Genomic DNA, 256,140 nt, shown 5'->3' on the forward strand with positions numbered 1-256,140 from the left:
GTTACCATTCTGTATGTGCCAAAATATTAAGAGGGAGAGGGCTTGCGTGTAGTAGGTAGTCGATGGATGATGTTTGAAATCATTGTAGAGGTTCCAGAGAGGCTGGTGTCTCATTGCTTTTATTGTGGTTTTAATCATAAATGATATACTTTAACGACGGAAAATATTCACGAGGGTGATGTTGGTGGAGTCCCAGCAAGAGATTAGCTCACAGCATTAAGAAAACTGAACCAAGCGTTTAGAAGTGTTTTTTTTTATTATTATTATTATTATTATTATTATTATTATTATTATTATTATTATTATTATTATTTGTGTGCTTTGTGTTAACACGAAACCCACTAAAAGCCATTCAAGACCCATCTCACATTAGCGGTAGCAGTAGTTATATCTGCATTGATACAAATCGTGCCTGCTACAAGCTACAGGTCCAAATATAACACATTTCTAATGAAGCACATAATACAAATCAATATCCCCCTTCTACATATTTTGAATGAAGGAGAAGTCTGTTTATTTACATTGTATACTCCTTTACAGTTTTTAATCTTAAAATAATCATCCCCCTATTGATATTTGACAAAACATACAAGCCAAAAAGTATTAATGTACCATCCGTACAATGTCTTGCTTTGAATTCTGTGGCTAGTGCTACCACCTGCACTAGACGAATCCACGCATGTGTTTGGGTGCAATGTCGACTAATGATTAGCCCCATTCCCCCCCCCTTTGAATTCACTGATACGGAATTGTATAGATATATTTAACAGAAATAAGAGCATATAACATTCATATTAACGATATACAATTCAGACATAATTACATTAAATATCCATATCACTTTGTTAATTATTCACATTCCACACAGTGGAAACTACCAATTCACCAGTAAATATTTAAATCCAAATAAAATACAACAAAATAAAACAAAATGGTGTGATGCTGGATACTATAGTTTACGAAACAAAGTGGCACAGCGTGTTTCAGAGCGGTTGCTGTAAAGCATGATTAGCCTTTTCCACACATTTGTCAATGAGCTGATAATGACACGCTTTACATTATACATTGTGTGAATGGACTTTGTAAAAGCAACTGTGTAGCCTGCAACTTCAGGCTAACAAATGAATAACAAATGAATGGTCCTATAATGCTTGATTCTCAATGAACAAACGTTGTACTCTTTGTGAATGTGATCATATATTGAGTGTCCTGTGGCACAAGAATCTTGGTTTGTTCATTACTCGGGGACTAGTTTTGTCTTCAATCGAAACTGTCGGTTAGTTTGGAATAGTTCTTACTAGATAATGTTAATTCAATCCCCGTATTGTCCCTTTACAATGTATATAAATGCTGTTGATTAAGGACCCCCTATACACAATACAGAGTTGTATGCCCTCAAATAATTTGACAAAGTAGAACTGCTGATCTAGTCGAGCTCTATGGAAATACAACGACATTGTTTGACGCGCTGGATCCTTTTTCTTTTAGTAGGGGGCTGCAGTTCTGGACAGTTGAGAGTGACAGTCATTGTTGTGAATCTTTTGGGCTTACAGAAGGAGCAAGACTGGAAGGAGCCTTCTTCCCTGCGGACGTGCCTGGGAATATAGAATGAATTGCACTGGCCATAGCAGAACCGATTAATAATGGTGCGGCTCGTACATCCCTCCTCGTGGATAGTTTGCTTCAGCGGCTGCGTCTTGCACCAGTCCCGTTTCAGGTATTTGCGCTCCGTGACGTGCAGAGCTTCTTGGCTGGACTCGAGCACCTCCTCAACAGGCATGGCAGTACCCCAGTCCGTTCCCCCTGACCTCGAGTCCGGTTGAGGCTGAGGCGGAGGTCGGTGCTGTTCGGACTCATTGGGTTTGCTTTTATCCGGAGGGGGTATCGCTCCTTGAGAACCTCTGTTCTTCTTTTTTCCCTCACCATGGACCAACAGGAACCCAAACGCCAAGATGAGGACACAGGCAAAATGAACACCACGGATCATCCTGCAGAAAACACATAAAAATAATGAAGGCCTTTACCCCGCTTTACACATAACACCGTGTAACAATTTTTTTTTTTTTTTTTTTTTCCTGGGTAGTAAGTGTTATTTCTTAATTGCTTATGCCTCAAAAGTATAGAAAATGGCTATTATTCCCCACAAACTAAATATAGTATAATTGTAAATCTCGAAAAACTACTCACTTCTAAATCTTTTGTAGTCATCTTTGTATTACTTTAGTATAAATACATGTTAATTTGGATTCATATGTTGTTTTTTTCCTGACTTTATATGAACGAAAAGACGCACATTTGCCCGTTTTCCCATTGGAAATAGTGATATTTCAAAATATCACTGTCCTGGTCACAAAAGCAAAGTTTGTGGGGAATAATAGCCATTTTCTATACTTTTGAGGCATAAGCAATTAGGAAATAACACTTACTACCCAGGAACAAAAATTGTGTTACATAGTGTAATATATGCTATGTTATTGATATTCGCATGGGAAACGAACTATAAAAAGTAAGTATGTGTGTGGCATTTTCTTCTAAAGAGAAAATATTAAAATAATGAAATGTTAAAAACGCCCCTTCTCTCTCTTTTTTACAGCATGGTCAGCTCTGTGAAACAATATGCTGAAGAATGAAACATAAATCTGATGAGTTTGACACGTCTTAGCTTTTATTTCCTTGAGATTGCAGGTAAATATGAAGATTAACATATAAGTATATGCATGCTGCGAATTCGATTCGTAGAATTGATGTTTAATTAATTTATGGTCAAATATGGACTATATTAAATGTTAATGACACTGAAATAACTCATGTATGCTAGTGGTATTAACGAGTTCACCATTAACATAATACTAAATATAATATAAATTGAGATACAATTTATACAAAAATTTAAAAAAAGCCGTTTCATTAACAGTATAGTTATATACTATAGATTCCAGTGTAATTTAGGCTTGTACTTCAAATTACTGTGGTCAAAAATGTTGTCCGTTATGTATGGTTCTAATATTGCCTAGGTTTATTGTGATTTTTGTTCGGCAATGTGTGTTTCTCTTTTAAATAGATCAAATCCATCTTTTTGTCCAGTATAATAAAGACAGATTTGTTTAAAAAAAAAACAATAAACTAATGCGAAAAATGTTTTGTATTATCGTATTTTTACAGAAAATATAGCTTAATGTTGACTTAATAAAACTGTATTTGTAGATTAGTTTATGCTTCTGTATTATTAAGGTACATAACATTTCTAAAAGTTGTTCAATTAGAAATTGTACAAAACAAAACAAAACAAAAAAAGTTAAAATACAACATCATTGCGTGGAAGATATTAGCTACAGTGAAAACAAATAATAAATAAGAATACCCAATATAGTCCTATTGATGTTTAATTTTCTACAGCTAGATCTAAAAAAAGAGTGTATTTCAATAGTTTGTTACCATAATACAAATTACTGTAAAACTGTCTTCATATATAATACACTAAAAAAATAAAAAAACACCGTATTTTTACAGTAAATTGACCTAATATTGACATTTATTTAATTACAGTAAAAGGTGTTCAATATTTACTGTAAAATACTTTAAACAAATGATGTACCTTTAATAAAACGGAAATGTGCACTAGAATTAATCTACAAAGACAGTTTTATTAAGTCGATATTAAGGTAGATTTACCGTAAACCCACGTATTTTTTTCACATTGTGTGTTAAAAATCTGTTGTATAAGGTTTCTTTTTAATTCTTAACTTTTGGTTTACGTTGTACATTATATTTAGTTATGTTAAATCATGCCAAATGTCTGCTGTGCGTCAGTTTCCATTTTAGATGAAGGCGGAGGGAAATGTTTGTCGTTTTTGTACAGAGGTCTTGGGCGCTTTTTGCTTGCTTTCGTAAAGAGCAGGGCAGCCTCGTAAACATCGTGGAGTGTTACAAATACTCCACACGTCACTCCGTTCAATAGGCTGCTGAAATGCTTACTGCCTACAGTAGTTATGTAAATGGTTGAAATGTTCGGGTGTTCTTAAAGAAAAATAAATACTGTATATAGATTTATACAAGTTTCAGCAATACGTTTTCTATATTAAAGGATATCACTTCTCCAATAATTATTCTACAATAACTACCTGTATGCGCAATTATAAACATTCAATGACCCACCTGTCTCTTCTTAGGACTTACAGAGGCTGCGGTGAAAGTTATTTGTGAGCGAACGCTGCGTTGTTGTTCTCTTGTTCAAGTCGAGAGATGGCTGGATGTGGTCATTCACAGCATTGAAACGGCGCAGTGCTACAAGTCTGAAGTTACCAATGATTCCATAGAAGGGGAGTCTGGTTCAGGGTACAAATTGCAGCAGCGCCGGACTGTCTCCTTTTTAAATATCAGCCAGCTGAGATATGCGCCACAGCAACTTTAACATTATTGGCTAGACACGATCCAAAGAACAATCAAGTTATCCGCCCCCTTAACACTTTCTCAAACCCACAGGAGGAAATTGTAGCGATCGCGCACACTGGCTTTACTTTCTCAGTGGCACCTCTTGCCAAGCAAAGCCAGACTGTGCCACGATAGTAAATATACTGGGAAGCCTTGGGGCAAGCATTGCTGGAACACGGGGGATCATTCATAGACTGCATTTGTGTATTCTTTTTCATATGGGTTCGATATGATTAGATAAACTACACTATCGCAGGACTAAATGCTTTGGGGATATATTGTGAGCTGTTAGCAAAAGCATTTTACTAAATACGTGCAAAAACTAGACAGACATCAATTGTTGTTGTATATATTGTTTGACATTGAGCAAAGGAGCCTGCCAGCAAAATAGTACATGCTGAAAAACAAAATGCTGCTTTAGTTTGCGCACGCATTCTTTACTATCATTTAGAATAAATCTTACAAAAACAATCCGAGTGGTGATCCCATAATCTGTGGTTTACTTGCCGGTCTGAAAGCTTGGAATTTATTTGGAATGGATTCAATTCCACGTTTGCATCACTGATGGTAGGTATTACTGTGAAAAAACATTCACTATTGGTCTTTAACAGTATAGAATACTACATCTCGTAACCCTTTCATAATTAAGCAGCTTCATGTGTGTGGTGTGAAGACTGAATGCTACAGTTGCAGGACTAACTCTATTTCACAGGTTCAGTTTTATTGGAACCATTTGTTAGGGCCTATCTTTTTTTTTCAAACGTGTGTATTTACTTTCTAAGTGGTAATGAGTTTTCAAATGTAGTTCGCCTGTGTGTTTGTATTTTGAAGCAGGGTGGCAGACCTCAATTGATTACACCTCACCTAACAGAGGTAAGAAAAACACGTTTTAATTATAGCTCGGCTTTTTTGACCAACTAAGTAAAAGGAGAATAGATTAACACATCTACTCAAGTGTAATTAGAACCAATTTCCCAGATCCATGTATGTAAACACAACAGGATCGTTTACAAATAACCTTATCTTTCAATGCTTCATTCCAACCCCTGCGCCACTGTGGAGGTAAGTGGGTTTCCTCAAATGATCATATTGCAGAGGTCATTCGAATCCAGACAGTAAGTTTTGCTTTGTTGTTTTTAATTGTATACCTTTTAAAACGTAAAAGCAATTAAATATATCTAGGAGAGATTATTTAAAACGAATAGATTTGAATATACATTCAATGTATTATATCAAACAAAAGTCAATAATATGGTAATGTTATCAAACAAAAGTCAACAAAGATGTTTGAAACGTAACAAAAACGACGCATATTGGTTAAACCTATATGGGAAGGAAAATTATGAATTAGATTTGTTTTCTTGTGAAATTCGTGAAAGGAGCATGCTAATGGTGCCTGCTAACACGTATTATTCGTTTATTTGTACCAAGATAAAGATTCGAAAAAGCAAAGACGATAAATAGGTAACTTAAAATGGTGCACGTAAACCTATGAGGTTTTTACTTTAGAATGAATGTTGTTTAGCATAGTCGAATGCAGGGCTTTCAATAATTGTATCATTATAAAAAGCAAATAACAAAAAGTTGTTTTTTATTTTATTTTATTTTATTTTTTTGGTTTTATGTGTGAACCCTATATTGCAACATACGCCACCTTTAATTGATCTAGTCACGAAATTCACAGTAAAGAAAGAGATGCCAAAACCATTTCCAGTTCTGGGAAACCGCACGCGCACATTCGGTGCCAAATCTTTCCCCTCTTTCCCAACTGCTCTGTTTTGCTTAAACTGTTTTCATTTTAAAAAATCTCGTAATATTTAACAAGTTCTTTTGAAATTAATTTGTATATGTTTGGGTTCTGTGTGCGTTTTTAATAACGTTTGCTTTACTACTATTATTATTTGTTTATTTAGCAGACGCCTTTATGCAAGGCAAGTATAGACTAGGGTATGCGAACTATGCATCAGCAGTCACTTAAAAACTACGTCTCACCCAAAAGACTGTGCAAGTCGGGTGAGGGTTAAGTGATTTGTAGGATCACACAGTGAGTCAGTGGCTGAACGGGGATATGAACCTGGGACATCCTGGTTATAAATGATTGTTTTTAACCACTGGACGACACAGCCTCCTATAGGCATATTAAATGGTATATTACATTATGGGGGATAATTCTAAATACATTTATTCAATGAAACGTTAAATGTTTCTTTTTTTAATAACATGAATATTTTTTCTAATTAGAATTTAGGTTTCTAAATTAATTTTAATAACTTGAATAAAATTCAATACGCATACACCTTAAATATCTAAATTGTTAAAAAAAAAAAAAAAAAAAAAAAAAAAAAAAAACACAAAACAGCGCCAGTGGTACAACTTATATTGTACAATATTTCAAACGAACCCCAGTCTGACCGCTATCTGGTACCCTAATTTACAGTTTATTAATAATATTTCAACAGAATTACAAAAACATCCTGTGCTGGTTGAATGAAAGCAAACACTATTAACGAGGCTTTGCATTTAAAATGTATTTTACAGAAAACTGATTGGGCGCCGGGGTTGCTGTCTGGTCTGGGTTTATTTGGGAGTTCTTTGGCATAAGCAGAATGCCTTTCAAAACTGACCATGTCAAAATGTAGCCACCTGTTTCTTTCTTTATAAAGATGTATGCAGTTATTTGTCTATGTACTACACAGTATAAAGAGAAAAGTCTTTCAAAATGGCTTTGTGTTTATTAAAAAAAAAAAAAAAGAGTACTGGCCCAGCCAATTGCGTTCTTCCAATCAGAAACCGGCATTTCACTTGTATCAGAATGCTGATTAGTAATTAGGTAATTAAAATGAATAGACATTAGCTTGTTACACTAATTAAAATAAAATAGATCAAACCCTTATAAAAGTAAACATGTATGTAATTTTGCAGTTTTTATATGCTTTGTCTACGGTTATACTACGCATTTATTGTACTTTACCAAGGTTTGCCAAGGTCGTTCATATGTTTTACCATACCTGTCTGGGCTTAGCCACTTTTTACTATCTACAATAATACAAAAAAAACCAAAAACAAACATAAGCAGGCCTACTTGCTAGTTTAATTCAACTATGATACATTTCTGTTTACTATATTACATAATCTTATGTATAGTTTTAGTAGTTGCAGGAACTCGCTTTTCCTTTTCTCTTTGCTCCCACTTGCTCGCACCAATCTGTATAATTCAATATGAAGCAAAAAGTGTTTCTTACTGTTTGTCCTGAGGACAAATGTGGACACGTTGTTTTTTAAACCGTCAATCATCTATTGACGGTGCTCCTGTCTATAATCTTTGAAAGTCGTCTTGTATTTTTAATGTTCCCATGTGTTCAACATATGGTTAGCACACTGCATTGACTGCCCTCTGTGAAGAGTTGCATTGCTGGCACACAGTGGCACTCAGAGCTGTAGGTAATACAAGGTGCTGAGGAACAATGCGCTTATCTGACATGTGGGCGTCATACACTACGTGTGTAAAACCTCTTCATCTGTGAGAATATAGTACGGTAGAAAATCCAGCATTAGATACATTTTTCATTAAGTATTTCTGGAAGAAATATTGAAAATAGTTAGGTGGGGTAGGGTGGGTGGGGGGATGGCATCCTCATATGAGGCTATCATGGATTTGCGTCTTCCATATGTCCCAATACAAAGATGAGAAGAGAGTTTTGTTATTTGTCACCAGAAGGTCGCCATGCATGAAAGGGTTAATATAGTTACAACAAAGCACACATATTTACCTGGGAAAGTGCACTGAAACAGATTTATTCTTTACTATTTCGGTTAGCCACTACATACAAATATTATTTAGTCTCAACTAAGCAACTACTAAAAATAACTGAACACTGCTGTTTTCTCCATAGTTGTAAGAAACACAAATTAAGCACGCACATCCTCTTTATATTCACAATTCCAAATCACATTTTCTAATGCGATAACCTCAATATGGAAATATAATTAATAAATAATAGCAGGTGCTTGGTTTAGTTCTTATTATTGCTAGTGTCTTCTTCAGAGAAGTGTGGAACGGATTTCTTTGCCACCACATTGTCCAGCCTTTGCCCCATCAAGTATGGATTCACACTCTAAAAAGTTATGGAGAAAATCGTTACATTTAGCAAACTTTACAACCATTTACCTTAATAGGCAAAAAAAAAGTTACACCTTGACACACGTACACCCAGTTCAGAACTACACTGCTTACTACAGTGTCACACTGGAGGTATACTGGATTTGAAATGTTAGCTAGTTCCCTAAAGTCTAAATTGGACAGAGTTCAGACGACAGGCCAAGCAAGATGTGTGTTGACCCCGCTGAGCGCCTCAACACTATGAGAAGGATTCATTTGGATCCTGGTTATACCCATCCAAGTCAGTAAAGTAAATGAATTGCAAGCAGATCTACAAAGACTCGTGTATAATGGCCATTGATTCTTGGCACACCCTGACCCTGGATGAACTTGACAGAATTCTCAGCGCAAGATGAAACCCCCCCACCCCCAAATCTCCAATGCAGGCTTTGGAAGAGAATTCGATAACTCTGAGGACCTTCCAGCACCTTGTAGACTCATGCAGACTGCGTTCAGGCTGGTACTGTATATATTGAAAGATGCTACTACTTGAAAAGGTTCCAAAGTGTTGTCTTCTATATAAATATAATGGTTTGTATCCTTCATAAAGACTGTATGTAATGCAATGGAACTCATAGTAAAGAAACTAAATTACTCTCTTGCGTCTCTTTGATCCACCCTTCATCTTCTCATAAAGAAGCGCCTTGTTCTGCAAAAGATAAAAACAAGAGTTGATAATCAGATTTTTCTAGATCTCATTGTTGAATGTAAGAGCCTGGTTTGGCATGGATCCACAATGAATACATGGAAAACCACAAAGATTCTGCTATTACTGTAGCTATTAAAAATTTAAAAAATGAATTTGTTGCACTTTTGGGGTATTTATTGTCATCAGCAATTATACAAATACGACGTTTTTAGGAAGAAAGCATTTGCTCTCTAAAGTTTTAATGCAGCAAACCTTTTAAAAAGTGCCAAATGAGGTCTTGGCAGAAATTAATGTTATGCTGAGAATAATGAATGTGTTACCACAGTTTGTATAACTGTTTCCACATAGTGCACTATTTCAAACAAGTAGTGGACTTATATGGCGTGCATATGTATACCAGAATTGCAACAAGCAAGAGTAAGAATCGGTAAGCATAGATCACATGTAGTAAAAAGGTACATAACACGTATCACATCAAAGTAGAGAAATCTAACCGTGCTCTTTATATTACTCCCCAAATCATCGCCTTTATTACTAAAACCAACGTTTTCTCAAGGTTATGTACCTTATGCATTTTACATGTCATTTTAATCTAGGTGGTCTGAATAAGGGCCGATGGAAATAAGCCACAGAAAAACTAGAGAGAGGCACACACAAGACCAGGACCACCTAACTGGTCTGCCATGTGGCCTGCGGTGTTGAGAGTCAGGTCACAAGGTCTGACTGCAGAGAGACCACTGGAGTTGAACTGAGCTCCAGCACTGGAAAGTATTTGTACCAGGTTGTGTTTTCTGTGTGAACCTGGAAAACCAAAAATCGCTTGTCCCCAACGCCTTCTCTTTTAATATACAATCAAGAGATATGGTCAGACATCTCATTGCAACATATAGAGAAAGTTACTCTGGCCCAGGCAGGTTTAAATGCTGTACCTTCAATGGCACTTCATTGAAGCACAGAAGAGTTTCTAAGTTCTAAAGCAGTGGGTCAACCACTGAACATCAAAGCACTCACCCACTTGCCCAGTACTGGGTAGTCATGCTCCGGGTCAAACCGGTGCTGGTGGAGCTGGTACTCTCTGCTGAACTCTGCCGTGTCAGGGGAGTTCTCCAGACATCCGTCCACAGCTGTGTTCCCAAGACAAGACACAGCGGTCACAATCACACATATCAGTACAGCGGTAAAGATAAAGTTATTTGTAAAGAGGGTTATTGATTTTGAAACAAAACAAAAATTATTAGTTATATAAATCCTTCAGTAAAGACGAGCACTTCTGTGCCATGACAAAGTAGCCCCCCCATCATGTAGAATAGCATCTTCTAACAAACACCCAAGTGGTTTCATCAGAGGTTCAGCTTCTATTTATTATTATTATTATTATTATATTATTATTATTATTATTAATAATAATCAGAATGCCTGTAAGTACTGTTGTACTCACTGGCGCCCCCACTATATCCTTGTCACCAAGGTATTTAAACTCTCTATTAACAAGATTTTATCCAAAGAATTTAAAATTTAAACCTTTCCAACTGTGGAGTTTTAGAGGTCCCATGTTCATAGTCATTACAGACCTCTACATTTTTATTTCTCTAGGTGCGTATTAATCCAATGACTGTGGGTTCACCAGAGGATATGGCCAGGATCAGATCGCCCAACACAATTAGGCCTTGCCAATTGGAAGCATCCCAAGCACCCTTTCTGGCCCAAACCTGTGACTGCTATTGATGCGACTCAAACACTAATGAGATGCTGTCTCACAATTACTTTCTTGTACATATCTTTACCTGACCAATACAGGGTCATTGTCCCACATAACTGTGGCATGAGAAAAAATTAGTAATTTGCATTGCCAGGCCCACACACTGAGTTATACCAGAAAATGCTTAATCTTTTTTTTAGTACTTTTACAAGAAATGCTTCAAGCCTTCCAAAATGGGTTTTAGCTGTGCAACAGGAAGGTTTTTTAAGTTTCAAATGTTGTTAATTATCTCAAGCATTTTATTTATACCAAGGACAGTAGGATAACAACAGAAGAAATGTTCCAAAAAGTAAATTCCCCAAACTGTGGAATATGAACTAATGTGGCTTTAAACCGCATATATTTTTATTTTACAGTTTTACATTATGCATGTGCTGCACATGCTCTAGTTCAACGCTACAATAATTCCCCACCACTATCATTATTAATTAGTCTTTTTTTTCAGAAACTGGTTTGCTGGTTTGTAATCCTGACAAATAATGATCAAGGCAGATACTGAGTTTATGAGAACAAAAACAAAGCATCACTGGGGGCATAGTGTAAGTGGAATGGGAAATCTGGTTTAACAGTATGTAAACATGAGGTCAAATGTATACAACACATGTAAAAAAAGATCTGCAAAATAAAGTGTAACAGCAGTAATCTTAACTGAATACCGCCAAACATTAAGACAATATCTCAAAGTCTTTACCAATATGACAATATGTTATGTCAATGTGAAGGTCTCCAACACACTTAGCATGCAGGGTTTATACAATCCTGAAAATATGAAGTCGGTATCTTAAAGGGTACATAAGAACCTTTTTATTTTATTGTGTTGCTACAACTGTTTACGTAAAGTGTGTGTTTTTTTTTTTTTTTTTTTTTTTTTTTTTTTTTTTTTACATTTTAAAACTTTTAAATTGCATTCCCTGCCTCAAGGTGGCTTCCCATGTACCTGCATGGACCTCTCAGAACTACATTTCCCATCATCCTCCTGCTCACTGGTAAATCCATCTCATTTACATAGGTGAGCAGGAGGATGATGGGAAATGTAGTTCTGAGAGGTCAATGCAGGTGCATGGGAAGCCATCTTGAGGCAGGGAATGAAATTTTAAAGTTTGAAAAAGTGCTCAAAATGTAAAAAATATATAAACCAATACGCACACCTTACGTAAACAGTTGTAGCAACACATGGGAACATGTAACACAATAAAATAAAAAGGTCCTTATGTACCCTTTAAATGGTGTATGATATACTGTATGAGTGGCAGCTTTGTTAAACTGTCATGAAAGGGTTGGTTTTTTTGTGCAATACCCTCTATCGAACTCAACCTGGGCAATCACAGAATACAGTTGTGCAACAATTATAAAGCCAATATTTTGAAGCATTAATGCTTCATCATTCCAAAAGCAAAAAGTCACACAACATGGAAGTCCTCTTAGGACACATGCTAAAGTACCAAGGAGTTTCCATAAATATGTAGTCAGCATCTCAGACGGTTGATGAGATAGTAGAATTGAAGCTGTCCTTAGGAGAATGTTTAATTACATTTCAGGAAAATATATTGCTTTATGTTCACAAGCAACTTTACAGCACAATGTCAGTAGTGTTTAAACAGTGTTCCATTAAACTGATCTAAATGAACCTGCATACAACAGATGTGCAAACAACAAAATCCTACAGACTACTCTGTATGAAATCGCGAAAAACAAACTGTCACCTTGTTCAATACAAATGGATCGATCCGCTTCAAACCTAGTACTGTTCAAAAAAGGTGTGATTGATTGGCTAGTATTGACAGACCTAACCTTTGGATAGCAAGTTGCACACTGTTCCACATGATGGTGACATTTTGATTTCTAATGGCATTCTGATAAGGACTTTAATGGTGCATAACATTTAAACATAAATGAAAAAAAATATTTAAACAGGGTCTAAAAAACAACCCCCTAAGTTAAACACCCTAAAAACAATTTTCAAAAGAAAGCCATTTTTGACTGTATGCGCAATGAAGATTTGGTGTATGTCAACTTTCTATTATTGTAGTTGCTCCATATGTTTGTAAAGAACAATCTGTTTGATATTACAAAACTATATATAAACAGGCATATATTCTAAAATAAATAATAAATATGTATTTATTTATTTATGAAGCATCCTTTTATAAAGCATCAAAAGGAGATCAAAACGGGAAGCTGATCTACAGCAAAAATTGAACAAAGTAAAAAATATTTAGATTATCTTTAAAAAATATTGACCTTCTCTGCAACACTGGACTACAGTAGCAAGGCGTTTTAAAGCATGACCCTCGTTTCAGTTGATCAGAAATTTAGGACAATATGTAGGAAAAAGGCCACCTTCATTGGGCTAAAAAATAACATGAAGCAAGATATTAGTATTGATGGGATTCTTCTGTTGAAAAACGACCCAGTAAAAATCTTTGACAAAGAGAGGTGTTATTCATGGGATGATCAAGTCAATGACTTTAAAAAAAAATTAAGAAAAATAAAAAATACCTGTTTTTCCAAGAGGGCAGGGATTTGGTGGATTGGGAAAGCCCTGATCCTCACTGAAGTCCTTGGGAATGTTATCACCAGTCAGCTCTGCCACAATGTTGGGAATATTTCCATAGGGACCTAGGTGCTGCAGCCCCTCATGAGCTCCACCTAGTGGATGAAAAGAAGCACATTTCAAAATGTTAGCTGATTAGAGCCAGATGCAGGGGAATAATAATTTGGGTACAGTCTAAAAGGGCTGGGTTAGATTCTGCATGAAATCATGTGGCAATGTGTATTCAAACTGTCTTAAATCATACAAAAACATTGAATACTGTTCTCTAAAGAACTCCATACTGTATAAACAAAAAGCATTTTTTGACAGAGTGTATCAAACCTTTAGGTTTATAATTTATTTCAATAGAGCACACTATATATAGTGCTTAACATATGGCAGCAGCTAGAGAAAACTCCCAAGTTTTAAATTTAAACTCAGTACGGATGTTTGTGGTAAATATTAATTTTCTGGGTTTCAGGAAGTTAAACTGTAAGTAAATCTGCCAAAAATGCATCGAAATGTTTGATGATCAAAGGGCAAGGAAACTGCCAAGACATTAACTATTTTCAAAATAAAGAGCTGAATATGCTTAGGCAGGCCAACAGTACATAAGTAATAAAACAAAATTGTATTATAATTTAATAGATTTAATCGTTAACAAATACATTCTGCTATTCTTTGCACATCTAGAAGCACACAAACAGCACTGCCAGCAACATATTTTTCCCAGTATCCTTAAAATGTTAGCCAAGAATGAAAAGCCTTTTCTCCAATGTGTTAAATGTGTTAAGTTTAACAGAGAAATAGACAATTGCTTTTCTGTTGCCAAATAGAAAAAGCATCTGCTTGTCGGAATAGTTTAAGAAATATATTGAAAACTACAGAGAGATGCTGTTTTTTACAGTAAAGTAACATTAACACAATACACATCTAGTCTGTTGTCACAGAGAAGTCATGAACTAATTCCTCAATGCAGAGTTCTCATTTCAGTGAATCACTTCACCAGGGTTATAATGAGAAATCAGTTGTGAACTTAGTTTGTTAGTTAGTTAAAGGGTGTGAGAGGTTTGTTCGGCCTCCATTAGTCCTAATTGCAAGGTTGTTTTTTGAAAAGTCAAAGAAAGTCTAATAATATACGTATTCCACTATGTATGCATCAAGAAATGTACCTGCACTCCCACATTTGTATTCTATTATTTAATCCAAAGGAAGTCTAACTAGAGCATGCCATTTATATAAGACATATACCAATAATTATTTATGTTAATAAATTATTATTTTAATTTACTCTGGTATATTATGTTTGATGAGCAATACCGTTTGCTTTCCTTTTCTGCCCCCTTGTGGCAAGTAGCTGTAAATGCTTCACTGATTTTGTTAAGATTTCCCCTGGTTTAAAAATGTTGCAGGAACTCTGTTTAATCAAACATTTTCATCAGATTTCTATTGAGGATTGACTGTGTTAGTGCATACACACACCTAGTGGAAGAAATAGCTGTGTGGGTGAGTTCTGAAGTGGTTCTATTAGGAATCAATATACTGTAGCACTGTTGCTTTATTGCAATATGTGTCTCCTCTCAATAACCGCTTATACTGCAAGACCATTCTTTCCTTTCTCTGCTTTATGTGTGCAGTGCCGGGGAAGATACTTTACTTTTAAAGTTAGAAATAGTCACTACTCAGGACTGGTTTGGTCAAGCTGCAGCTCCAAGTATTTTTTCTTTGAAGACCTAGCTATCCAGCCCACGCGTTCCCTCCTCTGAGGCCACTTTCTAGCAAGACGATATGAAAAGTAAGTTCATGTGACATGTAAAGTTTGACCTGCAAGTGCTTTCTGATTTCCACTTTATCCATCAGCAGTAGTCCCTTTTTTAAGTGTAACGAAAAGTAACTCCATATTTTCACAGAATATGTTACCACGTTTCATTACCTGTCTGAAGAAGGAACCGTCAGTTACAAGTTACTGAAAAATATAATCAGATTATTGTAGCGTGTTAATTTCCAACACTGTATGTGTGTGTGTGTGTGCATACGCATATGCACTAACGCAGTCGTTCCTTCTGTTAAGTGTCAGTGTGTGTAATTCTGTATATCACAATGCAGTCGCTCTCCATCACAATGGTTGTGGGTGCAATGTGATGAAGACCTTGCAGAGTAATATTACGGCTTTAACAATTTAATGCAGAACTAGTTGACATACAAGCCAAAAGTTTCTTCCTGAAACTTCTTGAAATGAGCTGTAAAAAGAAGTGTGATGATAATGCTGAAATCAGGACTGCCTGCAGTACCTCTTAAGAAGAAAATACAAATGCAACATGAAATCATCAGTGGCATGTAAAAGTAGATAACCATAAACTAAATCCCCAAGACAGGATTTACCTCCTATCTCAATCATATCACAGCTGCTCTTGACAGTAGTTCTCCGACACATCTATAGACCGCTCCACTATAATATTGGAAATTGGCCATGCTAATGGTGTAAGAAAGGGTTTCAAACACTTAGCTATTACTGTACGGCAGAGGCTTAGTGAGACTTTAGTAGCAGGAACTTTGAAAGGACACCTCGACACAAGTGAGTCATTTCTTCTGAGTCGCCCTGTATCCCAGCCAGCCTTCACTCACAATGTGTGGGCAACGACGCCAGACAGACTGCTTCCCTGCAGCTACTTGCTTACCTGGTGGCTTCTGTCTCTTGTCGTGGCTGTGCACAGTACATCTTTGGTGGTCTCCACAAAGCCAGAGACCAGAGAAGCTCCCAGTCTGCATGCACAAAATCTTGTCAAAGAAACCTATGTTATTCACAGCCGAACTGAGCGTTTAGTTGTCGAATTTCCTCAAGGTCAAAGATATTGGTAATTATGCAGAAAAATTGAATCCAGTTGTCAGCAATGCAAAACATTTGAGGAAACTGTTTTGCCCAGCAGAATGCTACATATCTACAGTAGATACAGTATAACGTGCAACATCATTTCCAGCTATCCCATACCCCCTACATTTTAAAACAATCACGTTGAACAAGGCACCACATTATACGTTGTTGGCGCAGTTTCTGTGCCCTAGTCTGTTTAATGCTGCATCTGGACTTTTCACAATTAAACATTTGTATCCTTTGCAAGAATTACCAGAATTCAGCATTAACAGAACAGATCAGATAACTGGTTAAATTCATTCAGTGCATTTACATCCACACAGTTATTCTGGTGGTTTACAGAAAATGCAGTGCTTCTAACTATCAAAGCAATTTAACAAGTATTAATCCATGCTGCTGCTAACCAAGCTAAAAAGGAAACCCTGTAGCTTCAACACCTGCCATATGTTTGTTTGCATGGTAGGTTTTCAAAAGCACTAAATTGTACCTTGTTAGTCTCTGATACCAAGGAAAAAGATACCCTACCAAGTCAATAATAAACCAGCAAGGCCTTTTGATTAAGGCAATGGACTGGGTAGCTTTCAGATTTCAAGCACTTCTGAAAGTGTTTAATACTGTTTAACTAATTTGTACAAAATCAGTCTTTGGTAAGAAAAAAACTGTTAAAATAATTCTAGTGAATAATTAACTAATATGCATTACCATCACTTTGTAGAGCTCAGACTTTCTAAAATAAAAGGAGGAACACATGTTAAAACATGGACTTGATTTTTAATAGTAGTTTTTTTTCATTTGTAAACAATAAAACATATCTAGCACAGACGTGATTTGCTTCTGGTAGTCTGAGTCCTTGTAGGAAAAACTATTCTGAATGTTTCATTTTTTTAAACAACGACTCTTCCTAAGAGTATTTTTACATCTATATTTCCCCAGGAATTTATTACAATGAAAAACAAATTAAATGTTTACCATTTACCTTCTGTAAAGGAACCCAAACTCCAAGAAGCGAGACGCATTGGCTCACATTTGAGTACCAATCACTGCTTTGACTGACGTGTTTTCAGTGTCTAAAAGCTTCAGATTGTTGAAAATCAGACTCCCCTTTACCACAATGCGTCTATTTTTCATATAGCAAAATCTGAGACGTAGAAAATTATGGCAATCTATTAGGTATGATTGACTGGAATTGTTTTGTCAGCACCATATATTTTAATGTAAAAATCGAAGTGATAAACACTGTAGTATGACATGGGAGGATGGGGCATAATGTAAGGGGAATATAATATCAGATCAAATGGTTTGTAAACAAAGTAAAAGATGTGAAGAAAAAATGATAAGAGAAATGGTCAATTTCTATTGTACATTCATGTAATAAAACTAATGAGAGCTGTGTACCAACTATAAAGACCACGATTAACAAGGCAACAACAAACCTATGTCAATGCAGGGATGGAAATAAGACTGCCATTGCATAGCAGTTTGATCCATTCCTGGTTTTACTATGAGTTTAATAGGCACTTAAGCTTCTTACCTTTACACTGTGTCTAATTAAACTCATAGTAAAATCTGGTGTGGGCGAAACTGCTATGCAATGGCAGTCCTAGTCAATGTAAGTGATCTGTAGCAGCAATGTGGCAGTGAAAGGGTTTGTTTTTATACTGGTAATGGAATTAAAAGAAAATCAAAGAATGTAGCTGTGTACCAAACATTAAGACAATAATTCAAACCGTACTGTGTAACTGTGCGATCATGGAAGCTGTGTTATGTCAAAGGTCACTGTGAAGAGTGAAGATCCAGAGGATTTTCTATTACACTGATGATATGAAATTGCTAGCAGCTTTAGTAGTAGTGATCTGTTTACTTCATTTGATGTGCATTCAGTTAGACAACATCCCCAAGTGAACCAAACCGCAACGTCGAAAATGACACCCAATGTGTTCCAGAACCTTAACATAAAATTAACAAAATAACATTGTGGACTGAGGCACTGGCAACTGTGATAATATATAAATCACCTCATAATGCGTCAAAAGCAGTGGCTTTTCTATCAACGATAATGAAATTAGAAAACAGTATTACATCTCAACTTCAGCCAAAATATACAATGAATAAAATGAACACATCATTAAAACATAGGCTAAATAAACTGTCTACATGTGGACTCAATCAGCTTGCCATCAGCATTAAACACACATGCTTTCTGTTCTGGGTGGGAGCTGCAGCTGCAATAGTGTCTGTGGGAGGGGGATTCTATTCACATCTTTATTATTATTATTATTATTATTAATTTCTTAGCAGACGCCCTTACTCAGGGCAACTTACAGTTGTATAAATCTTGCTGAATTTTCCTCTTTGTCATACAGACATCTTAGTTCGGCCTTGTGGACAATATCTCCTTCGGTCACAGTTTTTATTTAATTTTTAGAAATTTGAAAACAGTTTGTGTGAACTCTATAGAGTTCAAGAAGTTGCCCGGCATAACACTGAACCCATAATTTCATTACAACATAGATACATAGATAGGACATTTAACATGGTAGAATTGTGCAGCGTGACTGAAGGGGATGTTGTTTCGCTATTTTATTTGAATTCAGTTTCCTGAAGTGTACCTTCAATACTCTGCTGTCCCACCAGGATAGTAGCCTGGTGAGCTGGGTACTCCACCCGCGGCCTGGCGATGCCCAGCTGCTCCATGACTCCATGCAGCAGGTGCTGGATGTCAGCATCAGACAGCTGGTCAGGAGTCCTGGGGCTGTGACAGAAGACCAGAGCTCCACCGCACACCATCACAAACACAGCATGCTGTAGGAGGGCAGTCATAGTGGCCTGGCGTAGGAACACAAAACATAATCAGTCACAGTCACAAAGACCACTATGGGTTACCATCTTAAAAATGAGCTGTTCCTAAAAATGGTTTATAAAAATATCTCTTCCATTTGGAAATGTACTGTAGTGCTACAGAAATCTTTAACATTGGTTATATTGCCAGATGAACACTGACCTTTTACCTCATAATGTAACTGCTGCATACAATTGATGTAAAATGAAATAAACAACATTTAAAATTTCATTTTTGGATTGCAGTTTCAGAAGCTCGTTTGTAGGATTTTTTCAATTAACTGAAAATATAATTCATATAAAATCCATATTTAAACAAGATGCGTTGTGTTTACTTCTTTTAACGTCATATCATGTAGTACAGTCTCACTACGCAGCATCATAGAACTGATCCGGGAAGAACATTTTAGTTAAAAAGAAGGAACATTAAAATGGCCCTAAATTGGAATCATTATGGCAACAAAAAAAACCCCACCTTTTTATCGTTACTGTGTGCACATAGATTGAATGGAATGTTTACTCTAGAAACGTTGAATTAAGATGTACTTACCAAAGAACAGGTTACAGAAATCATTGGCACATGAACTGTCCTTTCTGCAGGGATGTTGCCTGTAGTTTAGTGTGAATAATTTCTGCTGTTGCTAAGGCGGCAGCGTTCGGTGACATCAGAAGCAGTTTGATTGGTCCATGCTCAAAGACAACAGCAGCATCGATCTACTGTGCGGATGGGTGTTTCTGGGGCTAGGGGTTTGAATAAAGACGCAGGTTCACTTATTTATTTGATACTGCGATAAAACGCCAATGATCAGCTGCAGTCGAACATAGTTGGCATTTTGTATATTGTATGTCTTCTCTTAAAAAAAAAAAAAAAAAAATTCTGTATGCTAGAAATAATTTAGCTTTGAATTGCCTAATCAAAAACGTTAACTACCGGCGTGTACTGCAACCTTTCAGCTTGTACTATAGAGGTGTGTTTCTTGCCTTATTTACTCCAGATATTAGTTGAAAGAATATTTGGTTCCAAGCATGTATTTATGCAGATATTTCAAAGAGCATTATAGTTGTGATGCAGTGCAAACTCACCCCAATGGCGTATCTATAGTAACACCACGTGCAAATGCTTCTAGATGCAGCATTATATCCATAACTAGTGGTATGTTAAATATTTCCATATGCTGGGGAAAAACACAAGTGAAGAACCAAGACACACAAAAGCAGACCAGGTACAAAATAGCTAAAAGATATTAAGTAACAGCTTATATTGAAATCACAGGTACGGTGTTGTCATGATTTTGACTTTCCTTGTATCTGACTCAGTTATGCAATAGCTTCTTCATATACAGTGCAATTTACTTAATCTTCCCTAGTGTAATTCAGTTGTGTTCATCACTGGTATTTGTTTAGATAGTACTGCAGTAGGCATTAAGCACAGGGAGGACAGATATGGACATGTGATTTGTGAAATCCTCACTGCCACCGGCAGGGTGCATTGTAAAGACAGTTATTGATGTCAGAGAGCCTCTGCTTTGGTTTCATCAAACTTGAGAGCAGAGTTTAAGACCAAATCTGTCTCAGACATCACTTCTGCAACCATTCATATACATCAATAAGAAAATACTGGAATGAAGAAAAAAGTAATAGCATATAATGCCTTAAATTCAGATTCCTCCGTGTACACAAAGCATTACACTGATGCAGAGCAGGTTATTATGCTGTATATTAACGTGCTGGGTGTCTATACAAAAATGAATTCAAAACACACAAACTGCAGCAAGACCATTTCTATTGTGATTAAGAGCAGAGTCGGAGGACTGTGCATAGATCACCTAATTGTTTTTAATGTTATAGTTCAACCAATACCATCAGTAAAATCTCTGTACAGATATAAATATAAACATCGCCAAGACCAATTCTGAAAAGGTCAGTTCATTAGTATTTTGACAATATGGTCAACTGCAGAAGCACTTCTTTCATGTAGAATCTTAATACATCTCAGAGAGTAAGACTTTGAAAACAGAACATATGTAAAATGGAAGAATCCACCATCTTTATTATGTAATGCACTCAAGGAGTCAGCTAGAACAGAGGTCCCAAACTGGGGGCAGGGAATCCTGAAGAAAATACACAAACATGCTTTCCTAAACAATTCCCAAATCAATTTCTTTACATGAAAGAAAAAACTCACCATGGGAATTCTGGCCCCATGAGAATAAACATCGCTTTCCCTTGTCAAGATCAGTATAGTCTGCAATATTTTAATGGCAGCTGAAGACCAAGTACCTTGACTCAGTTGAACCCAGTCAATATATAATACTGAAATTTATCATGCCTGCCTTCCTCAGTGAGCATGGTGGTTAGTCAGATTGTTTAGGTACACTGCAGTGTTACCACAGTTAAATGTATAGCAACTATCAATGTAATGTTTTCCTTTCATCTTTTAATGTAAGGTCTTGCATGTGCAATTACAAACAATTACCACCACTCAAGTTAAATCAGTATTGCATACAGATTTTATTGCAAGTTTTGCATCATTTTAAATTGAGCACCAAACATTTGTTTTTGGTCACTCAGTACAAAAAACATTTCTTACAATCTGTAAAATACCCCCACCCCCCCCCACCACAAAAAAAGCAATTAAAAGCACTTAATACATGACATATATACCTTTGTAATAGCAAAATCAACCAAATTAACTGTGGTTCAGTTTATAACATAACACGTTGCTCTTCAGCCAATTGCAGGTATCTATTTTCATAGTTCAGGAAATCTGATCCTTAACTGTGAATTGCTACTGCTGCCCTACATTGTCCCCATCAATTTACAATACTATACCTGATTAAGATAAACCATTTTATATGGGGCAGTCCACCAATCAGCTAACACGCATCTCCCCACATTAAAATAGTAAAGGTAATTTAAAAAAAAAAAAGTATGGCTCGCTAATAAAACAGAGTTAGCCTCTGTTTACATAACCTACTACCTAATTGCAGCCACGTTACAGCTCAATCAAAAGCTTTCTAGTCCTTCAACACTGAACTATTAAGACTGGAGTCGCACAAAACATCCCAAATCGTGCAAGAGTACAGTATCAACACATGAAAATAATTTAATCTTAAACAATGTAAATAAACGTAGAAGTTGTTCTTGTCGGACAACATTTAACCAAAATAGCAGCTCAAGTGCACACAAGAGCAGGTTTATTTTACAGTAGTTTATTACAGATCTATAGGTTTAGTGGCTGATAACAGCTTGTTTGCTGGCAATGGGTTTTTTGGTGAGCCTCTGTAACGACGCTTTTCCTTTTCTGCCATCTCAAGCAAGACAGATTTGTCTGGTTTCACCTGTGCTTTGCCAGTGAAAACTCTAGTCTCATTTACAATTGGATTATTTGCTTTTGGTGCTACCTGATTGGTCACATCACCAAGAGCAGAATGTTTGGTCTGCTGGTGGAAGCGGGTTGTAACTTTGTAAATTTGGGGTTTTAATGAGGTAACAGAACAATTTGTGGATGTATTCTGGCAAGGCCCTTTACCACCACATTTGTCCTCTGAAACATATGTGCAGTGTGCTGGTTCCTCAAAGTTAGGGAGACTTTTTTTGGCAAATAAGGATAGGCCACTTTCGTGACTCATTGATTTTACCATTGGAGAGCCAATCTTTGATGGACTGTTGTTGCCCTCTACTGGTTTCCGAACTCCTAGTAGCGAATTTATTCTCCTGACAGACTGGCGCACTGGGGTGCGCTTAAATTTAAGAGGGGACTTAACATTGTTTGGTTTTGGGCTATTCAAAGAAAGTACATTAAACCTTTGAATGTGATCAGCTACCCTGAACTTGTATTCAGAGGTGTTAGAGATGAGCATTGGTGAACTCTCAGCAGATCTTCCTGCTGTGGACTCTGCTGATTCTGCTGTTCTTACACTTTCAGTTGGTTGAATGTATTCTAAAGCCTCACATATAGGTGGTTCTATTATTTTTTGCAATTGAACCACGAGTTTTGAAACATGGTGCTGTGACTGGTTAGCTTCTGAGGTAGCGTTCGCTGCAGAGTGACTGTTCAAGTCACAAAGAGCTTCCAAAGGGCAGACGTCCTTTACGGTTTCCATCTCATAAGCAACAGTGTCACTATCATTAGTACCATTCAACTTAAACATCACTTGTTCCACTGGTTTCCGTGGAGATTGTGGCTCTTCTACATGACATCCATTAGCATTTGTCTTTCCAGGAGAAATATTTCTTTGTACAAAAGACAAGTCTTCAATCTGTTGGTGAACCATGTGTTTTTGAGGCGGTGTGCCTAAACATGTCTCCTTCACATCACTTGAATGTCTGGAACTCAACAATGACTCATTTGTATCTTCTTCCTTCACAAAGTTATTTCTTTCTTTCAAGAAATTATCCATTGAGGAACTGCTGTCACCTATTAGTGAACGGAGGTCACTACCGGATTCAGTGAAGGCCCTTTTGATCTTAAGCAAGGTTGCTTCACTCGAGTTATTTTCATCCTCAGCAAAAGATGCATTACTGCGAGGGCTCTCTGTTCTGTAGGCTGGACAGAGGCTCCTAGGAATACCTGCAATGACAGGAGGCTTTCTAGCTACTAAGGCAGGCTCTGAGGAGAAGTTGTTGAGATATCTGCCCATTGGGGTCTCAGAGTTCGAGTCCTGGGACTCTTCATGGCTGGTTCCATTCCAGGAGGTACGATGTGCACTCTTGTCAGACTGGGGGGTGAGCAGATTTTCTTCAGATTTACTGATGTACTTGGAACCTAAAAAAATAATAATAAAAATGTTAATTTAAAAGGATAGACAATTTTATAAACACAAACAAAATGTATGTCATTATACTTGCATGCTCTCACTTTAGTGGTTCACATCTGCATAAACTACAAGAGTTTACATTTTTACAAAAAAATAAACTAAGCTAAATTAATTGTTCTTTGTTGCATAATGTTAAATTTGGCATTCAAAGTTAAGATACAAACTACACTGATAAATGCATTAGCTGAAACGGTTGTCCCCTTTACTTAGATTGTTGTAGTTACTTCTCAAAATGCATATATAAAATTTTGCATACACAACACAATTGGTCCAATTCTTACTACTTTAAGCTTGAAATTATGATCAAGGAAAAATCTGATTAGACACATACCTTTTCTTGTGAATGTGTTCCTTCTTACAACAGGACTAAAGGTAGCTTCTTTTGACGACCCAAAACTGATGTTTATTTCTTGAGTGGCAAGACGCCAGCCAATGTTTTCAGATCCTTTAGCCACCGGAAATGCATTTGACAAGACATTCTGCAGAAATAAAGGCATCTCATTTATGTCTAACTAGCCATCAAACACAAAGGATCTGCAGTTTCCAATTTTCTAAAATTACTGTATAATATATATTAAACAATCTCAAATAAGAGGAGGTAGACTTTTCAGCGTCTGAGTTAACCAATAACTAATTCAAATGAATTAGCAATTTATTGAAGATAAACAATATATATGACGTACTGGCAACTAAAATGTTTATGCAACATTACAGGTACAAACAATTACAGAAAAACATCCATAAAAACCATATTAAAGTGCAAACATTTTTCACCAACATTAAGACTTAATTCCATTAAAACTTTTTTTCTATGTTATAAATTAATTCTCCTATGACTTTTTTTTTTAGCACCATAGTTAATTACATTATCCTTATTTAGACTATACAATTCCTAGAGGCAAGTCATGGAGGCTACAAACCAGACAAAAATTAATACATTTTAAACAGTGGGGAATGGAAACATATAGAAAAAAACATTAACGCATAACAGGTTAATCAGCTAAAGATGACTAACATTGTTTCTTTGGATTAGTTATGGTTTTAGTATAGTTTAAAAAGCACTTTTCTGTATACAAGCACAGGTAAGTCTTGCTTTAAGGACACATCACTTTTGCATGTAGAGTGTAAAATAAAAGTAATCTTTGAGCTGATGAAGGAACAAAAACGGTTTGGCGAGCGTTATTATACATTGCTTGACTTAAGTCCATACAGCAATCAAGCATTTCACATCAAAGCCAGTGAGGGCTGTCAAGTTCAACAGCTAGAATGTCCATTGTAGATATTTTTTTTTTATATAATCCAAAGTCAATAGATTTTGTGCAAATGAGCTGCTTCAAAAGCTTATCCAATGTAGTTGCAGGGCAAAGTCCACATTTTTATAGACTGATGAGGTCCAACATTTCTCGCCAATCCCCCTCTCATAAGATTTTTAGAAAAGTTGATTACACGCTTAAAACAAATGTGGTTAACATTTAATTGTATTTTTACAATAAACAATGTTATAGAAATACTGATGTTTGAAAATAAGTGCCAAGTACTAATAAAGAATTTCAACATTTCATTAAAAGTCACAATTAGTTTAAATCCACATAAGTACAGGTTACATATGTATAACAAGACACTCCTGAAAGCTTCTGATGGGAGCTTGATGTTTAGAAGAATCAGGAGAAGAGTCAAGGCCTGAAACATTAACTTACAGAATCTTTGCTGCTCTTTCCAAGACTCAAGCGGAGACGCATGGACTTGCGCACTACTTCTTTTCTGTTGACTCTTGGAGAAAAGCATCCTGCTTTTCCAGATTCCACTCTGGAGAACAATACAGTAGGGAAAGTGGTTAGCATCAGCTGACGGATCACGCACGAAACAGAATGTGATACACTAACGGTTAAAGCTTTCAGTTGCCAAAACAAAAATAGGAAGAGTTAACACTACAAAACAAAGGTATTTCAACTATTTGCAAGTAAAAAATAAAAAAAGTCTGCTTCTATATTAAGTCAGATAACCATTAATACATTTAATTTAAAATGACAGGTGACTATAACAGCACTGTAGTGTTTCAACCTCTAAGTATTTCTCAGCCTTTTTGTACCAGAAACAAACTGTCTAAAGTTTAATCCCTGGAGAACCGCTTCTCCACTGCACTTTTTTTTTTTTTTTAAATGCATTTTATCCCATTGCAAAGTTAGCAAAAAACCAAAAAAATTCAAGGTTCAAGCGTGCCTTATTGATTTTGTAAATATTTGCTGATTTTTCTTCCTTTCAGAAAATACAATGAAAAGGCATTACTATAAATCACTACACAGTTCCAAGTTATTTTATAAATGCAAGATAAAGTTGTTTGTTTAGGAGGACCACCACAAGACAATGCGTACAATGTGAAAGCAATTACCATGCATTCAATTAATGTTACCTGTTAACTTTTTTGCTCTCAAATCTTTTACTTTTTCTTTTTGCAGAGCTAGCTGCCGGTCTACCACTTCTTGCGGAAGGGGTAAGAGTGCCATGTGAAGACTCTAGAGATATACTGGGACTTATGTCATTTAACTGGCCTGAAATGAAAAGAAAGTGAATCATGTCAACTTTCCAACATCCATCAATAAGAAACAAACTGCAGTAGAATATAGCTTTGGAATGTTCAGTTTAATTAGTTAAGGTAAATACTCTATATGCCACAAATCAACAAGAAACAACTACACAAGTATTTACTACAGATAAATTATACTGCAATACTATGAAAAATATGTATTTGGAGTTCATGTAGAAATAGTGGAGTAACATGTTAAGAGAAACCTGAATGACCAAACCCCTGGGACATGTTTATTAAAATGTTACACGTTATTGACGTTAGTTCCAATACCCAGGACTGGGAGCAGGGCTAGTGCAAGTTTCAAACCCAGACATTTGATACTCCTGGCAAACACAGACATTGCTGTTTTTTTTGCCTGACAAAGTTTATTTTAATAACCAAATGTGTGTCCTGGCACTAAAACTACTCTGATAAACTTGTCAGATGCAACACCTTATACTGCATCTGGCTATTGGAACAAAACAGGATTTATGCTCCTAAGTAAATAGTGCGATTGCTATACAAAAGGTAAAAGCATCTGCAGTAAGTGTTGTCCAGCATATAATTAGAAATTTAAGCAACCTTAGCTAGCCTTTACTTCAGATTTTCTTCTGAACTCCACTGTGTAATACTACCACAGTCCTTAAAATGGTACAGGATGAACACTTACTTGAGGCAGGTGTAGAACCACTACTAAACAGTTTATTTGGAAGAAATTCTAATGCAAGGCTGTGTTTCAAAGATCTTCTTTTCTTGCTTGAAAACCCCAAACTTTGAGCAGAGTCAGTCAGTAGCTTCCGTTTAGAACTTGGAGTTAGAATCACAGGAGTGACTGCAAGAACAATTGATATGTTTGTGAGTAAAGGTAATATGGAACTCCAATCTCACAGGCAACAGACAGACAGACAAAGAGGTACCCCCTCCCCCCTCAGGATGAACATTCTCTGAAGCCATGAACTGGGCTTATTTCACAGCACGTCATAAAAATAATACTTTGTTATACAATTCATAATGCAGAACTGAACAGGGAGAGGTGAACAAGTAAAAAAAATGCAGCTTTTTTGCCATCAATCCTGTTCAACTGTAAGGGTTATCTGTTAGGACACAATGTCAATGCAGCATAGCTTATGTAGATAAAACAAAAGAGCAATCAAAAAGTACTTAATATCAGAGCACAAATAAATACAAAAATATGAGCTACCCCTGGCAGTACATTGTTAGTACACAACTGCTGTTTCTTTGATTAGATATGAGACTTGAAAAGGTCAATTTACAAGTGCTGGTAATCTGGATTCTCTGCTACAAGAAAAAAAATTTTGTATCAATTTTTAAACCTTGGTTAGAAATGTCTTGTTTTTGTTTATTTTTCTTAATCATCCACTTAACCATGGTATTTCCAGATTACACTCTAGTGCTCGAGTAATCCAATCAAGCCATCACTGTATGAAGCAGCCACACAAGGAAAAGCAGTTCATACTAAAAAGCAGCATTTACAGAGCAAGCTGTTAATGAAATATCCCTTTTAAAAGGCAAACAGGTCTGAAGACCTACTCTTGAAGGATTATCAGGCTTTTAAAAACTGAGCACCCAAAATTTTTACAGCCAAAATGTACAGTATAATTTCTAATTCCTGACTCTAGCTGTAAACACACAAGGGTGTATATTTGAAAATGAGTGTACAGTTTAGTTTGCCTCCCACAACTAAAAGTAGCCCAGTTAGGTTTTACCCGATGGGTATGCTTGGTCACTACACAAAATATTTTGACATTTAGAAGGGATATATTACATCTTTATTAGAGGATGCAAATGCCTAGACCTAAACACCTACCTGATCCATCTGGCAGAGGAGTACTTGTGGGTGTTCTATTAGATTTAAACTTATGCAGCGCTCCATTAACCATATCTGGAATGGAAGATATCAAGCCAGTCTCAGGTTTCTGAACTTTTACTTTAAAAATAGGGATTTGACTGTTATAAAAGTGTTTTATTTATGCTTAAGTTTTTTGGCTCCCAGGCTTTGCGCGTACACGTTGAACAAGGTTTACCTGATCTAGTAAATGCAGATTTACAGCCTGGATTGTTTGCAAACAATGGTTTGTCTAACTCAAACGGCTGGTTGCACAGACCCCGATTATCAACTTACCTTGAGTAACATTAGGTAAGATTAGTGCTAATCAGGGTCTGTGAAACCAGCCATTTCAAAATGTACTGCCTCTATGGTCGAGGAACTCAACATCACAACCACAGCATGGCCACCAACACATTTAGCATACAGTGCAGTGCATAACCCCATTTATATGACGTCACTACTTCAAATGATCCGAGATGTTAGGCTTTGGCAGTGCGGCAGCATTGCAATGTTACAGCCACAAAAAGGTACATTTTCTTATTAAGATACACCCATGATTGAACTTGACATATATAATTACAGCTGTGTACCGTGTATGTGCAACATTACACGGGTCAACTGTCTCCAACCCCTATAATTCCAATATTTCGTTAACCGAATATTCTTGATGTAACTTAAAAAAAAGGATGGTGAGTAAGTAGATTCAAGAAAATGCAGAGTCCTTTTCTTCAATCAATTGTTAGGTTTATTGAAATATGCAGGGTGTCTGGTCCCAGGTACAGGACAAACAGATTACTCATCCTTACAATTTTTGCATGACATTAAATACCCTTCTGTATAGATGGTCAACCTTCTCTTTCTCTGACACTTAACCAATTGCAAAGGTACAACACATTATTCTGTTACCATATATTTAATTTAGTGTGTATATGTGTGTGTGTGTGTGTGTAGTCTAGTGTGACGACCTCTGAACTCAGTGCATTCTTCAGACCCCTGGTGCCCAAAAGGTCCATACATCTGGTTTTTGTCATCTTCCTTGTTCCTATTTCTCCGTATTGCTTGAGACCCTTTGAGTCCAGCGGCATTACCTCTTATTATCCCTGAGAACCTTTGGGTCCAAAGGCAGTCCCCGGGAGCCTTTTAGCCCCTTTATGCTTTGCATTCCAAAAGTCTTAGAGCCTGGCACCTTCTGGTCCACAGCATTGTTATCTTGTTAGCTTACAGTCAATGCTGGGCAAGAAGCTTGTAGAAGCAAGGGCTCTATCAATTGTTAGTAGTGCACAATAACTGTTATATCTGCAATATTAGTCTTTTCAGAAAAGAACACCAGTATACCAGCCAGTCCATATGCGTAGCAAACTGCTTATCAATTCTCGATCCATGTTTTCCAACAATTCTGAAATTTAAAATAAAAAGTCTAACCCTAACTAACTTGCAGTTTAACAAAAGGCTCGTAATCCCAAAATACATAACATTACATACAGCTAGATAATGTTACCCTGAGCGCACATTACTGATGACCTTTTCCCACCACGTATCCATTTGCAAGAGATATATCCAAACTGTTCTCACCTCCAACACTGCGCCTTCTCCTTCTTTTGACTCCTGACAATTCACTCTCTCCGTCCTCTGAACTTTCCAGCGACGGAGTGGAACCACCAGCATCAACTCCCAACATTGCAGGAATCTTACTCATGATAAAATCCGGCACACAACCTCAAAAATGGAAAGCACCACCAGTTATTCAATGGCTTAGCAATCCAAGCAAATGACTTGGTATAACTGCACACTTTCCAGCCTTAATACAGAATATTTACATGGCAAGGAAAAGAAAGTCATTTTATAGCGAGAGCAGTATTAGTCATGAATGTCCTCAATTCAGAAACCATGACCTTTTTAAATTACCTAATTATTATTTTAAATGGTCCCTGTTTTCAATGTGTACATATGCAGTGTAATAAGGAACTGCAAGCACCAGGTAAAAATATGGAGAGAACTAATGATAGTGAATGAGACAAGAATTCATCACTTTTAGGCCTTCATCACTTTGGGCGACATTTAAGCAAACTATGGAACAAAAACAAAACCTCCCTAGGGCATAATGTAGGGGAAAAGGCATATCAGATTGCTGGGATGGTAATAAGACTCCAATTGCATAATATTTTAATTCATCCCTGGTTTTACTAGGAATTTAATATGACAACTCAAGCTCATAGAGAAACCTGGAATGGGTGATACCTCTATGCAACATGAGTCTTATTTCCATGCATGGAATGAATGGTTCAGAAACATGAAGCAAAATAGATATGAAGGTATAAATATAAGAATTTTTATTTTAAAAAAAAAAAGTTTTATTGGACACCTGTAACTTAATCATATAATATAGCAGTGTTCCAATTCTACAGACAGACAATCTCAAACTGTGTGGTCTGTGCAATTGATATAGATGCATGGTTATGAAGCCAGTACTCATCCAGAAACTAAAAAAAGTCACAAGACCTCCAATTTTAGGCCAAGGTGAAGGGCAGTCTTTGCTCAGCGAGTTTCTATAACATGAAGACAACATCCCCAATGGTTTGAGAAGCAGTATCGGCAGGTTCAGAAAAACATAGCAGCTCCCCTCGTGATGACGTCTAATTATGACTCTTACCAAAGTGTTGTGCATTTTCAATAAAACTGTGCACTGCAGCTGCCTGCAGCTTCAGACGCTTTTCTGTGTTTGACGTCATCTTTTCATTTCCATCACTCGATTGCAGAAGATTTGGAGCGAATATTACAGCTAGATTAGTGCTGTCCATCTTATTCTCAGCTGACCTAAGAAGTCATACCAAAAATAATAAGCTTTTAAATGACACATGATACATCTTTACTGTATTCAATAGCCTAACTAATTCGGAAATGCTCTCATGCCATTACAATAACCATTTTGTGGCAGGTAGTGCAATCTCTGTTTATGGAAGCTACTGATATTAGAAGTCAAATAAAAAACAATATTGGACCCACTAGATCCTGGACTCAATCTATTCTTGGCTACATTTTGTCTGCGAGATCAGCCATTAGAGAAGTTCGTCTTTTTTCAAAGGGTAAGTGTCAACAGATTAGGTGTAACATTACACAATTGACAGTTTCATAAAAAATGCATCGATCAATGAACTACAAGCATCATTAAACAATTAATTATTTGAAAAAGAATCCAAGAAATTTCATCATCCCTTTAATTGTCACTTGCTGAAGTCTTTAATTCAGGTAAAAAACACAAGATTGTTGTGTATTCATAGCAGATCTTGAATGCTACGACTAACAATAACACCCATCCAATCTGCTGTAGCAGCAAGATATCTTAGTAAAATCCATGAGCACTGACGATCTGTGACTTGTCATTAAACTACGTTAGTGTCAAAAAAAAAAAAAAAAGTTAAAATACAGGAATGTTAAAAACAGAAGTGCACTTACCTTTGGGAAACATTTTTCAAAAAGTTAAAAAAGTAGCGGAGAGTATTTGTAGTTCTCTCGGGGAGCATGCAGGACAGCAAGACAGTAGCGGTGCTCTGCTCCTCCTCGGTTGGCAGTTGCTGTGCTTTCAAGAAAGCTTCATGTAGGTCAGTGGGAATGACTGGTTCTGGTAGCTCCCTGAAAAACTGCTTAAGAAGACCAGCAACATCACATGGGGGTGCTGAGGATATACAGTCCTCACCTTGATCCAGCTTGACCTGCAGAGAAATATGTGATACTTGAATGAAACAATGATAACTACCTCCAAAGTCTACTGCACAAACTAAATAACCACAGGGGGTCACAGGTTTTTGATTTGTTAGAAATATGAATGTGTAAAAAGAAAAAAGTATATCTTCACTCATTGGGTAATTAAAAACAAGAAACATCTGTGAGTGATTTTGGAAGAGTTTCTACGACACTATTAAATACTTTATGCACTGTTCTTCACTGCATATTACCTTCAGTGCTTTAAGTCGAACCACGGATCCAGATTTTCTAAACAGTCCCTCAGTATCGATGTGCTGTGTGAGATTTTCACAGGCATCAACCAGAAAGCTAAAAAACAAAAAAAATGTTTTACAAACAAGATTTGCACTTTAACATTTAAACTGATAGTGTACAATGTGCACATTTCTTAATGATTCATAGTCTTTAGTGAGAACAGTTTATTTTACAGGCAATACAACCAGATAACATTTGGAGAGCTTCCAAACACATTAACAAAAAACTTTATTTGAATATTAAAGTTTAAAAGTCTGTTCCCAAATGAGGTTTAACTTCACAAGCATTCTATTTCAATTAGGTCAAAGGAATGAGAAAATAGCATACCAAGGAACTATCCCATAATCAGCCAGGTTCTGCTGTGGTAAAGCCTCTAAAGAGGTCCCAAATATCTTCCCCTAATGAGGAGGGAATACAACAGATTAATGCTCTTGTTGTGGACAATATGGCAACCCACACACGTGATATAACCTATACTGATCCAACCTGTCTTTGGCACCACAATCCAGTTGTGGAAGAAATATGATTCACTAGAATTGGAATAATTCATTATGGCAATATTATCAATAATGTGTGTCTATCTATATATCTATCTACATATTAGAGACAACATTCTTATATTCGTCTAACGCTAAAAGATCAAGCATGTCAGTGACATTCATCCCTCCAGCTAGGAATACAGAATTAGACATATACCGGTAGGTATTAAAACCATGACCTACTGTACATCCACTCAGTATGCACATTTAATAAGCAAAGTTTGATATACCTCCATGGAATGATGTACCCCTTCCTAACTTGTGCTAAAGAATGTCCTTTCTCAAGTTCCATCATAACTAGGTAAGCCATTTTCTGTTAATGTAAGTAACACACAGAACCACCCCTACATATTATATGATACACTCAACTGGTGCTGAAGGATGTCCTCTGCAGGTTTCACCACAATTCAGCCAGCAGTTCTCTAGATATAATGCACAACTCTAAAGTAGGGCATGGTTCACCATGCCCACCCATACTATAAATCCGGCAGGGATATGCACCTCCAGCAGGAGCCAGCATGTAGTTTCTGTAATGTGTTTATTAATACATTCTAGCAAGTGTTCCACATGATTTAATTGGACAATTAATAACTAAAAGCTGTACTCTGGGAGTAGTGATATCGCGTTTGTATTTGTGAGAGTAATTCTGTTGAATTAAAACATTTTAATAAAATGAATGTAGCGTGTTACAAGTGTATATAAAAAGAATACAAGTTGCAAATATGCACAGCATATCTTTAGTAGAAGTTACTGTAATTGCCAAATTAATACTCTCCATCAGGATTAGTTATTTGAGTAATATTTTAAACTTTACGCAATGTTTCCGTATTCTAACAGACTGAATATTGAACACTCAATACTGTAGTTAGTTAGTTACCCCGAACTGTGCAGGATTCCATCCTGTCGGAAACTTGGCAAAACATCGATGTTCAAGACAAGTATACAAACAGACAGTGTTCAAACAGTAATGCATTAGGCTGTCTGCAATTGACATTTTGCTATGTAACAGTTTCACTGTGTACAAGGTCATACATTTTAAACTAATAATCATAATGCAGTTAGCTAAACGACTGCTGTTGACTCGTGACACACTGCGGGTGAATGTTGAAATACTGTCGTCCCCCGTCCCCGCATTGTGCAAGGAGCACTCACATTAACTGCAACAGCCAGTAAGAAAAATAGATTCGAAACATAACCATACCAGCTGTGTTTAGAAGAAATGATGGAAGTTTTATATTTCAATTTGACATACACGTAACTAATATAATATTTAAATTTTTATTATATATATATATTATATATATATATTATATATCTATCTATATATATATATATATATATATCACCGTAGTGAATTTCTGACTGTGAACATGAATAAAGCATGAATAACTCCAGGAAAGTATGACATTGTCTCAATCATAAAATCGTGTAACAATTTTTTGTTTTTTTGTTCCTATACTAAAGTAATACAAAAATGACTACAAAAGATTTAGAATCGAGTAGTTTTTCGAGAGTTACGATTATACTGTAAATTTACAGTATAATCGTAAATCTCGAAAAACTACTCGCTTCTAAATCTTTTGTAGTCATTTTTGTATTACTTTAGTATAAATACATGTTAATTTGGATTCATATGTTGTTGTTTTTTTCTGACTGTGAACGAAAAGACACACATTTGCCCGTCTTCCCATAGGAAATAGTGATATTTTGAAATATCACTGTCCTGGTTACAAAAGCAAAGTTTGTGGGGAATAATAGCCATTTTCTATACTTTTGAGGCATAAGCAATTATGAAATAACACTTACTACCCAGGAACAAAAATTGTGTTACATAATCAAAACATATAATAAGTTATACAATGTAGACTTAAATTATGGGTTCTATATTTACTTTAAGGTACATAAAAAACACACACACAAAAACACTACTGGCAAAACCCGTCGCCCTTTTCTAGAGTAAAACTTAAAAGACATTTAAATGACATCCAGAAAGAACCAGTCTATAAAAACGCAGAAATAAAACTTGTCAGATTTGGTGCATTTTATAGCAAGTCAATAAAAAAGCTTTTTTTTTTTTTGGTGAAAACATGCACGCAACGCAAGCAACAAGTTACTACACGTCTGTCGCCTTACACACAGTGAAACTGCCACATTTCAAATCCAGTAAACACAACCAGAGTCAACCAGAAGTGGATCAAGTTTAAAAAAAAAAAAAAAAAAAACATTCAACATTTCAACCAATGCAAAACGTGAGCCAATATTAAATGTAAATATGCGTTCTCTAGTTAAGACACTATGTTTAAATAGCCTTGCACTTACCCCGCTGCATCCTGTCAGTTTGCTGCTGCTGCTCTTGTTTTTATTCCAGTTTTTTATTTTTATCCCGAAGCCCCGCAGCTGCTGTACCATTGCCAAACGCATTACATTCCTATCCGACACTTTCTTCATTATTGAAGCTGAACAGTTTACTTAATAGTACAGTACTAGAACACAGTGCGTGTGTGAGCTCTCCTCTGCCAAACAGATCCGATCAGATTCTCACTCGTTTAAAACCGAAAATGTTCGACCCCTTCCTGACTTTTCTGTCTCTCGTTGTCTTTCTGATCACTATCCCCGTCTCACGAGTTTAAAGGAAATATAACACCTCGTACCGGCTACACTGCGGCAGCCCCCAATACACACAGACAACAATCAACAACTTACACAAACCCTCTTCCCTTTCAAAAAACCCTCTTCCCTTTCTTGCTACCTTTACTGGTCCACCGCCCCTACTTTTTTTTTTTATCACATTCGTTTACATTTGCTTCTAATCAATACTTTTTACACTATTCGTTGTACTTTCTTTTATTTTTTGTAATAATGTATTTACAACTATCTTTCCTTTGTATCCGTCTCCATCACCCCATTTCTCAGACCTTTCCTGCTAACGCCTCTCAAACTGCAGCGCTTTCTTCCTTCTAAGCTTCTGATTGGACAACATCAGTTCAAATATCAGGACCCCACCCACGAGGTGGTTAACAGATTGCCTATTTAGAGTTTGCTACAAAAATAAAACAAAGAAAAAATACGCGACTGAACGAAATGTATCGATTAAATTTTTTTTTAAAAAGGTGTGTTTAAATTCTTTAAATATTTAAATATCTACTATGTATTATTAATGTTATATTATCTTTCTTTCCGATCGGGCAATTCCTAATATACTACTATGCAGCCTGCAATAGCGAGCCTTAATGAATTGTGATGTGTGGTGAAGGGGTGTGTTTGTCACCGTTGTCTCTATAAATTATTATTTAAAAAAAAAAGAAATGCGTTGATTACAAATGCAGTTTTAGTTAACAAGTTATAACACATGTTTCTCTTTATATAAAGTGCCTTATTCGGTCGCCAAAATGAAGAAAACAGAATCTGATAATAAAAAAAGAAAGAAAGAAAAGTCAGCAGAAAGTACAATTTCATGCACAAAGGCACTATTCAGTCAAACTGACACAAGCTATTTCGCCAGTAAATGCAATAATATACATATATGGACACAAAATACAACATTAGAAAAGGAGACAAATAAGAAGTAGTCAAAGCTGATGAAAAATTAGAGAGAAACTAGAAATTCACCTCCTGACAGTTTACTCGTATGTTGCTAAGCTTTTCAATGATAACATGTAAGGCCGATAACAAAACAGCAGTAATTACGCTGGCGCCGCAGCCAGATTCAGTCTATCGCAGTGCCTTGGGTGGTGCCGGATTTAAATTATACATATTTTTCTTGTTATTTTTACAAATTTGATTATTCTTTACTGTTTTATTTAACTTTACTGTTTTATTTTATTAAAATAACATGCATTGCATTAATCAATGTTTTATTTATTTATAGGAATTAAGAGGTAAGAACTATTTCTCTCTCTCTCTCTCTCTCTCTCTCTCTCTCTCTCTCTCTCTCTCCCCCTCCCTGTAAAAACATTCTTTAACACTCCTTAATAAACAATCCTGCCCACTGTCCTTACCCGACAGAACAGAAACATTTCATACACATTGGCCATGCTTCCACTTCATGTTCCATTCTCTCATTGCAAACATATTAATGTACTTTTCAGTACATTTATATGGGGATATAAGAAAGCAAGGCTTAAAATCAGTAAATAGAGGAGGTATGAATATTCACAATCCCTACTGGCATTATTTATCTTATCAATGTAGACCTCTTAGAGATTGGTTTGTAAAATCAAGCAATCCCACAACTTGGGTTAAAATTGAAAAAAATATTGCCTCCCCCTATAGTTTAAAAGACTTATTGTTAGCCCTACACCCGCTCTGAAGAATAACTTTATTTTGCATTTGCGCACAACATTTTCAAAAGATCAGCCCTTCTTTTAAAGGACCTTAAAATAATTTATTTCCATTCAGGACTGGAATATCCCAAATATTTTGTATAATAAGAAATCTTTATTTTACCTCACTTGGATTAATGCACAAATCAATAAGGTGGGCAGTTTGTTTGAAGAAAATGTATTTCCTTCTTTGAGATCTCTAAAGCATAGATGCCATATTCCAATTGGCGAAACTAGAATTTACAATCATATCAACAAATCTTTAGCCAACCTAATCCCGCAATTTCACTTTCCTAATCAGACTAAACTGGATATGTTTTTGTTAAATCAATTGAATTCCCATGGTTTTGTATGCAAGTTATACAAATTATTTAAAGAGAATTTGTCATGCTGTAATATTAGTTTAAAGTCAAAATGGGAGGAGTTAGGAACTCCAATAATTGCATCATCTTGGAATAATATCAATAAAAAAATAAAATTGTCTTCACCCAATGTCAAATTAAGATCCATTCACTATAAAGTTATAAATAGAATTAATTATACTCCTGTTAGATTAATAAAATTAGGTTTGAAACAGGATGATAAGTGCTTGAGATGTGATTCTGGTAAAGGACATTGTTTCCTTATGTTGTGGAGTTGTGGTAAGCTGCATGATTACTGGATCACAATATTTAGGCATATTTCTAATAGTTTACGAATACATATCCCCTTCAACCCTTTAGTTACAATCTTAGGAGACATATCTACTCTCCAATTAGTAAACCACAGTCTAAATTACTATGTTACTTCTCATAGCTAAAAAACAATATTAACTTCCTGGAAAGATACTGAGCCCCCAGTTTTAGCACTTTGGAAGAATTCTGTATTTGACATTGAAAAGAGTGAGCTATGCTTTTTTAGATAAGGTCTCAGAATTTACTGAAACATGAAATTGAGTGTCCTCTTATTTTCTGGATCTACATTTTAACATTATATACAGTAAATATACTGTGTGTGTGTGTGTGTGTGTGTGTGTGTGTGTGTGTATATATATATATATATATATATATATATATATATATATATATATATATATATATATATATATACACACACACACATACATATACACACATACACAAAGTTATCAGATCACGTTGGTAAATAAATTTATGCATATCAGTAGTAGTAAATATATTTATATATGACTGTGACACTGTTGTGAAACACATTGTGATATTATTTAATATGTATTGATTGCATGCATGCATATTAACTGAAAATGTATTTTTTTATTAGATTGTATATAAAAAAATCAATAAAAACATATATTTTTTCCCTAAGGGAATTTTTATACTTAGGAAATTATGGTTCCAGGCTCCTGTCAGGAAGTACTAGGAGGCCAGTCCTAATAATAAAAGGCCTTCAGCCGGTAGGAATTATTAGTCAGTCCTGCAGGAATCCTACAGTTACACTGAACATATTTCCTGTAGGACTCTTGCAGGTATTCCTGCAGGAGATTTCTGTAAGGGATTGGACTATATGCCAAAATGGTGCCTTGAAATGTAAATACACATAGATGTAATTGCCCCTCCCACCCCCAAGTAAACCATCTTATATGTACGGCATTCTGATAATTATTGATAATTATTCAATTATTGATATTTGCTTAGTAGGCTTGGATTTAAACTCTTCCTCATACATTTAATCAGAACGCAGAACAACAACAGGTCCAGAGGTCCTCTCAAAGCGTAAGAAATATTAACAGAGCAAATATGACTCAAAACAAGTAATCTGAATATGACATGCAACATAAACTTTTAACCGGGAAGTTGCGTGAAGTTGAATTTATCGACTAGGAGTGAAGGTCAGGGCAAGACTGCAGACTACCCTAAAAACGTACATCCATCCCTGCAGGTAAGTTTTTGATTGGCTTGGCCCCACAAATGGAGATTAGACAAAGGGGCATTCAGAACAGAAAATAGGAGGCACTTTTTTACACAGAGAATTGTGAGGGTCTGGAATCAACTCCCCAGTAATGTTGTTGAAGCTGACACCCTGGGATCCTTCAAGAAGCTGCTTGATGAGATTTTGGGATCAATAAGCTACTAACAACCAAGCGAGCAAGATGGGCCGAATGGCCTCCTCTCGTTTGTAAACTTTCTTATGTTCTTATGTTCTTATATGCACCTAGCCAATACTGGCAGTGCATCTCTGCTGCAGAGTCCACCATTCTGCACATAATTAACGAAGACTTGAATAGAAACATTAATTGTGCCAAGAACATATATTCATGCTTTTACAAAATGCACAATGCTTAGGTTTTACAAAAAAGTATACTCTAATGGAGTTTATTTAGATTTTTTTATATTTATTTTTATATGGCTAATTATTTGAGTCATTGTTTTATTCTCGCGTCCAAACTATTTGGTGCGAATCCTTTATTACTATTGTGTGTTTGTTCTTTTGTTGTTGTTGTTGTTGTTTTTTTTTTTTTGTTTTTTTTTTTGTTAACAAACCAACTGAAATCTAGTGGTTCCCGCTGCTTAGCTCAGTGAGAAGCGTGTCCCTTTTTTTCTTAGGCGGCGTCATATAAATTACTTATCTATTAGCCCGGCCCACCAAAAAAGGCATAACAGGAAATGCTTGACACTGGAGAGAGGACATAAACGGAGCAACTTAGTGCTATGTAAATTGGTCCAAAGTAAACAGTAAGGAAACTATTCACAAACGTCTGAATTTACCACAGCTGAGAATAAATAGACTGAAGGAAACAAATCTCTTTCTAAAGCACATTCACGCACTGAATTGACAGACTGAGCGCCAACTGTCATTCGTCAAGTTAACAGTACAGCACAGACAGGACAGAACATTAACACAGATATTTCTTATAATGGGATCGAGAGCTTCTACGTTGCTGCGAGATGAAGAAATTGAAGAAATTAAAAAGGAAACCGGCTGTAAGTAGAATCATTTTGCAACTGCAGAGCATTTAGAAACGGCCTAGCATTGGACATATTATCCTCGGATTAGCCTAGTGTTACTGGTTGACTGGTTGAGCGTTTGCTTGTGACGATGTTACTGTATGGTTTGCAGTATATATGACAATGTAAAATAATAATAATAATAATAATAATAATAATAATAATAATAATAATAAAACAACTTTATCAAGATTTTATTTTATTATTTGAAATAATTTATAAGAATGTGTAGGCAGATAAAATGACAGTACATATCTTGCCTCTAGTAATGATATGTACCTGTTATTAAAGGAAACTCCCTGTCAAGAATTTTAAAAATGTACTGTACTTTGCTTTTTTTTATTATATATATTATTGATTATGATTGTGCATATTATTATTATTATTATTTTAGGTACGTGTGTGCAAGGATGGTTTTATCACAAATATTTCTGGTCTAAATAGCAGATTATCAATCAAGCAGGAGGTGTTTTCTTTTATAAGGTTATAAAAATCAACATACCTTACAATTCTTGAAAACAACATTAGCTGGTTTCAGAAACAAAAATAAACCAAAACTTGGCCTTGAATCAATAAAGTCATCAAAATGGTTTATTGTACTGTGATGGTCAGTTTGCACATATTTACAGTGTAACCAATGTTACCCAATCAGTTAAGAATGTCACGGTTTTGCACTCCTTGCTTAAACAGTTTTTAAATACTTTCAGCACAGCCAGGCTAAGATATTGATTTTTTGATTATGCTGATAAGTGGATTTTTTTTTTCATAATAAATGTGGTGGGGAAGGCTAGTTGGTGGAGTGGGTAAATGCCTTATCAGGGTATCTTTGACCTTTCATTTGCATAAACACTACATTTGTCAAAATGAATTAGAAACAATCATGGGACATTGACTTAGATTGTGTAATACCAGCCAAATGAGTTCAAAGTCTGGATACTTTCCAATTGTACTGGACCTTAGGTGCTTGTGCTTGGTACCTTTTGTTCCTGAGTTGTTGTTTTACAATAGTTGAGAATGAACACCTGGGGCATACCTTTGCCAGCTGGCATAATTAATTGAGTTATATAGGGTCCTAAAAAGTGGGTAGCTGATATCAGAATATGTTTTTGGTTAAATAAATTATTGGATATATTTACAAAAGGTTGTTTCATTAAAGAAAAACGAAAAAGACATTAGCACAGCCACTGATTTCTGGGGATAATTTGTATGGAAAGGAATGAAGGAAGGATATAGCCTGTTTAAGTATTGAACTTGCTGTTCACAAAGTGAATTTCAATGCAGAAAAAAGTTTTGAAGTAGGACACCTAAGATAAAATGCAGAAACAGTGCTCGTAAGAGAGCTCAGGAGTTTGTTTTCCCCAAGAGAACTGGAAGTGTGCAATGTAGTTTTCAATATAGTAGAGCCATCATAAAATGAAAAAGTAGCATGCATTCAGTGTGATTGTAAAACACACAGCAATGCAAAATACCTAAATAAGCTCAATAGATTCTCAGTGACAAACATTCTGAAGACATACTTTTGCTTTTAGTCAAAATATTTGTCATCTGAATCCATTTAGCAGTTGCTTTTAGCATACTTAGATCAGATATATGAACCTGTTTAAGAGTTTAAGAACATGTGCTTGGCCTGCAATGTAGCCCCAGATTCTGATAAAGCCTTGCTAAAGAATGTCTTTAGAAAGTTTACTGTTTTGTTTTTGTTCACTTTAATTGTATAAAATAAAGCATGTGTCTGGAGATTCTGATTGGAATGAAAACACATATGTTTACTGGGGTTTATAATTTCATCTGTTTTCTGATTTCATACAGTTTCCCACAGTCAGATAACACGACTGTACAGCCGATTTACCAGCCTGGACAAAGGAGAAAATGGGACACTATGGTAAGCCTAAAACTTGTGGTGGAAATCTGAAAATCAATGAACACTACCCAAAATATATTTAAGAGTTTTATTTACCCAAGGCACTTTCTCGAGAAAGGATCAGACATACAGAGCTTAAAGGCTGTCTGCAAGGGTCTGATACTGAGTCTTTGTCAGTACACTATTTTTGTAAGCCTAAAAAGCGGAACTCCGTCTTAACAGTCATAAGGGTTTTTTTTTTGTTGCTTATGGTCAGACTGGGACGTTAGGGACATTCCTGTGGTTAGATAAGTTTCATAGCCTCTTACTATAAATCCAAGGCCACATAAAGTTTAGTATTGCTCCATTTAAACATTTCCAGCACTTTCTAGCACAAACTCCTGCTGGTAGAGTATTTGGAGGTATTGTAACAAAATATTTAAATTCACAGACAGGTGTGTAGGGGTTCTGGTTTTTGGTGTTTCCCCCCCAGCTATTCTACTCTCCATTAAGAATTAGTCAATTGATCCCTGATCAGCAACAGTTACAAGTTACAGCAGTTACAACTCAGAAATGTAATAATGATAAACTTGTGAAGTACTGTTTTGCCTGATTGTGTATTTACTGTGCATACAGACAGTGTTTGCTGCCTCCATGTTTAATGTGTGCTTACCTTTAAGAAAAAAGTATTCATTGGGGCTTGTGTAAGTATTCTAAAAGCATGAAGTTAGTTTAATTACAGTGCTGTGTGGAATTAGACAGACAGTTGGGGAAGGTGTGTTTTAAACGTGTTCGGTGGTATAACAGAAGCATTATATATATTATATATACAGATATATATATATATATATATATATATATATATATATATATATATATATATATTATATATTATTATTATTATTATTATTATTATTATTATTATTATATATTTTTTTTTCATATAAAACAATGGTGCAGGGCCTCGTTTTAACATATTAACTGCTGTAATTACATTTTTGCTTAAATGAAACTCTAATACTGTACTAGCAGTCCGCTATCCATTTTCTAGTGTTCTGAAATTTGTACCATTTTTGTAAGAAAGAATAAAATAAGGTTTACTTAATTTGAAATGTAATGGCCATTTAAAGGATGTGTGTCCACTTTATAAAATGGCAAAAAGTCCCCATGAAATGGTAAACATTCATTACAGATATGAATGGATGGATATATTTTTGCCATTTCTGCAAAGATCCCGCCCAGGCATTGATACAATATTTTGCATTGCTCTCCAACTGGAATCTGCAGTGACTGTTACTCATTAAACAAAAGTTTGATAAAGTTTGTACCAGTTAACCTATGTATTGGTCAACGTTTCAAGGAAACAATTTTCATACCTGCTAAACATTCAATTTCCACCTTTGTCCTCTGACCCAGGTCTTTGTGCAGAGATTAAAATATTTTCAGCTGTTGTCAGCTCCCTTTTAGGAAACTGTAATTAAGTTTCCTGGAATTCATTATTGTTCTTGGAAAAACAGATTAAGTTTCCTCAAACGATCTTCATACTTACACCTTTTAGCCCTAGGATTAGTCTGTTTGTTCTTAGCTGGACTCTTACCAAGGATGCATTGTTTGTTTATTAATACAAGAACCAAAAATGTGGTCTCATTAGTTCGTTATACAGTACCAACTCATCATAAACAACCTTGATTTATACTCTTTTGAGTATTGAGTCAAGGATTTAATTTGCCCTTGAATTGCCTCCTGCCCTTCCCACTTTGCATAGTTGTTGTTATTAAGCTTCTTACTCTACATATACAATAGATATTAAAGTTATGAGTTAATGTGATTTCTTTCTTGTAGCCGTGAAGATTTCCAAAGAATACCAGAACTTGCTATTAACCCTTTGGGAGACAGAATAATCAACGCTTTCTTTCCAGAAGGGTAAGTCACTCATTACAGCAGCAGTAAGCAAACCTGCTGTGTTGTTGAGTACACGTCTTCCCTGCTTGATTGTGAAACTTGGTCCTATATAGAATTATTAGTGTGTTCAGTAACACTTAACATGTATCTTGATCAGTCTTCTTAAAATAAGCCTCAGTTAAATCATGCTTGTACAGTGTTGTGTTATTGTTTATTTATTTTAGTTATTCAAATTGAACTTGGGGTCAAATGTAAATCATGATTAAATGTGCCTGGCCTAGTTTTTTCAACTTGTACAGTACTTATTCTTATATGTGTGGTATTTGAAGGGAGGTGAATAATTCAATTTTAATTTGTAAATCACAATTACTTAACATAGTTTGCACTAGCATGTTTGATGCTTTTGATTTGCTCACAGAGAGGACCAGGTGAACTTCCGTGGGTTCATGCGGACGTTGGCACATTTCCGCCCTATTGATGACCATGAGAAGAACAAAGACCCCAATGTTTCTGAACCACTAAACAGCAGAAACAACAAGCTGCTTTGTAAGTATTTAGAAAAGAAGTATATCCACAGCCTAGAACATCACTGTAGTCCTGAATGTGCTTTATTATTGCAGTGCAATATTGTGAAAAGAAACTTTACACATATACAGTGGCTCTCAAATGTATTCACCCCCCTTGAACTTTTCCACATTTTATTGTTTTACAACATGGAATCAAAATGGATTTAATTAGGAGTTTTTGCCACTGATCAACACAAAGTCTCTAATGTCAGAATGAAAAATAAAATCTACAAATCGTTCTAAATTAATTACAAATATAAAACAGAAAATAATTGATTGCATAAGTATTCACCCCCTTGAGTCAATATTTGGTAGAGGCACCTTTGTCGGCAATTACAGCCATGAGTCTATTTGGATAAGTCTCTACCAGCTTTGCACATCTGGACACTGCAATTTTTGCCCACTCCTTTTTGCAAAATTGCTCAAGCTCCGTCAAGTTGGATGGGGACCTTTGGTGAACAGCAATTGTCAACTCTTTCTACATATTCTCAATTGGATTGAGTTCCGGGCTTTGACTGGGCCACTCCAGGACATTGACCTTTTTGTTTTTGAGCCACTCCACTGTGGCTTTGGCTGTATATTTGGGGTCATTGTCCTGCTGGAAGATGACTCTTCTCCCCCAAGTCCCAGGTCTCTTGCAGACTTCAGCAGATTTTCCTCCAGGATTTCTCTGTACTTTGCTGCATCCATTTTGCCCTCTATCTTCACCAGCTTTCCAGGCCCTGGTGCAGAGAAGCATCCCCACAGCATGATGCTGCCACTACCATGCTTCATGGTAGGGATGGTGTTCTCAGGATGATGTGCGGTGTTAGGCTTGCGCCAAACAAAGCGCTTAGCAGTGAGGCCAAAAAGCTCTATTTTGATCTCATCAGACCATAGAATCTTCTTCCACGGTCTCAGAGTCTCCCACATGCCTTCTGGCAAACTCTAGCCAAGATTTGATGTGAGTTTTTTTCAACAATGGCTTTCTTTTTGCCACTCTTCCATAAAGGCCAGTTTTGTGAAGCACCTGGGCTATTGTTGCCATATGCACAATGTCTCCCAGCTGAGCCATGGAAGGCTGTAACTCCATTAGAGTTGCCATAGGCCTCTTGGTGACCTCCCAGACTAGTGCTCTTCTCGCCCAGATACTTAGTTTTTGAGGACTGCCTGTTCTAGAGAGATTCACAGTTGTGCCATGTTCTCTCCATTTCTTAATAATGGACTTTACTGTGCTCCAGGGGATATTCAATCCCTTGGAAATGTTCTTATATCCTACTCCTGATTGGTGCTTTTGAAGAACCTTATTCCGGATTTGCTTTGAATGTTCCTTCGTCTTCATGGTGTAGTTTGTGTTAGGAAATGTACTAACCAACTATGGGACCTACCAGAGACAGGTGTATTTAACCTGAAATCATGTGAAACACATTAATTGCACACAGGTGGACTCCATTCAACTAATTATGTGACTTCTAAAAACAATTGGTTGCATCAGAGCGTTTTTAAGTGTGTCATAGCAAAGGGGGTGAATACTTATGCAATCAGTTATTTTTTGTTTTATATTTTGTAATTAATTTAGAACAATTTGTAGATTTTATTTTTCACTTTAACATTATGGACTTTTGTTGTGTTGATCAGTGGCAAAAACTCCTAATTAAATCCATTTTGATTCCACGTTGTAACACAATAAAATGTGGAAAAGTCCACGGGGGGGGGGGATACTTTTGAGAGCGACTGTATCACCCATTTCAGAGTTTTGCAAATATTCTGTTCCTTATCAATAAGCTGACAATGATTTTATTTATCGATTCATTCGTTGTTTTGTTTATTTGTAGTTGCTTTCCGTCTTTACGACCTGGACAAGGATGACAAGATATCACGGGATGAGCTCTTGCAGGTGCAGGTTTATTAACATTAAAGTTGTAACGTTGTATTGATGGGATATGTGGCACTCGTTTCACTTTGACAGTTACCAATAATGAACGACAAGATTTAAAAAACCAATAAATAAAAAGTTCAATGTAGTTCTGAGAAAGGCAAACCTGTGGGAGCTTGGGGGGGGGTCCTGTTTGAAGCTGGATTTATTTATTTATGTATGTATTTATTTTTTAAGGTTTTTTCCAAGTGTGATGAAACTCAGTAAAGACCCTATTTTGGGGTTTTGAATTAGTTCTTTACTTGGTTAATTTATTAACCCCTTAAACGCATGGTCTTTTCAGTTGGATGCTTCCCCAGGACCAATGTTTTTTTGGCTGTATTTGATTCTCATCCTATAAGAAATAGCCAGCATTGTGTTATTGGTGTCCTTTTTTGGGGGGGCACATTATAAACAACACTCTGGGGAACATTATAAACTACTTCAGAAACCATAAAAAACATTTTGTTTTTTCTCTTTCAACATGATTTAAAAAAAAAATATATGTATATTATTATTTATTGTGCATAGTGATACATGTATAAAAATATGTTATTCTATGACCTGAGGGACCTTACAATGCTTCCTGAAGGTTTTGTTGAAAAGTATTTTGTGTAAATTACAAAACATTGTTTCACGTGATTCTCATGGTCTTTATAAGCTATAATTGACACTACTTTAATTTTTTTTCTCAAAATAAATTTATAAATTAAAGTAGGTTTTTCATTTCATTATTATTAGTAATAAGAAGAAAAAAATGTACCTGAAATTTAGTTCATGAAACATTATCTGCTTATGTCCACTTGTTTCTTGATATTTCTAAATGTTGTAAAAACACATGACAGAAATCATGTTCTAATATAATTAAGTCAAATACATTGGATTTACAGTGTTTTCCCTTTTTTTTACTAGCTCTGAGCAAGTTACTGTGATGTTTTGTTTCTGCGTGCTGCTGTAAGCTGTCTCTGCCCTTTAAGAATGAAATGCCTATCTTAGTGACGTCACACGAAAAAGAAAAACCAATCAGACAGTAAATTTCAATCCCTCTCCTATCCAGTAATATGCGTTTACAACCTGTACTGCAAAGTAAGATGGCCCAGTAAGTTAAAGAAATGAAGAGCTTTTTTATTGTGTTTACTCGATCAGGGCCCAGAATGACACTTCAGTATGAGCGTGTTTACACCATCATGGTCCTTAAAGGTTCAAAGAACTGTGCATGCATGAAGCAGGATAAGATTCCCATGCATGCTTTGGAAATGAACATGCGTGTTGGTCGTGGTGATCTAATTTTGTATCTACAGCTGTTGCAGGGAACATACATATTCCTAACAGTTGAATACTATGTGTTAGGAACGACTCGTACAGCTATGGCCAAACATGTTGCATCGACCTATAAAGTTAACAAATTTTGCTTCATAAAGTCGATTGAAACCTGCTGAACAATGTTACATTGACATATTTAATTACATGCTGCTCTGTACTCCATGTCGTGAGTAAGAGGGTACGGTTTACCGCAAGAGAACATTTGTGTTAGTCACACCCAGCATTGATGCCCTTGTTTAGGTGTATATGAGTATACTGTATAGAGAGTTAGGTTACGTAGTCATCAAAACCTGAAACCTCATCAATGACATTTACCTTGGTAACATTTGTAATAGCCTTCTGTACATGACACACCCAACAATCTCAACTGCAAGTTTATATCTTAACCATTTGCTTGTCAAGTTCCTTGCAGGTGGCTGATCTTAAAACTATCACAACGATTCAGTATCAAAATGGCTAGGTACCCCGTTTCATACCTTCACAGATGTCTGTGTAAATAAGTGTCTGTTGACTGTCAGTCTTAAGTCTGTCTCCTATTCATTTAACAATGCCATACCTGGCAGTCTCCGTGACAAAAAGCATGTAATAAGCTTAAAATGGAAAAACCAACAAAATCACACAGCTGATGGTATTTTTTTTTCTTAAAGGGCCACTTGCTGTAGGAACTCCAAAGCAAATTTGCACCATACAGGTGATTAGATGAGCAAAATTTCTGGTTATAACCCTTGAGGACCTAGATGCAATGAAAGAGCATGTGTTGATGTTTCCTTCTAAATGTTAGGGTTGAAACAGAGCTGGTGTGTTATTATTTTGATGTAATAATTGCCAGCCGATTAACACCAGAAATTACTTGTTAAAAATCAATATTTAACAGTTCCTTGCATGTAATTATTGTGTTGTTTTTCTATTGCCAGCATCACAATGGAGTAAATAGCAGTGTTGTTGTTTACAGGTCTTGCGCATGATGGTTGGTGTTAACATCTCTGATGACCAGTTGGGCAGCATTGCTGACAGGACCATTCAGGAGGCAGATCAGGATGGCGACAGTTTCATTTCCTTCACCGAGTTCATAAAGGTGAATTTTTATACATCACCCTAGTGATCGAGTACACATTGCGATATCACAGCCTGTGCAACATTACATCAGTCTGTGAAAATGTGTAATTTATATACATATGGGGCTAATTTAATGAGATTTTTAAGCTGGTCATGGAAGAAAACTGTCTGTAATTTCATTAAACCCCTTGCTAGCAGAATGTACATGGTCAAAAATCTAACAGAATATATATATATATATATATATATATATATATATAAAATAGTTTTCAGTGTAAGCCCTAGAAGAAAGCAGTGACTTTAAAAAAAAAAAAAAAGTTTGACTTAACCTCGCTTTGAATCTCTCATAGCCACAGCAAGTTTCTAGTGGCTAACTCTTCCACCTGGAGTAACTGAAATTCAGGCAGTATCTCCAGCCTGCAGTTTGGCAAGTTCAGAAGATGTCTTCAGTATTGTGTAGTAGATAAAGCAGAATTTGTCTGAACAGCTTGTTTTTCGGACAATGACTACATGTATATTATAGGCTTTCAGACCATGATTGGTAAGGGCTTTACTAAATTAGCTCTTCGATCATTTAAATAGGGAGTTTGTGATTTACGCCAATTCCTTAATATACTGTCATTACAATAATGGTCACCCTGGATGCTGCCAAAACAAGAACATAAGCTACTTCAGATAAAACTAAACTGATACAAATCAGAGATCTGTGTTTGTGAGTGACATTCAGTTCCCTCCAGAGTTGAAGAATTAAAATTAAGAACAATCATATTTTACATTTTCAAGCCGTAATGTTTTATAAATATATATATATATATATATATATATATATATATATATATATATATATATATATATATATATTTTTTACAGGTTTTAGAAAAGGTGGATGTAGAGCAGAAAATGAGCATCCGATTCCTTCACTGAAAGAGGATGTCTACATTTAGCTGAGGAGTTGCATCACATCATCTTGTAAATAACAGATGGCTTTGCATCTGGTGTGTGTATTGTACACGGTAAAAGACTCAAGGAAATAATAAATGCAATTTCTTTTTTTTTTTTTTTTAAATGTATGTGGACTTTCAACCTTGTGCTGCTCCATGTGTAACAAAGGAAGTTTGTGTGCCTTGGAATGTAAACAGTGCCAGAGGGGGGAGGGAGGGGGGGACTTCTTGCTAGCCCTAAAAAATATTGCCAAAAAAAATTGAAGGAATTGTATTGGTGCCCTCCTTACCTATCAGCTTGTCGTCTTTGAGGTTTTGACAGTTTTCTTATAGCAGTGCTTTTGATATTGTTTAATTTTCCATAATTTGGAAGTTTAAATCATAAAACTGTCCTGCAGGGTTCAAACTGCTTGAACAGTACATTATATGAAGACTTAAAAAAAAAAAAGAAAAAAAAAAAAAAAAAAAAAAAACAAGAAGCAAATTGTCACCTGAGCTAATGTGCTACTAAGGGTAGGTCTGTGTCATAGCGGCCAGGTTTCCACCCTGGTAATAAAAAGTAACCTCTCTGACCATGTAGCTCACTTCTTTATTTACTTGTTATTAGTTGTTTATCAGCTATATTCTGTATCAAGACTGAAATACATTTCATTGTACATAGCCTGTGAATATTGGTCCACTAACAAGCTTTAGAGTAAAATTAGGTTTTATAGTCTTTTACTGTAGCTATTGGTTACTTTAAAAGGGACTTTAAAGTACACGTTTTGTTAAAATATTGAAACGAATAACTAAAGACTGGGAGCTAATGTATATCTACACTATTCAAACCCAGAATGCAGTTCTGATGAGGGAGTTTGAAGAGCTAGTCAGATTGGGGGCATCAAAAAGCTATACCTGACTGTACCTGTATTGTAAAGCCGTCATCATAAATTCCTAATGTATTGCTTAGGTCAAGAGTAATGAGTATGAAGAGACAGGAAACAACACTGTGTGTCTGCAACAGTGATTTATTAAACTCACAGTCCTTTAAAAAGTATTCTTTTATTTTACCTTATTTACTTTGTAGACTTTCATTCCATGGAATGTTTTGTAGAACTGTTCAGTGTTTCTTGTACATTAGTGTAAAATTTATATTGCTGTGTAATATTTTGGGATGTATGATACAATTAGGGTATTAAGGTAGGTTAATGATAACACCCCTGGAAAAACACTGCAAATGGTTACTCAGTTCATGTTGACTTAACCCCTTTCCTGTTGAAAAAAAAAACCAAACTGTAATGGCTATAAGTCGAGAACCATGTCAGGCAGAACTGTTGTGCTTATGCATGCTGGTAGCTGTCAACTGAGTCTATATAATGATTAAGTGAAATGTGGATTTGGGGGTCACAGGCACGATTATTCACGGAGAATACCCCTGAAAATTGGACATTTTAGACCAGGGCGCACTAATCATAATACTAATTTGATCTGCATAGTGTTGTTTGTCGACTTAAAATAACCAAGTTATATTAAAATGCAGGCATACAAGTACCGTACTCTACTGACACACGCACACACACAGTGTAAGTCTTGCATCAGAAAAAAACTAAAGACATATCACTATAAAAATTATTTTAAAAATGTCTGTTTGGACTTTAACAAGGGGGTGGTGCAACTTTACCAGGTTATTTTAAGGAAGAAACTATTTTAGTAATGACAAAAGACAAAAATCTGCAGAATCGCTTACTCTATAAAATACACTTGAAATGGTGACGATCGCACGAATGTTCAGGTAGAACCACCTCGAAACGCCCACTCTAGGACCCAAACGAAACTTAAAGAATAAAGGCTGTACAAAGCTAGTATAATACCAGGGTGTGGCAAAGTGGTTGATAATGTGCAGTTGAGAACAGACAGACAATTGTAATGCAGGTGACAATATTTGTTTTATTTATTTTTTAAGTCCAGCGCCTGACAGCAAAACAAACAGTAAATAATAATATATGTCCAGTAATGCAGCGGCGTGTATTACTTAATTTATAATGCCACTGTGTGAATTAGTGCTAGTGGTGCAAATACAGTTTTATCTGTGACAAAGGTGCAGTGTTGTCCTTTTCGTGCTGGCCCCAGGCGACAACTCCGGAACTGTGTTAACTGGAAACGTACAAGACAACACGAGCCAATTACAAACAAACATAAACACAACACTCACGGTTTCTGGCAACAGTTGTTTCCCTTCCAGGTCAATACGTTTTTGCAACGGAGTCTCGCCTTTTTCCAGATTAACCAACTTCCAAGGTGATTTGTATTCCTGTCACACACGGCTATTAGAGATTGTTACTGGCTTAATTAATAGGGATATTGTGAACTATAATAACGGTCTTTGATTTAGTGTGATTGTTACTGGCTTTAAATGTAACGTTGAAAGTTAGTTTTAAATACACAGTTAAGCATATTGCATTGATTTTTATTTCAAGCATTGTTGAACAAAGATTGCATTCGAATATACCACAAGAGGGCGCTTACGACCATGAAAACTCGCCATAACTTTAAGCTACAGCTGTCGTTTACATACCCCATAGTGGTAAATAGTGGTATAACAACTGTGTTATAACTCCTTACACAAAATAAACTAACTATAATAATAATACTAATACATTGCAAACTGGCTTATAACTATGTTTTTGTTTGTTTGTTTTTGTTTAAATTCAGTTCTAAAACTGTAAAGCTGTTTATAGCCCCTTCTACCACACTGTTTACATGGAACTGCTGTATATACGAACAGTGTCTACAGTGTCGTTTTACAACGCAGACGAATTTTCTTCAGAAACTTCCATTCTAGTTTACTAACTAAAATGTGTCGGTCGTCATATCCTGATACAGGCCTGTTTTTTGGGATGCAACCGTATAACAGTCCCGCGTTGTGATTGGTCCTTGTCTGTCACATGAATATGACATTGCAACGACTGGTAAAGCTTGCAGACATTTTTTAACATTGTGATGATAGAGAATTTGAATTTTTAAAATTATTTTATTATAGTAAACACCGATAACGATTTTTAAAAGAATACTTAATACTTAAAATGAATAACCCTTTAGTAAAAAGCACCCCGAGGTTTGTTAGCAGGCCTTCTAGAAACATTTTAAAAAGCCGGAGTCGCGGGCAGTCTTTGAAAAGGTGGAACACAGTTTCCACGGCAGGGCAGAAGTGGCACAGCTCCCCCACACCTGGGTCGACTCAGCTCAGCCAGCTTGTACAGCACCCTCCCGGACGACAGCACACCCCCGTCTCCACACAGCCGCTCCACACTCCCCGTTCACCTTCGCTTGGTTCAAAATACGAGGAACTGGAAGGACCGGGAGAATTCTCTAAATATAAAGAGAAAAAGAGTTTGTGAGTGTTTTGTTTGTTTTTCTCGCTGTTAGTAATTGTCTTTTGTTTTGTGAATTCACTAGACGGCTAACACGTCTCTGGAGCCTTGGGCCAGACTACCTGGAACAACACTGCACCACTGTCATTGTTAAATTGTTATCACCCACCACAAGCACTGCAGCACGCACCCGGACTGGTAATTGTGTATTGCACTATTATTGTGGGGCAGAAAACCTGTTTTATTATTTGGTCTGCAAGCCATTTCATTATTGTTTTCTTCTGTGCATTACACATTGGTGTGTACTGCCGGAGGTTAATTGTTTGGTCCCCAGACCAGGATTAATAAAATAAAGCACCCCTTTCCAAACTGGATTATAATTGTCTGCCTGTGATTATTCCTGCACTGCATCACCTGTTCACTATCAGTAGCCACTTTGCCACAGCTATCAATAAAATTAATAAACTGTTCAAGCAAATAGTCTAGTTTTTTTTTTTTTGGGGGGGGGGTGGTTGACTGACCTGGATGTCGGAGAGCATCGAGGTGTCAGAGAGCTCTCCCTCCTCGTCCTCTTCCGCAAACACCTCCGTTCCTCAGCCGAATCCTCCTCTCCGGCTCCCGACTCATCTTCCTCCAGCTGAGAGGACTCCGCTGAGGGCAGGGCTATGACGTCACTGGATGTTAGTCCAGCGCTACCTGCTGGCCTCCTTCTATGCAGGGAAGCTCCGCAGCCACCGCCACTCTCCCCCGGCGGCAGCATTGGGCTGAGACTCCACATCACCACCAACCAGCAAGCAGCGGCTCGGCTCCCCCGGAGTAGCAAGTTGAGACCCCCGCTACCTTTGTGCGCCGCTAGAAGGGACCAGATAGACTCCCCCACGACCACTGCTTCAAGTCTTCTATGTATTTTCTTTTTTTTAATGGCAGCAGTAAAGCTCTCCTCTGAATTGGCAGGGGGTTCCTGTACATTTGCCGCTGTAGGCTGCTCCTCCGCAGCAATCCTCTTTCTTAACTCAGGGTGCAGGCCCGGGTGTTTCCGCTGACTCCTCCACCTGTGCTCCATGAACACCCTCAGTCTGACCAGCCCTCTGACTTTCGGCTCTGCCCTCCGCCGCTGCCACCGATCTGAGCATTGGGCAGGCTTGCTTCATGTGCCCTTCCTCGCCACAATAAAAGTATTTCAGTGTGTCCGAGGTTGCAAAAATAACACACTTTTTCTCCTCTGCAATAAACCTCCAGGCTACATTCAGATCCTGCCCCGGGTTATGCGGCAATACAAACACTCGTCTACGAAAAGACAACACATGATCACCTCGGGGTACTTACAGCCTAACGGAATCACCCTAATACGAGGCATTATTTTACCGTATATTGCCAATTCTCCTCAGTCACTACATTTGGAATAAGAGGGGGAACATTTGATTAAAACCACTTTCCTTAGAGAAGTTGAAAGAGGTAAAGCAGAAATAAAAGCACCACTGACAGAAAATCCTTCCTCCACAATTTTATTTACTAGAGATTTTTTAACTTAAAAACACAACAATGGCCTTATTCATACGTGAAGCAGATTTAATGTTGTTAAAACTAATTGTCTTACCGACAGATAACAGAACATCCTCTCCATGGAAACCTTGTTGTCGGGCACACAACTGGACCCATGCCTCGGTGTCAGGCCTTCTATCCCGCCGGAGTGTGCGCCCACCTCGGACAACACACACTAACTTAGCCTTGCAAACGGCGAGGTCAATAGATAGATAAATAAATAAATAAATAAAGTTGTTTAAAAAAAAAAAAAACTTATTAAGGTCCTTTTAAAATTAAGTGTGTAAAGATAGTAAAACCAAGTAAAAACAGAACTGCACTATTCAAGCAGTGCGCTCTCAGTTCGCAAGCCCCTCCCACAATCCAGAGAGAGAGAAAGAGATAGAATTAATGTTTTCCAGAACCTTTCAATTAAAATATAATGTGGTATTTTGATGTACTAATATGACAAACTATGGGTGACTATTACTTTATATAAATTATCAGGTTATGCACGAATGTAAGAACTGGTTTTCTGTGGTGGTGTACTTTTTCATTCAAATAGCATTCATTCATATCTATAATCGTTTGCGTGATTTATTTTAATTGCAAATATATATCCTGCCCACTACTACAGTTTTGTTAAAGGATACATTAGTTTATCTCTAATGTAATCACAGTGCTACATATAGATTCCCCCTGTTCTCATTTACGTTCCAGATTCTGGACCGCTATGATTTTCAGATAACTTCACAAATTCTGCGAATTCTCCGAATTCAGCCCAGTTTTTGGGATGTACTGCTCTTACAGATGACAGCTCAGTTTACCATAAAATGTACACCAGAACTGGATCGTGAATTCAAGAGTAACTCTCAGTACATGAATCAAAGTTAATGTATTTTTGTACACTCCTGAATTTATTTTAAAGAAGAAACAGAAATCAAATACAAATGTTTTTTAAAAAGGTATTTCTTTACAATGAAGAAACGACACTGCACTGAAACAGATGCATGGGAATGCATGTTATTCCAAAAACGGACATCTCTTTTGGTGATGTAATGTCCATCGACATGTAGTCATGCGTAGGGGTTTATTAGGAATAGAATAGATATATAGAATGGCGGAATTCAACATATTTTATTCACCTATCAAATGCAAAAACAACACAAAAGCCCTCCACCAAAATATACAATAAAGGCCTATATCAGATCATTACTTTATGGTTTTTAAGAGACCAGTGCCCTTCAACAACTGAACATGAATATTATCGTATTGTCAAATAGTCCTTATCTATTCCCGATAAGTTAGGCTATACATAATGGCCATAAAAGGGTTAACTGCAAGTGACAGAATGACACAAGTGACGTGTATCAACCTGTTTGACCTAATGCCTAGATTGAGAATCTGTTGTAGCTGATACTTCTAACAACCCATAAGCAGTCCATGACGTAATTAAGAAATGGACAACAATATTCATTACAGCATTAAAGGCCGGTAGAGCAAACATTATTATAAATAACCGGTCTTGCAGTGTGTGTGTACCCACAGCTGAGTTTGCGATAAAAATGTGCTAAATAACTTCCTGCCCTCTACCACCATCCCAAAGTGGGCACTGCTAAGCAACTGAATCCCTTTTTTCTACACCCCCCACTTGTGTTTGAATTTAAAAGGACGTTATGTAAATCTGGTGTCGAGCAATGAACCTGTCAGAGCGCTGAACTAATCAATTAACACATCGCCTGTGCATCATTCACTGCAGTGAAAAGAAAGGCTCGATCTTGCTATTAATCGGTATGATTGTTTTTTAATGACATCTGAAGGCAAGTAGTTTTGTTAGGAATATACATCAAAAACTACCAAGCCTAATTTTAATGTCAAGCTGTTTAGAACGTCAGGTTTCCACCTGTCGACTATTCGAAGTAGGCTATGCACTGCAACATAGTATCAATCTATACAGTTATTAAGTGGCGTATGTTGATACATTTAACCTGTGGAGTTCTATCAATATCAGGACTGTCTGGGTTGTTAGAAGTATCAACTACAAGAAAGTATCAATCTAGGCATTACACAGGTCATACAGGTTGCAAATAACTTGTGTCATTCTATTACTCTTGCAGTTAACCCTTTTATGGGTAGTGTAAATGTTTCCAAGTCGGAAGGACTATATACAGCTAATGGCTGAGGGGCACAATTTTACATATTACTTGTACTTTGCACAGGAATGTCTGTAAGCTCTCACTAGATGTAATCATTGGTATTTTACAATTTATTAATGTTTTTACATTATATTTGCATAGTTCAACTGTTTAAACTATATTTTTAGCCTAAACTATCAGGAATAGATAAAGAATATTTATCTATTATTTTAGATAAAGAATATTAATACATAATGTGTTGAATACCATGTTCCGTCTCAAAAATGTGTTTTAATAGCAGAACATTCCAAAAACTGGGCTGAATTTGGAACAGCAGAGTGGTCCAGAATTTGGGACGTTATCTAAAAACCAGAGCAGTCCAGAATTTGGAACGTAAATGAGAACAGGGGCAGTATATATGTAAAACTGTGATTACAAAAGAGATAAACTAATGTATCCTGTAACAAAACTGTAATACTGTAATAGCGGGCAGGATATACCGTGGTTTGCAGAAGTGTTCACCCCCCTGCAAAGTTTTCACATTTTGTTCACCTGAGCATATTCCAGGACGCTTTCAAATTAGACTTTACATGTAGAACCTACACAAACTACTCCACATTGATAAAATAAAAAAAATGCATTTAGAATATAAATAAGTAAGATTTATAGAGAAAAACAGATTAATCTCCGTTGCATAAGTATTCAACCCCTTTGTTACTGCAGCCCTAAATCAGCTCAGATGCAAATTATTTGTTTGAAACATCACAAAATCAGTGAAATGGTTTCAGCTTGTGTGTACTCAGAGTGGTTTAACATGTAGATAATTTCCCTCAGATATATAAAGACTTTCAAGCTGCAACTCACAGAGTGATCCAACAAAGCAACCATGAAGACCAAGGAGCTTTCAAAACAAGTCAGGGATAAAGTGGTAGAGAGGCACAGAGCACAAGTACATGGGTGAAGTCCATCATTAAGAAGTGGAAGATGCATCATACCACCCAGACACTACCCAGATCAGGTCGCCCTCTCAAACTGAGCAGCCAGGCAAGCAGGAAACTGGTTTGGGATGTCACTCTGAAGCCAACAATGACCTTGAGAGATTTGCAAAGTTCTGTGTCTGAGATGGGAGTCAGTGTTCACACATCAACAATAAGCCAGTCCCTACACAAAGCTGGCCTGTAAGGATGGGTGGCAAGAAAGAAGCCATTACTCAAAAGGCCTTGTCTTAAAGCACGTATGGAGTTTGCAAAAAAGCATGTAGATGATACTGCAAACATGTGGAAAAAGGGTTTGATCAACAAGACAAAACTTGAATTTTTCGTTCTAAATTCCAACCATTACATCTGGTGTAAGCCCAACACTGCACATCACCCAGTCAGCACCATCCCAGCTGTCAAGCATGGTGGTGGCAGCATCATGTTATGGGGATGCTTATCTTCAGTAGGGACAGGGAAGCTTGTCAGGATAGAGGGGAGAATGGATGGTGCAAAGTACAGGCGAATCTTTGAGAAAAACCTGTTTGAGTCAGCCAAGACTGACATTTCAACAGGACCGCGACCTGAAGCACAAAGCCAAAGCCAAACTGGAGTGGTTGAACAAGAAGAGAATTCATGTTCTTGAGTGCCCCAGTCAAAGTCCGGACTTGAAGAAGAATATAATTGAAAATGTATGGTGAGACTTGAAGATTGCAGTCCATCAACGATCCCCAACAAACTTATCAGAACTGGAGCAATTTCCTGTGAAGAATGGGCAAAAATTTCACCATGCCACTGTGCAAAGCAGACCTATCCAAAAAGACTCATAGCAGTAATTGCTGCAAAAGGTGCTTCTATCAAGTACTGACTTAAGGGGCTGAATACTTATGCAACCAGTAAATTTCATTTTGTACATTTTCTTTACATGTTTTGCTGAATTTAACCTCCTCATATAACATTGCTCAGTTTAACCACTACAGCTTTGAATAAAAAATAAAAAAGTTTGTTTGAAAAACAGCATAGGTTATTTGTAATTCAACAAAATGTAACATTATTGGTAGGGGGTGAATACTTCTGCAAACCACTGTATATTTGTAATAAAAATAAATCACGCAAACAATTACAGATATATACTATTTGAAAGAAAAAAGTACATCACCAGAGAAAGCCCATTCTTACATTAGTACATAACATGATAATTTATATAAAGTAACAGTCACCCATAGTTTGTTATATTAGTACATCAGAATATTATATTAAATTTGAATGGTTCTGGAAAGCATCTCTCTCTCTCTCTTTCTCTGTAAAAACATTCTATAACACTCCATAACAAACAATCCTGCCCACTGTCCTTATGGGACAGAAAAGAAACATTTCATTTCAAGTTAAAAATGCCTCCACGTTGTCTCACTCGCTGCGTAGTTATATTCCAATAAAAACGCGAGACTGGTATGCAGGTCCATGCCAAAAACCGGGCTGTGTCATACCTCGAATGAATCGTCACTGAAGGGGTGGGTTTAAGCAGCTTTTACATCTGTCCACTCTTTGTTTATCACTGTTCCGTGAGGCGGTCGTTCTTGACTGACTGCCAAGCAGCACAATGCCTGCGCAGTAACTGCAGCGCTGTGGGTTTGTTCGCCAGGCCACGGCAGAAGCGGTAAAATGGCGACTAGAGTGGGGTAGCTGTCAGCAGTCTCGATGCCGACGAGGAAGAATAGGGCGATAAAGAAATGCAATATCGGTAACGCCTCTGGGCAGCTTTAGCAAAGGTGAGGGTCTACGATGTTCCAGCTTTTTTATGAACTGGTTGCACTATTTAGGCTAGCGAGTAGCACAATTGTTATGCAGGGTCATGTGACAAGGTTGAGTAACTACCTCACATAGTAAATACACTTGGGTTTAGTTAATGTAGCTGAGAGGCAAACACTATTGTATTTGTATTATTTCCTATTTTCAGTAAGTAGTACTTATAGCGGTTTGTTATAGGAAAATAACACCAAGTAACTCACACGAACAGATTTGACGCTACAGTAACTGCCGGTCAGTATAATACAGTCAGAGAGATCGCGTACGTTGTAAATAATACACATGTGACATGTCAGTGATTCTAATAAAATGTGACCTTGCATTTTCTTATTTGGGTCAGTAGTACGCGTATTGAAGCGTGTGAGAAGCTGTGCCCGTTTTGGCATTTCAGATCTAATGTTTTGTGGGTGCTGACCTGCATTTCAATTTGTATTTTTATTATTTATTTATTTATTTAAATTATTGCAGATGCTGCAACATTCCTTTCTCTGCTCACAGCCCAAAGCCCCCCCCCCCCCCCCCCCCCCCCCTCCGCCACCGCTGCAGGACTTGCAGAAGCTGTGTGAGTGTGTCGGTACTAGGCTGTCAATGTCAGGCAGGAGGTTAATTTGCATTTCTTTTTATCGCTTTCTTTTTAACGTGTTAAAATAGTAATTAGCTTCAAACTGTATTTCATTATTGAACTCTTCTTTCTTTACTTTGTCATTGTTGTTTGATCGTATTTAAAATCATTCTTTGTGGTTCTTATGTGAATTACTCAAATCCTTTTTTGTTTGTTTGTTTTTTTTTTTTTTTGATAAGTTATGTGTTAATGCTTTGACCAGTTCAGGAGCTGCTATACAGCCCTATAGTGCTCAGCAGCATTTTGCTAGCAGAAGAAAGGGAAACTTTGGCCAAAGTGGCAGATCACTAGGTTTTGCTGGCTATTAATTCTATAAAGACACTTTGATCTAGTCTATCAAGGCAGGAAAGTAGAACTCCCGAAGACAGGAACTGTTTCCTTTATTGTATGAAGATGGAATTTGATACTTTCTCTCTGATTTTAAAGATTGTGTTTAGAAATTACTTAGAATGCTTCACATTTAGTCCACATTAACAAATAGATATACATATTTACTTTATTCTTTGATCTCTCTGTGCTGCTAAGTTTGAACCACACATGTTTTTATTGTTTGTACTGTGCAATTATCCTTGTAGTGTTTTTGAGTGAAAATATCACAGTAGGTAATATTACTTTGTCATTTGTGTTTTAATTCAGGTCTCGATGCCTCAGCAGTATCTGCCAATGAAAGTGTGGTCCTGCTGAAGCTCTTAACAAGACGCCTCTCCAGCGATGAGCCAACATCACCCACCACCTAGTCCACAATTCCCAGTCTTTTGCTTTTCTTTACCAGTTAAGAAAAAAAAAAAAATATATATATATATATATATATATATATATATATATATATATATATATATATATATATATATTATTTATTTGTAACATTACAGAACATATAAATGAAGTGCACCCTGCTAGTTATTTTGTGTGTCCTAAACATAAAGGTTCACTAAAAGCAGAGAAAAAAAAACTTCCCAGGTTCTATGCATGTTTCAAGCGCAGTTTATTAATTTTTCTATGTCAACTCAAACCAACGAGTGTCCATATAGTCATCTTTTCCATCACCTGTCCATTATCCCTTACCACCAGCGATGTTACTGCAGTAACTTGAGCACATTTGAGTAAAACAACCAACCTTAAACTTCAGATAGAACCACGATCCAAAACTCTATTGAAGTAGAACCACGATCCAAAACTCTATTGAAGTTGCATCTCAGATTAGGGTCAGATTCACAGTAATTGTTCATTCTTTTAAGAAATGCCACAACGTGGAAGGAACACCTGGGAAAGTGAGACCAAACCAGTAATACTATTGACAGCCAAAACACTGAGTGTGTTTCTGAAACAAACATCCAGTGAAACATTTGGATTTGTTAGACAGCAGCTTCCGAATTCTGTTTTTGTGTGGCATGTATTTCATTCGTGGACCACAGCTGCCGTGGGTAATCTTTTTCTCTGTGACTCAGTGGGTTTAATGAGCAGAACTGCCTTTACTACAAAACCCCAGATATTCAGTAATGCCATCTGGAAATCAGAATCCACACAAGCAAAATGTGAGATCAGAACTAAGAGTTCTGATGTCTAGTTTCTGCTGCTGTAATATCTAGAAAAGTGTTAAAATTGGGGACTATCTGGCCTTCACTGGAGATTCCGGAGGGAGTGTCGCATTGGCTCTGGTGCTCCCATGGGTTAGAGAGGCAAAACCCTCAGGGTCTGTTTTTCCTCATCGCACCACAGCTGACCCTACTGGCCAGGTGCCTGTGAACTGAAAAGGACACCTGCATGGCTGGCCTTTGTCCTCCAGAGGCTGGTAGCTCACCCACTGAACCTTCAGTTCTCCTTAGGTGTGTGGGGAATTACTGTGGTGAGAGAGCGTAATTGGACAGTCTAAATTGGTAAGAAAATTGAGGGCACTCTCAAAATACTTAAATAAATGAATAAAGTGGTCACTACACCCAAACATTTGCATTTAAGGTAGTTCATGCGTCATTTAGCAGAACTATTTTGACCGACATTTACTTGTAATAGTTTTAATGATTGAGCAGTACAGTGATCTTTCAGGGTGGTACAAGAGCAGGGTGCTGAATCGCTTAGATTGATTTTAAAGTTAAAACTGCAAGATGTTAAAGCTTTGCATGGCTAAACCCTGTAACTTTCTCCATGAGTTTCTTGTTCAGGTCTAACAATTGTGAGGGCTGCTTCCAAATGCTGTGAGTATAGTCGCTAGTCGCTACTTCTGTTGAGACAGAGGGAGGGGTCATCCACGAATGGTCTTACCTGCCCCTGTTCAACTGGACCAGAATTAGACCCATTTCTATGAAAAACTGCAGTCAAACCTGCTTATTGTATGCCCCTAAAGCTGTAGTTGATTTTATGTATTTAATGTCTGCTGTATACTTGATATTCAGCAATATTGTTTGGGAATCAAATCTAAACATCCAAAATACAAACCGTCACTGCTGTGCATATTCCCATAATGCACTAGCAGATGCTGCTCTACAAAAAGAGATTGCAGAACGTTACCTGCCATTGTCTTGCATGACGAATGGCTTTTCAGTATGAAACCTCCTGCAATAGTTACATGCATAAATCAATCTGATTTACAATACACGCTGGGAATGTACCTTATTTTCTGAAGACCATGCCCAAATAAAATGGCAGGATCTTTTGTTGCCTCTTCATACTAAGCAAAGCTAAATCTATGATGTATAGAAAGTTTTTTAATTTTGTTTTACACAAACTGCAGGTAGGTTGATAAATTTATGTTATGTAAGAGAATGTTTATGAAAAAAAAATGTGTAGCACATACATTTGACTTATCCTCGAGGCAATAAAGGATGTGTATAAATTATCAATACTGTCGCAATAATCAATTGTCCCAACCCTACAGAGCGAGCAATCATCTTTTATTTTATGTTATTTTCTGGTAATAAACTCCTACTCCCCAGCTAATGGAAGCAGCCATTATACCGTTGTACTGCATTTATTTCCCCTTTCCTTACCCTAAAATTTCACCTGAATTTATGGGTATGTGCAATATGTTTTGTATATAATTGTGAAACAAGTGACAAGTTGTTTTGAGAACAACAAAATCACCACGTCTTCCATTTTAAGATGTATAGTTCCATGTGCATTAGCTTAATAGCAGGCTGTAGTGCCATATTAGTGGCCATGCATGAGGTTAGCGTTGCTTGCATGTGAATAACTTTAAACAAGAAATTGAAACTTGATTGAGCTACTAACGTACAACGCAGCATCCCTTTTTAAGCAAAGCTGAGATGCTACTTTCTGTTGGACTGTTCTAAAAACATACATTTTGAAAGTAGAAATTGTATTTCAACCTTGATAATTAGGGATGCAACATTTGATTTATATGCAATGAGCGCTGGATTTAGTGTTACCTGTAATAAATACTAACACAATAGTTTTAGTATTGCATAGTAGATTACTGCTTAGCTAAACTAATTTTAATGCAAAATACCTCAAGTTTTGGAATGTCGATAGCACAAATCAAGCCATACTATTAATAGAATTTTAGGAGCAATAATGTTATGCATGAACTAGTATCGGAATGGAAATATAAATGATTTAGGAATTAAGTAGAATGAATAAACATTAAACTGTTGTAAAAATGTTTTTAGTGAGAAAGGGCTTTGTTTGTTTTTAAAGATTTTTAATTTTTTTTTAAGATTACTGACAGGTGGCATTTCCTGTTGCCTGTTGTAGGCTATAATTACAGCAGCAAAAAGAAACCAAATTCTTGTTTTCTTCAAATTAGTGCAGTAAAATCTATATTTTCATTAAAAGATTGTCAGGATTAAAATTCGTTCGCACGTGTTTGATAAATCATATTCTTAATGCATTTAAAGGTAAAATGCTTAAATGTGTCAGCTGGCTTTATTGTTCTTAACAAAAGGTAGCCAAAATGCTGGCTTTAGTCTACCTACAGAAAATGCCTCTGGTTATGTAATCACTTTTCATTTTGAAAGAGCAGTTTATGGTATCTGTATAGATATTGTATACTACCTGTAAGCAAAATGGTCTTTTTGATTGTCCCGCTTGTGTGGTACACAGCTGTAGGCTTTTAATTTACTAGGGCAAGCGTACTGGGCTTTGTATTAGTCATTTTGTTTTCTAATGGCCTTTCTCTGAGAGGAAAATATAGGCAGATATTTGAAAGTGATTTAGGAAATGAGAAAGAGTGAAATAGTCCTCTTATATTATGCATGTTACAATAGTGTTATATTAGGTTATTACTAAAGTAAAATATGCAAAGGCAAATCCTCATATAGTAGTACTGGGGCGAACATGTTTTTTTTTTATGTGTGAATATCAGAATTCAAAGGAGTATTCCCTTCATTTTGAATTGGCTGGGGGAAAAAAAAAAAATCTCTTGGGACTAATACCACCGTCAAAATACCAGAGACTTTCTTCTGTGCAGTGGAATGTGTGTTGTTAAGACATCATTATGCATTGTTTTTTTTTTTATGTATTTTTTCATATTCATTTATGAATTCTGTTATAGGAATGAATACAAACTTGGTCACTGTTGTCTGCAAATTTAAATTGTTGTAAGGTTTGAAAAAAGTGACACAAAACTGTATATGTATACAGTTGCTAAAGGTATGTTGACAAGACACAAAGCAGCCTGACCACATTTATTGAGTAATTTGTTCCATCACTACTAGACAGATCTACTGTGTTCTAAAAGCAGTTGTTGTATTGTTTTATAAACATGCAGAACAAGGTGTGACAAACTGTATGTGTATCATTTTAGTGACAAGTTGGGTTCAATTCTGAGCAGTGTATTAAGAAGAAGCATTGCTTAAAGATATGTGAAGGTTACATTTCCAAGTAATTCTGTTTTGTTTTTCTGCAGCAGAATTGTCACTTTTATGGGTCATAGGAAAAGTGCTTTTTTGCGTTTACAAATATGTTCTGTACTGGTTGTCGAGATTAGCCAGACTGGATTTTATTTATATTACTGCAACTTTATGAAGAATTTTGTACTTTGTTTAAGATGGTGGGTAAAATTAAAAAATGGGGTTTTTAATGGGGTTAAACTAACATGGCCATTCATTCTTTGAGACATGCCTACGTGTTAAGCTAATTTGAACACTTTCTGGCTATTGCTGCATGAGAGCTAATAGCTTATAAATACATGCTCTAGTACTTTTATTTTTGGTTCTAGTTGTATGTTCAACAGCTTAATGCCAAACGAAATGCAGCATGATTTTACCAACCAGTGTTCCTTGACTTTAACGGCAACAACAAAGCGTTCTGAAAACAGTTGCCATAGCTAGTGACACTTGAATAATTCAAGGCAACAGAATTGCAGTTTAATGTTTGTGTTTTCATTCTGTATCACTCACTTTGTACGACATATAGATCAATACAAATCGTTTTTTTATGTCAACAGAATGATGTGTATGTGATTTTACATCACCATTTTAAGTAAGTACAGAGTACAGTAAGAAATGTATTCTTTCAAGTAAACACAGTATACTTCAGAATTCATGTTTTTGTGTATTTCTATAAGAGCATAACCAATTAAGCTTTTTGTTCCTTTTGCTTGTTTTATGTATTTTAATTAATTGTATTGCTTTAAACTATGCACTTCAGAAAAAGGAAAACTACGGATTTATAAAACTGTAACCTCTGTATCAAAAAGTTCTACAGCAATAAAAGCAGCGTGGTGCCAGTTGTGCACTAGACTCTGGTTGGGTCTCACTTCACTTTGTTTAGGACACTGCAAGTCTAATTTGAATATACACAAACCAGATCACTTTTCTGATGAATAAGCATGCCAGTTACTGCACCCTTTGCTTTGATAAACAATTCCAGTAAAGCCTGTCTAATCCAGCCCCTCCATAAACCGGCATTCCATATAATCTTTGGGTCCTGACCAAATCCATATTGATATGAATAGTGTGATACACTCTACAATCCAGAACCGGTCTAGTCTGAAATCCGGCATTATTTTTAAAATCATTAAAATCAATGTAACTCTGGCTGTGCAGAATGGTACATCTACAGTACAATCATTGTTTACATAGTGGAAGTACAAATGAAATAATACAATCCTTCAATTGCTGGGTACATCTGGACAGTACTTCTACTTCATGTACTGAAATAGTTTGTCATTGATACCTATATATTTGGGTACAGTATTATGTTACAGTACCTCTAATCCAACCAATTTATAATCTGGCACACTTTCCAGTCCCAAACGATGCCGGATTAGACAGGTTTTTCTGTAATACTTTTAACTCACAAAGTATAAAATATGAATTTGATGCAAGTTGTACAATTAATATATATATATATATATATATATATATATATAATATATATATATATTATATATATATAACCAATTTTTGTTTAGATAAAACTTTGAAAGATCTAGAGATCTAAAAAAATTGGTTACCAAGAGAACCATAGATGTGGGATTTATGGAGTATTTCAAATTTATTTTATTTTGACACTCACGTGAATTGAAAACAATTTGCTAAAAACAACTTTACCAGAAAATGTCTTTTTATTTATTTTTTTGGTCTGTGCAGAAAACTAAACTACTGGAATTACCAAGTACTTAAAAGCAGGTCTTATCGTGTATTACTAATTCACAAATTGTATTTATTCTAATAAAGAATACTCTGCAGGATCCTTGAAATAAGATCAGTTTATAGAAGTTAAGTAAATAAAACACTAAATAATAAAGTGAATCACAATATATATTTAAACCCCTAAATTGCAACTGTAAAAATCAGTTGTGGAATTAAAATTTGTATGTAACAATTCTTACTTGACTGGCTCTACTATAACCATAACATACAAGACTTCTGTAATATGCGCTTAATCACATTCACATGCTCAGATTGATTCAAATACATTTTCTGAATTAAAAAGCTCAAACAAAAACATTATTTAGAATTACATTTTATTAAAACAACAGCAGCAACAACAACAAAAAAAAAAACACAACATTGGGCTATGGAACTAGATAGCACTTATATAAGTGCAAAGCAGATGGATAAACAGCAGTAGCTGAAAATAAATAAACCAAGTTATCTCTTCACTTTTGAGCAAAACTGATTTACATGAAGGTTATGATTTAGAATGATACTGCTCACACTGAAATGGGTACTTTTCAAGAGGTGGGATGCTTTTTGACAATTATAATTCACAGTAGATGTTTTAAACTTTGAAATCTATTTTCATTTAAAATTATTTTTCAGCGTGTGCCAGTGGGACATAGGACTGTATGGTTGGTCTCGTTTTTATGTACAGTTTGACAGTAATGTGTTTTGCAGAAACCTATTATTTTGAATTACATTGTACTAAAACACAACAGCTACAAAAAGAACCTGTGTCTATGGAACTGAAATGCAGATGGATAAACAGCGGTAACCGTGAGGAAGCATGACTGGCTCCGGAGAGGTTATTTCCGGGTTATCTCCACAGTACGGTTGGCATCTTGTGTAAGACCATGGCTTAATCTTTGCTCAACTAACTCCAGTCTGTTGTTCAAATCCACAAGCTCCTGCTTTAACTGGGGGGAAAAAATAAACAGATCAAATTACGTTATCTCTTCACTTTTGTGACTTCGTCTTTCCTTTTTATGTGTATTTTGACAGCAACTTTTTTTTTTGATGAAACAGAATTTGTGCTTTCTTAGTGTGACATTAATACTGCTGAAGAAAAACATGTGCAAATGCACATTTGTTTAATTTGATTGTTTTCTTTATTGTTAATTATCACCTGGTTCATATTGTGAATTAGAGCCAGGTGCAGGGTTTCATAGGGAGACAGTCAGACTCTTCAGGGCTGCTGAGTAGAAGGAGGCAGAAGGTGTGCTCTGTTTCTGAGCAGCCATTGCAAAAGTAAGTGATGTGTTAAAACTTGTGTTAGTCAGTGACCTGCAAGTGAATGCTTATAAAGAACTAGGTTTTTGGTTGTTTGTTTTGTTTTATTATTAAAAATAGTGCTTACAGTGGCTTGCGAAAGTATTGACCCCCCCCCCCCCCCCCCCCCCCCCCCCCTTGGCATTTTTCCTATTTTGTTACCTTACAACCTGGAATTAAAATTGATTTTTATTTGGATTTCATGTAATGGACATACACAAAATAGTCCAGATTGGTGAAGTGAAATGAAAAAAATAACTTGTTTAAAAAAATTCTGAAAAATAAATAACGGAAAAGTGGTGCGTGCATATGTATTCACCCCCTTTGCTATTAAGCCTCTAAATAAGATCTGGTGCAACCAATTACCTTCAGAAGTCACATAATTAGTTAAATAAAGTCCACCTGTGTGCAATCTAAGTGTCACATGATCTCAGTATATATACACCTGTTCTGAAAGGCCCCAGAGTCTGCAACACCACTAAGCAAGGGGCACCACCAAGCAAGCGGTGCCATGAAGACCAAGGAGCTCTCCAAACAGGTCAGGGACAAAGTTGTGGAGAAATACAGATCAGGGTTGGGTTATAAAAAAATATCTGAAACTTTGAACGGAGCACCATTAAAGCCATTATTAAAAAATGGAAAGAATATGGCACCACAACAAACCTGGCAAGAGAGGGCCGCCCACCAAAACTCACAGACCAGGCAAGGAGGGCATTAATCAGAGAGGCAAAGAGACCAAAGATAACCCTGAAGGAGCTGCAAAGCTCCACAGCGGAGATTGGAGTATCTGTCCATAGGACCACTTTAAGCCGTACACTCCACAGAGCTGGGCTTTATGGAAGAGTGGCCAGAAAAAAGCCATTGCTTAAAGAAAAAAATAAGCAAACACGTTTGGTGTTCGCCAAAAGGCATGTGGGAGACTCCCCAAACATATGGAAGAAGGTACTCTGGTCAGATGAGACTAAAATTGAGCTTTTTGGCCATCAAGGAAAACGCTATGTCTGGCGCAAACCCAACACCTCTCATCACCCCGAGAACACCATCCCCACAGTGAAGCATGGTGGTGGCAGCATCATGCTGTGGGGATGTTTTTCATCGGCAGGGACTGGGAAACTGGTCAGAATTGAAGGAATGATGGATGGCGCTAAATACAGGGAAATTCTTGAGGGAAACCTGTTTCAGTCTCCCAGAGATTTGAGACTGGGATGGAGGTTCACCTTCCAGCAGGACAATGACCCTAAGCATACTGCTAAAGCAACACTCGAGTGGTTTAAGGGGAAACATTTAAATGTCTTGGAATGGCCTAGTCAAAGCCCAGACCTCAATCCAATTGAGAATCTGTGGTATGACTTAAAGATTGCTGTACACCAGCAGAACCCATCCAACTTGAAGGAGCTGGAGCAGTTTTGCCTTGAAGAATGGGCAAAAATCCCAGTGGTTAGATGTGCCAAGCTTATAGATACATACCCCAAGAGACTTGCAGCTGTAATTGCTGCAAAAGGTGGCTCTACAAAGTATTGACTTTGGGGGGGTGAATACTTATGCACGCTCAAGTTTTCTGTTTTTTTTTTTTTGTCTTATTTCTTGTTTGTTTCACAATAAAAAATATTTTGCATCTTCAAAGGGGTAGGTATGTTGTGTAAATCAAATGATACAAACTCCCAAAAAATCCATTTTAATTCCAGGTTGTAAGGCAACAAAATAGGAAAAATGCCAAGGGGGGTCAATGCTTTCGCAAGCCACTGTAAGCATGAAAATTCAAGTTCCTGTGTCCTGGGTCTAATTTTAAAGGAGCACATGAACCGCAGCAAGTGAGCCTGCACAAATATATATATATATATATATATATATATATGATATATATATATATAGTATCTATATATATATATATATATATATACACACACACACACAGTGCCTATAGAAAGTCTACAGCCCCTTGAACTTTTTCACATTTTGTTGTGTCAGTACCTCAGAGTTTCATGCATTTAAATGAGGATTTTTTCAACCTATCTACACACCATACTCCACACTGTTAAGGGGAAAAGTTTTCATTGAGAAAAATTATATATTAAAAATACAAAACTGAAAGATTATAATTGGATAAGTCTCCACCCCCCTGAGTTTATACTTGGTGGAAACACCTTTGGCAGCAATTACAGCCATGAGTCTGTTGGGATAGGTCTCTACCAACTTTGCAAACCTAGATTTGGCAATATTTGATCATTCTTTAAACTGTTCAAGCACTGTCAAGTTCCTTGGGGACTGTTGATGGACAACAATCTTCAAGTCATTCTACACATTTTTGATTGGATTTAGATCAGGCCTCTGACTAGGCCACTCAAGGACATTTACCTTTTTGTTCCTTAGCCAATCCAGTGTAGCTTTGGCAGTGTGCTTTGGGTCGTTCCCATGCGGAAAGGTGAACTTCTGTCCCAGTTTCAGCTTTCTTGCAGAGGGCAGCAGGTTTTCCTCAAGGACTTCTCTGTTCTTTGCTCCATTCATTTACCCTTCTGTCCTGACAAGTCCCCCAGTCCCTGCTGAAGAGAAACATCCCCATAACATGATGCTGCCACCACCATGCTTCACAATAGGGATGGTGTTCCTTGGGTGATGCGATGTGTTAGGCTTGCGGCAAACATAACGCTTTGCATTTAGGCCACAAAGTTCCATTTTAGTTTTGTCAGACCACAAAAAGTTTTGCCATATGGCTACAGAATCTCCCGAGTGTTTTTTTTTTTTTTTTTTGCATACTTCAAAACGGGATTCAAGGTGGGCTTTCTTGAGTAATGGCTTCTTTCTTGCCACCCTACCATACAGGCAAGATTCATGGAGTGCTTGGGATATTGTTGTCACATACACACTTTGACCAGTCTTGGCCAGAAAAGCCTGTAGCTCTTGCAAAGTTGCCATTGACCTCTTGTTAGCCTCTCTGATCAGTCTCCTTCTTGTTCGGTCATCCAGTTTGGAGGGACGGCCTGATCTAGGCAGGGTCTTGGTGGTGCCACACACCTTCCACTTCTTAATAATCGTCTTGACCGTGCTCCAAGGGATATTCAAGGCCTTTGATTTTTTTTTATACCCATCCCCTGATCTGATCTGTGCCTTTCAATAACTTTGTCCAGGAGTGCTTTTGAAATCGCCTTGGTGCTCATGGTTGAGTCTTTCCTTTGAAATGCACTACCCAGCCAAGGGAACCTACAGGAACTGCTCAATTTATCCTGAAATCATGTGAATCACTACAATTTAACACAGTTGGAGACCGTTAACTTGGTGTGTGATTTTGAAGGCGATTGGTTACACCTGAGCTAATTTAGAATTGCTATTACAAGGGGGGGTGGACACTTATCCAACCAAGCTATTTCAGTTTTTATTTTTAATTAATTTTCTACAAATTTCTATAATTTTTTTTCACTTGGAAATTGTGGGGTAGGATGTGTAAATAAATGGGAAAAAAAAGCACTTTAATTCCAGGCTATAAGGCAAAAGATGAAAATTTTGAAAGGGGGTGTAGACTTTCTATAGGCACTGATATATATATACACACACAGTGCAACACACACAGTGGCTTTCAAAAGTATTCAAACCCCTAACCAATTCTCTCATATTACTGAATTACAAATGGTGCATTGAAATTTCGTTCTGTTCGATATTTTATTTTAAAACACTTAAACTCAAAATCAATTATTGTTAGATGACACTGGTTTTATGTTGGGAAATATTTTTTAAGAAAAATAAAAAACTGAAATATCTTGCTTGCATAAGTATTCAACCCCCATACATTAATATTTGGTAGAGCCACCTTTCGCTGCAATAACAGCTTTAAGTCTTTTGGAGTAAGTATGTACCAGCTTTGCACACAGTGTCGGAGTGACTTTGGCCCATTCTACTTGGCAGATTTGCTCCAGGTTGTTCAGGTTGGTTGGACGACGCTTGTGGTCCGCAATTTTCAAATAGTGCCTGTAGCAGGGGAGATCTGTGCTGACTCTGCTGGCGTGTTCACAGTACTGCAGGAAGAGGGCGGCAGTCGTCCAACAACAGCCTGTGAGTCATGGCAGTGACACAGGGAGGTGGGAAAGTGGGTGGACTTTCCCCCTCTCTGAATGGCTGGGAGGCGAGTCTTGGGAGATTGCTAACCCTACAGAAAAATGCTGTTGTTTCCTCAGGTCTGCCCTTTTAAACGCGCCGAGAGTGCGGAAGCGCTGGTCCACGACCGAGAACCAGTCGGAGAGAATGGAACGCAGATTCTCTTGCAGTATTTTCCTGTATTTTGCTCCATCCATTCTTCCTTCAATTGTAACAAGATGCCCAGTCCCTGCTGAAGAGAAGCATCCCCACAGCATGATGCTGCCACCACCATACTTCACTGTACGGATGGTGTGTCTTGAGGCATGGGCAGTGTTAGGTTTGCGCCACACATAGCGCTTTGAGTTTTGGCCAAAGAGCTCTATTTTGGTCTCATCTCACCACAAAACCTTTTCCTACATCGCAGCTGGGTCACTCTCATGCTTTCTGGCAAACTCCAGACATGCTTTCAGATGGTACTTTTTGAGTAACGGCTTCTTTCTTGCCACCCTCCCATACAGGCCAGTGTTATGTAGAGCTCTTGATATGGTTGACTGGTGCACCATTACTCCACTCCCAGGCACTGAACTCTGTAGCTCCTTCAAAGTGATTGTTGGCCTCTCTGTGGCTTCTCTCACAAGTCTCCTTCTTGTTTGAGCGCTGAGTTTTGAGGGACGGCCTTTTCTTGGCAGTGCCTGGGTGGTGTGATGCAGCTTCCACTTCCTGATTATTGATCTAACTGTGCTCACTGGGATATCCAAACACTTGAATATTATTTTGTACCCTTTCCCTAATCTCTGCATTTGTATTACTTTATCTCTAGCTTCTGTAGAATGCTCTTTGGTCTTCATTTTTCTTCAGATTCACAGCCTTACCAATGATCCTTCAACAGTGGGGTTTTTATCCAGAAAATGTGACAGCAACTTTAATGGTTCACAGGTGGAGGCCAATGGTAAGGGAAGTGTGTCCTCGTTAGGGCAATTTCTTCCATCGATGCAAACTGGGAGCTTCCACAGCACAGGGGTTGAATACTTATCCATGTTTTCAAGGATTTGCTTGTATTTAGCGCCATCCGTTTTGCCCTCTAACCTGACAAGCTTCCCAGTCCCTGCTGATGAAAAGCATCCTCATAGCATGAAGTTGCCACCACCATGCTTCACAGTACGGATGGTGTTACCCGAGTGATGTGCTGTGTTGGGTTTGCACTAGACACAACGCTGTGCATTTAGGCCAAATAGTTCCATTTTTGTTTCATCGGACCACAGAATCTTTTGCCACATCTTTTCAGAGTCTCCCACTTGCCTTTTTGCAAATTCCAAGCAGGATTTTACATGGGCTTCCTTCTTGCCACTCTTCCATTAAGGCCAGATTTGTGGAGTACCTCAGCTATTGTTGACACATGGACAGTTTCTCCCACCTCAGCCATGGAATACTGTAGGTCTTTTAGAGTTGTCATTGGCCTCTTGGTGGCTTCTCTGACCAATGCCGTTCTTACCCGGCTGCTAAGTTTGGGAGGATGGCCTGCTCTAAGCAGATTCTGGGTGCTGCCGTATACCTTCCACTTCTTAATGGTCGACTTAACTGTGCTCCAAAGGATATTCAATGCCTTTGAAATCTTTTTATGCCCCTCCCCTGATCTGTGCCTTTTCACAACTTTATCCTGGAGTGTTGTGAAAGCTCCTTGGTCTTCACAGTAGTATCTTTGCTTTGAATGCACTACCCAACTGAGGGACATTACAGAGACAGGTGTATTTAATCTTAAATCATGTGAACCACTTGTATTGCACACAGATGGACTCAATTTAACTTACCGTGGAAATTCTGAACAATTGGTTGCACCTGAGCTTATTTAGGAGTGTCATAGCAAAGGGGGTGAATACTTATCTAATGAAGACTTTTCAGGTTTTTATTTTGAATTGATTTGTTTTTTCAACCCCCCATTTTTTCACACATTGAAAGTGTTGAGTACATTGTGTAAATCAAAGTATAAAGAAAAAATCACACACACACACACACACACACACACAGTGTGATGAATAATAAATACCTCTTTAATAGCCATCTGTGAAGTTTTGAGTTCAAAGCTCATCTCAGTAGCTGGAACCATATTTCTTGACTGCAAAATATAACTATAAAAAAATAAGTACTATTATGACATATAAACATAACATACAATAAAAAACAGTGGAAGAGGTCAGCAAAACTAGTCAGGCTTAGGGGTTAATTTCACATAAAATTCCAATGAATATCCTTACTGAGGTGCCCCCTCTACTTGGTAGGAAAACAAAACGAGTGTCACTATACCCCCACCAACCCATGTACTGAGTGCGTTGCCATTTACTAGTTTTCTCATCTACTCTACAGGTTTAGGCTTTATCTAAAAACACCATTTTCAAATTCACGTTCAGTAGTCATTTTGTGAAAGACAAATAAAAAAATGCTGCTGTTGCAAAGCAAAACAACTCACCTTACAGATAACATAAGAACTGATCGACAATAAGAGCTCTCATATAAACACTAATACTGTATCATTACAAATAATAAAATCGAACTCTTTGGTCAGTGAAAGTTTAAACTTAAAGCTTTGAAAATACTTGCGTAAACAGCTGTGCAATCATTATGGGCATTCTTAATGCAATTTCTGTGTTTTTTAATAATGTAAGCCATTGTTAAGGAGTTTTTGTTCTAATTGCCACAGATCTAGGTAACATAGACTAGATCAGCCAAAGTCTCTGTAGTTGTAAAAGCCAGTACCTGTTATATCATAATGTTTGCAAACATTATCAAAAGATCAGAGACATTAAAAGGAAGAAAAAAATGTAGAAATTGCAATTTGACGCAACATATTCTAATAAAAGCAAGCCCACTTGAAATCTGGTGAAATTAGAAGCAAAAGAACAAAAGGTTAACATGAAACAAATGAGCCTTGCTTTTAATGCAGTATACTCACCAGCTGATGTTCTCCTTGTGCAGGAGAAAGAGGTTCCTGAGAGAGGTGAAAGCTCTGGCAGTGGAGTGCAGCACCATGCCGACAACGGACTGGCAGCATTCACACCGCAGGGGTTTATAGACACTGCAAACAAGAAGCACAACCCTTTATTTATTTATCATTTACCACGCATGAGCCAGACAGCATACAAGAAGTAGGTATTGTGGTGCTATGTACAATAGTGAGCACATTTATTAGAATACCTCAAGATTTATCATTTATATCCTTTATACACCTACCTGCATGAAAACCTGAGTGGGAATTTCAATTTTCAGTCAGTAATCAGGGATATGGAAACAACATAAACGTTTGTGTGCAAACATTAGACCAGTTTATATTTTAATTAGGCATATTAAACCATTTCTAAAAAGTCTCATGCATTTTCCAATGTTGTGTTCCTTTTCTCTTACTATTTTAAATTAATTGTATCTGTGGCCTATTACAGCCATCAATAAAGTTAGACAATAACTAATTTGTCTGTTTTCACAATGTTCCAAGATTTGATTTAATTTCAGATGCACAATAAATAAAAACTACAGAAGCAATTGGGTGTTCTAATAAATGTGCATACTACTGTATTTGTGACCTATTTTGAGAAAACTCATAAACCAGGGGTAATGATTACACTTGACCTGCACCCAGTTCTGATTTTTAGAACTGCCTTGTTGAAAAATGTTGCTATAAATCAACAGCACACTGTGCAACTTGTAATACATCTCACCTGCATCAGTATGTCTTCAATTCATTATTTAATTCATGCAGGAAACTGCGACTATGAATAGGTCTAGTACGGGCTTAAGTGAGAGAGAAAGAACTTCATGCAAAATACTTACCATCCAGAGACTTTTCCTTGCAATCCAAACTGCAGCTCATCTTCTACCACCACATCATTAGTAACTTCTAAAAACATTATAATGTTACTGGACAAGGAGTTTAAAAAAAAAAAAAAAGTAAACATGAAATTGCAAGCTGAAATGGTTTATGCAATATTAGCTTTTGCAGGGACAGCAGATTGGAAAATGTATACAAACTTCCCTCACAAGGATGCCTATGTATGTTGTATGCCTGTCACAAAAACATAGAACTGAAAATCCTAAATGGGGGAATATTGAACCTGAGCATGCCTGCTATGACAAGGACGTTTGGGGGTAGACTGGATGCTGTCAGTGTGGGTAGTCGGTATTAAAAAGTGTAACAAAATACTTGCTACATAATAATAAGAGTAGAGTACAAATCACCAAGGCAGGAGTCACCTTAATGCACTGGGGAAAATTCATTAAAACAAGGACCTAACAGCTTTGGACTGTCTTGCTGGGTAAATCCCAGGGCTACTAAAGATAGCTTGTAGGACACCGAACCTATTTAGCCTCGACAAATAATGACCAGGGTAGACTTAAGGACATGGTTAGTCAATTCTGGAGACAGGTCAACGCAAAGCAGATTTAGGAGGGATGAACAAAAGTAACCAGACTACAGCAAGTAAGCAAGCGCAGCCACAATTTTGTATTAAACGAGATTGCAAATAAAAACAATACGAGCAATTGTGTACATAAAATTGCACAGTAAAAACCAAAATATATATCTATATATATATATAAATTATATATATTATATATATATATATTATATATATATATATATGAGAGAAAAAGACAGAGAAAGGAACAGCCACTTACTGAGGCAGATAATCACGTTCAGTCGTTTGTCGTCGCCGCACGTATTAACAGAATCCCCCAGCACTGTATTGCAGTGGCTGCAGAGAAAAACAGAATGGGATGCTGTCTGGAGATCGTTCGGTACTTCGTAAGTGTTCTGTGAAATTCCAATGAGCAGGTTGTCGTCACCCTGTCGAAAATGCTGCTTTTTGACTTTGTTGTAGCACTGACTGCTCACAGTTTTATCATAGAAAAGCTCATCTGACACATCATAAGTGACATTTGGTAAAACCATCCCCGGCACTTCGTGGTCTTGCATAAAATATTTCCCAGCATTCTGGCTAATTGCGTGTTCACCGACTACAGTTTCTTCGCAAGTACCTCCAAATACAGGAGTAACGTAGGTATTTTTTCGAGAGGTCTTTTTTTCTGTGTTTATAATGATATTGGACAATCTGGTATTTATATTGCGTTGTGCAGAACTCTTACTAACAGCCATATCTTGCAGTTCTCGGGCACATTTTAAACCAAACCAGTCCAGCCGCTCTCAACATTAAACCTTAAGTTTTTTCCGTCATTAAACTCCTTAAACCAATCAGAGACAAAGAAGACAGCGTTTGCTTCCTGTTTTCAATCTGACGCAACCAACAATTGTAAGTGTGGGTTGGGTACAAGCAAGACAATTTTAACCAATAGCGTGCTTGGCTTGCCTTTTTTTGAATTTTTTTTTTTTTTTGTAACGGCTCGGCGCGTAGATTCAGATGGTGAAGTGTTCACAGAATAACTACAAGGAGCGGGGTTTTGTTGTTTGCCAAATTCCATTACAAACATAAAAATATTAGTAAAATGGACATGGATTTGGAGTCCCTGAAATACGCGGAATTGCAGCGACTTGCAAAGGATGTTGGTCTTAAAGCCAATATGAAGGTACAGTAAATATTTAGTGTTGCGAGTATGAATAATAAACCAATCGTATTCTGTTGACATGCAGACAGTTCATAGTTGTCCAATAGTGCAATTCAGTATGGGTTAACCTAATAAATAATTACATGGAATTTCAGATACGCTGAATTAGATTAGAAGAGGGGGATAAGAGCCGATGTTTACAATACATCATTTCTAATTTCCAGCAAAAGCAATACAATCATATTGTTTATATTCTAATTTATCTTGACCGTCAGTTCAACCAGCGGCTGTCATCATCAGCAGCACTTATTAAGTTACACAATGTAACTATTTACAATTGAAAAATATCTGTATTCATTTAATTACATCTTCTAAATAGTTCCTTACTTGTTTATAATATATTGCTATGAATTAATTGTGGGTTATGTGTCTTGTATTGTTTCTGAAACTATTTATTTATCAGGTTTTATTAATACTTTTTTCAAGCAAGCAAAATTGCCCATCTGCCTGGCAAGCAGGACTTTATTTGTCAAAGAAAAATCTGTCATCATGTGGCATCACATGGAAGCTAATGAACTGATTTTGTTTTGTACTGTGAATGTTGTGAGCTTTTTTTAAAAAACAAACAAACAATTAAGTAGTGTCTCCTATGCATCAATATAAATTACCAATGCTATTTTGTTAAAACATTTTATATATATTTTGTATGTGGATTGGTCTTAATAGATTTGTTGCGGTAATCAATCAATATTTATTTTATATCGCACCTTTCATAGTGGACCACGCATAATACATTAAATACAGTGAAATACAGGTCATAGTACATTAAATACAAACAGGAAAAAACAATGCAAATACATTAGATACAGATACTACATTAAATAAAAGACTAGGACTTGAATTCTAAACATTGGGGATGTGTGTCATAAGAATCATACGAATAAGATGGAGTGAAAAACCTGAAATAGCAATTCAGACAACAGCTAGTAACAGATATCAGACTAAAGAGCATTGAAAGCAAGAGAATAATTGCGTCTTGAGATTTTATTTGAAGTGAGCGACTGGGAGCCACACACACTAAATGGAAGAGAGTTCCAGAGAGTCTGGGCCATGAAGCTAAGAGCGCACTCGGAGTGTGGTGCACCTTTGTTGGGTATAACAAGCAAGCCTGAGTCAGAGGACCTCAGCTTACATGCAGGGACATAGCGGGTCAGGAGGTTGGAGAGATACTCTGGACCTGTGTGATGAAGGGCCTTGAGGGCAAGCAGGATCATTTTGGACCATTTTGAACCAGCTGCAATCTGTTTATGGCGTGAGTCGAGAGGAGATGAATGCTTGACAAAGTATCTGCAGCTGGGAGGGAAAGGTAGGGATGCGCCTTTGAGGTGTTTCAGAGGTAGTAGAAGGAGGATTTGACTACAGAAGAGATTTGGGCATCAAAGGAGAGGTTACTATTCAGAAGTACACCAAGGTTTCGTACAGTGGGGAAGGCAGCAGCAGACGGTTTCCAAGTTTCAAGGCAACAATATTGAGATTCTTGTGTTGAGTTTTCGATCCTACTAAAATTCAGACTAAGTTGCAAAAAAGCATTCCTTTATTTAGACGAGTGATTTTTGTTGCATTTTCTTTATGTTGTAAGGCAAATAACCCAGTTGGTCATTTGTAAAAAATATGAACCTTGCAAATCAACAATTTTCCGTAACGGGGCCTTGTGGGCTGTCAAAACGTTGTGCTTGATCAGTGTTATTAATTTTGGTAGACAGTATAGTTTCTGGCAATTGCATAAAGTGGGTTTAAATGTCAGGCAAGTTTCTGTGATCACTTTATGCGACTTGACCTTGTGGCAGGACTTTGTCCCAGCCATAGTGTTAGTTTGTCCACAACTGCTGATTTATTATTATAATTAGTAGTAGTATTAATCAGCAGACACTTTTATCCAAATATCTATTGTGTATTATGTCCACTAGTAAATAGAGGTGGCGTCACTTGACAAATGCAGTACATCAAATGCAGCATAATCAGGCCTCTACTGCTGAAGTATCAAACTTGCAACAACACTTTTAGCCCATTAGTTTTTGTTGTTGGGTCTTTGGTAGTTACTTTAACTGGAAAAACACTTAAGAACCTACAGTGATGTGCTGTATTGACATGACTTTTTTTCTCTCTCTCCATAGGCTGAAAAGCTTCTGAAAGCTCTGAAGCAGCATTTTCATAAGCCCCAGCAGGATGAGGTTTCAAGAGAACATGTGAGAACAGGATTAGAGAGATGTCACATTACTCTAATCCTCTGGTTATGTTTAACAAGTTATGGTAGACCACAACTGTTTGTCACCTACAAGGCTAGTCCATAAAAAGCCAATACAGTAGTGATGGCCTCTCTTAATGTCAGTATTCCCCTGATTATGAAGAAATGTAGATTTGATGTTTAATAATTGTTGTCGGTATAAACGTCAAGACTAGGCTACTTACTACTGAAATGTTTAGTTTTTTTAATTTATTTTGTCCTTAGTTATAATTATACAATACACCTACTCTGTAGTGCAGCGTGTTTTTTTCTCCTTTGTCTGTTATACTAATGTGACATTTTCATAGTTGGATTAAGTTCTTACCTGGTGATGTTTTTTGTCTCCACTAACCCACAGGAAGAACATATCAATATGGATACCACTTCTTCCACTGATTGTGGTGGTTTATACCTCAGTCAGAAGCAGCAGACTACTGAAACTACAGTATTTGCAACTAAATGCAGTAGACATGGGAGACAGGCTGCCAAAACCAAGGAAAGCAATCCTGAAAACAATAGTGAAGAGAGAACTGTGCTGCAAAAACAAGCTGAAAATGAATTAAAGGTAACTGGCAGGTTTTTGTAAGGTCTTTTGTTTGGTTGCTTTTTCTCTGGAACATTGTCGTCCTTGTACGGTTTTGGGATGGGTGTGGAAATATGAGTAATCGGTTAGGTGATTACTAGTCCTGACAAATTTACCAAATATTTTAATATAGATTTTTAGGGTTTATTGTAGCACAACTGATCAGGGTTTTTATACCATATGAATCCTCTTCAACAAAGCAATGTGATGTAAGTTATGGTACAGCTGGGCTTTGTTAATATGTACAGTAATAAAATATTAAACAAATGAATTGTTGGCCTGAATTAAGTGAAGCCTCAAGAAATTGTAACTATGTAGGACTGTACCATAATGAATTGTGTTACCGGTATAGTAACTTCTTAAGCGTGTGCTCCATTTGTGTGTAAATACTAATGGAAAGCAGGTTGGACTGTATTTGCCGGGGGTAACTCAGTATATCAGATGATGCCACTGATTGGCTTTTACAGTTGGATGGTTCCCCTCACGTTGATCAAGGGAGGTTGAAAGTTAGGGGGCTTCTCCCCTATTAATTAGTTTTTTTTTTTTAAAGGTGTGGGATAAGAATTTGGACAAAATATATATAAAAAAAAAATATAATATCATAAAAATTAATAAATTAATATAATAATATAACGGGGGGGTGGTGGTGCTAGCGGGGAGTGGGGGGGTTGTTGGTTGGTTTGATCGTGGGTGCTGAGAAGGGGGGGTGAGTTTAATTACATATAACCTTAGTCATAATTTTATTTTCCCAAACCTTTAGGCTAATGTTGGAGAAAAGGAGCAGACTGTGGGACAAAACCCAAACAAGAGGAAACGCTGCCTGATAGAGACAGTTTCTAGTGACACTGAAGCAGAGTTGGTAGAAAACTCACCCATCAAAGTTACAGCTGAAAATGAGAGAGAAAAATGTGCAGTTTCAGAGACTGGTGCTGAGCAGGTGATCGAAAAAGGTAATGAGCGATTTTTATCTTTTTAAATACATTTCAGAGAAGGTCAATCAGTAGATAATATCAGGAGAACAAACAGAGGACATTTTTTCCCCTTGTGCAAACGTTGACAAACATCAACTGTAACTGCTATTACACACCATCAATGAGCCTTTCATATTGGAATATCATCTTTAATATATATACACTGTATATGTTTATTTTTGTATGTTTACTATAGAAAATTGTCAGACAATACATCCAGCTGGGAAGATTCCTCGACTTGCAGGGCTTCTAAATAGAAAAACTATAATGAAGCCAACAACTCCAAGTAAGAATCCAAATGTATCTGCTCTCCCTGAGTGCCTGGGTTATGTCACAGCAGTAATTTGTGTGTTCTTACATTTTTTAACTTGAAAAAGAAAACAGAAATGTAAGCGTAGAGCACTGTAGACCATGGTGATGAAACATATCTGAATCTGGGGGTATATAAAAGAATCTGTCTCTGTCTGTATTCATACATACATTTTTATATGTGCGTACATACAGTGGATAGGTCATGAAATCTACTTTTTCATGTTGTTGAGGGCTCCGCTTTTGAATTTATCGCCATGGCAAGGGATTAATGTCACTGACATGCTTGTTAAATAATAATAAATACAAATGCTAAACTTATGATAGTTTCCAAAGATTGAGTTATACTGTGGAAAATAAGTGTGATAATTGTGCTGAGTGCATTTTTCCTCACCTTCAGACTTCAAGAAGCTGCATGAAGCACATTTCAGTAAGCTGGAGTCCATTGATTCTTACATTCAGAGGAAGAACAAGCAAATAGAAGCCTTCAAACATTCTGTGAAAGAAGTCAAGGTAAGTGCTATTTTTCTTTTTTCTTCTCTGTCTGCAAAATATCCCTGTCAATCCAGATGCATGTTTGGATTTGCTTGGTTGTCAATCAACCATCACTTGAGCATTTGCTCTAGTTAAATAAAAAAAAAAACAAGTACAAAATCTGGACAGCAACCAAACAAATGCATTTAAAAGAGAACGTCATATGTTTGTTTACTTGTTTCTAAGTTTTCGAGGTGTACCTGCATTTGCATTGAATGTTGTTTAAACGTGGTTTTATTTATTTTAAATGAGTAATAGATTTTTAAATGTATTTTTATTTTAGATCACGTCTGAGAAGGCAAATATCCTGAAATCATCTGAGAGAAGAACTCCAGGCCAGAACTCCAAGGTAAATTGGATAACATAATGTGTTTGTTAGTCACAGGGTGAACTGAAAATGTTATGAAAGGTATTTGCATTTTCAAAATGATTTTCCTTTTTTAGAAGTCCCTTTCAAACCGAAGCAGCTCCTTGTTTAGCCCGAAGACTCAGGAAAAGAAACGTACTGCAACTCCTTATAATCTGCACAGATCACCACGTACTTCTACCAATAAGCCCAATATGGGTGTGATATCTACTTTCAAACCAACTATACTCTCAGCCAGGAAAATTAACGTCAGGTAAATAAATCGGAAGTTAAAACCATTCTTTATATAATGTGTACTTTATTGGTCCAGTGATGAGATTTCCGTTTGGTTGTCAGAATGGTTATTTACTATGGCTGGGTTTAAGAGCTTTACGGTTTGTTCACTAGCTTTCAGTGTTTCGTGAGTGTCCAAGTATATTATACCGACAAACATTTAAAAGAGGCAATGTTTTAGAGAGAGAAATTGGGTAAACTTGCCTATTGCTCTGCAGCATTCCATTTAAATGCTTTACTTTAGTTTATTACAACAAAATGTTTAGCTGTTCATTTAAGTTTTAATTTTGCACAGAATTTAAAAGTATTCTTTGAGTGTGGTTTCTTTTAAGATTTGCTGAGGCAACAAAAGATAATGATCACAAGCGCTCTCTTGTGAGGACCCCATCCCGGATGTCCCAATATACTGAGATTACTAAAACTCCAACAGGACAGTCGAAAAGGGTGAAGCCAAGCATTGACAAGCCAAGTAGCAAATTGCCAGGTGATTAAGTCAGCACTCTATAATGACTGAAAAGTGTACATTTTTCTATTGAGTCATTTGCAGAACAATTTACCCATTATTTTAACTTTTTTTTTTTTTTTTTTTGGCTACACCATTCAAGTTTGAAGGAGCAACAGCTGGTACACCAAGGACGAACAAAAAGAATACTGTGTTTGACTTGAAGGCCAGTCTTGCGCGACCACTTGCCTATCAGCCTCACAAAGGTATATTGGGAGAACTGGGGTGGAATGAGCCATGGTAAACTGTAAATCAGTTTCTCTGTAACATGTTGTTAATTCTAGTAAACTTTTACATCAGTACTATAGATTGTATGTTGAATTGTGTTTTTTAAATGTTGACATAACTGTTGCCTTTATTTTTCTCTGATAAAGGCAAACTTAAGCCTGTGGAAGCTACGAAAGAAAACAAAGCGGTACTGAACAAACCTCTGAATTCAAGTGTGTGTTCACACCAGAAAAATTACAAACAGCACCCCATCCAAACAAGGTGAGTAGTTAAGTAAAGGACAGTGTGGATTGATTTGTTTGCTTTTTTTAGGGATGTGATTTTGGTAGATTTTATGAATGTTTCAATACTATGTAGGTAACGGCATTTAAACCATATCTACACACACACACTCTTTATATTACATTATTATGTATACTGACAGCAGCCCTGGTTAGTGTTCCCCAAGCAAAGAACCCCTAAATAAGCAAATAATGTTTTAACATTTGCAAAGACTTATCTACAAAGTTTAAAAAAAACAAAAAAAAAAAAAAAAAAAAAACACACACATGCACACACCAAAGTATATACTGAAATTAGGGCACTGGTAGATTCACCTGTGCACATTTTTAATAAAGGTAACTATTTTATAGTGGCTGTCCGCCATGAAAATAATAAAAAATCCATAGACTCATTAAAAAAAAAAAAAAAAAAATTGGAGGCAATTGCCAAACCCCTTCCCATTTATAATATCCCGTTACTGTGGCACAACAGCAGCTGGATACGTGACGCACTGCTTTATATGATGATAAATGAACACAAAAATAAAATATGCATTTGGTGAAATTTGTCAAGTGACTAGTTATGTCTTGCATATTATTCAACGTTTAACCACTTCTTTTAGAGTTTATAAGTTGTAAATGTTTAAAATGCCCATCCCAACTTTGTTTGTGTGAGGGGCATTGGATTGGATAGTGCCTTATCAATGGTCTTTTGCATGCAAGGTAAGGTTTAACTGTTTTAATTTAATATAACTCTTGTGAGGTTAGCCTCACTGCTTCAGCAGAGCAGGCTTGAGTTTTTTTTTAGTTTTTTTTTTCTTTTAAACTTGAGTTTTGGTCTTATTTGTTTGTGTTTGAGTAAAAGCAGCAAGGTCTATGTTTTAAGTAAATAATTACATGTGGTTAGCTCTAGCCATATAAAATTTGACACCGTGCCAAATGAATAAAATAATAAGTTGCAATCTTTTGATTAGCCACACAATACAGTTAAATGTCACTTGTGACTTCAATTTGACTGGTTTCTGTATCAAGCGCAGTCGGTTAAAATCTGAACAGATGGGAATGGTATTAAGCCTAGTTTCATGATATATTATACTAATTAGCTGTCACACACTTTTTGGTCCGCTACAAAAAAATCTAACAACATAAAACTAAAGAGGAAATGGTGGCTTACCATAATTGTCTTTCATTTCCTTACATTGGGTTAAAAAACTTTTGGAATGTATTTATTACAGAAGCAGTGTTCGCATTAGATATGTCACACATTTTTACATATGTATAGAGAATCACTTATATAATTTTTTACCCCCAGGGGAGAGAGACGAGAAAAGCATTTTAAGGACAGAAAGCAGAAGAAAGATAAAATTCTTCGTGCCCGAAGAGGCCTGGCCATGAACTAAAATAACTCTAAAAACTAATGGACAATTCTGGATAACATTTCATCTGCTTTTTAGCTGACTTACCAGTTGGTTCCACACCAAACTTGCTGGTGTAATTGTTAGTCTTTTACTTAATTTTGAGACTTGTAAATAGTACTGCTTTTGAGTCTTGTCTTGCATTTTGTACTTTAAATGTAATTTGTTTTAAAGTCAAGACTTTATTAAAAAAAAAAAAAAAAGTTTTGTACAAAAAAAAAAACAACTTTTTATCTATGACTGTATTTGTGTGTTTAGACAAGGTTGTCTTTCATCTAATTCCTACCTGTTGTGGATTTAATTGAAATGGTATAAAACTAGACATGTGCGTGAGTATTGTAGGTAAAGTGAACTGTGTATCCTACGTAAATGTAATGAAATTTGATACATTTTTGGGTATAGCTGCACTTGTAAGACGACATTAAAATAAGTTGCATATATTTGCAGTGGTTGGTTATCTCTAAAGGAAACCATGATATTTAGTAAGCAAATGAGGTGGGAAAATGGGTAACAAATGCCCCAGTGCTACTAACCCAGCTTTATACTCCATTAATTTGAATTGTGATTGTATACAGACCTACAAAGGAAAGTGTAAAATCCCTTTTCCCAAAAATGTAACATTATCTGGAAACATTGCAACATATAAAAATGGATGGATTAAAAAGTTTAATGATCAAACATTATATTTGGACTTCAAAAGGTTTTTGACAAAGTGCCGCATGGAAAACTAATTGTGAAGTTGGAAACAAGTACATGTAAGTGGAAATAGAACTGATTAAATCACAGGGTACTCAAAAGAAGAGAAACTCCTGGTTGGGTCCATATACTGTGGGGTGCTATGCTTGAACCACCATCTACATTGTTGATGATGATGATGATTTTTTTTGGGACGGGGGGGTGGGGTGGAGAATGAGCAAGCTTGTCAAGTTTGCAGGTGGTGTTTTCGGCCTACCAGGAAATCTAAAAGGATTTAGAGTGCATCTAGAACACGGCAGACGTGGCAAATGAAATTGAATGTCAACAACTAGTGTTACGTGCTGGTTATAAATATGTAAGATACAAATACCAAATGAGGTATTGACTAGAACAGACTCGCCAAGAGAAAGCCCTTGGTTGTTGTGAAACTTAATGTCAGCAATCAAAAGAAAACCGAATGCTTGCGTTTAGTCAGAGGTGTAGAGTATAAATCAAAGGTGGTTATGATGAGGTTATATAATGCAATATACAATCTGATCTGGTATCAATCAACGGTGCAATCAAGTTACAGCCTCCACTCTCCATCTTCTCTTTTGTCATTCTGAAATTTAAAATGTAATTGTGCTAAACGATTTCATTATCCAGGCATCTAGAATGATATGGGAGAAAAGTTCTTGCATTGCCATCGATTCTGAAGACCCTTAACAATCTGTATCATATCAACAACAGTATTTTATTTGTTCATTGTTTCTTATTTTGCAACACCAATGTGAAGAATTATTTCAAAATGGACTCAATGAAGTCGGATTCAGAGGTGTGCTTATGAAGCTTAAAAAAGAATATATATATAGTAGTTTAATGTTTTTTTTAATGTTGATGTACTACAGTTTACACAGGTTTTATGAAATTCAGCCAATGTAATCAAATATTCACAGTATATATATAGAGAGAGAGAGAGAAAGAGAGTTTTCTTGTAAATGTATAAACACTTCTAACTAAACATCAATGTATTCGATTCTGCCCCTCTGGAAGTGCTCCTTGTAGAGACCTGTTCTGAAAACCAATACACTTGCAGCTGGTCTGTTCATATCGAGTATATTTCAATACTTTTACATTCATATCTTCCCAAAGCTCAGCCAGTATGAAAAGTAGACTTCCAGATTCTTCTTGTGCTTCTCATAAGCAAATTCCACTGTGTGTGCCTGATTGTTGCACACAGCAATGAAGTCAATCTCCAGCTGAAATGGCCCATTAGCTTTGTCACCCAGGGTAAAGCCAATAGTGTTGATCTGGAAAGAGAGTTCAAAACCCACTCCATAAAAAACATGTAGTTTATATTTTAATTTCTGTGCGATGTTCACAATCAAAAGAAAGCAGGATCTATGGCTCTAGTTACTATTTCCATTTAAAATCGAACTCCTGTTACCGTCGCTGTACTATGACATTTTATACACCTATGCAACTTGGTCCATCCTCCTCATTCGTGACATAAAACTGATCAACAGAAGGTGTATTTTAGTAATTTAAAAGAGGTAAAAACCAGCCTTTCAAGTTACAAAAACTTAACTTGCACATACCACAGCAAGTTAGTGCAGAGAGATGGAGAGACACATCGCAATACGAGGCTACACATTTTCAAATATGACATGTCCAGTTTGGTCCAAAAACATCTGGTAGCTTCACTGTTGGTTGTAGCCAGTTAGCATTGCATTTGGATTTTATGCAGGGTCAAAAATTTATCATTAAAAACCTTTTTATGGTGTCACAGGAGTTCAGCAGTAAGTGAAGTAAAACAAATCTCAGAATAATTAAACATTCTGCTTCTGTGCATAAATGAGTTGACAACATTGGGTAGTTTGCTTCACTTCTGATGAGGCTTGTTTAGCTTCTATACAGAGCTTCAGATAAGCAGGTAATATTTTTTTTTTTCTGACCTTTTTATGGTCTTGTGTCTGCTAAATAAACTTTTAGCTGGTGGTAAATACAATATTATGTATTACTTTTAGCTACTAGTAAATACAGTATTTATTTATTATACAGCCAGGATTCTAGAAACATTTTAAATTATAGTACAAAGGTAATTTTAACAAAAAAAAAAAAAAAAAAACCAAAACATATACTGCATTTCAGTGCCCCCAAAAAAGTTTTGTGTTCCAAAACATGTTTCTTTCAAACTTTTCTGGTTACTTTTATTAAGAAAAACAATGCATACACACAAAGAGTCCTCAAAACATACAGGTTAAAAATCTTCAATAAACCGGTTTTATGTATAATACCAAAATGCAATCCTAGGTCATAGAAGGCCAGCAGCATATGATAGAGGTTTAGAGAAGATGGAATGGCTCAGACTGCTTTGAAATAGGAGCCTTAAATTATACCTGGGCATATTTGTTATTATCATTTATATGTCTTTGTGCTGTCTCCTCCAGGAGTCTTGTGGGTGAGTTCTACTGTCTATACTACTCTAGTCCATTACCCAAAAACATATATGGTTTACCTTGTCTAACCAGAGAGGATGCTGGCTGTCTTGTATTCTCCCACGGCTAGAAAGAAAGAACTTTGAAAATTTAATACAAAATTGAATATAAAAAATATTAAAAGAAATGAACAGAAACTAAATTAAATTAAAGTGGTTGGGTCAAACATTTGTCAATACACATGCCAGTGGGGTCAACACTGCAGTGTAGGCAGATCATGTTCCCTCCTGCAACAATGCTGGTGCTCTGATTGAAGTGAGTGGTGTATTGTGGGAACAGAAAACCAGCATTGTTGTAGGAGGGAGGGTGATCTTGATGCACTGTGATGTTTAGAAGATAAATTATTTTTCTCCTGGTGAATTCTGTACAGTAAATGTTGGGAATATGTTCCCCAGTTGATTTATGGCCCATCATGTGTAATTGAAAAATGTCAACATGGGACACAGCAAAGGTAACGGAATGTATTTCTTGTAAACGCTGCAGTCAAGTCAAATGCCATATTTGGTTATATTTCAATACTTAAATAGTGGTGATGTTTAGATTACTTCATTAGATCCCAATAACTCAAAGTATTAATCTATATACTCAATTTAAGTCACATGGCTATGAATATGGAGGCAATATGAGCCATATTTAACTGTAAATCCAGCTGTGGATATATTAAATATCTGGTATCCCATACCTTTACATCTTGCCAGTAGGGTCCACCCCGAGTAAAGAGGAAATAGTTGAATATGTCGTCCTTCTGATGAGAGAAATATGTTTCAGCTGGAATGCTGATCATCCAGGGTGGCCCGTCTCCTGAAATTTTTTAAGTGTTCCGTCATGTTATTCAGTACGAATGGAAAATGGAGCACTCTAAATATTCACCCCACTGCAACGAGCAGTGCAAGGAGTCTGTTGCTAGACTGTTGATTTACGAGTCATCTCCAAGTTACCGTATAGTTACATGTACTCGTCTTCAATTTGAAACTTCCCAACGTCAGGCTTAAATACAAAAAAATAGGTACTATCCAATGTTCTCATTTTAAATCTATGGCTATGGTTTTATTTTTCGCTGTTTGAAATAAAAACGCGAATATATGACGCCAGGCAGCAATAAAATATATTGTTTTCAATTGTTTTTTTAACGCATTCAGTACAGCAACTTTGGCTTGTTATGACTTCAGCCTGGAGGAAGAAAACCCGTGACGTCATCTAAAGTAATTTAACGACGCTGGCGCGAAGTGTACGTAGCTGAGTAAGCAGGCTCGGGGTATACCACAGCGCCTTTGTGTGGAGTGTAAGGGCAGCTGTAAAAAGGCTTGGATCTATCTGAATTCATTCAGGCAGCCTGTACGCTCTACAACGAATCATGGCGAAGAAACGGAAAGGACGAGTTGTTATTGATTCTGACTCTGAAGACAGCGCAAGCGACGACAATCTTGACCAGGTAAAGGAATTTAGTGGTTTACAATAATTATTTTTTGAAGCATTTATTTTAGCCTGCAAAGCAAACCGCGCTACAACAGGCCGTCCCAAAAAGCCTCGGGTTTGGCTTGTGCTTTTTGGTCGGGAGAGGGTGCATTTACAAGCAAGGTGTATGTGGTATAAAGCGACCAAAAGGCTGCACTGCACGCCTTTCCTCCGGTTTATTCTACAGTATTAAAAAGGTGAACTATATAAATATTTATGTTTTTGGAGTAAAAGCAACAGTATTTAGGTGTGCATGTTACATAAACAATACAATAAAATCAATCTACCCCTGAGTAGCCCTATCTTGTGTGATGGCATTCTATTTACAGATTGTAGAGTGGCGCGTTTTAATATTATCATATTCACTTGATATATGATTTTATAACTTTGTTTTTGCAATGAATAACATGTTTCTAGTTCCTTTACCGTACATAATGATAGCGATAGTATCCAAAATTGAGTGGCATGTAATACTGCCCCACTTTCCCACGAGTTACAGGCACACATTCAGTAGCTGCAACAACATTCGTTGTAACATATAAATAAAATTACTTTTTAGTTTTGTTTAACCGGGAACACTAATGAGGGTAAGCGGATACTTAAAGAAATATATGTCGATGTGTCTGTGCAGTTTCTATTACCTGAAGTGACACATCAATATTCAGATGGTGATTAAAAGTTGAAGTTATAGTACACCCGAATATTGAATAATGGGTTTACCTGTGGTGAACCTGCCGTATTTGTTTTGTGAGGGTCTTTTTTTTTTTTTTTTGACAGAAGAATGTTTATCTCCACAAATACGTGTATTTATGTAATTTGAAATAGTTATGTTGGTACCCGTGATGAAGTTTGATACATTTTCTATAGTAGTGCAAGCAGTACTAAACCTGCATTTCGCCAAAAAAAAAGTTTTAAAACTAGAAATAGCTCAGGAATACTTTCACAAATTGCCCTTGTATAGTGACTTCAAATATTAAATCTGCATTATGCAATTTGTTTTCAGTATGGTAGTAACTGATACTGTGTAAAGCTGTGGCCATGCCTTTTTAAAGTTAAAATCCTTTAAGTGACGTGTGTATATATATTTTTTTTACATTAAAAGTTTTCTAAACAGCGGTGTCAAAGGGAAAATGCGAGCTGCTTTATTTGTTAACAGCACTGAGTCTTGTTTGTTTTGGATTGATTTATGTAATGCAAATACTGTATTCAAACTGGATTTTTAAAAACTTCAAAATGCATATCATTTAGTCCTGGTGGTAGTCTACTCTTGTTAATCTTTGCTGGATGCAAGGTCCTATATTGTACTTCAGGGATGAGAATTGAATGCAATATTCAGAGTGCAGTCTCCTCGGTGCATTGTGCTCATCATTGGCTCCCATGGTTTTCCACTGTACACTACAGCATACTTAATTGCATGGTTGCTTTCTTATTGAATGATTAGAACTTCAATGTTTTTACCATTTTGGTATCTAACAATATGTATGTAGTGTGTTTAGCCTAGTTTGCTGTTGGTCTGTGACCTAATTTTAACTAGGTCCTCTCTATTTAATAATTAAGTGTCTTTGTAGAAGAGTGTATGGATTTGAAAATCTTCTGCCTTTTCAGCAACAAGTTCATACAATCAGTGTTATGGAAGCTATTTGGGCAAAATCCAACAGCACCCATCACTTTGACATGTTACCTGATGGGTGCCGTGTTTGGGGCAAACCTGTGACTTTTTGCAAGGATGTCAGTGCTACAAGGATAGCCTCATATCTGAAATTATCCAAGGTAGTAATGGCATATTTACAGTTACATAAATATGTATGCTAAATTAGTTGGTGACCATGGCATTAACCCATGACCTGCTGCCATATTGAAATCATGTGACATTGTGTCTGCTTTATAAAGACAGTACACCAAATTGTCATTAATGATTGGTACGCATTTGTATTCTTATGATTTTCTTAACTAATTTCCATTGTCTGTTCTAAAAAAAGATTAGGGGTGCAAGTTGATAATGATTAGTTTGGCTTTATCAGCTAATAATAATAATAATTTTTATGTAGCACTTTTCATAGTGGACCTCCATCACAAAGCGCTTTACAAGATACAAGACTAGGGTGTTGTGAACTATGCATCAGCTGTAGAGTCACTTACAACAACGTCTCACCTGAAAGACGGCGCACCAGGAGGTTAAGCGACTTGCTTAGGGTCAAACAGTGAATCGGTGACTGAGCTAGGGCTTGAACTGGGGACCTCCTGGTTATAAGCCTGTTTTTTTAACCACTGGACTACACAGCCTCCTATAAGCTATTTCAGTTGTTTTTGATGTCAAGTTGTTGTTTGGTGAAACCGAAATTAGTTTAAAACCTAGAAAGCAAACTACATTTGTGCAGCCAAGGGAATCGGACGTACCGTTATTACACAGGTTGTTTTGATAAACAAGCTCAGTACAATGTTATTGCATCAGTTATACAAATGTATTATACACAATATAGAAATAATAAAATAATGTATCCCCAGACATTCAACTTTATTTACTATTTTCCTGGCCCCCCCTATTATTGCTGTGGTCAGTTGTAAGTGGTAAATCATGTCTGAATACAGCTGCAACTCATCATGTTTTGAAATGGCAATTTAATCAGCATGTTGGCTCAAAGTGACAATGTGTGGCAGTATTTTTAAAATAGTTTCTGGTGAGGGAACACCTCTAATTTTAAAGTGTCACCTAGATTTAGATATAAAGCTAGAAATCAGGACCTAAACTAATTTAAATACATGTGCTGTAAATCAAGCTACCTTAATACAAATAAACTGACTTGCTCACAGATGCATCCAAGCTCTCAATGAAAAGTTCACATGTTTGTCTGCAGTATCCCTTTCCATTACAGGTGGTTTACTGTAGAAAATAACCATCTCATGCATCATTGCTTAACCCTTCGACGGTGGCACTGCTAGAAATCGTTCATATATGAATGATGCTGTAATGGTGACGTTGGATGCCCATTTTAAGCCATTTTAAACAACCAGTTGTTGCTTGCCAAATGACTGACATCTCCAAAGGCTCCAACAACCAATCCGGGATGATTTTACATACTTTCAAAATGAAAGTAAAGTTAGGTAGACAAAGCTAGACAACTTTTTTTTTCCCCCTATTAGGAGATTCAGCAATCACAAGTACAAGCTTGCAAGAAATCATTCTAAATAGTCCAAAATGTTTTATAAACCCCAAAATTAAATTAACAAAATATTAACTGTAGTGAAATATTGATAGGATAAATGTCATGGGTGACTCTCCGATCACTACAGCCCCAGGCCAATAGAGATACATTTTTATTATGAGGTGCAGCATTTCAGTATCTTAGGTTTCAGTTTTGATTACTGTATATACCATGATTTTAAAGCTCAGCATTACCGGAGAGCATACTAAATTGCTTTACATAACCAAGAATGCTTACTGACCCTAAAAGAATTATTTTCACTGTTTTAAATGAAAATGTTAATGAGTTGACAGATCTATCTTATGGTGTACTTCTTCACATTACTCGCCTGTCAAACAATTTGGTGTGAAACAGACGTGGAATTTATTAAATTCTTTCTGATCCCAGTTCCTGAGGGTTGTGGCTACCACTGAACTTTTTACAGCAGGTGCAGGGCATTTTTAAATTACACTTATGGAGACATTTCTAAACAATAATTGGAGTACATTTTATAACTTTTGTTACATTCAAACTAGGTAATTGTAGGGTATATTCATCAGAGTGAAAACGTTTTTTTCTCAATAATGTTCAAACTCTCAGCTGTGTAGAAAGGTATAATACGCTATAGTGTCGGTGGATATTTGTCCTGATACACAAGCCGAAAGTCACGCAATGTCAGTCAGACCTCAAACGGGTAGATTTGTTCACTGGAGCGGATGGGTGAAAGCTCTGTACGTTGAACTCATTCAGTGCGTGGAAGGGTTTATTTTACTTCTGAGATCTCTTACAGTAATATGGTACAAAAACTGTACTTTGTTCAAAACTTTACTAATTCAAAATTAAATTATATTTGAAGAAAAGTTTAAATTTTGAAAGTGTAATCTAACATTAAAAAAAACAAAAAAACAAAAAAAAACATGTTCAACAGAGCACTATTCCACTTAGATTATGCAGCCAGGGATGCTTTGTTCTTTTTCACAATAACACCCATTTCTGTTTAACACATGCATCTGTTGATTTAATGAATAGGGGTGTGCTGAAATGTTAAATGCAAAACATGCTATAGTCTGCCATTTTAATATTTATTAGTATACATGTGTTCCGCGGTATATCGATACATATGGTGTATCATGATACCAAAATCCTGTGATACCTAACATCGGGGTAAAATAATATCAAAGTATTGGGATTTTTCAATAGGTTTTTTTTTTTTTTAATTTTTTTTTTTTAGTTTTTAACATAGAACTGTGCTTTTAAAAACTATATAAACTGTATTCTGATTAGCGGAAGTGACCAACTACCCTGCGCGTTCTGGGAAAATTTAAATTACTGAAGCAGGCCTGACAAGTGCCGACAAAGCTTGGTGTGGAACTGTTTAGAATTTCAGGCAGATGACAATGGCAATCTGGTTGAAGGCGGACAGCCAAAATGTCAAATGTTTTATAGAAGTGAAAAACAAGGGAGGAAACGCCACCAATTTGTTGAAGCATCTTCCAAATCGCCACCCGATGTCTTTGCTGAAGTTTACCTTTTTCTTTTGTTATAGTTTCTTCAGTTATTTTTGTTCAAGTCAATCCCCAGTGCATATTACGTGTATAAAAAAAGACACAGCAAAGACAACAAATAAAACAGGAATGCGGTAGAAGCTGCTCGAGGTGAAATTCATTGATGCTTGTTTGTTTTGTCATTAAAGTGCATTTGCTGTAAGCTCCAACAATATACCTTGCAGACATGTGACATTAAAACTATTGCATGTGAAATGTTAGCGATGTTTTTATGTTTGGATTTTGTGGTAGTCAGTATTTTATGTTTGTGTAATGTGATAGCTGTGAAACTCCTGTGTTTTGAATTTAAATATGCATTAGCGGTGGAAAGATCAGGATGAATACAGGCTTCATTGCTAGCATATCAGTTTCCCTACAGATTTAATGTGACACTTTCACCTGCGGAGGAAAGCACTGGACCTTTAGAAGCTTCCGAGTCACACTGCAAAAGTCCTTCAATGCAGACGGCTGCAGGTTTAGCATGAAATCAATAAAAAAGCACTTGCAGTTTACTACAGTTGCCAGAGTGGTAGTCTTTTGTCTAATTTACTTTCTTTTGTGAGATTTTTATCAACCAAATGAGCATGATGGGCCGAATGGCCTCCTCTCACTAGTAAAATGTCTCGCTATGTTCTTATTTAAGGTGCACTGGGATGTTATTTTGACTGAGACCTTTGGCTTGAATACGCTTAAACAGAATTCTGTTCTAGTAGCATGGAAGGGGAAGGCATCTACATTAGTGGCCCGTTTTGTTTTAGAAATGTAGCATTAAATATAATGCTTAACTTTTTTTTAAAATTTTTCAGTATTGAATTGCATATGTTGGCTGCGTTTTTAGTACTAGCAGAATCAGTCCTATGCCAGAAATACTTTAAATATAGAAAAAGTATGGAAAAAAAGCCAAACTGATTTCCAGGGCTGGAAAATGCTTGAAAAACCATGTCTCCATTATGAAAGTCTCAAAAGTTTGGAATTTTACTAGTATCACAGGAGAATGAATATAATTCTCGATTATTATTTTTTATTAATAATAATTGATCTCAAAAGCGGGGCAGCAGCTCTAGCAGCAACTGTCTAGTCAGTTTACTATTAGCAATTTTACTGCTTGAGACCAAATACCGCAAGGATTGCCCCATGTAACACCCCTGACAACGCTCCTGGAAACTCTAGCAATCCTATCCAGTAAGCGCAGTGGTGTATGTCACATGACTTTCTGCTCCAGTGAAACGAATGGTAAAATGGACACTACGACAGACAAAAATATATACATTTAATTTGTTGGATATGATTTTTTTAAACAAAACTTTCATTACAAGCTACTGTACTCTGCTCACCAAGATCACATTTTGTTATCTTGTTACCTTTGTTAAATCATTAACGTTATTTCCCAACCCATAAAAGAAAAACAACCTTTTTGTAGCCCTTATTGTGTGTGTATAAACGTAGCATGTTAACATCGCTTTTTTTTGTCAGCCAAGTGTAGATATACTGTTTACATCCTCGCTATATGGCCTTCATTATACGATTTAAATACTGATTTAAAATAAATAAAATATTATTATTTTTATTTTTTTTTTAAAAGTAAGGAACCAAGATTTAAATTAACATTTGCAATTGAAACAAAACTGAAACTTTGTTAATGCACTTTATTTTTTGGGGGGTGGGTTGTACTGTGTTCTTCAGTGAGTAGGATATAGCCAGAATACCGGATGCAGCATGCCGCAAATAGGTACTGTACTCTTTATTCACAATCTTATTGCTATTAGTATTATTGTTATTAGTGATAGTAGTGACAAATTCTGTAATAAAGAAAATCAAATAATAAAAACAGTAATAAATTAATTTAGCTAATGCCTTTATCCAAGGTGACTTCATTAACTTACTCCAGCAGCTTATATTGTTTGTTTTGGATTGTCCTTTTACTGTAGTGAGCGAAAGGCTTTGGACCCAGACAGGGTTGTTATAGCGAGGGTGTACTCTATTTAGTATTTATCTTGTATGCGTAACATAAGACAATTGCACATTTTAATATATAATGCATGCTCATTTGTTTTCATTTTTGTTATTTTTCGCCTCCCATTGTGTTCAGCATTTAACAGAGGGTATAACTAAGTTTGGATCAGAATCCAATATCATCTCTTACAAAAAAGTAGTATACTGCAAGTAAACTTGTGCCAAAGTTGTCTGGTTTTAGTATACTATTGGTACCATTATACTATCCAATTTTGGCACAAGTATACTTGCAGTATACAACTTTTTATATTCTATTTGTAAATAATACAACGTAGTTCTCAGATATTGGGCATTTCTTAGATTGTCTTACTTCTCTTTTGCCTACCTGCATTGTCTCGTGCTAGGTGTGCACCTCCAGATTCTGACACAAACTTTTAGAAAGCCAGATGCTGTGGATCAAAAAGCTATACTGCTCTGTGACTGCCCATCTATGTGGATAACTATCAAAATAATAGCAGAAACTAACTAAAACACTGGGAAAAATAAATGGAAGTCTGGCAAAAGTATGGTATTTTGAAATATGGAAGTATGGAGTATTACACATTCTTACCAGTTTTATTTGAATTTTATAGTTAGTGGCAATGACCTTTTGAAGACAGTGGAACTGGATCTATTAAAACAGCAATAATTTCACTGTTCTGTAGTATTATTAACTGTGTATTAGTCTCTTATGCACTTTGGACTTGCAAAAAAAGGAATTTGGCAGCCATTTAACATGTAATAAACATAAGATCCAAAGTATTGAATGTCATGATACTGTGCATGTTATTGATGCTCCCTAAATGAGGTATCGCAGAACTCTAGTATACAGTACCTATAGGAAGTCTACACCTCCTTTCAAAATTTTCACCTTTTGTTTCCTGATACCCTGGAATTAAAAAGATTTTATATATATATATATATATATATATATATATATATATATATATATATATATATATATATATATATATATATATATATATTATTAAAATGCAATCTACACATCCTACCCCACAACTTATATACTAATAATAGCAATCCTAAATTAGCTCAGGTGTAACCAATCGCCATCAAAATCACACACACAGTTAAGTGGCCTCCACCTGTGTTAAATTGTATAGATACACATGATTTCAGGATACATTCAGCACTTCCTGTAGGTTCCCTCTGCTGGGTAGTGCATTTCAATGCAAAGACTCAACCATGAGCACCAAGGCGCTTTCAAAAGAACTCCCAGACAAAGTTGTTGAAAGGCACAGAAGAGGGGATTGGTATAAAAAAACATCAAAGGCCTTGAATATCCCTTGAAGCACGGTCAAGGCTATTAAGTGGAATGCGAATGGCACCACCAAGACCCTGGCTAGATCAGGCCGTCCCTCCAAACTGGATGACCGAGCAAGAAGGAGATTGATCAGAGAGGCTACCAAGTGGCCAATGGCAACTTTGCAAGAGCTACAGGCTTTTATGGCCAAGACTGGTCAAAGTGTGTATGTGACAACAATATCCCAAGTACTCCACAAATCTGGCTCGTATGGTAGAGTGGCAAGAAGGAAGCCATTACTTAAGAAAGCCCACTTTGAATCCCGTTTTGAAGTATGCAAAAAAACACAGGAGATTCTGTAGCCATGTGGCAAAAAGTTTTTTGTAGTCTGATGAAACGAAAATTGAACTTTTTGACCTATATGCAAAGCGTTAGGTTTGGTGCAAACCCAACACAGCGCATCACCCAAAGAACATCATGGTGGTGGCAACATCAAGTTATGGTCAACATCAAGGTAAATGTCCTTGAGTGGCCCAGTCAGAGCCCTGACCCAAATCCAATCAAATTTGTGGCATGACTTTGAAGATTGCTGTCCATCAACACTCCCAAGGAACATGACAGAGCTTGAACAGTTTTGTAAAGAAGAATGGTCAAATATTGCCAAATCTAGGTGTGCAAAGTTGGTACAGACCTATCCCAACAGACTCACAGCTTTAATTGCTGCCAAAGGTGTTTCCACCGAGTATTAACTCAGGGGAGTGGAGACTTATCCAATTACGATCTTTCAGTTTTTTATTTATTATAATTTTTTTTTTTTTCTCAATATATTTTCCCTTAACAGTGTGGAGTATGGTGTGTAGATAAGTGGGGGAAAAAAATCATTGTTTAAATTCATGAAACTCTGAGGCACTGACACAATAAAATGTGAAAAGATCAAGGGGGTTGTCACAAAGACTGTTGTAGTGGGTGACGTCAGACCAGAACCGGGAAATAATCAGAGGTGGGGTTTGGTGAAGCTGAGCGATTGTTCTCGCTCAGCATTTAATAATGAAACAGACAGAAAATAAAAGGTTGAAAGACAAACAAGACACAGGACACGGCACTCATAGCCAAAAGAAAAAGACAAACAAAATGGACTACACAGACAAACACAGTGAGTTGTTATTATATCTATTACTGTTATCTTTGTCTCCAATCCCGTTGTCCACTCGCCAAACACCCAACCCTGAGTGAGTGAAAACATACTGCTTTTATGCAGCTGTACCGAGACTCTATTACTAATAAGTCATTCAATTAGAGTCTCTGTACAACTGCACATGAATTAATAAAGTGCACTTCCCCGTGCTCGCATATTACATTTTACCTGCACGTGAAGTGCTGTGCAATCCTCATGCCTAAATACAAATATACATTTTAAACAACTAGTGTTCAACAGACCCATTTATATCCTGTATACCAATGACTGTACTCCAACATTAACACACAACACGCAACATATAATGCTGAAATACACACAGGGGCGGGTAACATTGCCACAGGGGTGTAGACTTTCTATAAGCACTATACTCTCCCTGACTTTTCTGTCACTATGTGTAAATGTTTTAGTCAAGCCCACCGTTAGTGAACCAGAGACCTAAAGCTGCGGGAACCCAAAGCCATTGTGGCTTGGAACTTTAAGGAGACTAGGTTTCAGGCCATTGCATGGCACACCAGGTGAGACGGGGTTTGTTACAGCAAAGTTGCCTAAAACTAGGTCTTTTGGAACCAGGTTTGAAGCCACTGTTCCTGAAAAAGTGGCTTTGTGTTATTGTTCACAAATACAAAACAACACAATGTAACATATAAAATGAAATGCAAATATAAAAAGAAATCACACACAAAATAATTATAAAACATAGTAACATGTTTAAATTGTGAAGTTTATACAGAAAATACTTTTAAATAAATACTTGCAATCGTAGTTGTCAAGGCTTAGCTGTTACCGTGGACACAGTCTGAAGGGAAACAGAAGCTCTGACTAGCACTTGTGCAGATGTATAGTTTGGAGCTAGTCGTTTGGGAATTAAAATTGTGATGGAAGAGAAGAGACGTTTATTTCTAAAATGCCTAAACCACGCAAAGAATTTGAGCATGAGGGGATGTATGCAGCTGACGGTGACAAAATGATGATGCGCAGATTTTGCAACTGTTGGTTTGAATGCGAGTCAGAAGATATCGGTAAGTATCGTTAGCTGTTCATTGCTTTTGGAGACAGTATGGCTTGTTTACTTGTGTTAGTATGCTAATTCTTTGCTATTTTCAGGTGGTTCAAACTTTGCGCTGGAGCAAATGCTGTTTTGGTTTTGAATGGATTTGAATGAATGAGTGCTTTTCTTAGTGTTTAAATACTGAGAAACCCCAAGCTTGTTGCATATTGTTTCAGTGCAATGGGATTGAAATACAAATCCTATTGTTTTTTTTAATGGGTAGATTATATGTGGAATTGACAGCACCACAATGGTAGGGCAGTGTAAATATATATGTTCTATTTTTATAGAGGGATGGGCAGTATTCACTGTAAATAGGCAGTTGATTAAAAAGTTACCATCACTGCTGCTAATGAGAAATTATGGTAGCTAAATTATTTTTCTGTGCAAGGTCTGTTTGTTCATGCTAAAAAAAAAAAAAAAAAAAAAAGTTTAAAAATCAGATAATGTTTAATAAATGTGTGTAGTTAAAACATGTTTACTGTACTAATGATATACCTCAGTTATTTTATTAATGTGTAGGGCCTATCTGTAATTAAACAACATTTGTGAAAAATTATAAAAAAGAATGAGAAATTATTTTTATTTTTTTATAATTTCACTGGTCTGTAATCATCAGTTAGTTTCATGATGGAAGGCAAATTTGATCTGTGTGCCAGCATTCAAATTGTGTGGCGTTACAGGACTTGACCCCAACTTCTTGCTAAAGGTCATGTGATGTCTTAACTATGAGGTAAGAATTAAGTACTCTGTGACCACAAGAAGTGTCATCCGACCTGACAGTATATTAGTTTAGGATCATCTTCATAATTATCGTCATCCCCATTGAAGATGGCAGCGTCTGATCTGTGAGCCAATGCAGGTATAATAATGTCTACTGCTGGCTATGTATAACCTACACTGGAAACTTTTAAAACGATCAAAACTATCTTAAGCATCTGTGCAGGCTAAAACATTACCAGTCCCTGGTCCATTTCATTAATACTTTGAAGCCATGGTACATGGTTCTATCTGGTCCCTATTATTCAAACTGCATTACTGAATTATACTGAATTATAATATTTGCCTATGTATTATTATTTTTTTAAATAACAGATTTAGGACTTTTACAACATTTTTAAAAATACTATTTCAATTAGGTGCCGCCCTCGTATTGACGTCGCAGTCATATCAGCTTTATAATAGAGGCCGCCCTCGAATAAACACCGCTATCAATAAAGAAAGATTAAGTGTTTTTTTTTCTCTGCCTACTAAAAAAAAAAAAAGAACACACCAATAAACAAATAAACACGCAGCACTGACTATGTACATGTAACGCACCCGAAGAGACGGGATACTCAATCTAGGATGTAAACTACAAACTAATGCACACACATAGTAAGCACATTTTATTTTATGGTAGTACAGTTCTGAAAGAAAATGCAAGATAAAATACATACAGAACAGCAGTCCTTCTGAAGTTCTTGCAGGTGGTTTTGTTGTGTTTTTTAGTTCAATTGTAATTCCCATACAAATAAAAACAATGTGCTTACTATCTATGATAATTTTTTTTTTGGTTTCTCTTGCAGAGAAATTACAAACAAGCAAGTTACAGTGAGATTTTAATGACATCAATATGATATTCTGTAACATGTAAAAAACATGTAGTCCACTATAAGACATCAAAAAATGACATTTTGAGTCGCTGATATTCTGAGGTCATTTTTTAATGTAGAAAAACATGTACGTCACACTCTTGGACTTAACTGCCACACCAGCATTGTCCCGTACCTTAACAACAAATACACACTCCTGATTCGCTGGTACATTACTCCCCTGACCTTCCAACTCCCACCTAATAGGCTTTCTTTAACTGTGACCGGTAAATGTACTGTAGTCAAAGTGGGTTAGCCACACATGCAACTACAGACAGGTAGGCTACTGTATTACAAATAATAAGCAACCGCGATACTTCTAAAATGTCATAAATCATGTAATTGCATATTGCAGCATTTGAAAATTGTGGTATTATTAAAGGCCGCCCTCATATAATCGATGCCCTCGTTTGAGCTGCAGTCATTTTGATCAATTTAAACTAAACACTGCGGCGCCAAATTGAAGTAATATGGTATTTACTGGCATTTATATATTGTTTTAAATATTTTAAAAGGTGAATCAGAAAACACAATCAAAGCACTATCAAATGGGACAATAATGTAATTGTTTCACACATAATTTACTGTATGATACGTATCCTATAGTGATCCTCTCATCACGGTGCATTTTGTGTTTATTGGTTCTCTTTCCCGACTCTGGTGTTGCAGCATTTCAATCTAGACTAATATTATTGATAGGTTAATTGTAGGGCTGTGTTCTAAGGTTCGTTAGCTAGCCAGGAATTCAAAGTTAGTTAAACAGTTGAAAGCTTGTCAGGTGACATTCATGCACTTTTTTTTCCCCCTTCTCTCTTCTGCGTTAACAGAGACTGTTTGACAGTGTGTGAATTCTATAAATCGCACATTAAATGTTGCATGCAAAAATTGGGTCTTCTGATATGTATAGTATACATTACTTAAACAAAAGTTGTATTAAAATCCACTACCAAATTGTTATACAATACTATATGGTGCATCTGCAGGATATAGTATCTAAAGCACTGGGGGGAGGGTACCTATAGCGGTTATAGTGCTTCAGTAGAAATATGTACTGAATATCTAGTGTACAAGATGGTGTAAGAGAAGTGCTATGGTAGAATACGTTTTGAAACATACAAAATGTATGCTAACACTAATAATTTTAATTGCAAAACTGAGCACCGTCCGTCCCTCCCCTCTCCAGCTCGGGTAGTCCAGTGGAAAACTTTAATTTTCTTCATTCGCCATCTCAACAGCAAAGTGTTGTATAGTGTAAACTGTATTGAAAAAAATGTCTCGAAACCCCTCTGCTGTTTGGGATTTTTTTGTTAAATGCCCAGACGACCAAAAAAAAAAATATGGAATGCAAACTCTGCAAGAGACTGATGTGTCATGGAGGCACAACTGATCTCCAGGGTCACTTGACAAGTGTAACTTCATATTATTAATATTTTTAGTAGTAGTAAAATGTGACTGATGGCCTGCTTGGAACAGTGACTGGTAAATAAAGATTTGTTTTGCCTAAGTCCGGTGCAGTTGGAGCCACTGCAATGCAAGCTTACTGCATAAACGTTTATTTTTATTAATTATCAAACATAAGAACATAAGAAAGTTTACAAACGAGAGGAGGCCATTCGGCCCATCTTGCTCGTTTGGTTGTTAGTAGCTTATTGATCCCAAAATCTCATCAAGCAGCTTCTTGAAGGATCCCAGGGTGTCAGCTTCAACAACATTACTGGGGAGTTGATTCCAGACCCTCACAATTCTCTGTGTAAAAAAGTGTCTCCTATTTTCTGTTCTGAATGCCCCTTTTTCTAAACTCCATTTGTGACCCCTGGTCCTTGTTTCTTTTTTCAGGCTGAAAAAGTCCCTTGGGTCGACACTGTCAATACCTTTTAGAATTTTGAATGCTTGAATTAGGTCGCCACGTAGTCTTCTTTGTTCAAGACTGAACAGATTCAATTCTTTTAGCCTGTCTGCATATGACATGCCTTTTAAGCCTGGAATAATTCTGGTCGCTCTTCTTTGCACTCTTTCTAGAGCAGCAATATCTTTTTTTATAGCGAGGTGACCAAAACTGAACACAATATTCAAGATGAGGTCTTACTAGTGCATTGTACAGTTTTAACATTACTTCCCTTGATTTAAATTCAACACTTTTCACAATGTATCCGAGTATCTTGTTAGCCTTTTTTATAGCTTCCCCACATTGCCTAGATGAAGACATTTCTGAGTCAACAAAAACTCCTAGGTCTTTTTCATAGATTCCTTCTCCAATTTCAATATCTCCCATATGATATTTATAATGTACATTTTTATTTCCTGCGTGCAGTACCTTACACTTTTCTCTATTAAATGTCATTTGCCATGTGTCTGCCCAGTTCTGAATCTTGTCTAGATCATTTTGAATGACCTTTGCTGCTGCAACAGTGTTTGCCACTCCTCCTACTTTTGTGTCGTCTGCAAATTTAACAAGTTTGCTTACTATACCAGAATCTAAATCATTAATGTAGATTAGGAATAGCAGAGGACCTAATACTGATCCCTGTGGTACACCGCTGGTTACCACACTCCATTCTGAGGTTTTTCCTCTAATCAGTACTTTCTGTTTTCTACATGTTAACCACTCCCTAATCCATGTACATGTGTTTCCTTGAATCCCAACTGCGTTCAGTTTGAGAATTAATCTTTTGTGCGGGACTTTGTCAAAAGCTTTCTGGAAATCTAAATAAACCATGTCATATGCTTTGCGATTATCCATTATGGATGTTGCAACCTCAAAAAAATCAAGCAAGTTAGTTAGGCACGATCTCCCTTTCCTAAAACCATGTTGACTGTCTCCCAGTACCCTGTTACCATATAGGTAATTTTCCATTTTGGATCTTATTATAGTTTCCATAAGTTTGCATATAATAGAAGTCAGGCTTACTGGTCTGTAGTTACCTGGTTCAGTTTTGTTTCCCTTTTTGTGGATCGGTATTACGTTTGCAATTTATATATATAATCTATTTTTAAACTACATGTGAATGTTTTATTCCATTTATACAGATTACTTGTAAATTAGGATTTTCAATCAAATATAAACAAGTAGCTATGGTGACGTCACCGGTAAATTATGCAAATTAGAACCATCAAAGGTTCAAAGCTTCCTTCGGTAATGTGTTCCGAACCTTCAAAATATACCCTTCGTTGCAGCCCTAGTTAGTTGTGAAGATTGATAAGTGGTTCATGCAGTAGCTCCGACAGATAATGTGGATTTATTTCAATACCTCTAAACAGCTTTAAACTGAATTACCCATGTGAATTTCTCATGGGCCTATTCTATATGGTAACAAACTAAAATCTCCATGGAATAACAGATACTGTAGTAGACACAGTGTGAGTATGTATAGGATAGCTGATTCCAGACTATCTAAGCGATGTCAGCAAAAATGCCCTGACGAAAGCCATAACGGAACAATAAAAACAGTACCCTGCATATTCATGATACTGCATTCAGGATTTTACAAATGAGGGTGCAAATGCGAAGTCTGGATTAGGGCTGCTACGATAAAATCAATTTCAGTCTTTCCCGTTCTTCATTATATACATTGAGATAAATGCTGGATAATCAATTTTAAATGATTACATTTTTATTTACAGTTTAGTTTATCAACGAAACTGCATCGAATGCCCTGCCTTGCTATTTACATACGGTATATCTGCCAAAGACAATCAGTGGGCGTGTTCATCTTTTCCTGCTGAAGTGTTAACTAGCATCTAATGGGCTGGTCCCATCCTGACTACCACCAAATCCATTTTGAAAATGCTGCAGAAGTAAGTACGTTCACTCTGTGTATTCAATGTAAACTTAAAGCACGCCGCCTTGGATCCAGAGCAGGTCAACAAGCTTGTATTCCTGGCAAACAACATGTAAATAAATTGTGCACATTCAATAACTGACTGTATGTAGTGTGCACTTCCTTTGTTTCAAAATGAACTGTTAAACCTGGGAATAACTGTTTTATTACATTTATTTTTTTTACAATATATTTTTCAGACCAGGCTGCATGCTCCATCAGGGTTTCCTGATTGATGACCAATCAATGCTGCCCACAGCTGATAAAACATTTTTATGCCGGTACTCCTGTACAGTCCAGTGCGCAAAGCTGTATCACAGTCAGTTACCCCTTGCACTCCATTGTTGTGCACAAGCTTTTACTGAACAGCAATGATATTAAAGTAATAAAATCAGTCGGGGGGCAGGAGGGAGCGAACATTTCTGTGGGCGGTACAATATCGATATTTTTTGCAAACGATTATATTTTGTGTGCTGGTGGCAAAGTGCCCGTCCCTGTGTGTATTTTGTGTTATATGTTGTGTGTTAATGTTGGTGTAACAGGTCTATGTAACATGAGTGTTTAAAATGCGTATTTGTGTTTTAGACACGAGGATTGCACAGCACTTCACATGCAAGTAAAAAGTAATATCTGAGCACGTGGAATTGCACTTTATTAATTCACATGCAATTGTACCGCGACTCCAATTGAATGATTGATTAGCAATCGATTCTCTGTACAGCTGTATAAAAGCTGCATGTTTTCACTCACGGTGTGTTCGGTGAGTGGAGAACCTGATTGGAGACAGAGGTAATAATAATAATTGTAATAATAGTAATAGTTAAAATATCTACTCACCGTGTTTTGCTTAGTGTTAGTCTGTTTTGTTTGTCTGTTTATTTTGGCTACCAGTGCCATGTCCTCTGTTTTTGTTTGTCTTACAACAGTTTTGTTTTCTGACTGTCTGTTCATTTCTTAAATGCTGAGCGAGACCATTCGCTCAGCTCCAAACCAAACTCCACCTCTCTGTCGTTTATTTCCTAGTTCCTGTTTCTGGTCTGATGTCCCCCACTCCGACCGTCTTTGTGACAGTGCCCAATGAATTGATTGCTATTTTGAAGGCTTAACTGACAGACCAGCCCTAGTTTGGATGTAACTTGTTTTCTAGATTTTTTTAAAGTATAGAGCACCAATCCGGTTCACAGTGCATGTCACCACAAGTGTTAAACGGGTGGATCTTTTGGAATCCTGATGCTTTGAAATCATGTATGCTAAATGAGACCTAAAGGTTTGCACAAGCTCTGTTTTGTTCCATGCCCTGTTCTGCACTTTTTCTCTTTTTTGCAAGTGTTAACACACGTGTGATTACTGTTGTGAACTGTGGTAATCTCTTGCCTCTTTCTTTCTCTCTTAGGAGCTGCTGTCGTTGGCAAAGAGGAAGCGGGCTGATTCGGAGGAACAGGAGGAGCCAGTCAGCAAACCATCAGCATCAACAGACTCGGAGACCTCAGACAGTGATGATGAGGTAACGAAGCTTGGGATGTATAGTATGAACTATTATTATATATATATATATATATATATATATATATATATATATATATATATATATATATATATATATATATATATATATATATATTATATATTATATATATATATATTAATATATAATTTTTTTTTTTTTTTTTAAATCTTAAGTGCAGTAATTGGTTGAGATCTTGCACAACTTTTACTTTATCACTCAGTTTTCCCAAATTGCAAGATTCAATATTCTTGCGCTTGGTTCCAGTAGAGCATTTCCATGATAAAGTAAATCTTGAGTTTTTTATTCAGCTGTAATGCCAGTGAAATGTGTGTAATTTGTCTTGTCCTGTTGTCAAAAATGCTTGCTTAAACCACACACTGTGACATGGTCTTTACAGTTGGTACACAGCTGTATTCAAGTGGTCTTGATATATTCCATTGCAGGTGGTGTCCAGCAAAATCATTTCGCTTTGTTTTAACCAACAATGACCATATCATGGCATGCGTTGATAATAATGCCGTATACAGTTCCATTACAAGTGTTGCATAAGATAAAATGTAACATTTTGCTGACACTTTTTTTGTAAGCTTGCTCACCATACGCTACTTCACTTTTAAAACCATTAAACACATTTCTCAGTGTTTGATTAGTTAAACATTAGTTACCATTCCTCTTGACGTTATTCCCTGGAGAAGTGTGTTTTTATTCACAAACAACCCATTCTAATTATAAAAGGAATTGACTCCTCCTCCTTTGCTTCTAGTGGACTGTGGGAGGCACAAAGGCCAAGAAGAAAGTTAAGCCAGGGAAAGGAGGGGAAAAGAAAGGAGCAACAAAGAAACGAGTTCACAAAACCGCATCATCTGGCAGTTCAGATGGAGACAGTTCAGCTGAGAGTTCTGCTCCAGAGGAAGGTATGAGTGACCAAGGGAGAGAGTCCAGGGAGCCTCAGCCTAGAAAGCTTTACATGCTTTAGATTTTAAGATTTGTACTAGGCTAGTTACGTTTTGTGTTCCTTTTATATTGTTATTGGTGTATATTGCCAGTTTAAGATCAGCTTGGTTTTACGTCTTGGCATTGACTAACCCCCCTGTCTTGTGTTTACAGGTGAAGTTTCAGACTCTGACAGTAACAGTTCGTCCTCCAGTTCGGAATCTGAGTCCTCCTCAGAGGATGAGGAGTTTCACGACGGTTACGGAGAGGACCTGATGGGAGATGCAGAGGACCGGGAACGTTTGGAACAGATGACTGAGAAAGAAAGGGAGCAGGAGCTGTTCAACAGAATTGAGAAGAGAGAGGTGCTCAAGAGGAGGTGAGGCCGCTGTAAATTACACTCCAGGGTTTCTTTTTCTTGTCTGATAACCACAATTATTTGTGAAACTGTTCTGTGGGGCTCACAGTCAACTCATCCTAAAACCAGCTCGGCCCAAGCACTGGCTGACTCAAGTCATCTCGGTCGTAGCTACCGAGCTGCAGAGTGGGTATTAACTATGTTGCTGGTCATTCTGTCTTTGCCGTGAAAGAACTGCTCAAAGAACGAGTTCACGTTGTTGTTGTTATTATAATATCCAGCAGTTTTACACAACATGTACAGTTTGTTCACTTTCAATTTGCTTGCTGTCTTTGTAAAGGTTAGTGAAATAATGGTTCGGATTGTAATTACTGTTCACGAATAGTTTGACCAGACTTGCCTGCGTAATCCGAGATGACTGGTGTCTATTTGACTGGAATCTGACAGTGCTAGGGCTGACCTGGTTTTGGGGCTAGTTGGCTTGTATCCTTCTGCAGTACCTACCAGGCATGAAGGGTTTTGAATCTAGCATACACAATTTGATTATTCACTTTTAAAGCTGCTAATATTTATATCTTGCTTATGAAACACCAAATAGTACAGATCTTCATTCGGATTAGGGTTACACAACCATTTCTTGCTAATGTGCCTTATACATTTTAATCATATCGGTAAATAAACATGTTTTTTATTAAGTATACATTATGTAATACCATAGAAAACATTGTTAGCTTCAAGAATTATGATGAATCGCACACCCAGCGCTCAGTTTTAGACCAAGTGATTGGGGAGAATGTGTTCAAGGTAGTCTTTCTGAAGTCTCTGCATTTTTCAACCGTGAAGGGTTTTAATTACTTCATCATACTAGGTTTGAAATCAAGAAGAAACTGAAAACGGCAAAGAAAAAAGAGAAGAAAGAAAAGAAGAAAAAACAGGACGAGGAGCAGCAGGAGAAGAAGAAGCTGTCTCAGATTCAAGACACTCAAGTGGTAAGTAACTTTTGGAGCTTTACAATGGTTATTGTTAAGGCAACAGTCCCCTGTCTTTGGTTCCATCACCCGACCTCGCATGCTGTCTTGTTTCAGCTGAGGACTTCAAGACCAAATCCAGAAACAGGATAACTGTTTTAAACAGCTGCTGTGTGGTTTTATTTTTTCTTCTGTGACCTTTTCTGCATTTTGGCACCCCTTGACTGGGGCATTGCCTTTAAGCCAGCTTGGTCGTGAGTGATTCATGCACTGGCGGAATCTTGAGACCTTTTTGTACTTTCCGAAGCAGAAGACTCGGCAGCTTCCTTGGGGGCTTGGCATTGCCAATTCCCCCTATGGCTGAATGAATGACTTTATTAAATTAGACACATTTGAGGTTTTGTAATTGTCATAACATTACCAGATTCCAAGGATATTGAAGGATATTAGCAATACAGTCGTCCACTTTATTTTCATTTACCAGATGTTGCCAACAGCCCTGATTAGCCCCTCCCAAACAAAGGAATTAAATAATTCCTTGTCAGGAATCTGGTGTGTATTTGATAATCTAGTCTCTTGTATCCAAAATATTATTATTGCTTGTTTAACTTATTCAATGGGATACACAATCTAGCTCGGTTTTGTATTAGTCATATGTGCTGTTGTACATCAAATGTATAAGTTAATTTTTGTAGAAAGTGCTTTTAGTTGATGCTTTACTGAATAAACTGATGGAGATCGGGAGGTGTTTTATCAAAGAAAATAAGAGATGCACCATAACGTGAATAATTTTTTGCTTGTTTTCAATTGTGCGTTTTTTAATAAGAAAGGTGTTTGCTGTTTTCAGGTGATGTCACACAATAAAGAGCGGAGATCTAAGCGGGATGAGAAACTGGATAAGAAATCACAAGCCATGGAAGAGCTAAAGGCTGAAAGAGAGAAAAAGAAAAACAGAACAGGTACTTGTTGGTTAGAGCTTCATACAGTTTCTTTGTTGTCCATTCGTAAGCATTTGGTAAGGGGCGCTTAATAGAGGATAACTCAAACCTATGTTTGTATTTTTTCTGTCTTTTGAGGGAGCAAGTTATATTTGTCATACACTGCTTCATGTATGTAAGTGTAATGTTCCACTTCTGTTGTGGGAAATTAACTGTACCCTTCACTTTTACCTGTGACCTGTATTCTGTGATTTTATTTTTGTCATATTTTACAGTAATACATTACACACAGAGCATTGAATCATTTTCCTATTGCATAGTATTCTGTTGGGTCATTCCATGTGAAATCAGATCCAAGTTGAAATGTCGTCTAATCAGTAACAGACAACAGACTTGGTGTATGTTTGTTTGATTAAAAGCTGGCTGATAGCATCTGACCTTTTAATTCCTCAGATATTAGGTCACGTAACATTGGCAGAAACTGAAACCATGAACAACTAGTCATTTTAATATCTTAGTTGTAAGCTAACCTGAGTTCCAATCACTTTTGAATGATAGATATAGCAAATATTGCTCAATTTTATCACCCCCAGCTCAAATACTTGGCATCCATTAGGCAGGGGGGTGCCTAAAGAAGAGGGAATTGGAGAAAGTAATTCAATAAAATGTTAAATGGCTACTTGCATTACGACCACATATCTCTGAAATGATGGCTCCTTTGTTTGCTCCATAGACCCGCTCAACGCACCCAGTTACATCCGAATCCGAGTAACAAATAGATCACCGTATTGTTGGTTTTTATTGATATCTCGCTCTTCTTTTGTAGTTGAACTTTTGTCGAAGAAGCAGCCCCTTAAAACAAGTGAGGTTTACTCTGATGATGAAGAGGAAGAGGATGACGATAAGTCCAGTGTGAAGAGCGATCGATCCTCAAGGTCGTCCTCATCCGATGAGGAAGAAGAGTACGTAACTGTGGAAACATGTACACAAATCCTCATAGTAACTGACAAATGGGTTAAGCCTGGAAAGTATAGATCTACAAAGTCTAGTCTTCCACCTTCCTCAGCAAGTAGATAGGCAAGGTTTATACTCGACATCAAAACAAAGCCAATTAGAAAAAATAAGAACCTGCAGAAAATCTATTATGTTTGTAGGGGAGAGAGTAAGCTTGGATTTTAGAACAAAAAATGTTTAACAATATTGTGTAAAATTACTTCAACAACTGTGTTTCTGTTTTCTTATAGGAAAGAAGAGACCCCACCTAAATCTCAACCAGTTTCCCTCCCAGATGAGCTGAACAGAATCAGGCTATCCCGCCATAAACTGGAGCGTTGGTGTCACATGCCATTCTTTGCAAAGACAGTAACAGGCTGCTTCGTAAGGATAGGCATTGGAAACAGTAGCAGCAAACCAGTATACAGGGTAGGAAATTCTTATCTTTTTATCATTTAAGATCTGACGCATTCTTTTGAGAACAAATTGTATCTCCTTACCTTTGTCATTTGTGAACTCAAGACCCCTGGTATTTTAGGTTTTTGGTCAGGAAAATATGATTTTTTTGGGCCATTTAACAAGGACATTTGTAGACCATTTTATAGATATTTTTCAGCTCTTTAAACAGTTGCTGATTTCAAATTAGCTGGAACGTTTTATAAATAACTTGAACTCCAACTTTTTAGGAGCTGTAAACAATTTAAAAGGTCTAATTATTAGTTCAATTAAGGGTCTAGTTAAGTAAGTGAGAGTTTAAATGAAAACCAGTTGACACAGGAGGAACCCAGGACCAGGGAAGGGTGCCCTGCCTTAGGTGTTAAAATACATTGTTAGAGTAAGTTTGAATTATGTTTTAGAATGTGTTCTAAATCAAATCGCCACACCTTCTAGTTTGATTAAACAAGAAATTAAACCAAAACCAACAAAGTAGACCTGGACTACCATTTCAGTGTGTTTAGCTGTGCTGTGTTTCAAACTATTCATGGCGAACAAGATATTTGATAAACTTACATCTGGTAGGGGTTCACTATAATAGAATACATTTTAGTAGTAATAAAACAGGTTATGCAGGTTTTGGCAACATGCAGATGTCAGAATAACTAGGTTTGGTAATTTACAGGTAGGCTAATGCCACCTGGTGGCAGCAATAATGAAGTGCTGCTGATCCAAAATTTTTCAGAAAATTCACAATTGCTGCCATGTGACACTGTCAAGACAGGCAGTGCTGTAATCTGCAGCGCAGGGGTAGAAACATGCGGCCCCTACTGTAGGTCTATCGCCACTTAGTTTCCAACTGTGTGCTCAGCTCCTGGTTTCTGTATGGCAATGGTTATTGGTTAGGGTTAGCTATGTCAAGTCTTAAGATGAAAGAGTTTCGTTTTATTAGACAACAGATTTAAATTGTACTCTGTTTGCTCTACACTCTTCATGTGGTTGAGGTGAATGTATACTTGGTGTGTCTTCAAGTATACAGGAAGTATTTTCTGATTTCAGTAGATAGCCCTCGACCACATGTGGGGACTGGTGTCAGAGGCAAAACTAAAAAGGATAATGTCACCCCTCAGAAAAGCAGGCTGAACCATTTTTAGAAATTCTTAAATACAATTTTTTATTTAGACCTCTCAATCTTGCCCAGGCTTCTGTGTGTCTGCTCCTATGTCTTGCATTGTTTTACTGCTTGTAAGTTTGTGATGAAATTTGCTAAGAAGCACCTTTTAGTTCAATGTGTATAAAGGATGTCTGTCAGATGGTTTTTACATATACCTAGAGAACCTCATTTAGTTTGATAACTTGAAAAGCATAATTTTTAGCAAAGGTTTGGTGTCTTGGTCATTTTTTCATGTTAATTTTGTATCTACAGTGGATGAAAACATGCTTGCTTTTCACAAAAAAAAACAGCATATAGGCAGAATTTGGTATGACCGGATGAATGGGAGATTTGTACTGCAGGAGATGCTGAACAAGATAAATAGATAATCTGGGTTTCTGCTTCTTGGTAGAGGCTATACTACAAGGTCTTTAATAGGAACCTGGTATATTTTGGTTTTACAACACAGTTTTATCTTTACAGGTTGCTGAAATTGTTGATGTTGTAGAAACAGCAAAAGTTTACCAGCTAGGAACCACCAGGACAAATAAAGGTCTACAGTTACGGTAAGACCCATCCTTTAAGTTTTTTGTAAAAAAAAAAAAAAAAAAAAAAAAAAAAACTTCCTTTTTGTCTCGTCTCCTTAACTTTATAGTAGAGGTGACCATACATATATAGGTCTGTGCGTACATCTAGAGCACCCATAATCCACTTTAAACTTACTGAAGACATTCATTAAGACAAGGTACTGAGAGTTTCACAATCTGGAGGTAAATGGAGGCAAACATACGTTTCACATGTACTTCCAGAGGGACGTGGTGGTCTATTTATTTTTTTATTTTGCTGATGTCTGTAATTTGGTATTTAAAGCTGTGGCAGGGGGAATTGTATACAGTACAGGGTGCCATTTGGGGACCTGCCTACATATCATACAGTACTGGAATAGTTTGAGTACTAGTATTTCACTTAAATAATAGTTTGTAAAGAGTGGTTTTAAAGTCACTAAACCAATAGAATAAAGAAATGCAAAGAAAAATGAATTAAATAACAAACGTGTTTCTCAAGGTTTCTGGTCAGGAGAAAAGAATGACACTGGCGCACTAACTTTTTGTTCCCTCTCTTTTTATCTAGGGACTCTCCTGGTCCTCTGGATTTCATTCTTCTTGGCTCCTGAGTGAAAAGGAAAAACAATGTTTTCAGGTAGAAATGATCTTGTATTCAATTTCTCTGTTTATCTCCTGTTTTACAGGCATGGCAATGATACACGAGTGTTCCGGCTGGAGTTTGTCTCAAACCAGGAATTTACAGAGAATGAGTTCATGAAATGGAAAGAGGCGGTGAGTGACCTTGGTGAAACTTGTACATTTCTTTGTCAAACGTTTACTGTGGCGTCTTGGAAGAAATCGGAAACGTTATTTTCTTGTACATATTTTTCACTGTCTCAAAGTATTCAGCATATTCTAAGATTTTAAATATATATTTTTTTAATAAACTTTCTATAAAACAAACTGTTTTAGTAATCTGCATGTGAGAGGCAATTGTATTTTCCATCATATAATTAAAGTAAACGACCAAAACGACTTCAGGTACAATTTCAGCAAAAATTACTAATTTATTTTTATTTATTTATTTATTTATTTATTTAATAACTGAGAAAACAAGAGCTAATACACTGTGGTTCTGAGTGGGAATACCCTGGCACTTGGTCTTTCAAAAAACAGTTTAAAGAGTAAATGTAACCTGTTGCAGTATATTGAATCTTATTGCATTGAATACTTATGGACTGCGACGAAGTTGTCAGGATGTTAATTCTCTGAAATTCATGCTGTACTCTTTGTTCTGGCTGCATTGTCAGTTAAACAAAATAATAGAAGAATGGATAAATGCTTGTATTTACCATTTATTTTTCTTTTGTTTCTATAAGAGCATCAGGGATGGAAATAAGACTTCTCTTGCATAGCAGTTCTATCCATTTCAGGTTTTAATACAAGCTTGGTTAGCCACTGTGTCTTTTAACTAGGCATCGATCAAACTGCTATGCATTCGGGGAGTCTTATTTCCATCCCTGAACATGTATTATCTCTGTTAGAATCTGACAAAGAATTCAAAGAGGTTATACAAAATTGTTTATGAATTGTGGATGTTAAATGTAAGCATTTAACAGGGTTTTTTTTGTATTTTTTTTATAGCTTGTATTGTTTTTGTTACTTAATTTTTTTGGGTGGCTGACATTTTTCAGCAGTAATGGCATGTAATTTATCTAAAAAAAAGTGTGTGTGTGTGCGTGTGTGTGTATATGTGTGTTGTAGAAATATTGATGCTGGTGTAGACAATCTGTCAAATCTGAAAGGTACATATAAAATCTTGTTTTTCAGATGATAATTGCAGGAATGCAGGTCCCCAATTTGGATGAAATCACCAAAAAGGAACATGCCATTAAGGAAGCAGTCAACCACAAATTCAATGATAAGGACATTGAAGATGTAAGAGAGTTTAGAGGGGGCTTGGGTTGGACTAGTGGCCCAGTTGCATACTTGACTGCAATTATTGTTCTAAGAGGCATGTAAAGACATTTTTACTTCGCAGTGCGTTACATCTCGGATGTGTACCCAGATGTTTCTAGTTCTGTTTACTTGTTTTGTATTGTATGATACCAGATAAATGAAGTATCTCATCCTTATTTGCCACAGTAGTTCTTAAGGAAGACTGTTCCTAGTTGTGTACTGGCTTTTGTGTATTGATTAGAAATTCAAGCTATTCTGAACTTGTCTGACGTACTTGATGATGCACCAGTGACCTTGACCTTTTGAACTAAGATAGCTTGGAGACTTGCACACATGACTTTAAATATAAAGAAACTTGCATGCATTGGTTTTTCATTTTCTTCTTTGTAGATTGTAAAAGAGAAAGATAGGTTTCGTAAGGGACCTGCAAATTATGCCATGAAGAAAACCCAGCTTCTAAAGGAGAAGGTAAGATCAAAAGGAATGTTGTGGTAAAGGGGTTTGTTAAAACAATGTGCTGTCATTTAAAAAAAGAAATAGGAAAAATATTGGCAGGGATTTCTGAACCCTCCAGTTTGTGTGTTGCAGACAATCCATTGAACTCTGTCGTGACATGGTTGCCGTACTGAAATAGTTTCTGCTGTATTTGTTTTACACAGTTATTGCCTTCATGTTTGGTACGCAGCAACATTCCTCTAATCTTCTAATACTAGTGTTGTACCCTTTCTTTGTGGCATTGTTTTAACCTCTGGACATAATCGGCGATACAGACCATGCTCTTTGACTTGGTGTCTTTATAGATGCTACACGGCTGTAATCGGCAATTATGTCATTGAAGTATGTAGTGTGTTTTTTTTTATCCTATAAACACTGGTTTTATTTTTGGGTTTAGCATTTTATAATCATCTAAAATCCCCAAATGTTGGCTATATTAAGACCAAAAAAATAAATAAAAACAAAAATACACACAGTTTATTTCCCCATTACACATCTTTAAAAGCTGACATTTTGAAGTCCATGTATTTGATGTAAGTATATAGAGAAGCCAGAATATATTTTAATTCAACCACAAAATAGTATGGACCACATTTATGTACTTTTTATTTTGACGCTATATCAAGTCTCTCTCTTGCCCTCATCCATCCTGAAATATTGAATGTGTTAAATTACCTACAAAATGTGATGCACACTAGTTTTCTAAAATACAGGGTGATTTTAGAAAGTGAGTTTACCACATCAATGATTTGGTGCATATAAACTTTCTAATCGCCCTGTATGTAAAAACAGTAACAGTATTGATTTTACATAAACTGAATAAATATATAATCATCAGTAAATATATAATTTAGTCATCTCTTGCTTTACCAGTAGCATAACCACTTTCTCTGATAAATCTAGATCATGCACACTTGCACTTAAGAATGGGGAAATGTGAGTATACACCATGGATAAATATGGGCCTTAGCCATTTCAATGATCTTTCTTCAATGGGATTGCTGAAACCCAGAACAGGGTACACGTTTACTGTGAGTTACTCTGTCTTCATTTAAACTCAATTCATTGAGTTTGTGTTTGTCTGTAGGCCATGGCAGAAGAGTCTGCAGATGCTGAAAAAGTGAAGCGGATTCAGAATGAGCTGGAAGAGCTGGAGGAGAGAGCAGAGGCCCTGGACAGGCAGAGAACCAAAAATATATCTGCCATCAGGTCAGAGGAGCTTATTCTTACTGTATCTCAAAGGATCAAAAGTACTTTTCAAGAATTCAAACATTAAGTAGCAATGTAATGAATTATGAATTCGTCATTTAGCAGACACTTTTATCCAAAGCGACTTGGAGACTAGGGGGTGAACTGTGCATCAACAACTGCTTCTGCAGAGTCTCTTACAATAGGACCTCGGTTTTATGGCTCATCCGAAGGACGAGTAATGTTTAATTGTTGCTGTGGGAATCGGAAGGCAAGTGGAAAAAGTGCTAATTACAGAATTGTTCCTTATCCGCAGACATCTTTGTGGTGTTTGCTTTCATTGGTATTTCACTATGTTTTTATTTTAAGAAGTATCACCAAGGATACATTGATAGCAGCTAGTCACTTGGCCAAATGTCTGGCTTGGCAGTTTGGCAAATTTTTCACCAATCAGTGTAAATCAAGTACTTAATTGCACGTGGTTTCATGATGTATGAGTTTTGAATAGCAAAAGGTTTCACGCTGTGTGCAATAGTTCCAGAAGACTATTTTGAAGGCGCGCAAACAGTCTATAGGGTGTGACCACATTTGGTGTATTGGGTCCTAACTGACCCAGAGACCTTTAGTTTACTTCATCGCTAGGGCCCTGTGAAATTCAAGGGAGAATTAAAACAGGACTAACCTGCAATTCAGTTGTAAACCTCCAGATGTCAGTGCATCTAAACTAATCTAAAGAATAATTAAGGAATCAACACATTACATTCTTATGTTTGTTCTCCTGAAATATTGAAAAAAACATCCTTTTAAAATCCTGTTATACGTATTCACAGGGATGTAAGGCTTAAATCAGTAGCAGTCTACAGCATTCTGTTTATTAATCTGCTAATGTGTAGCAAATGGACGAGCAATTCAAATGGTTAATGTGATGGAATGGTTGCTCGTTGTGTGGCTTACTGTGGAGGCTATGTTGACATTGTGTGGTTAAAGGACTAAGTTACAGGCTAAAAAATAAGCTGTGAAACGTAGGTCCCAAGGAACATTTAATGATTTCTGACTTTGTAGTATAAAAAAATGTGTTTATGTAAATTACCCCAGTATAATGTGTGTGTGGTGTGTTTTTTGTGGGTGCTTATACTTCTGTCAATGCTAACGATAGGGCAGGTTTTATGTGCATTTAAACAGTTTTGTGATGTTTGCAGATTGCTTTTGCTGGTTGAGATAGAACTGAGAATCCACAGGTGCAATGTTTCAATTCCCTAATTTAGTAATGTTTGTGGTACCTAGTCAGGGAACATGTGTACCAGAATATTAATTCTGATAGATCAATCTAAACGCTGTAATGCATTTAAAATCCAAAATACTGTTTTGTTTTCCAGTTACATTAACCAAAGGAATAGAAGCTGGAACATTGTTGAGTCTGAGAAGGCACTTGTGGTAATTAATCATTTTAGTATCATGAAAAACTAAAGGGTTTGCAGTGTGTTTTGAGGTGGGTTGGGTCCCTCCTTATGCCACATCTTTTTTTAGATTTTTTGTTGGGATGTCAGAATGCATTGAGAGTGTTGGAAGCAATTACAAACCCGTATTGCTTTTGTTTTGCAGTTCAGCTGGCAATTTCAAAAAAAAAAAAGTCCAGGCGTGAGCCCAGGCTGCGTCTTATAGTTTGCAGCAATGACAATACACTAAAAGCTGTATCATAATTGTTTGTTATATTTGGTTAAAATATTACAAAAGCCATTAATTGCCCAATAGAATATTTTGAATTTTGTAAATGGCAGCTGACACGGACATTTTCCCCATGCACACAGCAGAGAGAAAAAAACATTTATTACTTGCACCTTTTTTTCTGAATCAGTTTTTTACTTTTGCAGCTTGAGGGACAAAATGCAAAGAACCAACAGATGGATCCCTTCACAAGACGTCAGTGCAAACCAACCATGGTGTCCAATGTACGCATTTACCTTTTTATATTTGATTTTTTTTCTTTCCTGCATTTAATAAACATAATCAAAATTCTAAAGTAAAACTAAGTTGAAAGAAACCAAGTCATATAAGGCAAGCAATTTTGGTTGGTGCTTTCGGTATACGCTGAAGGCGGCATCGCTCCAATTTAACAAGATTAAAATATGAAAAGTAAGGATTCAAGAGTGGTTCACCGGGTTAAGTTGCTGGAGTCCTGACGGAGTGTCGCATTGGCTTTGGTGCTGCCGTTTGGGACTGTTTCTCCTCATCAGGAGAGCAGACACTACTCGCCAGGCTCCTAGCGAGCTCAGGCAGACGCCTGCAGGCTGGCCTTTGTCCATCTGCTCTTGAGTTCCTGGGTGTAAAAGAGGAAACTGACTTGGTCATGGGATCGGATGCCCACCGAACCTTCAGTTCTCCTGAGTTGTGTGTGGAATTGTTGCGGTGATAATTGGACATCCTCTTAAAAAAAAAAAAAAAAAAAGTAATTGAGGATTCTAAATTGGGGAGAAAATCAGGAGGTAAAAAAAGCAAAAAAATTCCTAAAATGCAGAATGTTGTTTTCTTGCAAAAGATAATCAAAAATACTGAATCCCTAACTTTACAGAAATATATAACTTCTAAACCATTGTGTGTGTGTATGTACTTGTTTGCTTTTGTCCTGATGACCTAAAGTGAAGTGTTTTTTTATTTGTTTTAAGTAGCATTTAGTAGATTTTAGAATTGTGCCTCAATTGATGGCACCTGTACATTAAACAGAAGCCTCTGTATAATAACAGCGTTTCTGTATTTGCAGGCCAGAGATCCTTCTGTTCATGCTGCTATTCTTGCTCATCTGAACCAGAAATATGGCTCTGATTCCACACCAGACAGCACTCAAGAAACCAGTAAAATGGTAGGTAGCTTCCAACCATAGTTAATGTGTTTTGAAATGCCAGCGAAACAATAAACACATCCAAGTTAAAATTACTGAATTCAGTGCTAGGGTTTGATTTGCGTTACGATGACCGAGATTGTAAACTTTGTAAGAATGAAAGTTCAGAGTGTTGTGGTTTCAAGAGGCCAAGGTTCTCGATTTTGAATAAACACAGCAACATATGAGTTGGGCGCTGGCGGAATTAACGAAGACATGTTCCAGAAGTTTTTGCACATCCTAATTTATTTTTTAAATAGAAAATTGTTTGGAAAAAGCCTCACTTGCTCCCTCACTCCTTCACTACTTGCTGTTCCCTTTTGTAATGGGTTCGACAGTGCGTGCATTTCAAATAAACCTTTTACCTGGTTAGTTTGAGAGGTAATGAACCCCGTCTACACTGTCATTGAAATCGCTCAACTCCAAGGAGCAAATGAGACCCAACAGGTATACTGACCACTTGCACTAACAGACGGAAAAGGACGGGGCAAAGTGTATCGCCAAAATGTGTTTTATTTTATTTATTTGGCTTCAAGTCTTAATTCTATTAAATGAGACACCGTTCAAGTTTATAGATTAAACCTGTCCACAGATCATGAAATAAAGGATGTGATTTCCTAGATTTATGTTGTCATTGTTACTTTGCATTTTGTATATGGTATGAGTGTAGAATCATTTTTGTAATTTTTTGTGCAGGCCCTTGGGAAGGTGGTAGGGAAACTCTTTAATTTTGTTTTAAATAATGAAATTAATAATTTTTAAAGCTGTTAAATGTATCTTAGGACATGATTTTTTTTTTTTTTTTAAAAATCATTTGCCATTTGCTTTGCAATATTTGTTATGTGTTGCTTGATACTCCTTCAGGGTCTCGGTTGTAAGGATAAAGATGTTGCCAAAACCAGTAGTGACCTATCTGAGGATCTTTTCAAAGTTCATGATTTTGACGTCAAGATTGACCTTCAGGTTCCAAACACAGGTGAGAAGAGATCCGGTTTAAAACTTGCATTTTTTGTTGTTGTTTCTATATCTTTAATTACATTTTCAATTCATGACCAGCATGTGTCTGCCCTGGAAATCTAGGATGTAAACCTTCTCAGTGGGGCTGAAACATTGTAAACAAATTGTAAATGTAATGTTCATGCACACCAGCCACAAGTTTTTTTCAGCTTGCTTCTGTTCTCACCCACTGCATTATTTCTATCATCCAAAGATGTTTTAATGTGGTATCTTAATTCTGTTTTCTTGAAGTGAATTAGCAGAGTGTAGTACAGAGCTTATTGCAGGCTGTTTCAAGGTGCAATCTTAGTCCTGTTGTGCTGCCTTTGTTACTTTCTTGCATTTTGTGGTTCCAGATCTAGAATATTCATTTAACGCCGCACAGTGATTTATTCGGAATTAACTCTTCACAGAAATCAGGTGAGGGTTATTTGTGTTGATTGGGCTAATTTTAACAACCGAAGAAACAGCTGCTTGGATTTGTGTAGTGCAAGAAAAGCAGCAGTCCTGACAAATCTGAGCAGTTGTTTCTTCACTTTGTTTCACTTGGAATGGTAACTGAGCCCAATCAACACCGCTGACCCCTGCCTGTAGAGAGCTGGAACTGAATAATTGGCTTTGTCTTGTGCAGCACTAACGATACACCTGGGTTAAATGAAGTAGACATAATTGTGGTGGATGTCCTTGTATTTTATGTTTAGCCTTCATTGCTGCACATATTAGGTGGTGCTTTTGGTGAATGCACTTTGACTTGGCATTTTTACGATATGGATAAGAGTATAGCATGATTTAAATAAAGGTAAAAATATATGGGGGGTGATGCATTGTAATTGAACACATTGTGTAAAAAAAAAAAAAAAAAAGGCTTAAATGTTTCCTCAATGGAAAGCCTTATTCAAAGGCCTACAAATATTTTGTGCATACTCCTTGTTTTAAATTGGATGTTCTTAGGGGTACTGATTTTGTATAAAGTCCTGTTTTATAGTATTTTTCCCTCCACAGAAGCTAAATCCTTGTCTGTGAGTTCCAACATACCACAAGTAAAGCATGGTGCACCAAGGAGGTCACTCAATTTGGAGGATTACAAGAAGAGGAGGGGGCTGATCTGAGCCTGAACAGTCTGCAGTTTACCTTGCATGTGTTGGTCATTGGGCTGGGACCTCAGTCATACATTGTGGACTACATCATGGACTTTCTGTCCACCTGGGAGAGAACAGACTCTTGTTGATGTAAAGGATACACCTGTGCTTTTTTATTTTTTTTTTAATATAGAAAAAATGTCTATTTGCATACTTTGTGCAGAGTTGCACTTTTTTTTTTTTTTTTTTTTTGGTCCTTGCATTGTTTCTGTATTGCATAGCACAGTACATCAAAATTGACCAACGAAACACCTCCAACTTCACAGAAGTAATGTTTTAAGGTTTAACCAAGAACCTGTTTTAAATGGAAGTCAAGTGGTCTAACTTAGAATGTGATAGGTATGTTTTTATGTGTCATTTCTTTGTTGGATTCTTGCCTACAGCACCTTCTTGCTGTAAAAAAAAAAAAAAAAAAACCTGCATTATGGATACTAGATGTCAATTGTAGCACCCAACAGAACTGCTTGAACATCCTGATTTGTAGTTGAGACCTGTGTCTTACGGAGGTCACAAGGGTATCCTGTAGTAGAGTGGTACTTGCATGTGACTGGTCCAGTCCTTTTCAATCCAGGACCTTGTTCTAACCAGGTCTTTTAAACACTTCATTGAAGTCCAAAGTCTCAGTGCAGCTTCAGCTCTGTATTTTAAGGTCATGGTTGGAACAAAATCCTGGACTAGGTTGCCAGAGCCAGAAGTGAATACCACTGCTCCAGTCATTTCTACATTCGGAAACAAGAATAACATTTTTAGAAGTAGTGCTGTACAGTGATGGTCCACTTTTTTATATAAAAGAAATAAAAATTGAATGTTCAAGAGTTGTATATTTACATGCGAATTAAGATATACCTCCGTACACTAGATCATTTACTTGTAGATGTGGCATACCTTGTAAATATGCAATTCTGATGGGTGCTACTCCAAAAATAAAAAAATAAAAAAAAACTTTCATGCATTTGTTTGTTTGCTTTATCACAACTTTATAAAGGTGTTTTTTTAAAAAAAAAAAAGTTTATATGTAGCTTTTGCATCAAAACTAGGTCCATTTAACAAATCCCCAAAAGCATATTTATATAAAGGTTGATTGTTTAAAGTAACGGCCACTAGCATGGCAAAACGACATATGTATTGATCATATGAATGTAATTGCAACATGGAATGTGAAATCCTTAGGGATATGACCATACATGTTGCCACCCGCCCATCACATGGTCGTGTTCTTTTAAAAGGAGCCGTCATTTCCATCTTCTGCAGTGGTTAGGTATACCCTGCAACAGTTTAGGTCACAAATGGAACACTTCTATCAAGTTTAAAAGAATGCTGCACCTGCATTGCAGGAATATTAAGAGGATCCCAGCCTTTTGAGTACAATTCTAATATATAGTAGGATCCAGACAGTGTTGTTTTGATGTGTTTAATGTACAACTTTGATTATTTGTTATACATAATCATGCATTAATGTGCCATTGCGATGTTAAAAAAATCAGTGTTTTGTCTGAGAAACTTTAATCATAAGAGGCCCAATTAATTAACCAGAAATCCATACAACCGCAGTTTTGTGGCTGTGGTAAAACTTTAGTAAAAATAATTATAAAACTGCACCTACCATCTACCCTATTTCTTCAGTGGCTTGCATTTTAACACCTTTCTGCTACTACTGCTGGCCTTAATGCTGCTTGTAATAGTGATTTTAATACAGTAACCAATTCTGTGTAGTTTGAGTGATTTTCTTTGTGAGGAAGAATTTGAGAAGTGAAATTTTCACTTTCAGCAGAAGAGATATTTTCCTCTGTTTTATGAACATTGGAAACTCCCAAGATTTGAAAATAATCCCGCCCTGTTACCCAAGACTACAGATGTACAGTACAGAATGCTGTTATCACCCACTGCCCCATTTATTAACCCATGTGTGCTGACACATTCTCTTTGGTTTTAGCCCCACTTAAGGTTTCATCACAGTGGTAAACTACTTGTTATCCAATTAAGTATTTTTCAGGTTTCCACACTGGCATCCCCCCAGCCTGTGTGGATAATTGAAATCTTACTGTATCTGCAATTCTGCTGCAGCATTTCTTGCATTGTTATTGGCAACACAGGGCCAGCATGGTGGCTAGCATTCGAACAGATAAAGAAATGCAGAATGATCGGTGTTTGGGCTTTTGATGCCCAATTTACTCAGGAACTTTTTAAATATCATGATATCCCTGAATAGATAATGGTCTCCTACTCGAAAATAAATACATTTATATATATATATATATATATATATATATATATATATATATATATATATATATATATATATATATATATATATATGTGTGTGATATAAAGTATATATCTTGCGAAATTATGTTCAGGTTAAAAAAAGAGTAATTCAATAGTTAAATCAATTTTAAAATACTTAAGGTAATTTTACCGTTAGTAGGACAATATGTTACGGCATCCGCACAACCAAAGGTAGAAAAGAGTTTGAGTTATGACAAAGACATTGATTAACTGTAAAATGGTTTATCTCAGGGATGTCCTTTGTGGAAGCCTTCAGCGTAATTTCAAAGTTGTGGTGGGGGCAACCTCTGTGTAATAGCTCACACTATAATTCAGCTATTAAAGTTGTTTGGGGCATTATCTGTGTTTTGCTCCTAGATATGTGTTTTCATTTTTCCAGGTTCTTGCCTTTTAGTTATTAATGAATGAAGGGTGAATGGTAGGAATTCGACAATGCAGTGTTTGGATTCATTTTAATACTTTGAACAATACAATATGTGATGTAGAAGGGAATGGTCAAGCCTTGTGAGCTTGGCAACACCTGCCTGCTGAGCAAGCTCCTTTTTTGTCCATGTTTCTTAATTTTTCATATCAGTTACAACTGTATTTCACAACACGTAACTACAAATAAATGTCATGGACAGTTGTTGAAGTCAGGCACTTAACAATTCCTGGGCAGAGCACAGTTTGACATCTCAAAGCTAACATGCAAAGGCCACACTTGGATTGGTTTAGCTCTCCTACCGGCTCACTCAAGCACAGGTTAATTAATCGCAACATTTTGCAGACCCCTGCCCGATGCAAGATGTACAGGGCGCATACCTCCAACCAATGGATATTTATATTGTACTCGCAATGTGCATACGATAGTGTCACGCAGAACTCTTTGTAGCCTAGGCAGCGGACTCTGCTGTCCATCTAAACGCTGTTGTGTTGCTTAGCATATAGAGTTCATATTTAAGGTTTTATTACTTGTTCTTACCAAAGTGATGTCTGTATTTATTTATTTATTTACATTATATGGGGCTTGTCATGCATATTCATAAACCTGTTCCTGCTGAACTTGGAGAGAGGAGTTGGGGAAACCAATTAAATGTTTCTGATCTAACAGGTTGGATTTTAGCAGCTGATGTTATGAATTCAGAAAAGATTTTGATGGGAAGACCCAATGCATAACCGATGTGAAACTAAAATAACTGGCCAAAACAGATTTATCATCAGTGATATGTTAATAAGAGTAAAACAAAACACAATTCTATTGAAAAATATATTGCAGGAATATATTCAAAAAAGGAGAAAGCTAGGTAAAGTAATTCTTTGTGTTCTAAAGCTTGTTCCATAACACTTTAAACTACTGTACTTCTTTTAAAAGCACTTTTATGATTAAACAACAATTGCATGTGTGCTCTACTTAGGCTACTCACTCACATTACTCGAAATCTTTATATATGTAGCCCAAAAATTGCTGTTAAAAAAAAAGAGAGCTTTCAGTCACTGGTATTTATTAGTAAAGATGGAATCAATTGAGTAAAATTTACACTAAATTGTAAGGAACATTAATGCAAAGTAAAGCAGACACATAGTCTACCTTAAAAAGCATTTTATTACAACAGTACATGTATATACAGTAACAGGATGGGTTGGTGGAAATGGAGCAGTGGTTTAGAAGCACTTCCTGTGGACGATGGAGGGGCCTGCCTCATCATATTCCTGCTTGCTGATCCACATCTGCTGGAAGGTGGACAGAGAGGCCAGGATGGAGCCACCGATCCAGACAGAGTACTTACGCTCAGGGGGAGCAATGATCTGCACAAGAAAAAGAGTGTTTTAAGGAGGATTAACCCAAATCACTGGTTGACGTTATTTGACTCCTGTATTTCTCCTCAATTTAGAATGCCGCGAATTCACAGAGGTAATCTTTACAACAGCTCAGGAGAACTGAAGCTTAGTGGCTGTCCTCGGATTCTCATAAACAATCTAATTCCCTTGTTAAAACCTGGAGCTATACAGTGGATGCTGGTGAACGCCCCTTGGAGGACAAAAGCCATTGCTGCAGTTAGGGTTCATCATGGCAAGTACGGTCTGCTGTAGCATATTGAAGAAAACGGTCTCTGAACTCAACTGGACTATTTGTGTTTTTTTAATAAGTTTATAAAAAAAAGAGATCATCTACAACCAAGTTCTTTACATTTTCAATTAAGATTCAATTAAAGTTACCTATGTAAAATTCATATTATGTTACTTCACGATCTATGCCCATGTTTCAAACGTCTAGCTATGTAAATATACTTTTTAGGTTCGTCACAGTCTATCGCACATGCTAGTTAACAATTGTTGTTTAAGTACAACAATAGTCCTGGAATTCCCTAAAAACGCTTCTCATTTAAGTTAGATTTTAGTTTTAATGTGAAATCCTATTTCTCTGCACATTGCTACTGGTTCAGTTATATCTCACCTTAATCTTCATGGTGCTGGGAGCCAGGGCAGTGATCTCCTTCTGCATGCGGTCAGCAATACCAGGGTACATGGTGGTACCACCAGACAGCACATTGTTGGCGTACAGGTCCTTACGGATATCAATGTCGCACTTCATGATTGAATTGTAGGCAGTCTCATGAATACCAGCAGATTCCATACCTGTTCAGAGGGTGAGATATTGCTGTTTAATAATGCATAATGCACCTATCGTTGTCCATGTATTATATGTATTACACTAAGAATCAATGTCTCAATACATTAGTAAGGACTGGCCCTGGGTAACTGTAGTCTTGGACTACTTTATCTAAAATAACATTAATCTAAGATCAGTGATAACCGTTGTCTGTGAAACCAGCCATTAGAGTCAGCATGTGTTTTATTGGTAATAGGGGAGGAACAGTAGGTTACTGGTAGTGATTGCAGTGATAATTACCAATGAAGGAAGGCTGGAAGAGGGTCTCAGGGCAGCGGAAGCGCTCGTTGCCGATGGTGATGACCTGGCCATCAGGAAGTTCATAGCTCTTCTCCAGAGAGGAGGAGGAGGCCGCAGTTGCCATCTCATTCTCAAAGTCCAGAGCCACATAGCACAGCTTCTCCTTGATGTCACGCACAATCTCACGCTCAGCTAGGGAAGGGGTAATATAAGACAGCTGTAAGATGTGCAGGAATTATACTCTTTTTCGTAAGGGAAGTGGGTGTAAAATCTAACTCTCACCAGTGGCTATGTTCATTTCATTGCTATAATTATTATTTAACTCAAAAATGCCTTTGTTTACTGCAGATGTTTTCCTCAAAGTGTATGCTGTTTAAAGGGACATGGCCTGTGGACAGTGCTGAAGCTTAATAAATACAAACTACTGTGCAAATTTAGAGGGTAAAACGTTTTCCATATAAGGTTTTGCATATCTACTTATTTATCTATCCATTTATTTGTATCTGCCTGCTTTTGGCACATCTTTGACACGGTAGACAGAGAATGGGGACTAGAGTTCTTTGTACTTGGCTTTAAAACTCTTCCTCTCTCTGTGTTAGATCCTTACCAGTGGTGACAAATGAGTATCCTCTCTCAGTCAGGATTTTCATCAGGTAGTCAGTCAGGTCTCTGCCGGCAAGATCCAGACGCATGATGGCGTGGGGCAGGGCATAACCTTCATAGATGGGGACGTTGTGGGTCACACCATCTCCAGAGTCCAGCACGATACCTGCAGGCACACAAAAAGACATCAGAAAAGCCAGAACAACTCAGACCTCAGACTGATATGATTAAACCTGTTCTAATGAGTTTCTTATCAACTTATGGATACAATAATGCTTTTACTTTAGCAAATACTGTTTTCTCTTAATCCTATTGAAGTACAAATGCAATCTCTATGGGATACTTACCAGTGGTACGGCCAGAGGCGTACAGGGACAGCACAGCCTGGATGGCAACATACATGGCGGGGACATTGAAGGTCTCAAACATGATCTAGAAGAGACAACAAACCGTTATGAAAATACAACTCTCACATTTCAGTGTCTGAGATTTCCATATTTATTGTACCACATTAATGAATCAATACTTATCCAAAATGTGAGTACTGTCATTTTTTTATACCGTATAATCACTCATAATGAACTGAGGGTAGGTCATGCTTTATTTTAATGGTCAAAAGTGATTTTGACAAACTGAATATCTGCATCTTGGCACAGCCAACCTGCACTCGCCTGACCGCATGAGTCACCTTCCACACCACCATGTGGCAGTCAAAAGATGAAGTAACCCAACCAGAATGCTTTGAATCAACACCAGGCTCTAAATGCTGTTACTGATGAAGTGCTTACCTGGGTCATCTTCTCTCTGTTGGCCTTGGGGTTGAGGGGGGCCTCTGTGAGCAGGGTGGGGTGCTCCTCTGGGGCCACACGGAGCTCATTGTAGAAGGTATGGTGCCAGATCTGTTAGGTTTCAAATACAGGGGAACCTTTTTTTTAATACAGTATGGGAATGCTGTTCACAGGTTATGTTGTCTAAAATTGACAAGCTTATAAGTCGGTTGATGATATCTACTCTCACACATGATTCATTCTACAGAGCTTGGACTGACTTTTTCTCTGGACTATGTTTCTTATCAAAGCACTTATCTGACCCATACCTAGGAGTAGGATCTGAAGAAATCATATACATTACCATAAGTTAAATTCAATATATATATATATATATATATATATAATATATATATAATATATATATATATATATATATCATCTATATATATTCTTCTCTTCTTCTGCAAAGGGAACCTTCGAGTGAAAAAGTAAGAGGTACAGTAGGGTCCCCACTGTGCTCCGGCCACGAGTTGGTACATGCACCGGAGTCTTCCAGCGTGAGGAGGATACCCCTCTTGCTCTGGGCTTCATCTCCTACATAGCTGTCCTTCTGACCCATACCCACCATCACTCCCTGGTAGAGAGAACAAGGAAGAGAAGTGAAGGGAGGAAGAGGAACAGCATGGAATAGGGGTGCTGCATGGGAATGTCTTTGAGAAGTCTTTGAAAAGGCTTCCACAAAAAAGGGCTAAATACAGCATATGTATGTATCTTATAATCATGTGATTAAAAATATTACAAGTGTCTTTTTTTCATGTACATATATATTTTTCACAATTAAAATATTTTGAATGCTATTTATTATGTAGGGAGCTCTGTTGCTGTGAAGTTGTTTTAAATTAGGAAACATACCGTGTACCATTTGCATACCCAATGTAAACAAAGTACTACTTCTGTAGTGAGAAGGTGTTCTATCCTCAAATTGCAGAGACTGTACAGATCCAAGTGTTCATTTATGTTCTAATCATTTGAAACTGTGTAACATAAAGGTATCTGTAAGTGTTGAAGTCACTGCTGAACTGAGCAGTAACATACTGGTTACAATATAAAGTGGCCAGTGTGCCATACCAATATTCAATTTAACAAACAGCCAATCAGAGTGCATTGTCTGACTGATCTTTACCTGGTGACGGGGTCGGCCCACAATGGAGGGGAAGACAGCACGTGGAGCATCATCTCCGGCGAACCCTGCCTTGACCAGTCCAGAGCCGTTGTCACACACAAGAGCTGTGGTCTCGTCTTCGTCACACATGGTTAGTTTGTAATGGGCTGGTCTGAGGGAAGCAGAGCAAAGACAAAACTAATCCTTAGTGTCTAAATAGCACTGGCACATACGTAGAAGATATTATGGGGAATACAAAATCTCCATTTAAGACTGGGCCAAAGCCATTTTCTTTGTCCATGCCACCCCAAAACAAGTGGAGTACATCTTTCCTATCCAAGTTACATTTGATATATTTAAAGCCCAGTAAGAAATCAGTTGTTTGAATTTCCATCAGATTATCTGTTTGACTAGATATTATATTCAGTATTTACTGGGATACAAAACACATGCAGTACCCATACTGAACAGTAATTGCCAAGTAGAATATAAACAAAACAAAACAAATCACTTAGTATTGTTTCATAAAAGAGCGATGATTTATCTGAAAGCAGCTATGAAATATATTGCTGTGTTTTCCCAATCTATCTGCTAGCCATGGGCATTTACAATTAATACAATCTTCCTATTCCCAAGGTAGGCTTGATAATAACAAATGGACTGGAACATTACAATTGAATAGGTGTCATTATAAATATATCTTACTATCTATATCCACTCATCTATAACAATTCAACCTGGGTATTCATTTTCTTTTAGCTTTTCTAACATTTTTAACACCCAATAAATAAATAAATAATCATCAAACTTCAGGAACTAACTACTGTAACTAACTACTGTGCCTGGATTTTTTTAACAATGTTCAATTTAAAAATCAACTTCAAGCATTAGTAACTACTACACCCCCCTTTTAATATATTTAAACTTAAGTACTATGTTCTCTAAGTTATATCCCAGGGCAAAAAGTAACAGAAAGGCTTTAGCCAGTCCATGCAGGCAATAGTATTCCAAAGACACTCACCAAGCTGTATCACAAGACAGATGCTTCCACAGGGACACAGCTGAGAGGGAGCAGCTCTTTAAATAACCCCTGAGAATAGAAGCTTGGAGGCGGGCCCTGGTGTTAAGGAAAGCCCTAAAAAGAGTGTCTAAAAAGAGTGCACAAATGGGTGTTTGCTGAGCTGTGCCAGGTGGCCTTTGAAACCGGGGTGGTACTACTGCCGCAGAACTATGCGGATGTACTTTTATTGTATAAATGAGATGCTACTACTAATAATAAACATTTACCTCAAATAAGAAGGCTCTAGGGTTATATGTGATTCGTCATATGTTGATGTCACCTTTCTGAGTTATCTGTATGTAGACAATCTATGCAATTGCCCATACATAGTAAGGAATGTAGGAGTGGCCTTTTTTTTACCTAAAAAAAGACACACTTAACAGTTGCTGGAATATCAGTGAGGAACTTGTAGGTGTTCTATAACAGAAAGGTTATTTTGGTAGACCTAACCCTTTGACAAGTAAATGCATAGCAAAGTGCAATGCAACACAGTGAGAGCGTGGTAATGCATAAGTAAGCACTGTAAAGCCAGAGAGGTATTCTAAAGCATATTTAAAAAAACAAACAAAAAAAACATGGTCAGTTTGATAAATGTATAGAAAAAGCATGGGTAAACTGCAAAAGGAATGTGTACATTACTGTGAGAAAAAGAGATACTAGCATACAAGGAAATTGTTCAGGCTAAAGTGTAAAGGGGCATTTATGCATGTTTTTTCTCACAGATGGATCCATTCAAAACAATATAATCTCCTTTGTTAATCAAAACTTAGAATTAGAGAAAAACAATGACTCCTTGAAGGGAAATGGTATACTACATGGGTGTATTTAATCAGAGGAAGTCATCCCAATCTCACACTAGGGAATTGCTGTAACTGTGATATCTATAACCATCTGAATTGGTTAAGGAAACCTTGAGTGACCACAGCTTTAGGCACATATAATACTGTTTATGTCACGTGGGTAGTACATTGGTATGTGTGACAGCCTAAACATGAGAGACAGCTGAAGGTATGTCAGCCAGGCTTCCACCTCAGTGGCTGCTGGGTCAGTCTGTGGCAGAGGAGCACTCTGATTGGCTCAGAGGTCTCCTTTTAGGGTTATGTAGATAAGCAGGTTAGTGATGGGGGTTGGTGCAGGCTGTTGAATATGCTTCTGTAGGTCCATATAAGTCACCCCAGGTATGAATGAACACAGCATTTATATTTTGGTATAGAGTGTCATCCCATGCAAAGCATTTAAGATCCAACTTCTTTTTCAACATCACTGTGGTGATTGCCTGGAAAAAGCCTCCAGTTTATTAGGTACAATATTGGCATGGACCAATGTATACATTATCATTAGTTAACCTTATCTCTTTTAGGAAAAGACGAAATACATTATTACTACATATATTTTCACAGCAGTGACACTTATAGTCAGGGGGAATATCCTTTCTTTTGGGTTAATGTTCTTAATAGTTTTGAGTGATATGTGACTACACTGAGCTCTTTCAAATCTACACATTTGTAGGCATAATCAACAAATTTGTACAACCTGCAGACTACACAAAGCTGAGGGAGTGGTTGAAGGGTTCATAATGTGATAATTTGTGTGCCGCTATGGACAAAAGTTTTGCATCACCTAGAATTTTAGGATTGAGACATCTTTTTTACATTTTTTTTATATGAACATAATTTACAGCTAAGGTCAAAAGTTTTGCATCACCCTATAGAATTAACACATTTTGCTTCATAAAGTTGAATGAAACCTGCTGAACAATGTTACGTTGACATATTGAATGACATACTGCTCTGTAGCTTTCCATACACTTAATGAAAAACAGACAAAAATAAAAAAATGTGATATTTCGAAATCTAACATGAAATACTGTACTACTGTAATGGCTTCTGGAATATTAGCACTTTGTATTTTCTTTGATTAGATGATGATAAACAAATGTTTATATAGGTTTTTTTTATTATTTAATTATGTCTCAATCCTAAAATTCTAGGTGATACAAAACTTTTGGCCACAGTTGTGAATCTTTTATTTAACATCATGTAATCAAAGAAACTACAAAATGATATCGCAAAAAGTCTACTGGAAGCCATAATAGTAGTACAGTATTTCATGTTAGATTTTGAAATGTCACATTTTTCAATGTCATATTTGAAAAATACTTTAAGATATTATGCAATTATTGGTTATCATTTTCGCAGCGAAGTCAAGAAATATGAACAGCTAACTACAGTCAGAAGCAGAAAAGAATAAATCTGAGAGCTGTAAGAAAGCATTTCAAAAGAGCCCAGGCTTGGAGCTGAAAGAAGCTGTTGGCTCTTTGCCATCATGTACAGTATATTAAGGGGATAGGGTAAAACAGCTTAACAGATAGAAAGGCTGTGCTTCTCCCATTGCATTAATCAAGTTGAGCCAGACTTGCTGGAAACTATTTAAGGAGATGTACACAGTGACCGAGTACAGACTCCCAGCCTACAACTCCCTTTGTTTAACATTGTGGCAGTACAATCATACTGTCATGCAATGACATGTATGGTTACAATTCCGTTCCTGCTAAATCCATCTGCAGAATGTACCCAGGTGCTGACTGATTGATTGATTGATTGTCAATCAGCCCTGGTCACATGGTATGTAAGAGCCAGATACTTTCTTCTGGGCTCATTTCGTTTAGGGAAAACGATGTAACCCCGGTTCCCTGAAAGAGAAAATTACCTCCAACAATACTTTTGGTATATGCCTGCTTGTCAGGTATTTGCTGAGCAAATATCAAAGCTGCCAATAGGCCCCTCCGTAGAGTGACGTCCTCGGTCCCACCTCCTTAGGTAATAAATAATCACTGCACAGAGACTTCAGTCTCTTTTGCATTGAATCCGCAAATGAGAGTGATGCGACCTCGCAAGGTTGGCGTTCATCTTCTCTTACAGAGGGCTTGACCTCGGTCCGTTCACCATGACAGATGAAGAGATGGTCAGACTGACACAGCGCTCTCGTTCTATTCACATAATATTTCAATGCCCGAACCAGGAAGACGGAATTTAATCTCCTATCCGTCTCCTCCGCAAAGGGAGGGAGATGGAAAGCCTCTAGTTGCACTGACTGATTCACGTGAAATGCTGTAATCACCTTGGGGAGGAAGGTGATTATAGCTTTTGTTTCCATGTTTCCATTATCCCAAATACACACACAGGAACTGTGGGCAGACAGTGTCTGTAGCTCACTTACCAGCTTAGGGGAGGTGATAGCTTATAGAAAGTCTGTTTTCATAAAGAGGTACTTCAGCTCTATGGCATGTATGGGCTCAAACGGGGCATTAGTGAGAGCCTCCAGTACCATGTATAGACTCCATTTGGAACATGGCATGGAGATATGGCTGCTAGGTACACTTTCAACATAGAGGGGGATTTACCTGCCTCTGGTAGGTCTTGCAGAAACCGTAAAATAATTGCTATTGAGCAATAAACAAGATCATGGCACTTGTATGGGTACAACACTCTTGTGGAAGAAGCCCTAGCATTCTGCAGTGTACCGACTACTGCGTCTGAGAGCTGTAAGGTGGACGGACGGTCCCATTCAGGGGCCAGACTCACAGCTGGAGTCTGCTTGGTTTTGGGTGCCATGGGTGCGTTTCATGAGGAGATCCATGCACAGCGGGATCTCCCAGGGCTGGCCTCGCAGCAGCTGGCAGAGGTTTGAAAACCAGATTCTCCTGGGCCATCTGGGGGCCACCAGGAGAACTGTCACCTCGTCTCGCTTGACCTTCTCGAGGAAGGCAGGGAGCAGCGGTTGGGGTGTAGCCGAAAGGCATTGAGCCATGCATGTGAAGTAACCCCAGTTAGATGGCTGGTAATGCTGCGGCCATCAGACCCAGTAATTTTTGGCACTACACCAATTGTATAGCGGACCCTTGCTGAAACAGGTCCAGGCAGTTGCAAATGGCAGCTACTCTGTCGTCCGACAGGTAGGCTTGCATCATGAGGGAGTCCAGCCGGAGACCCAAGTAGACCTCACTCTGCACTGGCATTAATTGGCTTTTCACATTGTTGAGGGTGAGACCCAGCCTCGATAGATGCTCCATCACAATCGATGTGTGGGCCACTGCTCCTTCCTGGGACTGGGAACAAATTAACCAGTGATCCAGGTAGTTCCCAGGTGGTCCCTGATCCCTTGCAGCCGCGTCCAAGTACTTTGAAAATGTGCAGTATGGCTAAGGAGAGGCCAAATGGCAGCATGGAAAACTCAAAGACACTTCCCTGAAAGGCAAAGTGGAGATATTTCCTGTGCGCTGGATGGATAGGAACGTGAAAATACGCATCCTTCAGTTCTGCTGTTGTAAACCAGTCACCCAGCTGGACAGACTGAAGGATGTGGCGGTGTGTGACCATCTGGAACCTCCTCTCCCTCAAGAACCCGTTGAGGTGTCTCAGGTCTAGGATGGGGCGAAGACTGCTGTCCTTTTTTGTCACCAAGAAGTATCTCGAGTAGAACCCCTCTCTTTGAGAGGTGTGGAGACATATGGCTTGTTTTTGAAGTAGTGTTTGTACCTCTTGTTTGAGGGCTAAGACCTGGAGAGGGTAGTTCATGGATGTGACCGTGATCCCTCAAAAGGGAGGAGGTCCCAAGTGGAATTGCAGTGCGTAGCCGGTGTGTACGGTGGTGAGCACCCAGGAGTGAGTTGCAGTTTCACCAGTATTGCAGTTGGTGTTGTACAAATGGGTGGGTCTGAGGCCACAAGCCTTCAGAGCCCCTGCTGGGGCTGTTGAGGCTGGGACGGAGGCTGCCTGGGGCGATTTCATTGGAACTGTCTCCCTGGGCACTGGGGCCCTACGTCTGGCGTTTCCCTGTCCTTGCTGACAGCTCCTTGCTGCGGAGGCCTGGAGGCGGTGCCTCAGGTCATCCCGTGGCACCGTAGGGATTGAAATTGTCCGGATTACCGTAGTAACTGATGGACACTATCGCCGCCCTTTTCCCCATGCCGGGACGGAAACTGTCTTCCGAGGGACCTGGAGGAAGCTGGTGGCTCGTTGCAAAAGCGCCCAAACAGAGCTCGAGGGTGCTGGAACCTCAGGCTCTGAGGCAAGCTTAGAGCTGTGGACCGTTACTTGGATCAGGTCTGGGTCTTGAGCCACATAGGAAGGACTTCATCCCAGGAAGCCACTATGGAAAGCGCGAACCTGTTCCTCCTCATCACCATGTCCTGCTATGAAACATCTGGAACAACCACCGGCGAAGCCAAGGTCTGCTCTGGGGTAAGTGCTGGTGGTGGAGGTGGGGCAGGCGTAGCGGGAGCCTGCTGCCTGCTTATGTGCTCAAGTATTTGGGCCATCTGGCCCTTTAACTAGGTAATGCCCCTTGCCTGATCCGCAATCCTTGCTCTTTTCCAACCCTTCGAGTGAGATCTAGTGCAGTTGGGGGAGAGTTATGGGCTGTGCGCGCAAGGTATACTGTGCGCTGGACTCGAGGGCTGCTAGAGGGTGTCGAAGCACCGAGGTACCGAGGCTATGGGGAGTCGGGGCACCGATGCGCAGAGCTTACAAGCCTCGAAAGCGTTGAAGCTCTGAGGCCTTTAGTCCTCAATGCACCGGGGTATCGAAGCACCGAGGTACCAAGGCTGTGGAGCGCAGCAGCACTGAGGCCTCCGCCCCAGCCTCATTAGCAAATTATGACAATACGTAATTACTATGAAAAATGCTATTTTCTGAGAACTGTCCCATTCAGTGGCACATGCGCAGAAACATCGCTCTAAAGAAGTGTATTCATTAAATCATTTAACAGTCCTGTAACTTTAGAAATACATAACATTACAACATAAAATATTATCAGGACACAGCAAAATAGTACAGTAAACAAACTACCGGTTGCTACTTGGACAAAGTAGCTAAAAAAAAGGTAATGTTCATCCGTATACATGTTATAAAAAGATTTCACAAACAATACACCATCACAAATATATTCATAAAATACATCTGCTGATATAGCTTTTAAATTTCCTGTTACCCGCTTCCGAAAGCTGTCAATAGATATTATCATCAGACATGTGCGATCAGCAGAACAGGACAATGCTCAGAATAAAATTACGTATTGTCATAATTTGCTAATGTAATGTTGCTGGTTTCTTCAAAAGGTATTAATAAAATGACAAATGAATGAATTAATTACTAAATTAATTAACAGATACGTTTATGAATTACTGTATGAATCGACGAATTGCTGGACAAACGGACCAATTTATGAATTGACAAACGAATTGACAAATTAATGGCTGGACAGTTTTGGCACAAATGGCGCTCCACAGCACTGTGATAGCACTGCTTGGGTGCACTCTTTTAATATACAGTATTTTATGCGTAGTTCCCCTGCTTGGCCGCTAGATACTATATCCCACTTCTAGCGCCATCTGTGTAGCGTAGAGTAACCTATACTAGGCTGGCGAGTCGCAGTAGACAAGCGGTAGACTGCAATTCAGCGCCGCTGCACACTTCTATTAACAAATTAAACGAAATATTTAAACAAATACAAAAAACGAAATACATCAATGCACCCAAGCAGAGCTGTCTGCTTAACATACATATGTGTACATTTTGCTTTACATACAATGCTTTTCTATACACTGTGCTATACACAATGTAGGGGTGTGTAGATTGTCCTGCAAATACATACGGTTAAACACCACGCATTGTGTAGATCGGTGGATTCCCATTACCTTATGACATGACACATAATATTAGTTTAAATCCTGTCTATGTTAACAATAAATATAGAAATACAATGAAATAATGTAAATGATTTATATAAAGGGGGGAATCATTTGCTCCACAGCGCACAGTAAAATATTTCTTCGCATCGTCTCCCGGTTTATATTTTCTACATATATTACGGGCTAGTTGGTTCACATGGTCAGTTTAACTCGATCAGCTAAACTAACTAACTGGATCTACCGATTACTACGATGCAACTGGGCCTCATTTTGTTCAGTTCCTGTTTTTTTTTTTAAATCCCGAAGTTAGTCTGCTTAAAACGGACTAAGCCACCGCTACATTTCCATGTGCCCTGTCTCGATTCTCACTGCCCTGCTACTCGCTGACGACTGTATAGTTTTACAAGGGCGTGCTTACGTCTACAAGACGGAATGACGCGTTCTGGTGCGCCAGCACTGTAATGTAGTGATGGCGATGTATGTAGCAATATAAGTTTTAAAAGTTATATATTTTTTTGGATTTAACAACCAACGCACCATTATTTTTGTATAGATGGAATACTTCATTGTATTAAACCTGTTCAGCATTTATTACTACGACTACGTCAAAAAGTGACAGATAATTTAGCAGTGGGGCCGGACTGTTTCTGTTTTTTACAGAATGAGTTTTTGTGAAAAGCGTCCTGCAGAAGAGAATAATGAATATATGGATAGTCAGGAAAACGAACTGGAAGCCCTTGCTTCCATCTACGGAGAAGATTTTCAGGATCTCCGGAAAAATCAACCTTGGAAGGTAAAAAATGTTGCATATAGTTAAAAATAACGTCATGCATGCTTTCCCTAGTCTTTCCCTAGTCCTACTCCTCTGAAAACAATTTAAAACGAATTATCTTAGTTGTGGATACAACCAAGCATAGACTTAATGGCGATTTTTGTAGAAGTAGGGATCAGATATTTTCAGAGTACAAGTGGGGCTTATTGTGACAATTCCACAACTAGTAAAGACACCGCCCTTGTGTGAACTAGTATACGTGTCTACAGGCAACATAGTTATTGTGTCAACACGTACATGTGCTTATATTTACCCCCCTTAAAAACGTGTTACTGAAAATGTGCATTAGTAACTCATTGAATCTTTGTCTTAAAAAAAATATATGTAGTCCAGAATGAAATGTTCGTTTGATTGCATTATGCATCATGCAAATAGCTTATCAGGACCACAGCATGTATCATGATTCATATCTGCATATTGCGATACAGGTGTCTATAGTGTGACACAGCCACTGTGTCAACCAGTACGAGTGTTTACAGTATATTGTGACATAACAACTTTGTCAGCTAGTACTATGGCAAGCCAAATGAGGGATATCTCAAAATATTTGAAGATATCTCTAAATCATTTCCAGACTGTTTGTTATTTCGTCAGCCGTAATGTATTTGGTCTCGCTCAACCTGGGTCAGCATGTTGACCCAAATCCTGAGGTGGGTTGCTGGAACCCAAGCCAACCTGGGTACGACCCAGGTATGTGGTTTCATATTACAAGGGATTGTGACCCGGGTATCCAGAACTCGGGTCCGGACATGGGTAGGTGTGCCAGTGTGAGAGGGGCTTAAATCATTTTCAGATATCTCAAAATGATTTCCAGATATCTTTAAATTGAGCTTTAAATGAGAGATCTATATTGCATTTTCAGATATCTTTAAACCATTTTAAGATATCTCAAAGTGTTTTTGAGATACATTTAAATCCTTTTCTGATATCTCTAAATCATTTAGAGATATCTCAAAATTATTTTAAGATATCGCGAAATAACTTTCTGTTCATTTCGAAATATCTCTAAATGCGCAGGAAGTTATTTTGAGAGATCTCTAAATGAACAGGAAGTTATTTTGAGATATCTCTAAATGAGTGAGATATCTCTGAATGAACAGGAAGTTATTTGGAGATCATATATCTCTAAATGACAGTTTGGCATACCATGCTAGCAAAACATTAATTAAAGATATCTGTAAATCAATTTGAGATATCTTTATTTCATTTTTAGATATCTGAACATGAAATTTAGATATCTTCAAAAGGGTTCATTTACAGATATCTCTAAATATTTCAAGATATCTCTAAATGATAATTTGGTTTGCCATACTAGCTGACACAGAGGCTGTGATGATGGTTAAATCACTAACACCACTTTTTCCAGTCTGCACCACATATACCATTACAGTATATCTACTGACTAAAATATATGAGACTGGAAAACCGTCCAGTCAGACCATAATGTCTGATAATGGTTCTTAAATAGAAAATATTTTCAAGATTGAAGATTTTCATATTCAGCCTCTTACATATGACCTTCCACCTTATATTAAGGATATTAATCAGGTTTTGTTGATGTTCTGGGATTTTGGACCACAACAGACAATATTGTGTACCAAGAACGTTAAAACTAATATTTGCAGCTATGATGTGGTAGATGTGTGTTACTGTTTATTTTTTTGCATTGATGTATTATTCTTATTATTATTATTATTATTATTATTATTTTTGTTTATATGTTAGGTTAAACGTCCACCAGAGGTTTTCTTATCCCTGCGTCCTCAGGGTTTGACAAGTCGTCAGGAGACTTATGTCACCATTGATCTGTGGGTGCAATGCCCACCTACATACCCTGATGTGTAAGTACTTCCTAATTAACTTTTAACCCACTGCAAATTGTTCTGAAATCCTCCTGATCTCCACAGGTTGTTTTTAGTGATTTTTCAAACTCCAAACGAAATGCCGTCAATGTTAGTGATAGGACACACAGTGAACTGGTGTGCAGGATAGTGTATTGTACATTGCACAATTTGGCAGTAATATACCTGCACTTTATACTCTTGGATCTTTAGTTTTTTGTTTACTTGTTAATCCACTATGTGTGTTCTTATGAGATAATAAAGATTCAGAGTTTTCTTTATGCTGGGACTAACAGAACAAACAGAATGAACCAAAACGAATGTCATGCTGATAAAATGAATTCTTGACAGTATATAAACATCAAAAGGAGTGCACTTTTTTTTTGTTAAGGTTGGAAGAATAATCATTTATTGTGCAATTCTCATGTTTCTGGATGATGGCAAACAAAATACTGTAACATATAACGTGTTATTAAACAATTAGGAGAATTGTATAGGACAAGATTGTGTCTCTGCTACATAAATGTGATTTTTCTTTTGTGCAAAAAAATAATGACTTTTTTTTATAGTTCTGTGTGAACTTTAGGAATACAATTTATGACAATGATCTAGGGTTACAGGTGTAACTAGAGACAAGTAACAGTTTGTTAAGATAGTGTGAGAGTTCAGCCAAGATCAACAATTAATGTTTCAGGCCCCCAGAAGTTGAGCTGAAGAATGCCAAAGGGCTGTCCACTGAGAACTTGCAGAACCTCCAATCAGAGCTGAAGAAGTTGGCAGCAGACCTCTGTGGAGAGGTAAGCCCTGGTTTTTAACTTGGCTCCATTTATACAGTGCCTATAGGAAGTATTCACCCCCCTTGGATGTTTTCACAGTTTGTTGTGTTACAACCTGAAATCTTGATGCATTTAAATGGGATTTTATTTCTTTGATTTACACAGCCTGCTCAATACTTTGAAGAGGCAAGATAATTTTCATTGTGAAACAACAGTTAATGAAAAAAAAAAAAAAAAAAAAAAAAAACGGAAATGTCTTGGTTAGATAAGTATTCACCCCCCTGAGTCAATACTTGGTAGAACCACCTTTGGCAGCAATTACAGCTGTGAGTCTTTTGGGATTAGGCTCTACCAGGTTTGCACATCTGAATCATGCAATATTCACCCATTCTTCTTGGCAAAATTGTTCAAGCTCTGTCAAGTTGGACGGGGATCGTTGGTGCACAGCAGTCTTCAAGTCTTGCCATGATTCTCAATCGGATTCAAGTCACTTTCTTGTTTATAAGCCACTCCAGTGTCGCTTTGGCTGTGTGCTTGGGGTCATTGTCCTGCAGAAAGGTGAATCTGTCCCAGTCGTAGGTCTTTTGCAGACTGAAGCAGGTTTTCCTCAAGGATTTGCTTGTCTAGCTCCATCCATTTTGCCCTCTACCCCGACAAGCTTCCCAGTCCCTTATGAAAAGCATTCCCATAGCATGATGTTAACACTGCCATGCTTCACAGTAAGGATGGTGTTACCTGTTACCTGGATGATGACCTGAGCTTATTTAGGAGTGTCATAGCAAAGGGGGTGAATACTTTTCTAATGAAGACTTTTCAGGTTTTTATTTTTAATTGATTTGATTTGTTGAATTGTTTTTTCACCACCCCCCCCCCCCCCCCCCCCCATTTTTTTCACACATTGAAAGTGTTGAGTAGTGCATCAAGATTTCAGGTTGTAATATAACAAACTGTAAAAACGTCCAAGGTGGGGTGAATACTTCCTATCGGCACTGTAGAGACTACACATTTTGATTGGCTGATCCCTTTAGTGTAACCTGCCTGCTTTTGTACATGGGAAATGGAAAGTCAGATATTCTTTATTGATCTAGTTTTGTTCTTCCACTGCAGATCAATTTGGAACATCTCTCAACTAACTTTGAGTGAGGCTTCAGTAAAGAGCAACCAGGCTAACCCTAGGGCTTAAGAAATGAGATGAAGATATGCTGAGGGAACTGAAGCTATTTAGTCTAAGAAGCATTAGGGGAAGTTGATTGCAGTTTTTTAAATCTTAAAAGGAGTTGACAAAGTTAACCATCTCCAATACTCTAAACACAGCATAGAGAAGACCAGAGGAAAATTAAGTCAAGACATACTTGTGGTAGGAGACACTTTTTTTTTTTTTTACCCAGACAGCAGTGAAGACATGGAATGGGTTACCAAGCAATATTTTTGAAGTTTAATCATTGGTGTCCTTTAAGACCCAGCTCCATTATTGGAATCGGATCAGGTACAAGAAACCAGCCTCCCATTGCTTGTAAATGTTCTTATGTACAGCTGCAGTTCACTGTATCCTAATTGTGATCGCTTTATTTTTTTTTAATGCTGTGATTTCAAGTACAGTGTTCTGTTTTTAATATTGTTTCTTTAAGACGGTTAAACCCTTACCGTTACTCTTGTGGTGCAGGTAATGATATTCCAGCTTGCTGAGCATGTGCAATGTTTTCTGAGTGAACACAACATTCCACCTCCCAAGTCGTTTCATGAAGAGATGCTAAAGAACCAGCGGCGTCAGCAGGAGAAGCTAGCACAAGAACAACAGCAGAGAATTGACCAGCAAAGGAAGCGTGAAGAACAAATGGTAAGAGTCAGTGAAGAGCATCGTCAAGATTTTCAAATCCTGCTGCTCGTTGTTGTATGAAAGTTAGAACATTGTACTTTGGTATGGAATGCTTATTTCTTATATCCCTTTAACATAACTAAGCACATTAATTTACTTTTGTAGAATGGTCTCTATATTACAAAGGGCTAACTGATTGTAATACATATTTTCTATTGCCCACTTGGTAGATTCCAAAAGAAAATTTCCCTTTTAGGTGTTAGGATTGCATTTCTGTGATTCCTGACTTAGGATGGAGAACAAGAAATGGACTGTGTAGAGGTGATTGTATGTAGGTACCGAACTATTAATTGGACACATGCCTTTAAATTAGTTTTGTGACCCACTTATTGTGTGCTGTTGTATAAATACACAATACAAATGCATTTTTATAGAGCACACTTCAAGCCATGGCATCCCAGAGCGCTGTACAAAGTTAAAAACAAAACAAGAGCGTTTATATGTACACTCCAGCTACAAACATTTATATAAAAGCATATTAAAAAAAGTATGTTTATATACTTAAAAGAATGAAATGTTTCAACCTGCCTAATGTCACCCGGAATAGAGTTCCACAAACGAGTGCAACAGCAAAAAGCTCTGGCTCCAGAGGATTTAAGAGGATTTTTTGGCACAACTGTAAATGTATCCAAAAAAAGTCTTCCTTCCAGCGTAATAATGTGCCTTTTCATTACAGCAAAATGAAATTCGGGCTGAAATACAGAGACGAGAAGAAGAGAAGAAAGAAGAAAAGAAAAGGAAAGAAATGGCTAAACAGGTGCTGCAGAGACCTTTTACTTTAAAACATTGTGATTATATATCAGTGTGTGTGTGTGTGTATATGGATGTATATGTATATAATATATATATATATATATATATATATATATATATATATATATATATATATATATATATATATATATATATATATATATATATATATATCAACACTACTGGGATGAAAGTGTTTTCACACCCGTATGAAGCATTACAGTAATGTAAATTGATTGTATGACCTACTTGGTTGTACACATCAAATTTATGAAGCGATGATTTATTGTCATGTGATACAGGTAACATATGGTCAGTCTGTCTGTATGTCACATGAAAATATATCTATGGACGTGCTTGTCCAATTATGATAGGACTTTAACAGGACAATCAGGGTATCAGAATATGGAAGCCAATGGAGGCTGTCTCTGTTTGTCTTTCTGTCCAGTGAAGCAGCTATTCATTAGTAGACAAATGTATTCATCTGTCTGCATGTCACACTTATTTTTCTACATACGATGGATATAGGTCATGGTAATGATTGTTTTCCATGTTATGAATAGCTCTGATTATTTTGTATAATACTTTAATATAATGTATATTGTATGCGATTTTGTATTGTATAATGTACAGGAACGTTTGGAAAGTGCTGCTATGACCAGTCCAGAAAGTCCCAAGCTGGTGTGTGCCAGTGGAGGAACAGCGGACCAACCTGAAGCCAGACGAGGGGGGAACAATCGAAGACGAGCCAACTCCAGTGGACGTTCCAGGCATGTGTTTGTACTGCTTTTTGAGCTGCATTTGTACACTGGCTTAGTAAGTCATAATTACAGAGTTGCAAGCTCTTCTACCTCTCTTCCCATTTACTCACTTACCTCTTCAACCTCTCATAAGTCTTTCTACTTAACCTGGAAGCACAACTGTTGAATTTGAAACTATGTAAAACTAGTGTACAAAAATGTATGTAATGTTTGTTTTTTAGCAATGCTTCTGAGTTTATCCTGTTTGAACAAAGAAGGTGCCAAAGTAGCTAGCTGTGTATGTATCGGAGAAAGAGCTTTCTATGCATAGATCATGCTTTAAACTGTTTCAGTGGAGATGTTTGGAAGGGTAGCTTTGCATTCAACACAAGCAGTAGGCAAGAATAGCAAAGCAGGGTGCAGACTTGAGTGCTAGGTGGTCTGCCTGCCTCAAGAGCCATTTCCTTTTCTAAAGACTTTAATTATTTACATGTCGCTGGAAAAAATCCTTTATGCAAGGGAGAATTTCAAGGCAGTATAAATATTGTGTGTCTCTTTTTCCATTTCTAGAAGGGACAGACAGCATTCCTGTTGTAGTAATGAGGAAAGCACCAGACCTCTTGAAGTTTTGAAATTTAATGCTGGATCAAGGAGTGACATCACTGTGTTCAGAGGAAAGTGCATTGGTAAGATATGGATTCAGAAATATGTATAATTTTTTTTTTTTTTCTTAAGAATGTTTGTTTGTTACACCCATTCATTTGAATACAAAACAGGTGTGGCGTGATCTCGGGCGATGATAATATGCAAATGCCAATGATCCACTCTCCATACCTGTCCATGTGGTTGGTATGTGCTCAGCAAGACACCAGTACAGGCCTACCATGGAATATGCAAACTGGAAATGAGTGTGTAGCTCAGAGTTTGTATTCAGCTCTTACATGGTTTAAGTAATGTAACAATAATAAACTTGCAATTCAGGGTAACACGGTATGTTTTTAATGTTCAAACTGAAATCAAAAACACATCAAGTAAGGAATCAGTCAATCAATCAATCTTTATTTTATATAGCACCTTTCATAGTGGACCACCTCACAAAGTGCTTTACAAGGTGCAATAACAACAAGAAAATCCATAATACTTCAAATACAGAGAAATGCATAGTGCATAATATAATTATATAAAAAAAAAAAAAAAAAAAAGTAATACATTGGAAAGTACATAATACATGATAGTAGCATAATGCAAGAAATAGTACATTAAATACAGTGGAAAGTGCATAATACATGATAGCAACATAATACGTGAAATAGTAGCAGAAACACAGCAGCTAATAGCAGATATCAGGCTTAAAGAGCATGGAAAGCAAGACAGAACAGATTGGTCTTGAGAGTTGATTTAAAGCGAGCAACGGTGGAAGAATCGTGCACCAAAGCTGGGAGAGAGTTCCAAAGAGTGGGAGTCATGAAGCTAAATGAGCGTTGTCCAAGTGTGGTGCACTTTTGCTTGGGGATAACAAGCAGGCCAGAGTCAGAGGATCTCAGCTTGCAGGCAGGGACATAGCGGGTCAGCAGATTAAGGAGGTACTCGGGACCTGTGTGTTGAAGGGCATTGTACGTGAGCATGAGAGTTTTGAAAATAATCTTGAACATCGGCATTCTGGACTAGCTGCAGTTGGTTTATGGTGCGTGTTGGGAGACCACCATATAGAGAGTTGCAGTAGTCGTGTCGAGATAAGACATATATGACAAGGTATTTCCACATCTGGGAGGGAAAGGTAGGTACGGACTTTGGAGATTTTTCGAAGATGGTAGAAGGAAGATTTGATCGTGGAGGAGATGTGAACATCAAAGAAGAGGTTGCTGTCAAGAAGTACACTAAGGCTTCGTACTGTGGGGGAAGGCATCAGACAGACAGAGTCCGAGGTTCAGGGCAACTATATTTAGATTCTTAAGTTGAGTTTTAGATCCTACCAGAAGGAGTTCAGATTTGTTAGTGTTCAGTTGAAGAAAATTGGCAGACATCCAGGCCTCGATATCTTGAATGCAAGCTGAGAACCGGACTATGGCAGAGGGGCTACCAGGGACCAGTTTTAAGTAGAGCCGGGTGTGGTCAGCATAGGAGGGAAACATGAGGCTGTGTTGGCAAGAACAGATCCTTCGGGAACACCACAAGTGACTGGTTTTGCAACACCACTGCTTCCATCATAGAAGACAAGACTGCATGCGTCTGGATAGGTAAGAGGACATCCAGGAGAGATAGGTTCCGGAGATTCCAGCATACTTCTGAAGACGGTCAAGAAGAATGGCATGATCTATGGTGTCAAAAGCGGCTGTTGGGTCAAGGAGGACAAGCACAGAGGGAGCACCAGCATCAGTATTGAGCAGGAGATCATTCACAATCTGGAGCAGAGCAGTTTCAGTACTGTGATGCTGCCGGAAACCAGACTGTAGAGATTCAAGCAGATTGTTGTCCGTGAGATGTTTCATCAGCTGACTGGCTACAGCCCTTTCGAGAGTTTTTGAGAGAAAAGGGAGATTGGAGATGGGATGGAAATTAGAAGTCAGCTGGGTCAAGGGAGGGTTTTTTGAGTACCGGTTTGATTCTGGCAAGCTTAAGGGCAGCAGGAACCAAGCCAGAGACCATTGACAGGTTGAGAGTGTGCATAATGGAGGGAGCAAGATCAGAAACACACAGATGGACAAGGTTAGTCAGCCAGGGGTCCAGGGGGCATGTGGCAGTAGTTGATTTCAACAGTAAGCTGGAAACATCAGCAATGGAGAGAGGGGAGGAGGAGGAGGGGCAACTGGAGGAGCGTCAAGTGGTCAAGTAGTAAACTGGGTTTGTGGTGGGCGAGCGTAAAATAGATGTCGATTTTGTTCTGAAAGAAAGAGGAGAAATCATGACTGGTAAGAGAGGAGGATGGATCTGGGAGCTGGATCTGTCGATGGCTGGATGTAGGATTTGGTCAATGGTCTTAAAGAGAACATTGGATTTACAGTGTCCCATAGTTGTGATTTCAGAGAAGTATTTTATCCTGGCCATGGTAAGCACACGCATGGTACACGCATGAGCTATACCACAACATGGTATAGCTCATGAGATGGTCGGTCCAGATCTCTGTGAACCGTTAGTCCAGATGACATCCACTTGCGCTTGAGCTTGTGGCAGGGAGATTCAAGCAGTCGAAGTTCGAGGGTGTACCATGGGCAGTTTCAATCTTTGTTGACGGTTCTGGTTGTAAGCGGGGTAACAGTGTTAATGATATGAGTAAGGGTGGTGTCATCAACTGAGGATGGGAGAGTACCAGTTAGAGGGGATGCAGAGACACATTCTGAGAGTTTCAGAGGTTTCAACAGATCCTTGGAACGGAAGGAGATAACCGAATCATTAGCGGAGGAAAGAGCAGGGAGATTAATATCAGCAGTGATTAAGAAATGGTCAGAGACACATCTGAGATGGAGAGATTGGAGACATCAAGGCCCCTGATGATGATAAGGGTGTGTCCTTGGGTGTGAGTGCGGATGTTGACAGATTGAGGTAGTCCAAGACAGTCCAGAAGCGTGTTGAAGTCGGTCACTAGGTGGAAGGAAGGCAAGTAAAAATGAATGTTGAAGTCACCTAGGAGTAGGATTTTGTCAGTTAGAGTGCAGATGAGGCAGAGGAATTCTGAAAACTGCATTAAAAGCAGAGTTGCTCTTAAGTGGACGGTAGATAACGGAACGGGTGAGAGACATGGGAGAGGGGAGCTTGATGGCGAGATGCTCAAATGAAGAAAAGGCAGGCAAAGAAAGAACTGAGGAAGCGAGCACAGAATTAGCAATAACAGCAGTGCCCCAGCCTTGGCCAATGAGACAAGGTTTGTTAAAGAGGGAATCACCCTTTGGGGTGGCTAGATGCAGAGAGTGCATGTCGTTTACAGAGTGCCAGGTTTCGGCTAGACCGAGAAGATCAAGATTGTTATTGGTTATAAGTTCGCTGAGAAGCAGAGATTTGTTAGTTGGAGAGCGACAATTGATATAGGAGATTTTCAAGTTTGTAGCAGGCAGCGTAGGGGGAGAAGGAGTTAGTAAGGGTATGTTGAGCAGGTACTTACCAGTGTTCATTCTGGGAGTGGAGAACGAGTGAGCCCGCCTTGTCCATGGGATCCAGACGTTAGGTGTCAAGGTAGGAATGAGGCCTCTCGTAGCCAGTGGGAGGGTTTTGGAAAAGGTCCTTGCCCCACCTGTCCTCGCTTAGACTGCCACAGCTCAGACTGCCCTTGGACTTGTGGCCCTTAGACCTTAAACTTACGCTGGTGCTTAGAACGGCTGCCGTTCTAAGACTGATTGCCAATTTATACTATCCTGTCGGCCTGGAGCCCTATACTTAACACACATTTCTAATCAGCCTCCAAATTCAGCACAGCCCAGCAAACAAAGGATATCTAAATTACTGTTTTTAAGTGCAGCCTGATTTACCTTAACAGTCAACAATTTAAACTATTAAGTGAACACAAGTTCACTTACCTATTTCAATGTTGTTTTTCGCCAGTGGCTGAAAACACACACGTCTCTGCAGTTACTCACAAACTGAATACATGCAGTTAGATACCAAATTTCTGTGACGTCAAAGAAAACAAGCACGCCCTCTGTTAACAAAATAGCCATGCTAAACGCCCTATACTTTACACACGTTGCCCACAAACCTCGCCCACAATGGGGGTAAACTTTTTTGGTTAAACTACAAGACCTATAGTATTCCCTTTTAAGCTCCCTTGATTTAGCTGGCTGCTTTTTATTGACAATGATACTAAACGTTTTAACATCGATCCTCTCAGAGTGCCAAGGATGTATGTATTTTTAGCCAGCAGATTGGTGGAGAGTATTTTTATTTATTTTTTACTTTAAGACAAGTGACTATGTATGCAGTGATTTTTCTTAGTAACGCTGTTATGTTGAAACTTTTTCATTTTCTCTGCAAGATTCAGTTGTGACTGGCATAAAATAATGTATATTAATGCTTTGACTCATTTTAGGAGCAATTAGCTAGTGTCATGGGAATCAGTGATAGCTTATTTTTTCAGTTGTAGGTCTCCCTCTTGTGTTCAAAAGAGGTATTAAAGTAACTCTCTTTACTATTTGAAATAACTCAAAAGTAAAGCTGCTAAACTTCAAGCCAATTTTGTTAGTTTCGTGGGTTACATTAGAGAACAATAATTAAACCATTAAAATTCCCTCTAAAACGGTAAATAACTATAAAAAATTATAATAAAGAACCTGATTTAAAACAGGTAGATTCCAGTTTAACTGACAAAAGGGACTTCTTGTCTTAGCTCTGCATGTTTACCTGATTTACGTACTTGATTTGCATGTGCCTTCATCTGTTTGGGATGATGCATTCTAAAAAAAAAAAAAAAAAAAAAAAAAAAAAAAAAAAAAAAATGTACCATTTAACTATTGTGGAACTTTGTTTGTATCTTGTAGTGCCAACAAATCGGGCTGTTCCTCAAAGAGATTCAGTAGTGAGTGACATTAATTTGAAATGCCTTCCCAGTGATCACATCTATTCTCTGACCACTAATTAAGCAAGAAATAAGGCCAGTATAGCGCATAGACCCTAACCATCATTATCCTTCGCAAATTCCGCTGTTAATCACCAGTGTGATCTGGAGATCTGCCACACATTCCAAACCTGCAGTTCGCTCACCAGCCCTTAGAGCAGCGTTCACAGTGAGCTGTATCTTCAGATGGGCTGGTAGGGTGCTTTTAGAAGGCATGATCCTGGGCTCATTTCTCAACAATGAGCACACAGCAGCTCTAGCATTTCCACCACTGCCATAGTAAGACATACAAGAGCAATTCAGAGTCAAAGTGACAGCCTGAACAATGTTTCTCTATGGGATATATGTAAACTGCTTAGCCAACATGTACACAGTCATGTATAATAAGTAACTTATTCACAGGGGAGAGTGAGCAGCTGGGACGCAGTGTTTACTATGCCTTCGAGGCAACCTCAGGAGACTTTGTGATTGTATACGAATGGATTCTGCAATGGAGTAAGAAGATAGGAAAGTTTTTCACAAGCCAAGAAAGAGACAAAATTGAAAAGTGTAAGAAGCAGGTAAGTTTTGTCCGTTTGTAACGGTCAGCTGAGTCACCATTAGGGTTCTTAATAACCGGTCCTGAGAAGCACTGCAGTCTCTATAGGCAACCTAACATTATGAAGTGGGATCACCAAGGATACCAACACAGGCCTAGCATTGATTTTAAATACTGGACAGGAGTGTGTAGTTGAGAACTTGTATACACATCTCTGAATGACTCTGCTGTTACTGCAGTCACAGAGCAAGGGTATCTGAAAATGTGTTTCAAACTTGATATTTTAAATGCTATGGTAGTTATATTAATGCTTTGGGATTAAAATGGTTTTGGTTGCTAGTTTGCAACAGTTTACGTAATCTATGACTAATTAAGAAACTGTAAGCAGTGGGAGTGAATGTAGAGGAATAAATAGCCCACACTGCACCAATTACCCACATTTGAGGAAATGTTGCATGGATATCCTGCCATTTGTTTTTTAACATACTATGTGAGTGTAGCTCGCAACAACATGCGTTTACAGTGCTTACACCTGACTGACTGAGCATTGAAGGCAATATTTTTGTTACTGCTTATCCAAATAAACATGATTTTGAAGAGCAAGAGCCAGGGCAGGCCATATTGGGAAAAATGAATGCATTTCTGTTTAATGCATTGCAATTGTTATGATGATGGTAATATGTGTATTTTTTTATACTCAACAGATTCAAGGAGCAGAGAGTGAACTAAGTTCATTATTAAAACTGGATCACCCAAACCTTGTACATTATACTGCCTTGACCCACAGAGAACATGAGGACTCCATTGTGATAAACCTCTTGGTAGAACACATCAATGGATCCAGTCTCTCCTCCAGTCTCAGCAAAAGCACTCCACTTCCAATTGACCAAATCCGTAACTATGCATCGCAGCTTCTCACTGCTCTCGACTTCCTCCACAGCAACTCCGTGGTTCACAAAGTGTTATCTGCTGCCAGTGTTTTAGTGGACAGTGAGGGCAATGTGAAGCTGACAGACTACAGTATTTCCAAACGCCTGGCTGAGATTTGTAAGGAGGACATTTTTGAGCAAACAAGGGTGCGCTTTTGTGAAGATGCTCTGCCAAGAAAGACTGGGAAGAAAGGTGATGTGTGGAATCTGGGGCTCTTGTTGCTTGCACTTAGCCAAGGCAAAGAAGTGAAGCAGTATCCACTAACTGTTCCCTCTAGCTTGCCAAGTGACTTTCAGGATTTCCTGCACAAGTGAGTACTTTTTTTTTCTTGTCTATACACTACTTTAAACCTTATGGATTAGTTCAGTGTGTGCAATAAGAAGTACCATTGCAGAGTGCAACTTCATATTTTCTGTGCTATGGAAACACCTCGGGTCAAAATCTGATGGCACCCTTCACTTTGACATATGAACGAACGACATGTGATCTTTAGTAATAGGAAGCTGTATATCTGTGTTCACACCCAATTGTGTTTTATATATTTATATTAACACATGGATAAAGGCTTGTCACAAAGACTGCTGCAGTGGGTGACGTCAGACCAGAAACAGGAGAGTTTGGTGGAGCTGAGCGAATTGTTTCGCTCAGCATTTAATAAATGAACAGACAGCCAGAAAATAAACGGTTGTAACAAACACAAAAACACAGGACTCGGCACATTCGCCAAAACAAAAGAGACAAACAAAACGGACTAACACCACACAACACCACAACACGGTGAGCATATATTTTAACTTTACATTATTATTTTATTATTTATTACCTCGGTCTCCAATCCCGTTCTCCACTCACTGAACACCCAACCCCGAATGGGTGGAAACATGCAGCTTTTATGCTATACCGAGACTCGATTGCTAATCAGTCATTCAATTGGAGTCGCGGTACAACTGCACGTGAATTAATAAAGTGCAATTCCCTGTGCTCACATATTATTACGTTTTACTTGCACGCAAAGTGCTGTGGAATCCTCGTGCCTAAATACAAATATACATTTTAACACTCATGTTACACAGACCCGTTTATATCGCGTGTACCAATGACTATACACCAACATTAACACACAACACAAAATACACACAGTGGGGGGCACTTTGACACAAAGCTGTATTTGCATCCTGAGCCATTCGAAAAAAAAGTGATAATACCATAGTAATGATGTCAAAAAGTGATAATTCCGCTAGGTGAAAATGTACTTGAATTTTGAACCATTCGACTCCTTGAGACCATCGCTTTCAATTCAAACACAAAATGTCTCGTTTTCAATCACTCGACAAGACCCACAGTACAGAAATGTTCATCAGTGATCAACAAAATGAGAATCTGTTAAAAAAAAAAAAAAAAAATGTAAAGCGGGTACATTTGTATCTCAGAAACTAAATGGATAACGACATAATGAAATTATTTTCCCGTAACTCGCTGAAGCCCATCTATTATTTTATATATATCATTTAAAAAAAAAAATAAAAAAATACTTTAAGCTAAAATTGGGATGGGTTTCAATCAGGCAGTTATTTGTCAGGTTACGGGCCATGCAAGAAAAAAGTTTGAATAAAATAAAACGCTTTTGGGGTTACCCCCGCCATAAAAAAAAAAAAATGGAGAGCTCAAGCAATTACATTCTTTGTGATGGTTGTTGTAGGAACATCAACATCCCTTTTTTATATAGTGGTACTACATTTGCAATACACGAGTCAGCTGGGACATGTCTTGATTGATTTGTGAAATGTCTTTCCCAGTGGATCGGCGATGACCTCCTCTGTTTCTTTAAGCACTCCTGGGTCTATGCTGTCTGGACCAGGGGATCTGTTAGCTTTGAGAGCACGCAAGCACTCTTAGTACTTTTGATTTATACCAAGCGCGCCCAGGATTGTTTGTGGACTTGCATGTCGGGAGGGCATGCTGTCGACGGCATCCTTGCTATTGAAAGCTTGCACATAGTCATTTAAACCGGTATGTTTTATTGCAGGTGTGTTTGCGTAGATGACACAGAGCGGTGGAACACTCAACAGCTACTGGAACATGCATTTGTAAATCCTCCGCTAGTGAAAACACCATCACAGCTCAAAGAAGACAGCCCAGAAGGCAAGTCTTATTAAATTTCCATTTTCTACTTTGACATGCTGCTACAACAAGAATAATTGGTCACTGTATAATAGCCTTATAGGTTATGGGAGAAGTTTTTCGCAGAAAGGTTAGAATCAAACTTGAAATGCAGAACATGTCCTGGGAACAACTGGTGCACAATTACATTAGGAAAAAAGAAATGCCGAAGAAACCTGACTCGACAGTACTAGGAGTTTCCACTATCTGGGCTTATTAAGCAAATGTATTAAAACAATAATCATTCAATTTTCTTTTGTGGTTTTGTTTTCATTTTACAGAGACGGGAATAGACTTTATTTCAACAGTTACACCCAGCAATTATATCCTGAATGCAACTTTTGGTCCAGAAATACATAAGCAGTTTTCGCGGTATTACACTGAGTTTGAGGAACTGAAGCTTCTTGGGAAAGGGGCATTTGGAGCAGTTATTAAGGTATATATATAAAAAAAATTACGATTGTTTATATGATATATATCTATATTATATATACTATATATATATTATAATATATATAATATATGATATAGATATATATATATATTTTTTTTTTTTTTTTTTCCCAGCACAAAGCAAATGTTGTTTTTTTTTTGTTTTTTTTTTTAATAATCTTTTCAGTCACCATGATGTGTGTCTAATCATGTTACGTTTTTTCTCTATATAATAGCTATACTGCCATCTGAAGCAGTGGTTTCTTAACAGCACAAAGTTTATAAATCATAAATTAAATTCTTTGTGATTTTAGTTTTATTGTGTGATATAAGCTATTGTGTTAGTGTTAAAGCATGGTAACATTATAAGTCATACTGCTGCAAAATAATATGGGACTATGCTACATGAAGCACTATTTCAACTAAAACTGTACCAGTGTATGCATGCATGTATTTCTTGTCAAACTGAATGCAGTCTTGCAAATCTTCACACAAAACTCAGGGGACCCTTTTTTGGTACACCAGGAAGTTACATCATAGGTATAGTTTTTAAAACATAAACAAAGTTTGCAGTAAGAAAACTGGGGTGGTTAGAGGCTGGGGAGTTATATAATTATTTTACTGTTCAAGAGCTGACTAAACAATACGCCTGAGAAGTTGAAACGTGCACAAAACAAGGGCGAGCAAAATTTTAGTGAACTTTCATACCCATCAACATTTTATTTAAGAAATGATGTAACCGGGAAGCTACAGATCCATCAGAACTCCATAACAGCAAAAAAGGGTATTCAAGGATAAGAATTATTAACAACATTGTTAAAACACAAGAAGCAGAGAGTTTTGTAACTTCCAGTTGGGGCGACATACTCAGTGATGTGCCACAGGGTTTGGTGTTGGGACCGCCAACGACCTTGACCCAGGGATAGTCCATAAAAGTTGCAGACAAAGCAGGTGGAAGTGACTGACATGTTTCAGGTGCAAGTGACTGACATATCTCAGTTAATCCACAGGGATTAAGATGGGCAGAAAACTGTCATTCAAACCTTAATTGGCATTTATTTTGCGTTATACCCCTAGGGATGAACTTGTTTTCTGTATTTACTCTCCAGGTCCAGAATAAACTGGATGGCTGTTCCTATGCTGTGAAACGCATTCAGGTGAATCCAGCAAGCAAGCAGTTCCGCAGAATAAAGGGAGAAGTCACTTTACTTTCTCGACTTAATCATGAAAACATTGTGCGTTACTACAACGCATGGATTGAAAAACAACAGATGCCCTCTAGTGGCGTCCTAAGCAGTGAAAGCTCAGAACAAAAGACTTCCAGTGCCAGTCCTCCCCAGGATAAGGTAAACGAACTGGGGTTGATGGACAATGTGGAAGACAATGCCCCTCCGCCTGCTTTGGCGAGCTCTGTGGAGTGGAGCACGACTGTTGAGAAATCCTCGAGTGCCAAACATGGTGGAGAAGATCAGGAGTCCAGTGATGAAGAAGATGTCTTCTGCGCCTCTTTCCGGTAAGTTCTCCTTTGCAAAATTGTTATGGATGGAAATCACGTCAGTCAGTCACAAGAATTGTCTCTGTTAATGAGTCTGGACAAAATTAATTAGGTACTAACATGGATGCATATGTTACAGCGCCTATAACAGTGACTCCGACAGTGACATCATATTTACAAATGGGGATGGCAGCAGAGACAGTCATTCACAGGTAGGTTCTGGAACACAAATCTATTCATGAGGTCATTTTGCTTAGCTGTCTGTGTAATACGTTGCTGGTGCTGCAGTGGGTCCAGTGAGCATTTCCCCAGTACCCCGGCAGGCTTGCGTCATCAGTACCATGTTGTTATTATTATTATTTATATAAACATGGATCAACTATACTGTCTGAAAAATCCCCTGAAGAACCATCAGATGATGTGTGTTTCCTTTTTTTATTTTTTTAAAAAGGAAAAAAATCCCATCAACAATATTTACATTTAAACACAATTAAGTGGAGGAAAGGTTTTTTTTAATGTAGGTACCACTCTGCTTGGTTTTTCTCAATGATCGGTATCTCGCAATCGTACAGTTCAACGCCTTGTGCACCTTTGCAGGCAATCTCGGGTAGGGAACAAATGATTGGATTGGCTTAGATACTGTCATCCATTAGCCTTAACAGGGTCAGTCAAGACAGGCTTCTAGCCACAAAATTCCAGTGCTTGTGCAGGACCTTCGAGATACAGATAGACTCTGGACAGTGCTACCAGCAAAGAGCCCTTCATCCACTCTGACAATTATCACAAAATAGAGGGGAAACGTAGTACTCAAATGTTTTAATCTTACAGCTTAGTACACATTTTAAAACCAATAACTTGTGTTAGTTTTCTCATTGTGTCATAGTAACAATCAGATCTTTTTTCCCCACTTATCCAGGAGGAAGATAGTAAGAGGAATGCTGCTAGCCCTTTGTCTGCTCCAGAGAGCAGCGAGGAGGAGAGACCAGTCCTGTTGACGGTCCACTATCTGTACATTCAGGTCAGGCACATTTCTTTACTTCATCTCTAAAGTGTGTGAATGTTATCTGTGTTTTGTGAGATTCTAAAGCTGTGGCCAAAAGTTTTGCATCACTTAGAATTTCAGGATTAAAACACAATTAAAAAACTATATGAAAATTTTTTTTTAACATTATGTAATCAAAGAAACTACAAAATGATATTGCAAGTGTCTACCGGAAGCCATAATAGTAGTACAGTATTTCATGTTAGATTTCGAAATGTCAATTTTTTGTTAGGTACTAACGGGAAACTACAAAGCAATTGTGCAATTCAACATGTATTCAAACAATATGGTATATATATATATATATATATATATATATATATATATATATATCACATTTATTTGACACATTTTTACACTACTTTAAACCTTATGGATTAGTTCAGTGTGTTTAACAAGAAGTACTATTGCAGAGTGCAATTTCATATTTTCAGTGCTTAAGCATTATCACTGGAAACAGTAATGAGACCACAAGTTATAAGCAGAAGTTAAGCAATGATATGTTACCGATTTCTGGTAGAAACATCGGAAACCTGGCTGTTTATGGAGGATCTTGAATTATTCTCAAATGGCCGCTCTTTTCTGAAGTATCCTTGGGTGCTAAGCTAAACCTTGTTTTGCTTTAACTTATCTCTTAAGTTCAACAGTGGTTCATTCTCTATTGCACAAGGTCAAGTAATGTCATGTCTCCACAACCCTCTAAATTCCTTATTTTGAGGAGTAAAACGTCCTCTCTTGAGAGCATTGTTTGCACATCTACACCCTGTACCTGCCAGCTTTCTAAATGTGCTTTGCTTAAAAAATCACAACTCTCCATATTCCCTTAAGTCCATTCAAAACTGTGTCCTCAACCACCTCATTCAAAACATAAATGTGATGCGTCTATTTTTAAGCTGATTGACTAAATAAAGGTTTGTTATGTATAGCCACTTGGAGTTTTGTAATTTCACCAATAATGCTACATTTTACTTTTCAGAAATTTAACCTTATGAGTAATGTGTAAATACATATATTTTTTTACTGGTAGTATCCTGGTTTTGTAAAGCTTCACTGAATAACGGTCTAGTGCAGGACTTCTCAAACTTGGTCCTGGGGAATCCCTGTGGCTGCTGGTTTTCATTCCAACCGAGCTCTCAATTAGTTAACTAGACCCTTAATTGAACTGATAATTTGCTTAATTAGATCTTTTTACTTGCTTTCAGCTCTTGAACAGTTTGCATATTTCAAGTTAGCTATAACATTTTATAAGTAACTTGAACTGCAACTGTTTAAGAGCTGAAAAAAAGTAAAAAGGTCTAATTAAGCAAATTATCAGTTCAATAAAGGGTCTAGTTAAGTAATTGAGATCGTGGTACAGGTGCATTAAGAAGAACATTACTGATTTATTCCTGGCCATCATTCTGTTTCTTTTGCAGTGTTTTGCACTACAGCTTTGGCATGACTGTTTTTGGAACCCAATATAATAGAAATAAACAAATTAGTAAAATCAAAATACATGGTGGGATGTCTGCAGTGAACAACTTGGCAAGTCACAACATTTTATTTTTCTATAGAAAGTGTTTGTTTTCTCTTTTAAGATGGAATACTGTGAAAGAAGCACTTTAAGAGATACAATCGACCAAGGGTTATATCAGGACAATAGCCGTCTTTGGAGACTTTTTAGAGAAATCCTTGATGGGCTGGCATACATCCATGAACAGGTCGGTGTCCACTAAGTTCAAGTGAGCAAACTGATAATGCTGTTTACCTCCCCATCCTAAAAAAAGATTATAGCTTCAGTTCAAGATGCTTGTCAAAGTGACGCACTGCATTCTTTGTTTCTGGGATCAGGAGTATATGTGCAGGTGTACAGAGCCATTTCAGTTCTTTTTTTGGATGTTCGCATTCTGTAGTGCGGCAACTGTCAACTTCAGCAACTTGGATGCGCTCTACATACATGTAATACTGTAGCCCTGGGATCCTTGCTTTTACATGGGAATCAGTATTGATTTGCGCCAGGATAAAAACACAATGAGAAAGTGGCAGTTTGCTTATTGTGTTCTACCTTAAACTATAATGTGAAATCATTATTATGAGGAGTGTATATCTTTATAAGAGAAAGCGCCTGTTTTATAACGCTCATGCTGTAAAACACATCTTCATTTTACTGGTGGGATACCATAGTCGAGTGCAGGTATGCGGTATGCAAAGTTTAAAAAAATATCCTGGTTTTTGTTTTTTGTTTTTTTAAATAGGGAATGATTCACAGAGACCTGAAGCCTGTTAATATCTTTCTTGATTCGAATGACCATGTGAAAATAGGAGACTTCGGATTGGCTACAGATCATCCAGCTAATGTGGCGAGTCACTTTTCTGTTCATTTTATTTTATGTTATTTTAATGAGTAAGCAGTAAGAACATGCAGTATATGCCTTCTTTACCCATTTCAGATAAGTGATAATTAATCACGCTGAGCTTCATAATGCTATATATGTTTATATTTAAAATTGTTGATTTGGAAAATACACCAAACTTTAAAAAGTAAAGTTTTAGATGGATATCTGTGTAGTTTCACCAGTGAAGGCACTGCTGGAGGTGGATGCACAGCAGTGACTGAGTCCCAGTGCTACCCTCTTCCATACCCCATTCAGATTGCCTAACTGCTCTTTGGCAGCCACAGTTTCTGGCCACTCTGCTTCTATTTTAGATTAGACTTGCTGTACTACTAACACATTCTAAAGTATAAAGAACTGTATCTCTAGCCCTTTGTAGGTTATCTCAGTGGTACAGTATGTACTCATGCTCATATTTGTCTGTGTCAATGACCATTCAAGGCAGATGGTGTTTTTTACATTTCAGAGTGTTACTTTTTTTGTATTTCCTTCCACAGGCTGCAGACAAGTGTGAAGTAGAAGACAATGTCCATGTTTTCAAACAAGATGCAGCAGGTGATATAAGTGATAGAACTCAAAGGGATTGGCTGGTGGCTGGGGAGTATAACCCCGCCCCTGTCATAAAAAGGTTTTGGGGTTCTTAATAATTTCGTAAGAACTGAGCAACAGCGAGGTAGATAGTGTGATGAATCTGCTGTGGGCTTTATTCCAATCTGCAGGGCTTTATTTTAATTGTACAGGGCTGATATGAAGTCCCTGGCTTATTTAGCTGGATTTTGAAAACAGAAATTCACAGCAGCACATAATAATCATAACACTGAACTTTATAGAAACAACTTCAGAAACACTATCACCGTTGAAACATTTACTTTTACCAAGAGAACAAGTAACTGATCCTAAGATGAATAAATACATATATGCTGGTTTTAGCATATGGAAGCTGATTCTCAAAAATAACTATAAATACATATTTTAATAATGGTAATTAAAACATGACTATTTCATCCCTATAGACAATATGACTGGAATGGTTGGCACTGCCTTATATGTGAGCCCAGAAGTTGAAGGCAATACCAGAGCTACATACAACCAGGTAAAAAATTAAACCAAATAGACTGTCTTTGTTTCCCAAAGCAAAGCTTAATATAGGGTTGTAAGGTAGTAACACCAAACACCGTGTTTCGTAATTATTATGAAAATCTTGGTACAGTACGTTATTATACAGTTTTTTTGGTGTATTTTCAATATTTAATGTCGCTTATCACAACTCTATGCTTGTAAAACATTGGAGAGTTATGCCTGTGGTCAGAGAGAAACTTTTTCCCAGTTTCCTTCATTTTATTTTGCTTGCAGATAATAAGGTTGAGGAAACCATGGCGGCCCTGTAAAGGGTGGTTTGTCAATTAATAAGAACACCTTTTATTGAGATTTAGTATTTGTTACAAATAAGTAAACATTGAGGTGAAATGTGGCATTGAACTTGACCTCTGACCCAATATGCCCGTCATGTGACACTTCCATTTCTAGATGATTATCAGCTATGGTAAGTCCCACCCTTTTTCATTCGTCCGCCATTTTCATCATGCAGTGAGCCCAAGGGTAACGCAACAGCGGAGAGAGACACATGAGGCGTGCATTCTGTTTATATTAAAAGGTGATTTGCACTGTATTTTACTGTAGTCAGTTGTACAGCACAAATATACAAAACCTCTTCCCTTTTTGTCTTTCAATTTAGAAAGTCGACCTGTTTAGCCTGGGAATCATCTTCTTTGAGATGTCTTACCGTCCAATGACTACTGCCTCAGAAAGGATCTCTGTTCTCAGTCAGCTGCGCCTGGTAAGGAGAGCATGTATCCCTGTCATTGAAACTAGAAGAGCAGGCAGGTCAGCTTTATTCTGCCTGTCAATTCATTATAGACACCCTTCCTGTTGTAGGAATTATTGCACTAAAAAAAAAGATTGATTCTCCAGCACAGGTGATTAACATAGCTTGAGGAGTGTGGCCCATTAATTACATCTCTGTGAGACTGGGAGAATGATAACAGTTACATACAGTACATAAAAATAAACACACCTACTGGGTGTACTGGAACTAAACTTCGTTTCTCTGTTGCTCTTAACTGACTTGCATGGCTGTGTTTTACCATAATTTTTTTTTTCCTGGTGTTCAGAAATTTTGACCTTTCGACTCCATCTTATTTATGGTGTTGTATAGAAGCAGGTGGAGTCAAGTTAAAATAACTTCAGTCTTAAAATGGCTTTAGTAGCTGTGCATTCTTAAAAAATAAATCTTTGCACGCTACCAGTGTGCAATATATGAACACAAAAACAAAGTATTTCTGTTTGCAAATGAAGTCTATTAAGTTCAACCCGTGAATTGATTTAATTTGGTTTATTTTTATTATAAAAGAAGAATGCTTTGCTTTTATCTCACACAGTTTAACATTTAAATTTGTAAATGCAGTTGTGATTGATCTTTTGCTTTTCTATAACCAAAAAAAAAAAGCCTTTCATTATTTCTAATGCATTGCTCTTTATTTCCACAGCCAACTATAGAGTTTCCTGAAGATTTTGATTATGACAAAACTGAGAGACAGGTATTTTGTTTAGGATTCGGTATCATACATTTGTGTATTCTTCTGATTGAAAGTAATTGAATGCATTCATTTTTTTTCAGTTGTTTACGAGCATAGGTGGCTGTTTGGCCTGTCAGTGCTCATCAGGTCTATAACAGTGGGTCACATGTTGGAATGTTTGCTGCAGTTGTTCAAACTGTACAGAATACTGCTTTGTAATTAGAGATGGATGGGGGGAAAAAAGGCATGGATAGAACCAATTCCGCAAGAGACGGACAGCAATAGTGTCATGAAGAACAGCAGATGAAATACAGTAGCTAAGAGAAAGCACTGGATTCAGAACTCAAACTACAGATCAAGCAGCTACATTTTGCTGATTTTTGTTTTGGCATGACAATAAAATAAAGAAATTCAACCACAGTCGGAGAGTTTGATGAAGAACAATGCAGACAATCAACAAAAACTGTAAACTGAGTAACAGCGCATTTTCGAACAATCATTTTGGCAATATAAAATATAACATGGTTGTGATGTTGCACAGACGGTCAAGTATCACGCGTAAGAGAACGGCTTTAGCTCTTTTGACACTCAAATCGTGTCTAATGTGCTTTTGCATGGCAGTCTTTCCTGTATTGCACTTCATTTGTTTTTCTCATCCCAGAGACGAGTCATTACTTGGCTTTTGGAACACGATCCAGCTCTGAGGCCGACAGCCGCGGAGCTGTTGAAAAGCGAGCACCTGCCTCCTTCCCAAATGGAGGAATCTGAGCTGCATGAGGTGCTGCACCACACGCTGGCTAACCTGAATGGAAAAGCCTATCGCAACATGCTCAATCTGCTCTTCTCACAAAGTATCTCACCAGTGATGGACTACACGTATGACATTGACCTCTGCAAGGTTCCTCTTCTTTTTATTTTCATGATTTGAATGTTTAAAGTTCCAGGACCTCTGAAAACTGGATAGGCATGCAAGTCAAGTCCAGGAACAAACTGCTTTACCCGTCTTGTACTTCCATTAGCTGTGAAAGCCCCACAGAAACGCATGTTAAAGCGGGAACACTCCATCACAGTGACTGTATATTTATTTAGTTTCTAATGTGATTCAGATCACTTGGCCAGCTATTCAGAATTCATTCAATTGGAGCACCGTAGGAAGAACTTCTAGTCCATTGGAGTTAATATTATGCTTTTTCTGACCATTATTGTAAAGTGTAATTGTTGTGGCAAACATGTATTTAAAAATAGATGTATATATTGTACCATACTAGGACCAGAACACAGCTGGAAATGAAGTGGAGATGCTTAGGACAGAGGAAATGAGAGGTTTCATCACAAAGACAGTGTTGAGGGTATATAATGGGCTAACTGGGCAAAGTATTATGCTGAGGGTCGAGTGAGTGGGCAACAGTTAATAAATAAGGGTATTATCTACCTTTTTATGCTTAAATGTATATGTTCCATCCACTGTCTGTACAATATGTGGTTGTAGTCTCATTGATGGTGAAAGTATTACATATTGATGTTTTGTTGTTGTTGTTTTTTTTTTTTTTTTTTTTTTTAATTAGGGAAGTTGTTCATCACATGGTGCCAAACTACAGCAATATGTATATGAAACAGTAAGCAGGGTCTTTAAAATGCATGGTAAGTACTGAAGGGATTTCATTGAGCAGGAGAACTACTTTTATATGTGTGAAACTTGGTTAGGACATTCTAAGATAAAATAACAGAGAGGATCAGAAACTGAAGATAATAGAGATTCCTGTCTGTCTGTATGTACAAACATATGCCATACTTGCAGTACATGTATATTCACAATTGCTTATCCAGTTGTAAAACAAACAAACAAAAAAAACTTGGTTATGACATACTTTGTCACAACTTCAAGTAATTGTAGCTAACAAAATAGTTCCACAAAATAATTTAGCAAACCTTTATTACGCCTTTACATTGTCCTGATTTCACTCTGTCCATAACCAGCCAGCTGTTTCCCTTTTTGGCTGACAAGAAGTAAAGTGGTAACAGACTTGCTCGAAAGGCAAGGCAAGCAAACTGAGTATTTGTTTTATCCTAGTGTAGTACCAGTACATTAATAGAAGTGCACAATGGATCAGATGTATGGAATTCTTTTGTTAGCTACAAGTGTATATACAGTAAACATGTGGAAACTTGGTTTGAACATTCTTTAGTACAGGTACTTGCAGTTGTTGTATTCAGATTTCAGTGTCTGAAGAAAAGTGTAATGGCTCATTTATTTTAGTAACACAAAGGTAGTTTGTTGAATACGAGGGACAGCTATAGCCAACAGTTTTGCATCACCTAGAATTTTAGGATTTAGACATAATTAAAATAAATAAATATCTAAACATAATTGATATCTTTTTATGTAATCAAATAAACTACAGAATGATATCGCAAAAGTCTACTGGAAGCCATAATAGTTGTACAGTATTTCATGTTAGATGTTTTTCAGTTAAATATATGGAAAACTACAAAGCGGTATGTAATTCAATATGTTAACGCAACATTATTCAGCAGGTTTCATTCGACTTCTTTATGAAGCAATATGTGTTAATTCTATAGGGTGATGCAAAACTATTGGTCATAGCTGTACCTTTTTTAATAACAGAAATGTATTATGGTGTAACGTTCCAAACTCTGTTCTAAAAGAATGTGTTACTGTTTTCCATAGTAGAAAGGATTTTCATTTCTGTTTGATAGCTTCTTGTAAACCTACCTAACATGGACATGTTGCCAAGTTTTCATTGTTTCCAGGGTTTAGATAGTGAGGGAGTGCTCTGAAGCTCACAATGAGCATAGACTGAAAACTGTAAGGTACACACCTTAAGGAACACAAGTGACTGGGCGTGACAATTTGGATGAGCAGATCCGACCTTTCAGTACATTTTAAACCCAGTTTCTTGCACCTCATTGCAAAAATAAGAAAGTTAGCATAATTTTCATTTGTGGGACACATGTCCCTTGTACCTTAAAGGGTTAAACCTGGAATTATATTCAAAGGGACTTTCGCGTTATCTTTCAGGAGCAGTAAAATTGCAAACCCCTCTTTTTATGCCAAAGAATAAGAAATTGTATGAGGGCATTGAGATTGCATGTTTCATGGACCACAGCGGGATGCTTGTGATGGTACCATATGATCTCAGGGTAAGTCATTTTATATTGAAATAGCAACGTTTCATTGCACTTGATTCCATTTTGTGAGACTAATGTAGCTCAGAGCTGTTCCATCCCCACATTTGTGCTAATCATTACCTTTATTTTTCAGATTATGTTTGCAAGATTTGTTGCCAAAAACAACATTACAAACTTGAAAAGGTAAGGAAGGACACTATAGCTGATGCATACATTATAGTTGTGCAAATGGTAACCAACTTGTTCAAAAATGATTTGTTCTCCAATGTAAGATACTACATTCTGGCTGTTGTAATCGACACCAACAGTATTGTTTTGAGCCAATTGTCTGTCGCATTTAGTGTTCTTAGGTTCTCTTTTTTAAATCTAACACTTTTTTTTTTTTTTTCTGAGGTACTGCAGTTAATGTTGTTTTCTTTCTCTAGATACAGTATTGAGAGAGTGTTTCGTCCCCGGAAGCTAGATCGCTCTCATCCCAGAGAGCTGTTGGAATGTGCTTTCGATATCGTCACGTCAACAACAAACAGCCTTTTACCAGAGGCGGAGACAATATACACAATATCTGAAATCATTTATGAATTTCCAGTACTTCAGGTGTTTACCTCTTTTCAGAATCTACCAATTTTTTTTGTGTTAAATGATGTCACCTGCAAGTCTTATATATCTTTTTTTTTAATTTAGTCATCGCTAATTTTTTAATTTTAAAGTTAGTAGTGTACAAAATTTAATTGTATTTAGTTCATGTAAGACATACAACCATACAGTTGTTAATAATTATTTGTTTTGTGTCCTGAGATCAGATAAAGATGTAATACTGGCTGTTACTTTTATAGGAAAGAAACTACAGCATTTACCTAAACCACACCTGCCTTCTTAAAGCGATATTGCTACACTGTGGAATACCTGAGGATAAACTAAGTCAGTCTTCCACTATTCTGTATGAAGCAATGGTAAGGTGTTTTTTTTTTTTTTTTTGTACAAAGAGCTGTATTTATTTTTACCATTATTTATGTATAATTATTTTTTAATCACATATTACATTTGAAAATGAATCCGATTTTGATCAACTATTGGGAAGTCTATAGCAGGAACTTTGTGTACTTCCTGCAGGAAAGTCATTTTTATTGACCTGTGTACCATGTCTCAGGTAGCTTCAATTGTCTCACTCGGATGAATTGATTTGTGCTTCTTGTATCTTTGGCAGTTGCTCATTTGTCTCATTTGGCTAATCATTTAAGACAAGGATTTTGCTATCTTGTAAGAACAGTTTAAAGATAAATTTGAATATATATATTTCTTTGAAGAAAGACATTTTTCATGTTTAAGAATTTGTTGTGTGTAACAGTTCTTTTTTCTGGATTTAAGATTTTTCTTAAGAACATTTCAAGAATACGGCCCCTTTTTTTTTTATAGCAACATTTAATATATAAATACCTACTAAAGGTTTCTATTCTGCGGTTTTAGCTTAGAAGCTCAATTAGAACAAATGTTTTACCAATAAAGAGGTGACTTTGTGAGTGAAATGGGTCATTTGCAATTTGGTTTTATCCATGGACCACATGAAAAAAAAGTCTTGATCATTATTTTGCATTCTGAAATGCACCTCTTTCTGTTGCAGAGTGAAAAGCTGACAAGACGAGAGCTTGAAGCCAAATTTTGCAATCTTTCACTGTCAACAAAAAGTGTGAGTATTTCTGTAACCTATATTTTCTAGGACCACTGAAGACTTTTACAACATGCACACACTGTTCACAGTTGATGCCTCTGCATTAAGGGGGTATTTGTCCTGTACCTGTGGATTACCCCCAATTTACTACCCACGAATGTGATCTATCAGTCCTTTCCCTGCTGTCGTGCCGCTTGTTATCATGAATGGGCTCAAACAGAATCAATTTTTAAAAAAATTTTAATGAGAAAAATGGACATTTTGTAATTAAATACACACCACACTAAGGGGACTAGATTTGTTTGACGTGCCGTGTACCTGTTAGTGCAGAAACAGTAATACATTCTGTATAAGAACATGAGATAATAAATGGAGGAAAAATATATATTCTTCATCCTGCATATTGCATCCTACCAGGTTTTTTGTCGCAAGTGGTTATGTTGCGGAAAGGTGTTATATGTATATGTATGTAAGAGAATCTGGTTAAAGGAAAGTTAATTGCTGCAGATCAGGTGGACGGCGAATGAAAGATGGGAGGGAATCGCATTACCTAAAAATCAGTGTCAGCTGCTGAAAAGGCTGATGCCTTTGCTAGATATGCACTAAGCCGCTGTAAGGACAGCCTTTTTTGCAATACTGTATTGCAACCAACAGTGAAGTGGAAAGGAAGCCTGGAGGACAGATTTCATTTGCTGATTTCATTTTGTGGTTTTGCTAATACATAATTATTGGGTAAGCTGAGTGGGTAATTAACCATCCCTTTTAGAACCAAGGACCCAAGGCTTTGTAAAAGTCAGATTCTTTATTTCGAATTTACTGGTTTACATTCTTTTTTTTTTTTCATGGGTTTCAGCTGCAAACACTCTATAAGTATGTAGATCTGAAAGGGGATCTGCCGGAACTGAGCCCATTAATAAACACCCTGACCAAGCAGAAAACAGCCGTCGCTCAGCTGGCAAAACAGGGCTTGAAGGACCTGGAGGAGGTCACTGGGCTCTTAAAGAAACTAGGTGTGAAACTGCAGGTTAGTTGCAACACAATACAGTACAGTGCATCTGAAATCAGCTTTACAAGATTGGTTTCTTTTTTTAGTTTTATGAATGTTTTCAGAAAAGGGAGTCATTTGGAATTGGGGAAACTTTTTCTGTATGTATCTCTTTGTTTTCTGCTAATACATCCCAGAGATTAAATGAATGGGTTATGAAGATGGGAAATAAATCTATTTAGCCTAGAACAAAAAAAAAAGATGAGTGGAAACTTGTTGAAAAAGTTAACCTTAGCCAGTAATTTAAGCACAGAGACCACAGTTGGAAATTAAATGTAGACTTCTTTAAGACCGAGGGTACGGTGCTAAGGGTATGGAAAGAGTTTCCAGGCCTCTTTGTTGATGCAGAATCGATGGGATCTAATCTTTGGGAATAATTGGCTAAAACAGATGAGCATTGATGGGGGATGGACGGCCTCCTTTCGTTCGTAAATGTTCTTATGTTCCCTAACATCAAACATATGACAAATAAATACATTGAGACTTATGAAGATAGTGAAATTACTGAAGGTTACAATTTCTAAATGTATTTCTTCTATACTGCAGGTGGTCATCAATCTCGGTCTGTTCTATAAAGTACAGCACCACAGCGGGATCATTTTTCAGTTTGTAGCGTTTGTCAAGCGAAGGCACCGGACAGTACCAGATATTGTGGCAGCTGGTGGAAGATATGATCACCTGGTAAACATCTATTGGCTTGTACACTCATATTTAGAATTGAGAATTCAAGATGCAGTACTGAGCTCTGTTTGTGTTCTTGCTTTTTTAGATCCCACAGTTCAGAGGACCCGAGTTATCAGGACCAATCCCTTCTGCTGTAGGAGCCAGTTTAGCTCTGGAAAAAATCTGTGCTGCTCTTGCTAGCATGGAAGAACCAGTAAGAGGACATTCATTTACTATCGCAAAAGTCTACAGGAAGCCATAATAGTAGTATAGCATTTCATGTTAGATTTCGAAATGTCTTATCTTTTCAGTTTTTTGTTAAGTATATAGAAAAACTACAAAGCAGTAACGTAACATTATTCAGCAGGTTTCATTTGACTTTATGAAGCAGAGTGAATTAATTCAATAGGGTAATGCAAAACTTTTGGTCATCTCTGTATTTTGTTACTGTGTGAGCAACCATATCAGTAGCCTCGGTTCTTTTTGTTTTAGCTCAGGATGCAATAAAACAAAAACAAGTAAATTGTGTATTTTGATGGAATCTAGACCTACTGGACTCCAGTTTTATTTGTATCTAGAGAACAACTTATACAGTTGTGATGAGCCAAATTATAAAGTATGATAATCTGGCAATATATGGTGGGTCCTGCCCATCCAAGGGTTGCTTTGTCACACTTCCAGTCTTATATTTGGTGGATGTAGGTCACAGTGCTCTACTTCATGATGCAAACCCAGCTCTGTTGTTGTATTCATAGCTGTGGCAGGGGGTGTATGAAACAGATGTAGTTATGTATCGCTTATTAAAGTGTTACAGAACACCGTGCAAAATTCACAAGAAACTCATTGCGCTGCCCTTGCTATGTCCCTTGTGTTCTATACCAAAGCTTTTATATATATATATATATATATATATATATATATATATATATATATATATATATATATATATATATATATATATATATATATATATATATATATTCATTATAACGAACCCCCCTGGGACCTGCAGAAATGTTTGTTATATCAGGTTGTTCACTGTAATAGGGTTTGACAATTTGCTGTATCAGAGTAATAAAGAAACGCCCAAATCAAGTTGAACACCTTTATACAGTAGTTCTTTCAAGACAACTTCACATTGATCAACATTTAAACTGTATATTTCTATAGTCTCATATCTTGTAAAGCGCTTTGTGATGGTGGTCCACTATGAAAGGCGCTATATAAAAATAAATTTATTATTATTATTATTATTATTATTATTATTATTATTATTATTATTATTTAAAAGAAAATAGTAAAGAAATGAAAAAAATAAAAAGAACACTTACATGCTGAATACAATAATTACGTGCCCTTTCTCTTGAAAAACAATGCAGATTGCTTCATATTTTTCGTGTTTTTATCAATGCACGCTATTTCAATCTTATCTCTTCACGCCTGTTGCCATAGGTCCAGTTTGTATGAAGATGGCAATGGTTGCATACATCACACATGTTTTGACTTCAGTAGGTTATCTATGAATTAGCCTTATCTTCAAATTAGCCTACCAAGGTCTTTTATTTCAATGAGAGAATAACACATTCACACTGGAGAAAATTTAGTGTCAGTCCTGAGAGTTTTGTCAGGGTAGATTTTGTAAAAATGATCGTTCTAATAGGGCTAAGTAACACTGAAAAAAAAAAAAGTTCTTGCTGTTTGGATCGTGTGTGTGTATATATAATATATATATATATATATATATATAAAAAATAAAAATATTTTATTTATTATTTTTTGTTTTATTTTTAGTCATTGTGGGTCATAAAATCAACTAGGTAGGCATTTCTGAACATTTCTGAACATTCGTTCGGTAGAAAGGGTTTGCAGTGTATCCAGATCTCGCTCCCTCCTGCAACGATTTTCTGTCCCCACAATTTGCCAGTCATTTCAATCCAAGCACCAGCATTGTTGCAGGAGGGAGCATGAACTGGATACACTGCAATGTTTAGAGAGAGAAATCTCTCTGTCTCTCCTGGCGAACGTTATGAAAAAATGTGTTCTCTCATTTATTTACCTATGATGTGTGACTAAAAATATATTAAAACTGTCTGGAATATGTTGAACAAAGAAAGTGCTGCAATGTGGACAACAACAAATCAAGCAAGGACTGTCTTGGCAGCTCAGCTGTGCAACATTGTGAAGGTGTGGGAGATGTGGTCTGCACAGCAGTAATATTTGGTGCTAGGAATTGTACATTTTAAACAGTCTTCCTGGAGGAAATGGGCACCTGTCTTTGAGGAAGCAGTTGGCATGGCAACTTTGTGGGTTACATATAGTGGAAGAAAACCCAGGCTGACACACCATGCCTTAGGCAACAGTAAACCGTACTTGTACAATACATGATTTTCTTTAGTGTTCTTTATTGGGTGTCATGTAACCAAGATAATACAATAATCATGGTATTCTTTAAGTTTTCAAGTATTTATTTTGCTTCAGTAAATACATCTCCACATTTTCCCCATATATTGAATAGGAATTTCAGATTTCACAAAATCCTTTTTACCCAGCTAAAATGTTAATTGAATCTGACCTTTTTATTTTCTCTTATAAACTAGCCTTCAATAAGCTGCTGCGACGTGCTGGTGGTTTCTGTTGGCCAGGCGTCGATGGATAGAGCTATTAAAATCCTTCAGAAACTCTGGACAGCTGGGGTGTCGGCTGATGTCTTGTATGATGTGTCGCAGGTAAGTAATTGCTATAGGGTCTTCCTTTGTATAGTGATGCTAGAGTGTGACATTGTTTCTGAGCAAGAATGCAGCTGAAGCCAAAGCAGTCATCGTTTGCTTTTACTGTCTTGCATTACAAGGATTTGGCAACAGTAATTTGTCTGCTTGAGGTTACTGTATGTGTAGTTAAAACAAGCTTTATTTGCTCAAATCTAAAAAGGACTTGATTATCCTAAAAGGAGTAGACAAAGTTAACCCTGACCTAATACTTTGGTCAAGCGCAGCACAGAAACCAGGACCAGAGGACAAAGCTGGAAACTAAATGGAGATAGACTTAGAACCGAGGACAGGATAGGCTTCAAAACGCGGAGAGTGGTGACGGTGTGGAATGGGTTACCTAGTCCTGTTGTTGATGTGGAATCATTAGGATCGTTGATGAGCTACATTAATCTGATGCATCACCAGTCTTGCTTTAATGGAAGGGGCATTTTAACGAGTGCTGTAGGCTATATACCCTTCAGGAATGTGTTGGGTGCCCTTGTCCTTGACCTCCTAGTCTTCAACACTAGTTTTTCTTGTTTTTGCTTTACATGTGTGCTTATTGGATTTGAGACACAGTTTGTAATCTTCCAGCTGACCATTTTGTGGACATGCTCCTTTTTAGGTTACAATCAAGTAAACTGTGTTGATTTTAATTCCCTCTTTTCACGTTTTTAGCACTTCTGTAGACACTGCGGTTTAGCTTCATTTCTTTTTGTACTTTGAATAATATGGATCAAGTGAAACCTGACTTGTTTTACAGCTGTCGGCAGCAGCTTCATAAAGAATAGAAGTCATTTTCTTTGCTAATAATATAGCATAACAATTTGTACAGTAAACCATATGTGTAAATTATCTAAAATGTATAGTACTGTATGTCGTAACACATTAAACTATTATTTCTCTACCTCTAGTCACAAGAAACTGTGCAGGAACATTGCAAACATGTTGGAATCGTCTGTGTAGCGTTCGTTTCTGAAAAAGAGGGAAACTACATCAAGGTAATGTGTGATTCTTATTGTGTGGATGAGCCCAGAGTGATACTGCATCATGGTAATGTGTGATTCTTATTGTGTGGATGAACCCAGAGTGATACTGCATCATGGTAATGTGTGATTCTTATTGTGTGGATGAACCCAGAGTGATACTGCATCATGGTAATGTGTGATTCTTATTGTGTGGATGAACCCAGAGTGATACTGCATCAAGGGTAATGTGTGATTCTTATTGTGTGGATGAACCCAGAGTGATACTGCATCAAGGTAATTTGTGATTATGATTGTGTGGATTAACCCTGAGTGATACTGCATCAATATAATGTGTGATTCTTATTGTGTGGATGAACCCAGAGTGATACTGCATCAAGGTAATGTGTGATTCTTATTGTGTGGATGAACCCAGAGTGATACTGCATCAAGGTAATGTGTGATTCTGATTGTGTGGATTAACCCAAGGTAATTTGTGATTATGATTGAGTGATAACTGATACATCAAGGTAATTTGTGATTATGATTGTGTGGATGAACTCAGAGTGAAACTACATCGAGGTAATTTGTGATTATGATTGTGTGGATTAACCCTGAGTGAAACTACATCAAGGTAATTTGTGATTATGATTGTGTGGATTAACCCTGAGTGATACTGCATCAATATAATGTGTGATTCTTATTGTGTGGATGAACCCAGAGTGATACTGCATCAAGGTAATGTGTGATTCTTATTGTGTGGATCAACCCAGAGTGATTCGCTCAACACAACAATCAGTTTAATACTAATGCTTTATTAAACATCAAAATCAGCATGCAATATGAAAATGACATTAATGCACATAACTAGTAATTTCGGAGACAACCAACTGCTAATCACACCAGTGAGCCAGTTAACAGTACTATTAATCATTTATTTCAAATATATACTAATTGATAACATTATGGCTCGCCCAAGTCCTTACACAAGCAATAGAAATTGGTATCATAGGACCCAATTCATACAGCTTGAACTCTTGGGTTATTTAAAGTCTATTTTAATGAGCAAGATGCAGCTGAAAACTCTTGAAACTATTCCAGACTGATAGAAGATCACTAAAGCATTGTTAGTAGTTGTGAGTTTTTCCAGCATCTTGATCATTTCTGAATATACCAAAACAGGACTCAAATTAATTTGTCAACATTTTGGAAGGGAGTGACTCATGTCCAAATAGATGATCATTTTTATAAATTCCCTATAATCTGTGTCTTTGACATATACTGAATCAAGTTACAGTCACACTCCTTTCTTTTTTATTTAAGGTCAAATCATTTGAAAAGGACCGGCAATCAGAAAAGCGGATTTTAGAGACAGAGTTAGTCGACCATCTCATTCAAAAATTCAGGACCAAATTTTCTGATGACAGGTTTACCAGGTAAGATAGTGGAAATTGTATGTGTGAAATTTCAAAGAGACAGCACACGGAAATGGGAATCTGCTTCGGAGACCGAATTGATTTTTTAGTGAGCTACATGATGTAAATATTGCAGAAGTGTAAGGGGACGTGTGCTTTTGCTGAATGGAAGGCCACATGCATTATTTTACTGACCAAGCCCTGCAGTCGTTCCCTTTTCCATTAAAAATTAGACGTATGTTTGGATTCCTGTCAACTAGTAATAAATTCAAAGTAAATGTTCAAGATCTTCAAACTTGTAAGTACTCCAAGACTCTGTATAAATAATAATGCGGTTAAATGCGGTTGTAATAGTGTGATGGTATAACAGATACAGGATGATGAGTTTTTTCCTCTAAATATGCCTTTTTCTTTTGTGTTTTTAGAGATGTATCTGAAGGTGCCCTCCAGAACCCAAAAACATCATTTCTGCTTACTTCAGGTGCAGCTAAGCTTAAAACATCAATTCCTCGACCAATTCCTTCATACCCCGTTCCTCTAAAATGATGTACTTTTAATACAGCTACTCTACCTCTTGGCTAGCTAACCTAACATTCTGCTTCCCTTTTTATCTCCACATTGGCAAGATACCATTAATGTCGAGTTCACTGTATCTTTTTTCTATTTTCAGTTCTTGACTTGTACTGTATCTTAAATGTTTATGCACATTCAGTTATTTGCTAAACATTTACATTTTATTCAGTTCAGAATATCAAGACAAATGCTCCAATGTTTAGCAGAAAGTGATTTGTGAATACAATAGACAGCAGAAATGGCAACCGTATATTGATACAGTATTTGGATTCTTGCCTGCTAGGCCTGTGATCGCCTAATTGATACTTTAGGGAGACCCCCACATATTTAAGCCTAGGGACTGCTGAAGAGAAAGAGGTGGATGGATGTTGATGCTAGCACACATTTACAAAGCAGGGATGCAAGTCATTTATATACTTGAGGAGCAATAAAGATCCAAGCACAGGCCCTTGTGGTACTTCTTGTGGTACCCACTGATTGGTACACCTCCACAAACGTCAAGATTGACCTTGGTCTTATAAATCCAAGCTGGATATCTGCTATTCTATTGTTGCTGTACAAGCGGCCTTCAAGCCTGCCCTTACTTTCGCTTCCCTCAGTTGTCCTGTTCTGGATGTTAAACAAATGGTTCTGTAGTTACCTGTGTCTTGCTTCATTTTAAAATACTGGCACAAAATTTCCAGTCCCCTGGAACATCACCTGTTACATATCTCTTTCCATAACAGTGTTTCTCCATTTGTATTGTTAGTTTGGAAATGGTGATTGCTTCCTCCAAACAGATAGAACAGCTTTTCCTTTTGTTCTAGGATCATCTGAGCCATATGGGAGCAGCATAGTGCTGAATGTGAATGTTATCTCACCTGAAAAATTATCTGCCAGCACAAGAAGACGATATGAAACGCAGGTATGCTACTTTTATATTTCATTTATGTCATTGCTTTCTTTTTAAGGCATTTTTAAGGCATTTTCTACGGAGGACATGGATGTCAACCTTGACTTGCATAAAGAAGGAAAAACACTGAGTGAAGCAGCTTGCATCACTTGATTTTCAAGATGGGGTACCCAAAGCATAATCAACAAGTACAGAGAAACATCATCTGTTATTGACAAACTCAGGACAGGAAGACCCAAAAAGCTGCCTAACAAGGATGAGCAATACTTAAAGAGAATATACTTAAGGAATAGAAAGAAGACGAGCGTTGAGTTGACAAAGAGAACTGAAAGAAAGGCACAGGTGTCGTTGTCCATCCATCAGCAGTCCAAAGCACCTTTGACCATTGTTCTATAGTCCAGTTTCTGTGTTCTTGCGCATATTTTAGCCTTTTAGTCTTGTTCCCCTTTCTAACAGAGGTATTCTTACTGCAAACATCCTTTAAGTCCTGATTTGAAGAGTGACCTTTATGCTGTAGATTTCATGGACAACGACACCTGTGCCTTTCTTCCAGTTCTGTTGTCAATTCAATGCTTGTCTTCTTTCTATACCTTAAGGATATTCTCTTCAAGTATTGCTCATCCTTGTTAGACAGCTTTTTTGGTCTTCCTGTCCTGAGTTTGTCAATTACAGATGAAGTTTGTCTGTACTTGTTGATTATGCCGAATACCACACCTTGAAAATCGAGTGGTGCGAGCTATTTCACTCGATGTTTTTCCTTCTTTGTGCAAGTCAAGGTTGTTATAATAGTAGAAAACACTAGTGGAGGCTTTGAGTAGAAGTGCAACATGCTTAAGACTTTTGCACAGCAGTGCATATCATTGTTTTTTTTTCCATTTTTTTAAACATACTCAAAATTACCTATTTCTCTCAAGTTTGGGAAGATTCCAACTTCCACGATGTAAATGCGATGCCCCCTGGAATTGCTATGTATTGTAGGAAGGAGAATTCTCATCCACACTGTCTGAGTGGAAGGCTCCTGTGCCTCTATAATGATACCCCATCTCAATGTGTAGCATGGCTGAAGGTGCTACAATCTCACCTGCACAATTTTTTTTTGTTGTTTTGTAACATTGTAACTGTATTATTTTTGTAATTTTTTAAAGATACAATCAAGACTGCAGAATTTGGCCAGTAATTTTCAAAACAAGAATAATGACATGGAAGTGTTAGCAGTAAGTATTTATTTATTTATTTTTGAAACAAAATATCAGGTTTTACATATTTGTTCATTTTTAAAATGTTCAAATTTGCCCCCCCCCCCCCCTGTCTTGCTATGTATCGTTAGTTTGTTGTTGTAAGTACTTTGGATGCTTCAGCATTCTTTCTTTTCTTGATAAATCCACATGTGGTATTTATTAGCAATATGGGCTAGTTACAAAGAGAGAACATTGCCAACGAGTCTCGGAGTCATGATCAAGTTACAAAGAAAACATAATTGTCCTTATTGTCTGTATATCCATGTATGGAAAAACATAATATAGTATCTATATGCATCATGTTTGATGCATTTGTGCATTTAACCCTTACTGTTAATTAAAAGAGCTACTAAGTAAAATCTGTAATTCCAAAGCAGGTTGCATGTTATAAACCTGTAGCACAGTACGTTTGTGTGCTGGATCGTAAGTGTGAGCTTGTTGAAGATGTGCTGTATTTTACTGGTTATGTTTACAGATGTTACATTTCAGAATTGTGTTTGCTGGATAATGATTGCTAATGTATTAGCAAGTGCTGCATGGACAGCTGTAGGCTGTGCTTTTTTTATTCAGATTCAGCCTTACATCTTAACCAGTAAGGGCTCTGAATAAATATCCTTGTATTTCTTCTCACTTCTCTCTTAAAGACGCATTACTGGAACTTTCCTCAGCTTGCATGGTATTGACTGTTGTACTTGACAACCAAATGTTGAAATGCATTCTGAATAATTATTAAAAACTTGACTTGCACCTTTGATTTGGTCTGGTGTGATCATTCAGCAGTGTCAACGGAATCCAGTTTATGTTTTTCTAAATCTCCTACCAACAATTCAACAATTACATACGTTAATCCATTTGAGGTGACAGCTTTTTTAGTGTTCTGCGAAATGTAAAAGTGTCCTTCTCTTTGGCTGTAATACTGTGTTGCTACAGTGCCGTACTACCACTGTGTGAAACTACACTATGTAACACAATTTTTGTTCTTGGGTAGTGTTATTTTCTAATTGCTTATGCCTCAAAAGTATAGAAAATGGCTATTATTCCCCACAAACTTTGCTTTTGTGACCAGGACAGTGATATTTCAAAATATCACTGTTTCCAATGGGAAAGCGGGCAAATTTGTGTCTTTTCGTTCACATAAAGTCAGAAAAAACAACATATGAATCCAAATTAACATGTATTTATACTAAAGTAATACAAAAATGACTACAAAAGATTTAGAAGTGAGTAGTTTTTCGAAATTTACGATTATACTGTAAATACAGTATAATCGTAAATCTCGAAAAACTATTCACAGTGCAATCATAGCTCAGGAACTCTGTTATAATAGGACTGCAGCCTTTGTGTGCTTTAAAATGAGCTGAATATAAAATGAGTGAGTTGAATATAAAATGAGTTGTCTGTTTGTTTTTACAGATTGACTTGCCCAAGGAAATGTTAATACACTTCTTGACACTTGAGGTGAGCAATGCCAATGTTTGGCAAATGTATGTACATTTTCTTTATACCTACTGTACAGTATTAAGTCAAGCCAGTGTATATTGTGTAAACCACGTGTGGCTCAGTATGAGGGTGTTTAACTCAGAACAGATAAAACACATACCACATTGTACTATATGTAACCCATAACCAAACTGATATTACTGTGATGAATTTGACACAAGATATGGTGAAATTAATGTAAAACACAGTGATATATTTTAAAGAGCCTGTCGCAACATTAGTACTAAAGAGCTGAGTGAATAAGTTTAACCTTGATTAATTTTTGTTTGTTTTAGTATGATGGGGATGAACAAATGTTTTATGCAAGTGTGAAACAGTTGCTCTCTCGACTGCCAAAGCAACGATATTTAAAATACATCTGTGAAGAAATTCACCAGTTCAAAATAGTTAAGAGGTAAGAATGTATTATCTATCTGTCTATCTTTTTTAATTTGGTCCATGAGTTAAGCTACTTTTTGTTTTGCATAGCTCCACTAAAATCACTTTCATTATGGCTCTTCTCAATCGGTGTTGGCTGTCTCCAGTAGTAACAACATACAGTAGGAGATAATCAGCATTGATCAGCACTGAACGTGGCAAAGAGCTGCATAAAAGAAAAATCCTTAAAATGAAATCTGTGGAGAATACAAGGTAACCATATAAATGACTCAATGCAGCTTCTGATTTCCCAGTTCAGCTGTATTCCCTGTTAAATATTAGCACCACATTTGCAATTTGCCAGTGAGAGGTGACCTCTCCTGGCTCTGGTGATTTTGGTTGAAAGTATGATTTATTTAGGAGTGTTCTCTATGAACATGAGCTGGTAGTGTGAATACCCAACAGCACTGACATGTGTGTTTCTTTGTTTTTAGGGTGGCAGTGCTGGTTTTATACAGCTATAAAGATGATTACTACAAGATTCTCTTTTAACCTTTAACAAAACAGATTTCCAAGAACAACTAAATCCTCAAGTGTTTTTTTTTTCTGCCTTCTGTATTTTCTTCATGTTATATGTATGTTTAAAATGTTAAATGCACACTTGCATACTGTACATTGCAAAGATGATGTGTGAAAACATTTGATGATTCATGGTTATAAAATAACTATCCTTTTATTAAAAATATTGCTTACATGACTGCAAGGAGGCTGTGTGGACATAAACTTCTCTTGCTGCACCAGGCTAATAATGAGATGTATTTTTTAGTCATTTTTATAAAAAAAAAAAGAATACAAACAAAATGTGGTCTGTATTCTTAGTATGATTTTATTTTTTTAGGTTGTTGGCCCAACAGCACTACATGGTAATGTCTCTGGTGTTTGTGGATGTCCATAGGCTACAGCAAGCTTTTAGATTTGAATTCTTTACAGTTTGTAGGCTGAAGTAAAGTCATTGTAGCTAACAAAAACATGATACCTGGCCCTGCACTGGGTGGAAGTGAAACTGTCCGCACCTCTTGAGCACCCTTTTTTCCTGTTCGTAACCAACCAGCTACTTCCCCCAATGACCTGTCTGTCAGGTTTTGACCTCGAAGCACTGCAAGGGGGAATTGACCTGGGAAGTAAAGCAGTAACAGACTTCCTGGAAGGCAAGGCAGGCACCCTTTCTTTAACTTGTACCAGATGTCCTGATTTATAATGGAGAGGTTTTTCTAAAACATGTGTTTATTCAAAACTGCACATTTGAAACCTATGTAGTGAATAAACATAAATGTAAGATTTCTGAAATGATTTTGTTAGCTGTAACCTGTACTTGACTTTTGCTCCCTGATAAAGGCTGGTGTATTGCAGGCAAGTTACTTCTTGTTTCCTGGATGATAAGACTGGAGAGAGACCTTTATTTTGGTACTGGCATATTAGAGGGCATCAAGGACATTGTTAAAAAAACCTTTTGTGCTTGCCCATCCGCAGGAAATCTAGCAGTACATCTCAGAAACAGCACAGATTCTGCTGGTTTTCTAGTGCAGGTAGGCAATGTCTGTACCTGCAGTCCAAGACTGTTCCAACAGTGTCCTTCATTTTTCAATCAGACCCCTGATCAGATGCTGAGACATGTTAGTTTTTCATCCAAAATATGTGCAGTGTGGGGCTTGTGAAAGAGTTTATCATTGAATTATATCTAATTGCTCCCCATGCACCGGAACAAGATCAAAACAAGACTCAAATAAGAGCCCAATCAGTTTTCAAACTAGGATTATTTAACCCTTTCACTCCTTGATTATTTTTACATATTTATACACCACCTCAGGCTGGAACCTAGGATTTCTGAGAGGTTCCATCAGGATTTCCTACAGCATATGTTAACATACAGCACCAAGACAAGGTGGGACCTGAAAGAGCTCAGTAATACAGGCAGTACAGTAAACTTTGCTAAATGTATTTGCTTTATTACTGTACACATTTGAGAATGAAACAATTCACAGAATATACACATTCTTCAAGGCAACAACAATTCCGATCACAAATGTATTTATTTTTCAAGGAAAAATGTTTTACAATCAAGCATTTGCTGTTGGGAAAATAAATAAGCAACTTTACGTATTCTGAACAGTAAAGTATGCAAAGAAAAAAAAAAAGGTTAACACAGCTAACACATGTACAGCAGGTTTGGCTCCCTCGAGCTTTACGCTCATTACCTGCTGAGCACTCGAATTAGCTTTTTAAAACTAGTTCTAGTAATAATAAATAAAGTTATGTGAAAAAATAAATAGGGAACTCTTTCTTTCATCTACTTTGATCTGCTTATTTTTACACTTAGGAGTTACAAGCATTTGCAAAAGCATTTAACATGTAGCTTTCCCCCATGCCTTAGAAAACATTTAAAAAAGTTAAGATTAGTAATATGCTTAAATATCATTATCACATCAAGTTAAGGCTACGTTATTAGTATACAAGCACACTGTCCAAAAAAGATAAAATAAAAATTTCTTTATATGTAAACCAAATAATAATAATAATAATAAATAATTAGTTTGTTTGAACTTTACAATCTGCAATAATTTTGTAATGCATTTTACATGTAGTAAAACAGGATAATCAGAACAGTAGTGCTTTTATATAAAACCAAATATGTAAATACTGCACCTTTGCTCCAGCTGTCAATAATATGGCACCCATCTTTCACAGTTCTCCTTATAATTTAAGAAACTCGGCATTGCTTTGTACTGCTATATTTTTATATATTATTATTTATTTATTTACTTTTTTTTTAACAAACAAATCATTTAAATGATGTAACAGTTTTGTGAAACATGCATCTGGTAGAAGCAGCTTGTTGCAATGAACCACAAAAATATACAATTCTCATTTTTAAAATCAGCGGTGTGTCTGATTTACAGAACCTGTATCCACAGAAGAAATCAACCTGTTAGTGTTAGGCTTTTAAGAATAGGGATCATGTGCTGGTGTGTCTACAAGTTACTTGCCTAACATGCCCTAAAAGTATAAGCGATCTAGACTTTAAAAAGTGCTTAAAAACAGCCATTTCTAATCTTTTTTGTTATACTGATGACCCTTTTGAAAAACATTTTTTTTTTAAATACATACATTTCATAATTCACTCATTTGGTTGACTAATTAGGCCATGTTGATAGTAAATAGTGAAAGTCCTATATTTTCCTGCATAAGGACCCTCCATTAATACCACTGTTTACAATGCCTCATTTATTTTTTGATGTGCCAGTCAGATAGCGACATGAAGAGAGAGCCCTGTGATTGATTGAGAGACTCAACCCTCTATAGAACTACTGTGCCAAAATTCCACAGTTGTTGCAATACACATGGGGTGTAATCAAAGCTACCCAACTCCCAGCCTATACCAGTAGAATTAATGTACATACAATTTAACCTGATAAAGTATATTTTTAGAACTGTAACGCTATTAAGTGTGTTTGTTTTTGTTTTTTTGTAGTTTACTTCATACAAAATTAGTGACCTGGTAATGCAGAATTTGTTAAATAAAATGTGCTTCTCTTTTGCGATCTTTCTAAACACATTAGTAAGGAGACAAGCATATACACGGTCTGCTGTATTCTGCTGGTAAGTTATTTAGATTCGGTAGTTGAATGCTCTTGAAAGTGTTCAAAACTCATTGCAGTAGCTATAATGTTTAAATGCTCCAAATATGGTTAGAGTGAATGCATGACACATGAGAAAAAGATAAGTAATACTTTAGCATTCATAACTATTAAACATCCAATAGTGCTGAATTTGGAAATACTAAAATAAACTCTAATTCAATGATAAGCATTGCAAACAATGGCGTATGTTTATTTTTGGAAGCATTGTACTATTATAAAGTTAGCACTCTGATATACGACACTCATACATGTCAGTCGTGTTTTACTGTCCTTGTATTAAGAAACAAATCAATTCCCATTTATATATAAAAAAAAAACTAATTAATGCACTTATCTGTAACACGATTCCGACTCGCCAGTCACTGGTTTTCTGATACAAAGGCCATCTCTTCAGTGTTACTATTTATTTAACTATTCGTCACAGTCTGCATTTTTTCCTCGCATATGCAAATCAGTCTTTATTGTGCAGTTACACAGAGCTTCCTCCAGTTTAACCTGATGAAAATGCAGCAAAAATAAAGCGAACGAGACCAGCTATTGTAATGCAAGACAGTTAATCATTAAGCAGTTTGATACTGTGATGCATTTTTTTAAATTTATTTTTTAAAATCGGTAAACTTTCGTTGCTTTTGTGCATTTTCTGTTGAACTATAACATTAGGGCCTTATCAAGCACTATTATCAAGTCTTATCAAGTCACTTTTGAATACTGACTTTGGATACTCTTAATTCTGGAAACCTGTTTTTTTTTTTTTTTAAACTTTTGCTAAATTGCATTGCCTTTTATGCTTTACGCAGTTCCGTGCATGGGTAAGATTTTGATTTCATTTTGCTGTTGGGTGGTTAACGGTCGTTTACTAACTCACAATACAAACCGGATTTAAAAGTATGTCCATGTGTCGTCTGTTTTGGCAAGTGATATTTTCAGAATCATGTCGAATAAAAATACTTGTGTTGAAAATCTAGTACTGTACCAACAAAACCAACTACAGTACCAAATACAGTACATTTAAATTAAAGCCTAATTATTTTACAAACAGTCTTTTCAGCTATGAATTTTTGACATATCTTTTTTGTGTTCCTTAAACAGACAAGAGCTGGAATGGGCCAAAATGAAATAATCAGTTATGAGTCACACTCTTTTAACCATCACTGAAGTCAAAATGTTATAGGGTTGGATATGTGAGTGCCAACTGTATACTGGATTTGGCTGTGTGGGAATGGTTGATGAATATCACATTTTCAATTCATACTGTTGCATACAAGGTTTGCCTTAGTTTGGGTTATTTAAAGCTTTAGTAAATTTAAATATAGAAGAGCACAAGATAAAATTGCAAATCGTTTTGCATTGCAATATCCGTTTAATGGGCTGTAAAATGAAACGCACATCCCGGGCCCCAGTGTGTGTTTCTATCCCAGCAGCCAGCTTGGCTGCTGCTTCTGGTTTTCAGCTTGATCACTGTGTCTTTCATTGCTGATTGAACCTGCTTCTGTGGTTACATTTACTCTGCATTCATTCTTGACATTTCGAAATGTATTCTCCTTTGAAGGCTCCATATAAACAACAGAGTTTTTGTTCACATGTTTTTTCAAAATTACGGTCTAAAAAAAAAAAAGGCAGAATTATACAAAGTCATTTGAATGTAACAAAAATTGATCTAATGATGCAATGAATAAAATATTATGATGTATTTATACATTATATACCATATTTTATATTTTGTAATATACATTGAGAGTAAGTACATAGCTACTGTTTATTATTATTTTTATTATTAGCACATGAAAAAAGGGATCATTTATTATAATAAACCGGTCCTATAGAATCCAGTGTCAAACACATTACTCCTGTTTCTGGGTTTCTCTTTCCAATTGGATGAAAATGTAGTATTCATAAGCTTTCGATTGGGGAAAAATCACAGCAGTGGCATCATCGACATTGACGGATGTGTTGAACATGAAAACACTGCAGTGTACAAGTGTATAGGCTTGCTAAGCACTGCTTAAATACAATTGTCTATATATTGGATCTCTGGCCTATTTCCTTTTGCATTTAAGGTAGCTGTGGCAAGGCTTGCTTCTTTAGTAACTATATGACAGTTTGCTATGAAAAGTTAGAACTCTGTTCTGCAGGTACAGTAGAACAGACTGCCCTCTGTCTCAGCTTGATTAATGTATTTATGATCTGTGTATCTCTATGCATTGTTTCTAGTGTCTTGTCTTCCTTGGTAATGTTACCTTTACGTGATATTTGTTGGCATTGGGCGATTTCCTTTGGTATGCTGATTGCTCTCCAATGCATTTGTCCTTGTGGTGTAAGGCACTGTAAACATGTCATTCACATGGTGTTGTATGTTTTAAAGTGCTGTATGTTCCAAAGGTGTTAATATATTTCTTACCTTTTTGGGTGCACTGTAGCAGGGCATTTGTACCCATTTCTTCTTCTTGTTTATTAAAAGAGCAGCTATGAGGAATATGACAGTAGTCAGCAATATACCGGCTAGAATCCAGGCTGCAGATTGGTATATCAATGCAACCTCCGTCTGGCTTGGGTAATCTTCATTTTGGATTTTTCCTTCTGAAATTAAGTATACAAGAAGACACTATTTAATTTCAAATGAATCCCCATCAGATTCCTGAGATGCAGTTACACAGCATTAAACACTTCCTGTTATGTTCTATAATACTTTCATTCTATGCATTTCAAAAAAACACTTAATAGAGTGAACATTGACATTCTGTTATCAATGTGTATTACGTGGTAGATGGGAAGAGAAAGAATGCATTATTGTAATCCAGCAATTTAAGTATTAACACCACAGAACACACATGATTTGCTTTTGTTAAAATCTCTTGAGACCTCTAAATACATTTTAATTGGCTACTCTTATTATTGAACCTTTTTATTTATTTATGTTTTAAATACAAGCTTTTATCAGAAACTTTTTTGCAATTGAAATCTTAGCAAACAGGTTTGTCACTGCGGGCGTGGAAAAACTTGTCAAATTGAAGGGCCTTGGATTATGCAGCTAAAATAGCTTTTATCTTCTAAACTCTTGACTAACACTTTACCTGTAATTGAACTAACATGTGGCACTCCAGGTGTGGACAACCATTGTTCACTGTCCTCTGGATAGGTTTTCACAGAGGGAGCAAGAGATGACCGCACCGTTACGCCATCTTTATGGAAGGGAAAAAGGAATCCGTTAAAATAAAAAGCAACTTGGTATTTTTATGAAATATCTTAACATGTGTATTCTCTGTGCTGGTTAGATTCACTTTGTATGATTTTCAGTTTCAATCATAGCATTCTGGTGACTTTTAACCTTAGCGTTCAAAATATCACTGTGGCCTCAATATAGCTCTCGGAATCACGTTTAACCTCCGATTACATCTGGCACACCAGAGTGTAACCATTAACCGGCCCCCTGCAACACTTCCTGAATCCACAAACACTCGGTGTAGCAGATGTACCTGTCAGACATGATTCTAGAGCTCATCTGAGGTCACAGGGTACTTTCAACTTCCATGATTTAAAAAATAACCAGGATGTGATGACAAGCACAAAATCATAAAACTTAAAATGAAAACATCCAGAACAACAGACTGCGCTTGATACTGAAGCATGACAAAATACACATTAGATACCAAGTTGTAATAAAAGTGCTGACAGCAAGGTACTGACTGTGGAGCAAACAAAGTATTATATATCAATAAAATAAATAAAACAAAAGCTTTCTAGTAGTACTTTAGCTGCTTTAATGTAATGTGCTTTTGCAGGAATAAAACAATAAAAAATCTGAATGAAATGTCTCCATAATTTCTGACAGCACTAGAAGTATTATAGGTAATCTCTATCTGCAAAGGGGAGAATACGAGCACGCACACACTCACTCACTGTCTGGTCAGTCTGTTCTAGCTCTGTATGACATTTAGATACAATTTCTTCATACGGATCAGACTTAACCCTTAACTTTGTTTGAGCTGCACATTTCACAGGCAAACTAATTATCCCCTGTCCATTTAATTTGTGCAGAGGATATACAAGGACATTTTTAAACTATGTTTTTAGTTTTTATTGTGGATTGGACCGCTTTAGCTTTTAAGGTCCTTTTATAGCCTTTAGAAGTCATCTACTGTAGAAGAATGACTGCTCTACTTGGAATCTGACTTGCTCAGATGACCTGTTTATATATTCTTAGGAAGTCGTATTAAAATCAGACACTGTTGGACACTGGAGGTCAGCTTTGTATTAAACATCTTACTTACCTAAACAATATGGACAACACTGCCCTTTCCGCAAGACAGGAACTCTGCAAAACGCAGGAGGGCAGCTTTGGGAGAAGCACTGGATGGTTCCATTATTGCATGTGCAGCTTGTGCAGGGATTAGCTTTCCAAGATTCTCCAGCCAAAACAATCTCTCCTTCGCTGGATATACAGTCCTCAGGCTGACTGCTGTTTACAGGTAAAAGTGGTTTAAGATGGTCATCTGTGGAGATAAAGTTGGGCTGAGGACTATGATTTGTCAGCCTATTAAATCACCTTACAGATCCTCCCATTCAGTTTGTTTGACTACATCTAATGGCAATCGTTGATAAATACAGCTGATTTATATTGATTGACTAAAAATACATGAATATTGGGACTCTCTTCTTTTTGTATGGTTTATGTCATGCTTCATTTTGCCCATAGTGCATCATAGAACCACTGCATACAGCAAACCCATTGTTTCTTTAAAGTGTGCTTTCTGATCTTCTTTTTAATGCTAAAACATACAGTAAAGCATATCACATGCTATGCGAATATTCTACAGATATCAAATACATTATATATCGCAGCTGGCACATTGCAAATATAATACCCATATTTAAAAAGAGAGATAAGGCGGAACCAGGAAACTACAGAGCCATCAGTATCACCTTCATAACATATAAAATCACGGAGTCAAGTGTCTGAGAGAAACTAGAGCAGTATCTATACAGCAACGGCATCACAGGAGACGGTAAACACAGATTCAGAACAGGGCACTCCTGCCTGATAAATCAGGCTTCAATGAAGAAGCACTGCAACTATGGACACAAAACAACCTATGACATCATCTACTTGGACTTCTAAAAAGCCTTTGACAAAGTGCCATATGAAAGGCTATTCCTCAAGCTGCAATCCGTGGATATACAAGATAGTGCATGCACGTCGGTACCAAACTGGTTAAAACAGAGGCTCCAGAGAGTACTTGTAAGGGGAAAACTAATTGGAGCTCTGGAGCTCTGTCCTTGGACCACTCATGTTATTTATCTAGATCAATGACTTAGATGGGCGGATAATTAGCAAACTAGTCAAATTTGGAGACACTTTTACAGCCACCCAGGAAATCCATACAGGTTTAGACCACATTTAGAACTGGGCAGAAACATGGTAAATGAAATTCAATTTCAAGAAATGTAAAGTGTAACAAGCTGGTCACAAAAGTTCTGAGATCAATTACCTAGCAGGGACCGGGTGAGCTTAGATGGGCTAAATGGCCTTGTTTCGTTCATAAACTTTCTTATGTACAGAGCTTGTAATGAAGTGTTGCTGCTTGAAGCAGGTCTAGGAGTCACAGCCGACACATACCAGTTTGATGCCATGTCTCAAAGGAGAAAGATTTCTGACTGTCATACAGTATGTACATGCATAAAATTTCAATTATAATGTAAATACCACATGCTTGAAAGCTTGTTCTGCACAATAACTGCCATGGACCTGAAGTCAAAAAATGTAATGAACCTCTATAGAAAATGTAGCATTGTATACCTGGGCAAGTGTTGCAGCATGTATTCATGTTTTTGACAGGCGTTTGGCAGAGAACGGGAGGGCAGACCTCTGTGTCACACAGAACACGGCCCTTCCTGCAGGTACAGTGGGTGCACTCATCAAGTTGCCAAGTCTCTCCTTCCACATAGAATTCTCCTCCTGGGGCTAAGCACACAGCCAGATCAACTGCATCAGGCTGCTGTCCACTGCCAGATTCATCTGGAAAACAAACACTATTATCCAGCAGCGGCAGCCACTAAGCAGTTAAAGTTTTTCTATACAAACTTTATCTGACATCTCTTCCCTGCATTAGTTGAATGCTGTCTTTTCCCTGCCAGATTTTCCAACCATCCTGTTCTGTAGTGAGAGGATCACAACGAAGCTATGTCTGGTACCCAGGATTATTCAGTACCAACCTTATATTAAACTAATAATAACATGGGGCATTACACTTTCGGCTGATCACTGAACCCTGTAACCCCCTGCTTACTTAAAATCACAATTAGTAAAGAGAAAGATTTGGATACAAGTCATTGTAATTTTCTATATGTCAAAATGCATTAAAAGGTTGCTCAACCATATATTTTAACCTTTGACCTTTTGGTTGACCATATTTATAATTGTTACATTTTAACAACTGCACAAACTGGCACAAAAATAAATATATGAATAAGATATGACTACACTAATCTTGGCTTGGGTATACTGGGCACCTAGTTAGAGTACAACCTCAGATGGAAAAGTATTAGGCTGTTATTCTTTGCCTACTGAGTGAAAAATTCTGAAAATACTTGGTAACATAATGAATATATTTACTTTCAAACTAGCATACTGCCTTCCTTTGGAGCCTAATGAGATTAAAATGTTATGATGGTCAGGACTGAACAAGACTCGGCTCCCCTCACAGGGTGCTTCGTTAAAGCTGCACTTGCCTTCGCAGCTCGGGCAGCACTGGCCCATCTGGACCACAGGATATAAACAACTTGGAACAGGGCAAGTAATCAACACACACATCTCCCGGGCAGCCTGACAGTAACAATCCCGACAGCCGTCATGCCAGCTCTCGCCCGCCTCATAATGATCACCAGTAGCTGTGAGACAGTAGTCGGCTTTGGGTGCAGGAAGTGAAGTGCTTGGAACATGTTTGGTCTCTGTAGAAAAATATGGTATTAACTAGAAGTATTTCATTGTGTTACAGTGTACTGTATTGTCTTTCACAATGTTTTCATGCTACCTTTGAATGTAAGCATTGATCTATCTTTTCTTTCACCCAAAGAGACCTTTGAGCCTTGAAAACTTGTGATTAATTATTGTTTAGTCAGTCCAATAAAAGATCTCTTTCTCTTTGTCTATCTAAACTAAATTATAAAATACAAAGCAATATTGAAGACTTTTTTGTGTTGTTTAGTCTCTTAAATTGTATAAACGCAGTCTGTAATATTTAAGATTGGAATCATTACTTGATTTAAGCTTAAGTATTATTATTATAAAGCAATCTTGACAATCCGATTAAGGTGGTGTGTTCTACAGTGTAGTGTTGTATCTTCAGAGAGGTTTCAAAGCGAATGTACTTCTGAGTAGAAATGATCAGTTCATAAAACATGGCTTGTAGCAAAACTGCAGGGAAAGATACTGCTATGGTAGCGCAACAACTGCAAACCTGAGTGAAAGTATGCGAGGAGCTATTTATTGCATATAAAACAGGTATAAATACTGCATGATTAAATATAACATTGATGACATAATTAAGCCTATGGTAGACGATCAACCAGCAAGAAAGTAAAACGATTTGCATTGTCTTAGACTTTAATATAAATATGTAATTCTACAACCGGTATCGTATTTAAAAAAGTCTACACCTCAAACTAAAACGATATGATAGTCACTACTCTGAACTAACAAAATTAATTACGACTAAAATCTAAAATCAACATATTATTTTTGTATTTGTTCATACATGCAAGAAAGGCAAAATTAACTACAAAAATAAGCACAGTGAGCCCTGTGTTTTTTGTTGCTGCTTTTCTTCGTCAAGCCCAAGGGGTCTTTCTGTAAGAGCTTGAAAACGATTCTGAACACTGGATCTATGAAACGGAACGACTGCCTTTAAAGTAGGTGCCATTTACTTCCTGTAAAATATGTATGAATTGTACCTTTGCAAAGACAGATGGAGCACCCTTTCTTATTCTGCTGATAACCCTCCCGGCATTCCTTATCACAAGTGAAAGGAGGGCATTTCACACAGCGACACATCTCACAGCCATGTTTGTTTCTCCTGTGTCAAAAGAACAGCACAAGTCAGACCTGTTAAATCTGACCAAACACAGTATAGTGCAGGTTAGAATAAAGGGATCAACGTACAGAGATGCAAATTTACTGCACAAAAACAGAAAAGTATAAAAAGGATCAGCTGATACTAAATTTAGCTTTTTTGAAGACCGAAATGCTTAGTTCCCAGTTACTTGCATTACCTGCAGCAAACAAATAGATCCATGCAGCTGTGTTTCTGGGTTAGTACCAGCCGTTTAAGGGACATTTGATTTTTTTTACATAAAAATGCAACACAAATCAATACAGGATGTCAAAGTAAATTCTTATAAAAACATTATGACATGGCCTGTACTAAAGGGTGGGGGGTCCTTTTTCACACATGTGGTTTGTGTATATATTGTTTTATGAAGTTTCCAGGCACTGCCTGGTGACAGCCTTCATGATTCATGGTTTCAGTGTATTATAACTTATACAATTCTAACTAATACAATCCAAGCTGAAGGGTCGTTTGCAGGCCATTATATTTGTCGATGTCAATGATAGATCTTTAACATTCTTTGTACTGACTTTGATATTTGTGTGTGTCCTAATCAGACTTACACATATCCATATGCACAGGTCTTACTGCAGGACATCGGACGACATTTAGGTATCTGAGAAGTGCATTCACATACAGGACAGCCATAATCATCCATCTCGTAGCCAAAGGGACACTGGAGTGAGCAGTACATGTCCAGAGTTGGACAAGATTCATCTGAAACAAAAGCATTAACATAATCAAAACTGCATTTGCTACCCTCTAAAAACCTGCTATTGCTACATATCTCATGAAGAGTATGTGAACACTATGTGGCACAGTCCAGATTGACAATAAGAAAGTCACATTTATCACTGCCAAGTACTTCCTGAAAAACAGACTCCATAAAGTCTACTTGTGATAATGCAGACACCACACACTCCTCAGATCCTGTTTGCAGCTTCTCTCTATCATGGCCTCCAGCTGATAAACCCACAGCTGTTAGAGTGTGCTCCAGCTCTTCAAGTCCCTGGGTGCAGGATTTGACTGACAAATGCAAACCAGATACTGAGGTCAGAAATTCAGCATGGCTTTAGGATTTTGGACTCACATTCTTAGCTTGTATGGCATCCAGAAGAATAGGATGCATACAGTAAGTGCCACGTGTTGTGATCTGTTTCAGCCGCATTACAAACAGGAGAGGTGAACACTGGGCAGGATATTTCATTAATCTGGTTTTAGACATAATGGGACCTTTCTGGCCTCGGAAGTAGTTGACAGATTTTTAAACACCTAAGTTTAAAAACACAAAAGCATTTGAAGTGGATTCTGTTTAAATGTATTAACAACTGTATATTGTAAATTAGAAAATAGACACCTTTTCTTTTTCAATGTATAAATGCATTGTTTTTGTAAAGGAAATCTGTATAACTGAAACGAGTCATGCCCATCACGTTTGGCCAGACTGCAGTGCAGAAGCTACCATGACGCGGTCTGTATAAGGTCATGTAATGGCTGCAGATATTGCAATATGATTCGTTCAAATAATAATAATAATAATAATAATAATAATAATAATAATAATAATAATAATAATAAGGTATCCTGAATTGTATCAGTACTTATGTCAGTCCTTTTTTTAATACTGTTTTTTTTGTGCTTGTGGTAAAAATATGTACTGCCATTGAACACTGTTTTTGTATTAATTTATCAGTTTAACCACTAACTTAAACCACAAGGCCAGAAGGTGTCAGTATTTATGCACATCTAAATAGGAGCAACTTGCTTCATGCTTCCCAGTGTTGACAATATTGTAACAAATACTACAATTAAGCTGAATGGCAAAATGTGTTGCAAAAAAAAAAAAAAAAAAAATCCAAACATGCTAATTCAAAAGCATTCATACCCTTTGATGCTATAATAGTTTTGTTTACAATGTGCTAGAAATTTCAATATAATCCAAAACCTAATTCTAGAAAAGCCTAGAAAATGCTGGATTGTAGGTGAACATTCTTAGAGAGTATACAAGGGTTAAGAATAGGTTGATTTCTATTAATGGAAAGTTCTTTCACCAAGAACAAGTAGAATAATTGTGAGGAAGGTTAATAACAATCCGAGATTGACTGCCAAAGATATTCAAAGTGAATTGACTGCAAGTGGGATTTCCATTTCAATCATAGGTCGAGTATTGCATGGTGAAGGTCTCAATGGTCGCAGGTCAAGGAAAAAGCCACTCTTAGGAAAACGTCACAAGGACAATCACTTAAAGTTTGTAAAACGGCATTTGAATTATGGCTATGAGTTCTGGTTAATGGTTTTGTGCAGTGATGAAACCAAAAAAAAATCGAGCTATTTGGTCATGCTTATAGTCGTTACGTTTGGAGAAAGTCTGGTGAGGCGTACAAAGAAAAGAACACCATACCTACTGTCAAGCACGGAGGTGGTAATATCCTTATATGGGGCTGTTTTTCCTCTAATGTCACAGGAACTTTAGTTCCAATACAAGGTAAAATGGATTCCATAGCATACAATAAGATATTGGCCAATCATCTGAAACCCTCCGCTCAAAACTTGGTTTGAAGTTCAACTGGACATTCCAACACAACAACGATCCAAAGCACACATCAAAATCTGCTTCAGAAGAATCATGCCAAAAGCTCATTGACAAATGTACTAACTTGCCAGGGTATGAATACTTTTGAATGAGCATTTTTGGAGTTTTGCAAAAAAATTACTGAAATAAATAATTAGACAATTTCTATTTCTTGCAACATTTTTTCCTCATCCACAAAAGCAAAACTTTTGCTATGAAAGATTTCTCCTAAAATTCTTTGTTTTCAAGACATTTCTATAAATTCTAAATTCCAGTTGGGGATGGAAACTTTTGACTACAACTGTGTATATGTGTGTGTGTGTGTGTGTGTGTGTGTGTGTGTGTGTGTGTGTGTGTGTGTGTGTGTGTGGTGTGTGTGTGTGTATATATATATATATATATATATAAATAAATTAACACTTACTTGTTAAGCATTTACATAGCAAGCATCCATTCTTATCTTGCATAAATCCGTATGGACAGTCTTTCTCTGAAAGAGTGCAGTTCTCAAGTTTTGGACAGATAATTGGACTAACTGTTTCATATGTAGGCTCTGAAATAAGCAAAATGCAAGATGTGTTAAGCTGTAAAGCAGTACTACAAATATCAAAGTTATTCTATTAACATACATGGATATGCATAGATAGCTACATACTCTACATGCCTACATACATACAAATACATAATGAATCTCAGTGATACAACAAACCTTTCACAACAAGCGAGGAGAGGCTTGCTAAGGTCCACTTTATGTTAATATGCTATTGATATCAGATAAAATTGCATTAGTAATTCCTGTTCCTTAAGTGAAGGACTGTAGGTGATGTTTTAAGGTTAGTTTCTAGTTTCATTTCATGCTCAGGGAGGCAAAGCTAACAATGTGATTTACAGCATGGATATGGAGTGGAATCCTAGTGGAACGAAGGACTACTGGGTATTGGCCTTTAAAAACAATGGATCCTATCCACTGTCGTGAGCTAAATATTTGTGAAAGGAACGCACTTTATGCATCTAAAAAGGTTAATTACATTGTCCTACTAAAAGGTCAAAGTTGATTTCTTTAAATACACATCCTACTGGATGTAACCTTTCACGTGTTAGCAATACAAAGTGCACCTTCACAGAACGGGCAGCACTCTCCGTGTATCTTGACTGGGTTTTGGCAGGTCTGTTTGCAGGCCATGGCAGTGCAGTGAGGATCCCCATCAACACACTGACAGAAGGTGCAGTCGTCCTCTTTCCACTGCTCGTCGTGGTGCCTCAGTTTGCTGTTTACCCAGCAGCTAGCTCCACTGCTCCCGAGAGAAAACAACTCTGTATCTTAAAGGAAAAACAGCACAAATTATACAGTGTACAGCAAGAGCAGACATGAAAGCAAATCAGATGCATGCGGTTTAACTCGAGGGCCCTGTGCCAGCAGAAGATTTATCAGGCTCAAGGCTATTAATGAAACACTCGCCTGCTAAAGCACATTAGCCAAAATATAACAATAGTGTTCCGCAGTCATGGTTGGACAAGTTTGGACAACCACTCACACAGCCATCTGAAACAGTTTGTACTCACTACACACTGATGCATGACAGTCCAAAGTCTACAGAACAGTAGATCTACAGTATGCAGCTGCTTCACCATAGTAACCAAGCTAATGAATAGATGTCTGTATCCACACAGACCATTGTTACACCGTCTAATAATATAATATCTTAATTTTTATATAGCACCTTTCATAGTGGACCACCATTACAAAGTGAACTGTGCATTATATGCAGAGTCACTTACAATAGGACATTGGTTTAACATCTCATCTGAAGTATGGAGCACAAGGAGGTTAAGTGACTTGCTCAGGGTCACACAGTGAGTCAGTCAGTGGCAGAGGTGGGATCTGAACCAGTGACCTTCTGGTTACAAGCCCTGGACTTTAACCACTGGACCACACTGCCTCCTTAATGATCATATAATATTATTCCTTTGATTAATGATTTTGTGATTCTTATAATTAGCTATTACTATAATACTGTCACCCTTAGTATAACTTAATTAATGTTCTATTTATTGAACAGAGGAGGAGGTAATTAGGACACCCGTCTAATTAAGGTCTATGTGGCTTCTCCTCTGCCAGGTCTATTTCAAGCAGTTGTCTGTAGCTCAAGGTTGAATGATGAAGGGAGCAGTGCAGCAACACTCAATCAGTTCAGATATATTTTGCTTTTGTGCTGTCCCAGTTATTGTGGGTTCTTTGGTATAGTTCAAATATTTATTGTGAATTAAGGAGTCTTAATGCTTCTTTTCTTTTTTTCCATTGAATTATATTGCTTTGTCTAAAATTGGATTATTCAAATAATATTCCAGGACTTTATTTTATTTTATTTTTTTTTTTGGGGGGGGACTGTTGGCGATAGACTAGGCATGACTGCCAATGGATAAACCCTTCTGTTGATTTGATTTTCAAGAAGGTTGATCAGGACAGGAAGCATCCCTTATAGTTCCTGTAGGGTTCCAATTGGCCACCGCATTGCCTATGGGGGACTTTGGAATGCTGATTAGCCCTGCATAATATGTGATCGTTATGGGTGTCACGCTGGAGAACAGTGAAATTCTATCACCATGCCTGTAAGCATTTAGAAAAACCACCAAAGTCTAAATCAACACTACCCAAGGGCACAATCAAAGCAAATTTCCTACACAGCCAAGCCAGACGTCATCACGTCACACACATGTCTCCAATTATAGAGATGGCAGGCTTCAGAGGGGAGTTTGATTGCTCAGGAGTTCTGAAATCTATGAGAGCCCTCCGGCAAGAAGTCAAAGGTGAGAGCAACAAGATCCAATAAAAAACAAAAAACAAAGCTACTTCCTCCAGCCCAAAAAGCAGATACAGGCCAATGCACACTGGATCTGTTTTACTGCCATTGTTGTGAACACACGCAGCAGCAATTTGATCTGGATTCCAAAATGAATGCATTACTACTATAATTCAATTCTAATGATTGTAAACTGCTTTATTTGTGCTGTACAATAGGAATGTATACAGTACATTCCAACAAAGGCCAGCTGCCAATTCGTCCCAAATACATTTGTTTGCCCTAAAATGTACTAATTAATTTATATAAACTACCTAGAAAGCCAAACACAAATCAGTTTGAAATTGCCAGAAAAAAATATGAATATTGAAGCCGATTATAGTAATGTCATTCAGCTTTAACAAAATAATTTAAGGCAGTTCCTGAAATGGGTCTGTGTCTTAACTTCACTTCACTGATCAAATGGCCGGCTGGCAACGCATCCATGTAGACATAATTAAGCACAGTCATGGTAGTTACTTTTTCTTCAAATACTTATTTCAGTGCTATAATCTATAAACTGTGGACAATGAAGAAAACAATTTAAAGCAGTTTTGTTCCTGACATGCATTTCTTTTCAATGTGATCAAATTAACAATGGTCTTAATACATTCAAGCAAACTGGAGTAAATACTGTACAACAATGGGAGATATTCTTTACATTTCTTATTAGAAGGCTGGATTTTATCATAGAAACAGTAAACAGTTTGGGGCTGCATTGCTGTGGTCATGGTCTGGGCTTGCATTCTGATCACTTCTACTGCTTCCAGTTCTGCTACATTTGATCGGCCTGCAACAATAAAGTACTCTACAACCAAAACATCTTTTGTTTTAAGAATTATAGGTCTATGAAGAGAAATGGCTACTGACTTCTGTGTTTAGTTATCCCCCCTTCACTGTTTATAGAAGTGTTTACATTTTCATTTTTACACACACACACACACAGGTTTAGATTTGTATGAATGTTTTTTTGTTTTTTGTTTTTTGTTTAATACCAAACAATGAACTAACTGGTTGCTTCTGGCATTGCACAAAAGTCCTTTTCTATATCAGTTTGATGGACATAAAAACATTCAGTAAGCTACATAAATGGGAGAATCAGTGAACACAAAATTTCAATTTGTTTTTGAATATTCTGAAGTTCTACAGCAGGATGCTAATGGAGCATTTCAGGCATTCTCTCATATTGCCACAGTTTAGTTCATAAGAGTTTTGATAATGAATACTAATACAATACGTTGCCCCCCCCCCCCCCCCCCCCAATTACAGTACCGTACTTATTTTTTTGCTGTAATGTAATTAAACAGCAAGGAGCTTATTTAATTTTAATGGTAATATATTACTGTCAATGTATACATTAATATTTCAATTGCATTAAACACAGTTACTGTGAATTGTTTTGTGCAATGAACCCATGGTTCATTACATTAGGCGACCATGGCATTAGTGCATTAGCAGAGTGAATAACTAAATGTAAGTGTGCTTGGATTATTTTTACCTTTACACACTGGGCAGCATTCTCCCTCAGGGATGTAGAAACTCTCACATTCCAGCTCAGCACATTCAGCTTTGGAACAGAAAGATATCCCCCCTCGACACTGGCACAGCCAGCAGGTATCCATCCGATATACCTGCCCCTCCGCGTATTCCTTCTCGTTGTGCACACACTTTGGTGAAACTGCAGCAGGAACGACACAACGCATTAATGAATCAATGTAGCAAACACTTTAGTCAAAAGAAACAAACAAACATGGCAGATTTCTCGGGGGTTCATCTACACAGTGAATCAGATACATGACTGCAGTGTAAATTACATTCAGTGCAGTTAAACTGCCACCTAACCATTGCTCGGTGGTCCCAAAAGGTTGCACTGTTGCAGAGTTGTTTTTTAAAATGGGTTGCCATTTCCAAGCCACAATCCTGTCGGAAACCGGCTCAAAAAACACAACAAAACAACGGAAAAGTGGGGAAGAGGTAATCCTAACCATTGTGATGGCCATTGTAGAAAGGTATTTAAAACTTTCTATAGAGTGCAGCATACAGCACATATGTCACTGAGACTGACATCCCTTTTCACAGGATAGCCACGTGTAGACCGCACACATGATTAGTAAAACCAATATAAATACCGGAAACTCTTGCTGTCTCCATGCCAAGCCTTAGGGATTAGATTTGGGTTGGGAACAATGCTGGATAATGTACAGTATGGATCATTGGTAGAAGGTGTCAAAATAACCTCCCACTAACCAGCTTCTGGTGAAGAATATTATCATTCAAGGCTAAAATGTGCTTTAAGATTTATGTTTATGAAAGTATATTTTGATTGGCAATTTTAACAGTCTATTGTTTTAAATAAAAGTATAACCAAGTCTATTTCAGAATAAATTCACACAGGATTTTGTCAATCTTGTTGATAAGTCTTACCAGTAACATAAAAGAAAGTTTTCACCCAAGAAACATTTTACCAAATTTAGGAAGCCACATTTCTCTCTAACAGTTAAAGCATTGTATGTCGGATCCTACTGTAGTATTATAAAATCTTTACTTTTCATTGCTGCCACCAGGGGGCAGATTTTTTTAAAAAGCTGCAGGGGCCACTGTGTAAATTATAAAACATAAGAGTAAAATAAAAATGACCAACATGAGTAGACCATTCTGCCCATCAATGCCCATCCAGGTCTTAGTAGCTGATGGATACCATTCCTAACAGATCCCAGTGATTTAGCATTGATTACCACCACACTCTGTACACCCACCATACTTACAGTGATCCTTATTCTTGTCTTATGTCTGTATACCCTGTATACTTCCAACTGTGCTGTCTGGACTTGGTCTCTATGCAGTGTTTAAATATTTTCGAGGTTTAACTTTGTCAACTCCTTTCGGATTTGAAAAACTTGAGTCAAGTCTCCCTTTATCCTTCTTTGTTTTAAGTTCTTTGACAGTTTTAGCTTTGGGATTAGTCTGGTTGCTCTTCGCTAGACTCTCTCCAAAGGCACAATGTCCTTTTTGTAGTGCATTGACTAAACTTTTAGGAGGATACTCGATGAACATTCATATACTTTATTTATTCCACGAATGAGGACAGACAAATAACCGAGTTGAGTCTCTGAAAAGGTACAGTTGGGGTTTTTATGGCGATCGTCTTGAGTGAAATTACCACAATGCTCCATGACCATTCATGGGATATTCTATTTTTAAAAATTAACAAAGTACAATGTACAGAAAAGATGCATTGCTGTCCTTAGATCCAGCTTTCCATCTGTTTAAAATGTTTAGCCCTGCAATAAATGTGACTGAAAGATCACAACCCCCTATTGAACAAATTGTGAACACACTTGGACACATGACTTTGAGAATGTCACTAAAAATAACTGCAAGATTTAAAAACAACTTTAAAACGTGTCTACTAGAAAAGCGGGATCTATTAATATCTGAAGCATTGGGACGTGTTGAACAAACAAAGAACAAAGGAAAACTTTTAAAAATTCTTCATCACAGTATTAATCAGGAACATAAAGTGGACTGGATTGAGTCCTTTCTTAATATAATTCAAATAAACACCATGAAATAAAACAAAAGAAAATAAAAGCATGTTGCCACACCAGCTGGATTTGAGATAGAGTTGATTCTATAAGAATAAACTTGATAAAACAGCTACCAAAAACTTCAAAAAATGTACTCTTTGTATAGCCCTAAAAACTGATCAATGTTTTTTTTTTTTTTAACGCAAGGACTGATGTTCGTGCCTTCTCCAAACTGTCTGCTTTTGATGTCAGAGCATTCATGTGCTCTTAATCGACAGCAAGGTCAACACAAAAGGCATCGAGCACAGCCAGAAAAGATCAGCAGACATTTGTTATGAAAACGCTGATCTCTTTCCTCTCTGTCACAATTAATTCAGCTCTACATGCCTAATAGAATTAGTTTCCACCATTCAGATGGAACAACATTAAAAGCATTCCCATCATTGAACTGTTGAACTTTTTAATTTTAGATGTGTGACCAGACAAACTTTTTGACTGTTCTTGGCTTTAGTGGTTTTATGGTCAGTGACCAAATAAAATCCATTGATTCCATGACTCAGAACACATTTATCTATGGAAAGGCATAATGTGAATTTATTATGTTGGTAAAACACTGAAATGTTGCTACAGACATTGCACTGAATATATCCCATTTGTTAATCCAAGTGCCAATACTTTCACGATAACATGTCAGGCATTTTTTATATTACTGTGGTTATTTAAAAAGCATAATGAAATCCTAGGCCATGGGTTAAAAAAGGCCATGGGTTAAAAACTAAATGTTGTATACTCTTTGCAAAAAATAAAATAGAATAGGTATTTTTGTGGACTAAAGCCCCATCCAAGGGATCATCATCTAATGGGAATATCCTGATGTTAAAACGTCGTGGCAGTGAAATGGTTTAATTACACTGACACCACCTGCAATGAAACAAATTGAGTGTTCTGTAAAGTGTCAGAAAGCTAGTGCTCTGTATCATTAATATGGCCTTATCATTAAAAAAATGTGTTTATTGCTATAGCCCCATTTGGTAATGCAGTATTTACAAATATATACTTTTAATTGAACAAATTAGCACAACAAGAAAAGGTGCACTTACAATAAATGATCTAACGTGCATAGCGATTATACTATATTAATATACAAAAACTGTTACTATTATTTATTTCTTAGCAGGCGCTCTTACCCAGGGAGGTGCCTATACGATACCTTAGGGATATATAATCATAGCAGACAATTATGTACATAGTTAAGTACACAATTATTGGCAGGGAGAAAGCGTTACATTCAAGGGACCAGTTGCATTAAAAAATACATATCAATAATTACAATAAAATTAAGAACAAGATACAAAATACAATGACTTCAGTCCTAATAAGAGCAAATATAAAACACAGTATGATTTTGATATCGGGGCAGTTCAAGAGTTAGATAACAGTGCATAGTTAAATCAATCTAGATACAGATTGCAGGTGAAATACAAAATTAAATACAGATCTATCTAAGTCTATCTATCTATCTATCTATCTATCTATCTATCTATCTATCTATCTATCTATCTATCTATCTATCTATCTATCTATCTATCTATCTATCTATCTATCTATCTATCTATCTATCTATCTATCTATCTATCTATCTATCTATCTATCTATCTATCTATCTATCTATCTATCTATCTATCTATCTATCTATCTATCTACGCATGGTACAGAATGCTGTGGTCACTTAGCAACAACAACATCCTACCTCTTTGACACTCATACTCATCACAGCACTCTCCGGGGATTCCTTTTCCTTCCACAATGAGAACCGGCTGGTATCCACGGGAACACTCCCTTTCCTCACAGACACGGAAGTTGCAGGTGCAGAATGGCGGCTCTGAAGGGCAGCAGGCTGCTGGTGGAGTGTATGTCTTGCTCAGCACAGAACCCTTGGGGCAATCCAAAATAGGTTGTTTTGGGCAAGTCACTCCAGCACACTTCAGTTGGTCTGCAATAGACAAAGAACCAATACAAAATGTCAAAACATAATGCATATTTATATAAACTAAACCCGCTGCCAGCTTCCTGTCACTGGTAGTGTGTCAATAACGCAAATGTTCGCTGTATTTTTTTAAGTGAAAAAAAATATATGTATAGTTACACTGTTTTAGAAATGTGAATTTTTCACAGAGAACTACATATTACAGGGCATTGGGTACATTTCACGGAACTCCTGTAATCCGTGATAACAGTGAAAAAAATACAGCTTTAAACATAATTCTCCAGCCTTTATAATGATTACCAATTATCTAACATGCTGCATTACACTTTGCAATGCTTTTACTATGGGAAACTTTCATAAGGAAAGCTTCTGTACTTTTCAAGATATAGCAAAAGACATACAAATCTAGAAGGATCTAAATTATAACCCCATTTCCAGGGATGTGCATTCCCCACAGGGGATAACAAGGTTGCATGCAATGAAGGCTCATTTTACACTTCAGATGTCAGTGGTTGCAATTTCAGCCTCCGTGCCACTACAAAGTATATTTTATTCACCGACTTCTTTAATGAAATGTATAACTCTAAATTTACTTGTTATTTAATAATTAGCCTTCATATGGAAGGAAAACAAGTTAATCCAAATGCAATTGCTTTTTAAATGAACTTGCTGTTTGTCTTCGGATGTAGTTACAAGGAACTCATTCATAAAAGTAACCAAGTCAGAAATGTACTACTATATAAAGACTGTACTGTGTATATAAAAACAGCATAGTCACCTAATTTTGCTTAATATTACCATCACAAAAAGACATAGTGGAAAGTGGAAACATGTTTCAGCTTTCAAAATATTGCATTCCGTTGGTACCGATAATAGGACTCAAGAATTATTTTCAGAAAATGTGATAGTAGGTTATCCAGTGGGTTATATGTTTTTTTCTAGGATCCCCTAATCCTTAATCCTTCAGTATTAAAGGGTACATAAGGACCTTTTATTTTATTGTGCTACATGTTCCCATGTGTTGCTACAACTGTTTACGCAAGATGTGGGTACTGTTTTAATTATTATAATTTTTTTTGGTTTACATTTTTTACCACTCTCCTGCTCTCATGTGTAATGAAGATGGATTTACCAATGAGTAGGAGGATGATGGGAAATGTAGTTCTGAGAGGTCCATGCGGGTACATGGGAAGCCATCTTGAGGAAGGGAATGCAATTTAAAAGTTAAAAAAGTGGTCAAAATGTAATAAATACATAAATAAAACAATACACAGACATTATGTAAACAGTTGCAGCAACACATGGGAACATGTAACACAATCAAATAAAAAAGGTCCTTATGTACCCTTTAAGACCACCCCAAATTTATGGATTATGGCCCCCATCTACGGTCCCAGATTAATCAAACTTCAGTCAAATGACCAACACCATAAAAATGTACGGTAACAATCTCAATTTTAGAGCAACAGGATACAGTACTTTCCATACATGTAATATTACAATCATACATGAACGTTGGTACTGTCTGTGTCATGCAGGTGTATTAAACTGGGCCTAATGTATTGTGCTACATATGTGCCAGTGAACATTTTGACTCTTATTTGTATTTTAAAAACATGTTAAGAAGACTTAAAGAAACCTATTCAGTGCATGTAATTTAGCATTTGAAGTCATCTTTGCACTACAGCAAGTTTTGTAACCCATCACTTTTTAAAATGATTCACCCCTGCAATATGATGCTAGTAGAGGATGTGTTTCTCAGCCATGCTATTCCGTTTTCCGTAAGACGATCCCTGAGTTTTTAAACAGATGAGAAGAAAACAACAACAAAAAGTCTGGATAGTTGCCCTTTTACAGACATCATAGAGTTTTTGTTTAGCTGGTTAAAGTGATTGTAGCTAACAAATCATTTAATAAATCTTACCGGTTTTGCACTCTCCACAATATGTTATACTTGCATGGGTTACATCAACACTATTTGAAAGCATGTCTTGCAACAGAGATTTAAAAAAAAAAAAAAAAATCTTTAACATGTACTTAACATGTGTATTTGTTTGAATGACAGTGTATTAAGATTTGTGATTGTTAAGATCAATTGAAAACCCCACTATCTCAAAGCACATGGCATGGCAGGAGTTTGAAACAATGCAGCAGTAAAAGGTTAATTTTAACTGGATAACACCCATACAACTGTGAAGACCAAATATGAAGACAATATCTCAAAGTGTTTGTCTCTATTATGCAGAAACCTAAGCAATCATATTGGGTCAGAGGTCCACTTCTAGAACACGACACATTTTGCTTATATTGTTAACACTGCAAATATGAAGTCAGTACTACAGATACTGATTGCCTAAGAGATTAGTGGCAGCAGCACTGATCCATTCAAAAGACTGCACACCTGTCGAAATGTTTACATTTCCTATTAGTACTTCTACACACTAGAGAATCATGAACTTCTAAGCATAAAGAATGATAAACAGATTAACAGCAGCAATACATTTCAAGATGCACAAGGTAGCAAGTCAGAATTATTACGTGATTATTCTACTCATTACCCACAATATATACCAGAATTAAGAATATAATGGGCACCTTTTTACAAAACTGTATGGAATGGTTATGCACGAGGCACACAGTATAATTGGATAATCATATACAGGACACCTTTGTAAGTGAGATGGCATCACCGCAATGGGATTATCCTAATAAAATGTTTTAAATAAATACATTACAATACCAACTATCAAATAATGAATACTATGCTGTTTTTGATAGGGTCTTATTCTAAAGATGCAAACTAGCCAAGAGATTTCTGTGCTTTATGCAAGCGGTGCACATTATTCAAGGGATGCAACCCGAAGATGCTCAGTCTTGCATCTTAGAACACTTCTAGTGTGATTTAGGATCCAATAATTACATGTACTGTATATGCAATCTGCATACTTACCCAAGTACTGTACGGTAACTGCAAAAAAGAAAATCTCCAGCAATCTCTATGTCATCACGCTCAACTGAATGAGATTTGTTTGTGAACAAACCACTGCTGTATTTCTTCACTTGTTTCAGTGCAGCCCAGGCAGAAAAAGAGAATGAAAAATGATCCTGTCTTATTTCACAGCTGGGGGCACATCTGGTTTTGTTTGCACCCACAACACTTTTTAAATCCTCATTGCGACTGCATGTGCTTCTTCCTTAGTGTCAGGGACTATAACTGTATACGCCACAAATCAGTAAGAATTAAAAATGCTTTACGAGTTCCATTCTACAGTAATATATATTACCCTGTCAGCTGTGATTCAGTATTAGGTACTGTAGTAATTTTCAACGGACACAACCCACCAATTTTGTAAGCACTAAAGTTAAATCAATTTGGTCTAGACAATCTGTTAAATGTCTTCACTGTTACATAAGCCACTAAATGGCTGAACTTTTAATAACACATAAAACAGCAAAGATTAAAAAAAGGTGGCTAAAGGGAAATTGTTTAATCCCCACTTAAAGACTGAATGTAAACAATGCATCTCTCTTACTTTTCTAAATTGCATTCATGAAAGAAGCAGTCCACGGTGTGTATTCTCTTACACGCTACAGTATAAGGGTGCAGTCTTCTGCTGCTCAGTCGTGCTCTTGTAGGCAGAGGAGGTTGTGATGACAGCCCAAAGTTTACTCATGGAAAAACTACACAATGCAAGTTCTGTTCACTGACTGACTTTGGAATCAAGTCAGAAGAGAACAAAGCCGTCTCAGTGCTGCTGCCCTATGTGGTTTTGGTAAGTCTACAGGTTTTATACAGTTAGTACGCAAAGGGATAACGGGCCTATTTTTCACGTAAGCTGTATAAATTTGGAAGTGTGCCATTTGCAGTTCAGAAAATTCAGCATTGTTAACACCATAAAGCAGCATTGAGAACAAACTTATACCACAGGAAAGGCAACACTAAAAATAAATATTAGATACACTGCCTGTCAAATAACCTCCTTCAACAGCAACCAGACAGCTCTGCTAATGTATAGTCACTAAAGTAATGTGTTAGCGTTTCCTGCCACAAGTATCTAAAATAAAAATCTAATATTAAAGACAGAGGCCTCAGCTAAAAGGGTTCTACATTAAACACACTCAGTTCAAATGTACTTTTGGTGTCAAGCATGACTATGCAATCAAAAGTAGCTGAAACAACCTGCAATCTGGACAGGTTATTAATATGTCAAGTAAGCGTCTTTATTCTTATATATATCAGTCAAACCAGTCAAAAGTTTGAGTACACCTGCTTGAAACCAGGTTTTTCATGATTATCTATGCTTTTAACTGTATAAATTTGTCTATAAACACTTAATATTTCACTATATGATACATGTACTAATATAAGCTGATAATCATAAGTAAATTGCATTCAAAAATTTTATTTTTAAATGAAAATGTAAATCTTGTCAATTTCAATGAAATGGTCACCCAAAGCAATGGGGTTTCAGTCTGAAGCCCAAGTCAGTTAAAAGTCTGAAATGTATATAACACGGTGTTAGAACACTGGCCTAAGTATAAAAGTGTCTTTGTTAGATGTTCTCTGAGTTAACTAGCATGTTACCTAATTAACCTTTTGTCACCAATTATTGTTAACAGGTGAGGGTCCATGATTACTATAAATATAGGTAGCATAGGCACAAGTTTGTCATTCCTGAATGTAAGGGAGCAGAAAATGGCAAAATACGCTCAGTTAAGCAAAGAAAAAAGACAGTCTGTAATTACTTTAAGAAATGAAGGTCAATCTTTAAGACAAATTGCAAGAACTTTGCAAGTGTCTGTAACTGCTGTGGCCAAGACCGTCAAAAGATTTGAAGAAACTGGCACTCATGAGGACTGAACAAGGTCAGGCAGACCAAGGGTGACCTCAGAATCAGAGACAAGTTCATTTGAGTCACAAGTCTGCGAAACCGGCGAATAACTGGCCCTGAAATACAAGCTCAGCTAAATGCTACTAGAAGTACAGATGTTTCAACATCAACTGTTCAGAGGAGATTGCGTGAAGCTGGCCTAACTGGAAGAATTGCTGCAAAGACACCATTGTTAAGAGTGCAAAATAAGAGGAAGAGACTTGCCTGGGCCAAAAAACACAGAAACTGGACGTTTGAGGAGTGGAAGTCGGTCTTATGGACTAATGAGTCAAAATTTGAAATATTTGGGTCCAACCGCCAAGTATTTGTAAGATGCAGAGAGGGTGAGCACATGAGTTCTGCATGTGTGGTTCGTACTGTCAAGCATGGAGGAGGCAGTGTAATAGTCTGGGGTTGCTTTGCTGGTGACAGAGTTGGTGATCTTTACCAAGTCCATGGCAAGCTCAACCAGCATAGCTATCATAGCATACTTCAGAGGCATGCCATTCCATCAGGATTACGGCTAGTTGAGCAGTCCTTCATTCCTCAGCAAGATAATGACCTGAAATACACCTCAAAGTTGTGCCAAGAACACAACTTTTATACTTAGGCCAGTGTTCTAACACCGTGTTATACATATTTCAGAATTTTAACTGACTTGGGCTTCAAACTGAAATCCCCTTGCTTTGGGTGACCATTTCATTGAAATTGACAAGATTTACATTTTCATTTAAAAATTACATTTTTGAATGCAATTCACTTATGATTATCAGCTTATATAAGTACATGGGTCATATAATGAAATAATAAGTGTTTATAGAAGTTTATAAAGTTAAAAGCATAGATAATCATGAAAAACCTGGTTGCAAGCAGGTGTACTCAAACCTTTGACTGGTACGGTATATATATATTCTGTCTGCTGCAGTGACTATAAAATTGGGATCAAATGAAACTCTGCAAGATAGTAATTGATGTAATAATGTACAGTGGCTCTCAAAAGTATTCACCCCCTTTGGACTTTTCCACATTTTATTGTGTTACAACACGGAATAAAAATTGATTTAGTAAGGAGTTTTTGTCATTGATCAACACGAAAAATATCAGTAATGTCAGAGTGAAAAATAAAATCTACAAATCGTCCTAAATTAAATTACAAATACAAAACAGAAAATAACTGATTGCATAAGTATTCACCCCTTTGAGAATATTTGGTAGAGGCACCTTTGGCAGCAATTACAGCCATTAATCTATTTGGATAAGTCTCTACCAGCTTTGCACATCTGGACACTGCAATTTATGCCCATTCTTCTTTGCAAAATTTCTTGAGCTCCATCAAGTTGGATGGGGACCTTTGGTGAACAGCATTTTCAACTCTTTCCACATATTCTCAATTGGATTGAGGTCCGGTCTTTGACTAGGCCACTCCAGGACATTGACCTTTTTGTTTTTAAGCCACTCCAGTGTGGCTTTGGCTGTATGTTTGGGGTCATTGTCCTGCTGGAAGATGAATCTTCTCCCAAGTCCCAGGTCTCTTGCAGACTTCAGCAGATTTTCCTCGAGGATTTCTCTGTACTTTGCTGCATCCATTTTGCCCTCTATCTTCACAAGTGTTCCAGGCCCTGACGCAGAGAAGCATCCTCATAGCATGATGCTGCCACCACCATGCTTCACGGTAGGGATGGTGTTCTCAGCATGATGTGCGGTGTTAGGTTTGCGCCAAATACAGCGCTTAGCGTTGAGGTCAAAAAGCTCAGCCGTGGAAGACTGTAACTCCATTAGAGTTGCCATAGGCCTCTTGGTGGCCTCCCTGACTAGTGCCCTTCTCGCCCGGATAATCGGTTTTTGAGGACGGCCTGTTCTAGACATATTCCCTCGATTTCTGAATAATGGACTTTACTGTGCTCCGGGGACAATCAATGCCTTGGAAATGTTCTTATATCCTACCCCTGATTGGTGCTTTTGAAGAACCTTATTCCAGATTTGCTTTGAATGTTTCTTCATCTTCATGATGTAGTTTTTGTTATGTACCAACCAACTTGTGGACCTCCCACAGACATGTGTATTTAACCTGAAATCATGTGAAACACCTTAATTGCACACAGGTGGACTCCATTCAACTAATTATGTGACTTCTAAAGACAATTGGTTGCACCAGAGCTTATTTAAGTGTGTCACAGCAAAGGGAGTGAATATTTCTGCAATCATTTATTTTCTGTTTTATATTTGTAATTAATTAGAACAATTATTTTTCACTTTGACTTTATGGACTGTTTTTGTGTTGGCAAAAACTCCTAATTAAATCCATTTTGATTCCATGCTGTAACACAATAAAATGTGGAAAAGTCCAAGGGGGTGAATACTTTTGAGAGCCACTGTATGTATGTATATATATATATATATATATATATATATATATATATATATATATATATATATATATATATATATATATATGTTTGCTTCTGTCTGCTGCAGTGACTATAAAATTGGGATCAAATGAAACTCTGCAAGATAATAATTAAAATGCTAAGTAGTAACATTTTATATTAGAAGGGGTTAGACACCTGTGAGTTTGGTGCATTGCAGTGTGGGCAATTCATCCATAATTCAAAATTGATCAGTAAAAAAAAGTAGATTGCCATGACCTATCAATCGACTGTATGCATAACAAGTTGAAATCATTCTGACAAACAGATACAGACAAATGCCATAATACCGATTCTTATACTTCAATAGTGTGTCCAAACCACATTCCATCACAACTGAAGTGGTTCTATAGATATCTTAAAATGTGTGACACTGACAAGCAGACAGCCTCCATAGACCCAGAGGTTATGATTGTGCTGGTGCCAAAAAAGGTCAACACAAGTTTCTTCACAATAAGGCAACTGGTTCTCCAGATGTGTGACATGCATACCTTCATCCACCTCTGTTATAACTGGAGACCAACTAAGAGTAGCAGTAACATGGAAAATAAATATTTGTCTGGTTTTATTTTTAGGGTTACTACTCACACTCTGAATAGCCTCCCAGATATCCTGAGATTATGTTTAACTCAATAGTTTGTGCTAAAGAATATCCTTAGCAGTTTAGCAGAATTTGAAAAGGGATTCTCTAAATAAATTTTAAAAGATCACAACTGAAAATGTCACTTTAGAGGTTCACTGAGTATTAATCTTCTGAACATGACAAAACAAAACCATGTTTACGGTACCATGTTGGATGATGGGCTGCTGTAAAACAATGGTCTATAAATTATACAGAGTACTTTGGTTGTATGCGCCAAGTTAAGGTCACTAGTAAACACTCGTGAACATAAAAACAAAAGAATTACAAACGAGAGGATGTTCCTAGTAGCTGACTGATCTCTAAACTTTCTCAAGTTTGGTCTTAAAGGATCCAAGTGCTGCTGCCTCACAACATGACTAGGTTGCCCATTCCATACCCTCACCACTCTGTGTCTCCTTCCCTCTCTCCTAAGTTTATCTTTTTTAATCATGTATCGCCCGATTCTTCATTGTTCAAAAAAAGTCACGCATTCAGTTCCCATGTATAAAAATGAAATTTGAGCAATGTTTGGTTTAAATCTAGTAGTATCGCAGCAACACAGATGCTATGTTGTTTTGCCGCTGCTGTATTTTACAGGGTATGTGTTCACTGACTAAGAAACGGACAGAGATATGCACGGCAAACAGAAATAACAACCAGCTGCCAACTACAACTTCCCACAGTGCCACGTCCTGAAATTCAAAATCTTTTTCAATAATCCATTTACTAAGTCCTCCAAACAAAAACACAGTTTAGGCTGACATTTTCCAGTATTTCCACTAATCTTTTAGAAGAACATGTTTGTTTGAGGTTGTCTTGGATTCAACAAGGGAGATGACCAATTGAAAAAAGGGCAAAGTGTGGTGTCTTGCCAAGCAGCTGAATCACTGCAGTTTCCAGCATTCAATACAATATAAGCAACAGTACCGGTAGTAATATTATATTGGCTTAAGTTTACTATGGTATACCATGGTAAAAGCATACCTTATTACAGTGTAAAGCATAACAGTGTGGGAAGCATTAGCAAGGATGATAAAATACAGACAAAACTTAGTACAAAAACAGCATGATAAACTGCAAATTTACTTTGCAAATGTATCACAGCAAATTTATCAGTCTCCAGCCCATCCAAATTCTCACTAACAATAAATCTCATCTAGGTAATCATCACAATGGTTACATTTACAACCTAAAATAGAGGTAGAATGTTATGATTGTCGTGCTATTATTCCAGAAAAAAAATCCCTTGAGATCCCGTCCTTTTTTATTTTGACAACAGTTTACAACAAACCTCTAAGAGCTGCACAACTGGGTGTCATTTTATATTAATTAAGAGTGGGTTATGCTAAAATTTCAGATATCATGCATCACTTAATGTTTTCTTATACTGTATTATGTTTTCTGTAAAGCACCTTGGGGTCTATAATTAAATAAAATGAAAAATAAAAATGTACCAATGATTAAAAGTGCATTGCATTAAAAAGAGTTTAGAATATTCCGTAAACGTTCCAGTTTTGCTTACCTAATCGTGGCCACCTGCGTATACAGCTGGTGTAACTGGGCGTTCTACTGGTCATCTCTGTTTATCTCCAAGGATGGCTAAATGCAATTATTTGGTAAATGTTTGTTAAAAGTACTTTGGCACAAAAGGAATTCCTTAATTTTCTGTGCTAAAGTTGTGTCTCAAGGCTTGTTTGTTATCACTGCACCCGTCCATGACATAAATATGGTTTTCATGTACATCCGCTATGAGTAACAGCCATTAAAGTTAGTGCGTTCCTAATATCTGTACCTGCAGTGCTACAGGGCACTGATAAGGAACTGAAGCCCCACCTGCAGAAAGACATATGTACAGATTGTATAGTACACAATTAGGGTTTGGGAAGCGTGGCGATTTCAACTAGCCACACTTGTACTCTACACTATATACAATTACTGTATAAAGTATTGAACATGAAAATAAAAAAGAAAAACACATTTATTTAGACATGACAACAATATTGGGCCATGTTATAATAACAATAAGGCACAACACGGTGTGCATTACTGTTCACTAATTACATTCCTGGGTCAAGTTATTAGTAACTTATAAAATATTTTTATTTGTTTCCATTTTATGGGCTCAATTTACAAAGACACTCTACCTAGAAGTAATTGCTAGTCTGAGCCAAGTTTACTTCTGTGTTTAATAACTGGAGCTGAGCACTGTGTGTGTATATATATAATATATACCCCTATATATATACTATAACTATATATATCACGACCCATTATCATATCATAATATATATATATATATATATATATATATATATATATATACAGTGGCTTGCAAAAGTATTCAGACCCCTGACCAATTCTCTCATATTACCGAATTACAAATGGTACTCTGAAATTTCGTTATGTTTGATATTTTATTTTTAAACACTGAAACTCGGAATCAATTATTGTAAGGTGAAAAACTGAAATATCTTGCTTGCATAAGTATTCAACCCTGTGCTGTGGAAGCTCCCAGTTTGCACCGATGAAAGAAATTGTCGTAACAAGGACACAATTACCTTACCATTGGCCTCCACCTGTGAACCATTAAAGTTGCTGTCGCAAACCTAACACTGCCCATGCCTCAAGACACACCATCCCTACAGTGAAGTATGGTGGTGGCAGCATCATGCTGTGGGGATGCTTCTCATCAGCAGGGACTGGGCATCTTGTTACAACTGAAGTAAGAATGGATGGAGCAAAATACAGGAAAATACTGCAAGAGAATCTGCTTCAGTCCACTAAAAAACTGAAGCTTGGGAGGAAATTTACCTTTCAGCAGGACAATGATCCCAAGCACAAGGACAAAGCAACATTGGAGTGGCTCAAAAACAAAAACGTATATGTCTACAGTGGCCCAGTCAAAGTCCTGATCTCAATCCCATTGAGAATCTGTGGCACTATTTGAAAATTGTGATCCACAAGCGTCGTCCAAACAACCTGAACAACCTGGAGCAAATCTGCCAAGAAGAATGAGCCAAAATCACTCCGACACTGTGTGCAAAGCTGGTACATACTTACCCCAAAAGACATAAAGCTGTTATTGCAGCGAAAGGTGGCTCTACTAAATATCAATGTGTGGGGGTTGAATACTTATGCAAGCAAGATATTTCAGTTTTTTATTTTTCTTAAAAATATTTCCCAACATAAAACCAATTTCACCTTACAATAATTGATTCTGAGTTTCAGTGTTTAAAAATAAAATATCAAACAGAACGAAATTTCAATGTACCATTTGTAATTCGGTGTGTATATATATATATCTTTTTTTTCCAAGCACAAAGCAAATGTTTTTTTTTTTTTTTTTTAATCTTTTCAGTTACCATGATGTGTGTGTGTGTGTGTGTGTGTGTGTGTGTATATATATATATATACACACACACCAACATGGTATTAAAAAGCAACTTCACATCAACATTAAAATGTTGTACAGTATCTATTGATGTTTTCATGGTGTATCTTGAAAGGACACCGGTGTCATCTATGGGTAGTTTAAAGAGTAAGGATCGGGGCTCCCCACGTGTTGCTCCAACTGTTTAAATAACCTACCTGGTCATTTTAATTTTCACTGTTAACATCCTGACAACTTTTTACACTTAACTTTTAAGCTGTTTTCAAAATGTCTGCTCAAGTGCACTGACATTTGAGATCTGTCCTCTAAAAATCCCTGCAGGAAAAACATAACTAGTGCTCTGGCTTTTCTGTGCTGTACCACATCATTGATTGCTATTGCTATCTTAACTGTTTGACAATGAGGGCAATAATCCTTACACTATCAGTGCACTAGAGTGGCTATTTTGAAACAGACTTTAAAGTTATAAATGTAAAAAGTTGTCAGGATGTTAACAATAAAAAAAAATTACAGGTACGCTGTTTAAACAGTTGTAGCAACACGTGGGGGCATATAACGCTATATTTTTTGGAACCTCGCTACTTAGTCTTTAAGACAGATTGCTATAGATGAAGAAATGATAGGGGGAAGTAATACTTAAATATTGCAATCAAAGTAATTTCAGTGTAGCTTTGCTGTGTTAAGTCAAAAGGATACTGTTCTAGTTCAAACTGCACGCAATGATGTTTCTTATATGAGACACTATACGTACTGCCTGATTATAAATCACAAAAAACAAGGCAAGTGATTGCAAGTGATTGCACTGCATTTCCTATCCTGAATTTGAATACTCCACATGCATTTTTGGATTTGGTATTGTAATTGTTATTATTATTGTTAGATACAATGCAATATAAATCAGGATCCTGTACAGATCAGCCCATCACAAGCAGTGTAATACCCTTACTGTCGCTGTTTAGATCAGTTGAATAGACTGCACTGAGTCTGTGCACTGTACCATTTGACAGAATTCAATGGAGGCCCCTTGTAATGAGGTGATAGTCCGAGCTTACCCTCACTCGCAATCACATTCTTCAACTCAGGAACATGGAGTTTTTTGGAAAGCAAGAAACAGCAACTTGGTAGTGTTCACAACCATAAATATTTATTGTGGCACAAGATACTTCACACAAATGACAACTGATTCTCAAAGACTAATAGGTTGTACATAAAATGACTGACATCTACAAAGACAAGACCACAAATGATCCCTGCACAGGAAAGACACGGCACTAAAGCCCCAGCCCCTCCTACTCCTAACAGGATCCATTATTCAATAAACACTTACACAATATTATTTAACATTCATTCCATGTACAATAAACGTTCATATATTTTACATTAAACGTGTTTGTTCTCCTTTACACGTTGTTGTTTGCACCTGCATGAATTCCATCTTTGTTTACAAACAACAAACTATTCTATTAGTCTATGTTTACTCGTTATTATTATTATTATTATTATTATATTATTATTATTATTATTATTTTTATTGTCCCTAACTCTTGCCAGTAAAAACTGAACATTAGTATTACCCCTTCTCTTGGAAGATTACTGAACATGATATGGCTCTAACAAAACCCTTGTGTAAGGTAAGCACCCTAATCTAAATAAAGCAATAACATTTTATTATCAAATACACTTGCTCAACAGCATGCATGATACACAACCCAGGGCTCTATCACCAGTAGAACAATAAGAACCATAAATACAATAACATGCATTAACATATTACAGTGAGGGTCTCACCCTCACACTCCTCACTGGCTGTATGGGATGGCAGACTGTAGAATTGAGCCCTGAGCTCCGTGATCATTGTGGGTGAAGGCAGGCCCAATGAATGACAGTTAAAAAAAAAAAAAAAAAAAAAAAAAAAAAAAAAATAACACTGGAATATACTAATTGAAAGTGGCAAATTAAAATATTTAATTTGACTAGAAATGTGTTGATTTAGCAAGGTATCCATTCTGTACACTACCTGCCTATTGTATCAATAAACCACAATCCCCAGATCTCAATCCGCTATAGCATGTAGGGATGATCATGAACAACTTGAGGAATCGTCACCTCTGCCTACCTCTCTACACTAGTTGTGTGGGATATTAAGGGACTGTATGGATCAAATCCCTCAAAATACCTTTCAGCACGATGTGGAGTCTTTGCAACATTGTGTCAAAGCTGGAGCCAGGGTCCTAAAAAAGTGGCCAGGCATTGTATATATCAATTTTAGTACCATTTATTAAAGGAATGTGCCAATACCACATATGCTTCTAAATGCTTTTAACGTATGACTGTAATACAGGTAAACTGATCTCTTTAAATTGTACCCTTAAACATGATGGCAACATCAATGCCAGTATTCCAACTTTCCACCAAGGATTAATAAAGTCAAAGTCACTGTAGTCTACTGTCTCAACCTCAACCTACAGTACCAAAAAAGAAACCACTTCCAAGGCGGGAAGTCATTCTATTTCAAAATAAAAGCGTCCCATACATACATATTGCTTTTCACTTTGTGAAAAAACTAGGCAAAACTGTGAAAGTCAGACTTGTGGTACAGCTGACCACAACATAAGCCTAAGGCTCAACCAACTACAGTCAGAGAGAGTTAGGGCTATTGTATAGACATTATGGGTGGACTCAATATGCAATCTCAAGCTGTGACAACAGCAATGAAATGGGATGAAAGAGAGCAGAATAGCGCTTACCTCTTTACAGAATACAGATGTGATTAATGGTTGTGTGTGGTCAGTAATACGTACATTGTAGAACTAAGAGCAAGGCCCGTCACTTTCATCTGCTCCAGGGAAATCAGGAATTGTGACCTTTTCAAGTGACCAACTCTAGACCAACATAATTCAAAACACAACAAACAGTACAAAATGCAAGTTTCAGCACCAAAATATAGGATCCCCATATTGTTATGAACAGAAATATGACACGATAATTAATGATAATATATCTCCTTCAGTCACTGTGTGCACGACCAGGTTACGTTTCCTATCTATTTGTTTTATAACACATATGTTTTTTTCAAAGTTTTGGCAGAGCAACTTTTCAAACTTCATAGTGTTCAAACAAACTGCTTTAAAAATTCTATGAATTAAAATATCTTGAACGAAGGGGCTGTAGGGGTTTTAACTGATTGATTTAGCTTTAATCTCTTTAATATAAAGGACACTAGCATCATTTGATACTTTTGTGACTCAATGAAGAAAACAACAACAATAATACTAATAATAGTTAAGTTGTGTTTACTAATAGAAAATATATTTTTATTTTTAAAAAGTCACACAACTGTATGCTTGAGTATACACTGTGGTAATTAAAGAACTATCACATCCTATTAACTGGCTGGCACCCAGGGTAGCCTCAGAATCTTTAAAGAGGAAGACTGAGCTTGACGCACAGGTAAATCAGTGTGGTAGAAATACACTGGAGCATTTTCAGAATTGCTAATAAATATGGTTGCAACAGGAAAATGCACACAGACATGTCAGCCGGGAGTAAGGCAATAAAACAATGTATTACATAACTACATAACTAAATACATACCACCTGCCTCTGGCTATTTCGTGTGCTTGAAAACGACTTATATTTCTTCTATTAAATAATAATAAAAAAATAAAATCTGTCTGTGATTATTCTGAAAGACCACAATATTATATCAAGATCTTACGATCATAATTTTCTAGAATTGAATTAAGATGTCCAATTTTGTTAACAAATTTTCTAGACATTGAAAACTACAACAAGGTTTATAGTTTTTATTGTTGTGGGTGTGGTGTGTGTGTGTTAATGTAAGTCAATAAAAGTCTGGGAAGGATACTTTCAGTTTTCAAAACACTTTAATGGTTTTACGATTTTGTGAAAATTACAATGCTGCATAATATATTTTTACTTATAAAATTTTACTTCAACTGACTATGTTGATTGTATAAGTATTTAGCCCCATCAACTCAATATTTGGTGGAAGCACCTTTGGCAGCAAATACAGCCGCAAGTCTTTTTGGGTAAGTCCATCCATGTTTCCTTTAATCCTAACAAGCTTTCCAATCCTTGCTGAGGAGAAGCATCCCAATAGCATGATGCTGCCAGCACCATGCTTGACTGTAGGGATGGTGTTGACTGGGAGATGTGCTTGGCATTTAGACCACAAAATTCCAATTTGGTCTCGTCTGCCCACAACACTATTTGCCACATTTCTGCAGGATCACACAAGTGCTTTGTTGCAAACTCCATGCAGGCTTTCAGATGGTTTATTTTTTAGTAATGGCTTCCTTCTTGCAACCCTGCCGTACAGGCTATGTTTGTGAAGTGTTCTGGATATTGTTGACTGATGCACATTTTCTCCCATCTCAGCCATTCTGTAGCTCTTTCAAAGTTGTCATTGGCCTCACAGTGGCATCCCTCACCAGTTTCCTCCTTGCCCTTGTTTGGAGGGATAGACTGATCTAGGCAGTGTCTGGGTGGTACAATGCACCTTCCATTTCTTGATGATTGCGTAGACTCTGCTCACAGGAATATTCAGAGACTTCGATATTTTTTGTACCCTTCTCCTGATCTGTGCTTTTCAATGACTTTATCCCTGACTTGCTTTGAAAGCTCCTTGTTCTTCATGGTTGAGTCTTTGCTTGAAATTCACTACCTGACCAAGGAACCTCACAGAGACAGGTGTTTTTATTCTGATATCATGAGAACCACTAATATTGTACTCAGACAGAGGCCCATTCAACTAATTGTGTGGCTCGTTAAGGTCATTTCTTTTTACTTACGCAATCATGACTTTACCATTTTTATTTCATATTAATGATCTATTTACTTCTTTCTTTTTGTTTTTGCTTTGAATGTGTGGAGTACGTTTGGTATATAACACATATTAATTCCTACTATATAAATTCCTACTATTAACCTATATAAATATATATATGGCTAACCCTATATATATATATATATATATATATATATATATATATATATATATATATATATATATATATATATATATATATATATACATTGCAACACTTTATATAAGCTGTTAGTATTTCCAATCAGTAAGCAATACATTAATTACTAAAGAACAGTGAATACACATAACCTCACCTTTGCTTTAAAGTACACTCAGATTCACTCAATTTGTTTCCCTGTATTACTGGTAGTGAAGTAGAGCTGACCTTGATCCAGGAGGTTATTGAATCCAAGCATGTTGCACAGTACTGTATCTCTCAGACAGCTCCCTCTGTCTGAGATTACACAATGTTCAGTTAAATGCTTCCTAAATTTAAATTTAGAGACACCCATGGAATTTCAAACCATTACTTGCTACACTGCTCCATTTACTATCCAAAGCATTGATAACAGGCAGTCAACTGTAGCAGAAGAAGTAACAGCACTGATTACAGAACAAGCAAACACAAGCTAATGACTAACAGACGGAGGCACTGAAAGGGCTTTATGCAGGAAAAAACAGCCCTGAAATGTTGTTTGGTGGTACTAATGCATGCTGCTTATGCGTTGCCTGCTTTGTGGTTGTTGCACCATTACCTAGAAGTACAACCCTTTTAGATATCCTTTATAGTTTTGAATAGTTTATTCATGAAATATTAACTAACCGTTTATTAAAACCTACCGGGAAATTTCCTTACCCCATTAAGTGCCACTGTCCTCATTTGAGGCCAGGCTACTTTGTAATTGTTACAGCATTTTTAACTGGCATCTATGTGTTCTTTTAATGTTCTCTTTAACTATATTGTTATGATAACTTACTCTAATTTTGTTAAACACAAAAGTTAAGTCTAAATGTAACACATAAATACAGCTTGTGTTCCGCTTTTTTTCAAAGAAATGTATTTGGTACTTACTGGGTTAAGCAGTTAAATTTTACCAAAATACAACAGCCAGTTACATAATAAACCCCCTGGATTGTCACGACTCACACCAGACTAACAATGACATGGTACGGACACTCATTGGAGCTCATATTGAAGACTGTATCACTGGTACAGTGTTCCTGAAATTATGTATGGCCAACTGTGCATATGGACAGAACTGACTAGATCACCATGCTCAAATACATTCATCATACTGTCATATCATATGGTGGGGATGAATGATACTGCCTCCACAAGTTGCTTTATATAGCAAAACACATAAAACTTTTTATTAGAACATCAACAACAGCAATTAACAAAATCAAAAATCTAAATCAAACTCAGGATGCCGTCACATAAAGACAGTGACCCAGAGCCTCTCATCCTGAGAGAGTGAATTCCAGAATGTGTGTGCATAGTACGGCTTTCTCATCCACAGTACATCCTGGCACTTGGAAGAGAGTTCCGTTGACATGCCTCACTAACAATCCCATTTACAGATGATAGTGATAACTGTCATTTTACAGTTGCAGCTGTGGCATAGACATATGCAACACTTCTAGCTAGGGCTATATTTTTTTCATTTAAAAAAAAAAAAAAGGCTTAAATTTATCGCATTTCACAGCCACCCCCCCCAGCATTTACAAAACACCATGAGAACTGGCATGCAAAATAAGCTAAAACAAAATCATAAATGTAACCTTAAACTTACCAGATCTTCATTTTTTAAATATATGTCACTACTGCTCAAGAAAAATGAAATGAATAACTTCAGTCCAATATTACATTTGTGCTCCAAACAGTAGAGCGTCAGCTGACACATGCACACAGATATTTACTGTGCACACTAAAATACCATATCCCACTGTTTTACAGTTATGAAAATACAGATTCCGCTGCCCCGCGGAGTGAAGTTTTACTCAACTTGATGGGCAGTATTTCATGTGGGGAACATGTTCCCCCGAAGGTTGTAAACACAAAGGCCTTCCCAGTGAACATATTAAAATAGTAGGTTTTTTTGGTTTACAGAGAGTATAACATTTTATAGGTACCATAATTATTAAAACTTACTTTTTGCCATCTGACATTCATTGTTGTTCAAGTAGGAAAAGTTGTCATGGCAGCTCTGTGATTCACACACACAACCTCGATCAGTCAGGTTACACCCAGAGAAAATGCAGGCAGCAGAACCAGAGGCATGGGAGAACTTGTACTTTAATCCAGGATCTTTTTCCTGATGCTGGTCTTCTGAAAGTATAAAATGTTATCAGGAGAACAAGAATGTAAACTGAAAATAAATGAAAAACACATATAAGTGCAGTGGAAAAGTCAAAACTGTAGTTGTTCTCAATAAAGGTTAGCATCCTGAATTTAACAGTGTATTAAAATATTTCCCAAGCTCTGAGAATGGTTAAGTCAAGAAGTTGTCTAGAATTTTAATAGTCTATTAAATATAATGCGGTGATGCCAACACCAAAGCAGCATTTCAAAGCAAAACTACCTCACAACCAAAAATAAAGCTGATTTTGTTTATCACCGATAACTACTTAAAACCAATTCTACAAGAGAGCAGCAAAACATTCACGTGAACAGAATAATATGTGGTATAAACGTCACTGATTTATACTGTTTATCAGTGGCTAAACTGCAGGGTTGTTTTAGTCCCCCAAGAGATGCTTACAACACTTCCTGTTGATATTATTAGCACTTAGGAAATGCAGATGTCTATTTAGTGCATATAAATGCCCAGACATCACTCCTGAGCCACATACAGCAGCTGGTTGAAAAGGCACTGAAAAAGGCTAAAGAGTCACCACCGGCTCCTTCCTGATCACAGGGCCCTACCCCTTATTGACAATACTATGGCAGGTGCTTCATTATTACACAGTAAATGCTTAAAACATATTTCTTTAGTCATTAATAATACATCATCTGATGCTAGATGGTTCAGTTTATTAGCATTCACCTCTGGGTCAACAGTTAGCATCCTGACTAGGTAGCGATTAGAAATCCTACCAATATAGGGGCTACTGGCACTTTCTGCCCTGTTCTACATTACTAAACACATATCACTGTTTGCTTCCAGTGAGGTGAAAGATTGTATAGACCTGGAGACTAAGCTTCCCCACTTCTTTCCCACTGCCAATATTGTACCTGTGGACAGAGGACTTGTCTAGTAAAATCAATCTAGGACCTCAAGGCACCACAGTTTAGCAACGCTAATGCTAAAAGCAATAATAATAATAATAATAATAATAATAATAATAATAATAATAACATCCACCTTACCTGATCCTGTTGCTCTAATGCAGGATTCTAAATTGGTATAGCTAAATGCATAAATACAGGTGCGTCGAGTGTCACAAGAGCACAATCCTGCTTTTCTGTTACAGCCGCTCATTTCAGGACAGTGTTCATCTTCTACACCTGCATTCGGATTGCTTGGTAAAACTGCAGACAAAAAAAAAAACACAGAAATAACACCATTAAATCTTTATCAATATAGAGACCATATACAGCAGTTCTGCAGGGCCGGGGCACATCATTAACTCATGACTAATTTGTTTGTTATGCAAATTACATTCCTTATTTGAAACCTGTGAAAGCTTGTATCTCCCTGTTGCAAGTTAGTTTCAGTCATAGGCTGATGGCGAGCACCACTTCGAAGGCATTTCTATCGTCACTTTCTTTTAGTATTAAATATCTTAGGACTGCGTGTTTAAAGAACTAACTGTGCTGCTTACTTACACACTTTCCTGACTAATTTAGGAGGAATGGTTTGAAAACCCTGCAGATTTGTCTAGACGAATCAGCGGTGGTTACCCATGGTAACCCACCCCTATCGCGAGCGTAGTAGGAGGTCCATCCCTCACCCAGGACAAAATGAACACTATTAAAAAATCCTCAATGTACATAGTATTTTATCACTAAATAATAATATATTTTTCAATTCATGTTTGATGCGCATCTACAGCGCTTTCAATACAAACTTTGTTATTTGTTACAACCACTTTCTTCAATAACGTGAGGGTAGATATTTATCAATAATAAAATAAACATGCTATTAATAATAAAAATGTTATGAAAACTCACTTTGCTTAAATGTACAATAGTATCCAAAAAAAAAAAAAAAAAAAGTATTTTGGACAGTAAAAAATACTTGATTCAAGTATTTATTTACATAATGATTACATTATTTATTTACAGTGAAGCGGTTGCAAAAGAAGCATTGTGAAAAAGCACAGGAACACACTGATTACTTTTCTATTAGAATTGACTTACATTTACAGATTCCAACATCAGGTATCGTCACAAGTCCTGTCCCATTCACTGTTGCGCAACTCAAGCCCAAACCACAGTACCCTGCTTCCCAGTTCTCCCCCCCGCAAGGCTCCCACTCCAGCCGGGTACAGTAATCGCAGCATCCACATGGGTCTTGGGCTAGGGTCCGGTCAGCCTCGCAGGTACCAGAGGGTCTCTTCACACACGCCCGGAGCTCACATGGCGTGCATTCATAAGCCATTAGCACACGCACCAAAAATGTAAAATTTAGAAACGCGATTTTCAAATGCTTGCTGTACATATCGAAAGATACTGAAACCTTTTTCTGCCAGGTCTTTCTTTTAAGCGAAGGAATAAATCGCTTTTTACAAAATTATTATTAGAATTAAAACTAATTTCTTCCAAAGTTGCAATTAAGCACACAATGTAAAACATACCATTTATATATATTTTTAAAATATAATTTGGAGAAAGTCAACCTACTGAAAATTGTTAATTAACTGAACACAACGTTTATTACCAGCACCGTATATAAGCTTCTACTATCTCCGTTAAACGCTCCTGTGCTTTTTAAGATATTAAACAATTCGCCAAACTAAATCTATATGGTATTGCAGGAAATCAGCACATCCAATCCAAGCCTGTACACTCTCTTGTGGAAATATCATTGAGTGAACAGCACAGTCCTCCTGCACGGGTATGCAATCTGAAACCTAAACTGACATTACCGACGAAGAGAAATCAGGGGCGCCCCTTTACCGTGATTGACAGCGGCTCAGTCCACTAAGAACTACTGCAACAAGCAATGGGTGCTCTCCACTACAAGTTCTCAAAGCTACATGTTAAACAATTAAAAGTTGGGTTTGTTCTTGATTAGTAATCATGGTCACAGGGACCTTGTACTCTGTACACAATGGAAGCAGACGAAACGAAATTAACGTCTGAGGATCTGCAAGGGAGTAATTTCCGGACCAATAAGTTTCATGGTGATGTACCGTAATGTGCACTTCTACAGTTAGCTCTGCATTTGATCCGACGAATTGTGTTTAGAACATAACAAAAGCTGCCTTGTGCCAGATTTGGGAGATGTGGGTGAGGGGGTGTACGTAGTGTTGCAATATCTAATTATTTTGGCATTGTAGCGGAAAACATTTGGATAAACACATGTTAGTGTTGTAAAACATAATACATTGCCTAAATATCACAATAAGGACTCGAACGGTACGTAGCTAAATTTAAATAAAATGTTTTCCATTTTACTATGATGTGTTATGAATTGTTATGAAATCTCATCAAATATATAGATTTATTTGTGTTATACTACCCTTATTCCTTATTTTAAGGAATGATTCCTACTGTTCTAAAGCCAATTTGATTAATTAAATCCAGTTTGCAGGTCACCAAACAAACTTTCAACTGTTTAGAGAGGGTTAGTTAATTCTCATTTCCAAATACATTTTTAACCTATGCTAATTTTTATGAAAGTATTTTTATTTATTTATTTATTTATTTAAATGGGGACCATAGCTCTCTCAATAGCCATCTGTCTTTATCTGGCATTTTGTGTGCTTGGGTCTTTTTGTCTTGGTGTCCTCACCCTCCTCTCCTATTTGTGAAAACGTGCTTATAAAGGCAAGTGGTCTGGTGTATTCTTGTATCAGTGTTGCATAAAACATGTCCATGCAAATGAACCAAGCCCTGTACACTGCAAGTGAGCGTCTTAACCCCTGTGCTCTCTTGCATTCTTGGTTAGAGAGCTTTTAACCTCATCTCATCGCACCAACAGGTCACAGAATCGTAATGGCAGTGCATCACACAACTGTTGCTATTCTGAGCCCCAGTGATTAGTAAAATGTTAACTGTCGAGGTCTAATGTCAACAACAATGGTTCAGCTACATCCCACATGCGCCTGGGCAAAATTGAGTTTGGTATATAAATGAAAACTGTATTCAGCATGTCTGTGAACAAACATCTGCTAGTTTAGTGGTTTTCAAGCCAAGCCAAATGATTTATTGGCCACGAAGGGGCTGCTGGGGGTCTACTGGGGAGGTTACTGGAGGTCGTTTCAGAACACTGTTTTACATAAGAACGCAAGGAAATGTAATCCAAGTGATTCTGCCTCAACAACATGATTAGGTAGGCCATTGTATTCACTTTATCTATCTCTACGTAATTTCCAACTATGTCTTCTGGTCTTGCTTTATGTAAATTGCTACACGCTACCTGTAGTACAGCTGGCTGAGGTACATCAGGACATTAGCCTGTATTTAAAAGGCATTTGCTTTAACAAAAAATGTTCTAATATAAGTGTGCTACATGAGTTACTTATAAGTTTTTGTTTCCCTTTCAAGTTGTATTTCTTTTATTTTCAAGCAACAGTAATGTGACATATTATTACATGCGGTGTACGATTTTCTGTGACTAATTTGCTGTGAGATAAACAATGTTAACAGTCCCCCATACGTGTTGAGGTACAGAGAAAACATTCAAACAATATCTGGTTTAGTTAAAGGAATTACAATTTCACACTACAATTAATTCTGCACTTTCTTTTTACTGTACTACCTCTATATTAAAAAAGGAGGTGGGTGAAAGCTGGACCAAGACAAAACTGCCCGGATTATTGTTATTATTATTATTATTATTATTATTATTATTATTATTATTATTATTATTATTTAAAATATATAGACTACAGTAATCGTATATTATAGTTTTTCTTTGTCTTAGTCTGGCTTTGTAGGAGTCCCATTAAACAGGTGTGCTGTGACAGCTGAATTGCATTTAGTTGAAGAGATTATTACTAACTATGAAATTACATTTTGGGAGTCCAGGAACAAAACAAAACAATCGAGACATCATTTGGAAATCAACAGTGCAGAAAATGAACTAAAACAAACTAACAAAAAAAAACATGGACTGATTAAAGTGAAAAAACTAGAGAGAAATGAACATTGTACACAATCTGCTTGGATGGTGGACTGCTTCTGGATGCTTATTAAACCCCTCTGGAAATAAGTCCAATTAACCATGAACATGGAAAAGCATTGAAGGAATTGTGGGATCCGTGATGATATTAGGTCCTTGGACAGTCACGAGTGGTATATGCTGTAAGTCCAGATGTCTTTAAATAGACTGAGCACTGTAATACAAGCACACTTGTTTTTGTATTTTGTATTTTTTTGTGTATAACTTGTACATTGGGTGGGTGTGTATTTGCAATATGGGAATGTAATAGGGTTATAATATGTAACCCTATGTTGCATGTCATGGGTCCAGCTACATGCAACCCTTCCCATAATACAAAGTTTAAACTATTTTTGTTCTGGTGCCTACAGTCTTACCCACTAGTACATGCATATTAAATAGTGTAATACATTTGCGCTGGGCATATTAATGTAGCCTGTTCATTTCATCATATGTACTGTACCCTACTCAACAAATACATACACTGCTTGGTCATTAATTCAAACATTAACAAACTAATCTCTCACTCCAACATAAACAGCATCATTTAGGTGACAGGCCGATCTGATATCCCGAACAAACATTTAAATCTGGAAGATTCCCACAGGGTCTTCTTATGTGGGAATGTGTAGTATTTTGATGTATGAATTTTAATTATAATAATTGTAATAGGAAATAGCATAAACTGCTAAAAATGCTATGAAATTAAAGAAAATGCAACACTAACTGCTACTTAAACTTGCTGATAAAACCTTAGCCTCACCAGGGTATCACATTTTCTGTTCATTTTATCCTCAAAAATAGGTTTCCGGCTAAAACTGCCAATGAGAACACTACATTGAATATTGTACCAGTCTTGGCAGTCAACACTACGGAAAAATGTTTTTTTTGGGGGGGTAAAATAGAGAATGAATGCTTTTCCCAGTCATTCAGCATTGTTAGTAAATTAATTATTTTCAGGGTACCACTGAACTTGTGAGTCCATTTTTTTAATGAGTCAATTGTCTAGTCAGGGATACCAAGACATTCAGTAAGTAAGAGGTCTGAGAAGAAAAATTGTGCAAATAAAACCCTTTTTTCTCATTATGGTAGCTTGCCATTTAGCGAAACTTGTGAGTTCAAGTTCCATTCCCTTAGAACTGCCATGACTTGCAGATGTACAGTACAAGGCATTGTGGCTTACCTCCCACCATGCATGGAAGCCTTGGCTTTCTCTGTCGATCTCTCATAATAAAAGGTAGAAAAATCACTAACTGATTTCACATTGCTGCTCTTTGAACCTCACTCACTGCAGCAATAGACCTGAAGTTTCAACATAGCAATCGTTCTTCCACATTGGAAAAGGCACTCTAGACTTGGAGTGTGCTTATCATTGCAAAAACTGTTTGAAAAACAAAGAAAATCAAATGAATCTGTTAACTTAGTATCTTGTTATGTATGACTCTAGGGTCCAATTGCAACCTACAGGAGGCAGCTGCATGTCATAATGAAGCTTCACATAGGTCTGTTGGTTTACTAATATTTCATGCAGCTGTAGGGGAGGAATGGTTTAAGTTAAAGACACATTACTTAGCCCGCAGTAGAAACTAGGCAAAAAGAGAAACTGAGGAAGGTGCAGGGGCAAGCGACAGCCATCACAGGGTAAAAGCAACTGCTACCATCAAGCATGGAAGCTTTCTTGGATGAAGCAACATACAAATTTGAGTTAGGAAGTTTCTCTTGAAGCATAGGGTGGCTACAGAAATGCAGCTAGTGTATTGGCGATGGGTCAAGTGCTTGGAATTGGAGCCAGTTAATTTTTAGTAAACCCTATATTGTGACTGCAACCTCAGATATACTGTGGTGGTTGAAGAGGATGTTGAAGAGTTAGATTCCCAAGTCCTATTACTCATATAGCATGGTCTGGCACACTCCTGTCGCTTTTTCCTCAGCAACATACTCAGAATCTGCTCTCTCCTCACCGATTACTCCACACAGCTCCTAGTTCTGGCCCTAATACTGTCCCGCCTTGACTACTGCAACTCCCTCCTGGTCGGCCTTCCTGCCTCTGCTACCCGTCCACTCCAGCTCATCCAAAACTCTGCTGCTTGTCGTGTCTTCTCCCTTCCACGTTTCTCCCACGCTACACTGCTGCCCCGCTCTCTGCACTGGCTCTCTATCACTGGCTCTCTATCACTGCTCGCATCCAATTCAAAACTCTTGTACTTGCCATTTGCTGTCTTGACCATTCTTCTCCCTCCTATCTCCAGACTATCATTTCTCCGTACATCATCTCTCACCCTCTCCGCTTCTCCACCTCTGGAAGACTAGCTGTACCCCCCTCTGCTCCCCCGCCTCCAGAGCCCGCTCCTTTTCTACCCTTGCCCCTCAGTCGTGGAACAACCTATTCACGGATATCAAGACTGCTCAGTCGTGACCACCTTCTGGCACCTCCTCGAGACACACCTGTTCAGACAGCATCTGTAAAAACTATAACTCGATCACACTGGTCTATATGGCATCCACTTGTACCAGTACTTGCATCAGCTTGTACTTGCACTGAACTGCTTCATACCTTACCGTATTTAACTATTGCTCCTACCTACAACTACTTATTATATCTTGTTTTGATTTTTCTCTTATAGGTATCTGTACTCATGTTTTCTGAAATCATTGTCATCCATTTATCATACTTACTATGTGTTCTTACTGGACTCATACAAGCAAATAATCACTATAAGGTTTAACTGCAGTTAGTCAAATTCGCTTATACTTATACTTACTGTATGCTTTATTTTGCTCTTTAATTGATTTTGCTGTACTTTCATATCTGCTGTTATTTGCATGATATTCTATAATGTGATAACCTGTAATGTGATATTTTATAATGTGATACTTTGTACTGTGATAACTGTTACAATTGTAAGTGGCCCTTGATAAGGGCGTCTGCTAATAAATAAATAAATAATAATAACGGACTACAGACTGAGAACCAAGCCACAGACACTAACATTGCTCTGAGTGGGACCACATCACTTTTAGCAACTGCCAGAGCATCAGTCAAAGACTGATACAGACGACACATTGTCACTTTGGTCACTTTGCAGGCCTGCAAGTGAATTGAAGTTGTAGCGCAAGAGATTCCTTGGTTTCATTTGTCATTGAGGCCTGTTGTAGCAAACTGAAGAACAAATTAAAATGCAGCTTGAAGCATTCTGGCAAAAGTTAAGGAAGTTGAAAGAAAAGAAGCGCGGTGATAGTATTGATAAGTAGCTTATCCCAGAAGGAGTTCTCCACTGCTTGGCTGCTTACCAGACTTTTGTTTGGAGTGCTCCTGTAGCACCTGCCGCTTCAGACTATGGGTGTGTAGAAAAGGACACTACAGACACTGAGCCAGGATATACAGATGTGACTGGAAGTGATTTGTCATCACTCGAGCAAATCGTACTCCCTCTACCAACTTTAAAGAAGCATCCCTGTGAGGAGAGCTTGCATGAATGTACATATAATATGTTGCTGTACAGTTCAACTGCTGTCAGTGTGTCACATAAACCATTTCACCCTTTCCTAACGGTTTTTGTCACACCAAAGGGTCAGAATCTCACAAATCATTTGAGGAAGTGACGTCATATTTTCTAATTGTGTTAGAGAACTTGTTATTGATCTCTGACCTCTAATGGCACCATATTGAGGTCATGTGACTACATTTCTACTGTATAGATACACTGCACTTTCAAACAAAAATGAGGCCATTCGATCCATCTGTCGCTGTCTGGTTCCTAGTAGCGGATTGATCTCAAAACTTTGTCAAACTGTGTCAAGGATCCCAGTGATCTTTGAGATATTTGTTTTAATGATTTGTTCACAGCTGTATTTATTTTCTTAGTTAAGTTAGTTACACATTATCTTTGATAATCATACAAATTATACAGTTGACATGACACAGCTGTATACTTTCTGGTGTCCAGTGAGCATTAACCATTTCAGTGACACAGTTTTAACCAGTTAAGCCTTTTTTTTTTAGTTTCAGCAGAAAATCACTTCTCCAACCAACCTTATGCTTTTGAGTTCTGATTGTAATGTAATGAACATTTGACAAGAACCAGTATAACGAATGAGCCCTGTACATAAAAGAGGGTAGGGCAAAGCCCTGTTATAAAATATTTTTGTATGTAGAGTACAAGCAAGGTGCTGTCCGCCACGTTATTGTTTTGTTTTTGTATTTATTTAAGAAGGGGGTACTCCCTGCCCCTGTGCATATTTTGTATTTACTTTTGTACTATGATTTATTTATTGTATTTGTGACGTGCAGCCGTGTGTCTGTTTTTTGTACTGTGTTGCAGTGTGGATGGGAAGCCCTGTCCACATTAATAAACTCATGCAGATTGTGGCCGAGGGGGGTAATAGAATAATTACCAGCTAGTTAAACCCCTCGGCCGTGGTATTTAAGCCTGCAATTGTCCCTGCTCTAGGTAGGTGAGTGAGTGTGTGAGTGTGAGAGTGTGAGTGAGTGTGTGTGTGTGAGTGTGAGAGTGTGAGTGAGTGAGTGTGTGTTGGTGTTTTGTGTTAGTGATTATTTTGTTTCAGCTTTAATTTTGCTCAGTGACCGTTGTTTTGTTATTAAAATAAAAACAGTGCACGCTGTGCCTTTTGCCCTGCATTACTATCTCTGTGTTGGTTTTTCTTCCTGCATTCTGACCTGATGTCACCACTTGGCTACCCTGTCATTGGTTATTACTGAGGTTTGATAATTAACCCTATTCATTATTCAATATTCAATATTTCCTTAGGTAGGTGTTTGTGTAGAGAAGTGAAACCTAAGCTTTTTATTTCGATATTGGTTTATAAAGTACAGTAAATGCACTGGCCTACAACCTATACCCATTGTTAAAGGGATGGGCACTGATTCGGAATACCTACTGGAATATAGTCTGTTCAGTATCCATGTAACCCTTACAGAATAACCATATATTTAAAATAGAAGGAAAAGCATACATTATAAATATATGGCCCATATATATTTGTAAGTCATTTTAAATGTTCTGGATGTATTTAATATATGATAAATATATTTTAAATACAAAAAGGTGGCTTTTTATATATGAAACATATATTTACAACATCGGTACGTTCTGTGAAAGGAATAAAAACAAACTTAACAATATGAAATCAGCTAGGATTTACAGTACTTATAGGTCAAGAATGTAACTGTTTCTAAATGTAAGAAGTCATTTTTTGCTATTCTAATTCTATTCAAATTATTTGGTATTCCTTATGGCTGAACTATTTGTAGTATAGCTTTGTACTGTAATGGATAAGTATAATTCAATAACCAAACTCCTGTTTAGACAGACCAGTACAACAGCCCCATCTAGCGGCTAAACAAAATAAACTCAAGTTATTTCTTTATAATTTAGCTAAGCTGGGACAAGAACAATGTACAGTACATGTGTAAGACTATACACATACCTCTTGTTCCATTTTCCTTGATTTGTCTGTAGTGACAAAAACAGAAATACAATGTGTTTAAATGTTTACCTCTTCTAATTGGAGAACACATGCATTGTGTATTCAGTATTTCTAGGTTCTGTAATCCCTATGCCCCAAAACATTTTACATGTACAAAAACTTCCATGTTAGCATAAAGCATTCAGCTATATAAAAATGTAATATGTACAATTTATCCAAGTTATATACAAAAGGGTCAGCTCTGTAAAAATGTATGGTAAAAGTGACGAAGTTAAACAGGGCACATTTTGTATTGCAAGAGAAACTACAAGTAGCAACATGAATAAAAAAGTGAGGGGCCAAGTAAGCTACGACTGGACCCTTCATGCGTTTATAGTATGAAAAACCACTAGGATTCAAAACCGTGCAAGACTTGTCAGAAACTTGACCACAGAGTGCTTTAGACCAGGGGTCTCCAATACCCTGGTCCTGGAGGGCCAGTGTCCCTCCTAGTTGTTCCATCTGTACCCTAAATTTATTAATTGGATCAATTAAGTACTTATTAGAAACATGCAGGACCAGGATTGGAGACCCCTGATCTAGAGCTATCGAGAAAAAACATTCGAATGGCTCTGAAACAACTGGGATAGATGTGGAAATACAAAGGTCAGTCCTGTAAAGGTAGTCACAGTAACTTTCCCCAATCCTTTATCCAGCTTTGCTGGCGTGACTCCAAAAAATATATGTAAATCTTCAAATTGGTTCGATTTCTCTTCCTGCAGTAAAGTGACACACTTTATCTAGCCTTTAATAATTTTGTTCTGTGAATGTGTTACAATTTAGAATTGGAAGACCATTATTTTTATCTTGAGGAAGTTACATTTCTGGGAGGGTATCAGTAAAAGTACCATCCGTGTCTTTCTTATCCTGTGAGATCACCCCAGATAAGAATCCAAGGTTGCTGGATCAAACCCATGTATGTTTGTTATTTATTATGCAAAGGCTGCAACACCAAGCTATATTCAATTTGTTTAATAACCTACACAAACGATTGTACATACTATGGCAAAGTCTACCTTAGCATGTAACTTTGAACACAATTCAGAATCTTTTGCACTGTCTTTGTAAACAAACAGCACTCAAAAAACAACAGGTTTAAACAGGACAGTACCTGTAAGTTTATTAGTGAAACAAAACAAACAAAAGTCCAACTCCAAGTTGGAGCACTCGCTAAACTTTGAACAATCGTGACCTTGGTATTCACACAGACAGACACCAGTTTCAGCCTTGTTTATATCGCTGACTACTTGATTTCAGGCAGTGTCTCTCATTAAATTAGTGCCAGGTGCTAATCACCTCGGCTCTAGTTCCAAGCCCCTTGGTATTCTTGGGGGGTGTAATCCTGTTACCCATTTTAAACCCCAGGACGACATTTTTCTTTTATCCTCCCCCTGTCACAATACCAATATAATCAAATGCTATGCTACAGGTAGTGTAAGGCACGTTCCCACTTTGCATGATACTGCAATGCATTAGAAAGACTGCATCAAGATTGTGATTTTTACACCAGATTCAGCCTTGGACTGATTGGACAACGCGCGTGCAAGTACTGTTCAAACCGACGAGCATTAAGACGTCGATGTCGAAGATTAATATAGAAATTATGGCCTAAGTGGCGGGCAAAATACAAAGCATAATTGGTAACTTAAAAAAGCAAATGCTTTTAATGGTACATTTGAAGATATGTATGGAAATACATATCACTCAAAGGACGAAATGGTTATTGTAGCCTTTGGAAAAGAAGGTACAATGAAATTTAAACCTGGTGTAAAGTTATTTTTAGGTGCGCGGGAAAAGCCTAAACAATGCATAAACAACTTCTGCTAAGGAAGTACCCTTTCAAATCTGGTCTTTTACATCTTTTAAAATTTAATTTATCATATTTTCCAGCCATTTAGGTTGTTGTAATCTATCACATTTTTTTTCCACAATTAAGAAAACAGTATGCAAATATTTATCACAATACATTGGGTCTTGTATATTTTTTTACTCTTGCAACTTCTCATTTTTTCTTGTTCGGGGTGAATTATTTTTTCTTTTTAGAGAAATTGATTGTTTTTTTCCAGTTTAAGTTAGTATATATATATATATATATATATATATATATATATATATATATATATATATAAATATAAAAATGGTAAATGTACCTCTGTTTGACAATAGGAAAACACCCATCAGATCGCAATTGTTTGCACCTGTACCAAGTTTTGTTAAATGTACCACTTTCTAAAACTACACCGGTTCATTGTTTACAAGTCATGAACAAAAGCATCTTCTCCGTCCACAACATCACATTTCATTTTGAATTTACCAACTTTCGTTGATATAAACTATTCCAAGTATGGGAAGTTACACGTCTTTTGTTTTTAACCAGTTCTGAATCATGCTTTAAACTAGTGTTGTAAAATCGAGAGCTATAACTACTCGACACATTTGCAATGAAAAACAGCAGGACGGACCTTGGGATCTAAACATCTGGTAAGGTAGGTTATTCTCTCTATTATTTCATTTTTATGTTTGATAATTGCACAGTATTGATTCTCAATGTGATAGGTGAAATATCACGATTCTTAATAGGGCAATTTCGACTTCATTGCAAGTAATTTTTTACTTACAGAAACGTTTTTATAAACTAACCATGTGCAAAAATCTCCATCCCCCCATTCTGAGATAATTTGTATCTAATCTCGTTGGTTCAATGTTATTGTACAACTGATTGCAAATTTCATAGTCTTCAGTCACTTCAGCATCCATCCAGAGAGGCCAAGAAAGAACAAACGAGTCATTTAAAAAAATAAATAATAATAAAAAATTAACAGAAATATGCAGATAAAAGTTTGGTCCAAGAGAACTTCTGCCTGAGTCAATGGCTGTGGATGTTTTGTCTTTGCACTGTGTTATTCAGAACTTTGTCCCATTAGCAGAGCCAGCTTTTTTTGGTTCCGGTCCAAAGTCAACGTGTTCCTGCTTATCCACATTTCTACTTGATCAGCAACACGCAGCTCTTACAAGTCGTAATTGTGTAGTAAGCACACAGTAAGTTGGAGATTATAGTCAAATGTAATTCAGAGGCAAAACGTATTTAGGAGCTAGGACTGGGATAGAGGTTTGGGGAAGATCAATACAGATATTGGGTTCACAGTGTGCTGGTTGTGGGTCAGTTAAATTAAATGTTTATATTAAATGACTGTAGTTTGAAACCCTTTTCACATTTGTCTGTGTTTTTTGCTAGATCTGGGGGCCCCCTACTTTATCACAATACCTATATAATCAAATGCTGTGCTACAGGCAGTATCAGGGACGCACTCACTTTGCATGATGCTGCAGTGCATTAGAAAGACGCATCAAGATTTTTCTTTCACGCCTAAAACATGAGTAGACGTTTAAACTGATCAAATCACCTTTGACTAATTTTAATGAATTCAGCCACGAATAAATCAGAAACTACAATCCAATTCTTGCCGTCATATACAATGGAGTAAGACACTGAGACAGAGTTCAATAAGCATTGTCTAGTGTAACATCTTCCTTCAGATTCTTCCAGTTGTTGCTCCTGGTTTGAACTATTGATTTTATTAGGAATATATTTACAGCAGTTTTGCTTATGGCAACAATCCAGTTTTCATTAGGAGCTGTGTATAGTTTTACACACACTGAAAACACAAGACGTATAATTAACCAGGGGAGCAGAAAAGTATTTTTTCACAGCAGAACAGCACACATTGTATATGTATGAATATTGCACTGTATATGGAAGAATACAATATAAGGGTAAATCACAACATACCAGTTTCATGTAGAAAGCATATTCACAAACTTAACAAAAATATAACCAACTGAAAAAAGCTCTAAACTGCTTGCTAGTAAAAAGCCAAATGAAAAAAAGCAGTGTTTTCAGCTACAATTCTAAATGCTGAATGATTCTGCATTCAAATTAGTACTTGAGAACGTAATGCCCTCGCATTAAGGTTTTTAATCAAGGATCTAGTAAAAATGGTCAGAGGGTTTTTTTCAGTGGGTTTTGTGAAGGGTTTGGTATCGAAATTGTAACAGCCTGTTTTGCAACATTTCAATATTTAAGCGATAATGACCGCTGTGGAGGTCTCTACCTAGATAGCCCTGAGGACCCACAGCTGTCATTATCTGTCAGAGACCGACTCAGAGGAACTCATTAACTCTATTATAACCCATATTATGGAGCTATTTAGGCAAAGTTAGCCACCCTCCCACCATTTCTAAGCTTAAAAAAACTGCTTTTTAACAAAATATTCTCCTGCAATATAAAATAGAATGTAGAAATAGAAACAACCATGTGATCGAGTCGCTGAAATAGTTGGAAGGTCAACTCCCTATTTTTATATTTCTCTCTCTATGTATCTATCTATCTATCTATCTATCTATCTATCTATATATATATATATATATATATATATATATATATATATATATATATATATATATATATATATATATATAAATAATCTATCTTATTAAACTCGGTTGATAAGAACAGGTCCACAAAGTTTTCCACTTCCTTTTCTGTTGGTTTGAAGGCATATTCTGCTCCAGCAGCAGCAAGAAACCCAGATCCCTGTTTTATTTCTTAAGTGCCTGGTTCGAATTCACTGGAGCTGGATCATATGAAGGTGTTAATGGGGTCTGGATCAAGCTCCACTGATCCATAATCTCGATTCAATTCTAGAGTTACACAGAGAAGCGAACATGTCTCTGTGGTGCGTAATTTCAATAACCCAGTTTGCAAATGTGTATACAGCCTGAGATCCCAGTAATGTTACGACGAAATGGCAAATAAGAAAATCTAAAAACATGTTGATTATGCCACTCTTAAAAATGAAAGTGGGCATATATATATATATATATATATATATATATATATATATATATATATATATATATATATATATATATATATATATATATATATATATATATATATATATATATATATATATATATATATATTAAATGCACGTTGCTGATTTTTACCAAAGCGGCTGCCTCGGTGTACGCTACGCCCCTGGTTCCTGGTTATGCACATTTCTACTTGTTAATTGTGCAGCTACGTGCAGCTCTACAACACTCGTAATAATGTAGTAAGCGCACAGTAAGCGGAAGATTATAGTCAAATGCAGTTTAGAGGCAAACGTCTTCGGGAGCTAGGACAGTAGAATAGAATAAAGGTTTGGAGAAGATTGGTTCAAAATCAATATTGGGTTCACCATGAAATGATTGTGGCTCAAGTTAAATAGTCCCTTTTCACATTGTTGCTAGATCTGTGGGCCAACGAAGCTGGACCAAACCCTGCTACCCTCCAGACCCCAAGCCTAATGAATTATATTTATAAATATCACAAGTATAACACTATGTATTCAATATTTAAAATAGTGCTATGTATTAAATTATTTCAATAATTAATTGGTTTATTGATTAATTGATTGGTCACGGATTCATAAATTATATTCCAGTGAATGTATATATTATGTAACCTGTCACAAGCTATAATTAAAAAAAAAAAAGGTACAATTTAAAAAGAAATACTATGTGCGTAAAGTTTAATAAATCTATTGCTTATTATTCATTGATATAGATACAAGTTGGCTTCTTGTCTAATTATTCTCCATCTGCACATGATTCAGGTGATTAGGTCACTAGGAGGGGTCCCTGTGTGGCTCAGCTGGTAAAGCTGGTTAGATGATATGCAGGGTGAGTCATGCAATCAGGGGAGTGCAGGGTCATATCCTGGCTGTGCCAAGTCTATGGTCTTCACGTGGGATGTCCAAGAGACGTCACATTGGCTCTGGCGCTCCTGCAGGTTAGGAAGGCAAAACCAGCAGGGACTGGTTCTCCTCTTTACACTAAGAACAAAAATAGAAGAATTATCATTTAGAAAGCCAGAAATGACATGTTGCATATGACAGATTCTTCTGTAATTTTACAATACATAGCATTACATTTGCCTGCCTGGTAGTACTCAAATTCACTAGCTTTCCAGAGCAGCTGTTAGTAACAATTCTTCAGTGAAGTTACCATCATTATTGTTTGACAGATACAGTTTGCTACTGTATCTAAAATATATTTTGATACTGTAACTGCCAATATATGATCAGCATCTGGCCTGTAATATATTCAGATTTCTTTTTTTTTTTTTTTGGGGGGGGGGGGGGGGATAATACTGCCACCCAGTGAGGATCAACAGTACTGATTTGCACCATAACATATGAATACAACCTTCTCTGGGGATATACGTTTAGCTGTGCAGCAACCCTACTCTTCCAGCAGGGTTTTTAAAAAAAAAAAAAAAAAAAAAAAATCCTAATGTTCACTTGCTTTGGATGTGCTGTAACACATTCACTACATCACATGCAATTATCAATAATGAAAATATTGAGTGTGACATCTTTGTACCAGTAGTGGCAAAGATTGATTTTTATGCACTGATAAAATACCTCATGTTTTAGAATATATGATCCTCCTACCCCTTGTGAACTGTAGGCTGGCTTGAAATGAGATGACAGTACACAAGAATACCCATTCCTTCTAGGAAAATTAAAGGCAGGCAATTGTTTTTCGTTTAGGTCTGTTTTGTAGTTGTCGGTTTTTAGCTGGTGTTTTCACAGAAAGGATTTCCTGTTTTGCAGGCGCTCAATGCCAGCAAACAATAGAGGGAAGAGACTCACTCTCCGTCTAGACAAGCAGCTCTCGCTCCCATCCTCTGCATTGTTTGGGTGGTCCAGAATGTAAATTCTGTTTAAGCAAATGCTGGTAAACAGCAGATCCCCTGGAGCCCACTAAATAAAATGGAATACGCTACACAGAGACCTTTACAAGACTTAGTAAGGCTGTAAGTATTGTAAACTCTACCACAGACAATGTATATGAACTCTATACTTATGCTGTCCAATTAAGTGGTTGGATCTGGGCTGAGACTGAAACTTAGTAGAAGGTGTCTGCAAAAGAAATTATCCTTCCGTATTTTGATATACATTTTGATACTAGTAAATGTACTGTTTGTAAAGTTGAAGGACAGTGTCAACAGGCATCCAGATTCTCTCATAACTTTGGAAACACACCTCAGTAGTGACTTGAACACTCCAGCCATTTCTTCCTGTTTAAAACAGAAACTGACAGTCATGCAGAATGTGAGGTGATTTTTTTTAAAAATGTAGACAAGTCATTTTACTTTTGACTTGAGCTGGATTTAAACTCAGAACCCCAGAGACGAAAGCCGCAGGTTGCTATTGAATTACCCCTTGTGACAAAGAGAGAATGGATTCTTGTTTTAGATCTCCCTTCTGACCAGTGAGGGCGTTAGGGAGGAGGAGCAGTCATCCCCAGGGGAGGTGGAAGTCGGCCACCTGGAAAGGGGGCGGAGCCGCGGTGCGTAACGTCATCGACCCAGTCGGGAAGCACGGAGGCAATCACTGTCAACCAATCCCTGATCATATCAGTCATATGGATTCTTTAAAACTCAACCTGACAGTTTTTAAATAAATCATTCAGGAACCTGACAAGTTTAGATGGGCCAAATGACCTCCTCTCATTCATAAATCTTATGTATTTTTTGTATCAAAGATGTCAGCAGCTTGACCACAAATACACCAGTAGGTGATCAGTCATAATTATATTGTTGTCTGCCTCATTGTTTATCTGATGATTTGTTTATAACCCTATCCTGTTATTTAGACTAGTCACATTTTCCAATACTTAACAACAAATTCTATTTTATAGTAGATGACGCAATACTTGTTTCATTTGGTTGTAACTATTCATACAGATCAGGCTGTTTATTAAGGTGGTGTATAATATAATGATGGGTAACTCTAATTCAGAATTTATGAAAGTGTAAGAAGCTGAGTCAATGTTATGATGCAGCCAAGGAAAGGGTAATGCAAATCTTTCAGGAAGTAACCAATAGCACTGCCACCTGAAAAGTTGGCTGTATTAGTTCAACACACACCTTCATCCCACTGCTCACATATGTAACTGAGATGGATTTACCAGTGAGCAGGAGGATGGTGGGAAATGTAGTTCTGAGAGATCCGAGAGGTTTTGAGGGATTGGAATGTCATTTAGGATTCAGGAGAATAATATGTAATATATTAATAATATATGGGTGTACACATACTCTGGTTGTCTCTTTAATTCCCTTTAAAATGTTTTAAGTTGGCAGGTATTAATTAAAAGAAACCTGAATTAAAAAGTGTTCATTGCGAAACACAGACGTGTTATTGGTCCTATTTTTCTAAGGACTGTTCAATAAGGGCATGTCACTATATGTGTGTTTTGATTGACTGGTTCAGTTTTTAGATTTAAAATGTAGCAGTTTTGTAAATTATTGACCTGAAAGGGTTAATTTATTTTACAGTTCACATGATAGAAATGATAGAACTTAAACTGGAGAATAACAGAACACATTTGTATACCAATTATAAAATTAATATCGCAAAATGTTAGGTCTTATCACACAGGAACCAAGTGTTCACATAAAATCAATATTATAGGTAAGGGTACCTTTATATTTTCACATGGAGTTTCCGCAACACTGGAAATATGAAGTTGCAATATGAAAGGCTTGTTTTCAGATACTAGCAGCTGAAGTAACATTGTTTTAAACTACGCTGCCAGGAAAGATTAAATATCCCTTTCCCTCCATTTTTTTTTTTTTTTTTTTAAGCTGGCTTGACAGTTTTTGGGTTATCTGACCCTTACAGGTGTGAGTATCAAACAAGCCCCATAGCCTGTCATTCAACTTGTTTTCACATGTGTAGAGAGTGATGACCTCTCTAATATATTTTCAGGCACTCTGGTAAAGCCAGTGAGATCGTTAACAGGATCACTGGGCTGAAGCACAAGGAGTTGTGGAACAGATCCTTTCCTCAGGGAAGGCTTAAAATTTGAAGTCCTCATCAAGAATAAATTCCAGAGAGGTTGCTTTAGAATCCAGGTCCTGTATATATGTGATAAGAGGTCATTTGTTCTGGGAAGCACATTCACTTAAATACACTTCAGTCTGGTCTTTAATTTCAGACAATCGTTTACACCTTTTGATGTACACTGACTGGCCAAAACAAACACGTCAATAAGTCAAATAGAAGTCAGAGGGAAGTTTTTTTTTTAATTTTATTTGCAATATTTCACTGGATAGTTACACTTACGAGTGTTTTTTGTTTTAAAATGAACGGACGCCCCTGGCGTTATGCGGCACGAGACAAATTTGAGTTCCTCCAACCCCTGAGAAGTCAGTATATTCAACGTATACAGACACCCTGAAGAGCCTTATTGCATTTATAATCCAGGTAAAACAGTGGATTGGAAGATAAGCATAAATCATGTTTAGGGCAAACAATTATTATTATTATTATTTTTTTTAATTAAATATCCTTACGCCAATAAAACAGTAATTTATAACTCTGAACTACACACTAAGTTATGCTCAGTAAATTCATTTTATTAAAACATGCAACATCTTTATGTATTTTTGATATTGTGTACATTGCATTGAGAAGATATACCAGGGGGCGGAGTGGAGATGACGCTGAGTTTTTGTTTTGTTTTCCTGTCACTGACAGTGCAGGCACACACTGGTTGAGCAGAACAGATGGGAGGAATAAAAATAAATGTCTTGGATTTCAGTAATTTTTCAAGGTCTGTGTTAAGGGGGTGGATAATGTGTAGAACTATCTGTGTGTTTTTCTGCAGTGTTTACAAACCGCTAAAAATACATTGTTTGAGGTGACAGTCAGGGTGAGTGAGTATAAAGACAGCGATGCGTTTTGCACATTTTCTGGTTCATTTAATTGTTCTTCATCCAAATTGGCATGTCTGCTTACTACTTTAAGATTTTTTGCAGGTTACTCAGTTTTGCAGTTACAGCTGTACATCTGTAACTGTAAAAGCAAGATGGCTACCGATACTTTAAATTATGTTAGGCAGTGCATCGATTTGGAATATGTGACAAGGCTCCAACTGTCCTTATCTATGCAACACCTGGAACCTTGCTTGACCAATCACATGGCTTGTTTCATGTTCCATTGCCAGCCCTGGATTTATATATATATATATATATATATATATATATATATATATAATATATATATATATATATATATATATATATATATATATATATATATATATATATATATATATATATATATATATATATATATATATATATATATATATATAAAAAAAAGTATACTTAAATAATATAAATTTTCAAAGTGAAAAAATATCAAAGGCTTGAATATCCCTTGCAGCACGGTCAAGACGATTATTAAAAAGTGGAAAGTGCATGGCACCACCAACACCCTGCCTAGATCAGGCCGTCCCTCCAAACTGGATGACTGAGCAAGAAGGAGACTGATCAGAGAGGCTACAAAGAGGCCAATGGCAACTTTGCAAGAGCTACAGGCTTTTATTGCCAAGAATGGTCAAAGTGTGCATGTGAAAACAATATATATAATACAAGCAATCCGCAAATGTGGCCTGTATGGTAGGGCGGCAAGAAGGGGGCTAGGTCGGCCAGGGTGTCCTCGGCTCACAGTGCACTAGCTCCTAGGCGGCTGCGTGCTGAATTCGCAGTGTGTCAAGAAGCGGTCAGCTGACGACACACACTTTGGAGGACAGCGTGTGTTAGTCTTAGCCACTCCCGAGTCAGCTAAGGAGCAAAAGGGTAATTGTCCTTGAGTGGCCCAGTCAGAGCCCTGACCTAAATCCAATAGAACATTTATGGCATGACTTGAAGATTGCTGTCAATCAACGCTCCCCAAGGAGCTTGACAGAGCTTGAACAGTTTTTTAAAGAAGAATGGTCAAATATTGCCAAATCTAGGTGTGCAAAGTTGGTAGAGACCTATCCCAACAGACTCACAGCTGTAATTGCTGCCAAAAGTGCTTTGACCAAGCATTAACTCGGTGGGTGGAGACTTATCCGGTTTTGTATTTTCAATATAAAATTTATTTCTCAATAAAAACTTTTTTACTCCTTGACAGTTTGGAGTATGGTGTGTAGATAAGTGGAAAAAAAATCCTCATTTAAATCGCATGAAACTGAGGCACTGATACAACAAAATGTGAAAAAAGTTCAGGGGGGTGTAGACTTTCTACAGCCACTGTGTGTGTGTGTGTGTGTGTGTGTGTGTGTGTGTGTGTGTGTATGTATATATATTATATATATATATATATATATATATATATATATATTATTTTTTTTCCCTGAGCAATAAAAAATAAATAAATATGAAAACCTTTTTCTTTACAAATCTGTTTCAATTACAAATACCTACAAGCATAGAATTTATTTAGAATGCAGCTGTGTGGCACGTTTTTAAACTGGACAGGAATGAATGTTATTACAGCATGACTGCCTACAGTGAGACAGTAGTAATGGGAGCAGTGTATTAAAAAGAGGGTGCTGAACTTCAGGTTTTTTTTTTTATATAGTTAGTTTAATCTAGATGTTGTGCCTGTGTTTCACAAAAGACACGAGAATGTATTCTATTTCAGCAAGCTGCCTACAGTAGTGCTGTGCACCACTACAAGACAGGATTGCTTTATAAAAGCACAACTTAAAAAACAATGATGAATGCCAACCAAATGTCCAAGTCCCGGGGGCAAAGTTTGAAAATGTCTGCGAGACCTGAACACTGGAAGTTCAAGGATGTTGTCTTACTTTAAGTGCAGTATGGGAACCAGGACGAGAGGACACAGTTGAAAATAAACTGAAGGCGAGGGTATAGAATGGGCGACCTAGTCATGTTGTTGAAGTAGAATCACTTGGATCATATAAGACCCAATCTGACAACATTCTCAGATCAATCAGCTACTTCAACCGGGTGAGAATAGGTGGTTTGAATTGCATCCTCTTGTTTGTATATGTTCTTAAATTGTTCTTGTAGTAGAAAGTAGGCTACAATTGAAACAAGGCAGCCAGCAATAACAATGGGTAAAGTCAGTGCTTCAACTCTCTTTAGACACTACCGTTCTTAGTTATCGGCATGCAAGTGTTTTGATTACTGCTTTCACTCTACTCCCCCAGCTTTGCCCAGCTGCCTGGCTTATCCTACAGTGTCCCACTCTTCAGCTACTCCTACTGGTGCTGGTGATGGTGCTTTGTGTGTTATAAGAAGTTGTGTAATTTTGCTAATTCATTTCACTCAATTAGGGTTTACGTATTTGTTTTTCTTTTTTAATCCACTTGCATTCAGGGGCTGCTCTTGACATATTCACTAGATGGGGACTATACAAGTACACTGTTATTATAGACAATATAAACCATTTACTTATTTCAGAAAGCCATTTAAATGGACTTGCCACTGGCATTGTTATACATGACGGGGGCTACTCACCCCTTTATTTGTCAATAACGTCTTCCGAGGCCTACATCCAGATCACACTAGCAAAGCTATAAAACTATTATGACAATAAAAGACCAAACTTTCAGAGGCAATGCGCTTGATACAGAGCTACAGTATTGTGTCTTTTTGTTTTACTGCCTCTCACATTCCTATGTTACATATTGCTCTTATTGGGATTTGACTTCAGCATTTGGGCAAAGGGCTAGATTGTCACAGCCATTTGCTGAAAATCACCATTGGTGCATTTATCAGAAAGGAAGACTCCGTTTACAATTCTAAAACAAACAAGAAACAACTTGAGACTGCTCACAAGCCTCAGCAATGAAATTGCTGAGTTGTTTATTTCTGGTAACTTTAGGTGCATTTTTACTGAAACAGTTGTACTAATGATTTGACCATGCAAAACTAATATATTTAAAGTACTATATACCTTTTGACTTTAAATACACTTGTTTTATACTTATAAGGGTTAAACATTGGTCAATTTCCAGATTTCCAATCTTAAATAATTTGTCACATTACAGTGCAGTGCGCTACAGTGTACGGTGGTGGACTGGCCTTTACTTTTAACATTCAGCTCAGTTCCACCTTAAATCTGCAGAGTGCTCATGAAAACAATGTGTTTCCTTGCGTGTTGGGACTTGAGGTTTAATCTATTGCACCTGTTCTGGAACAGAATTTGACGTGATTCAGCCTCTGTGAGCTATAATGACACCTGCATGTAGTTTTGGCTGAGTTCCAACTGAAACTCAGCCAAAACTACATGCATAAACACACACTGCTCATCTGATGGAATGACAGGGTTATCAGGTTTAAGTCCACTGAGTGAGATTTCTGTTAAATATCATTAGATTATTAGGCATAACTGTGTATATAAAGCAATATAAACTAGATACATATTTCATGGTGACTCCTTAAAATACTGATTTGTAGTAAATGTGAAGTACTGTTCAATCCTTATTTGTAAGGAAATATTTTCTGTTTTCTTTATATATCCTATTTTTCTTCTTAAGAATGCCCCATCTATTGTTTAAACATTGCTGTTGAGTTTATTGTGTTAACAAAAAAATAAAATGTGACAGCCTTAGTTGGTACAAAAGAACGCTGTATGTAGAAAACCCAGACACATTACTGCCGAGTACCCTCAGATGGAGTGTGGCTTGGCCGATCAATCAGGCAAGTAACCTAAAAGGTTAAAATGTCACGAGAACCCCTACCTAATCCCGGTTCATGATGAGTTATGGAGTACCCACGTGTTAGTGGACTCCAGGTGCAGGCAGTCTCTAATTCGAACTTTGCTGTTGGAGGGTAGGGCTTGGTAGCCACATGGCTCTGTTCCCATTTCCTGCATCCGTTCAGTGTATATTAGCATGCGTAGTAGTCAAGCCAGTGAGGAAACAATTCGTGCTATCTTTCTTCTTGCACCCAACCTGTTCAAACACTCCTTCCCCTCTAAGAAAAGCCAAAGAGTGTGTAGGGTGGATCGAGGGAGGGCGGTGGCTTAAATGTCACCCAACCGGTGAAGGAGTGGAAAGGTGTGGGGGGGGGAGGGGGTAGGGGGGCGAGCATAACACCACCAAGTAACACGGTATGTCGTGATAGAAAGGGAGTTCTACATTTCCTTGGATCCCTTACAAGTGCTATTACTGGTACTTTGACTAACCCATACACTGGCTATTAATGTCAGTACCCAGTGTTACCAGTGTATTTTGTTTGCCTTGTTTATTTTGCACCACCCCTGTAAATATCCCTGTTACAAGATCTGGATGGTCCAAATAAATGTTTGGTTTGAACTGCAACTTTCGACTGTCCAGTTTGTTCTCCTCCACTCGCAAAAGTGCAGTCTCCCACACATGCACATACAGAATTGACTTGCTTATATCTGAATACTGTACCTGATATACATTTGATTTGATATTCAGAGTCTGAATTTGCCTTAATTGTAACGAAACTGAAATAGACTTTCAAATGACCTTGCCATAGCATCTATTTACATCCTCATCTGTATTTTGACAACAGGAAATAACACCTTGTGACAGGGATGGCTAAGTGGTGATGTCAGGCCAGAATGCACGTAGAAAACAAACACTACTGCAGGGCAAAAAGCCTCTGCGGCGCCATTTATTTAAATAACAAAATGAAAATAAATACTTAAACAAAACACTGCTCACAGAGCGAAAATAAAAAGGCAAACAAAAACAAATCTCACACATCAACCGACTACAGGTCAGGCTGGCCAATCACTGTTCCTATAGAAAATTTAAACAAAACCTTTCTCCTTTCACTCTCCTGTACAACCACCCCGAGTGCAGAAAGCTGCAGACTTTTATACAAGAGGTTTTTATTTCCACACTGGAAGAGGACGATCTGCCTAATCTCGCCTCTGCCAGAAACAAAATAACAAAACACAAGGCTTCGCTGTCATATATAAATAAAATAAATCATAACAATAATAATAATAATAATAATAATACAACCAAACGAAATAATAAACTGCACAGGGGCGGGGGGGCATTTAGATTCTGTACAAGGGTGCTGATGAAATAAAATAAAATCATGCAGTATGGCAATTTTCCAAATGTTAGTTGACCTTATATTCCTCCTAACTGCATACACATTTCAGTACAATAATTAATAGCTCATAGAAGATCTTTCCTGACCATTACACTCATATTTCATTACAAAAAAACACAAATTGTTACCAGTAAAGTCATAAGCCAACCTTGTTTTCACCTTAAAGTTCTGTAGCAACTGAAATAACCAAGACTTTATAAATGTGCATGAAAGATGTTAAAGATATGTAAGAAATAACCCACGACAGGGTGTGCGGTAAGACAATTCTTACCACATGCCCTGGATGCATTGTGAGGTACAAGGCTGCAGGTAGAATGCCTTCAACCACTCAGGAAATGCAGTAAGAATAGTCTTACAGCACACCCTGTCGCTGGTTATTTTGCTTATAAAGTGGCTACACAAACTAGGTTTAAGTAAAAAATTAGAAATGTATTATTTATCCTTCCAATGAACAAAATAGTTCCCCAAAACATTTTACAGTAAAATTTTCTAGATAAAAAAATGGAATTGAAAGCAATCTGATTTCCCACATGTGAGTGAGGATTTACTGACCAGATAAACACTGACTTGACATTAATGGAGGAGCTTTTGAGTTTTTTTTTTTTTTTTGTGTAGGAAATTCCTACTCAGGTTTTATGGTGTTCAAGAGAAAATGACCAATAATTTCATAGGCTGTTTTCACATTGATGGCTGGTAACTGGCATAATTTCCCTAGATTGTAAATCAGCATTAGATGATATGTGGACTAAACAACTTCCGTGTCAGTGCTTCCTGTCCGTGGCGAGCACAATCTGTAATTTTTAGTGCCAGAGATGAAAAAATCAGATTATTTGGTGATTTAAATGCTGTTTTAGTTGTATGTTGACATTTTTATCTACAGAAAAACTGTTTAGATAATTGTTACTATTAAGGTGTAGTAATGTTAATAGATCAGTTAAGTAAGTAGGTGATGTCGTAGCCGTGCGGTAAGGCAACTCTTAGCACATGGTCATGTGATCTTGTTAAGCCAATCACAGCACTTAATTTATCCAAGCCATTTTATAAGCAGTTCTAATGATACACTACTTGGAGAACCTCTTTAATTGTATTGACAGACACACTCCTGTGCTGAGAACCAAAAAAAGCTTGTTCGTGCTGCAGAGCGTTTCATTAACATCAATCCCTTTGTCGCTCTCAAATCACGCACAGCGGATAACCCATACCCCTATTACAGAGTGTCAATAACAATTAATTTGAATCTTTTCCAGTGGTTCAATTTTCTTCTCAGAAGAAGGTAAAAAACCTTTGATCTTCCAACATGTGTTGTAGCCTAAACATACTAAAAGGAAGGACCGGGAAGGACCCAGAAGGACCATAGATTGCTTGCACCATCCTTTGAAGAAGGACCAGTGTGAAAGTTGCAAGCCAAAAGTTTAAAGTGGAAAGACCATGGTTTAGAGTGGACACGCTGCTGTTAAGTAGCTGGACCATGATTTAAAGTTAGCAGTAGTTTTTCACTATAAATTCTCATCTCTAGTTGATATTTGTATAATCCAGTCCAAGGCCACAGCCTAAGGGCATGACATTGACTTTTTTCAACCCAATTGCCCAATTTCTTATCTCCACCAGATGTCATTATTTCCTTAGTTTTTAAGAATAGTTTTTCAACATTTGATCATTAAACCGATACACACAAAAAACATAAAAACAGTATGTACGACAGATGCTTTTTTTGTAGTAGTTCTATTTATGGTATTTTAACACACATTGTACTATTTCCTTTGAAAATACAAAACAAAATGAGCTGCTCCATCATTTTCAAAATACAGCCTTTTCGCAAATTGTAAAAGCAGATGTTAGTCAAGTCATGTATTTATGCAATTAATTTCATAACAAGTGTACAGCTATAGCCAAATGTTTTGCATCACTTTGTTAGTACATGCATATAAAGATGTTGGTAGAATTAGTTCTTCAATGGTTTAACAAGTGCTGAATAATTGCATGTTCAGAAAGTAGAGGGACTTAAACTGTAAATGTCATCTTCAGGTTAAACCCTTCTAGTGGCAAAGAGACCCTTATTCCCAGCTGCTGAAGATGGAGGGCTGTATGTGGAGAATAGAATAGGTTATCCGCAGGCAAACATGAGTAGCTGGCCTATAATCATATCTCTAGGCAGGATTTGACCATCTGACCTCCTGGCTCAAACCGAATGACTCATAGCTCCAACTGTGATTAAAATGCATCTTTAATCCCAATTAGTTCCTTATTGCTGTACTTTTAAATACACACTACCCCAAGACCACATTAGGTCCTAATTTATGTTAGCCTCTGTATATTTTAACATTTTGCTCAGTACTGTCTGCCCAATGTGAGAGCTTAAGTAGTAGCGGTGCTTTTGTCGTGTGATGCATTGCCAAGTGTCTCTGGTTGCTTATTAGGGCTAGTGACTCAATACATGTTTTATCGTTTTCTTTTTCTCTCAATCAGTTTCTTTTTTGTTGGTTTATGTTGGTTTATTGTTTTTGTGCTTTATGTGGTCAGTTCTGTAGGATCCCAGCGACAGCTGCATCAACATAACTTGTTAAGCCATTCCTACTCCTTGGGGCCGTTGTGATCCCAAGGCAAGCACTAACCCAAAGGTAGTTAGTGCCTGATTATGGGGTGATGAGTGGGTACAAACAGGAGAAATCAGAATTGCCCTTGGAAGACTCGTCCTAACATTTCCAATTGAGTACTAATCAACAGTATTTAACCTCCACATTGAGAGATTGAAAGCTTCTAGGAAGCAAATTCTGCTGTAATGGTAACATTTTATTATGATAAATTGCACCATAGCACATATCCACATGTTTACTTGGGATGATGTAAGGATGATATCACACTCATTTTCGAATAATTTACATATTTAGTATGCAATTGAAAATTGTAGCCCCAGATATCAAACTTCATTACACATGCAAAAATGTTCACATTAACCAAGCAATATGGGGAAGCAGTTAAAAAGGCTATCGGAATGCTTTGGTATGTAATCAAACATGTAGAGTACAAATCAAAGGAGGTTCTGATGAGGTTTCTACAATGCAATGGTGAGACAGCACTGCGACAACTGCAATCAATTCTGTCCGCCATGTTACTAAAAGCACATTGTGGTCCTGGAGAGAGTCCAACGAAGAGCAACCAATCCCAGAAATGAGCTATAAAAGATAGCTTGAAGAACTGAGGGGGGGGTTCGGCTTGATTCAAGTCTTTAAAATCTTAGGAGTAAACAAAGAGAACCTTAGATAATTCTTGAAGGGCAACACAGAAACCAAGACAGTTGGAAATTAAGTGGAGATGAACTTAGGACAGAGGGTAGGAGATACTTCTATGCACAGAGAGTGATAAAGGGTATGGAATGGGTTACCTACAGTAGCTGTGTTGTTGCTGCTGAATCATTGGGATCCTTTGAGACCCAACTTGAGACCAGTCAGTGTCTTGGAACCAGATGATCATTGACGGGACAAATGGCCTCCTCTCGTTCGTAAATGTTCATGTGAGAAATGTTATCTGAACTTCCATATTGAATTTACTTCATATAAATGTCATGCCATTTATGTAACTTTATATTCTTAGTATTCCTAGTATTCTTCTACAGTCCCAGTGGAAAATGAAATGTGTTCAGTATAACATGGGGCACCTTAATAAACTTGAACTTTATTTTAATAATAAAAAAATAATTAGGTCTACCGTTTTCATTATATATATAGTTGTTTTGCATATTGTATGCTTTTTATTACAAATTCCCCCAAAACAGCAATTAATTTATTCATTAAAAGTATAACTTCAATAGATGATATTATTTCATTAGTTCTATAAGCTACAAATATCAGCATTGCATGATTTTGTTTCTCTTGTTTGTTTTTGATTGAAGGTTGTGTCAGTGTAATACCGAAACTCATGTGATGCGTATGCAGTCCCTCATCTGCGGAGTACCATGTTACAATGAAACTCATTCTGAGAGCGCTGTTTGGTTTGTCATCCGCCTACGATAAGATCTCATTTACGTATATTGTTTTGCCTGAATTTATTTTGAAGTGGAAAAGGATTTTTAGTCAAAAATATATCAAAAGATTTGTTTTTACTATTTCTACACACATTTCTGACCAATAAAAAAAAAAAAAAAAATCTTCATGCAATCACATTGCCTAACAACCAAATAGTTCCTTTTTTGGGGTACTCATTTAAAAGTGGGGACCCTTATACACTGATTGTGTACGTTTGTCTGTTTTATCTGTCTGTCCGTTTTTGCACTAATCTTCAATAAACCTTTGTCATACACTCCTAGTCTCCAGTGGAGGTTTTGAATTGCCATTGGCTATAAGACATATTGTAGAGACTGTAGAGAGGTCACAAGTAATTTAAGTTACGTTGGGTGTACAGGATTGCGTGCAGGTGCATTCTTGTGATGAGTGCAGTCTCAGTCACACTCTCTCACACAGTCTTATCAGTTGCTAAAATCAGCGAGTATAAAAGAACACGGAGATCATGAGAGCATAATCAGACCTTTATGTTTAACATTTCAGGAAATGAATTAACCGCAAGGTTACGCGTGGTATAGCGTCCAAAGATTTTGTTTGTGATTGGGGACAAAAAAAGCAGTAGACACTGAAACTAAAACCAAAGACTGAATGAAACAGTACAGAATTGGCATGGAGTTGCTGGTTTGGGTATAAATGAAGTAAAGTGCTCAATTTCGGTACCATCACAGAAAAGGCCATGATGCAGAAGAGGCACTATTGAAGCCAGAACAGTACCAGCATATTGCACACTTAATTATCTATGAGCAGCTACAAACACCTGGCCATGTTCTATCAAATGTGAGTGCCTACACATCTAGTAAAAAGTAAAGTGTGCAACCGCTTCTTTCATCTATATTCCAGTGAATACCAGCCCAGTTCTGTATACCATGCCATTAAAGTATTTGCCTCTGTCTGATTTTCCAGCATTTTTGCACATTTTTCACATTGAATTTGGTCAGATCTTTTTGTGGGTTGTAGTAGTATATAGAGGGAGTCAGAGAAAAAAATGACAAAGTTTGGTGCTTCTTTCATTTGTTTGGTGTGCAAGGTAATCAAACATGCAATCTTCAGGTGTGAAAAAGTTATTGCCCCCCTAGTTAACTCAACCCAATTAAAAAGGGATAATTAGGGTCAGCTGTTTGAAAACTTTGGTTAACAATCAGGCCTGATTTGGGCCAACTCTGCCCAATATAAATCTGACTAACTTTGTCCCTTACCATCAGCGTGAAATTGTCAGCACACAGGGTCTAGAGGCACATCATGCCACGATCAAAAGAAATTCCTGAAGACCTCCGGAAAAAAGTTGTTGATGCCTATCAGTCTGGAAAGGGTTACAAAACCATTTCTAAGGCTCAGGGGCTCCAGCAAACCAGTCAGAGCCATATTGTCCAAATGGAGAAAGTTTGGGACATTAGTGAGTCTAGGCGTAAAATCATCCAGGAAGTCACATCCAGGGATCTGCAGGCCTCTCTCACCTTGGCTAAGGTCAGTGTTCATGACTCCACCATCAGAAAGACACTGGGCAAAAATGGGATTCATGGCAGAGTATCCAGGCGGAAAGCACTGCTCACTAAGAAGAACATGAATGCTCGTCTCAAGTTTGCCAAAAAGCACCTGGATGATCCTTAAGAGTTCTGGAACAATGTTCTATGGACAGATGAGTCAAAAGTGGAAGTTTTTGGCCAACATGGGCCCTGTTATGTCTGGCGAAAATCAAAACACTGCATTCCACAGTAAGAACCTCATATCAATGGTCAAGCATGGCATGGTGGTAGTGTCATGTTTTGGGGATATTTTGCTGCATCAGGACCTGGATGACTTGCCATCATTGAAGGAACCATGAATTCTGCTCTATCAGAGAATTCTACAGGAGAATGTCAGGCCATCCGTCTGTGAGCTGAAGCTGAAGCTCAGCAGAGTCATGCAGCTAGACAATTATCCGAAACACACAAGCAAGTCTACATAAGAATGGTTGAAAAACAAGAAATTTAAAGTTTTGGAATGGCCTAGTCAAAGTCTAGACCTAAACCCCATTGAGATGTTGTGGCAGGACCTGAAACAAGTACTTTATCCTCTTAAACCCACAAATGTCACCGAGTTGAAGCAGTTCTGCATGAAGGAGTGGGCCAAAATTCCTTCACTGCACTGTAAGAGACTGATCAATAAATACAGGAAGCTTTTGGTTGCTAAAGGTGGCGTAACCAGTTATTGAGTCTAAGGGGGCGATTACTTTTTCACACAGGGGCATTGGGTGTTGCATAACTTTCTTTAATAAATAAATGAAATAAGTATCAAAATTGTGTTATTTATTCACTCAGGGTCCCTTTTATCTAATAGTAGATTTTGGTTGAAGATCTGATAATTCAGTGTCAAAATATGCAAAAATGCTGAAAATCAGACAGGAGGCAAGTACTTTCACGGTACTGTACATTGTACAATGGTGTTTCTTTAAACCACATACCAAAACTATTCTAAATAGCCAACGCTTGGTTTTATCAGTGTAACAAAAATAAGACAATAAGTGACGATAAATCAAAAGCACCTTGTGACAGCCCTGTGCAGAATCAATGACACAAAGGCATAAGAGGAGAGATATTCAACTATGTTAGAATATGGTTCTGGTTCTCAGGAAGGAAAGGGGTTGGGAAGTGGTGAACTGATCATAGTTATACAGTTAATGCACAGATTAGTTGCTGTTTCTTATGAGCGGTCGCATTTCAAAGAAATGCAGCCACCATAACGCTGCCCTTCCTGTTTTGGTTTCCGGGTTGCTAGGCACTATGCTACTATGACAGATTGGTGCTGAGAAACAAATATATATATATTTGTATATATATAAATGAGCGCAAACGTGTCTTTGTATTTTTCTGTAGCATTTACAAACCACTAAAAATACATTATTTTATGTGACAATGTCGGGGTGACTGAGTATAAAGAAAGCGATTTTTTTTTTTGGGTGCTATCTTCCATTTCATTTAATAGTCCTTCATCCAAATTGCCACGTCTGCTTACTACTTTGGGATTTTTTGCAGGTAATTGATCACTCAGTTTCAGCAAGATGGCTACCGTCCGATACTTTGAAATTCTGTGAGGCAGCGCAGAGATTTAGAATATGTGTGACAAGGCTCCAGCTGTCTGTATCCATCCAATATATGGACAGCTAGAACCTCGCTCGACCTATATTACATGAGCAGGCCAGTTATCAGTATTTTTAACTAATTGTTGAATGAATGAGTCAATAGCTCAGTAATTAGTGCTAAAATACCTTTAAGCCAGACGGGGCCAGTCTTAATATAAAGTGACACCTCCGGCAGCTGTGAAAAGTCAACTGAGTCCAGGTGTTCGGCAAATGAGGAGAAATAAACTGCTACATTGAAAATAAATGTGTGGTGTTGCAATATTACCACTGTTACTCTCTTTATTTTATCTTACAAATACATTCATCATCAGATCGGTTATCCTATATGGGAAAAGCACCCTTTATTGTGCTGTTGTAAACATCATTGTTTGCATTAAGTTTCTATGTCCTGGATAATAGTTCAGCTTGCTCCTGAAGCAATTCACACATGGGTTGAGTTGATCTAGATACTAGTTTTTTAAATAATTAGAAGGGGACTGAGACAAACTCAGCTTGTGAGTCTCTAAATTACATGTGTGTATAGTAAAATAAGTAAAACGACAGGCTTGTTCCTAATTTAATATTGAAATGGTGGTGATATTTAGATCTGCCACTGTTTTGAATTGAATAGTTTCTGTGGTCTGTTCAGTGCATCTAAACAGTAGCCAGCATTATGGAAATCTAATATGTGTTGTGGGTCTGTTAGTATATTTTCATATATAAGAAATAAAAATGGCAGGAAGTACTTTTTTGTAATGATTTAAATGATAATATTGGCAGCAGGTTTTCAGGGATGTCAGAAACGGGAGAATCAGTAACTTGGCTTGCCGCATGAGCGGGACCAGTTGTAACAAACCCAATCCTTAAGTAACGTCCAATAACTAGTATTTTTTGACTGAAATACAAATAAATTACCCTGAACAATACAAGTCTCCAAAGCAGTAGGATTGCGCGACAGAACCAACAAAAATTGCGGGGTAAGTCAGGATTGTTTACAAAAAATAGAAAATAGGAAGACAATTAAACCAGAAGACAACAACAGAGTTCAAATAGCAGATGTTATTGGATATGCATGGAATATTATACTTGAGAGATGTATCAAACATTTGGAGTACATGAGTTTTAAACAGACAGCATTTGAACCCTTCAAAATGTTTACCACAGTCCATCAGGCAGTCCTTATAAACAGAAAAAAAAAATGTCCATGAAACAACCACCAATACTTTAAAAGTCCCAAAATATTATCCAATCCATATTGCGAATGTAGTTGAAACAGAAAAGTTTAAACACAAAACAAAACAAAAATGAAACTTCTGTGCTGGGTGCTCGTTAATCCCCAATAAATAAACAAAAATGATAATACTCCAAAACAGTCGGAACAGCCTAGATAATCCAACAGCAAAAACTAAGATTCCTCCCCATTAGGGGATCTCGCCCAGTTCTTCCTTGGTCCTGTAGAGCTTGGATTTTCCAACCAGGTAAGAAGACAAAAAGTGATGATAACTGGATTAGTCACTGTTGTTGCTCTTAGGATCCATATAAACAATTTGAATGACATTGATAGTTTCAGTTTGGCAGGAGATTAGATAACTGGTTAATTTAAATTGGAAAAATGGCAGATTAGAGAAAATACTGTTTCTAACAACCAAAAGATTATTGCTTCCTGATTTCTCCTTTACAGACCAGCAAACTCCCTTTTCAAACACTCTGCATCCACAAAAAACCACACCCAAAAAAGAATCAACCCAGCAAAAAAAAGGAACCAACCTCCCCATTAAGAAGTAATAGTCCTATTTAAAGAGCCACCAATTAAGATACTTAGACTTAATGATACATCAAGCCCAATAAGACCTTTGCGAAGGCAATTAAGGAAAACACCTGAATCTAAATAGAATGTCCATGAGGCAATTAAAGAAAAGATCCTCAGTTAAAACAAGAAAGTCCAGTGCAGAGATAAACCCTTACCAGAAGTTAACAGTAAATTGAAATAGCTTCACCTAATTTTACCTTATGGAATCTGAAAGGCCCACTTTAAAAATGAGAACAAAATTCTTATTTAGCAATTGAACTGAGACCTGGCCAGGTATTCTGATACTCAATTAAGAGCAGCAGGCAGCAAATTACTTATGCTGCATTCATGTAGCTAGTGCTACACAGTTGCAACATTGTTGTCACAAACTAAGGGATGAGATGTTGCAACCATTAAGGGATCGAGAGCTGGAAGCCGTGGCTGGCACACAGGGGGCGTGCCCTGGATGCTGGGATATGTAACGGGCTGCTGCGGGGAGGAAGAGAGAGATGAAGGAGCTGCTGCTGGACTGAGAGAAAGATTGGAGAACAAACAGAAAAGAAACCAGAGACTGCACTTAGTTGGCTGTAGCACATGGCCGCAACAGTGTGCTTTGGACTGAGTATTCTATTTTTTTATTTTGTCACAATCTAAATAGAACTGTGCTGCTCAGCTACATTTATACTACTGGCTAGTAAAGCAGCACGTTTACCTATCAAGTGTAGAGTCCCAGATTAAAGCATGCTTAATTTTCCTGCAAACGTTAAAATATATATTCGCCAGCATTTGGATTAATTCAATAAAACCTATGTCATCTCTGGAGAACATGTCTGTTTTCTCCCAAAAGGTTATATTGGTGCCCATTTAGAAGCCTGTTGCCAAAACTGAATGTAATGGGCAGTGAGACTTGTTAGTGTATGACTTTGTGAATTAAAATGAATAGTGAATATTCTTAAGCAGAATTACATGCACAGTGATAAGGACAATGTTATAAAAGGTTTTCCACTTAAACGCTTTAAGAAGTTAAATAATTGATTATAGAAACAGCGATGAAGAAAGGAATCTTGCACAGAGGACCTGACACGATGAAAATAGGCAATGATCTGCAAGCAAATTTAGAAAGCAGGTATGCTAGATGTAAGACTGAGAGAGATGACTTGTTGGTGTCTTGTTTGTCTTCAATTCAAACTCTAGTCCTTCAAATCTTGAATACATGTGGCAAAGTGCCCACCACTTGGTATTTATTTATTTATGTTTTCTATTATTATTATTATTATTATTATTATTATTATTATTGAATTTGTATGTGGGTGGACAAAGCCGTCCATTCTAATCATTATTATTGTGTTTATGTGTGGGCGGTCGAGGACCGTCTGTATTTTATTGGTTACTGTTTGAGACCGGTGAAAAAGCCATTCTTCTCATGTGTAGTCGGTGGGGATGGGGTTAAAAGCCCTCCCTGGAATTCTTGTGGGAATGTGGCTGGAGCTTTAATAAGGTAATTTATTAATAGGTAATTAAGGCTCCAGCTACGAATATAAAAGACCCGCTCTCGGCTCAGAAGGCGGAGAGTGTCACAGGAAAGACGTGAGTTTGTGAAGAGAAGTAAACAATTGCTACATGTGCAGGTTTTGCAACCAGCATACTACTTGTTACTGTTTGTTTGGTCCTTGTCTCCTTGTTTTTTGTGTTTTGTATAAATCTTTATTTTGTTTATTATTTAATAAACACTCTTAGCGCCGTTGCACTTCAGTTTTGCCCCACCATTCCTTGTTTTGACTACTGCTTCCTGAACCGGACGTCACCACACACACGCCACACAAAGCCACCTGTGACAATATTATACTATTTTGTCCTTAGCCATTATAAGTGAAGGTTGCTAATTATTACCCCATAATTATTTTTCTATAATTATCCAGGTAAGTTTTTTGACCTGTACAAGAATTCAACCTTGACACCAACTATGGTTGTTTTTCCTTGAAAGAGTGACACTTTTAATGTCCATTATGAGCTACGAAGATAAGTTAAAATAACTGAATCTTTTTAGCCTAGAACAGAGAAAAATACGGGGGACGTAATTGAAGTCTTTAAACTCGTAAAAGGAGTATACACTAAATTCTTTAAGCACAGCACAAAAAATAAGACCAGCGAAAACAGCTTAAATTGAAGTGGAGATAGACTTAGAACAGAGGGTACTAGGCACTTCTTTAAAAGGGTATGGAATGGGTTACCTGGCCATGTTGTTGATGCTGAATCACTGAGTTCCTTAATACCCAACTTGAGCTCAGCCAGCTACAAGAAACTAGACAATCCCTGATTGCCTGAATGGCCTCTCATCAATAAATGTTCTGATGTTTTCCCATAAAGTATGCAGGAGCTGATGAGAGTGCCCCAGACTCCACTAAAACCATTTAATGGGCAGTGATTTGTATAAAGGCGGCTTGTTGTTAGTGTGATTTTTGGAGAATTGTTTTTTTTTTTTTTTTTTTTTTTTTCTGCAGCTAATTTAATTCAACAGTTTGATTTGAACTCCCAGTTTCTAGGATTATATAAAACTTGAAGCATTAGTGAAAATAAAATGAGTGCCTGACAATGTTAGAGTTAATCAGTGTTCCCTGATATACAAAACCATAAGGAGTGAGTCACCCCCTGGAGACCTGAAACAGGGCTGCTTCTGTTTCAGCTGCAACTCAATGAAATCGTTTTGTTCATGCCCTCTGACCTCTTTTGT

At 37.1% G+C, this 256,140-nt stretch overlaps 10 protein-coding genes across 17 annotated transcripts; 4 read left to right on the plus strand and 6 right to left on the minus strand.

The window, feature by feature from the left end:
• Positions 1 to 300: 300 nt before the first annotated feature.
• LOC121329552 (gremlin-1-like) lies at positions 301 to 4,465 on the minus strand. Of its 2 annotated transcripts, none has more exons than XM_041275183.1 (2): positions 4,177 to 4,465; positions 301 to 1,988 (listed from the first exon to the last, which is right to left on the minus strand). In XM_041275183.1, exon 2 carries the CDS (start codon positions 1,985 to 1,987, stop codon positions 1,427 to 1,429), a length of 561 nt encoding a protein of 186 aa, XP_041131117.1. In that variant the 5' UTR covers position 1,988; positions 4,177 to 4,465; the 3' UTR covers positions 301 to 1,426. The 2 variants fall into 2 exon arrangements, with proteins under 2 accessions (XP_041131117.1, XP_041131116.1); XM_041275182.1 differs by having other exon boundaries at positions 302 to 1,988; positions 4,156 to 4,463.
• Positions 4,466 to 6,800: 2,335 nt separating this feature from the next.
• LOC121329665 (rho GTPase-activating protein 11A-like) lies at positions 6,801 to 35,963 on the minus strand. The gene is made up of 17 exons (XM_041275372.1): positions 35,331 to 35,963; positions 32,800 to 32,870; positions 32,430 to 32,526; positions 31,930 to 32,186; positions 31,127 to 31,290; positions 30,049 to 30,192; positions 28,456 to 28,530; positions 27,298 to 27,459; positions 26,472 to 26,610; positions 25,759 to 25,867; positions 24,393 to 24,540; positions 22,460 to 24,009; positions 19,013 to 19,229; positions 13,498 to 13,647; positions 10,251 to 10,363; positions 9,186 to 9,239; positions 6,801 to 8,546 (listed from the first exon to the last, which is right to left on the minus strand). Exons 1-17 carry the CDS (start codon positions 35,457 to 35,459, stop codon positions 8,445 to 8,447), a joined length of 3,681 nt encoding a protein of 1,226 aa, XP_041131306.1. The 5' UTR covers positions 35,460 to 35,963; the 3' UTR covers positions 6,801 to 8,444.
• A 3,965-nt stretch (positions 35,964 to 39,928) lies between these two features.
• On the plus strand, positions 39,929 to 65,927 carry LOC121330299 (calcineurin B homologous protein 1-like). 3 transcript variants are annotated; one of them, XM_041276714.1, is made up of 7 exons: positions 39,929 to 40,272; positions 42,106 to 42,178; positions 43,979 to 44,059; positions 44,457 to 44,584; positions 46,419 to 46,480; positions 48,774 to 48,896; positions 60,863 to 65,927. In XM_041276714.1, exons 1-7 carry the CDS (start codon positions 40,206 to 40,208, stop codon positions 60,908 to 60,910), a joined length of 582 nt encoding a protein of 193 aa, XP_041132648.1. In that variant the 5' UTR covers positions 39,929 to 40,205; the 3' UTR covers positions 60,911 to 65,927. The 3 variants fall into 3 exon arrangements, with proteins under 3 accessions (XP_041132648.1, XP_041132646.1, XP_041132647.1); XM_041276712.1 differs by lacking the exon at positions 60,863 to 65,927 and adding an exon at positions 53,254 to 53,369; XM_041276713.1 differs by lacking the exon at positions 60,863 to 65,927 and adding an exon at positions 49,748 to 50,390.
• A 792-nt stretch (positions 65,928 to 66,719) lies between these two features.
• LOC121329736 (protein Mis18-beta-like) lies at positions 66,720 to 77,453 on the minus strand. The gene is made up of 5 exons (XM_041275469.1): positions 76,846 to 77,453; positions 76,003 to 76,069; positions 75,131 to 75,253; positions 74,228 to 74,309; positions 66,720 to 67,763 (listed from the first exon to the last, which is right to left on the minus strand). The coding sequence occupies exons 1-5, from the start codon at positions 77,321 to 77,323 to the stop codon at positions 67,653 to 67,655; spliced, it is 861 nt and encodes a 286-aa protein (XP_041131403.1). The 5' UTR covers positions 77,324 to 77,453; the 3' UTR covers positions 66,720 to 67,652.
• A 125-nt stretch (positions 77,454 to 77,578) lies between these two features.
• Positions 77,579 to 85,896, plus strand: LOC121329845 (nucleolar and spindle-associated protein 1-like). The gene is made up of 12 exons (XM_041275756.1): positions 77,579 to 77,751; positions 79,905 to 79,976; positions 80,373 to 80,579; positions 81,358 to 81,547; positions 81,765 to 81,854; positions 82,278 to 82,390; positions 82,695 to 82,760; positions 82,856 to 83,031; positions 83,384 to 83,535; positions 83,640 to 83,759; positions 83,928 to 84,042; positions 85,354 to 85,896. The coding sequence occupies exons 1-12, from the start codon at positions 77,671 to 77,673 to the stop codon at positions 85,439 to 85,441; spliced, it is 1,470 nt and encodes a 489-aa protein (XP_041131690.1). The 5' UTR covers positions 77,579 to 77,670; the 3' UTR covers positions 85,442 to 85,896.
• Positions 85,897 to 87,005: 1,109 nt separating this feature from the next.
• Positions 87,006 to 89,773, minus strand: LOC121329846 (complex I intermediate-associated protein 30, mitochondrial-like). 2 transcript variants are annotated; one of them, XM_041275757.1, is made up of 3 exons: positions 89,312 to 89,773; positions 88,650 to 88,709; positions 87,006 to 87,441 (listed from the first exon to the last, which is right to left on the minus strand). In XM_041275757.1, exons 1-3 carry the CDS (start codon positions 89,411 to 89,413, stop codon positions 87,268 to 87,270), a joined length of 336 nt encoding a protein of 111 aa, XP_041131691.1. In that variant the 5' UTR covers positions 89,414 to 89,773; the 3' UTR covers positions 87,006 to 87,267. The 2 variants fall into 2 exon arrangements, 1 of the variants encoding a protein (XP_041131691.1); XR_005951816.1 differs by having other exon boundaries at positions 87,007 to 87,441; positions 88,650 to 88,695.
• Positions 89,774 to 89,888: 115 nt separating this feature from the next.
• LOC121329844 (RNA polymerase-associated protein RTF1 homolog) lies at positions 89,889 to 123,195 on the plus strand. The gene is made up of 18 exons (XM_041275755.1): positions 89,889 to 90,061; positions 107,158 to 107,268; positions 108,035 to 108,185; positions 108,379 to 108,583; positions 109,431 to 109,551; positions 110,378 to 110,489; positions 111,295 to 111,430; positions 111,713 to 111,890; positions 113,533 to 113,615; positions 114,299 to 114,386; positions 115,425 to 115,532; positions 115,944 to 116,021; positions 117,136 to 117,257; positions 118,613 to 118,670; positions 119,108 to 119,185; positions 119,995 to 120,093; positions 120,976 to 121,087; positions 122,110 to 123,195. The coding sequence occupies exons 1-18, from the start codon at positions 89,984 to 89,986 to the stop codon at positions 122,214 to 122,216; spliced, it is 2,025 nt and encodes a 674-aa protein (XP_041131689.1). The 5' UTR covers positions 89,889 to 89,983; the 3' UTR covers positions 122,217 to 123,195.
• A 2,901-nt stretch (positions 123,196 to 126,096) lies between these two features.
• On the minus strand, positions 126,097 to 131,084 carry LOC121329983 (actin, alpha cardiac muscle-like). The gene is made up of 10 exons (XM_041276165.1): positions 130,979 to 131,084; positions 129,979 to 130,129; positions 129,309 to 129,429; positions 129,074 to 129,078; positions 128,814 to 128,924; positions 128,373 to 128,457; positions 128,030 to 128,191; positions 127,423 to 127,614; positions 126,967 to 127,148; positions 126,097 to 126,317 (listed from the first exon to the last, which is right to left on the minus strand). The coding sequence occupies exons 2-10, from the start codon at positions 130,105 to 130,107 to the stop codon at positions 126,174 to 126,176; spliced, it is 1,131 nt and encodes a 376-aa protein (XP_041132099.1). The 5' UTR covers positions 130,108 to 130,129; positions 130,979 to 131,084; the 3' UTR covers positions 126,097 to 126,173.
• Positions 131,085 to 138,148: 7,064 nt separating this feature from the next.
• eif2ak4 (eukaryotic translation initiation factor 2 alpha kinase 4) lies at positions 138,149 to 178,587 on the plus strand. 2 transcript variants are annotated; one of them, XM_041276160.1, is made up of 39 exons: positions 138,149 to 138,501; positions 140,266 to 140,381; positions 141,076 to 141,178; positions 142,821 to 142,994; positions 143,710 to 143,790; positions 144,420 to 144,556; positions 145,097 to 145,212; positions 150,471 to 150,628; positions 151,311 to 151,846; positions 153,563 to 153,678; positions 153,978 to 154,132; positions 155,238 to 155,641; positions 155,763 to 155,835; positions 156,540 to 156,641; positions 158,243 to 158,365; positions 158,900 to 159,004; positions 159,535 to 159,592; positions 160,051 to 160,130; positions 160,773 to 160,874; positions 161,584 to 161,634; positions 162,275 to 162,511; positions 163,179 to 163,254; positions 164,654 to 164,775; positions 164,897 to 164,946; positions 165,189 to 165,357; positions 165,597 to 165,713; positions 166,382 to 166,447; positions 167,283 to 167,453; positions 168,021 to 168,155; positions 168,244 to 168,351; positions 170,735 to 170,863; positions 171,799 to 171,885; positions 173,173 to 173,285; positions 173,690 to 173,745; positions 174,644 to 174,741; positions 175,875 to 175,943; positions 177,381 to 177,425; positions 177,743 to 177,861; positions 178,319 to 178,587. In XM_041276160.1, exons 1-39 carry the CDS (start codon positions 138,370 to 138,372, stop codon positions 178,374 to 178,376), a joined length of 4,947 nt encoding a protein of 1,648 aa, XP_041132094.1. In that variant the 5' UTR covers positions 138,149 to 138,369; the 3' UTR covers positions 178,377 to 178,587. The 2 variants fall into 2 exon arrangements, with proteins under 2 accessions (XP_041132094.1, XP_041132095.1); XM_041276161.1 differs by lacking the exons at positions 138,149 to 138,501; positions 140,266 to 140,381; positions 141,076 to 141,178 and adding an exon at positions 142,550 to 142,643.
• Positions 178,588 to 178,682: 95 nt separating this feature from the next.
• Positions 178,683 to 221,754, minus strand: LOC121329982 (cysteine-rich motor neuron 1 protein-like). Of its 3 annotated transcripts, none has more exons than XM_041276163.1 (15): positions 221,055 to 221,753; positions 220,062 to 220,223; positions 218,844 to 219,017; positions 200,314 to 200,556; positions 196,535 to 196,714; positions 193,313 to 193,516; positions 192,621 to 192,749; positions 190,188 to 190,341; positions 189,470 to 189,591; positions 188,249 to 188,467; positions 187,317 to 187,535; positions 185,791 to 186,012; positions 184,594 to 184,701; positions 183,921 to 184,099; positions 178,683 to 183,123 (listed from the first exon to the last, which is right to left on the minus strand). In XM_041276163.1, exons 1-15 carry the CDS (start codon positions 221,353 to 221,355, stop codon positions 182,932 to 182,934), a joined length of 2,808 nt encoding a protein of 935 aa, XP_041132097.1. In that variant the 5' UTR covers positions 221,356 to 221,753; the 3' UTR covers positions 178,683 to 182,931. The 3 variants fall into 3 exon arrangements, with proteins under 3 accessions (XP_041132097.1, XP_041132096.1, XP_041132098.1); XM_041276162.1 differs by having other exon boundaries at positions 218,844 to 219,020; XM_041276164.1 differs by lacking the exon at positions 188,249 to 188,467 and having other exon boundaries at positions 218,844 to 219,020; positions 221,055 to 221,754.
• Between the last annotated feature and the right edge of the window lie 34,386 nt (positions 221,755 to 256,140).

Source organism: Polyodon spathula, chromosome 17 (assembly GCF_017654505.1).
Source record: "Polyodon spathula isolate WHYD16114869_AA chromosome 17, ASM1765450v1, whole genome shotgun sequence".
Classification (NCBI taxonomy): domain Eukaryota; kingdom Metazoa; phylum Chordata; class Actinopteri; order Acipenseriformes; family Polyodontidae; genus Polyodon; species Polyodon spathula.

Coding starts and splice junctions, on each gene's coding strand:
- LOC121329552 (XM_041275183.1), bottom strand. CDS start 1,987: ATGATCCGTGGTGTTCATTTTGCCTGTGTCCTCATCTTGGCGTTTGGG.
- LOC121329736 (XM_041275469.1), bottom strand. CDS start 77,323: ATGGCTGTTAGTAAGAGTTCTGCACAACGCAATATAAATACCAGATTG. Junction 75,254..76,002: donor CAAGGAAAAGTCTCTGGATG/GTAAGTATTTTG, acceptor TCTTGTTTGCAG/TGTCTATAAACCCCTGCGGT. Junction 67,764..74,227: donor CACAGATGGCTATTAAAGAG/GTATTTATTATT, acceptor TTTTCCCCCCAG/TTAAAGCAGGAGCTTGTGGA.
- LOC121329665 (XM_041275372.1), bottom strand. CDS start 35,459: ATGAAGAAAGTGTCGGATAGGAATGTAATGCGTTTGGCAATGGTACAG. Junction 28,531..30,048: donor GAGAAGGCGCAGTGTTGGAG/GTGAGAACAGTT, acceptor CTTCCATTCCAG/ATATGGTTAATGGAGCGCTG. Junction 9,240..10,250: donor ACCCAGTACTGGGCAAGTGG/GTGAGTGCTTTG, acceptor TATCTTTTGCAG/AACAAGGCGCTTCTTTATGA.
- LOC121329846 (XM_041275757.1), bottom strand. CDS start 89,413: ATGATCAGCATTCCAGCTGAAACATATTTCTCTCATCAGAAGGACGAC. Junction 88,710..89,311: donor CCTACTGGCAAGATGTAAAG/GTATGGGATACC, acceptor AAATTTTCAAAG/TTCTTTCTTTCTAGCCGTGG. Junction 87,442..88,649: donor ATCCTCTCTGGTTAGACAAG/GTAAACCATATA, acceptor CTCTCTTTCCAG/ATCAACACTATTGGCTTTAC.
- LOC121329844 (XM_041275755.1), top strand. CDS start 89,984: ATGGCGAAGAAACGGAAAGGACGAGTTGTTATTGATTCTGACTCTGAA. Junction 90,062..107,157: donor GCGACGACAATCTTGACCAG/GTAAAGGAATTT, acceptor TTTCTCTCTTAG/GAGCTGCTGTCGTTGGCAAA. Junction 117,258..118,612: donor AAAAATATATCTGCCATCAG/GTCAGAGGAGCT, acceptor TTTGTTTTCCAG/TTACATTAACCAAAGGAATA.
- LOC121329983 (XM_041276165.1), bottom strand. CDS start 130,107: ATGTGTGACGAAGACGAGACCACAGCTCTTGTGTGTGACAACGGCTCT. Junction 128,458..128,813: donor ACAGAGAGAAGATGACCCAG/GTAAGCACTTCA, acceptor TGTCTCTTCTAG/ATCATGTTTGAGACCTTCAA. Junction 127,615..128,029: donor ATACTCATTTGTCACCACTG/GTAAGGATCTAA, acceptor CCCCTTCCCTAG/CTGAGCGTGAGATTGTGCGT.
- eif2ak4 (XM_041276160.1), top strand. CDS start 138,370: ATGAGTTTTTGTGAAAAGCGTCCTGCAGAAGAGAATAATGAATATATG. Junction 155,836..156,539: donor GCAGAGACAGTCATTCACAG/GTAGGTTCTGGA, acceptor CCACTTATCCAG/GAGGAAGATAGTAAGAGGAA. Junction 165,358..165,596: donor ATGAATTTCCAGTACTTCAG/GTGTTTACCTCT, acceptor TTACTTTTATAG/GAAAGAAACTACAGCATTTA.
- LOC121330299 (XM_041276712.1), top strand. CDS start 40,206: ATGGGATCGAGAGCTTCTACGTTGCTGCGAGATGAAGAAATTGAAGAA. Junction 40,273..42,105: donor AATTAAAAAGGAAACCGGCT/GTAAGTAGAATC, acceptor GATTTCATACAG/TTTCCCACAGTCAGATAACA. Junction 42,179..43,978: donor GGAGAAAATGGGACACTATG/GTAAGCCTAAAA, acceptor TCTTTCTTGTAG/CCGTGAAGATTTCCAAAGAA.
- LOC121329982 (XM_041276162.1), bottom strand. CDS start 221,355: ATGTACAGCAAGCATTTGAAAATCGCGTTTCTAAATTTTACATTTTTG. Junction 219,021..220,061: donor CATTAGAGCAACAGGATCAG/GTAAGGTGGATG, acceptor TTATACTTTCAG/AAGACCAGCATCAGGAAAAA. Junction 192,750..193,312: donor GTGCTGCCCGTTCTGTGAAG/GTGCACTTTGTA, acceptor TGCTTATTTCAG/AGCCTACATATGAAACAGTT.
- LOC121329845 (XM_041275756.1), top strand. CDS start 77,671: ATGGACATGGATTTGGAGTCCCTGAAATACGCGGAATTGCAGCGACTT. Junction 77,752..79,904: donor GTCTTAAAGCCAATATGAAG/GTACAGTAAATA, acceptor CTCTCTCCATAG/GCTGAAAAGCTTCTGAAAGC. Junction 82,761..82,855: donor CTCCAGGCCAGAACTCCAAG/GTAAATTGGATA, acceptor TTCCTTTTTTAG/AAGTCCCTTTCAAACCGAAG.